The 288358-nt window shown below is 36.6% G+C and overlaps 1 protein-coding gene across 1 annotated transcript; it reads right to left on the bottom strand.

The window, feature by feature from the left end:
• Positions 1-5987: 5987 nt before the first annotated feature.
• Positions 5988-204363, bottom strand: CYLC2 (cylicin 2). Its single transcript, XM_069579363.1, has 4 exons — positions 204209-204363; positions 16809-16849; positions 8842-8963; positions 5988-7187 (listed from the first exon to the last, which is right to left on the bottom strand). The coding sequence occupies exons 1-4, from the start codon at positions 204361-204363 to the stop codon at positions 5988-5990; spliced, it is 1518 nt and encodes a 505-aa protein (XP_069435464.1).
• Positions 204364-288358: the final 83995 nt, after the last annotated feature.

Consider the following 288358-nt stretch of genomic DNA (forward strand, 5'->3'; position numbering starts at 1 on the left):
TTAAAGATAAATTAGATTGGAAAAAAATAAAATTGATAGATATAGACAAACAACAGATGGTTATATATGTTACACAGAAGAATATAGCATGTTAGAGGAGAGAAGTAGCTGGTTGAAAGGGATGTGAAGGACAAAAAGATGTACAGAGAAACATGTCTGGATCAAATGGACCACAGACCTCAATAGAAAATGTAAAACTCGAAAAAGTCTTAGAATATAAGAAAAACTAAATAATCTTGGGTTTGGTAATAACTTTTTAGATACAAAACCAAAGAAATTCATGAAAGAAAGAATTGATAAGCTAGACTTCATTAAAACAAATTTAAAAACTGTGCTTTATGTAAACATTGACTAGAGAATAGAAAGATAAGTCACTGAGTGGGAGAAAATATTTGAAAAAGATATATCTGATAAGTAATGTCTATCAAAAATATTCACAGAATTCTTGAAAATCAACAATAAGTAAACAGACAATCTGTTTAAAAAATGAGTCAAAACCTTGACCTCATCAAAGAAGATAGATTGCAAATAGCATATGAAAGGGTTCTCACCTGTGTGTCTTGGAAGATATGCAAATCAAAACTATGAGGTACTACACCAATTAGAATGGCCAAAATCTAAAACACTGATGCTGCCAAATGCTAAGAAGTGTGTAGAGCAAGAGTAACTCATTCATTGCTGGTGGGAATGCAGAACTGTGAAGCTCACTATAAAAAGTAGTTTTCAAATTTCTTTTGTGTATGTGTGTATATGAGCATGTGTAATAAGTAAAGTACACATACATGCATGTGTGTCTGGCTCAGTCACTCAATTGTGTCCAACTCTTCGCAACCTCATGGACTATAGCTCGCCAGGCCCCTCTGTCTGTGGGATTTTACAAGCAATACTGGAGTGGGTTGTCATTTCCTTCTCTGGGAGAGCTTCCCAATCCAGGGATTGAACCTGTACCTGTATACATCTGTATGTATATACATATATACATACATACATACCTTTTTGACTTACAAAGAGCTATAGATATTTAATGTAGACACCTTGATGACTTTATGAGTTTGGAGATAAATATATATCTTAGAAACCATCACACCAGTCTTCACTATAAACATATTCATAACCTCCAAAAGTTTCCTTTCACTTTCTTTATATATTGTTACCACTTTTAATATGATAAAACAAACCTATCCTTTTAGCAAATTTCTAAGTATATAATATAGTATTGTTACAAAACTAAACATTCTTACCATACAATCCATTAATTTGCTCATGGTTTTTACCCAAAGGGGTTGAAAATGTATGCCTATGAAAATATCTACATATGCATGTTTATAGTAGCTTTGTACATAATTGCTAATGTTTAGAATCAACTAATATATTTTTCAGTAGGTGGTGGTGGTGGTAGTTTAGTCGCTAAGCTATGTCCAACTCTTGTGACCCCATGGACTGTAGCCTGCCAGGCTCCTCTGTCCATGGGATCCTCCAGGCAAGAATCCTGGAGTGGGTTGTCATTTCTTTCTCCATTTCAGTAGGTAATTAGATAAATTGTGGTATTTCTAGGTAATAGAATATTATTTAGCATTACAAATAAATGAGCTATTAAGCCATTCAAAGACATGGAGGAATCTTAAATGCATATTGCTAGATGAAAGAAGCGAGTCTAATAAAGGCTATTAATATTCCAACAATATGATATACTTGAAGAGGAAAAACTCTGAAGACAGTAAAAAGATCATTGGTTGCTAGGGGTAGGGGGCAACAGTGAGATGAATCAACAGAGCACAGAAGAGTTTTAGGACAGTGAAACTATTATGTGTCATTATGCATTTTTTAAAACCCACAAAATGTACACCACCAATGGTAAACTATTGGTTTTATGTAGTAATGATATGTAAATGTAGGTTCATCAGTAGTAACATGTATTACCCTGGTGAGGGGTGTTGACAATGGGGAAACCTATGCATGTGTAGGTACAGGGCATGTATGGGAAATCTCTGTACTCAGAGTTTAATTTTTTTGTAAACCTAAAACTGTTCTAAAAGTAAAATCTATTTTAAAACACTCAGGTAAAATTTAAGCTGAAGACGATTAATTTGAAGATGCCAACAGTGTGAAGCATGTGGAGATTTGTGTTATAAGCAGAGGGAACAAGTGTGAAGCCTAAAAACCTTGCTGGTCTGCATAGTTAAATATAGAAAGAAATCCAGTGTGACAGGACCATTGTAGGCAATTTTGATGCAAGAGGGCAGAGAAGTAGTGAGCAGTCAGATTATTAAAGACTTTATAAGCTAGAGCAGAAGGAAAGTTTATGCTTAATGTGATGGAAATAGACTGGGAAGTTTGAGTAATGGAGGAACATCATGACTTTTTGTTAAGAATGATTTACAGCATAGTGGTGAGACATGATAGAGGGGGCTTCCCCTAAATTTGGTGGAATTTGGGAGGTATCCAACAGAGATATAATAGCTAATTGAACTTCTAGTGTGAAAGTAATAGAAATGCAGTGAAAAAGACCAATTCAATTATCTTGGAGGTAATCACAAATAATTTGTTAATTAATAAGTAGGATAAAAGGAAAAAAAATTATGAATGACCCATCAATTCTGGATTGAGTCAGCAGGTTAGATACCACTGTCATTTACTGATTTGGTGAAACTTTGGAGAACCACAGGAGGGGTATCATGAGTTCTATTTGGGAAATGTTAATTTGAGAAAATGAAGAGCTCCTTGGAAGAATAGCTATGACAAAGCACCTAGACAATGTATTAAAAAAGCAGAAATATCAATTTTTTGACAAGTATCCATATAGTCAAAGCCATAGTTTTTCCATTAGTCATGTATGAATGTGGAAGTTGGGCCATAAAGAAGGCTGAGCACTGAAGAACTGACATTTTCAAATGTGGTGCTGGATAAGACACTTGAGAGCTCCTTGGACAGCAAGGAGATCAAACCAGTCAATCCTAAAGGAAATCAACCCTGAATAGTCATTGGGAGGACTGATACTAAAGCTGAAACTCCAGTATTTTGACCACCTGATGTGAAGAAGAGTCCCATTAGGGGCGATGCTGGGGAAGATTGAGGGCAAGAGGAGAAGGGGACGAGGATTTCATCTCAACCATTGAGGATGAGATGGTTGGGTGACATCACTGACTCAATGGCCGTGAGTTTGAGCGAACTTAGGGAGATAATGAAAGACAGAGAAACCTGGCATGCTGCAGTTCACGGTGTCACAAAGAGTCAGACACAACTTAGTGACTGAACAACAAAAAAAATGAGATGGGCTTCCTTTACCATCAGCGGGAAAGAATCTGCTTGTCAGTGGAGAATGTGCACATTCAGTCCCTGGGTCGGGAAGATCCCCTGGGGAAGGAAATGGCACCCACTCTAGTATTCTTGCCTGGGAAATCCCATGGACAGAAGAGCCTGGTGGGCTACAATCAATTTGCTGCAAGAGTCTGACATGACTAGAAACTAAACAAAACAATTTTGAGTTGCCTGGAAGAGAGTGATGTAGATGCTTTAATTTAATATTTGGATATATGAATTTGGAGTTGAGTGGAGAAATCAACATTATGTTTAAAATGTAGGATTCAACAGCGTAAGAATGATCTATAAATCCCTTTGAATGGATGGGATAACTCACGGAAATATACAGATAGAAAAGAGACAAGCTGTCAGGATGAAAATATACTGCTGTTTGATTTGGCTATATGGAGGTTTCCTGATGACCTTGGTGCAGTTCAGTAGAATGGTAAAAGCAAATGTTCAGATGTTCTTTTACTAGATATTAAATCTGAATCTAAAATTTGACTTTTGAATATTATGTTAGAAAATTTTAAGGTTATTTTTAGAGGTAAATGGGGGACTTTAAATGATTTCCAAACTAACACAACATTGTAAATTAACTACACTTCAATAAATTTTATTTTTAAAATGTTTTCCTAAATTTTCAGACTGATGCTAATATTTTCAGAAAAGGTTGGATATCTGAACACAGAATTTTACTATAAGCAGAAGGAGAATGAGGAGTTTCCTGGAAGGGGGAGAGGAAACCAATGGGGCAAGATTCAACTGTTTGTCATCACAATTATTTCAGATCAGCAAGGTAAGACCACCTGGAAGACCATGAGCTACAATAGCCATTAACCCCTGAGTAGTTGATATATGGAGACAGGGGCCAATATTTTAAGAACAGGCAAAGAAACTACACTTCACTCTTAATAGAAAGTTAGCTTTTGAGTGCATATGGAATAGGAGACCCTTCCTTTAATGTTAAAGCAGAAGCTTTATCTTAGATCTAGAGTTTATATTGGGAATAAGAAAAGGCAGAGAAAATCACTTAGCAAGTTCTGCAACATTGTTGAGTTTATCTGAGAGAGTATGTTTTAAATCAAAAAAAGATTTAATTGACACTAATTGGCAAGTTCAAGGTTTTGACTTTTGTTTTACATAGCTTTTTAATTTTTTCACATTAATAAGACTCATGGGATAGAAGAGAGTTAATATAGTTATAAAATTAACTATTTTCACATGATAATAATATCATGGCAGTATTTTCACTCTGCTAGTGAGTGAGTGAAGGTCACTCATTTGTGTCTGACTCTTTGCGACCCCATGGAATATACAGTCTGTGGAATTCTCCAGGCCAGAATACTGGAGTGGGTAGACTTTCCCTTCTCCAGGGGATCTTCCTGACCCAGGGATTGAACCCATGTCTCCCGCATTGCAAGAAGATTCTTTACTAGCTGAGCCACAATGGAAGTCCAAGAATACTGGGGTGGTTAGCCTATCACTTCACCAGCAAGTCTTCCCGACCCAAGAATCGAATCAGGGTCTCCTGCATTACAGGCAGATTCTTTACCAACTGAGCTATGAGGGAAGCCCCTGCTAAACTCTGTTTAATTCTGGCTCATTTGCTTTTATATATGTATTTATCAGATTATCAAGAATCAATGTGTCTCGTTTAAATTTACTCACATTTGTAATTTGGACAATTTTGATTTACATCATTCCTTAAACGGAGAGAAGCTGGCCACCATTTTCTGTTAAGACAATCAAATACATAAAATTTTTGGTAAGTAATTATGCTATGTATCATAAACCAGTCTCTTCTCCCTCACCTTAAATAATTCTGCTTCCTTAACCTTTCTACTGGCACTTTAAAAACCTTCATTCATGTGGTGTCCCCACCACATTCTTAAATATTTCTAATGAAAATGTTCAAATCTGATGAAAATCTAGGAAAAATCCAATCAGATTACAGAGATTTTATAAGAATGATAAATTTCAATTCAAACCTTTAAGCTAGTTCAATTGATTTTTAATCTTATTTTATTTAAAAGGAAGCAAAACTAACTTACCAAGTATGTTTATCTTGTCTTGGAAGCAGAGTATTCAATATCCATCAACTTGTTTTTGGCTGGTTATTCTTCAGAGATGGTATAGGCTCACAAAAAAGCAGTATTTTTTTTTTCTTTTTCCTTTTTTTTTTTTTTTAGGAATGCTACTTTTAATTTGTATTTGTGCTTATTTGAAAGTAGATTTTATGAAATTTGTTTGACTTCCCCTCATAACTTCTACAATTATTTATTTAAATCTGTGGGTATTAACTTCAAGTTGTTTAAATCTATGGATTCAACATCTGTATCCATGAATTTTTTGACTCCTTTGTTGATTTTGTTTCTTCTTTGTATCTATAGATTCAACATCATTAACTTCTACTTTCTTATTTGACTATTCTTTTTGAATCTTTCTGGGGGTCTTTCGTTGAATCCTCATCTCTCCAAATTTTGTGTAATTAACCGCCAAGTCCTTCTAATGTTTTACCTTATTTTTATTAAATGAAGCTTTTCTGAGTCCATCTTTTGAATTCGTCTTTCCCCCACTTTACAAATTATATCATTAGTTCTTTGGATACCACTTCCACTCATAGATGGGGTTTCAGACTACTAAAATTGTTTCATCAAATGTGCTTTTGAATTTTCATCCAAGGCCTACTTTCCCTTTTTGGCATCTTTCTTGGCGTCCTTCTTGGCGTCCTTCTTGTCATCCTTCTTGGCGTCCTTCTTTGCATCCTTCTTGGCATCCTTCTTGGCTGCATCCTTTGGTTCACTTTCTGCCTCGCCAGGCTTCTTCTCATCCTTCTTTTCTTTTTTACTATCCTTCTTCTTCAAATCTTTTTTGTCCTTTGATTCATCACCTTTCTCACCGGCTTTCTTTGGATCTTTTTTCCCTTCCTTATCCTTCTTTGCATCTTTCTTTTCACCTTCTGATTCTGTAGCAGACTCCTTGCCCTTCTTTGAACCTTTCTTAACTTTACCTTTTTTGTCATCTCCTTTTTCACCTTCTGATTCTGTAGCAGACTCCTTGCCCTTCTTTGAATCTTTCTTATCTTTTTTGTCATCTTTCTTTGCATCTTCTTTTTCGCCTTCTGCCTTTGAATCAGACTCCTTGCCCTTCTTTGAACCTTTCTTACCTTTACCTTTTTTGTCATCTCCTTTTTCACCTTCTGATTCTGTAGCAGACTCCTTGCCCTTCTTTGAACCTTTCTTACCTTTACCTTTTTTGTCATCTCCTTTTTCACCTTCTGATTCTGTAGCAGACTCCTTGCCCTTCTTTGAATCTTTCTTATCTTTTTTGGAATCTTTCTTTGCTTCTCCTTTTTCACCTTCTGATTCTGTAGCAGACTCCTTGCCCTTCTTTGAATCTTTCTTATCTTTTTTGGAATCCTTCTTTGCATCTCCTTTTTCACCTCCTGAATCTGAAGGAGACTCCTTGACCTTCTTTGAGCCCTTCCTATCTTTTTTAGCACCTTTCTCTCCACCTGCTTTTTCATCTTCAGATTCTGTCGCTGATTCCTTGCCCTTCTTTGAACCTTTTCTCTCTTTTTTTAAGTCTTTCTTTTCATCTGGTTTCTCTTCTTGAGCTTTTGAAAGTTTCCTGGATTTTTCCTTCGAATCTGTGGCCTCTGCTTCTGAATCTGATTTGTCCTTGTCTTCTTTACTTTTCTTAGGCATCAAAGATGAAGGTTTAGCTGCCTTTTTAGCATCCTCCTTGGAGGGAGAAGTTGCTTTCTGGGGATGCTGACTCCTGGCAGCTAAATAAACAGATGGTCTCTCAGAAATTCTCATTAAAGAACGGTGCATCCATAAAGGTCGTTTACGATCTCCCCTTAACTTCTCTGCATCATAATTCTGAAATATTGGTTAGAATAATGATGAACAATTTGTGTGTGAATTACACAGCCATTTTTACCAGATATTGAATGCATTCAACTTTGACCATGAAAATATTTTAGATTTTGATTAATAGAGGATAAATGGTAGCTTACATAGTTTATTGTGCTTTTAAAAAAAATTTGTTCCTTGTTGTACTAAAGGACAGTCATACCTCATTTTGGGGCTAATTTTAATTTAGAGGACCTTCATAATTCCCTCAAGATTTATGTTAAAATGCTCAGAAACCTCCACTTTCTAATGACATATCATAAGCTCTTTTCACAATCATGAGAGACTTTTATTTTTTTTTTTAAACTCTATGTTCTTGAAGCTTGTTGGAATATCTTACCCACTTGCCATTTCTATGCTAACTCAGGAACTAATTATTCTCTAATATCTAAAAGTTTTATGTTCAAGCATATCCTGGTCTCTATTGTCACGTTCAAGATTTCTGGAAGTTTGAATGCTACCTGTGGTTAAAATTAAAAGCCTGGTACTCTTCTCCTTGACAAGATATAATTTGAACATCAGCTAAGAACCTGTAATAATGAAAGCAATAATCTTTCATTGACAACTAGTTTCTGCAGAATGGTGTATTCTGTTTTCAACTCCTAGTCAAATATTTTTAAAAAGTTAATTGCAAAAATAACAAATTTTGGAAAGAATGTTAATGAATCGTGAAACAAACAAGAAAGAAAAAAGAAAGAAGAACATTAAAAAAAAAAAACAGAAGAAATTGGGTTACATCAACAAGAGTTGAAGATACATCATTTGGTGAAAACTTTTCTTGAAATTTTTCATATTCCATGATGATCCCAGAAACATTGGGAAATATTAATCTTCTAATGCTCAGAATTCTGAATTATGTATTTCTGGAAATGAGAAAGCATTGAAACTTTCTCAGTGTATGATGTAACTCCATGATTCTAATGAGGGGATATCTCCAGCTCTGGAATATTTTCTGAATGTTCATACTAACTGTAATATTAGGATATCAAGATTTCTATGTTTCTTGGATACATATTTTCTGTAATGTGATATTGCTGAACTAATATTTGATAGAAAATATGGGAATATTTTTTTATATAGTGAAATGCAAAGAAAATAGATCTACTTTCTCCAAGTAGTAGAATTGAATTACCTTTAACTGTACTATTCATGGACTGCCCAGGTGGCACTAGTGGTAAATAAGCTGCCTCTTAATTTAAGAGGCATAAGAGATGGGGATTAGATCCCTGTGTTGGGAATATCCCCTGGAGAAGGGTATGGAAGTACACTCCAGTATTCTTGCCTGGAGAATCTCATGGAGAGAGGAGTCCAGTGGGCTACAGTCGATAAGGTTGCAAAGAGTTAGAAACTACTGAAGCGACTTAACACACATGTATGGTCCAGTATGCTAGTTAAAAGCCTCATGTGAACTGAATCCAATTACATTATAAGATCCAATTTCTCAGTTGCACTAGTCTCATTTCAAATGTTCAGTAGCAATATTGGAATTAGAATGTAAAGATATAAAATACTTCCATCATCACAGAAATCCCATTGGTCAGCCCTGATCTATAACATATATAAAATATTCATGATTTTAAGATTATTATGAGTAACATTATATAACTTTTTCAATACTCACAGGACTTATATTTTCTCGTAGTTGGGAAGGTTTTGATCTCCTTCTTTTTCCTGGCCTTGGTGGTTTGGGAAATACCAGGGCAAAGTGTTGCTGATTCCATGATTTTTTGCTTAATTCACTGACTGAAATAAAAAACAAAAAATAAGTATACATCTCAGAGTAAATAGAATTTTATCAGGTCTAAAATGGCAGTAAGGTAATTGTATGTAAATGAATAAATAAATGATATAAATTATGGTTTCATGCATTTGGTAATATTTGAAAATTATTATTATTAATATGAGGAAATTAAATTTGATCATTTTAAAATTTTCACCAGCTTTATGGTTAGCTATATAGTCACTGTGAAACTAATATAGTCTATAATGTAAATAGAAAGAAGCAGTTTTACTGTTTCCTCTTCATCCTTCTATCTCTCCATTCTAGATTTTTATTTTTAATACTCTTTTGGTTGGAATACAATTCTGCTGAGAACAGAAAATGTGGTAACTACTTCTGTAGCTTCCAACTCACTTAGCACATTTCTTGTTTAAAATAATCAGTAAATATACAATTGGGTCTAAGATATTCTTTTTTTTTTGTACTTTATTTCTGCTTTTTATTTATTTTATTTTATTTTTTTTATCATGTACATATGCTTTTATTTCTTCATAGATTCCCAGAGTATGACCACAGAATTAAACATTACTGTGCAAAATTAAATTGTTAAAGATACTTCCAGTTTACATTTTCAAAATATTTAGTCATTGTCCCATCATTAATATATTTTTGTGTTCCCTCACACTCTTTTTTTAAAAATTTTTTTAAATTTTTTTAATTTTAAAATCTTTAATTCTTACATGTGTTCCCAAACATGACCCCCCCTCTCACCTCCCTCCCCATAACATCTCTCTGGGTCATCCCCATGCACCAGCCCCAAGCATGCTGTATCCTGCGTCAGACATAGACTGGCGATTTGATTCTTACATGATAGTATACATGTTAGAATGCCATTCTCCCAAATTATCCCACCCTCTCCCTCTCCCTCTGAGTCCAAAAGTCCATTATACACATCTGTGTCTTTTTTGCTGTCTTGCATACAGGGTCGTCATTGCCATCTTCCTAAATTTCATATATATGTGTTAGTATACTGTATTGGTGTTTTTCTTTCTGGCTTACTTCACTCTGTATAATCGGCTCATTTCATCTATCTCATCAGAACTGATTCAAATGAATTCTTTTTAACGGCTGAGTAATACTCCATTGTGTATATGTACCACTGCTTTCTTATCCATTCATCTGCTGATGGACAGCTAGGTTGTTTCCATGTCCTGGCTATTATAAACAGTGCTGCGATGAACATTGGGGTACATGTGTCTCTTTCAATTCTGGTTTCCTCGGTGTGTATGCCCAGCAGTGGGATTGCTGGGTCATAAGGTAGTTCTATTTGCAATTTTTTAAGGAATCTCCACACTGTTCTCCATAGTGGCTGTACTAGTTTGCATTGCCACCAACAGTGTTAGGAGGGTTCCCTTTTCTCCACACCCTCTCCAGCATTTATTGCTTGCAGATTTTTGGATCGCAGCCATTCTGACTGGTGTGAAGTGGTACCTCATTGTGGTTTTGATTTGCATTTCTCTAATAATGAGTGATGTTGAGCATCTTTTCATGTGTTTGTTAGCCATCCGTATGTCTTCTTTGGAGAAATGTCTATTTAGTTCTTTGGCCCATTTTTTGATTGGGTCGTTTATTTTTCTGGAGTTGAGCTGCAGGAGTTGCTTGTATATTTTTGAGATTAGTTGTTTGTCAGTTGCTTCATTTGCTATTATTTTCTCCCATTCAGAAGGCTGTCTTTTCACCTTGCTTATAGTTTCCTTTGTTGTGCAGAAGCTTTTAATTTTCATTAGATCCCATTTGTTTATTTTTGCTTTTATTTCCAGAATTCTGGGAGGTGGATCATAGAGGATCCTGCTGTGATTTATGTCGGAGAGTGTTTTGCCTATGTTCTCCTCTAGGAGTTTTATAGTTTCTGGTCTTACATTTAGATCTTTAATCCATTTTGAGTTTATTTTTGTGTACGGTGTTAGAAAGTGATCTAGTTTCATTCTTTTACAAGTGGTTGACCAGTTTTCCCAGCACCACTTGTTAAAGAGATTGTCTTTACTCCATTGCATATTCTTGCCTCCTTTGTCAAAGATAAGGTGTCCATATGTGTGTGCATTTGTCTCTGGGCTTTCTATTTTGTTCCATTGATCTATATGTCTGTCTTTGTGCCAGTACCATACTGTCTTGATGGCTTTGTAGTAGAGCCTGAAGTCAGGCAAGTTGATTCCTCCAGTTCCATTCTTCTTTCTCAAGATTGCTTTGGCAATTCGAGGTTTTTTGTATTTCCATACAAATCTTGAAATTATCTGTTCTAGTTCTGTGAAAAATGTGGCTGGTAGCTTGATAGGGATTGCATTGAATTTGTAAATTGCTTTGGGTAGTATACTCATTTTCACTATATTGATTCTTCCAATCCATGAACATGGTATATTCCTCAATTTATTAGTGTCCTCTTTGATTTCTTTCATCAGTGTTTTATAGTTTTCTATATATAGGTCTTTAGTTTCTTTAGGTAGATATATTCCTAAGAATTTTATTCTTTTCGTTGCAATGGTGAATGGAATTGATTCCTTAATTTCTTTTTCTACTTTCTCATTATTAGTGTATAGGAATGCAAGGGATTTCTGCATGTTGATTATATATCCTGCAACTTTACTATATTCATTGATGAGCTCTAGTAATTTTCTGGTGGAGTCTTTAGGGTTTTCCATGTAGAGGATCATGTCATCTGCAAACAGTGAGAGTTTTACTTCTTCTTTTCCAATTTGGATTCCTTTCATTTCTTTTTCTGCTCTGATTGCTGTGGCCAAAACTTCCAGAACTATGTTGAATAGTAGCGGTGAAAGTGGACACCCTTGTCTTGTTCCTGACTTTAGGGGAAATGCTTTCAATTTTTCACCATTGAGGATAATGTTTGCTGTGGGTTTGTCATAGATAGCTTTTATTATGTTGAGGTATGTTCCTTCTATTCCTGCTTTCTGGAGAGTTTTTATCATAAATGGATGTTGAATTTTGTCAAAGGCCTTCTCTGCATCTATTGAGATAATCATAAGGTTTTTATTTTTCAATTTGTTAATGTGGTGAATTACATTGATTGATTTGCGGATATTGAAGAATCCTTGCATCCCTGGGATAAAGCCCACTTGGTCATGGTGTATGATCTTTTTAATGTGTTGTTGGATTCTGATTGCTAGAATTTTGTTGAGGATTTTTGCATCTATGTTCATCAGTGATATTGGCCTGTAGTTTTCTTTTTTGTGTGTGACATCTTTGTCAGGTTTTGGTATTAGGGTGATGGTGGCCTCATAGAATGAGTTTGGAAGTTTACCTTCCTCTGCAATTTTCTGGAAGAGTTTGAGGAGGATAGGTGTTAGCTCTTCTCGAAATTTTTGGTAGAATTCAGCTGTGAAGCCGTCTGGACCTGGGCTTTTGTTTGCTGGAAGATTTCTGATTATAGTATCAATTTCCGTGCTTGTGATGGGTCTGTTAAGATTTTCTATTTCTTCCTGGTTCAGTTTTGGAAAGTTGTACTTTTCTAAGAATTTGTCCATTTCTTCCACGTTGTCCATTTTATTGGCATACAACTGCTGATAGTAGTCTCTTATGATCCTTTGTATTTTGGTGTTGTCTGTTGTGATCTCTCCATTTTCATTTCTAATTTTATTGATTTGATTTTTCTCTCTTTGCTTCCTGATGAGTCTGGCTAATGGTGTGTCAATTTTATTTATCCTTTCAAAGAACCAGCTTTTGGCTTTGTTGATTTTTGCTATGGTCTCTTTTGTTTCTTTTGCATTTATTTCTGCCCTAATTTTTAAGATTTCTTTAACTCTGGGGTTCTCCAATTCTTCCTTTTCTAGTTGCTTTAGGTGTAGAGTTAGGTTATTTATTTGACTTTTTTCTTGTTTCTTGAGGTATGCCTGTATTGCTATGAACTTTCCTCTTAGCACTGCTTTTATAGTGTCCCACAGGTTTTGGGTTGTTGTGTTTTCATTTTCATTAGTTTCTATGCATATTTTGATCTTTTTTGATTTCTTCTGTGATTTGTTGGTTATTCAGAAGTGTGTTGTTCAACCTCCATATTTTGGAATTTTTAATAGTTTTTCTCCTGTAATTGAGATCTAATCTTAATGCATTATGGTCGGAAAAGATGCTTGGAATGATTTCGATTTTTTTGAATTTATCAAGTTTAGATGTATGGCCCAGGATGTGATCTATCCTGGAGAAGGTTCCGTGAGCACTTGAAAAAAAGGTGAAATTCATTGTTTTGGGGTGAAATGTCCTCTAGATATCAATTAGGTCTAACTGATCTAATGTATCATTTAAAGTTAGCATTTCTTTGTTAATTTTCTGTTTAGTTGATCTGTCCATAGGTGTGAGTGGTGTATTAAAGTCTCCCACTATCATTGTGTTATTGTTGACTTCCCCTTTCATATTTGTTAGCATTTGTCTTACATATTGCGGTGCTCCTATATTGGGTGCATATATATTTATAATTGTTATATCTTCTTCTTGGATTGATCCTTTGATCATTATGTAGTGACCTTCTTTGTCTCTTTTCACAGCCTTTGTTTTACAGTCTATTTTATCGGATATGAGTATTGCCACTCCTGCTTTCTTTTGGTCTCTATTTGCGTGGTATATCTTTTTCCAGCCCTTCACTTTCAGTCTGTATGTGGCCCTTGTTTTGAGGTGGGTCTCTTGTAAGCAGCATATAGAGGGGTCTTGTTTTTGTATCCATTCGGCCAGTCTTTGCCTTTTGGTTGGGGCGTTCAACCCATTTACGTTAAGGTAATTATTGATAAGTATGATCCCGTTACCATTTACTTTATTGTTTTGGGTTCGGGTTTATACACCCTTTTCGTGTTTCCTGTCTAGAGAATATCCTTTAGAATTTGTTGGAGAGCTGGTTTGGTGGTGCTGAATTCTCTCAGCTTTTGCTTGTCTGTAAAGCTTTTGATTTCTCCTTCGTATTTGAATGAGATCCTTGCTGGGTACAGTAATCTGGGCTGTAGGTTATTGTCTTTCATCACTTTAATTATGTCTTGCCATTCCCTCCCGGCCTGAAGAGTTTCTATTGAAAGATCAGCTGTTATCCTTATGGGAATCCCCTTGTGTGTTATTTGTTGTTTTACCCTTGCTGCTTTTAACATTTGTTCTTTGTGTTTGATCTTTGTTAATTTGATTAATCTGTGTCTTGGCGTGTTTTGCCTTGGGTTTATCCTATTTGGAACTCTCTGTGTTTCTTGGACTTGGGTGATTATTTCCTTCCCCATTTTAGGGAAGTTTTCAACTAGTATCTCCTCAAGGATTTTCTCATGATCTTTCTTTCTGTCTTCTTCTTCTGGGACTCCTATAATTCGAATGTTGGAGCGTTTCATATTGTCCTGGAGGTCTCTGAGATTGTCCTCATTTCTTTTAATTAGTTTTTCTTGTTTCCTCTCTGATTCATTTATTTCTACCATTCTATCTTCTATTTCACTAATCCTATCTTCTGCCTCCATTATTCTACTATTTGTTGCCTGCAGAGTGTTTCTGATCTCATTTATTGCGTTATTCATTATATTTTGACTCTTTTTTTATTTCTTCTAGGTCCTTGTTAAACCTTTCTTGCATCTTCTCAATCCTTGTCTCTAGGCTATTTATCTGTGATTCCATTTTGATTTCAAGATTTTGGATCATTTTCACTATCAATATTCGGAATTCCTTCTCAGGTAGATTCCCTACTTCTTCTTCTTTTGTTTGGTTTGGTGGACAACTCTCCTGTTCCTTTACCTGCTGAGTATTCCTCTGTCTCCTCATCTTGGTTATATTGCTGTGTTTGGGGTGGCCTTTTTATATTCTGGTAATTTGTGGAGTTCTCTTTATTATGGAGCTTCCTCACTGTGGGTGGGGTTTTATCAGTGGCTTGTCAAGGTTTCCTGGTTAGGGAGGCTTGTGTTGGAGTTCTGGTGGGTGGAGCTGGATTTCTTCTCTCTGAAGTGCAGTGGAGTGACCAGTAATGGGTTATGAGACATCAAAGGTTTTGGGATAATTTTGAGCTGCCTGTATATTGAAGCTCAGGGGAGTGTTCCTGTGTTGCTGGAGAATTTGCGTGGTATGTCTTGTTTTGGAACTTGTTGGCCCTTGGGTGGAGCTTGGTTTTGGTGTAGGTATGAAGGCATTTGATGAGCTTCTATTGCTTAATGTTCCCTGAATTCAAGAGTTCTCTAATGTTTTCAGGCTTTGGATTTAAGCCTCCTGCTTCTGGTTTTCAGTTTTATTTTTACAGTCGTCTCTAGACTTCTCCATCTATACAGCACCGATGATAAAACCTCTAGGTTAAAGATGAAAAGTTTCTCCACATTGAGGGACACTCAGAGAGGTTCACTGAGTTACAAGGAGAAAAGAAAATGGAGGGGGTAGTTAGAGGTAACTGGGATGAGATGAGGTGAGATCAAAAGAGGAGAGAGCAAGCTAGCCAGAAGTCACTTCCTTATGTGTGCTGTATAGTCTGGACCGCTCAGATGTATTTACAGAGTTATACGGGGAAGAGGAGAGGGAGGAAGTAGACAGAGGTGTCCAGGAGGATAGGAGAGAGGAATGAGAAGGAGAGAGACAAATCCTGCCAGTAACCAGTTCCTTAGGTGTTCTCCACTGTCTGGAACACACAGAGATTCACAGAGTTGGATAGAGACGAGATGGGGGAGAAAAGAGACAGAGGCCACCTGGTGGAGAAAAAGGAGAGTCCAAAGGAGGAGAGAGTGGTCAAGCCAGTAATCTCGCTCTCAGGTAAACCTGGGTAGTGAAGTTTGGGTTTTTAAATGTACAAAATTAACAAAAACCTAAGAGCAGAGATTAAAAATCTGTTTTTGAAGACAATGGTCTGCTTTTCTGGTTGCCTGATGTCCTCTGCCAGCCTACAGCAGTTGTTTTGTGGAGTTTGCTCAGCGTTGAAATGTTCTTTTGAGGAATTTGTGAGGGAGAAAGTGGTCTTCCCATCCTATTCCTCCGCCATCTTTTCCTCTCTCGCTAAGATATTCTTAATTATTAATCATTTTCTAAGCTACAAGAGTAAATGTTATATGCCCAAGAACTGCACTGTTATAAGTGATATACTAATGAACAAAATTGATAAGGAGTACCTACAGAATTATGATTATGATGATTGAGTTATATAGAAACTATAATATAAACAGTTAAAAACATTAAGGTTACCAATGAGATCAGTGAAAGAGATATGTTTACTCAATTTAAATATGTACAAAACATGCTATATATGAGACTTGTCATTCTAAAGACAGAATCAGGATCAGTGAGAAAATATGCAAAATGAAAAATGAGTTTAAGTTCAATATATGGGTTAAAATTGATTACTTGATATCAGAGAAGGAGAAGGAAATGGCAACCCACTCCAGTATCCTTGCTTGGAAAATCTCATGGACAGAGGAGCCTGGTGGGCTGCAGTCCATGGGGTCACAAAGAGTCGGGCATGACTAAGCAACTAACACTTAGTTACACTTCAACATCAGGTTGACTGGCCTTGTCAAGTAATGAATTCTTTGTCAGTTATAAGTCTGGTACAGAGTATCAGGAATGTAGCATAAGACATTTCTGACACAGATGAGAAGTTGTTTATCCATTTTTTACACTGCTTTTCATGTAAGATTTTCTGATTTTTTTGAGTTCTAACATGTAAATTTGTTCTTATTTATGTTGCTAAACATATTTACTTAATTTTCTTTGAATTAAAGACAAAATATCTTTAGAAGGTATTTACTGAACCCGTCATAAAAGTGCTTGAAAAATTAAAAGTTGATTTTTAATAATGCTCCATAACAGCTGTTGTTATATTACTTATCCCTAAAATTACTTACACATTTTTTTAAAAATGAACTCTTTCTTACCTGGAACGTAATTATCATATGCTCCAAAGTTTATTTTTTGGCTATTAAAATAAGAGGGAAAAGTTTTAATCAATTTATATAAAATCACTCTATTTAATTATCATTATTACACACAAACACTAGCCACTGCAAGCTAGAGAAATAGTTTGCATTCTTTCTGTTTATTATGTAAGATCACAGAAAAATGGAGAGCAGTAAATACATGTTTTTAGCACAAACTTCAACATAATTAAAATGAGGTGGGTAAAGATTTTTTCAGAAAAAACTCAATTGACATATCTTAAATATTGACATTTATGATTTATTTTTAATGTGAAACCATGAGTGAAATTTTCCCCACTCTGTGTTCCAAAGACTCTTAAAATTGAACTGTAAGACACTACAAGAATTATAAGATATAGTCTTAAAAAGACTATGCTTAGGTAAGGCCAGATCCTCAAAATAATCTCAGAATTTAACCGAATCCAAATTAATAAATGGTTTTCCCATGAGATGCGAATGTGTGTATGTGCGTGTTGGTCAGTGGTTACCACAATTATTGATATGGATTTTGATGTTTTCAAGATAAATAAAACTGGTGTTATAAAGTAGTTTCTATTTGTCTTAGCAGTATAAATGCATGTTTATGCTGACAAAGAAACATTTTACATCTAATTCTTATTTATTTTAACTAAGGCACATAATATGATCTGTTAAAGGAATATATTTATACATTAGCCCATTATATTATAAAAATAAAGTCACTGATGATCATGAGTTTCAGTTTTACACACACACACACATGCATCCACCTAAAAACACACATGACCACAAAGCATTTTACTTTTTTTTGACATTGCATAAATAATACTAATAAAATATAGTAAAAAAAAAAAAAGTATCTTGGTAGCTTCATTACAATTTTAGTTCCCAGCAAAAAACCTGGCACACGTTTGCCACTCTACAAAAAATTTGAATTAATTAATTGAATAAAATTGAAGATGTATTGACTATTAAGTTATCTGACCTAGTATTTCTTGACTGGAGATGTGTATTAAAATTACTTGTCCTACTATATCTAAATCTCTAAGCTTAGATCTAGCCAATGTACATTTATACACTGGTGAAATTTTTTTTTTTCAACCATGGTTATAAACTTTTTTTTTTCTAAGTGTTCTGAAACAGGAAACACGTTATTATATATGAAATTTTAAAGTGGTACATAAGCATGGTCCATGAAATTGTATGTAATCTCTGAGGAATATTCTTTGATCATAAAGAAATTGAATTAAAAATCAGTAACAAAATTACAGTTGACCCTTGAACAACAAGGATTTGAACTCATCAGTTCAGTTGCTCAGTCATGTCCAACTCTTTTGTCTCCAACACACCAGGCTTCTCTGTCCATCACCAACTCCCAGCTTGCTCAAACTCATGTCCATTTAGTCAGTGATGCCATCCAACCATCTCATCCTCTGTCTTCCACTTATCCTCCTGCCTTCAGTCTTTCCCAGCATCAAGGTCTTTTCTAATGAGTCACATCTTCTCGCAGGTGGCCAAAGTATTGGAACTTCAGTTTCATCATCAGTCCTTCCACTGAATATTCAGGACTGATTTCCTTTAGGATGGACTGGGTTGATCTCCTTGCACTCCAAGGGACTCTAAAGTGTTTTCCAGCATCACAATTCAAAAGAATCAATTCTTCAGCCTTCTTTATGGTCCAACTCTCATATCCATACATGACTACTGGCTAGAGAGACCTTGCTGGAAATATCTTTGCTTGTTAATATGCTGTCTAGGTTGGAAATAGGTTTTCTTTCAAGGAGCAAGTGTCTTTTAATTTCATGGCTGCAGTCACCATCTGCAGATTTTTCGAGCCCAAGGAAAAAAGAAAGTCTGTCACTGTTTCAATTGTTTCCCCATCTATTTGCCATGAAGTGATGGGACTGGATGCCATGACCTTTGTTTTCTGAATGTTGAATTTTAAGCCTGCTTTTTCACTCTCCTCTTTTACTTTCATCAAGAGGCTCTTTAGTTCCTCTTTGTTTTCTGCCATAAGGGTGATGTCATCTGTGTATTTGAGGTTACTGATATTTCTCCCAGCAATCTTGATTACAGCTTGGGCTTCCTCCAGCCTGGAATTTCACATGATGTACTCTGCATATAAGTTAAATAAGCAGGGTAACAATATACAGCTTTGACGTACTCCTTTCCCAATGTGGAACCAGTCCTGTTGTTCAGTGTCCAGTTCTAACTGTTGCTTCTTGACCTGCATACAACTTTCACATGAGGCAGGTAAGGTGGTCTCGTATTCCCATCTCTTGAAGAATTTCCCACAGTTTTCTGTGACCCACACAGTAAAAAGCTTTAGTGTAGTCAATGAAGCAGAAATAGATGTTTTTCTGCAATTATCTTGCTTTTTCTATAATCCAACAGATGTTGGAAATTTAATATGTGCTTTCTCTGTCTTTTCTAATCCAGCTTGAACATCTGAAAGTTCACGGTTCATGTATTGCTGAAGCCTGGCTTGGAGAATTTTGAGCATTACTTTGCTAGCATGTGAGATGGATGCAATTGTGCAGTAGTTTGAATAGTCTTTGGAATTGCCTTTCTTTGGAACTGGAATGAAAACTGACATTTTCCAGTCCTGTGGCCACTGCTGAGGTTTCCAAATTTGCTGGCATATTGAGTGCAGCACTTTCACCACATCAGGATTTGAAATAACTCAGCTGGAATTGCATTACTTCCACTAACTTTGTTCATAGTGATGCTTCTTAAATCCCACTTGACTTTGCACTCCAGGATGTCTGACTCTAGGTGAGTGATCACACCATCATTGTTATCTGGGTCATTAAGATCTTTCTTGGTATAGTTCTTTGTATTCTTGCCACCTCTTAATATTTTCTGCTTCTGTTAGGTCCATACTGTTTCTGTCCTTTATTGAGCCCATCTTTGCATGAAATGTTCCCTCGGTGTGTCTAATTTTTGAAGAGATCTCTAGTCTTTCCCATTTTATTGTTTTCCTCTATTTCTTTGTACTGATCACTGAGGAAGGCTTTCTTATTTCTCCTTGCTATTCTTTGGAACTCTGCATTCAGATAGTATATTTTTGCTTTTCTCCTTTGTCTTTTGCTTCTCTTCTTTTCTTAGCTATTTGTAAGGCCTCCTCAGACAACCATTTTAATATTTTGCATTTCTTTTCTTGGGGATGGACTTGATCACTTTTAGAATTTGAAGAAAGTGTTCCCATAATTATTTGATACTTACAGAGGAACTTAATTGATATTGGTAGAACATTCCATCACAAGCAGAAGAATGTGTTGTTGTTGTTGTTTTTTAAAGGTACATGGAACATTCCTCAGGATTGATCATATTCTGGGTGTCAAAATGAGCCTTGGTTAATTTAAGAAAGTTGAAATCATATCAAGCATATTTTCTGAACACAAGACTATGACATTAGTAATCAATTTTTTAAAAAGCCTAAAAAACATAAACATGTAGAGAATTAAAATTAAAAAAAAAACTTCTACTAAACAATCAATTGGCCATTGAAGAAATCAAAGAGGAAATTAAAAAATACCTAGAGACAAATGACAATGAGAGTATCACAATTCAAAACCTATGAGACAGAGAAAAAGCAGTTCTCAGAGGAAAGTTTATAGCAATACAATCTTACATGAGGCAACAAGAAAAATCTCTAATAAACAATCTAACCTACCCTAAAGTAACTAAAGAAGTAACTAAACCCAAAATTAGTAGGACAAAATTCAGAAAGATAACAGCATAAATAAGGTGAATTAGAGATGAAAATACAATAGAAAACATTAATGAAGCTAAAAGCTGGTTCTTTGAAAAGATAAACAAAATTTGATAAACTGTTAATGAGACTCATCAAGAGAAAAAGGAAGAGGACTCAAGTCAATAAAATAGCAAATGAAAAAGAAGTTAGAGCTGACACTAAAGAAATATACAGTATCATAATAGATTACTCATGGCATTATATATCAATAATATGGACAATCTAGAAGAAATGGACAAATTCTTAGACAATTACAATCTCCCAAGACTGAACTAGGAAGAAATAGAAAATACGAACAAACCAATCACAAGTACTGAATTTGAAACGGTGCTTTATAAATTCCCAACAAACAAAAGTCCAGGACCAGAGGGTTTCACAGGCAAAGTCTCTTAAATATTTAGAGAAGAGTTGGTGGGTTTTCATTTCCTTCTTCAGGGGGTCTTTCTGACCCAGGAATTGAACCCATGTCACCTGCATTGGCAGGTGGATTCTTTGCCACTGAGTCACCAAGGAAGCCATTCTCCTGAAACTATTCCAAAACAAAATACAGAGAAAGGAACATTCCAAAGTTCATTCAATGAGGCCACCATCACCATGATGCCAAAACCAAAGACACTACAAAAAAATAGAAAATTACAGGCCAATAAACTGATGACTATAGATGCAAAAATTCTTAACAAAATACTAGCAAATGAAATCCCTTCAGTACATTAAAGGATCATCAGTTCAGTTCAGTTCAGTCTCTCAGTCGTGTCCGAGTCTTTGCAACCCCATGAATTGCAGCACGCCAGGCCTCCATGTCCATCACCAACTCCCGGAGTTCACTCAAACTCATGTCCATAGGGTCGGTGATGTCATCCAGCCATCTCATCCTCTGTCGTCCTCTTCTCTTCCTACCCCCAATCCCTCCCAGCATCAGAGTCTTTTCCGATGAGTCAACTCTTCACATGAGGTGGCCAAAGTATTGGAGTTTCAACTTTAGCATCATTCCTTCCAAAGAACACCCAGGGCTGATCTCCATTAGAATGGACTGGTTGGATCTCCTTGCAGTCCAAGGGACTCTCAAGAGTCTTCTCCAACACCACAGTTCAAAAGCATTAATTCTTCGGCGCTCAGGTTTCTTCACAGTCCAGCTTTCACATTCGTACATGACCACTGGATAAACCGTAGCCTTGACTAGACGGGCCTTTGTTGGCAAAGTAATGTCTCTGCTTAAAGGATCATACACCATTATCAAGTGGGATTTATCCCGAGAATACAAGCAGTTTTCTATATCCACAAATTAATTAGTGTGTTACACCACAATAACACATTGAAGACTAAAAACCATATGATAATCTCAATAGATGATAAAAAGCTTTTGACCAAATTCAACCAGCATTTATGATAAAAACTCTCCAGAAAGTGGGCAATGAGGGCACATGCCTCAACATAATAAAGGCTACATATTTCAAAACTACAATTAACATCATACTCAATGTTGAAAAGCTTGAAAGCATTTCCTCTAATCTGTGATGAAAAATCAAGAATATACAATGGAGAAGACACAGTCTTTTCAATAAATGATTCTGGAGAACTGGACTGCAACATGTAAAAAAATGAAATTAAAACATCGGATCACACCATAAACAAGAACAACTCAGAGTGGATTAAAGACCTAAATCTGAGACCGGATACTATAAAACTCTTAGAAAAAAACATAAGTGCACAGTATATTACAATGCTTTTTGACATAAATTGCAGCGATATATTTTTGATCCATCTCCTAGAATAATGGGAATAAAAATAAACAAATGTCACCTAATTATGCTCAATTATTTTTCACAGCAAAAGAAACCATAAACAAAAAGAAAAGAAAATCCACAGAATGGAAGAAAATATTTGCAAACAATACATCCAAGAAGGGATTAACCTCCAAAATTTACAAACAGCACACTCAGCTTAATGCCAAAATAATGAATAACTCAGTTAAAAAGTGGTAACAAGACCTAAATAGACATTTCTCTAAAGAAGACATAGAGATGTCCAAAAGACACATGGAAAGATGCTCAGCTTCACTAATTATTAGAGAAATGCAAGTGATAACTACAATGAGATCACCTCATAGCAGTCAGAATGTCCATCATCAAAAAGTCTACAAAACATGCTGGAGAGAATGTGGCAAAAAGGGAACCCACCTACACTGTTGGTGGGAATGTAAATTGGTATAGCCAGTATGGAGAACAGTATGAAGGTTCTTGAAAAAAAAAAACTAAAAATAAAGCTATCATATGATTCAACAATCCCACTCCTGGGCATATATTTGAAGGAAAACATGGTTTCGAAGTGTACATGCACCCCATTGTTTATTACAGCATTGTTTACAATAAGTAAGACATGGAAGCAGCCTAAATGTCAATTGATGAAGGAATGGATAAAAAAGATATGGTACACATATACAATGGAATATTAGTCATTAAAAAGAATGAAATAATGCCATTTGTTAACAACATGGAGGGACCTGGAATTTATCATATTCAATGTGTTAGATAATGATAAACATCATAATCACTTCTATGTGGAATCTTAATAAAAAGATACAACTGAACTTTTTTACAAAGCAGAAAGGAACTCACAGACTTAAAAACAAACTTTATGGTTACCAAAGTGGAAAAGTAGGGGGATGAATAAATTGGGCTCCTGTGTTGCCATATACATACTACTGTATTTAAAAGTAGATAACCAACAGAGATCTACAGTATAGCACAAGAAACCTTGATCAATATTCTGAAATAACCTCAATGGGAAAAGTATTTAATAAAGAGTTTGTCCATGTATATGTATAACTGAGTTACTTTGTTATACACCTGAAACCTGCAAATCAGCTATTTTCCAATACAAAATGATAATTGTAAAAAACTAGAGCAAATATAAAAATCCAATGTCTCCTTTTTGAAAAGATTATTAAAATGTATTGACTTTTAAAAAGACTGATTAGAAAAAGAGAGAGAATACACAGATTACCAGTATCAGGACAGACGAAGGTTTTATAATTATATATATTTTAAAGGATAATGAGCTATATCAGTAATAATTTAATTACAGTAAATTTAACAACTTAAGTGAAATAGATGAGCTCCTTGTAAAATTTTTTTATTTACTAATAAGTGTGTTAGTCTCTCAGCCGTGTCCAACACTTTGTGACCCCATGGACTGTAGCCCACCAGGCTCTTCTATACATAAAATTTTCCAGGCAAGGATACAGGAGTGGGTTCCCTTCTCCAGGATTGTTTACCAGTACTGACACTCAATGAAACAACAAAATGGTGAAGAGTCTGATAACTCAAATAAACTTCATCTATTATCTTAAAGCTTCCCAGAAAGCAAAGCACAGGTTCATAGCATTTTATTGATAAATCAAATTTAAAACTTAAGGAAAAAATATTAACTCTACAAAATTTTTTCAGAAACAAGAAGGAGCAGAGGTTTATACCCATTCTTGAGACTGATATAAAGAACACTGTCATCAAAATGTCTCAAGAACATTACTAGAAATGTATATTAATAACTAATACTATGCGTACTATAGACTATATGATAATAATACTATAGACTATGCATTATTACAGACACAAAGTTCCTTAACGATTTCTTAATTATTCTTGCTGAACAATATGTAATATACATAAAGTCTAATACGTCATGATCACTGAGGTTTACTCTCTGGGATGTAAATGTGTTAGTTTAAGGTATATGAATTAATCAGTGTAATTACTTAAAAAAATATAAGAAAATCCTCTTGATCATCTCAAAATATTTAGAAGTTTTGAAAATAAGTAACATTCATTCATGATTAAAGAGTCTGAGAAAGCAAAGAATAGAACACATCTTCCTCAAATTGATAAAATGAGTCTAGACAATACTTAATATTAAAATTAAATTAATAGTGGAATATTGACTGTCTTTTCTCTAAAATCTGTAAACAAGTTATGGATATTCACTTCATTCCTTCGTTGTAACTTAGACCCTGTTTTGTTCTATAAGGCACTAAAAGCATTAAGACTGGACAGGAAGCAAAATGGCCTTTATTCACAGAACGCATGATTGAGTAAATACTATATTGCATGACAGCTAAAAAATAATTACTTAGAGATATTTAGTGAATGTAATAAGATCATATAAGCTCTAATTATATAAATCAATTATATTTTTATAATTAGAAAATAATTTACATTTAAAGAAACAATAGAATATAACTTGTAATAAATTATTTTAAAACAATTTTATTGAAATATATGAGACCTATGTAAAGAAACCAAAAAAAAAATCCTCTGGGAAATGAAAGATGAAAAGGAAAAAATTATACATGTAAAAATATATATTTCTCTGATTAGAAATAAAAGAACCTTTTTTCTCTGATTAGAAATAAAAGAACGCTTTAAACCCACTAGAATACCTAAAGTTTTAAGGATTAATGACACCAGTCATTAGCTACAATACAGAGCATCTGACATGTTCTTCATCAATGATGTATACACAAATAGTACTATCAATTTTGAATGTAATTTGATATTTTAAAATAAAGTTAAGCATACACATGTTTTATGGTTCAGTATTTTCACTAGTAGCTTACCCAAAAGAATTCTACCAAAAACTTGGGGAAAATATTTATAGCAGCTTAATTCATAACAACCCAAAACTGAAGTACCCCATAATAATAAAAAACTAAAGCAATCAATTGTGGAATGGGTAAACTAACTATGGTATATCCATGTAATGGAATACTACTCAGCAATGTAGAGGAATGAATTACTAGCGTATGCAACATGGCAACATGGGTGATTAAAAAAATGCTATACTGAAAGAAAAAAAAAAATTCCAGAAGCCAAAAATTAAAGCATATAAATGTTATGATTTAATTTGTATGATTTTCAGGAATAGGAAAGATTTTCAGTGGTAACTTAGCAGCCATTTATGAAGAGGGGAGGAATGGACTGAGTATAAACTCGCAAAATGTAACAATGATATGGTTGAAATTCCTGTTTCTTAAGGTTGCCTAGGTTAGGGTTAAAAACAAGTCAATGAATTTAATTTTGTTTTAACTGAAGAGAATTTATAGGACCCTAAAATAGCAATGATCCAAATATAGTTCTCACTCACTATGTAAATTTACACACATCATAAGCAGTTAAATCAATTTACTATTTTAGGACTCGATAGTTCCGCTAAGTCTGGTTCTGCTAGTAATTGAATGTCTCTCGTTGCCTCTCTGTAACAGTCAAGAAAGTTTTTTAGACCAGGATGTATTCAGATTTAATTTTTGAAGTTTCTTATGAAAAAAAAAAAAAAACTGCCAGTATATGTTTTAATCGGTTTTATTTAAAAACCATTTTTATGTGAATATAAATTTATTTCTATCCTGCATTAAAGAAGTCCCTCAAAAGTTTGGAAATGGTCTAATTTAATTACTTAAAAAAAAAGAAACATGACATGTAAGTCGAAAGGCTGTTATTTTGTGATACGATTAGTGTTTGAATTAAGGTCTTTGAATACATTATATTAAGGTCTTTGGGCTTCCCCGTGGCTCGGATGGTAAACAATTCACCTGCAATGCGGGAGGTGTGAGTTCTATCTCAGGGTAGGGAAGATCTTCTGGAGGAGAGTATAGCAACCTACTCCAGTATTCTTGCCTGTAGAATCCCCATGGACAGAGAAGCCTGGTAGAGTCCTCCATAGGGTCACAAAGAGTTGGATACAACTGAAGCAACTTAGTGCACTCACACGCGCACGCACTCACTCACACACACACACACACACACACACACACACACGATGTATTATACATACATACAGAATAACTAACACTTCATCTTAACTAAGATTAAACGGAATACAGAAGCCACAATTCTGTCTTTACTTCCGATCCACATATCTAATTGTTAGAAAAAAGTTTGAGTATCTGTGAGTTTTTTTATATGAAGAATATACACACTGTCAGCATTAGGGAAAATAATATGTTCAGGACTTAACAAAGGGAAGCTAGCTTTAGATTTTCCTGAATAAAAGGTTGAGATCCCAAACTAAGAGACATGAGGAGATATTTTAAGAGAAAAATCTGTTTCTATATTACCACTGGAAATTGTACTTTATTAAAGGGTTACACATTGAACCAAGTTTGTAGGATTTAGTTCTGGCCTGGAAACTTAATATAAGAACAAAATACACCTGCTTTTACTTTTTCCTTTAATAGTATCTCTGTTTGGAAATAATTATAAAAATGAATAATAAATTCATAGGGTAAGGACACTCAATAATATAATATTGCCTCCAATTTCATTTTGTTGAAGTCTTTATGTTATAGTAGAAGTACAATTTTAAAGGTTATGTTCCATTTCCATTTATACTAATTATAAAATATTAGCTATATTCACTATGTTTTACAATATATCATTGTAGCTTATTTATACTAGTTTGTGCAACTCTCATTGCTTCCCTCTTTATTGCCCCTCCTCACTTCCCTCTCCACACTGGTAGCCACAAGTTTGTCTTCTGTATTTCAGAGTCTGTTTCTTGTTTGTTATATTCACTAGTTTGTTTTATGTTTTTAGGTTCTATGTGTGATATCATGCAGTATTTTTCTTTCTTTAACTTATTTTACTTAACAAAACATTCTTCAAGTCCATCTATTTTGTTAGAGTAGCACAATTTCATTCTTTCTTTGTGGCTGAGCCATATTCTATTTCACATATATATATATATATATGAAATACATATATGTGTGTATATACATAAATATATAAATGAGTACAAGTCAAACATGTGCTGAGTTGTGTCTGACTCTTTGCAGCCCATGCACTATAGTCCACCAGGCTCCCATGTCTGTGGGTTTCTCCAGGCAGGAACACTGGAGTTGGTCACCATTTCCTTCTCCCTATGTATAATATTAACTATATATATATTATATTAACTATATATATATATATAGTTGCTTACCAGGTACCACCACAGTGGTAAATAATCTTCCCGCCAATTGAGGAGACACAAGGGACCAAGGGACACAGGTTTGATCTCTGGATCAGGAAGATCCCTTGGAGTATGAAATAGAAACCCACTCCAGTATTCTTGCCTAGAAAATTTCATGGACAGAGGAGCCTGGCAGGCTATAGTCCATGGGGTCACAAAGAATTATATGTGACAGAGATGTGGCATATATATCATCTTTATCCATTCTTCTGTCGATGGGTATTTACATTGCTTCCATATCTTGGTGCCTGCAGTTTCATTTGAAATGCCCGTAGACAACCTTTATGTGTGAATATCCCAATATATCCAGTCAACAGGTTTTGGATTTGGGGGTTCTGTGTCAATTGCATAGTAAATAAGGGCACAGAAGAATTAGCAAAAAGTTTTCCAGGGACTGACAGGGGACTGAATCAATCTTGTATTTGCAGAGGGGTCTCTAAATAAAGGCAAATGTCAAGAGCCACATGGGATTTTCTGGTGAGGAATGGCTCTAAGTGCACGCGCACACACGTACACACACACACACACTTGCTGATACTGACATCTAGTAGGTAAGAATACTGCAACACATCTTAAAATACACAGGACTCCCATTCCTCCGTGCACCCCCACTACTCTGTCTTCAACTCCAAAAAAGAGTTATCCCTCCTAAAATGTCACCTGTACCAAGGCTGGTAAACCCTATTCTATATACCAAGGTGGATCTCTAGGCCACGAGAGTATGAAAGAACTTATTAATGCAATGTAAGGAGAGATAAGAGCCTTTTTCAGTGATCAATGCAAAGAAATAGAGGAAAACAACAGAATGGGAAAGACTAGAGATCTCTTCAAGAAAATTAGAGATACCAAGGGAACATTTCATGCAAAGATGGGTTCTATAAAGGACAGAAATGGTATGGACCTAACAGAAGCAGAAGATATTAGGAAGAGAAGGCAAACATACACAGAAGAACTGTACAAAAAAGATCTTCACGACCCAGATAATCACGATGGTGTGATCACTCATCTAGAGCCAGACATCCTGGAATGTGAAGTCAAGTGGGCCTTAGAAAGCATCACTATGAACAAAGCTAGTGGAGGTGATGGCATTCCAGTTGAGCCATTTCAAATCCTGAAAGATAATGCTGTGAAAGTGCTGCACTCAATATGCCAGCAAGTTTGGAAAACTCAGCAGTGGCCACAGGACTGGAAAAGGTCAGTTTTTATTCCAATCCCAAAGAAAGGCAACACCAAAGAATGCTCAAAGTACCACACAATTGCACTCATCTCACACGCTAGTAAAGTAATGCTCAAAATTCTCCAAGCCAGGCTTCAACAATATGTGAACCATGAACTTCCAGATGTTAAAGCTGGTTTTAGAAAAGGCAGAGGAACCAGAGATAAAATTGCCAACATCTGCTGGATCATGGCAAAAGCAAGAGAGTGCCTAGTTCTGCTTTATTGACTACGCAAAGCCTTTGACAGTGTGGATCACAATAAACTGAAAGAGATGGGAATACCAGACCCCTGACCTGCCTCTTGAGAAATCTATATGGGGGTCAGGAAGCAACAGTTAGAACTGGACATGGAACAACAGACTGGTTCCAAATAGGAAAAGGAGTACGTCAAGGCTTTATATTGTCACCCTGCTTATTTAACTTCTATGCAGAGTACATCATGAGAAACGCTGGACTGGAAGAAGCACAAGCTGGAATCAAGATTACCAGGAGAAATATCAATAAGCACAGATATTCAGATGACACCACCCTTATGGCAGAAAGTGAAGAGAAGCTAAAAAGCCTCTTGATGAAAGTGAAACAGGAGAGTGAAAAAGTTGGCTTAAAGCTCAACATTCAGAAAAATGAAGATCATGGCATCCGGTCCCATCACCTCATGGGAAATAGATGGGGAAACAGTGGAAACAGTGTCAGACTTTATTTTTGGGGGTTCCAAAATCACTGCAGATGGTGACTGCAGCCATGAAATTAAAACATGCTTACTCCTTGGAGGGAAAGTTATGACCAACCTAGATAGCATATTCAAAAGCAGAGACATTACTTTGCTGACTAAAGTCTGTCTAGTCAAGGCTATGGTTTTTCCTGTGGTCATATATGGATGTGAGAGTTGGACTGTGAAGAAAGCTGAGCGCTGAAGAATTGATGCTTTTGAACTGTGTTGTTGGGGAAGACTCTTGAGAGTCCCTTGGACTGCAAGGAGATCCAACCCGTCCATTCTGAAGGAGATCAGCCCTGGGATTTCTTTGGAAAGAATGATGCTAAAGCTGAAACTCCAGTACTTTGGCCACCTCATGTGAAGAGTTGACTCATTGGAAAAAACTCTGATGCTGGAAGAGAAGGGGATGACAGAGGATGAGATGGCTGGATGGCATCACCGACTCAATGGACATGAGTCTGAGTGAACTCCGGGAGTTTGTGATGGACAAGGAGGCCTGGTGTGCTGTGATTCATGGGGTCGCAAAGAGTAGGAGAGGACTGAGCGACTGAACTGAACTGAACTGAACTGAAGGAAGAGAAAGATAAAATGCACAATGGATATGAGGTTTGGAAACTAACACTGGAAGTTTTTGAGTTTCTGATTTTTAGAAACCATATGTAATGCTAAATTTTGGGGAAAACCTCTCCACTTTCTTCAGATGTCCTAGACAAACTTAAAATTACTAATGGAAGGGTAGAGTTGACTGACACAACCTGAATTAGAGGTGAAAGCAAAACGAGGTAAAATTCTTCAGGTTCGGATGAATAAAGATACAAAAGAAGAATAAATGGGAGGAAGGTACAGTGAGCTCAATGAGGAGAATTTTATTTATCAGGAACAAAATTGATAGCCATGGAACAGAAATGTAAGCCTAATATTAAGTTCCTATCATTGCCAGACAAATTCAGAGGAAAGAAAAAGTAGAAATTTATTTTCTGCATTGCAAAATGAGAATGAGAACTTGCCACTTGAGACAGAAGGTATATGATATTTTATTAAGAATTTTTGTTTGTCATTGGCCAAAAATGAAGCTATTTGATTATGAATTCAACCACACTTTTATTCTATAACAGCACAAGTGTTTGGGGATTACAGTAGAAACCAACATTACAAAAATAGTCCTAAAACTAAAAATAAAGTTCTTAACCATTATGGTGAAATTCTCTGAAAGCTACACAATGCTCATGATAATAATAACATCAGTATTTTATTGCACTGAAACATTTTAAAGAAATTACAATATAATGTTATTCTGTCATGGTGTATGACTGAGCAGAGATTACTGTGAAATAGTTAGCAAGTCACCCAACATCTAAAAAGCAATCATGACAATTATAAACATTTTGCCAAAGATTGTTCTTTAAAGTAGTGATTACATTATAAAGAGGTAGGCACAGGGAAGCCTGTTTTATTTTCAAGATTTGTGTTTTATCTTTCCTTTAACAGTAGTGTCCAAAGAAAACCCAGTTACATTTTCCTTTATATTTCAAAGTTACATACTTTTGCCTTTGTTCCATGTCTTCACGGTAAAAATAAATAAATAAATAAATAAAAGTTTTAAATAATTGAAAAGTTTTATTTTTCTAGCTCATTTTAACATAAGATAATTTAAGAATAAGTATACTATTATCATCCTAGGTCTGGATGCTGCTACTAAGTCACTTCAGTCGTGTCCGACTCTGTGTGACCCCATAGATGGCAGCTCACCAGGTTCCCTCGTTCCTGGGATTCTCCAGGCAAGAACACTGGAGTGGGTTGCCATTTCCTTTTCCAATGCATGAAAGTGAAAAGTGAAAGGGAAGTCACTCAGTCGTGTCCGACTCTTCGCGACCCCATGGACCGCAGCCTACCAGGCTCTTCTGTTCATGGGATTTTCCAGGCAAGAGTACAGGAGTGGCGTGCCATCTCCTTCTCCAAGGTCTGGATAATCTGCTTCAAATTGCAAAGTACTTTTGCACACTCAGTATTTCTCAAGGAGATACATTTAGTGTTTAACTGTTCTCTATTTTGGGCTGTGCCACTTACTACCAAAGTTTTTGCACCCTTGACCTATGTCCCCTAAATTTCAGTAACATTCCTTAGTCACTGTGACAAAGAATATGTTCCCATAAATTTCCAAATGGCCTCTAAGGAGATGATAGGTCTCTGAATATCGATCATGTATTCTTTCATTTTATATGATCCAAAATACAATATAATAAAAAATGAAGAATTGCATTGAAAAAGAATTATCCATTGTCATATATATATTTTACTTAAGTGAATGAACTAGTTAAGGCTTGGATCAAAACAACCTATGATGCTGCTTGAGAACATAAGTGTCTACTAAACACATGCTCTCAGTGGAATAAAATAATATAGCAAACATCTCTTTACACTGAAGAGAATAAATGTAAAGTTAACTAGAGCATTTCAGTTATTTTAAAAGATAAAATTTGACAAGAGGACTTACAATCTTGGTACAGACATTTCCCCCAACTATGATTTTCCAGGACTTAAGCATTGTGAGTTCAAATTAGTGATGCTGAGTAGTGACATCATAATTACCCAAGAACCCTGAGAGTTAAAAGAAAAAATAAAAAAAAACAAAACAAGAAGAGCCACTTTTACTTGTGTTTTATGTTTTCTACTACTCAGTCTAATATTGGTATTTACTTTCATAAACATGTACCGACTAAATAGTTTTAAAATAACCAATTGATTTACATCTTAATAAAAATTGTTGCAGTTTTTCATATAGGCTTAGTTTATTGGATGATATGACAAAAATATGAATCTAAACATCTATCTGTTAAGCTTGGTTGTAATCCTAACTTCCCTGACATTCATGTGTCTTTTGCTAAATCCTTTGCATAATCTTACATTGCCTTTTACTTTTGTAACCTTATTGGTTGCACATGGATACAAGTTTTTAAAGAAGACTTGCACTCATGCTTAGTCGTTCAGTTATGTTAGACTCTTTGCAACCCTATGGACTACAGTCCATAAGGCTCCTCTGTCCATGCAGATTCTCCAGGCAAGAATGCTGGAGTGGGTTGCCATGCCCTCCTCTAAGGGGTCTTCCCAACCCAGGGATCAAACCCAGGTCTTCCACTTTGCAGGCAGCTTCTTTACTGTCTGAGCCACCAGGGAAGCCTTAAAGAAATCTAGGTGCTTATTAACATTATCAACTTATTGATAGAGCTGAGTTAGAAAATTTTAATTCTACCTACCAGTCCATCCAACTAATATATATGAATAAAAATACTATATAGAATAGCATTTGCACATGTTGCCATTATTTAGCTCCTCAGGGAATTTCAGCTGACTCTTTTTCCCCTTAAATTATATAAATTATATATATATATATATATAAAATTCTTGAATCAATAATAAAATTGTTGTTTGATTTCTGCTCTACAAGAAAGTAATTCACATTCTTTTGCATTATGGATTATCACAGGATATTGGATACAGTTTCCTAGTGCTATACAGTTAGGACCTTATTGTTTTTATCCTCCATATACATAAAAATTTGCATCTGCTAATCCCAAACTCCCAGTGCTTTCCTACCCAACTCCTCACTCCCTTGGTGATGACAAGTCTGTTCTCCATCTCTGTGATTCTGTTTATGTTTCATAGATACATTCATTTCTGGTATATTTTAGATTCCATATATAAGTGATATCATATAGTATTTGTCTTTCTCTTTCTGACTCACTTGGCTAAGTATGATAAACTCTAGATTCATCCATGTTACTTCAGATGGCATTATTTTATTCTTTTATGGCTGAGTTATATTCCATTGTGTGTGTGTGTGTGTGTGTGTGACTTCTTTATCCATTTTCTGTTGATGGACATTTAGGTTGCTTCTATGCCCTGGCTATGGTAAATAGTGTTGCTATGAACATAAACATGCATGTATGTTTTTGAATTATAGTTTTTTTCTGGATGTAAGCTCAAAATGGAATTGCTAGATCATACGGTAACTCCATTTTTAATTTTTTGAAGAACCTCCATATTGTTTTCCATACTGACTGTATCAATTTACATACCCCCACCAGAATAGGAGGGTCCCCCTAAATTCCTCATTACCTTCAGCATCAGACCCTCACCCCATACACAAAAATAAACTCAAAATGTCTTAAAGTCTTAAACATAAGACACGAAAACTGCTATAAAAGAACATAGGCAAAACATTCTCTGACGTAAATTGTACCAATGTTTTCTTAGATCAGTCTTCCAAGGTAATAGAAATAAAAGCAAAAATAAACAAATTAAGCCTAATTAAATTTAGAAGATTTTTCATAATAAAGCAAACCATAAACAAAACAAAATGACAGCCTATGAACTGGGAGAGTATATTTGTAAATGATGTGACTGCTAAGTCCTTAATTTTCAAAACATAACACAGCTCATACAATACAATAACAACAACAAAATTAAATGACTCTGTTGAAAAAATGGAAAGAAGACCTAAATAGACATTTATCCGAAGAAAACATGCAGCTAGCTAATAACCACATAAAAAAAAAACAATTCATCATTGCTAATAATTACAGAAATGCAAATCAAAACTACAGTGAGATGCCACCACACACCAGCTTGAATGTTGTTGTTGAGTCACTAAGTCATGTCTGACTCTGATATACTGCTTTACTATCCACTAATTCAACACTATTAATGCTAATGTTTTCTGGCAAAGTGCTGATTTAGTAAGAAAAGTATGAGTTTCTAAGCCCACAGTAAGTATTTTGTAGGCTATAAAGTAATTTTTATATTAATTATTTATTTCTTAAATAACAAAGTAAAAAGGTAAGGATAACTGGTTCTTGATATTAACAGTTATTTCCTAAGATTTTGCAAAATGTTGCTAATTGAAAATATGGCAAATGATTTTCCCCATAAAATATGTATATATAGATAGATAGATATTAATACATAAAAGTGGTTCTTAGATAAAAGAGGTTTCTCAAGCTTGTGATGGTTTCAGTGATTCACCTATTTATGTGTATATACCTGTAAAGATGTATATATGTATGATCTGTATATCTATCTATCCATAGATGGATTATCAATTTGGACATTTCCCTCTGTGTTGCAAAATGATTTCAGACACTAAACAATGGCACACAAAAGTCAAAATAAAATTACTAAGTGAATTCAAAGTGATTTTGTATAATAGCCTGTATTTTTATTATAAAAAGTGACCCTGTAGTTGTGCAAGTATCGGAAGTTTTCATTCAGTTCAGTTCAGTTCAGTCGCTCAATCGTGTCCGACTCTTTGAGACCCCATGAATCACAGCAGGCCAGGCTTCCCTGTCCATCACCAACTCCCGAAGTTCACTCAGACTCATGTCCATAGAGTCGGTGATACCATCCAGCCATCTCATCCTCTGTCGTCCCCTTCTCCTCCTGCCCCCAATTCCTCCCAGCATCAGAGTCTTTTCCAATGAGTCAACTCTTCACATGAAGTGGCCAAAGTACTGGAGTTTCAGCTTTAGCATCATTCCTTCCAAAGAAATCCCAGGGCTGATCTCCTTCAGAATGGACTGGATGGATCTCCTTGCAGGCCAAGGGACTCTCAAGAGTCTTCTCCAACACCACACTTCAAAAGCATCAATTCTTCAGCCTTCAGCTTTCTTCACAGTCCAACTCTCACATCCATACATGACTACTGGAAAAACCATAGCCTTGACTAGACAGACCTTTGTTGGCAAAGTAATGTCTCTGCTTTTGAATATGCTATCTAGGTTGGTCATAACTTTCCCTCCAAGGAGTAAGCATGTTTTAATTTCATGGCTGCAGTCACCATCTGCAGTGTTTTTGGAGCCCCCCAAAATAAAGTCTGACACTGTTTCCACTGTTTCCCCATCTATTTCCCATGAAATGATGGGACCGGATACCATGATCTTCGTTTTCTGAATGTTGAGCTTTAAGTCAAATTTCTCACTCTCTTCTTTCACTTTCATCAAGAGGCTTTTTAGTTCCTCTTCACTTTCTGCCACAAGGGTGGTGTCATCTGCATCTGAGGTTATTGATATTTCTCCTGGCAATCTTGATTCCAGCTTGTGCTTCTTCCAGCTCAACATTTCTCATGAAGTGCTTTGCATATAAGTTAAATGAGCAGGGTGACAATATAGAGCCTTGAAGTACTCCTTTTCCAATTTGGAACCAGTCTCTTTTTCCATGTCCAGTTCTAACTGTTGGCTCCTGACCTGCATACAGATTTCTCAAGAGGCAGGTCAGGTGGTCTGGTATTCCCATATCTTTCATAATTTTCCACAGTTTATTGTGATCCACACAGTCAAAGGCTTTGGCATAATCAATAAAGCAGAAATAGATGTTTTTCTGGAACGCTGTTGCTTTTTCCATGATACAACGGATGTTGGCAATTTGATATCTGGTTCCTCTTCCTTTTCTAAAACCAGCTTGAACAACTAGAAGTTCACAGTTCATGTATTGCTGAAGCCTGAGTTGGAGAATTTTGAGCATTTCTTTACTAGCATGTGAGATGAGTGCAATTGTGCAAATAATTGATGATAAAGTTTCCCGACTGACTGCAGTCAAGGCATCCTCACCAGTTGCCAGTGCCCAGGAGTTGAGTGGTTTGGACTGGGACCCGTTTAAAAAAAAAAAAAAAAAGGAAAGAAACGCTCTTCATTACCCAGATAACCACAATGGTGTGGTCACTCACCTAGAACCAGACATCCTGGAATGTGAAGTCAAGTGGGGCTTAGGAAGCATCACTGTGAGTAAGGCTAGTGGAGATGATGGAATTCCAGTTGAGCTATTTTAAATCCTAGAAGATGATGCTGTGAAAGTGCCACACTCAATATGCCAGCAAATTTGGAAGACTCAGCAGTGGCCATAGGACTGGAAAAAGGCAATTTTCATTTGCATCCCAAGAAAAGCATTGCCAAAGAATTTTCAAATCACTGTACAATTGCACTCATCCCATATGCTAGCAAAGTAATACTCAAAATTCTCCAAGCCAGGCTTCAACAGTACGTGAACCATGAAATTTCAGATGTTCAAGCTGTATTTAGAAAAGGCAGAGTATCCAGCGATCAAAGTGCCAACATCCACTGGGTCATCGAAAAAGTGAGAGAGTTCAAAAAAAAAATCTGCTTTATTGATTATGCCAAAGCATTTGATTGTGTGGATCACAACAAACTGTGGAAAATTCTTAAAGTGATGGGAATACTGGATGACTTGCCTCCTGAGAAATCTGTACGCAGGTCAAGAAGCAACAGTTAGAACTGGGCATGGAACAACAGACTGGATCCAAACTGGGAAGAGTATGTCAAGGCTGTATATTGTCACCCTGCTTATTTAACTTATATGCAGAGTACATCATATGAAATGCCAGGCTGGATGAAGAACAAGCTGGAATCAGGATTGCCAAGAGAAATATCAATAACCTCAGATATACAGATGGCATCACCCTTACAGCAGAAAGTGAAGAAGAACTAAAGAGCCTCTTGATGAAATTGAAAGAGGAGACTGAAAAAGTTGGCTTAAAACTCAACATTCAGAAAACTAAGATCATGGCATCCGGTCCCACCACTTCATGGCAAATAGATGGGAAAACAGTGGAAACAGTGACAGACTTTATTTCCTTGGATTCCAGAATCACTGCAGATGGTGACTGCAGCCATGACATTAAGACACTTGCTCCTTGGAAAAGAAGCTATGAACAACCAAGACAGCATATAAAAAGCAGAGACATTACTTTGCCAACAAAGGGTCATCTAGTCAAAGCTATGGTTTTTTCAGTAGTCATGTATGGATGTGAGAGTTGGACTATAAAGAAAGCTAAGCTCTGAATAATTGATACTCTTTTGAGATGGTTGGATAGCATCATTGACTTGATGGACATGAGTGAACAAGCTCCAGAAGTTGATGATGGACAGGGAAACCTGGCATGCTGCAATCCATGGAGTCACAAAGAGTTGGACACGACTGAATGACTGAACTGAACTGATATATTTGCAATTTTTTCATAATTTCTCTACATATAATCATTTGTATAATACAGGGTTTCCAGATGTCACTAGTGGTAAAGTATCCACCTGTGAATGTAAGAGACCCAGGAGACTTGGGTTCAACCCCTGGACTGGGAAAACCCCTGGAAGAGGACACAGCAACCTACTCCAGTACTCTGTCAGAACAATCCCATGGACTTAGAAGCCTGCTGTGCTACAGCCCATTGGGTTGCAAAGAGCTGGACATGACTGAAGTGATTGAGTACACACACACACACACACACACACACACACACACACACACTCACACACACACCAACTCTACATTTAAGAAGCAAGGATATCCAACACCCTTTGAGAAAATACTGTCTCATCGACTGTATGGATCACAGAAATTCAAGAAGTGGGCCTCACTGTAGCTCTCAAGAATTTCCTTTTTAAAGCTGAAGTTTTCTCTTTATGAAGCATCAGGAGCGATCTGGCCCTTACCTAGTGCCTGGGTTAAATTAAATATTCAGTAAACACTTGTTGAGTAAATTAATAAACTTGAAATTGGCTACACAATTGAATTAGAAATCAAATCAGTAAGAGTCAGAGTTTTTACCCACTGTCTTTCTGGAAACAACATGGAATTTGAAAGAGGCAGTCAGTTTGGGCTTTACCACCCCCTTGTCTAAAGGTTTACAAAGTTAAGTGTTAAACTAGTCTCATAAAGCTGATGTTTTAATAACAACATTAGATTGTTTTCAGGCATTGAAAAATTTGACATATTGAAGAAATAAAAATGTTGCTGCATAACAAGCTATTTCCAAAGTGTTGATTAACTTAAATCAGTAAATAATAGATCTAACCATTCTTGCCTTTGAATTTTTATGTGTAGCTGTAGACAAAATTAGTTATCTCTAAGAACTTTAGATGTTTAAAACAGTGATTTAGTGGGCCTCATTTACTCCGGTTTTTCCATATGTCACATATATCTACCAGAGAAGGCAATGACACCCCACTCCAGTACTCTTGCCTGGAAAATCCCATGGACAGGGGAGCCTGGTAGGCTACAGTCCATGGGGTCGCTAAGAGTTGGACACAACTGAGCGACTTCATTTTTCACTTTCATGCATTGGAGAAGGAAATGGCAACCTGCTCCAGTGTTCTTGCCTGGAAAATCCCAGGGACGGTGGAGCCTGATAGGCTGCCCTCTACGGGGTTGCACAGAGTCGAACACGACTGAAGCGACTTAGTAGCAGCAGCAGCAGCATATATCTACTCCCCTTCCATTCAATTCTAATATCAATATGCATATTTTTATTAGTGAATGTGTCTTTTGTGTGTGTCAAAATCATCTGGAGGACCCATTAAATATTGACTGTTGGAACCCAGTGCTAAGAGTCTCTGATTTAATATTACTCTGGTAGGGCTTGTGAATTTGCATATCTAACAAGGCCCCAGGTGAATTAATAAGTTCTCTGGTCAAGGGACCACACATTGAAAATTATTGCTTTAGGCCTGTTATTATAATTTTATAAGTTTTTAAATAATTATTTAATCTTACAAGAGATAGATGGAGGAAACAGAGTCCTTTCAGTCCTCCCAACTATGAGATAGATGGAGGAAAGGAAAAAAAAATACATATTTTTTAATTTATGTAAAGATATATCAGTAATGACAAATAACATTGTCTTTTTAAAATTTTAAAAAAAGTTATACGGTTTTTCAAGGAGGAATTCCATCCACAGTTACCACAAAATATTGGCTACTTTCCCATGCTGTATGATGTATCCGGGAGTTGGTGATGGACAGGGAGGCTTGGCGTGCTGCAATTCATGGGGTCACAAAGAGTCGGATGACTGAGCAACTGAACTGAACTGAACTGAACTGAACTGAACTGAACTGAACTGATGTATCCCTTAACCTTATACATTCCAGAGTTTGAACCTCCCACTCCTCCAACCCTGTGGATCCCATCTTATACTCCCCACTGGTAACCACTAGTTTTTCTCTATATTTGTTTTAGGATTATTCTCCAAGTATAAATACATATCACATCCAAGTATCTTTTGTACTAATAAATGTCAAAACATTGTACTCTGAATATGGTATTCTAAAAAACCTCAGCTGCTTGGTTTCCCAGATGCGTCTCAAGTGCACTGTCTCAGTTGTGCCCTGTGTCTCCTCTGGAGAGCTGATCTCAGTCTGTGACCCTCCTGGCAGATGTCAACCATCCAGGATCACAGGAAAATGTGGTTATCAATTGGGAGCCTGCTAACAGTTTGGTGGAAGATGCAATCTCTGGGGCCAAGATCTCAGCCAGCCTCTTGTCTTCCAGCTTTGGCTGTTGCAAGCCTATCTCTCTACCTCCAGTGGGGGAGAGGGGCCTGTACACAGCCAACTAGCTCTCCTTTGGTAATTGTCCAATCCTTTGTTCTGTGCACAGGCCAGGCTGTGCATTCTCTCTTTCATGGGAGCATTCTCTCTCTCTCTCTCTCTCTTTTTTTTCCTCTGGTGATCCCACAGTTTGGGTTATCTTATGTTAGCTCCCTCAGATTGTCCTCATGGCATTCAGGCCCAGTCCTTTCCCTAAGCAATGATTATGCAGCCTGTGCCTCCCTGTTCAGCCCCTTCTCACTGGTGGCAGACATGAGCATCTGAGCTACTTCTCTGCTGGCAGTTGCAGTTAGGTGCGCTTAATCTGTGTGTGTGTGTGTGTGTGTGTGTGTGTGTGTTTTCTCCCCATTATGTTGTCCTCTGAGATTCCAAAACTCCCCACAGACCGGCCTGTGAGAGGGTTTCCTACTGTTTGGAAATTTCTCTTTCACAACTGCCTCCCCAAGATGGGTTTCCCTCCCTAACTCTTTTGTTCTCTTTTGTCTTTTATATTTTGTCCTACCTCCTTTTGGAGAGAATGGGCGCCTTTCTGGGTGCCTGGTGTCCTCCGCCATCATTCAGAAGTTGTTTCATGGAAGTTGCTCAGCATTCAAATGATTTTTTGATGAATTGTGGGGAAGAAACTGATCTCTTCTTCCTATTCCTCTGCCATCTTGGGACTGCCTTCCAAGGATTAGGTTTTAAAAGCTACAAGGAGGTTAGGAAATAGGCCATACTAAGTGGCAGAAAATAAATATCTGCATGAAGACAGAAAACTCAAATGGATGAATCATAAGTGTAAGAATTTTATGGGTGGAGGGAAGAAACCTGCTCTAATAGGAAAAAATAGAGCAAACCTAATTAAAGATATTAAAATTTAAAAAAATGAAAAAAAATAAATTAAAAAAATTATTTGTTCTAACTTGTATGGAAGTTATCTGAAGTGCTTACACACAGCACTTGTCTTTGACCCCCACACAGTCGAAAAATGCAGACTTTACTGTCAGCTTCTATAGCTGCATTTCTGGCATTCACAGATCCAATCAATAACAGATCATGTAGCACTACAGTATTTATTGAAAAAAAAAAAAATCCATGTATAAGTTGACCTGTGCATCTCAAACTCTTGTTGTTCAAGGATCAACCGGACATCCTATTGGTTCTGTTTCTCTGAAGAACCCTAATACACCTGTGCTGTGGGGTACTTCATTGTTCAGTTGTGTCTTACTCTTTGTGACCCCATGGACTGTAGCTTGCCAGGTTCCTCTGTCCACGGATCCTCCAGGCAAGAATACTGGAGTGGGTTGCCTGTGTCCTCCCCAACTAATAAACCTACGGCCTATTAAACAAAGCAGTAGCCTGATAAGCCAGACATAGAAGACTCTAGCTAGCCCCACTTCCTCCTAGTTGAGCTTAACCCTTCAACTGAGCAGTAGTTGAGCCATGTTTCAGGATGTGAGGTTTGGTGCCAGAATGTCTGGGTTCACAGCCTGGCTCTACTAATAACTAATCATAAAACCTTGGGTAAGTTATGAAACCACTCTGCTTTGGTTTTTTCATCTGTAAAATAGGAATAATGTTATATTAGTACCTGTATCACAGGGTTGATATGAGGCAAATTATTTAATTCATACAGAACATTTAGAGTAGTGTTAAACTTACTAAAAACTCTCAATAGTTATTAGATATTATTATCTCCTGGTTACAGATTGAATTTCACAGGGATATTTTAATGGAAATTTGAAACTCTGAAGATAGCCTTATCTGAAAAATAGGGTCTTTGTAGATGTCATTAAAGTAAAACTTAACATGTGATCATATTGGACTATAATGAGTCCTAAATCGAATGATATAGTGCCCTTATAAGTGACAAAATAGAGCATACAGAAACACAAGGGAGAAGATGATGTGAAAATGGTGCCAGAGACTGGCACCAAGAAGAGGTATGTTGGGAAGCAGGAAAGCTACAAGGAAGGTATGAAACTAACTCTCTGAGCCTCCAGAAGGAACACACTCTTTTGACACCTTGATTTCAAGCATCTGACTGTCAGAACTAAGATAGGATGCAGTTCTGTTGTTATGAACCACCAAATCTGTACTACTTTTTTTTTTTTAATGGCAACCATTGGAAACTAATATAGAATTCTTTCCATAAACATTTATAGAATTGTTACCTTCCAAACACTGATGTGTTATCTGAGTATGTTATATTCAATAAAACCCAGGCCTAGACATCAATTTGTTAAGTTTAATTAAAATAAATTTGAGGAATAACAGCAGTATAAATAGATACAAATTGCTAAGTGATGGAGTTCAAGAAATAGAGTAATAAACAAGTTGCATTTTTTTTCTCTTTACATTTTACTACTTATTGCTTTGTTACGTTTACATTTTTTTGCATTTCAGTGACACTTCAGACCATTAAAATAGTGTCAGCTGCTTCTACAAATAACTGAAACCCCACTGTTCCCTCTATTGAAGGGTGAATGTAATATCTTGTGAGAATAGATGTGTAGCTTTAAATAAAACAAAATTATATTCTCTCTTTCATTAGAGAATATAATGGTATGTGAGCAGTTATGAATAGAATAGAATAATGTAATCTGGTTGTGAAGGAAAATATATGTATTTCCCTGTTAATTCAGTGTCAGACAAGTAGAAAAAAATACATATAAAAAATACAAACAAATTGCTGGACCTCAAAGATTTAACAGTGCTTCACAGCTTTGTAAGCTCAAGTAACATATGAAACATAAAACAAGTTTTTTAATTTCTGGGAATATCAGACATAAAATTGATCATCTCACATTTTATATATATCTATATCTACCTATATATATATACACACACACATATGTACATATATATGTACATATCTCAACTTTTTAAAAAATATAACATTTTTGAAAATTGTATTAAGCATCAGTAGCATATGATTTCTTTTGTGTTTACACTTTCAGAAAAAATGCAAATTTTTTAACACAGTCTATTTGAGTTTTCCAGGTTGGAATTCAAGTTTAGTTATCTGTTAATCCCTTGTGCTCTAAGCATGACATCAATTAAGTCAATATATTACCCCTATAGTGTCCTCTCACTATTTTTTTTCAGTATCTATAAATTTATATTTAAAAAATATAACATAAACTTTGGAACTACTCTAATCTGATGTAAGAAGAATAAAAATGTTCCTTATTATTGGAATAAAAAAGGTGAGATTGAAAAGAAATGTGCTTAAAAGCTAAAGGGAGGCCTTGCAATAACATCCATTTGGATTGTAGATACCCTGGAGAAGGGCATGGCAACCCACTCCAGTATTCTTGCCTGGAAAATCCCATGGACAAAGGAGTCTGACAGGTTGCAATCCATAGGGTCACAAAGAGTGAAACACAACTGAAGCGACTTAGAACAGCACAGCACAGCTTTCTCCAAAGAGAGATATTGGTCATTTTTAAATGAACAATTTGAATATTCACAATTAGGACAAAAATCTAGGAGAAGGGCACTGTGGTATGGATTGATAGTGAGGATGGACTGGATATAATCCTTTGAAAAAGAGACAAGGAAAACCTAGCTGGACTCAAAGTCACCAATGAATGGCAAATGGGGAAAGCCTCATTTGTTCTTTCCTTATCATTGAATTGTTATGGAGCAGCATTTGTTTTGATGAAAGTGACCTCAGGAGAGTCATAGAAGTAACATCAATGAGGTTTGCTAAATATTTGGGCAATGAGAAAAGCAATTCAGTCATCACTGAATTATTCAGGAGATGATTGTCTAAGTAATGGACTTTTTCAGAATTTGTTCCCCTGTTTTCCATCTGTTGCTTACAATGGGTCATTTCACTGCTCATTAGTCTCCTTATCAGAGGAAAGGGAATTATTGTGAAATTCAAGTGTCTCTTACTGCTACACCTTGTTTGCATCATGATGAAGATTGTCTTTGCTTTTGTGTCGCTGGTTCCAGTAATCCATTTCCTGGCATCAAGGACCACTTTAGAGCAAGAATAGCTCTTGAAGATAATTTATTCCAATACTACCAGAGATGTTACATGAGTTGTCCTAAGTCACATAGCTGGAGGGGAAGTAAAGCAATGGGTCAAACCCTATTCATTCCACTGAGGTCACTATCTGCCTTTGCCACATTATGATAATACTGAAAGTTAGCTTTAAAAAAATAGGGGCATTAGGGATTCTGTAGATATATCTACTGATATTTACTGCTTGGATCAATGTTGCCCTCTCACAAAAGCTGCTTCACATCTGTTTATGTTATAATGCTGGCTTTGGGTGTCTCCTACAAGATTTTATGTACCTTTTAAGCTTGGCTTTGGATTTCCAAGCAAATTTTCACATTTCTTTCTCTTCTTTAGTTCCATCAAAATAAACATACAAGTCCTTTACTTTGAAGATTATTTTAAATTGTTTGTGAATCATTACTACAGGAAAATAAGAAATTAGGGAAAATAATGTATTTAGAGATAAGATCTTTCTTGAGATGGTGGCTGGAGGTTTCTAAACTGGAGATTTCACTGAACTTTTATGCTCTCCATTTAGTTCTACATTTGAGACTCTCATTTGGTTCTCTTCTTTCTAACCACGTCATTTTCATTACTCCAGGATTCACTTGGGAAGAATGGCAGGTGTCCTTTGCTTCTAGCACAACTGTCACATTGGGTGGCATATACTTATTTGGGAAAGTAAAGACTTAAATTTTAGAGAGTGGCAGAAAAGGGCAAGAAGATAACAGTAGCATTGCCATAAGTATTATATTTTCTTTGAAGGACATTGCTGCACGATGTGTGTATGTCTGTGGTTGTGGGTCTGTGTGTTTATAACCCAGTTTCTGTTTTGCAATTGAAATTAAATTAGTCATGCCAGGAAAGTAGAGTCACTTATGTAGCATTTTACTAGACTGACATTCAGTAATTTGCCTACCTCATTGCACTAACATAAACATTTTGCAAAGACTAGAACCTGTTGCCATCTCACTAGTAATAACTGACGCAATGAACTAAGGTAGAAATATATATATATCAAAATTCATTCATCAAACATTTATTGAAGTGTAACTATATTCCGTTAATTTTTCCAATCACAATAATGTGATATTTCATTACGCTTTCCTTTCAATTAACCCGTATCTTTTCACAAAACTTTTTTTTTCTTTTTAAGCCACTCAGTTATGTCTGACTGTTTGTGACCCCATAGACTGTACAGTCCATGGAATTCTCTAGGGTAGAATTCTGGAGTGGTTAGCCTTTCCCTTCTCCAGGGGATCTTCCCAACTCAGGGATCAAACCCAGGTTTCCCGAATTACAGGTGGATTCTTTACCAGCTGAGCCACAAGGGAAGTCCTTCACAAAACTAGGCAGTCTTATATCCTACTTCACTATTTCACAAACATTTCCAGATCGAAAAGCCTGCCCTGTATTCTCAAAAGCCTTACGTTCACACTTTTTTGGCTTCCAGGAATGAACTGTTCCTGCCTATAAAAGCTGTATATATTTTAAAATTTGATTTTTATTAACATCCTCTTCCTTGGAAACACTCTTTCTTCCATGCCCCTAGATACATTCAAAGTAGAAAAGTGAACCCATATTAATCAAAGGCCAACCAAATGCCGAACTTCTAACATGTGCCATCATTATTAATCTTAACTGAAATGGGTAAGTATAAATAATAACTTAACTTTTCTTCCTTAATCACAATTAATTTTTCCATACTCTTTTTTAAAGTAATTTTTATTGGAGTATGCTTCATTTACAAAGCTGTGTTAGTCTCTGCTGTATACCAAAGTGAGACAGTTATACATATATATATATATATATATATATATATATATCACTCTTTTTTAGATTCTATTCCTATATTGATCATTGCAGAGTACTGAATAGAGTTCCCATGCTATACAGTAAGTTCCCATTAGTCATCCATTTTTTATATAGTAGTGTGCACATTCAATCCCAATCTCCTAATTTGTCCTTCCCCCTTCCTCCTTGATAACCATAAATTTGTGCTCAAAATCTGTGACTCAATTTCTGTTTGTCAATAGGTTACGTTAGACAGTTATTTTTAGATTTAGCATATAAGAAATACCACATGTTTGGGAATGCATGTAAGAATTAAAGATTTTAAAATTTAAAAAATAAAAATAAAAAAAAAGAAAAAAAAAAGAAAATAAAATCAGCACTGAAAAAGAAAAAAAAAAGGAAAAAAAAAAAAGAAATACCATATGATATTTGTCTTTGTCTGACAATTTCAGTCAGTATAACAAACTCTAGGTCTACCCATGTTGCTGCAAAAGGCATCATTTTATCCTTTTTAGGGCTAATATTCCATTGCGTATATGCACCACGTCCTCTTTATCAATTCCTCCCTCAATGGACATTTAGGTTGCATCCATGTTCTGGCTTGGAGAAGGCAATGGCAACCCACTCCAGTACTCTTGCCTGGAACATTCCATCATCCTATGGATGGAGGAGCCTGGTAGGCTGCAATGCATGGGGTCACACAGAGTTGGACATGACTGAAGCGACCTAGCAGCAGCAGCAGCGTGGCTATCGTAAATAGTGCTACAGTGAACACTGGAGTGCATATGTGCTTTCAAATAATGCTATCCACCAACTTTCCCGACCCCGACCCCGACCTCGCCGCCAGATATATGTCCAGTATGGGATTGCTTGATTATGTGATAGCTGTAGTTTTTTGTTTTTGTTTTTTTTTTTTTAGGACTCTCCATATTGTTTTCCATAGTAGCTATACTATTTTACATTCCCACCAGTGTAGGAGGGTTCCCTTTTCTCCACACCATCTCCAGAGTGTTTTGTTTGTAGATTTTTTGATGACAACTAGTCTAAGTGGCAGAGAGAGCAATGGCACCCCACTCCAGTATTCTTGCCTGGAGAATCCCAGGGATGGGGAAGCCTGGTGGGCTGCCATCTATGGGGTCGCACAGAGTTGGACACAACTGAAGCGACTTAGCAGCAGCAGCAGTCTAAGTGGTGTGATGTGATACCTCTTATAGCTCTGATTTGCATTTCTCTAATAATTAGTGATGCTGAGCATCTTTTTATGTGCTTTTTGGCCATCTATAGTTTTCTTTGGAGAAATGTCTGTTTGGATCCTTCACTTTTTTTTTTTTTTTTATTGGCTTGTTCATTTATTTGCTATTGAGTTACATGAGCTGTTTGTATATTTTCGAGATTAATCCCTCGTGGATCTCTTCATTTGCAAATATGCTCTCCCATTCTGAGTTTTCTTTATATTTTGTTTATGGTTTCCTTTCCTTGGTGGCTCAAATGGTAAAGTGTCTGCCTGCAATGTGGGAGACCCAGGTTTAATCCCTGGGTTGGGAAGATCCCCTGGAGAAGGAAATGGCAACCCATTCCAGTACCCTTGCCTGGAAAATCCCATGGATGGAGTAGATTGGTAGACAGGAGACTGGGTTGCAAAGAGTCAGACACGACTGAGAAACTTCACTTTCCTTTCCTTGCTGTACAATATCTTTTAAGTTTAACTAAGTCTCATTTGTTTATTTTTGTTTTTATTTTCACTACTTACAGAGTTATTTCAAAAAAGGTCTTCCTGTGATTTATGTCAGAAAGTGTTCTGCCTATATATTTTTCTCAGCATTTTACAGTATCCAATCTTATGTTTAGGTCTTTAATCCCTTTTGAGTTTAATAAGTAAGTGTGTTAGTCACTCAGTCATTTCTTACTCTTTGTGATCTCATAGACTATAGCCCACCAGGCTTCTCTGTCATGAAATTCTTTAGGCAAGAACACTGGAGTGGGTTTCCATTTCCTTCCCAGGAATGAATGGGAAATGAAATATTTCCCATTTTTATTAATTATATAACACCAAAACACACACATGGTGGATTCATGTCAATGTATGGCAAAACCAATACAGTATTGTAAAGTAAAATAAAGTAAAAATAAAAACTAAAAAAAAAAAAAAGAAACAGACAAATTCCTACAAGAACAGCACAGATTCCAACACTGATGCATACAAATGAACAGATTCCCTGATAGGTATTTATGCTATAAAAAAATGAACTAGTTCCAACTACGTTAACCACCCCCACAAGAACTAGCTCCCAAATGAACTGGTTCCAACTGGACCAGTTGCTAAACCAGGTAAATTCATTTGCCCTACAAATGAGCTAATTCCCACTAGGATGGGCTTGCCCCACGAGGGCTAGTTCCCAATGAACTGGTTCAGGGTAGAGACCAACAATACCTCCCCTCTGCAAAAGGGTACACAACCAAATCAGCTTGTCTGAAAAAGAAAAAGCCCAGATTGAGAGGAGAAAATATTCCCCATGTGCACATTGGAGTGACTTATCTACCAAAATTGAGCCCTTCAGCTAGTTTATTTTTGTTTATAGTGTTAGAGAATGTTATAGTTTCATTCTTTTGCATGTAGCTGTCATGCTTTTTCAGCACCACTTACTGAAGTAATGGTAACAGATGCCATGATCTTAGTTATTTGTTTGTTTGTTTTAATGTTAAATTTTAAGCCAGCTTTTCCACTCTCTTCTTTCACTCTCAACAAGAGGTCCTATCACTTCATGGCAAATATATGGGGAAAAAGTGGAAGCAGTGACAAATTTTATTTTCTTGGGCTCCAAAATCACTGCAGACAGCGACTGCAGCTGTGATATTAACAGATGCTTGCTTCTTGAAAGGAAAGCTAAGAAAAAACCTAAAGAGCAGAGACATCACTTTGCCAACAAAGGTGCATCTAGTCAAAGCTATGATTTTTACAGTAGTTATATACAGATGTTAGAGCTGGACAATTAAAAGAGTTGAGCACTGAAGAATTGATGTTTTCAAGTTGTCATGCTGGAGAAGACTCTTGAGAGTCCCTTGGACTACAAGGAGATCAAACTAGTCAATCCTAAAGGGAACAACCCTGAATATTCATTGGAAGGACTGTTGCTGAGGCTGAAGCTTCAGTATTTTGGCCAGCTGATATGAAAAGCCAACTTACTGTAAAGACCCTGTTGCTGGGAAAGATTGAAGGCAAAAGGAGAAGAGGGCAGCAGAGGATGTGATGGTTAGATAGCATCACCAACTCAATGGACATGAATTTGAGCAAAATCCAAATGATGGTGAAGGACAGGGAAGCCTGATGTGCTGAAGTTCATGGAGTTGCAAAGAGCTGGACATAACATAGTGACTGAACAACAACACATGTACAAGGGTGTTTTAAGTTGCTTGTCTCTTTCCTGCCTCAGGAGCTTCCTTTAGCATTTATTATAAAACTGATTTGGTGATACTGAATTCTTTTAGGTATTACTTGTCTGTAAAGCTTTTGATCTTTCGGTCAAATTTGAATGAGAGCCTTTCTAGGTAGAGTATTCTTGGTTGTAGGTTTTCCCCTTTCATTACTTAAAATATATTGTGCTTTTCCCTTCAGGTACATTGAGAAATCAGCTGATAACTGTTGCGAGCTAAATGACACAAAGACAAGACACACACACAAGAAACAGACAAAGACACAACTCCGGCCGGAGGAAAAGAACTGCGCAAACAAGCTGCGGTTTATTTTTATAAAAAGCCCCCTTGGCAGAATTCCAGACTGTATGACTAAGCCTTCTCAGTACAGCGCATGTGCATAAATGTTATCATACAGCAAAAGGGAGTGAAATTCCTATTTACTGAAGAGTCTGTCCAGAGCCCTTTCTTCCTCCTTATCACAGGAAGGGAATGTTCCCTCGTTTGCAAGGGACCATTAAACTCAAGGCTGTGTCCAGACTCCTTGGAAGAACATCTTGTTTGCAAGCACGTTCTGCCCAAGCAGAGAGTCTCGTTTGCAGGCACATCTCCGCTTCCCTATTGTGGCTGTATTAACTTCCTTCAGATAACCATGTAGGGATTCCTTTATATGCTATTTGTTGCTCTAAATATTATTTTCTTTAATTTTTGTCAGTTTGATTAACATATATCTTGGCATGTTCCTCCCTGGGTATATCATGTATTGGATTCTCTACATTTTTGGGGCATGAGTTAGTGTTTCTTATGTTATGGAAGTTTTCAAGTGTAGTATCTTCCAATATTTTCTCAGTTCCTTTCTTTCTTTTTCTCTCTCTCTCTTTTTCTTTTTTTTTTTTTTTTTGTATTTGTGAGATGCATATAATGTGAATGTTTGTGCATGTAATATTTACCCGTGGTCTCAGAGACCATATTCATTTATTTACATTCTTTCTCTCTCTCTTTTTTCTTTATTCTGTTCAGTGGAAGCGGTTTCCACCACTCTGTCTTACTTACTCATTCTTCTGCCTCATTTACTCTAATACTGATTCCTTCTAATGTATGAAAAGTAGGAAATCCAGAGATACCTGGAATAATAGGAAATTTGGGCTTGGAATTCAAAACGAAGCAGGGCAAAGGCTAACAGTTTTACCAAGAGAATACATTGGTCATAGCAAACACCCTCTTCCAACAACACATGTGTAGAGAAGACTCTACACATGGGCCTCACCATATGGTCAATGTCAACATGAGATTGATCATATTGTTGCAACCAAGGATGGGGAAGCTCTATACAGTCAGCAAAAACAAGAAGAGGAGCTGCTTGTGGCTCAGACTTGGATTGAAGAAAGTAGGGAAAGCTACTAGATCATTAAGATACGGCCTAAATCAAATCAAAGGGGATGACAGAGGATGGCATTGGTGGATGGCATAAGCATTGGGAGTTGGTGATGGCCAGGGAAGCTTGGCATGTTGCAGTCCATGGGGTCACAAAGAGTTGGACATGACTAAGCGACTGAACTAAACTGAACTATGATTATACAGTGGAAGTGACAAATAGATCCGAAGGACTAGACCTGATAGACTGAGAACCTGAAGAATTATGGATGGAGGTTTGTGACATCTTACAGGAGACAGTGATTAAGACCATTCCCAAGAAAAAGAAATGGAAAAAGGCAAAATTGTTGTTTGAGGAAGCCTTACAAATAGCTGAAAAAAGAAGACAAGTGAAAGGAAAAGGAAAAAAGAAAAGATATACCCATATAAATGTAGAGTTCCAAAGAATAATAGGAGAGATAAGAAAGCCTTCCTCAGTGATCAACAAAAAGAAATGGAGGAAAACAATAGAATGGAAACGACTAGAGATCTCTTCAAGAAAATTAGTGATACCAAGGGAATATTTCAGGCAAAGATGGGTACAATAAAGGACAGAAATGGTATGGACCTAACAGAGACAGAAGATATTAAGATGTGGCAAGAATACACAGAAGAACTATACAGAAAAGATCTTCATGACCCAGATAATCACAATGGTGTGATCACTGGACTATAGCCAGATACCTGGAATGTGAAGTAAAGTGGGCCTTAGGAAGCATCGAACAAACTAGGGGAGGTGATGGAATTCCAGTTGAGCTATTTCAAATCCTAAAAGATGATGCTGTGAAGTACTGCCCTCAATATACGAGCAAATTTGGAAAACTCAACAGAGGGCACAGGGCTGGAAGGGCAGTTTACATTCCAATCCCAAAGAAAGCAATGCCAAAGAATGCTCTACTACCATACAATTGAATTCATCTCACATGCTAGCAAAGTAATGCTCAAAATTCTCCAAGACAGGCTTCAACAGTTCATGAACTGAGACGTTTAAGATGTTCAAGCTTGATTTAGAAGTGGCAGAGGAACCAGAGAGCAAATTGTCAACATGTGTTGGTCATCAAAAAAGCAAGTGAGTTCCAGAAAAACACCTATTTCTGCTTTAGTGGCTACACCAAAGATTTTGACTGTGTGAATCATAACAAATTGTGGAAAGTAAAGAGATGGAGCCAGAGCACCTTGCCTGCCAGAGCACCTTGCCTGCCTCCTGAGAAATCTGCATGCAGGTCAAGAAGCAACAGTTTGAACTGGACATGGAACAATGGAATGGCTCCAAATTGGGAAAGTAGTACATCAAGACTGCATATTGTCACCCTGCTTATTTAACTCATATGCAGTATGCATCCTGCAAAATGCTGGGCTGGAAGAAGGACAAGCCTGAATTAAGATTGGTGGGAGAAATATCAATAACCTCAGTTTAGTAGATGACACCTCCCTTATGGCAGAAAGCAAAGAGGACTAAAGAGCCTCTTGATGAAATTGAAAGAGGAAAGGGAAAATGTTGGCTTACATCTCAACAGTCAAAAACCTAAGATCATAGCATTTGATCCCATCACTTCAAGGCAAATAAATTGGGAAACCATGGAAACAGTGACAGACTTTCTTTCTTTGTGCCCCAAAATCACTGCAGATGGTGACTACAGATATGAAATTAAAAGACAGTTGCTCCTTGGAAGAAAAGGTATTTCCAACCTAGACAGCATATTAAAAAGCAGCCACACTACTTTGCTGACAAAGGCCCGTCATGTTCAAGCTATGGTTTTTCAAGGAGTCATGCATATATGTGAGTTGGACAATATGGAAACCTCAGTGCCGAAGAACTGTGATGCTGAACACTCTTGAGAGTCCCTTGGACTGCAAGGAGATCTAACCAGTCAGACCTAAAGGGAATAAGTCCTGAATATTCATTAGAAGGACTTATGCTGAAGGTAATGCTCCAATACTTTGGCCACCTGATGCGAAGAAGTGATTTATTGTAAGAGACCCTGATGTTAGAAAAGATTGAAGGAAGGAGAAGAAGGGGATGACAGAGAAGGAGATTGTTAGATGGTATCACCAACTCAATGGACATGACTTTGAACAAGCTCTTGGAGTTGGTTATGGACAGGGAAGCCTGCCATGCTGTAGTCTAAGGGGTTAAAAAATTTGGACACCACTGAGCAACTTAACTGAATTTTAATGTTTACTTATGGTTGTTCTTCAAATTTTCTGTGTGCTCTGCTTAGTCACTCAGTCATGTCTAACTCTCTGCCATCCCATGGGCTGTATCCTGCCAGGCTCCTCTGTCTATGAGGATCCTCCATGCTGGAATACTGGAATGGGTTGCCCTTCCCTCTTTTAACTATATATATGTATGTATGTATGTATGTATATATATATATATATATATATATATATATATATACACACAGAGAGAGAGAGAGAGAGAGAGGAGACTGGTAGGCTACAGTCTATGGGGTCGCAAAGAGTCAGACACGACTGAGCAACTTCACTTTCACTTTTCACTTTCACTTTATATATATATATATATATATATATATATATATATATATATATATCAGAGAAGGCAATAACATTGCTTTTTTATCTATATGAGAGGAGAAACCTTGAGTAATTTAAACCTATATCTGAAAGTGACAGAATATTTTGACATATGTTGAACAAAATAAATGCCTATTGAATCAAGTTAAATTGAACTTGGATTTGATCCTTCAGTCAGGAAGATCCCCTGGAGAAGGGAAGGGTAACCTACTCCAATATTCCTGCCTGGAGAATTCCATAGGCAGAGGAGCCTGTCTTTCCTGGTGGCTCAGATGGTAAAGCGTCTGTCTACAATGCGGGAGACCCGGGTTTGAGCCCTGGGTTGGGAAGATCCCCAGGAGAAGGAAATGGCAATCCACTCCAGTACTATTGCCTGGAAAATCCTATGGATAGAGGAGCCTGGTAGGCTATAGTCTATGGGGTCACAAAGAGTCAGACACACTGAGAAACTTCATTTTCACTTTTCAGAATTTCATTAAAGAACTAAGCCTCAACTTAAGTGCTTAGATAGTTTAATGAGAAATGCCGTAATGTCTGGAAATATTTCTTGGGGTACAAAGTCTGATTTTAGTTTAAAAGCACTATTGTAATGACTGATAGACTCATTTTAATCAACCTGGAAAGTTTTGCAATCAAAATCAGAGCATGGCAATAGGAACATATATAGCAATAATTACTTTAAATGTCAATAGATTAAGTGCTCCAAGCAAAAGACAAAGACTGGCTGAATGGATAAAAAAATAAGACCCACATATATCCTGTCTATAAGAAACCCACTTCAGACCTCAAGACGCATATGGAATGAAAGTGAGAGAATGGAAAAATATATTCCATGCAAAGGGGAAGCAAAAGAAAGCTGAAGTAGCAATCTTCATACCAGAAAAATAAACTTTAAAATAAAGATTACAAGAGATAAGAAAGGACGCTACATAATGATCAAGGGATAAATCCAAGAGGAAGACATAACAATTGTGAATATCTGTGCACCCAACATAGGAGCACCTCAATACATAAGACAAACACAGACACAGAAGGAGAAATTGACAGTAACACAATAGTAGAAGGAGATTTTAACACTCCACTCACACCAATGGACAGATCATCAAAACAAAATTAATAAGGAAACAGAAGTCTTGAATGATACATTACATGAGATAGATCTCATTGATATCTTCAGGACACTCCATCCAAATGCAGAGGAATACACTTTTTTCTCAAGTGATCATGGAAATTCTCCAGGATAGACCACACCTTTCACAAATCAAACTTCAGTAAATTTAAGAAAATTGAAATTGTATCAAGCATCTTCTCTGACTACAATGCTGTGAGACTAGATATCAATTACAAGGAGGGGAAAAAAAAAAAAAACCTGTAAGAAACACAAACACATGGAGATTAAACAACACGGTTCCAAATGACAAATAGGCTGCTGAAGAAATAAAAGTGAAATAAAAAAAAATCTGGAAACAAATGACAATGAAAACACAACAACTCAGAACTTATGGTATGCAGTGAAAGCAGTTGTAAGAGGGAAATTTATAGCAATACAGTTCTACCTCAAGAAACAAGAAAAAACATTCAATAAACAGCATAACTTTATATCTAAAGCAACTGGAAAAAAAGAAGAAGAAGAAAAAAAAATAGTAGAGGGAAAAAAATCTTAAAGATCCAAGCAGAAATAATTGAAAAAAGAAAGAAAGAAACAATAGTAAAGACTAATAAAACTAAAAGCTGTATCTTTGATAAGATAAACAAAATTGACAAACCCTTAGCCAGGCTCATCAAGAAAAAAAAACAGAAGAATCAAATCAACAAAGTTAGAAATGAAAAAGGAGAGGTTACAATGGACAATGCAGAAATACAAAGGATTATAACAGACTATTATGAAGAACTCTATAGCAATAAAATGGATAACCTGGAAGAAATGGATAGATTCTTGGAAAAGTTCAATCTTCCAAGACTGAACCAGGAAAAAATAAAAATTATGAAGAACTCAATTACAAGCACTGAAATTGAAGCTGTGATCAAAAATCTCCCCAAAAGCAAAAGCCCAGGAGCAGATGGATTCACAGGAGAATTCCATCAAACATTTAGAGAAGAGCTAATGCCTAGCCTTCTAAAACTCTTTCAAAAAGTTGCAGAGGAAGGAACACTTCCAAACTCATTCTACAAGGCCACCATCACCGAGATACCAAAACCAGACAAAGACAACACAAAAACAGAAAACTACAGGCCAATATCACTGTTGAATGTAGATGCAAAAATCCACAACAAAGTTTTAGCAAGCAAAATTCGACAACACATCAAATAGCTCATACACTGTGATCAAGTTGGGTTTATTCCAGGGATGCAAGGAGTCTTCAATGTACACAAATAAATTTATGTGATACACCAAATCAACAAATTGAAAGATAAAAACCATATGATCATCTTAATATATGCAGAAAGACTTTGACAAAATTCATCATTCAAAAGTCTTTAAAAAGTCTTCAAAAAATGGACATAGAAGTAACCTACTTCAACATAGTAAAGGCTATATATGATAAGCCTACAGCAAACATTATTTTCAATGGTGAAAAACTGAAAACATTCCCCCTGAGATCAGGAAAAAGACAAGGTTGTCCACTTTCACCGCTGTTGTTCAACATAGTTCTGAAAGTCCTAGCTACAGCCATCAGAGAAGAAAAAGAAAAGGAAACCAGATTGGAAAAGAAGTAAAGCTCTCATTGTTTGCAGATGACATGATACTCTACATAGAAAACCCCAAGAATAGTATCAGAAAATTACTAAAGCTAATCAGTGAATTTAGCAAAGTTGAAGGATACAAAACCAATATGCAGAAATCACTTACATTTCTATATACTAACAATAAAAAAATCAGGAAAAGCAATTAAGGAATCAATCCCATTCACCATTGCAACAGAAAGAATTAAATATCTAGAAATAAACTTACCTAAGGAGAGGAAAGCACTGTACACAGAAAAGTATAAGGTACTAATGAAATAAATCAAAGATGATATAAACAGATGGAGAGGTATTCCATGCTTCTGGGTAGGAAGAATTAACATTGTGAAAATGACTATACTATCAAATGCAATCTACAGATTTAATGCAACCCTTATCCAATTACCAATGGCATTTTTCACAGAACTAGAGCAAAATTTTTCACAATTCGTATGTAAACACAAAAGACCCTGAATAGCCAAAGCAGTCTTGAGAAAGAAGAATGGAGCTGGAGGAATCAAGCCTCCTGATTTCAGGTTATACTACAAAGCTACAGATATCAAGACAGTAAGGTACTGGCACACAAACAGAAATATAGACCAATGGAACAAGACAGAAAGTCCAGAAATAAACCCATGCACCTATGGGTACCTTATTTTTGACAAAGGAGGCAAGAATATACAATGGGGCAAAGACAGCCTCTTCAATAAATGGTGCTGAGGAAATTGGATAGCTGCATGTAAAAGAATGAAATTAGAACACTTCCTGACACCATTCAGAAAGATAAACTCGAAATGGATTAAAGACCTAAATGTAAGACCAGAAAATATAAAACTCTTAGAAGAAAACATAGGCAGAACATTTGATGACATAAATCAAACTAAGATCCTTTATGACCCACCTCCTAGAATAACGCAAATAGAAACAAATGTAAATACGTGGGACCTGATTAAACTTATAAGCTTTTACACATCAAAGAAACCTACAAGCAAGGTGAAAAGACAACCCTCAGAATGGGAGAAAATAATAACAAATGAAAGAAAGGATTAATTTCCAAGATATACAAGCAGCTCATACAACTCAATACCAGAAAAAGAAACAACCTAATCAAAAAGTGGGGAAAAGACCTAAACAGGCATTTCTCTAAAGAAGACATACAGATAGCTAACAAACAGATGAAAAGATGTTCAACATTGCTCATTATTAGAGAAATGCAAATCAAAACTACAATGAGACACCACCTCATACTGGTCAGAATGGCCATCATCAAAACCCCTACAAACAATAAATGCTGGAAAGGATGTGGAGAAAAGGGAACACTCTTGCACTGTTGGTGGGAATGTAAATTGATGTGGTCACTAAGGAAAATGGTATGGAGATTCCTTTAAAAACTAGGAATAAAACCACGATATGACCCAGTAATCCCACTCCTAGGCATATACTCTGAAGAAACCAAAACTGAAAAAGACACATGTATACCATTGTTCACTGCAGCACTAATTACAATAGCTAGAACATGGAAACATCCTAGATGTCCATTGATATGGATGGATAAAGAAGTGGTGTCATACATACACAATGAAATATTACTCAGCCATAAAAGGAGCACATTTGAGTCAGTTCTAATGAGGTGGGTGAACCTAGAACCTATACAGAGTGAAGTAAGTCAGAAAGAGAAAAATAAATACCACAATCTAGAATGTGTTTGGAAAAGGCAATGGCACCTCACTCCAGTACTCTTGCCTGGAAAAATCCCACGGATGGAGGAGCCTGGTAGGCTGCAGTCCATGCTAAGGGTCAGACACGACTGACCAACTTCACTTTCATTTTTCACTTGCATGCATTGGAGAAGGAAATGGCAACCCACTCCAGTGTTCTTGCTTGGAGAATCCCAGGGACATGGGAGCCTGGTGGGCTGCCATCTATGGGGTCGCACAGAGTCGGACACTACTGAAGTGACTTAGCAGCATTAGTAGCAGCAGAACATGTTTACAAAATCTAGAAAAATGGTACTGAAGAACTTATTTACAGAGCAACAATGGAGAAACAGACATAGAGGATAGACTTATGGATCTGGGGAGAGGGGAAGAGAGGGTGAGATGTATGGAAAGAGTTACATGGAGACTCCAGGGAAGAATACTGGAGTGGGTTGCCATTTCCTTCTCCAGGGGGATCTTCCCGACCCAGGGATCGAACCCAGGTCTCCTGCATTAATCTCTGAGTCACCAGGGAAGCCCTTACAGCAAATGGGACTCCTTCAAACCCATTGATGCATTAGCTGTTTAAGAAGGAGCTGGATTTTTTAACATTTCCACAAGTTATTCTTGTAGGATACTTCTTTCATTTGAATCATTGATTTTTAGTGCCTGAAGTATATCAGTTCAATTGAGTTTAAAGCAATTGATTACTCCTGTCAGCCTTCTAATATGTGTTAGTGCATTGCATGCCATAAGGAGAAGAATCTTATATTGGTTGGGAAAGGACTTATATGCAAGCTGGCTTTCTAATCCCTGATAGTAATTGATGAATCAAGGGTTTCATATGGTATTGACCAATCTGTTATTCTCTGTTCTGATGCTATAGACTAAAAGTAGCATTCAGTAGATAGATGTCATAGGCCTCAAAGATCAATAAGTGCTGTTGAATTAGTAAACTCATATCTATCATTCAAAAGCCACAGCTAAGCATATGCATAATTGAGTGTTGATTGGTGATGTATTCATTTTCCAGGCAAGATGATATCTTACTATAAAGATTTCATAGAGAAAAATGTATAATCAAATGATCAGTTTCTGTGTCCTCAATTAGGGGTATATAAGCTTTTTCTGTAAAGGGACAAATAATAAATACTTTAGGCTCTGTGTGCCATAAAGTATTTGCTGCAACTATGTAACTCTGCCATTCTAGCATGAAAGTAATAAAACCCATACATAAACAAATGATGTGGTTGTGTTTGAACAAAACTTTACTCACAGAAACAGAGTGCAGGACATGACATACAGGCCATGTATGGACTTTGGGCCTTAATTTACTGACTCCTGTCCTAGACTCTGCATGTGATTTATCTCATTTAATTCTTACATTTATATGGGGTATACCTTATTATTCTTATTACTATTATCACTATTATTATTTTTGTTTTAAAAAGTGTAAGTGGAGGCACATAATGCTTAAATATATTGTCATTCAGGGGAATCAGGGAAAGATGGCAGAGGAATAGGACGGGAAGACCACTTTCTCCCTCACAAATTCCTCAAAAGAACATTTCAACGCCGAGCAAACTCCACAAAACAACTTCTGTAGGCTGGCAGAGGACATCAGGCAACCAGAAAAGCAGACCATTGTCTTCAAAAACAGGTAGAAAAAAATATAAAAGATGAAAAAGGAGACAAAGGAGGTGGGGAGGGAGCTCCCTCCCGGGAAGGGAAGCCCTTCCCAGGAAGGGAATTTTAAGAGAGGTTTCCAAACACCAGGAAACACTCTCCCTGCCAAGTCTGTGGAGAGCCTTGGAAACACAGAGGGCAACATAACAGGAAGGAAAAATAAATAAATAATTAAAACCAAGAGATTACAAGCCCAACAGTAACTCCTCCAGCGGAAAAGCAGCACAGACGCCTGCATCTGCCATTGGGAAGTGGGGACAGGACAGGGACGCACGGGAGGCACGGGCTGCAGTGCTTTGTAAGAATCGGGCAGGAACGCCCCATGCGCAACCAGAACGATCTAACTTGGGCTAGCAAACCAGACTGTGGGATAGCTACTGCACAAAAAGCTCGAACATAAGACACCGCCAGGACCGAACACAGAACAAAGGACGGAACGGAAAAAGCCGGCTACAGACCATCCCCCGCCGGGGACAGGCAGCCAGAGCCTTAAGGACTGGAAAGGGGCAATTGCAGACTGGGAGAGACTTTACTTACCTAACTGCAAGCAGGCTTCTTTGCTAAGACTTCTGGGGGTGCTGGACAGTCACCATCTGCCTCACGGGGGGCGCCAGTGGTCCACCCAGAAAGCTGAGCAGCAGCAGCAGAAAAGGTGACAAGCCGCAGCGATCGCGCTCACCAAACTCCTGAGCTACTCGGACCTGGGAAGGGCACAAAGCACAGTCCCAGCCGAATCTGTGCCTGGAGGGCTGCCTGAGCGCCGAACCTGAGCGGCTTGGACCAGGGAAGTGCACGCAGCCTAGGGCCGGCCCCAGATTGTTCCCAGCTGAGCATCATAGAGCCGGAGCGGTTTGTGCGCCGTGAGAATGGACAGGTCAAGCGGGGCTGAGACACTGTGTGCACACGACAGTGCTATTTGTTTGCAGCATCCCCCCTCCCCACAGCGCGACTGAACTAGTGAGCCTAAAAAACCAACAAACAGAAGAAGTTAAACAGAGGGAACCACCTTGGAAGTGATCCCACATGGCCCACAACATCAGAGAAGGGCCAGAAATATTTTTACTATTTTTAAAATCATTCCTTTTTTTTTCTTTTTTTCTTTTTTCTTTTTTCTTTTTTTTCTAACTTTTTAAAAAATTGTTAAGTCTTCTATTTCTCCTCTAATTTTTATTTCTATTTTATTTCTACTATTGCTTTTTTAAAAAAAAGACTTTTTTTTTTTTTTAAGGCAAACACCATATATACTCTTTGGATGTTTGTTGGTGTTTTTCTTTTTTGTTAGTTTGTTTTTTGTTTGTTTTTTAATAATTCTTGTTTTTTTTTTCTTCTTTATTCCTTTTTCTTTCTGCTTTTCTTTAATACTGTATCTTTGAAAATCCAACTCTACTCTAGATTTTTAATCTTTGCTTTTAGGTTTTTGTTGTCAATTTTGTACATTTAAAAACCCAAACTTCACTACCCAAGTTTACCTGAGAGAGAAATTACTGGTTTGACCACTCTCTCCTCCTTTGGACTCTCCTTTTTCTCCACCAGGTGACCTCTGTCTCTTTTCTCCCCCATCTCTTCTCTATCCAACTCTGTGAATCTCTGTGTGTTCCAGACAGTGGAGAACACCTAAGGAACTGGTTACTGGCAGGATTTGTCTCTCTCCTTCTCATTCCTCTCTCCTATCCTCCTGGACACCTCTGTCTACTTCCTCCCTCTCCTCTTCCCCGTATAACTCTGTAAATACCTCTGAGCGGTCCAGACTATAGAGTGCACATAAGGAAGTGACTACTGGCTAGCTTGCTCTCTCCTCTTTTGATCTCACCGCATCTCATTCCAGTTACCTCTAACTACCCCCTCCATCTTCTCTTCTCCTTGTAACTCAGTGAACCTCTCTGAGTGTCCCTCAATGTGGAGAAACTTTTCATCTTTAACCTAGAGGTTTTATCATCGGTGCTGTATAGATGGAGAAGCCTAGAGGCGACTGTAAAAATAAAACTGAAAACCAGAAGCAGGAGGCTTAAATCCAAAGCCTGAAAACATTAGAGAACTCTTGAATTCAGGGAACATTAAGCAATAGAAACTCATCAAATGCCTTCATACCTACATCGAAACCAAGCTCCACCCAAGGGCCAACAAGTTCCAAAACAAGACATACCATGCAAATTCTACAGCAACACAGGAACACTCCCCTGAGCTTCAATATACAGGCAGCTCAAAATTATCCCAAAACCTTTGATGTCTCATAACCCATTACTGGTTACTCCACTGCACTCCAGAGAGAAGAAACCCAGCTCCACCCACCAAAACTCCAACACAAGCCTCCCTAACCAGGAAAACTCGACAAGCCACTGATAGAACCCAACCCACAGTGAGGAAGCTCCATAATAAAGAGAACTCCACAAATTACCAGAATATAAAAAGGCCACCCCAAACACAGCAATATAACCAAGATGAAGAGACAGAGGAATACTCAGCAGGTAAAGGAACAGGAGAGTTGTCCACCAAACCAAACAAAAGAGGAAGAAGTAGGGAATCTACCTGAGAAGGAGTTCCGAATATTGATAGTGAAAATGATCCAAAATCTTGAAATCAAAATGGAAACACAGATAAATAGCCTAGAGACAAGGACTGAGAAGATGCAAGAAAGGTTTAACAAGGACCTAGAAGAAATAAAAAAGAGTCAAAATATAATGAATAATGCAATAAATGAGATCAGAAACACTCTGGAGGCAACAAATAGTAGAATAACAGAGGCAGAAGATAGGATTAGTGAAATAGAAGATAGAATGGTAAAAATAAGTGAATCACAGAGGAAACAAGAAAAACGAATTAAAAGAAACGAGGACAATCTCAGAGACCTCCAGGACAATATGAAACGCTTCAACATTCGAATTATAGGAGTCCCAGAAGAAGAAGACAGAAAGAAAGATCATGAGAAAATCCTTGAGGAGATACTAGTTGAAAACTTCCCTAAAATGGGGAAGGAAATAATCACCCAAGTCCAAGAAACACAGAGAGTTCCAAATAGGATAAACCCAAGGCGAAACACCCCAAGACACAGATTAATCAAATTAACAAAGATCAAACACAAAGAACAAATATTAAAAGCAGCAAGGGAAAAACAAATAACACACAAGGGGATTCCCATAAGGATAACAGCTGATCTTTCAATAGAAACTCTTCAGGCCAGGAGGGAATGGCAAGACATACTTAAAGTGATGAAAGACAACAACCTACAGCCCAGATTACTGTACCCAGCAAAGATCTCATTCAAATATGAAGGAGAAATCAAAAGCTTTACAGACAAGCAAAAGCTGAGAGAATTCAGCACCACCAAACCAGCTCTCCAACAAATTCTAAAGGATATTCTCTAGACAGGAAACACGAAAAGGGTGTATAAACTCGAACCCAAAACAATAAAGTAAATGGTAACGGGATCATACTTATCAATAATTACCTTAAACGTATATGGGTTGAATGCCCCAACCAAAAGGCAAAGACTGGCCGAATGGATACAAAAACAAGACCCCTCTATATGCTGCTTACAAGAGACCCACCTCAAAACAAGGGCCACATACAGACTGAAAGTGAAGGGCTGGAAAAAGATATACCACGCAAATAGAGACCAAAAGAAAGCAGGAGTGGCAATACTCATATCCGATAAAATAGACTGTAAAACAAAGGCTGTGAAAAGAGACAAAATACATAATGATCAAAGGATCAATCCAAGAAGAAGATATAACAATTATAAATATATATGCACCCAATATAGGAGCACCGCAATATGTAAGACAAATGCTAACAAATATGAAAGGGGAAGTCAACAATAACACAATGATAGTGGGAGACTTTAATATGCCACTCACACCTATGGACAGATCAACTAAACAGAAAATTAACAAAAAATGCTAACTTTAAATGATACATTAGATCAGTTAGACCTAATTGATATCTAGAGGACATTTCACCCCAAAACAATGAATTTCACCTTTTTTTCAAGTGCTCACGGAACCTTCTCCAGGATAGATCACATCCTGGGCCATACATCTAAACTTGATAAATTCAAAAAAATCGAAATCATTCCAAGCATCTTTTCCGACCATAATGCATTAAGATTAGATCTCAATTACAGGAGAAAAACTATTAAAAATTCCAAAATATGGAGGTTGAACAACACACTTCTGAATAACCAACAAATCACAGAAGAAATCAAAAAAGATCAAAATATGCATAGAAACTAATGAAAATGAAAACACAACAACCCAAAACCTGTGGGACACTATAAAAGCAGTGCTAAGAGGAAAGTTTATAGCAATACAGGCATACCTCAAGAAACAAGAAAAAAGTCAAATAAATAACCTAACTCTACACCTAAAGCAACTAGAAAAAGAAGAATTGGAGAACCCCAGAGTTAGTAGAAGGAAAGAAATCTTAAAAATTAGGGCAGAAATAAATGCAAAAGAAACAAAAGAGACCATAGCAAAAATCAACAAAGCCAAAAGCTGGTTCTTTGAAAGGATAAATAAAATTGACAAACCATTAGCCAGACTCATCAAGATGCAAAGAGAGAAAAATCAAATCAATAAAATTAGAAATGAAAATGGAGAGATCACAACAGACAACACCGAAATACAAAGCATCATAAGAGACTACTATCAGCAGTTGTATGCCAATAAAATGGACAACGTGGAAGAAATGGACAAATTCTTAGAAAAGTACAGTTTTCCAAAACTGAACCAGGAAGAAATAGAAAATCTTAACAGACCCATCACAAGCACGGAAATTGAAACGGTAATCAGAAATCTTCCAGCAAACAAAAGCCCAGGTCCAGACGGCTTCCCAGCTGAATTCTACCTAAAATTTCGAGAAGAGCTAACACCTATCCTCCTCAAACTCTTCCAGAAAATTGCAGAGGAAGGTAAACTTCCAAACTCATTCTATGAGGCCACCATCACCCTAATACCAAAACCTGACAAAGATGTCACAAAAAAAGAAAACTACAGGCCAATATCACTGATGAACATAGACGCAAAAATCCTCAACAAAATTCTAGCAATCAGAATCCAACAACACATTAAAAAGATCATACACCATGACCAAATGGGCTTTATCCCAGGGATGCAAGGATTCTTCAATATCCGCAAATCAATCAATGTAATTCACCACATTAACAAATTGAAAAATAAAAACCATATGATTATCTCAATAGATGCAGAGAAGGCATTTGACAAAATTCAACATCCATTTATGATAAAGACTCTCCAGAAAGCAGGAATAGAAGGAACATACCTCAACATAATAAAAGCTATATATGACAAACCCACAGCAAACATTATCCTCAATGGTGAAAAATTGAAAGCATTTCCCCTAAAGTCAGGAACAAGACAAGGGTGTCCACTTTCACCGCTACTATTCAACATAGTTCTGGAAGTTTTGGCCATAGCAATCAGAGCAGAAAAAGAGATAAAGGCATCCAAATTGGAAAAGAAGAAGTAAAACTCTCACTGTTTGCAGATGACATGATCCTCTACATGGAAAACCCTAAAGACTCCACCAGAAAATTACTAGAGCTCATCAATGAATATAGTAAAGTTGCAGGATATAAAATCAACACACAGAAATCCCTTTCATTCCTATACATGAATAATGAGAAAGTAGATAAAGAAATTAAGGAATCAATTCCATTCACCATTGCAATGAAAAGAATAAAATTCTTAGGAATATATCTACCTAAAGAAACTAAAGACCTATATATAGAAAACTATAAAACACTGATGAAAGAAATCAAAGAAGACACTAATAGATGGAGAAATATACCATGTTCATGGATTGGAAGAATCAATATAGTGAAAATGAGTATACTACCCAAAGCAATTAACAAATTCAATGCAATCCCTATCAAGCTACCAGCCATATTTTTCACAGAACTAGAACAAATCATTTCAAGATTTGTATGGAAATACAAAAAACCTCGAATAGCCAAAGCAATCTTGAGAAAGAAGAATGGAACTGGAGGAATCAACTTGCCTGACTTCAGGCTCTACTACAAAGCCATCAAGACAGTATGGTACTGGCACAAAGACAGACATATAGATCAATGGAACAAAATAGAAAGCCCAGAGATAAATCCACACACATATGGACACCTTATCTTTGACCAAGGAGGCAAGAATATACAATGGAGTAAAGACAATCTCTTTATCAAGTGGTGCTGGGAAAACTGGTCAACCACTTGTAAAAGAATGAAACTAGATCACTTTGTAACACCACACACAAAAATAAACTCAAAATGGATTAAAGATCTAAATGTAAGACCAGAAACTATAAAACTCCTAGAGGAGAACATAGGCAAAACACTCTCCGACATAAATCACAGCAGGATCCTCTATGATCCACCTCCCAGAATTCTGGAAATAAAAGCAAAAATAAACAAATGGGATCTAATGAAAATTAAAAGCTTCTGCACAACAAAGGAAAATATAAGCAAGGTGAAAAGACAGCCTTCTGAATGGGAGAAAATAATAGCAAATGAAGCAACTGACAAACAACTAATCTCAAAAATATACAAGCAACTTATGCAGCTCAATTCCAGAAAAATAAACGACTCAATCAAAAAATGGGCCAAAGAACTGAATAGACATTTCTCCAAAGAAGACATACGGATGGCTAACAAACACATGAAAAGATGCTCAACATCACTCATTATGAGAGAAATGCAAATCAAAACCACAATGAGGTACCACTTCACACCAGTCAGAATGGCTGCGATCCAAAAATCTGCAAGCAATAAATGCTGGAGAGGGTGTGGAGAAAAGGGAACCCTCCTACACTGTTGGTGGGAATGCAAACTAGTACAGCCACTATGGAGAACAGTGTGGAGATTCCTTAAAAAATTGCAAATAGAACTACCTTATGACCCAGCAATCCCACTGCTGGGCATACACACCGAGGAAACCAGAATTGAAAGAGACACATGTACCCCAATGTTCATCGCCGCACTGTTTATAATAGCCAGGACATGGAAACAACCTAGATGTCCATCAGCAGATGAATGGATAAGAAAGCAGTGGTACATATACACAATGGAGTATTACTCAGCCGTAAAAAAGAATTCATTTGAATCAGTTCTGATGAGATGGATGAAACTGGAGCTGATTATACAGAGCGAAGTAAGCCAGAAAGAAAAATACCAATACAGTATACTAACACATATATATGGAATTTAGAAAGATGGCAATGACGACCCTGTATGCAAGACAGCAAAAAAGACACAGATGTGTATAACAGACTTGTGGACTCGGAGAGGGAGAGGGTGGGGTGATTTGGGAGAATAGCATTCTAACATGTATACTATCATGTAAGAATCGAATCTCCAGTCTATGTCCGACGAAGGATACAGCATGCTTGGGGCTGGTGCAAGGGGATGACCCAGGGAGATGTTATGGGGAGGGAGGTGGGAGGGGGGTTCACGTTTGGGAACGCATGTAAGAATTAAAGATTTTTAAATTAAAAAAAATAATTAAAAAATGAATAAAATATACTAAATATTTGGGAAACTTAAAAGATATATATATATACTGTCATTCAAATTAAAAGTTGTGCTATGATTTGAAACTATATTTTCTTGACCCATATACTCTCTTACTTGTTCTTTTCTGTGTTATTATTTTAGTTAAATGTTTGTAATAGTTAAGACTAATATCAGCTCTGAATAATAAAAAAAATAAAATATTAATAACAGTGAGGTGAATTCACTCAGTCGTGTCTGACTCTTTGCGACCCCATGGACTGTAGCCTACCAGGTTCCTCCATCCATGAGATTTTCCAAGCAAGAACTCTGGAGTGGACTGCCATATCCTTCTCTAGGAGATCTTCCTGACTCAGGGATTGAACCTGGGTTTCCCACATTGTCAGCTGATGCTCTACCGTGTGAGCCACCAGGGAATTCATTAACAGCTCTATCAGGATAAAGTTGATATGTAATTTCAAATCAGATGACTGGCCCAGGGTTGATATGAAAGCCACTTAGGTCTAGAAATCCAGTTCTTTGAATCTTTTTTTTTGTTGTTGTTGTTATTTTCATTATGAACTTTACAACTTATGATTCAACATGCCTGCTGTAGGCTCACTTAACATTTCCACACTCCAAATAGCAAGTAAGAAAAAAAAAAGTGATAAGCAATGTCATTTGTCTTAAGGAAACTGCTGTCCTTGTATATACAGTGCTTCTGCTTTTTCCACATGATCACATTCAAAAAAGCTTCGAAACAGTCTTTAGTCTAGGCAACTACATATTCTCATAGAATCACAGATTCTACTATTCTGGAAGAAGGAAGAATTGGAATAGGGCAATTGACAGGCTCCTATAAGAGTTATACTTGTCTCTGCTTAATGGAAAGCAAGTAGAAATGTGGGGTGTCAGCTGAAATTTACAAGGTTAATATAAGGAAACATAGCATATAAGTTTTAAATAGTCACTACCATCTAGTCTTCATTATAGTCCAATGAAGAATTCTTGGCATTAAATAACTCTCCCAGATCCTCAGAAATAGTGAATAGCAGTTTCAATAAGTGAATTCAACTAAGTATAATCTCCAAGGCCATACTTTTTCAATAAAATAGTTTTTGAAGACTTTAGGGAATTTCCAATCAACTTAAGAATATGTCAAAAGCTAAAGTCAATAGAAAAAAAAATACTTGTACTACTAAAATATCTCTTAAATCTTTTAAAGGCAAAGAGCTAGTGAAACTAAAAATAGAATATCACCAGCAATTATTCTCAATGAAGGCTTGAAACAAAGGATCACTTGATGGTATTTGAGTTTAGATGAAAGAGAGAGAATTTTTTAATACTCATTTCTATTAGAGAGAGATATGATTGTAAAAAACCCAATAAAATAAAGGTGAGAAAAGTTGTCCCAAAAGAGTATACAAAAAAAATCACCTTAGGAATCTTCATGAAACTGTACATTTTAATGAAGGCCTACTCTGGCTCAGTAGGCCTAGAATGGAACCTGTTACTCTAGATTTCTATCTTTTCCTATGCTTTCATGTGATAGAAGGGAACTCAGGAGCTCTTGTGTGGTCTCTTTTATAAGAATATTAATCCTACCCAAGAAGGTTATGATTTAAATATGACATTCACATTTAATTTGAGTTAAATGACTTAACTTATGACTTAAATACCTCACAAAGGCCTCACCTGTTAATACCATCACATTGAGCATTAAGTTTCAATGTATGAATTTGAGAGTACACAAATCTGAGTCCACAGCAGCCCCAAGAAAAGTCAAAACAACCTAGCAAATGAAGAGCATATTGGAGGTCTCACAAATCCTGACTTCAAAGCTTAGTACAAAGTTATAGTATGTGATAGCAGCCTAAAGACAGATGTACAAACCAGTGGAGTAGAATAGAAAACTGAATATCCACATGCATTTATTTGAAAGCTGGTCTGGTGGTGTTGAATTCTCTTAGCTGTTGCTTGCCTGTAAAGTTTCTTATTTCTCCATCAAATCTAAATGTGTGTGTGTGTATAATTACTTTAATTATACTGTATTTGACATTTATTTATCATATATAATATATACAGACATGTCTCAGAGATATTGCAAGTTCAGCTCTAGGCCACAGCAATGAAGAATATATTGCAATGAAATAAGTCAAACAAATATTTTGGTTTCTCAGTGCCTATCAATGTTACTTTTGCACTATAAAGTATAGTCTATTATCTATGCAATAATACTGCCTAAAAAATAATGTTCCTACCTTAATTTAAAAAAAAAACTTCATTGCTAAAAATTGCTAACCATCATCTGAGTCTTCAGTGAGTTGCAATCTTTTTGTGATAGTAACCTCAAAGATCACAGATCACCATAACAAATTTGATAATAATGAAAACATTTGAAATATTGAGAGAATTACCAAACAGTGGCACAAATACATGAAATAAACAAATCCTGTTTGAAAAATGGTGCCACTAGTCTTACTCCATGCAGGGTTGCCACAAACCTTCGATTTGTAAAAAAAAAAAAAAAAAAAAAAAAAATCAGTGTCAAGGAAGTACAATAAAGCAAAGTGCTATAAAATGAGATATGCTTGTATAATGGAGTATTATTCAGCCTTAAAAGTGAAAGACATATGTGAAACATGGATGAACTTTGAGGACATAATGCTTTGTGAAATAAGCCTGTCAGAAAAGAGCCAATATTGTGTTTCCACTTAGTACTGAAATTCGTCAAGATAGGAAAAGGAATGCTGGCTGCCAGAGAATAGGAGAGAGGAGAATGAGGAGTTATTGCTTAATGGATACATAGTTTGAGTTTTGCAAAATGAAAGCAGTTCTGGTATTAGACAGTGGTGATGATTGTACTAGGGTAAGACAGGTGGAGCTTAGGAAGCATCACTACATACAAAGCTAGTGGAGGTGATGGAATTACAGTTGAGCTATTTCAAATCCTGAAAGATGATGCTGTGAAAGTGCTGCACTCAATATGCCAACAAATTTGGAAAACTCAGCAGTGGCCACAGGACTGGAAAAGGTCAGTTTTCATTCCAATCCCAAAGAAAGGCAATACCAAAGAATGCTCAAATCACTGCACAATTGCACTCATCTCACATGCTAGTAAAGTAATGCTCAAAATTCTCCAAGCCAGGCTTCAGCAATATGTGAACCATGAACTTCCAGATGTTCAAGCTGGTTTTAGAAAAGGCAGAGGAACCAGAGATCAAATTGCCAACATCCGCTGGATCATGGGAAAAGCAAGAGAGTTCCAGAAAAACATCTATTTCTGCTTTATTGACCATGCCAATGCCTTTGACTAAGTGGATCATAATAAACTGGAAAATTCTGAGAGATGGGAATACCAGACCACCTTGCCTCTTTAGAAACCTGTATACAGGTCAGGAAGCAACAATTACAGCTAGAAATGGAACAATAGACTGGTTCTAAATAAGACTAGGATTACATCAAGGCTGTGTATTGTCACCCTGATAATTTAACTTAAATGTATTAAAGTACATCATGAGAAACACTGGGCTAGAGGAAGGACAACCTGGAATCAATATTGTTGGGAGAAATATCAATAACCTCAGATATACAGATGACACAACCCTTATGGCAGAAAGTGAAGAGAACTAAAGAGCCTCTTGATGAAAGTGAAAGAGGAGAGTGAAAAAGTTGGCTTAAAGCTCAATAATCATAAAACTAAGATCATGGCATCCATTCCCATCACTTCATGGCAAACGGGGAAACAGTGGAAACAGCAGCTGACTTTATTTTTCTGCACTCCAAAATCACTGTGGATGGTAATTGCAGCCATGAAATTAACAGACACTTGCTCCTTGAAAGAAAACTTATGACCAAGCTAGAGAGTATATTAAAAAACAGAGACATTACTTTGCCAACAAAAGTCCATCTAGTCAAGGCTATGGTTTTTCCAGTGGTCTTGTATGGATGTGAGAGTTGGACTGTAAAGAAAGCTGAGCGCCAAAAAATTGATGTTTTTGAACTGTGATGTTGGAGAAGTCTCTTGAGAGTCCCTTGGACTGCAAGGAGATCCAACCAGTCATCTTAAAGGAGATCAGTCCTGGGTGTTCACTGGAGGGTCTGATGTTGCAGCTGAAACTCCAATATTTTGGCCATCTCATGTGAAGAGCTGACTCATTTGAAAAGATGGTGATGCTTGGAAAGATTGAGGGCAAGAGGAGAAGGTGACGACAGAGGATGAGATGGTTGGATGGCACCACTGACACAATGGACGTGGGTTTGGGTGAACTCCAGGAGTTGGTGATGGACAGGAAGGCTTGGCATGCTGGGATTCATGGGGTTACCAAGAGTCAGACAGGACTGAGCAATTGAACTAAACTGAACTGATGGGTGTGCAACATCATAATGTACCTAAAATTCTGAATACTTAAAGCTATTTAATTGAATAGTTAGAATGGTTAAAATGGTAAAATTCATGTTAGATGTATTTTCCTACATTTTTAAAAAAGTTTCCAGACCTCTGATCTATCGTGGCAAGGCCTTAGGTATATATGGATTGCCTACTGATCTGAACTGAACTGTGCTCCTGAAAGTTCTCACAAATGTACATAATTTAAGAATATTATCTCAGAATTTGTTACATCTTACTGCCTTGATGTTTTCTAGCAACTTCTACAAATGTCCAAAAATTACATTTTAGAGATGTATATGTATCTGTGTGGCTGTTTGGGGTGGGAGAGAATACCCTTCTTTCTACACTTCATATCCTTCTGATTATTCTTTAAAAAAATTTTAGGCAATTGAAGATGGCATGATTGGGAAGAAACACTTTCTCTCAAATCTCAGAAGCTTCTGAATCAATTCTAACTCTGTTTTTTCTCAGTAATGTCCTTGAATGAAAAGCAGGTTAAATCCAAAATTGTTACACTTTCCCTAAGTAACAAGTTATTTAAATGGCATTCAGGGAAATGTGTATGTAATCAATATTAGTCTATCTTTAAAAATATACAGGCTAATAAGTTATTTATCTAGAAAATCTGAGTGTAATTATCTTGGTAATGTTCTACTATATACACTTTAAAACTGGGTCACAACTTTTCATTGATACATGAAAACACTAGACCACTTCCTTTTCCTTCTTCTAAGATACAAATTAGTTAAGTCATTATTTTTTGACAGTGGATAGAGAAAATTATGGAGATTTAAAGGTGAAAGCTCCCCCTGCACACCAGGGTTCCTCTTTTTCAGAAAAAAAGTTAGAGTAGAATTATACAATATTCGAATTTCAAGGAGTCTTGAAAACTACTCAGTTTAACCATTCTCCTGAAGCATGAATTGGATATTTAATTATAGATTTACAATTGTGATTATTGTTATTCTAGACAAAAATAGTTACAGTTTTAGGATATGTCCTCTGTATCATAAATACTGAAGAAACTTATCAGAGAAGACTTTAAACTGTCAAGGCCAAGACAAGATCATAGCATTCCTTTTGTCTTTCAAACAATAAGGAAATATTACTCCACAAATATAGTTGATGCTAAAATGAGGAAGCCAAAACTTCTTGGAACGCAGCTGCCACCCGAGTAAGAAGAAATTATTTTGAAAATCTCTAAGTAAATGTGTATTTTATTTTATTTTATTTTATTTTTTGTCTTTTAAAGTTACGGTTATCAGTACTTGCCTTTTTATTTTTTATTTTTTATTTTTTTTTTAGTTTTTTATTTTTTAAATTTTAAAATCTTTAATTCTTACATGCATTCCCAAACATGAACCCCCCTCCCACCTCCCTCCCCATAACATCTTTCTGGGTCATCCCCATGCACCAGCCCCAAGCATGCTGCATCCTGTGTCAGACATAGACTGGCGATTCAATTCACATGATAGTATACATGTTAGAATACCATTCTCCCAAATCATCCCACCCTCTCCCTCTCCCTCTGAGTCCAAAAGTCCGTTATACACATCTGTGTCTCTTTCCCTGTCTTGCATACAGGGTCGTCATTGCCATCTTCCTAAATTCCATATATATGTGTTAGTATACTGTATTGGTGTTTTTCTTTCTGGCTTACTTCACTCTGTATAATCGGCTCCAGTTTCATCCATCTCATCAGAACTGATTCAAATGAATTCTTTTTAACAGCTGAGTAATACTCCATTGTGTATATGTACCACAGCTTTCTTATCCATTCATCTGCTGATGGACATCTAGGTTGTTTCCATGTCCTGGCTATTATAAACAGTGCTGCGATGAACATTGGGGTACATGTGTCTCTTTCAATTCTGGTTTCCTCGGTGTGTATGCCCAGCAGTGGGATTGCTGGGTCATAAGGGAGTTCTATTTGCAATTTTTTAAGGAATCTCCACACTGTTCTCCATAGCGGCTGTAACTAGTTTGCATTCCCACCAACAGTGTAAATGTGTATTTTAAATAGCTTGGCTCTCAGTGACATTTGTTCATGATTTATTTATTTTTGGAGTGGTGGTGAGGATAGTAGAGGACAGGCTACAAAGAAGTGGAAAACCAGTACGCTTAAAAAATGGAGGCCAAAAAAGGATAAATAGGCTCTTTGCTCCTGATATGTCATATGTAAGCAACTTTTCCCTTCTTCTTAGGAAATTAAATCTTGTAATAACTCGAAATATTGTCTATGGCCATGGGATATCTGAAAGAGAAATACATGTATTTGGAAAGTGTTGAAAATATATCTGTTAAAATCCTGGTGGAGGAGGCAGGGAAGGGGGAGGTTTGAGTTGTGCTCTGACTCCCTGTCCTCACATATCTGCTTCCTGCCTAGAGTACAGCTGCATATCTTAAAAGAAATATAGGTCACATTCACCCTGAAGAATTTTTGGACAGTTCTTGTCATCTCTAGGATAGAATTCATATTTATTTTCTGTTACTTTACATGGTTGAAATATCTAGTATAAAACTTATTGTTATGTATGGTAGCTATTTATATATGAGTTGGACCCCCTTAATGGATTGGTGAGGCAGGGATCATTGCATGTTTTAAAGTATTTTAAAATGAATACCTCCTTCACAGTTCAAGATGTTAAAAATGTAGCAAAACAACAGAGCTGGTGTAAGCACTGAAAACTTCTTTTTAAAATGCCTGAAATTTGATTTTCAGATCTTTACCAAAACATCTAAAGCTGTTGTAGATAAGGGAATTAGCGAGATTTATTTACACTAATATTCTGGTATCAAACTTTTACCTTAGCCATGCCTGCCATCAGAAGTTCCATTTTACCTGTCAAGGAATTTCACTGGATACCTGGAGACTTATTCTGATGAAGCAGGTAATGGATTTGAGTTCAAGGGTAGAACTCACTTTATTTTCATGGAAAATTGAAAACTAATGTTGAATTAAGCCTAGGTAAGTGATCTTCCCTGATGGTAAAGCATCTGGCTGTTTCAAATCCTGAAAGATGATGCTGTGACAGTGCTGCACTCAATATGCCAGCAAATTTGGAAAACTCAGCAGTGGCCACAGGACTGGAAAAGGTCAGCTTTCATTCCAATTCCAAAGAAAGGCAATGCCAAAAAATGCTCAAACTACCACACAATTGCACTCATCTCACATGCTAGTAAAGTAATGCTCAAAATTCTCCAAGCCAGGCTTCAGCAATACGTGAACCGTGAACTCCCTGAAGTTCAAGCTGGTTTTAGAAAAGGCAGAGGAACCAGAGATCAAATTGCCAACATCTGCTGGATCATGGAAAAAGCAAGATGGTTCCAGAGAAACATCCATTTCTGCTTTATTGACTATGCCAAAGCCTTTGACTGTGTGGATCCCAATAAACTCTGGAAAATTCTGAAAAAGATGGGAATGCCAGACCACCTGATATGCCCCTTGAGAAACCTATATGGAGGTCAGGAAGCAACAGTTAGAACTGGACATGGGACAACAAACTGGTTCCAATAGGAAAAGGAGTATGTCAAGGCTGTATATTGTCACCCTGCTTATTTAACTTATATGCAGTGTACATCATGAGAAATGCTGGGCTGGAAGAAGCACAAGCTGGAATCGAGATTGACAGGAGAAATATCAGAAACCTCAGATATGCAGATGACACCACCCTTATGGTAGAAAATGAAGAGGAACTAAGAAGCCTCTTGATGAAAGTGAAAGTGGAGAGTGAAAAAGTTGGCTTAAAGCTCAACATTCAGAAAACCAAGATCATGGCATCTGGTCCCATCACTTCATAGGAAATAGATGGGGAAACAGTAGAAACAGTGTCAGACCTTATTTTTTGGGGCTCCAAAATCACTGCAGATGATGACTGCAGCCGTGAAATTAAAAGACGCTTACTCCCTGGTAGAAAAGTTATGACCAACCTAGACAGCATATTCAAAAGCAGAGAAATTACCTTGCCGACCAAGGTCCGTCTATTCAAGGCTATGGTTTTTCCTGTGGTCATGTATGGATGTGAGGGTTGGACTTTGAAGAAGGCTGAGCGCTGAAGCATTGATACTTTTGAACTGTGGTGTTGGAGAAGACTCTTGAGAGTCCTTTGGACTGCAAGGAGATCCAACCAGTCCATTCTGAAGGAGATCAACCCTGGGATTTCTTTGGAAGGAATGATGCCAAAGCTGAAATTCCAATACTTTGGCCACCTCATGTGAAGAGTTGACTCATTGGAAAAGACTCTGATGCTGGGAGGGATTGGGGGCAGGAGAAGAAGCGGACGACCGAGGATGAGATGGCTAGATCGCATCACCGACTCCATCACGTGAGTTTGAGTGAACTCCGGGAGATGGTAATGGACAGGGAGGCGTAACGTGCTGCGATTCATGGGGTGGCAAAAAGTCGGACACGACTGAGCAATTGAACTGACTGACTGAAGGGATATGCTTCATAAGTTGCTATTTCGAAAAACTTAAAGTGAGGACCGAAACAAAACAGCGAAGTAAGAAACCTCATTTAAAGAACAGTAACAACAAATTACCTAATAATTTTACAAGGTGGTAGAGGGTAATGCTTCAAATCAGATTATATCCAGAGAATGCTATACAGGGTATTCAACTTTAAGCAATTTAACCATGATATTAAAACACAACTATCCATTTTGGAAGGGAATTGAGTTTTCTGAGTCTGTTTAGGTATGATCCAATTCATACTTAGCTTGAATTATAAAAATTGCAGAACTAGTGAAAAAGGATCTTAAGCCAAGGTTTAGGTTTTGTGTAAAGAAAAACAAAGGGAAATAAGGCAGGATTGACAAGTGTCTGACTCCTGACTGCGTCTTACACACTCTTGAAATGATTGTGCAATTCATACCATTTCTGCTTAATAAATATCTTACGATTTCTCCACTTTGTAAAAAATATATTGTTATCAGGAATAGTAAATGAATGGTGATGCCTATTTAGAAAGAAGGGTTGCAAAGATTCGGACACGACTAAACAACTGAACTGAACTGAACTGAACTGAGCTGAACTGAAAGATACATCACTTCGTGGTAAATAGATGGGGAAACAGTGGAAACAGTGTCAGACTCTTTTTTTGGTGTGGGGGGGGGTCCAAAATCACTGCAGATGGTAATTGCAGCCATGAAATTAAAAGAAGCTTACTCCTTGGAAGGAAAGTTATGACCAACCTAGATAGCATGTTCAAAAGCAGAGACATTACTTTGCCAACAAAGGTCCATCTAGTCAAGGCTATGATTTTTCTAGCAGTCATGTATGGATGTGAGAGTTGGACTGTGAAGAAAGCTGAGTGCTAAAGAATTGATGCTTTTGAACTGTGGTGTTGGAGAATATTCTTGAGCGTTCCTTGGACTGCAAGAAGATCCAACCAGTCTATTTTAAAGGAGATCAGTCCTGGGTGTTCTTCGGAAGGAGTGATGCTAAAGCTGAAACTCCAGTACTTTGGCCACCTCATGTGAAGAGCTGACTCATTGGAAAAGACTCTGATGCTGGGAGGGATTGGGAGCGGGAGGAGAAGAGGATGACAGAGGATGAGATGGCTGGATGGCATCACTGACTTTTTGGACATGAGTTTGAGTGAACCTTGGGAGTTGGTGATGGACAGGGAGGTGTGGAGTACTGAGATTCATGGGGTCACAAAGAGTTGGGTACGACTGAGTGACTGAACTGAACTGAACTGAAAGATACATCATTTTAGTGCAGAAATTATGTAATCATGCAATTTAGCTGCATTTAGAAAAGTGGCATTTATGTATTAAAAGAAATGCATACCCTGAGTGGGTATTGTGGGCTCTGGAAATTTCCCAGCTGTCAGATGCCAATGCAGAAGCCAGAGGAAAGAGTTTGTGATAGCAAGAACGGCCCAAGATTCAGGCTGCAAGCAAGAGCCCAAAGAAGTCAGCAGGCCATATGGCTGAAAGAGTATACTATGCTGTGCTGTGTTCAGTTTCTTCAGTCAAGTACAACTTTTTGTGTCCCTATGGACTGTAGCCCACTAAGCTCCTCTGTCCATGGGGTTCTCCAGGAAAGAATACCTGAGTGGGTTGCCATACCCTCCTCCAGGGGACCTTCCCAATTCAGAGACTGAACCTGCATCTCTTGTGTCTCCTGCATTGCAGGCAAATTCTTTACCCATTGAACCACTTGGGAAGTTCATTGAGAGAGGATACTATGTGCCCCAGTTGAGAGAATGGGTCAGTTGGCAGAAAAAAAAAATTGTAGTATAACCAAATCAGAGGAAAAGCCACCCTCTGAGACCAGTTATCTAAGGCCCACCAGAAAAGACTCTGCTGTGAGACATGCAGTTTCCTTCTAAAAGGAAGGGGGTGGGGGAGAGCATGGAGTTGTTTTTGATGACTTCAGTCCCAGCAATAAAGGAAAAGAGCAAGAATCGCCCTGTTAGTAACAGATCCTGTCATAATTCCAATTCCAGATGAAAGTAGAACTAGCATAATGAGTTCCAGAAGCTCAAGGGCTCATGTAACTTTGGGACCTGATTCTAGAAATACTTCTTCAATCTTAAGAATGGATAAAGTTCAGGACCTTCATATTTTATAAAATTTGAAAGTGAATTTTGGAAATGATTAGATTTTGCATTCATAGAAAGGGAGAAAACCAATTCCAGGTTTAAAAAAATCATTGCCACTGGCCCCCCAAATTTCTTTCTTATCCTGCTATAGCCTGTAGACTCCTTAGCTGTTTCTCACCTCTCAGTATAGCATTAATAAAATTCTATCATAGTCCTGTAGGTTCCCCTTCCTCTATTATCATATGTTTTAGCACACTAGGAAATAAAATATGTCCAGCTCTGCTGTGTAGAGTCTGGGAGCATGTAGAGAAGCTACTGAGGATCCTCTCCACAGAGATACATAGGTTAATAGAAATATATCAAAGATGTAATAGTGTTGTAAACCAGTGTGACAATTTGAAGTCCATCTATAGAATGTGATACAGACAGTATCAGCATAATTGATTCCATGAATACTGTGTTCCTTCTTTTAATATTCTAAGTTTTTGTTTCTGCTAGAATCAACATTAAGCAAGGGGGAAAGAATGACCTGCCTTCATATCAGATTCTATAGAAGGGCTAAGACCTCTTATAAATGTGAAACAGAACAGCTGGAGGGTACTAGGGTGTATGAGCCTACTTATGGAATACTTTCTGCCATTGTTCTCCTCAGCACAAACCCGGCAACTATATTGTATCATAAGGCAAGGACTAGTAAACTACTACTAAAAGAAGGTAATGTGAAAGGTTTAAGTCCCTGTAGTAGAAGAAAATAAGTCTTCCAGGAAATCTAGCCAGAGATGTGTCTGAGAAATATAATCAATATTTCCCTTAAGTGATCATTAGATTATATGAATAATTATATCCTAAAAGAAAACATTATAACTTAAGAACTGACAGGTCGCATTTTATATTTACATATATGATCTCTCTATCCCCAAAAGTTATTCAACCAAGTATTCTGACTATCTGGTTTGAACCAGGGAGAAGGTAAGGCATCTAAATAATTCTAAGTGAAACAGAATCATTTTCCATCATGGATTCAAAATAATGGAATAGAAATCTAGGAAAACTCCTATTTACCAAAGAACAAATCACTTATTATTATTAAAGAAACCAAATGTATAGAGTGCATATTAAAAAATGTTCTATCAGATGTGTTAATTTACTAGATAGGGGAATCCTTTCAAAATGTATACATATAACATCATTATGTGCACTTTAAATATCTTACAATGTGTCAATGATACTTTAATAAAGATGAAGTTTAAAAAAGAAAGTTGTATCAGAAAATAATACATTTTTACTGAATCCTTACAACTACTGAGTTATTAATAATTCCATTTAATATTTGAAGTAACTGAAATTTGATTCTAAAATCCTTTGCACTAATTGTTATTCTCTACCATTAATGAGCTGAGCCTAAAATCTCAGAAGTAGCAATAGAGAAAGGCAGTATCTGGGAAATGAAGGTTTTGGTGAGATTTGGGTTTTTCTTAAGGGAAACAGTAAGCTATTAAAAAGTTCTAACCATAAAACTTTCAAAATCCAAATGGCATTTTGAAAGGATCCCCTGGAAACTTAGAAGAGAATGGATTCTAAATTGGTAAGAATGATTCAAGAACACAAGTTAGGGAACTTATCTTTTGAAAAAGTCACTGTAATCTGAAAATTGAATTCATGGGCCAGGTAGTAAGAAAGATGCAATAAAATGACACCAGATCTCTGAATGAGCAAATGGATGGATATTAGTAAGCGTTAATGAATTATAAAAGCCTGGCAAAAAAAGCACGTGTTGTTTGTGTGTGGAATATATATATATATATATATATATATATATATATATTTACTTTATATATATATATTTACTTTATATATATATATATATTTACTTTTTGGAAGGAGTGGATTTCCTCTTCTATTCATATGATTAAGGAATTAGTGACGGTTCACTATGTTTATAATTTGCTTTCATAATATATGGATTACAAAGGATTCTATGGTTCCAAATAGTTGTCTTCTCAACCCAGAAGTTTATTTTCTTTCAAGCAAATTTTGTTCAATATAGGCATTTAGGAAATATTGCTTTCTGCATGTTCTTCAACAGGAATAGGAGTAATGTGATATTTGTTGGGATACATCGATGACTCTGATTTTAGAATTATGCTCTTGCAATTTCTTTTTTCTTCAATAATATAATCTTCTGATCCACAAAACAAGATAATTTGAGCAAAGAAATTCAAGTTATGATGACTAAGATTATTGCCATGGACTCATCTCTTTTCAACTAAGCCTTTACCTCTCTTTTTATGTGTTTAAGATGTATATAATTAACTGAGCAACACTGACATAAAAGGAAGGATATCCTGAATGATTTTACTGTATCCTGATTTTTTTAATATAGTATATTTGCTATGAAAAGATTTTTTTTTCTAAGCTCGTGTTTTAGGTAGAAATCATAGAAAATCATTCTTTTTCCTTTGATCAGCTTTCTTAAGTGAACAGAAATGATAAACAAATTTAAGAATTCTATTATTATTCCCATGGAAAACACATAAGTTATGAACAAGGTTAGGATCACTCACTGCTTATATTATCCACAAATAATATAAGAAAGTGCATTTTTATCTCTAGTTTTATCTGTCTGTCATGTTTATTCTGTTTATGACAGACCGATTTTAGTAAAATCTACTAAACTTAACATTCTCCGCCTGGACTTGCCATGCTTTTCACAATATAGCACTTAAAACATGTTGCTTGTTCTGCTAAAAACATCATCTTAGATTTGTTTGGAATTTGGAAATCATCACTCTGTAGAGCGTTATCTTTCTATCCATGTTGTTGTTCAGTCGCTAAGTTGTGTCCAGCTCTTTGTGACCCCATGGACTGCAGCATGCCAGGCCTCCCTGTCCCTCACTATCTCCCAAATTTGCCCAAGTTGATGCCCATTGCATCACTGATTCCATCCAGCCCTCTCATCCTCTGACACCCTCTTCTCCTGCTGCCCTCAATCTTTCCCAGCATCAGGAACTTTTCCAAGGAGTCAGCTGTTAACATCAGATGGCCAAAATACTGGAATTTCAGCTTCAGCATCGGTTCTCCCAAGCAGTATCCAGGGTTGATTTCTCTCTTAAAAAAAAATTATTTTTACTTTATTTTACTTTACAATACTGTATTGGTTTTGCCATACATTGACATGAATCCACCATGGGTGTACATGAGTTCCCAATCCTGAATCCCCCTCCCACCTCCCACCCCATATCATCTCTCTGGATCATCCCCATGCACCAGCCCCAAGCATCCTGTATCCTGTATCAAACATAGACTGGCGATTCATTTCTTACATGATAGTATACATGTTTCAATGCCATTCTCCCAAATCATCCCACCCTCTCCCTCTCCCTCAGAGTCCCAAAGTCCGTTCTATACATCTGTGTCTCTTTTGCTGTCTCGCATACAGGGTCATCATTACCATCTTTCTAAATTCCATATATATGTGTTAGTATACTGTATTGATGTGTTTTTCTTTCTGGCTTACTTCACTCTGTATAATCGGTTCCAGTTTCATCCATCTCATTAGAACTGATTCAAATACATTCTTTTTAATGGCTGAGTAATACTCCATTGTGTATATGTACCACTGCTTTCTTATCCATTTATCTGCTGATGGACATCTAGGTTGCTTCCATGTCCTGGCTATTATAAACAGTGCTGCAAGGAACATTGGGGTACATGTGTCTCTTTCAATTCTGGTTTCCTCGGTGTGTATGCCTAGCAGTGGGATTGCTGGGTCATAAGGTAGTTCTATTTGCAGTTTTTTAAGGAACCTCCACACTGTTCTCCATAGTGGCTGTACTAGTTTGCATTCCCACCAACAGTGTAGGAGGGTTCCCTTTTCTCCACACCCTCTCCAGCATTTATTGCTTGCAGACTTTTGGATCGCAGCCATTCTGACTGGTGTGAAGTGGTACCTCATTGTGGTCTTGATTTGGATTTCTCTGATAATGAGTGATGTTGAGCATCTTTTCATGTGTTTGTTAGCCATCCCTATGTCTTCTTTGGAGATGATTTTTCTTAAGATTGATCATTTTTATCTCCTTGCTGTCCAAGAGACTCTAGGAGTCTTCTCCAGCACCATAGTTCAAAGGTATCAATTTTTCAGCATTCTGCCTTCTTTACAGTTCAGTTTTCACAACCATAAATGATCACTGGGAAGACCATCAGTTCAGTTCAATTCAGTTGCTCAGTCATGTACAACTCTTTGAAACCCCATGGACTGCAGTATGCCAGCCTTCCCTGTAGATGACCAACTCTCGGAGCTTACTCAAACTTATGTTCATCGAGTCAGGGATGCCATCCAACCATCTCATCCTCTGTCATCCTCTTCTCCTCCTGCCTTCAATCTTTCCCAGAATCAGGGTCTTTTCAATTGGGTCAGTTCTTCTCATCAGGTGGCCCATCAAGATTGGAGTTTCAGCTTCAGCATCAGTCCTTCCAATGAATATTCAGGACTGATTTCCTTTACGGTGGACTGGCTGGATCTCCTTGCAGTTCAAGGGACTCTCAAGAGTCTTCTCCAACACCACAGTTCAACAGTGTCAATTTTTCAGTGCTCAGTTTTCTTAACAGTCCAACTCTCACATCCATATATGGCTACTGGAAACACCATAGCTTTGAATAGAGGGACTTTTGTTGGCAAAGTAATGTCTCTGCACTTTAATATGTTGTCTAGGTTAGTCATAGCTTTTCTTCCAAGGAGCAACCATCCTTTAATTCCATGGTTGCAGTCACCATCTGCCATTTTGAAGCCCCCAAAAATAAAGTCTTTCACCATTTCCATTATTTCCCATCTATTTGCCATGAAGTGATGGGACCAAATACCATAATCTTAGTTTGCTGTATATTGAGCTTTATGCCAACTTTTTCACTCTCCACTTTCACTTTCATCAAGAGGCTCGTTAGTTCTTCCCTTTCTGCCATAAGTGTGGTGTCATCTGCATATCTGAGGTGATTGATATTTCTCCCGGCAATCTTGATTCCAGCTTGTGCTTCTTCCAGCCCAGCGTTTTTCATGATGTACTCTGCATATGAGTTAAATTATCAGGATGACTATATGCAACCTTGCTGTACTCTTTTCCTAATTTGGAACCAGTCTGTTGTTCCATGTCCAGTTCTAACTGTTCCTTCTTGACTTGCATGTAGATTTCTCGGGAGTCAGGTCAGGTAGTCTGATATTCCCATCTCTTTCAGAATTTTCCACAGTTTGTGGCTATTCACACAGTCAAAGTCTTTGGCATAGACAATAAAGCAGAAATAGATGTTTTTCTGGAACTCTCCTGCTTTTTTGATGATACAACAGATGTTGGTAATTTGATCTCTGGTTCCTCTGTCTCTTCTAAATCCAGCTTAAACATCTGGAAGTTCACGGTTCATATACTGTTGAAGCCTGGCTTGGAGAATTTTGAGCATTACTTTGTTAGCATGTGAGATGAATGCAAGGTTATAGAAAGACCATAGCAATGAATATATGGACCTTTGTTGGCAGAGTAATGTGTCTGATTTTCAACACTCTGTCAAGGTTTTTCTCAGCTTTCCTGCCAAGAAGCAATCACCTTCTGATTTCATGGTTGCAGTACCGTCTGCAGTGATTTTAGAGCCCAAGAAGAGGAAATCGGTTTCTACTTTCACATTTTTGCCTTCTATTTGCCATGAAGCAGGGGCCAGATGCTATGGTGTTAGTTGTTTGTTTGTTTGCTTGATATTTAGTTTTAACTTGACTCTTTCACTCTCCTCCTTCACCTTCATTGAGTCTCTTTAGTTCCTTTGGCTTTCTGCCATTAAAGTGGTATCATCTACATTTCCTGCCTATCTTGATTCCAACTTGTAACTCTAACCATTTGTACACACCTATATTGCCTTTCTGTAAATTGTAGAGGACCATAACACCTGGATAGTTAAAAATAAAATCATGGGCAGTCAGCTATAGACAGAAATTTAGCTTGCATTGCTATGGCAATAAACAAAGAAACAAAAAAGTTTACAAGAATGATATATTTCCAGTCCTATTCCTTCATATCCCTTTAAATACAGTCTCCTCCAATTAACTTCTTCTTGCATTATGTGTATTTTATCTCTCCCAGTTCTTTGGTAACTTTTCAAGGGTCTGTGCTGCTACTGCTGCTAAGTCACTTCAGTCGTGTCCAACTCTGTGCAACCCCATAGACAGCAGCCCACCAGGCTCCCCCGGCCCTGGGATTCTCCAGGCAAGAACACTGGAGTGGGTTGCCATTTTCTTCTCCAAATCATATCCTTAATGTGTTAATTTTTCATGAAACTTAAATGTCCTCAAGTAAGTGGCTTTATTTTATTCTCCTCTATACTTCCATAGATGGGCTTCCCAGGTGGCGCTAGTGGTTAAAAAAAGAAAAAAAAAAAAGCCCACCTGCCAATGCAAGAGCTAAAAGGCAAGGGTTTGACCCCTAGGTTGGGAAGATCCCATGGATGAGGGCAGGGAAACCCACTTCAGTATTCTTGCCTAGACAATCCCCATGGACAGAGGAGCCTGGCAGGCTAAAGCTCATGAGGTCACAAAAAGTTGGATACAACTGAAGAGTCTAAGCACTTACTGCAGTTGAGGCTTCCCTGGTGGTTCACTGGTAAAGAATCCACCTGCCAATGCAGGAGACATGGGTTCAATCCCTGGTTTGGGAAGATCCCTCAGAGAAGGAAATGGCAACCCACTCCAGTATTCTTGCCTGGGAAATCACATGGACAGAGGAGCCTGACAGGCTAAAGTCCATGGGGTTGCAAATGAGTCAGACACAACTTAGTGACTAAACAACAACAAATACTACCATATTGTTTAAAAGTGCTATATGCTAAATCATCATTGAGTTCAAGGAATGCTATAATTTGAGTTCCTTTCCCACTGTCTGATAAAATGACTATTGTATATATATATATGTATATATATGTATATATATATGTACATATATATATATATCTTGATCCAAATACATATTTTACATCCACAGCTTATTGAACTTTTCTGTAGTGTTCAACCTTTTTATAGATTGCTTATTTTATTTCTATTTTAATTTGCTTCATTTGGCAGTTGTTTATATTATCTCCAGTGGAAATTACAGTGATACTCCTACTTTTACTAGAAGGTGAGCTAAATGCTTAGATCCGAAAGAAAAATAGAACTCTAAACAAATAATTTACTGAATAGATAGTTTTAAATATCTGGCAGAAAACTAAAGAATCTACATCCCCCAAAATATAGTGAAAAATAATCTTCAAGAAATGATATCAAAACCTTAATTATAGTTTTAGCCTTCCTAGCAAATTCTGGAGACCTTGAGTTTCTGTTTTTACACTTTTGAGAAATATACAAGACATGATATAAACACTCAAATTCACCAAAAGTGTTAATTTAACAGTGTACCTCTGCATACGCCCTCAAATTCTTGACTCTGATTTTAAGAAAGAATGCAAAAATAAACTCAGTAGGCTCATAGGAATAGGAAAGCATTCTGTCATGAATTTTTACTGTCTCTTCAATGGAAATAGAGTCACAAATAACATTTGATAACCACAAGTCAAATCTTGTGTAGATTTTCAATCTTTCACCAAAATTCTAACTATATGCATACTCTAAAAAAAAAAAAAACTCAAAATTGAATTGAGTGTGCTTTTTGTGCTTGGTGTGCCAAAAACCAGAAGTAAATGAGCAAAAAAATTAGAAGAAACATGAAGAAGATGAGTTTATACTCCACAGTGAAGTAAGAGGAGACACACTGTGAGCAGTATCCAGCAGATACAAGCATAAAGAAACTTCAGGCAATAAGTTTGTTAAGGGCTCATTAAACATCTGATAACAGAATGATTTTTGGAATGTGAGTTTTGGATATAGTCTGTCTCATACTTGCATAGGGAAATCAAGTCTACATAATAGTTCGAACAGGCATTTTTCACAGTGGTATAACAAAATCTATAAGGTTACAACATTTAAATTACTGTATCTGATTAAACTATGCAATTCGTTTGACTATAGGCAAGTTCCTTTTCCCAACCAGACTCAGTTCATCTATCTGTAAAAAAAGAACTTTGGATTAGAAGATTAATGCCTTTTCAGGTGTAACTTTCTGTTCTTCTGTTCTTTCAGTTCAGTTCAGTTCAGTCGCTCAGTCGTGTCCGACTCATTGCGACCTCATGAATCGCAGCACGCCAGGCCTCCCTGTCCATCACCAACTCCCGGAGTTCACTGACTCACAAGTCCATCGAGTCAGTGATGCCATCCAGCCGTCTCATCCTCTGTCGTTCCCTTCTCCTACTGCCCCCAATCCCTCCCAGCATCAGAGTCTTTTCTAATGGGTCAACTCTTCGCATGAGGTGGCCAAAGTATTGGAATTTCAGCTTTAGCATCATTCCTTCCTAAGAAATCCCAGGGCTGATTTTCAGAATGGATTGTTTGGATCTCCTTGCAGTCCTAAGGACTCTCAAGAGTCTTCTCCAACACCACAATTCAAAAGCATCAATGCTTTGGCACTCAGCCTTCTTCACAGTCCAACCCTCACATCCATACATGACCACGGGAAAAACCATAGCCTTGACTAGACGGACCTTAGTCAGCAAAGTAATTTCTCTGATTTTGAATACGCTGTCTAGGTTGGTCATAACTTTTCTTCCAAGGAGTAAGCGTCTTTTAATTTCATGGCTGCAGTCACCATCTGCAGTGATTTTGGAGCCCCAAAAAATAAGGTCTGACACTGTTTCTACTGTTTCCCCATCTATTTCCCATGAAGTGATGGGACCAGATGCCATGATCTTGGTTTTCTGAATGTTGAGCTTTAAGCCAACTTTTTCACTCTCCACTTTCACTTTCATCAAGAGGCTTCTTAGTTCCTCTCCACTTTCTGCCATAAGGGTGGTGTCATCTGCATATCTGAGGTTTCTGATATTTCTCCTGTCAATCTTGATTCCAGCTTGTGCTTCTTCCAGTCCAGCGTTTCTCATGATGTACTCTGCATAGAAGTTAAATAAGCAGGGTGACAATATACAGCCTTGACATACTCCTTTTCCTTTTTGGAACCAGTCTGTTGTCCCATGTCCAGTTCTAACTGTTGCTTCCTGACCTGCATATAGGTTTTTCAAGAGACAGGTCAGATGGTCTGGTATTCCCATCTCTTTCACAATTTTCCACAGTTTATTGTGAACCACACAGTCAAAGGCTTTCGCATCTGTTCTTTATGACTCCGAAAATCAGTAATTTGCTTATTCACTTCAGCCTGTTCACACATGCAAATGCTTGGTTCTGGCTAAGAAGAGATAAGCAACAGGAAAATATGCTTATGGAAAAATCAAATCAATAACCCCAAACTGGATGCTTCAGAGATTGTGTCCTTTGTGTCTCCTCTAGGGGACAAAGGCTTGCACTCTCTTATTTTTTCTCTTTCTTCCACATACATGGTCAACCTAAATTATATTCTATGCACAGAATGTACCCAGCCTTTTTTAAAATTTTTAGTTCATTCTTATTATATTCCCTCTATGTAGAATACCCTCTCTCTTTAGTTCCTCATGTTTGTTTCTAACTCATCAAATGCCTTCTCGTGTAAATAGCTTCCTTGACACAACACTCTTAAAGCCTCGAATTCCCATCTCCAAATATCCATGATACATACTTTTATACTGACAAACCTGAAGCATTGCTCTTACTGTCTGTTTACTATTTTATAGCACTAAAACATAGATTCCTTTGGGGCATGAGATTTTTCTTTTCAAATCTTTATTCTCAGTGACTCATATATGCCAGGCACAGAGTAGGTACTTGATAACTGAATGAAAACAGAGTATCATAGGCACAAACAGCCTCCATTCATCTTAAATTATCTTTTTTTATCAGTGTATTTTCTTTGGTCTCGCAATATTATGCAAATTAGTTTCTGAGTGTGCAGTTATAAACACAATAGCTATCCCTGAAAGAGTTCCTTTTTATTGAAACATTAAAGATGACTGCTTTACAGAATAGAATTTTAGGTAATTTGGCAGTCTATAGAGATTGCCACTTGTGGATGATTCTCTTTCTTGCTGATATAGGCACTCCTTTGATAACCCTGCTTTCTAAAGTTATTACTAGGCACATAGGATTTCATAGATAGCACCTAAACTGATATAAAAGTACCATGAAAATCTGCCATGTGTAGGTTCCCAAGCTGATTGTCATTTGTATTATCTTACAGAAGAGGGAAATAAACCGCACAAATAAAGCATTGTTCATGTATAGCATTCTTTTATAACAATGCAGTATTGCAAGATGTCCAATTAGGTTTGCATTATCTGTGGGAAAGAAAAGAAAAGAAAAGAAAAGAAAAGAAAAAAACTACATGGTGCAATGAAGGTGGGACAATACCCTGTCAAATAATCTTAGCAATTCATATTCAATATCCTATGCTGAAACAGATATAAATACATGGAAGACGCTATAACTGCTAAAGCAATGGGTCACTGGGGTACATGTGTGCTAAGAAAAGAACTTCTCTATCATGTTTTGCTTACAGGGTCAAACTAGCTATGGAGTAATGCTAATATCTTTCCATACAAGCTGATTTTTTTTTTTTTTTCAAAATGAAGAACAAACTAATCAGAAAGGTTTCCAGACTTACTCTGATACTAATATTCTTACACTGTTTCACAGATGCTTCTTGTTCTGCAAGGGCAAATGCATTGACATTGCCAGTTCAACAACAACGGTCTATCTAATATAGTCTACGTAACTTGAATTTTATGCATTTTTTGTCATATAGGAATTTAAGAGTCTTGAAAATATTTATATTTTTGATTTTCTGTTTTTGCTTATCGGTAGCTGACTTAGAATAGACACACTATTCTTTGAAGGATGGGTAGACATATGATAAAATATTCAATACACCTTTTCACATATTTTTTGAAACTTGCTGTCAAGATAATGCCAATTCATAGCACTATTTTTGTATATTCTTTGTATAGAGAACTGCATGTTTGAGAGTGAGAAATTACAAAGACTGTTTAGGAAGGAACCTGGCTCTCTCAGCCTTGTAGCATTTATAGACCACATGTCTTACTTCTGTTGCTGGAACATGGCATCTTTTCATACTTCTGCTTATCCTCACTCTGAATCTAGTCAGTTGTTTAATTCTTTTTACGGCACATACCACTCCAAATTGCATGATGGCTGTGCATATAGGAAAGTATACTTGTCTGTAGGACACATGCCCCTACAGGCCCAGGGGGTCAATCCTGGGACATTTTTCCATTTGGCTTATCTAGTATTTGACCCTGATGACTGCATCCTTCCATTCTTCTCTTCTCAATATGTTTTGTGTTATCTCTCAAACTTTCTCTCTGTTGAGAGTGATACCATATTATTTCTGTTTTATCTCATTCCTTGCTAACAGCCTCTTCTCACACTGTTTAGCTAGTGCTTTCTTCATACTTGCCCTTGTTATAATATTCTAGAGTCCACTAGAACATGAATTCCATAAAAGTGAATAGTTTGACAGCATTTTTCACTGCTTTATCACTGATAAATAAAGAAATGATTCTATGTAGCAACGATGGTTGTGGTGGTGCTTTAGTCGCTAAGTCATGTTCAACTCTTTGCGGCCCCATGAACTGCAATGAAGCCTGCCTGACTCCTCTGTCCATGGGATTTCCTGGGTAAGAATTCTTTAGTGGACTACCGATTCGTTTTCCAGGGGCTCTTCACAACCCAGGGATCAAACCTGTGTCTCCTGCATGGCAGGTGAATTCTTTACTGACAGCCACCAGGGAATCCTATGTGCAATAGATGTTGCATAAATGATTATTGAATAATAATTAATGTCCAAGGTGGATCCTAGGGTTTTTCATCTGTGGAGCACTTCTCCCTGCCTATCACATTCAGTGATTGAGATACCATCTATAGGCTAGTGATTGTTTTTTCCACTTTGGGCCTTTATTTTCTTATACATCTTCAGTTCAGTTCAGTTCACTCAGCCATGTCCAACTCTTTGCAACCCCCTGAATCGCAGCACGCCAGGCCTCCCTGTCCATCACCAACTCCTGGAGTTCATTCAAACTCATTTCCATCGAGTCGGTGATGCCATCAGCCATCTCATCCTCTGTCATCCCCTTTTCCTCCTGCCCCCAATCCCTCCCAACATCAGAGTCTTTAGCTGTTGCAATATATCTTATAAACACTAAAAAGCAATCTAAACCTTGAATCATGGATATTCTTAACATAGCCTGTATATTCCAAAATTGTTTGCCCCTAACCTTTTGTGATAAAGATTTCATGTCATGCACCTCAAAAAGTTTGCTGTGAACTATTTCCCCCTCCCTGTTTTTTTTTGTCTTCTGTGTTTTCTTTTGTTTTTTAGCAAAAATTCAGACTCAACTTCAAACTCTGAGGTCCTAGGCATCTCTTACTGAATTTGTTCTTACTTACCCCTTGGGTTCAATATAATGTATTGACTTGGATTAGAATATCAAATTAGATAGATCTTATGGAACATTATCTGTTCATTAACAATCCAGCTGCTTATTTTCCTTGCTGCAAAGACTCTTCCACCCCCAGACTTAAAATAAAAATTAAAATAAAAGAAAAAACTATTTGATTTATTTTTTTCAGTTAAAGTATCTCTCTTTACTGATATGTACAAGAGGCTTAGGGCTTCCCTGGTGACTCAGTTGTCAAGAATCTGCCTGCCAATGCAGGAGACATGGGTTCAATCCCTGGGTCTGAAAGGTCCCCTGGAGAAGGAAATGGCAGCCCACTCTAGTATTCTTGCCTGAAATATTCCATGATCAGAGGAGCCTGGCTGCCTATAGTCCATAGGGTTGCAAAAGAGTTGGACACAACTTAGCTACTAAACAACGATACTGTCATAAAATCTGATTGTGCATTGTACAATTCTGCACCACTACAGGTGAAACATTTAATTAAGTGGATGACAGAAAAAGCAGATTGAAGGAAAAATAAGATCTGCTACAGATAAATTAATTTTTTTTCCTGTGAATGTCTTGGGCTGCACCCTGTAGACCTACAAATCCTATAACTGCCCATCCTTAACACTGAAGGACCTGAAGACAGTAACAGAGACATCAGTGATTTATTTTGATAATTGACCTTAAATGTCTGAGCCAAGTGGGTTCTGGAGAGACACCCAAATGTGGATGACAGACAGCAGGCAGGACAGGGCTTGCAGCAATCTTCACTAAGGTGGCAGAATGGGGTTGGGAGTGTTGTCAGTTACAGGGGGAATTGACTCCTTCTTTGACTTATTGGTTATCAGGGAAACTATCACAAAGTACCTAAATCTTAGTTAGTATTAGTTGCTCAGTTTGTCTGACTCTTTGCCACACCAACCCAGTGGACTCTATCTGGGGCTGGGGAGCAAGCCCCTAGGCAGGTACTGATTAGGCTTTAAGATTGAGTGCTATGCTTAGTCTCTCAGTCATGTCTGACTCTTTGCAACCTCATAGACTATAGCCCGCCAGGCTCCACTGTCCTTGGGGATTCTCCAAACAATAATTGTGGAGTGGATTGCCATGCCCTCCTCCAGGGGATCTCCCCAACCCAGGGATCGAACCCAGGTTTCCCACAATGCAGGCAGATTTTTTACAATCCGAGCCACCAGGGAAGCTCAAGAGTTTTGAAGTGGTTAGCGTATCCCTTATCCAGTGTATCTTTCCGAACCAAGAATCAAACCAGGGTCTGCTGCATTGCAGGCAGATTCTTTACCAGCTGAGCTACCAGGGAAGCCATTTAAGATTAAGAAGGCAGGTCAATCATTGAGTAGGTTGTAGATTGAGACTAGTAGGGCAGGGGCTGTACCAGAACAAGAGAGCACCCTATCTTGAGTGGCCTGACCATACAATCACGTAAAAGTATAGAACATGGAATGCCTTAAAAAACAATAATGATGAAAACAAAATACAATTTTCATTTATGAAGGACTATAAAATCATTCAACCAATAAATACCCATACACACACAATATGTATATGGTATAATTTTTTTTTTCTAAATTGAAACATTGTTTTGAGATACATTTTTTTCATTTAACAAGACATCTATCTTCTGTCTAATCTGTTTGTATATTTTCCATAGGATTTCATATTACGAGTGTAGCATAATTTAGCTCTTTATTAATCATGTTTAAGAGTTTCTGTCAGAGTTTGAAATATTATGTTTAGCAACAAAAGGATCTTGTTTTAGTCCCAATATTAATTTTTTTCTCGTATATTATTCTCACATGGGGTTTCCTTTGTCTGGAAATTTCTTCTCTTCTACACATACCCCACTCTCTTTTCACATCTCAGATGAAGTGTCACTTTCTTAGGGGATATTTCTATGACCTCACAGACTAGGATTCATCCTTTTTTTTTTTTTTCCACCCTCAGTTCTAACCCCTACCATACTGCTAGCTATCCTTGAAATGTTAGCCTAAATGTAACTAATTCAGTAGTAGTCACCATAGTATACCTTAGAATAAAAATTCTGCTATCAAGCTCTCAGAGCATCCTGTATTTATTTCCATTCTACTTTCACAGTTTATATCTAACCATCTGTGTGAATGTTAATTATTTTTCTCTTGCTCACTAATCTCTAATCTGCAGGAAGGCATGTGTTAGATCTATTTTGCTTATTGCTTCATTCAAGTGCATAGTATAGTTCCTGACATATTGTAGGTGAAACTAATATTCAATGAATGAATGAGCAATGCTAAGAATATTATTGAAAATCTACATCTGCTACCATTTGAAGGATTGCTACAAAATATATTCTGTTTCTATTTGGGGGATTACTGCAGAATGTAGTCCTAGACAAAGAATTGTTAACTTAAAGAGTGTGTACATTTAAATCTTGAGAGAAAATGCCAAATTTCCTAAAGAATTATGTGTTATACACAGTAATTGCAGACCAGGAATTTAACCTGGGCCCACTGTGTTGGGATCCTGGAGTCTTTAGCCACTGGACCATGAAGGAAATCCCTATTGTTCTGTTTTCTAGTATGTCATTTCCTCGCATTTTTTTTTCCACTTGTCAAACTTCTAGTTACTATTTCTCTACACTCAGTTTAAATATCACCCTACTTTGATATAGATTCTCCTTCTCTGTAGTCCCTAATAGTATGTGATTATATTCCTAATCACAGTTTCTAAATCATATAAAAGATTGCTATTTATATCATTATCTCCCTCAAATGTCGTTATAAAGAGCCTGATAGCTAGTGTGAACGTTGACAAGCACCTTTTTATGAAACTGAAATAGCATGAATTACAAAGGAAATGTACATGTGAACATAAGTTAAAAATCAGTGAAGAACTCTCCCTCTTCATTTTTTGTACTGATCGTTTGAAAATTAAACTGAAAATGTAATGAAAATATTAATCTCTCAGTTTGTCTGACTCTCTTTGTGACTCTGTGGACTGTAGTCCACCAGGCTCCTCTGACCATGGAATTCTCCAGTCAAGAATACTGGAGTGGAATATCATACTTCCTCCAGGGGATCTTCCTGACCCTGGGATTGAACCCAGTCTCCCGCATTGCAGACAGATTCTTTAACATCTGAGCCACCAAATCATACAAAAGATTGCTATTTATATCATTGTTTCCCTCAAATGTTCTTGTAGTTAGCCTGATATCTAGCATGAATATTGACATATGCACTTTTGTGGAACTGAACTAGCATGAATTACAAAGGAAATGTACAGGTGGACATGACTTGAAATCAATAAAAATCTCTTATTTGTTCATTGTTTGTATTTAGAAATTAAGGCAACGTAATAGCTATAACTCATTCTAGATAGGAAAATTTTATTTTCTCACAGTTCTGGAGACTTGAAGTCCAAGATCAAATTGCAGACAGAGTTGGTTTCTGGTGAGCCTTCTCTCCTTGACTTACAGGTGACTTGTTTCTCTCTCTGTCCTTATACTGCCTTTTCTCTGTGAACAGATACTTCTCATTTCCCATACTTTTCTTGTAAGAACACTAGCCCTGTTGAATTAGGGCCCCACCCACACTACCTCATTTCAACTTAATTATCTCTTTAAAGACAATACCCCATTATAGCCACATTTTGAGATGTCTCATGTTAGAACTTTAACATACAAATTATAAAGCAGGACAAAATTCAGCCCATAAGAGTCAGGGAACTGGTTTATAGCTGAAGTTGTTAATGTGGGTCTACAATACTTGTTAGAAAGGTGGCGAATGACAGTGACAAGGAAAGGGAGATGAGGCAGGCTTTCTGAAGACAGTTACTTACTTTAACTTGATGGCAGAAAACACTCTCCTTGGATTCCCTGGAATATTTATGAGTTATAAAAAGAGAAGTTAATAAGTTACATAAAGCCTAAAACTAAACTAAGTAAGATTTTTGGAAATGTATATGTGCATATATATATATATATATATATGCATCCTTATAAATGTTAAATTGAAAATAAATATCCACACTATGGAAAAAGTTAATAAGAAAAGTAAATTGACTAAGTGAACTCAGTATCTCATAAAAGCAATGTAATAAAATAAGACATAAAGTTATTTTTTTCCAAGGTTAATACTTAGAGAACAATCTGAGCTGTAATCTTGGGAAAAATGTTTCCAACTTTAATTCCAAAAGCATGTGTAGCTTGACAGGGATTGCATTGAATTTGTAAATTGCTTTGGGTAGTATACTCATTTTCACTATATTGATTCTTCCAATCCATGAACATGGTATATTTCTCCATCTATTAGTGTCCTCTTTGATTTCTTTCATCAGTGTTTTATAGTTTTCTATATATAGGTCTTTAGTTTCTTTAGGTAAATATATTCCTAAGTATTTTATTCTTTTCGTTGCAATGGTGAATGGAATTGTTTCCTTAATTTCTTTTTCTACTTTCTCATTATTCGTGTATAGGAATGCAAGGGATTTCTGTGTGTTGATTTTATATCCTGCAACTTTACTATATTCATTGATGAGCTCTAGTAATTTTCTGGTGGAGTCTTTAGGGTTTTCCATGTAGAGGATCATGTCATCTGCAAACAGTGAGAGTTTTACTTCTTCTTTTCCAATTTGGATTCCTTTTATTTCTTTTTCTGTTCTGATTGCTGTGGCCAAAACTTCCAGAACTATGTTGAATAGTAGCGGTGAAAGTGGACACCCTTGTCTTGTTCCTGACTTTAGGGGAAATACTTTCAATTTTTCACCATTGAGGATAATGTTTGCTGTGGGTTTGTCATAGATAGCTTTTATTATGTTGAGGTATGTTCCTTCTATTCCTGCTTTCTGGAGAGTCTTTATCATAAATGGATGTTGAATTTTGTCAAAGGCCTTCTCTGCGTCTATTGAGATAATCATATGGTTTTTATTTTTCAATTTGTTAATGTGGTGAATTACATTGATTGATTTGCGGATATTGAAGAATCCTTGCATCCCTGGGATAAAGCCCACTTGGTCATGGTGTATGATCTTTTTAATGTGTTGTTGGATTCTGATTGCTAGAATTTTGTTGAGGATTTTTGCATCTATGTTCATCAGTGATATGCAATCCCTGTCAAGCTACCAGCCACATTTTTCACAGAACTAGAACAAATAATTTCAAGATTTGTATGGAAATACAAAAAACCTCGAATAGCCAAAGCAATCTTGAGAAAGAAGAATGGAACTGGAGGAATCAACTTGCCTGACTTCAGGCTCTACTACAAAGCCACAGTCATCAAGACAGTATGGTACTGACACAAAGACAGACACATAGATCAATGGAACAAAATAGAAAGCCCAGAGATAAATCCACACACATATGGACACCTTATCTTTGACAAAGGAGGCAAGAATATACAATGGAGTAAAGACAATCTCTTTAACAAGTGGTGCTGGGAAAACTGGTCAACCACTTGTAAAAGAATGAAACTAGATCACTTTCTAACACTGTACACAAAAATAAACTCAAAATGGATTAAAGATCTAAATGTAAGATCAGAAACTATAAAACTTCGAGAGGAGAATACAGGCAAAACACTCTCAGACATAAATCACAGCAGGATCCTCTATGATCCACCTCCCAGAATTCTGGAAATAAAAGCAAAAATAAACAAATGGGATCTAATGAAAATTAAAAGCTTCTGCACAACAAAGGAAAATATAAGCAAGGTGAAAAGACAGCCTTCTGAATGGGAGAAAATAATAGCAAATGAAGCAACTGACAAACAACTAATCTCAAAAATATACAAGCAACTTATGCAGCTCAACTCCAGAAAAATAAACGACCCAATCAAAAAATGGGCCAAAGAACTAAATAGACATTTCTCCAAAGAAGACATACGGATGGCTCACAAACACATGAAAAGATGCTCAACATCACTCATTATGAGAGAAATGCAAATCAAAACCACAATGAGGTACCACTTCACACCAGTCAGAATGGCTGCGATCCAAAAGTCTGCAAGCAATAAATGCTGGAGAGGGTGTGGAGAAAAGGGAACCCTCCTACACTGTTGGTGGGAATGCAAACTAGTACAGCCACTATGGAGAACAGTGTGGAGATTCCTTAAAAAATTGCAAATAGAACTACCTTATGACCCAGCAATCCCACTTCTGGGCATACACACCGAGGAAACCAGAATTGAAAGAGACAGGTGTACCCCAATGTTCATCGCAGCACTGTTTATAATAGCCAGGACATGGAAACAACCTAGATGTCCATCAGCAGATGAATGGATAAGAAAGCAGTGGTACATATGCACAATGGAGTATTACTCAGCCATTAAAAAGAATTCATTTGAATCAGTTCTGATGAGATGGATGAAACTGGAGCCAATTATACAGAGTGAAGTAAGCCAGAAAGAAAAACACCAATACAGTATACTAACACATTTATATGGAATTTAGGAAGATGGCAATGACGACCCTGTATGCAAGACAGGAAAAAAGACACAGATGTGTATAACGGACTTTTGGACTCAGAGGGAGAGGGAGAGGGTGGGATGATTTGGGAGAATGGGAATTCTAACATGTATACCAGCATGTAAGAATTGAATCGCCAGTCTATGTCTGACGCAGGATACAGCATTCTTGGGGCTGGTGCATGGGGATGACCCAGAGAGATGTTGTGGGGAGGGAGGTGGGAGGGGGGGGGGTCATGTTTTGGAACGCATGTAAGAATTAAAGATTTTAAAATTAAAAAAAAATAAAAAATAAATAAAAATTTTAAAAAAAAGCATGTGTAAATGTGAAAGTGTGAAAAATTCACTTATATAAAAATACAAAGTCCTCATATTTTTCTCTTATTTACACAAATTAATGGACTAAAGAAGTTTGTGTACTTTTAAAATAAAGATTCTAGGCAATGGGTGATGGATTTTTAACAGTCTTCTCCAAGTAGTGACAGAGTTTGACATATGAAGCCTATTTGTCTTCATTATCTGAAAGCTGGAAGAATAGAAATTGAATTTAGACAAATACGTTGAACTTGCCAACAGACATATGTTGAGAGGCACTGTGTGCCTTCATGAATTTAAAATGGGAATAAGTGGTTTATTAATAAAGTAAGCCTTTCCTGAGGAACTCAAAGTCAATATAACCTATTCTCTCACCATACTCCCACTTCTGAACTGAAGTTTGTTAACCCCTTCCTTTACTTCATATTTGAGAAAATATATTTATTCTCCTTTATGATAGTCTTAGCTGATACTAATAGGTATATCATTTTATGTAAACATATCTATAATACTTATTAATGGACTTTTCTAACAGACTGTTATTATCTTTCAATATTTTCATTGTCCAAATGTCATAGGTATATAAAAGTGAAAATTATGTAGCAGAAACAAGAACAAAGGCAAGCTAATAGAAAATAAATGTGGACATTTTGTATTCAAAATTATAAAAATTTTACTTTGTGGATCCAAGTTAGTGTTGGAATTATAATGCAAGAGAAATATAGGGGAAAAATGTCTGTAGTTTAGTATGAATCTGTGCATAATACAAAAAGCCCCCAATAGAATTATGGACAATGGAAACTGGAATGAGGTAGGTCAAGATGTCTTTATGTTTTCTCTTCCATGACTATTCCAAAGAAGTGGAAGATTAAAAATGAAAAGTGATGGAACAGGGTGTGTGAAACAGAAATGGGACAGCAAGCAAGTAGAGAGGAGGAAAAAAGGAAAGACCAAAGAGGAAGAAATATATGGTGGCTTCATAGCAGAAGAGATGATATAGAGTGAAAAAAGGAAAAAAGAAGGAAGAAAGAAGAAAGAAAAAGGAAGAGAAGTGGCAATAAAAAGAAGATAAAGATTTTAATGGAAAGAAAAAGTATGATAGGAAGAGAAATAATGAAAGGATACGAAAAGAAAGAAAATAGTAGAAAAAGGAAAAGCAGAAGAAATAAAGAGGAAAAATTATGAAAAGGAAGCAGAAAGAAAACTGTAAAAAAGGTGTAAAACAGTGATGATATTTTATGAGCTATTTCTTATTTTTAGTCTGTGTTCAAAATATGTCTCTAGTTTAAATGAACCCATGCAAAACAGTTATAAAATAAGATTATGTAATCTTACTGTTGTGATGACATAAAAAAAGTTAAGAAAGATATTAGTATGTGGCATAGCCACTATTCAGATATATTGAAACACAGTCCTTGATTTATTTAGGATGGCAGTTTTGTTTTGCTTTTGGTATACCAAAATCTCAATACTGAAAATAACTTCTGCATAGTTTGTTCTGAGTACAAACTTGTAACAAATACTTCCTATTTTGTAAAAACTCTAATAAGTGCTAAAGGAGAAATTTAAAATGTACTATTAAAATTCTTCTAAGGAATCAATAGGTTTTTTCAATAGAAATAATAATTTAAGGTGAACAAAAAAAGCAATGTTTTTTTAAAAATTAGTATATGAAAATTATGGAGCTCCTTTGATATAAGGAACTGTTAATGAACATTAGAGAATTTGAGATTGTTGAAAACTTCCTGAGAGACAGACAATAGAAAAAAATATATGCTTTATGTTGTTGGTAAATAAGAAATACAAATTTTTCAATTGTGGAAAGCATCTATGTTTCCCATAATTTTGAACTCTGAGAACAAATGGAGAAGAATGTGTTGTTTTTTTGTTGTTGTTGTTCTTCTTACCGACTGCTGATTGTTTTCTTCTTGATAACTACTTCTAAAATGATCTAATGGTCCTCTAGTAAGATATTTCTTCAGGATGAATCTACACAACCCACGCGGAAGCCAAAACTTGTCTCAACATGAATAATACTTTTCAGTGTTACTGTCATAGTACAAGAAAAAATTAAGATTAAATAAAAACAAGACTAAAAAATATGCTTTCCAATCAAACAAAAGAATTAGATGATACCAAGTGTCGGATAGAAGGAAGAAGAGCATTTTGGCTATTCCATGGTCAGAGAATTCAACATCCACATATTTGGATCATATTGTATTGATCAATAATCAGTACGGAAAGTGTAGGTTTGTTTTTTGAAAGTTTCCATGTTTTTATGAAGCGGATGAACTGTCAGGAGGATGAGATACTTTTTGGTTGTTTGTTTATGATAAATAATTTACTGTAATGTTTTAAAAACATGAACAATTTAAATTTGAAGTAGACTCACTGATTTAAAGTTCCCCAACATCCCAATTAATCGTATACCAGCATCACTGTACCTGACTTATCTGTGATAATCTGCTACAGGCTAAGTTGTTTCAGTCATGTCCAACTCTTTCTAACCCTATTGACTGTAGCCCAGAAAAGTGAAAATATACTTTAACTTTCAAGTTATCCAGGTCAGCTTTGTCTTTAATTATCATCATCAAAAATTTTTCTTTAATTTTCTTTAAAGAGAATATATTTTCTTCTTTGATACAAATACAGATTTTGAAAAATATGTAATTATCATGGAAACATACAAAATGTTTATTGATATGATGTTACCAATAGCTAAATTGTAAAAAAAATAAAAATTTATAAGAAATAAGTAAAAGCACTATTTAAGTGCAAAAAAATTAGAGAATATATATCATTTTTCAGTATTCTCCAGTTCAATTCAGTTCAGTTCAGTCACTCAGTTGTGTCTGACTTTCTTGCAACCCCATGAATAGCAGCATGCCAGGCCTCCCTGTCCATCACCAACTCCTGGAGTTCACCCAAACTCATGTGCATCGAGTCAGTGATGCCATCCAGCCATCTCATCCTCTGGCATCCCCTTCTCCTCCTTCCCCCAATCCCTCCCAGCATCAGTAGTTTTCAGTAGTCTAGGCATTAATTAATAATGACTCACTGACATAGCAAATGTCTTACTGCCTCTCAAACTTTTAAAATTATGTATATAACAAGATGCCCTGAGTTTAAACTAATTTCCATAAATATTTTTACCATGGCAGATTTGATGCTGCTAACTTGACATCCTTAAAAACTGAGTTGGAAAGAGTTGTGCATATTTGGCTCCAGTGAGCTAGTACGAGCTGGCTTCACTGCATCACTACTTACATCTCAGTAATCTTTAGAAGGCACACCAAAAATTGCAAATAGTAAAAGTTAAATAAATGCTCATTAAGTCAAGCAAAATACTGTGGTTTCAAAATTATGCTACTTAATTACAATTACAGGTTTCAAAATTGATCAATTAAGTAAATAACATTCTAATCTAATACTTCCTCCAATATAATTATTTTATGTTTTGGTTAGTAAAACTCAATGCTTGACAGTCTCCTTGAAGGAGTCTCTATTTTACCTAAATGAACTATTTTCAGTTTTACTGTTTATTTTCTTTCTCAGCTTTACATCAATCTATCTAAATAATCTGAATAGGTACACTTTTATTGTGGTTTTTGTTAATTGTCAATGTTTACTGATATTCCTAGTGTATATTAAACCTGTTTGTAATATATACTTAATATACACCTATAGGAATTCTATATTAATATCTGCATAGCTATATATAGAGATGTACACTGTACTGTGCTCAGTCATATCCAACTTTTTATGACCCCATGGATTGTAGCCTTACAGACTCCTCTGTCCATGGAATTTTCCAGGCAAGAATACTGAAGTGGGTTGCCATTTCCTACTCCAATACAGATGTTTATATCTGTGTTTATTTATTCCCATATCAGTATCCATAAAATCTGTCACTTCTTCCACTTTTTCCCCATCTATTTGCCATGAGATTATGAGACAAGAAGCCTTGATCTTAGATGTTTTTGATGTTGAGCTCAAGCCATTTTTCACTCTCCCCTTTCACCCTCATCAAGAGGCTCTTTAGATCCTCTTCACTTCCTGCCATTAGAGTGATATCATCTGCTTATCTCAGGTTCTTGATATTTCTCCCAATACCCTTGATTCCAGTTTGTGATTCTTCTAGCTTGACATCCATTTGTATGATGTATTCTGCATATAAGTTAAATAAGCAGGGTGACAATATACAGCCTTGTTGTACTCTTTTCCCAAATTTGAACCAGTCAGTTATTCTATGTCCAGTTCTAATTGTCGGTTCTTGTCCTACATACAGGTTTCTCAGGAGATAGGCAAGGGGGTCCAGTACTCCTATCTCATTAGGAATTTTCCACACTTTGTTGTGATCTACAGAGTCAAAGGCTTCAACATAGTCAATGAAGTAGAAGTAGATGTTTTTGGAGGGGATTATCTTGCTGTTTCTATGATCCAACGAATGTTGGCAATTTGATCTCTGGTTCCTCTGCCTCTTGAAAACCCACTTTGTACATCTGGAAGTTCTCAGTTCATGTACTCATGAATCCTCATTTGAAAGATTTTGAGAATAACCTTGCTAGCACATTAAATGAGCACAATTGTATGGTACTTTGAACATTATTTGGTGAAGCCACTTCATGGATCACAGCCTTGTCATGGTGAAGGGGTTTGCCTAATTCAGTGATGCTATGAACCATGACATGAAGGGCCACCCAAGATGGATGGGTAATAGTAAAGTATTCTGACAAAATGTGGTTCACTGGAAAAGGAAATGATAATGTGCTCCAGTATTCCTACCTTGAGAGCTTCATGAGCACTATGAAAATGCAAAACAATATTACACCAGAAGATGAACCCCTTAGATTATAAGGTGTCTAATATACTACTGGGGGAGAGGGGAGGACAATTACTAGGTACAATTAATAGCTCCAGAATGTATGAATGGCTGGGCCAAAGCAGAAACAATACTCAGTTGTGAGTGTTTCTCTTGCTGAAAGTGAAGTTCAATGCCATAAAGAACAATATTGTATAGGAACCTGGAATGTTAGGTCCAACAGTAAAAGTAAATAGGATGTGGTCAAGCAGGAAATGGCAAGACTGAGCACTGACATCTTTACAAATTAGTGAACTAAAATGGACAGGAGTGGGCAAATTTAATTCAGATTACCATTATACCTGATACTGTGGGCTAGAATCCCTTAGAAAAGATGGAGTAGCCCTCATAGTCAACAGAAGAGTCTGAAATGCAGTACTTGGATGTAGCCTCAAAAATGACAGGATGGTCTTGGTTCTCTTCCAGGGCAAAAATTCAGCATCACAGTAATCCAAGACTAGGTCCCAACTATTAATGGCAAAGAAGCCGAAGTTGACCAGTTCTATGAAGACCTACAGCACCTTCTAGAACTAACATCAAAAAAAGATGTCCTTTCATCATAGAAGTTTGTAATGAAAAAGTAAGTAATCAAGAGATACTTGGAATAACAGACAAGTTTGGCCCTGTAGTACAAAGTGAAGCATGACAAAAGCTAACGCTGGTCATAGCAAATACCCCTTCCATCAACCCAAGAGACAACATTACACATGGACATTAACAGATGGTGAATACCAAAATCAGTTCTTTGCAACAGAAGGTGGAGCTCTATATAGTCAGTGAAAACAAGACCTAGAGCTGAATGTGGCTTAGATCATGAGCTCCTTATTTAAAATTAAGGCTTAAATAAAGAAAGTAGGGAAAATCACTAGTTTATTCCGGTATATGACCTAAGTCAAATCCTTTATGTTTATATAGTAGACATGAAAAATAGACTCAAGGGATTAGATCTGATAGAGTTCCTGAAGAACTATGGACAGAGATTCATAACATTGTACATCAGGAGGCTGTGGCCAAAACCATCCCAAAGAAAAAGAAATGCATGAGGGCAAATTACTTGGCTGAGGAAGCTTTACAAACAGCTGAGGAAAGAAAAGAAGTGAATGGAAAAGGAGAAAGGGAAAGAAAGAACTGAATTCAGTTTCTTATCAAGGGGAGATAAGAAGGCCTTCTTAAATGAACAATTAAAAAAAAAAGAGTAAAACAATAGAATGGGAAAGACTAGAAATCTCTTTTAGAAAATTGGAGATATTAAGGGAATATTTCATGAAAGAATGGGCATGCTAAAGGACAGCAACAGTAAGGACCCAACAGAAGCAGAAGAGATTAAGAAGAGGTGGCAAGAATATACATACAGAACAGTACAAAAAAAAAATATCTTATTAACCTGGATAACCACGATGTGGTCACTGTATGGTCACTCACCTAGAGCCAGACATCCTGGAGTATAAAGTCAAGTGGGCCTTAGGAAGCATTACTATGCACAAACCTAGTGGAGGTGATGAAATTCCAACTGAGCTCTTTAAAATCCTAAAAGATTATCTGTTAAAGCACTGCTTTAAATATGTCAGCGAATGTGGGAAACTCAGCAGTGGCCCAAGGATGGCAAAGGTAAGTTTTCATTCCTTTCCCAAACAAGGGAAATGCCAAATAATGTTAAAGCTACCTTGCAAATAGTTTGTACCGATTAATAAACTCTAGAAGGATTTGGAGAAATACGTGAGGTTGAGAGAGAATTGACTCCACAAAGCATGATGAAATACTGTCATCAATTTTAATCTTCAGGAATCTAACTTTATTTCTTCATGCTTCTTTGGCTCTCTTCTTCCCACATAATTTAACTTTTTCTTCCTCTCCTACACCACTGAAATATTACCTGAGCATTCTGTTCTTCTGTTTTTCAGTTGGATCAGTTTTCCTAGTTCAATATTGACCGCTGAGGGATCTGAACATGGTGGAAAGAGCAGAACCTAGAGATCATTCTACACACCATGTCCAATTAAAAAAGATAGTACATAGGAAGAATTTTAGTGGAAGAAAATCTCAGTTCATTCAGAAATTTATTGAAAAAATGCTGTAATGCTCAGTAATAGGGAAGGGAGGGAGAATACCCATTTTGTGGGCTGAGAAGTGGGTACCCAAAACTCTATGCACCTGCTGAAAACCATTAACCAGAACACAGTATCAGAGCTTGGCAGTGGACACCAGTGGATTCAACATTAAACAATTGTATAGTATTAGAATATGGGAACACTGAACCCAGGAACAGGTGGTACTGTGCAATGCAAGTTAGCAGAAAGTCAGTGTCTCTAAGGAATTCTATAAGTATATATCAGCCCTCTAGCCAACTCAGTGAGTTCAAAGAAAGAACTTTGATTACTTACAAGAACAGTCAGATAATTGGCAAGGCTGTTGTTTTAAAGTCAACAGAATGCCTGAAAAGTTCTCTAGATATGATGAGATCCATTAACTAATTAGGAAATGAGTTAATTCATTCATTCAGTTCAGTTCAGTCTCTCAGTAGTGTCCGACTCTGCAACCCCATGAACCACAGCACGCCAGGCCTCCCTGTCCATCACCAACCCCTGGAGTTTACTCAAACTCATGTCCATTATGTCAGTTATGCCATCCAACCATCTCATCCTTTGCATTTCTCTTCTCCTCCTGCCCTCAATCTTTCCCAGCATCAAGGTCTTTTCAAATGAGTCAGCTCTTTGCATGAGGTGGCCAAAGTATTGGAGTTTCAGCTTCAGCATCAGTCCCTCCAATGAACACTCAGGACTGATCTCCTTTAGGATGAACTGCTTGGGTGCCCTGGTAGTCCAAGGGAATCTCAAGAGTCTTCTCCAACACCACAATTCAAAATCATCCATTCTTCGGCACTCAGCTTTCTTTATAATCCAACTCTCACATCCATACATGACTACTGGAAAAAACAAAGCCTTGACTAGATGGACCTTTGTTGGCAAAGTAATGTCTCTGCTTTTGAATATGCTGTCTAGGTTGGTCATAACTTTCCTTCCAAGGAGCAAGTGTCTTTAAATTTCATGGCTGCAATCACCATGTGCAGTGATTTTGGAGCCCAGAAAAATAAATCAGCCACTGTTTCCACTGTTTCCCCATCTGTTTGTCATGAAGTGATGGGACTGAATGCCATGATCTTAGTTTTCTGAACGTTGAGTTTTAAGCCAACTTTTTCACTCTCCTCTTTCACTTTCATCAAGAGGCTTTTTAATTATTCTTCACTTTCTGCCGTAAGAGTGGTGTCATCTGCATATCTGAGATTATTGATATTTCTCCTGGCAATCTTGATTCCACCTTGTGCTTCTTCCAGGCCACCATTTCTCATGATGTACTCTGCATATAAGTTAAATAATCAGGGTGACAATATATAGCTTGATGTACTCCTTTTTCTATTTGGAACCAGTCTGTTGTTCCATGTCCAGTTCTAACTGTTGTTTCCTGACCTGCATACAAGTTTCTCAAGAGACAGGTCAGGTGGTCTGGTATTCCAATATCTTTCAGAATTTTCCATAGTTTATTGTGATTAAAAAAATTTAAAAACCAACTTCAGAGGTAAGGAGTCAGTTTGAGTCAGCAGTAAGAGCTTTCTAGTGCATATCTTTGAAGTATAGAATAAAAGCTATTAAGTAAAAAAACAAAAAGCTATTAAGTAGAAGTCAAAAATAAAATACAACACACTCATGTAAATATGTTGTTTTTCAGTTGCTAAGTCGTGTCCAACATTTATTCAAATATGAATTTGTGATAAATAATTAATAGTTGCAACATTGAGACACATTTATGCTTTAAAATTTATTGTTTATCTGACTCAAATTTAACTATCTTGTGGTTTTTTTTCCAACATGTAATAATCCAAATTTGATCACAACTGCATGTGAAAAACTAGGCTTGTGTAACATGCCACAATGAACCTGCAAGAGAGGATAACTTTAGAACCAATTTGAGGGAGAAAAATGTAGAGTTTGGGAATCAAGCAGTGCCAAGCATCTCTTTGACATAAGTCATGGAGGTGAAGCTAGTTTCCTTAAACTATTGATTTTTTCCATCACTACTGAACAAACTAACTCCTTGATTTACACACACCATTGCCATGTTTAGAGCCTGCAATGGATTGCAACTGCTAGGCTGTTTCACTAAGTGAAGGGTAATAACTTTTCAAATTTTTGAATCACAAAGCAGGTAGATATTTTTAAAATAAATTTAGTTTGAACTTAAGTCCTACCTACAGCAATACATAATCACTTTGTGATGTCTATACTTTATTGTGAGATTTTAATTCCTTGATTTACTTCAGAAGTACATTATGTTTACCCTATGATCCAGAAATTAAGTTCCTAGATATATATTGAACTGATTTGAAAACTTACCTCCACTCAAAGAATCTGTATATGATTGTTTATAGCAATACCCTTTAAAATTTATGAAAACTGCAAAGTATCAATGTGTTCTTCAGTTTGTAAATAGAAAAAACAAATTGTTATACATCTGTAAAATAGAATACTCTTCATCAGTAAATATAAAAGAAACATGAAAATATATAAATGAATCATAAATGCAAATTGATAAACCAAAGAAACTAATCTGGAAGAGTTACATACTGTATAATTCCATTAATACGACATTTCAAAAAAGCAAAACTATGAAGATAGTTAAAAGCACAGTAGTTGCCATGTGCTGGAGGGGTAGTTAAATAGGTGAAGAATAGGGATTTTCTTAGATCGTTGAAAGTATTCAGTACAATACTGTAATGGTGGATATATAACACTATGCATTGGTCAAAACCAGTGGAACTTAATGACACAAAGAATACCTGTTTATATTAAAATAAAGAAAGCCATTTAAGAACCTGTTGGATCACAAATTGGAATGAAGACTGTGACAAAAAAACTGACTGCATTAAAAAATGTGAAAAATAACCTCAATGAAGGTGGTAGTGGAACAGTATACTTATGTAAGTGCTTTGGAAATGAATTGTTGTCGTTCAGTTGCTAAGTTGTGTCCAGCTCTTTGTGACACCACGAACTGCACTATAGCAGGCTTCCCTGTCCTTCACTATATCCCTGTTGTTCAAACTCATATCCATTGAGTCAATGAAGCCATCCAAGCATCTCATTCTCTGTTGCCCCCTTCTTCTCTTGCCTTCAATCTTTCCCAGCATCAAGGTCTTTACCAATGAGTCAGCTCTTCACCTCAGGTTCAGCATCAGTCCTTCCAATGAATATTCAGGGTTGATTTCCTTTAGGATTGACTTGTTTGATCTCCTTGCAATCCAAAGGACTCTCAACAGTCTTCTCCAGCACCACAGTTCGAAAGCATCAGTTCTTCAGTGCTCAACCTTCTTTATGATCCAAGTCTCAGTCCGTTTATGACTACTGGATAAATCACAGGTTTGACTATATGGACCTTGTTGGCAAGGTGACGTCTCCGCTTTTTAACACCGTCTAGGTTTTCCATAGCTTTTCTTCCAAAGAGCAAGTGTGTTTTAATTTCATGGTTGCAGTCACTGCCCTCAGTGATTTTGGAAACCAATAAAATAATATGTCACTGTTTTTACTTTTCCCCCATCTATTTGCCATGATGGGCCAGATGCTATGATCTTAGTTTTTTTAATGTGGAGTTTTAGGCCAGCTTGTTCACTCTCCTCTTTCACCTTCATCAAGAGAGTCTTTGGTTCCTCTTTGCTTTCTTGTCATTAAAGTGGTATCATCTGCTTATCTGACGTATTGATATTTCTCCCAACAATCCTATTTCCAGGTTGTGATTCACAGAGCCCAGCATTTCTTATGATGTACTCTGCATATAGGTTAAATGATCAGGGTGGCAAGACAGCTTTGACATATTCCTTTCCCAATTTGGAACCAGCCCATTTTTCCGTGTCTAGTTCTAACTGTTGCTTCTTGTGCATATGGAAGTTCTCAGTTCACATACTGTTGAAGCCTAATGAAGGATTTTGAGTATTACCTTGCAACTGTGTGAAATGTGTGCAATTGTGAGGTAGACTGAACATTCTTTGATATTGCCCTTCTTTGGGATTGGAAAGAAAACTGACCTTTTCCTGTCCTGTGGCCAGTGCCTGTTAACTCCAGGTATTTCTTGACTTTCTACTTTTGCATTCCAGTCCCCTATGATGAAAAGGTCATCTTTTTTTGTTGTTGTTTGTTTGTTTTTCTGTTGGTGCTAGAAGGTCTTGTAGCTCTTCATGGAACTGTTCAGCTTCTTCAACATTAGCAGTTGGGACATAGATTTGGATTACTCTAATGTTGAATGGTTTGCCTTGGAAATGAACTGAAATCATTCTGTCATTTTTGAGATTGCACCCAAGATCTGCAGTTTGGACTCTTTTATCGATTATGAGGGCTACTCCATTTCTTCCAATTGACTCTTGCCCACCATAGTAGATATAATGATCTCGTGAATTAAATCTGTTTGTTCCTATCCATTTTAGTTTACTGATTCCGAGAGATGGTAATACAAGACCACCTGATCTGCTTCTTGAGAAGTCTGTATGCAGGTCAGGAAGCAACAGTTAGAACTGGACATGGAACAACAGACTGGCTCCAAATAGGAAAAGGAGTGCATCAAGGCTGTATATTGTCACCCTGCTTATTTAAATTATATGCAGAGTACATCATGAGACACACTGGACTGGAAGAAACACAAGCTGTAATCAAGATTGCTGGGAGAAATATCAATAACCTCAGATATGAAGATGACACCACCATTATGGCAGAAAGTGAAGAGGACCTAAAAAGCCTCTTGATGAAAGTGAAAGAGGAGAGTGGAAAAAAAAAGTTGGCTTAAAGCTCAACATTCAGAAAATTAAGATCATGGAATCCAGTCCCATCACTTCTTGGGAAATAGATGGGGAAACAGTGGAAACGGTGTCAGACTATCTTTTTGGGCTCCAAAATCACTGCAGATGGTGACTGCAGCCATGAAATTAAAAGACACTTGCTCCTTGGAAGGAAAGTTATGGCCAACTTAGATAGTATATTCAAAAGCAGAGACATTACTTTGCCGACTAAGGTCCGTCTAGTCAAGGCTATGGTTTTTCCAGTAGTCATGCATGGATGTGAGAGTGGGACTGTGAAAAAGTCTGAGCACCAAAGAAGTGATGCTTTTGAACTCTGGTGCTGGAGAAGACTCTTGAGGGTCCCTTGGACTGCAAGGAGATCCAACCAGTCCATTCTGAAGGAGATCAGCCCTGGGATTTCTTTGGAACGAATGATGCTAAAGCTGAAACTCCAGTACTTTGGCCACCTCTTGCGAAGAGTTGACTCATTGGAAAAGACTCTGATGCTGGGAGGAATTGGGGGCAGGAGGAGAAGGGGACGACAGAGGATGAGATGGCTGGATGGCATCACTGACTCGATGGACATGAGTCTGAGTGAACTCCAGGAGTTGATGATGGACAGGGAGGCCTGGTGTGCTGTGATTTATGGTGCCGAAAGAGTCAGACACGACTGAGTGATTGAACAGAACTGAACTGAAGACGTCAGTGTTTCCTCTTGCCATCTCCTGCTTGACCACTTCCAGTTTAACTTGATTCATAGACCTAAAATTCCAGGTTCCTATGTGATATTGTTCTTTCAGCACTGGACTTTACTTTCAGCACTAGACACATCCACAACTGAGCAACGTTTCTGCTTTATCTCAGCCTCTTCATTATTTATAAACTTGTTCCTCTGCTCTTCCCTACCAGCCTATTGGACTCCTACTGACCTGAGCGGGGGGGGGGGGGGGGGGGCGGGGAGGGATCTCATCTTCTGGTGTCAAATCTTTTTGCCTTTTCAATGTGTTCACCGGGTTCTCAAGGCAAGAATACTGATGTGGTTTGCCATTCCCTTCTCTAGCAAACCAAATTTTGTCAGGCCCTGACTAACAAAGACATGCCCTTCAGCCTCTCCACATAGCTGACAACATGTGCAATGCCCTGGTTTTCCCAGTGCATATCCTCATTGAGAGTGTAAACCTTCACCACATTCTGGGTGTTGGTCAATGTGCTGCCTTTGGGCAAGGGCAAAGACGTTGCTGAAGTCCCAGAAAGGCATTCTGGGGGAGACTAAAGCTGAGGTTAAAGGACACTCAGAAGCAGAGGGCTCCCCACCTCTCTGCTGCTGCTGGCTGCCCTGGGACCAATCTGCCACCTCAAATATATCAAATAACTCAATGAAGGTGTAGTGGGATAGTGTTCTTATGTAGGTGATTTTGGAAATGAGTGGACACATAAAAGTAAATCTGAAAGGAACCATGCATATCACAGTCCTCTTTTGGGTAGAGTGTTTCTCATGTAGAACTGATTAACAGTTCTGAAACCACTCACTTCAGGTATATGGTATGATGAACAATTATGTAAAAGAGAAGTAGATGGTGGGATCCATACTTCTCACTGTTGAAGTGATACAGTAGATAGAAATAAGAAGGGAAGGCTAGAAGTATCCATTTATTAACAGATTAGAGCTGGAGACATCAGTATAAACTCATGAACATCTAAATACAAAAGAAGATGCCTCAGTGGTAAAGAATACACTTGCCAATTCAGGAGCTAATGGAGAGGCAGGTTCGATCCCTGGGTGGGGAAATTCCTCTAGAGGAAACGGCAAACCATTCTGATATTCTTGTTAACGTAATCCCGTGGACAGAGGAGTTTGGCAGGCTATGGTCCATAAGGTCACAAAGAATCAGACATGACTGAGCATGTATACCTGTCAACATATAAAAATAGGTAGTCAAATATAGAAATATGACTATAGGCATGTTAGTATATGCACATATATTACCCTGTGCTGTCACCTGAAATGGATCAGAAGCAAGAAGATCTTAGTAGTACAAACACACTTAGCTTCCAGAGTTTCAATATTATCTTCAATTAAAGGAACTATGGTCTTTGAAGGAATGGTTATTTCTAGGACAAGAGCATAAATAACAAAACAAGCCTGGAGCATCTTATAATACCAGAAATTAAGAAAATGATTTTAAAACAAGAATAAATAATGGAGTATATCAAAGGGACACAGGAACCAACTGAAAAAGTTCCCAATGTTAAAGTCAAATTATGTTATATTCAAACATATCCAAGACATAACATTTTATATGAAAAGTTGAGATAAAATAAATTTATTGTGGAGAAGTAAGACAATACTGGCGCAACCAATACATATAATGAAATTCTATATACTTGAAAAAAAAGAACATTAGGTTAAAGCAAAGGCAATCTTAATAAAGCATGTATTTAGTTCATAATTATGTATCATATGGTCTCATTATTTGTGAAGAAAGTACAATACTAATGTAAGATTTAAATAGTAAATGCAACAAAGTGTGGGATATCTGTAAACTCCGTGCTACCTTCACAATTTGCATTTAAAGCTAAAAGCTTCCTAAAATAGATCATTTGTTTAAAAGCATCTATATGTGAGTAGTACAGACACATACAGAACCAGTATAGGATATGGATGTGAATATTAGATCTTCATTAACTTATGATGAGGTTACATCTCCTAAACCCATCATAAGTTTAAAATATCATAAGTCTAGACAGATATAATCTTGAAAGATTTCCCCAAAACATATCTAAGCAACCCAGGTTTCTGGCTGTAGCATTTGTACTTTTGAACTCTGCGTTTTTGGTATATTCACAGTGATGACACACTGTGCAACGTCTTTTCTGTGAAGAATGAAGCATGCTATAAATTCAAGAGTCATGTTTTAAGGTTTGACACAAACAACACACACACTTCTGTCCATTGTGATACTCACATTCTATGTTTCATATATTATTTGACTTTCAACAAGGTTATATCCTGATAAACCCATCTCAAGTTGAAAATATTGTAAGCCAAAAGTGCCTTTAATATACCTAACCTGCCGAACATCATAGCTTAGCCTAGCCTACCTGAACTGTGCTCATAACACTTACATTGGCCTACAGTTGGGCAAAGTCCTCTAACACAAAGCCAACTTTTTAATAATCTCAAACATCTTTATGTAATTTTTGAAAACTGCATTGAATGTGAAGACCAGAATGGTTTCTTGTTTCAGTACAGAATGGTTGTAAGTATGTCAGTTGTTTACCCTCATGATCCTGTGGCTGACTGGAGCTGTGGCAAACTGCTGCTTATCATTGAAATTTGTTCAGTCTTGTTCAGCTCTTTGCGATCCCATGGACTCTACAGTCTGTGGAATTCTCTAGGCCAGAATATTGGAGAGGGTAGCCTTCCCCTTCTCCAGGGAATCTTCCCAACCCAGGGATTGACCCAGGTTTCCCACATTGCAGGTGGATTCTTTACCAGCTGAGTCACAAGGGAAGTTCAAGAATACTGGAGTGGGTAGCCTATCCCTTCTCCAGGGGATCTTCCTGACCCAGGAATTGAACCAGGGTCTCCTGCATTGCAGACGGATTTTTTTTTTTACCATCTGAACTATCAGGGAACCTGCTGCTTATCATTAGCCTTGGAAGAGATCAAAATCCAAAATGTGAAGCATAGCTTCTTCTGAATGAGTATCACACCATCATAAACTTGGAAATTTCACATAAGTTGAACCATCATAATCTGGGACTCACTGTGCTTTCAAACATTAAATAAAGACATTATTTAGCACATATTCTGATTCTTTTTTTTTCAAGTCTTTTTGTTTGTTTGTTTGTTTGTTTAATTTATTTATTTTTACTTTACAATATTGTATTGGTTTTGCCATACATTGACATCATTCCACCATGGATATACATGTGTTCCCCATCCTAAACCCCAATCCCACCTCCCTCACCATCCCATCCCATCCCTCTGGGTCATCCCAGTGTACCAGCCCTGAGCACCCTGTATCATGCATTGAACCTGGACTGGCGATTTGTTTCACATGTGATAATTTACATGTTTCAATGCCATTCTCCCATATCATCCCACCCTCGCCCTCTCCCAGAGTCCAAAAGACTGTTCTATACACCTGTTTCTTTTGGTGTCTCCCATACAGGGTTATCGTTACCATCTTTCTTGAAAATTTTGACAAAAAAGAATCGTTTGACTCCACATGGATATATGTGGCTCTATTTCATTCATGTTAAATGAATGTAATTATAATTTATTTCTACCTATCAATGTATTTTTCCAAAATGGCACCCCACTCCAGTATTCTTGCCTGGAAAAGTCCGTGGGCAGAGGAGCCTGGCAGGCTACAGTCAGTGGAGTTGCAGAGTCACACACAACTGAGTGACTGAGCGTTCAGTGATGCTTTTAAATTTTTGCTATGCCTAATTGTGAAGCTATGAACAGTTAGGTATACCTCCTTTTTGACAGGAGAAAGATTATTTCTAACATGCATAGCTACACATGACATTCCTGTGTAATAGAGACTATCCCTAACTAGATATTACTAAATTGCACTTCAGTGTATGCTTTCACTAGAAGTATATGATTGCTGCTGCTGCTGCTGCTAAGTCGCTTCAGGCGTGTCCGACTCTGTGAGACCCCATAGACGGCAGCCCACCAGGCTCCCCCATCCCTGGGATTCTCCAGGCAAGAACAATGGAGTGGGTTGCCATTTCCTTCTCCAATGCATGAAAGTGAAAAGTGAAAGGGAAGTCGCTCAGTCGTGTCCGACTCGTAGCGACCCCATGGACTGGAGCCTACCAGGCTCGTCCGTCCATGGGATTATCCAGGCAAGAGTACTGGAGTGGGTTGCCATTGCCTTCTCCATATGACTGCTGTTATTTCTTAAAATCAGAATAATTAGAATTAGAATAAGCTGAAGTTTAAAATGTCAGATTTTTAAAAATAGTCATTTTAATGCATGTAACATGGTATGTCGCTTTCTTATTAATGAGATGGATTGCTTATTCATATATGCTATATTTTTGTCATATTTGTATATTTAACATTTATGTATTCTGGATTCTAATATTCATCAGTTACATATGCTGTGAATATATCTGTTGATTTTATTTTCATATTATTTATGCTGTCTCTGTGTTACTTTTGGGTTTGTAAGAAAAATCTCCTTAGAACATTATCATTAAGTTTGAAGAATTCAATCTACCTAGGATTTTGGCTGGTATGATTAGTAATCAATCCCTCTTTTAATTAATATAGACCATTGTTTGCATACCTTTATTCTTATGGACTAGTATTTCTTCACTGGTTTATAGCTTGTCATAAATTAATCTCTCATACATATATGGATTTCTTTTTGAGTCTTCTTCAATGTTTCATTGGTATCTTTGCCTATTTTGAGGTAAAATACCTACATTAGAGGTAGGTGATACCAAACTTGGAATTGTGGCTCTATAAACTGAATGTTTTATATGAGCCTTGGAACCTTCATTATCTGCTAAATAGTGAAGGTAGTAGTGTATTTATATTTTAAAAGCAATTAAAGTGAATATATATTAATAGAAAAATCTAATTTAGGTTTTTCTACGTCACTAGCTATTCAATGTGATGTTTCCTCTTAACCCATTGGTCTTAGTACTCATGGTTTGACTCTTCTTATTTCCTTCTCTTTTATATACATATTGTGATTTGTAAATAATAATTTGCAAGGGAACTCCCAAAACTTAAAATACACAAAGATGAGCAAACTTCTGTGATTAGTGATTTAGATTCAGGACTATTTTCTCATGTTTCTCAGATAATTCTAATATGTCGAAAGAGTTAATACAATTACTAAGGAAATAAACAGCTTGGAAAAAGTAAAGAGAAACACTATCAGCTGAAAACTGACACAGAGATTTAAAGGTTAAATGAACAAATATGCACAGTCTTGCTCAAAAAGGCAGCATGGCAGTGGGAGACATATTCAGGAAAAATAATCAACAATTTGAGGTTTTCATTTTTTCCCTTGTGATATACATTTTTCCCTTGTGATATACATTTTTTCTTGTATATAATATGCAGTCATGTGATTAATAGGAAATTTAAGAAATTTTATCTTCTTCATAAGTTGAACATTTTATCATTATGTATGACCTTCTTCAACTCTACATTTAACACTAAACTGCTGTGTCTATTTTTTTTTAATCTATATTGTCTGATGTTTGTATAGTAACACCAGTTTAGACAACTTTGATAATGTTGCCGGTACAGGCAAGAACAATTATCCCTACCCTTTTCCTGACTATCCCACACATATCATGCATCATTAGCAGTTTTTCAGTGTATTAAAAATGTTCGTGAATTATTTCCCCTCTACTCTGCATTTCTAGAGAATTATTGCTTATTTTTATTATTAATAATAATTTCAGAAGCCTAGATGCCTCTAACAGCCAGGAAACATGATTTTGCCAGTTAAGCTACCCATTTACAGACAGCTATTAATTTCCCATGGTACCTTGCACTCTAGTATGGCAATACTGTTGTTTTATGTCTGAAATTTTGTTACATAATAATGTTGAAATGGCTGAAGGGAATCTTTTGTAGTAGTTTAATTCCCTCATATGGGAGGAAACAACAAAATAAATCAACAAAGCAAATGTGTACTAAAGCAAGTGCAAACAGCACTTATGAATGATAAAAAAAGACATTAGATTTAAAGCTACTTATCTTTATAATGACTTTTCTTATAGGAATTCTAACACCTCCCCGTTGAGCCTGAATGGTAACAAAGACATCCTTGAACAAAATTTCTTTTATTGGCATTTATGCCAATGATTTAGTAAAGTTCTTAGTTTTTGTGTGTATTTTTATATGTAAAATTTTTCTGAAAAACTTCCCTGTTTTATGTTAAAAACATGAAATTATTTTATATTTCTAAAGGAATCACTATCACATATATCATAAAAAATTTATTGAAGCTATATTTTTCATTCCCAATATTGTTTGCACTATTACAACTGTGACTTATTTCAGCAAAAGCTAGAGTACATCCATGTTTATTTTTATACTTATCAGTTATAATTGTTGGAGTGCACATGTTACTTTATTTTTTAATTTTTATTCGAGTGGAATTGATTTATGATTTTGTGTAAGTCTCATGTGTATAGCAAATTGAATCAGTTATGCATATATACAGATCCATTCTTTTCCAGACTCTTCTCCCATATAAGTTATTGTAGAATATTGAATAGAGTTCTCTGTACTTTACAGTGTCTTCCCTGGTGGCTTAGTCAGTAAACAGTCTACCTGCAGTGCAGGAGATGGGGGTTCAATTCCTGGGTTGGAAAGATACCCTGGAGAAGGAAATGACAACCCACTCCAGTATTCTTCCCTGGAGAATTGATCCTTATTATTATCTATTTTATATATAATATATATATATATGTGTGTTTGTGTGTGTGTGTGTGTGTGTGTGTGTGTAAAGTTGCTTCAGATGTGTCTGACTCTTTGTAAGCCTGTGGACTGTAGCCCACCGGGCTCCTTTGTCCATGGGATTCTGCAGGCAAGAATCCTCGAATGGATTGCCATGCCTTCCTCCAGGGGATCTTCCTGACCCAGGGATTGAACCCACATCTCTTATGTCTCCAGCCCTGGCAAGTGGGTTCTTTACCACTAGCGCCACCTGGGAAGCTGTATATAGTAATGTGTATGTGTTAATCTCAATTTCCTAATTTATAACGCCCCCTCATGTTTCCCCTTTGATAACCATAAGTTTGACTTCCACAAAGATCATATTATGTACATGCTTATTTTTACACTCATCAGTCATAATTTTTTGAAATGCACATGCTACTTTAAATAGATATGTTTCATCTCCCAGAGGTGACTAAAAATTTTGCATGTAAGTCAGAACACCGTGTGCTAATTGAGTCCTTGGGTCCACATTTGAAAACTCGAAGCAAGTTTTCCATGTAGATGTTTTTCAAAATATGTGTGCATATATTATGTTCCTCAGATATACACATGGCTTTCTTCCTCACTCATATATCATCTTAAGACTGATTCACTCACTGTCAAATAATTCACAACTTAGTTTCATGTTGCTGCTGCTACTGCTGTTAAGTCACTTCAGTTGTGTCTGACCCTGTGCAACCCATAGACGACAGCCCACCAGGCTTCCCTGTCCCTGGGATTCTCCAGGCAAGAACACTGGAGTGGGTTGCCATTTCCTTCTCCAATGCATGAAAGTGAAAAGTGAAAGTGAAGTTGCTCAGTCGTGTCCAACTCTTAGCAACCCCATGGACTGAAGCCTACCAGGCTCCTCCATCCATGGGATTTTCCAGGCAAGAGTACTGGAGCGGGGTGCCATTGCCTTTCATGGACATCCCTAAACTTACTTCAATTAATTTACCACTTGATCAACATTTCTTAGATTTTTAGCAAAGGCCTTATTTCATTATGCTTTGACTATATATTCTATAACATGTGAGAGGGGATGGGTTGTGGGAAGTTAAGATGATATTTTCAATTCTCAATCCTATTCTGTAAAAATTGTATTCCTTAATATATGTTATAGACGTTATATTATTTCCCATATTTGAACTAATTTCTACACTTCCTCATTTAAATATTCTTGATCTTCAGGTCAGTAGTCTGAGATAGTGGATATGGCAAACAGTGAAATCCATACTACATTCTAAATAAATGTAATTATAATATATTTTCTAGGTATCTACCATAACTAGCTTGGATGTTAGTTAAAACCACAATTTACCCATATATGTCACAGAAATAGTTATTTTGGAAATTTCTGATACTGAAAAAATAAGGTCTTTACATAGGATGTTATACATTTCTCACAGATACTGAAACCAGTTATGATATGCTTGTTATTTCCTCTCTTTATGCATCCATTGAATAAAATATATGTCCCTAGAAGTCAGATTTCTCTTTATAATAGTCTTTTGCCAACAAAGTAATGTTGTACTTCATTTTTTGTCAATCTATGACATCCATTTAGACATTCAGCAATTCTTTTAATAAACACATATGAAGTGTAAACTGTGTGCATAAAATTTTCACATATATATTACAGAGAAAATTAGTATTTCTACCTAATATTTACTAACACATGCCAAGTGGAATGAACAAGTAGACAACTAATTGTAATATAGAGGTAAAATTTTTCAAATGCCTTCACCTTTGTGTAAGAGCATTGATGATTTGGAGATAAAGGTTGTACTAAGTAATGGGATTCATAAAACATAATTCAAATATATAGAATTAACACACAATTGCAAAAAGGATTTCCCATGTTTCACAGTAGTAAAGAATCTACCAGACAATGCAGGAGACTCAAGAGACAAAGATTCAGTCCCTGCATCAGTTAAGAGCCCCTGGAAAAGAAAATGGCCACCTGCTCCAGTATTCTTGCCTGGACAATTACATGGACAGAAGAGCCTGGTAGGCTGCTGTACACAGAGTAACAAAGAGATGGACATGACTGAGTGACTGAGCATGCACATATAAATGCACCTTTCTAACAATTGAAAATAAGTGTAAATATTAAATTAGAAGTATTCATACATATTTGAGAGTCTGCATTGCAGGAAGATTCTTTATCACTAAGCCACCAGGGAAGCCCAAGAATACTGGAGTGGGTAGACTACCTCTTCTCCAACAGATCTTCCTGACCCAGGAATCGACCAGGGTCTCCTGCATTTCAGGCAGCTTCTTTACCAGCTGAGCTACGAGGGAAGCCCAAGAACTAGTTATTATGCCCTAAGTAATCAATCATATCTGTGTTGCAAACAGTCTCTTGATTTAGACCATTATCAAAGAAACTGTGGTCCAAGACTTAGCTTTCAAGTAGAGCAAAATCCAAAACTCTTCAGAGTTCTTGATAGATCATTTGACTTTATATATATGACCAGACAGATGGAAACTCAGACTTAAGGTTTACCAACTTCGACTGTAAGTGCCGCTTATTATAAATTTCCCATTTTGATATGTCTTTTTCAGTGTATGATGATTATTAGGATAACAGTTTATGCTTTTTAATGCTTAATATTCCCTGTAAGTGTATCCCATTTAGCAACACATTTATATGTCAAGATAAGTCTATGGATTAGGAATTATATCTCTTTTACAAATGAAAAACTAAACTATTAAATGAGTTTTTCAAGGTCACATAGTCAAATTAGAGCAAGGTTTTGAATCCAGGGGATTGACTAATATTTCTTCAATACATACAATCACCAACATTCTTCTTAGAGTGGTTCTGGTTCAATAGATTGATCTTTTCAGCATTTGTCTTTGTCTCTAGGACATCATCATAAACTGAATTGGGGAATATGAATAACTAGAGCAATAATCAACTAGGAGTTAATGTTGGGGAATTCATTTCTGACTGTTTAAAGTCTGGAGGACAGAGACAGAGTTTTATTTTTTAAATTAGTAATTGCAACATAACAACAACAACCTGACATGCATTTGTTTTTCAATATATGTCTACATTTAAAGGAAAACTAAAAATGAAAGAATAAAAGGAAGGGAGGAAAGACAGAAAGAAGGGCAGAAAAGAAGAAAGGAATGAAGAGAGGCTGGGAAAGAGGAAGGTGGAGACAAGGAAGGAGGAAAATCAATGTTATTTATTAGTAAAAATTGTACAGAATAAAATCTAAGTGTAAAATACAATTGTTTTCATTTTGAAAGTATTCATAGCTTTCCAAAGAAAGTGTGACTATTTATCTATTTGGGTGCATAAGTTTATGCATTGATACTTAAGAATGTAAGAATAAGTAATAGAAATCTAACTACTGAATAATGATTTTTTGTGAAACTTAACCACTTTCATTTTTAAAAATGATATTTAAGAAACTAATACACAATCACTAAATATATCAAACACTGTACAATGATGAATAAAAGAAGTAATGCAGTGAAAGACTCCACATAATTCTTCTAGAGTAGTCAAGCTTCCACTGATGTACCTGGTGAACTTAGTCATTCAATAATATATTTGGGAAAAGGCATTTTAAAAATAGATAGAATACATGTATATGCGTACCATAATTTAATAGAACTGTTATGTGGATTTTTTTTCCTCTGAGTGGTGGTGTATAATGTTAAGACATTATCTTAAAGATCAAGAAATTTGGGGAGTTTATCACTAATTTACCATTTAGAGACAATGAATTTCCAGACTAGAATGAACACAAAGGAAGGTGGTGATAGCAAATTTTTAGGTTATCTAAAACAAAGCCCCAGGATATAAAGACTAAATCAGTTGCTCATGAATGTACTCACCTCACCTGCCCATGCCTTTTAGCTTTTCCTTCACCCTACATCAAGCAGATGTTGAAAGTACTGTGGAAATTTTCTCCTTTTATTAAGCAATGATTTTTTTGTTAATATTTCACTGGGAAATTTTTTCATGATAATATAGAAATAGATGCAAGTTTATTTGGTATTAATATGTAATAATTTACATATGCATTCTGTAGGATGAAGACATGCAGACTCTTAGGATACTGAAATTTTAGAACACAATTGATCAATATGAATTCAAAGAGGGCTCAGACATGTGATTCACTATATCAGAACGAGTTATGGCAACTCAAATCGGAAGCTGATCTGAATTGAAAAGAGTACTTCAGACCAAGAGATAGAAATGCAGGTTGAAAAAATGATATTGAGCAATTACTGACCCCTGATCCCATCAAATCTTCTGAGTTGACGGGAAAAGTTTCTGACAAGAAGTAAGGATCTGGGTCTGTGTTTTGCTTACATAACTGAACTGGTATTTTCTTCTAAAAAAATATTAGCAGCCAACTTAAAATAGAGCATATTATGAATATTGGACTTCATTTAAGAATTTTCTCTACTAGATATTTAACTTAATTTTGTATATTTGAGAATGCTTGATGTTATTTTTTCATAATTTTTAGTGAATGAAATTTGTTTTTTATGACAAATTTTTCTATGATCAAGCAAATACTACAAAATATAAGCTACACAAACATCACTCATTTTTCAAAAAATAAAATATTGTGTAAAATTAGACAGAATTCCCTAAAAAAAAAAAAAAGCTGTAGAGGCAGTGTCATTTACCAGGGCATGCATATACAAACAGTAGGGACAAGTTTGGAAATGTAGAGTGAATTACATAAAGGTGCAATGTATAAAATTGGATTCTAGTGAGCCTAGGTAATAAAGATTGAAATTATTTTTGTAAAATGCTTACTTTTACTTTAAGTAATGAGAAATGCAAAGTTTCTTAAAGTATTTTAATGCATGTTGTATATGTATGTATACATGTATGTGCATATATATGTAATACCTGTATATAATTAATTTTAAACATATACAATTCCAATCCCTCCTAGAATGTAGAAAGATGAAAACAACATTTCAATAACTCTAGAAATAAGGGGGAGATAGGACAGATAATTTTTTTTAAATTTATTTATTTTTTTTAATTTTAAAATCTTTAATTCTTACATGTGTTCCCAAACATGACCCCCCCTCCCACCTCCCTCCCCACAACATCTCTCTGGGTCATCCCCATGCACCAGCCCCAAGCATGCTGCATCCTGCGTCAGACATAGACTGGCGATTCAATTCACATGATAGTATACATGTTAGAATGTCATTCTCCCAAATCATCCCACCCTCTCCCTCTCCCTCTGAGTCCAAAAGTCCGTTGTACACATCTGTGTCTCTTTCCCTGTCTTGCATACAGGGTCGTTCATTGCCATCTTCCTAAATTCCATATATATGTGTTAGTATACTGTATTGGTGTTTTTCTTTCTGGCTTACTTCACTCTGTATAATCGGCTCCAGTTTCATCCATCTCATCAGAACTGATTCAAATGAATTCTTTTTAACGGCTGAGTAATATTCCATTGTGTATATGTACCACAGCTTTCTTATCCATTCATCTGCTGATGGACATCTAGGTTGTTTCCATGTCCTGGCTATTATAAACAGTGCTGCGATGAACATTGGGGTACATGTGTCTCTTTCAATTCTGGTTTCCTCGGTGTGTATGCCCAGCAGTGGGATTGCTGGGTCATAAGGTAGTTCTATTTGCAATTTTTTAAGGAATCTCCACACTGTTCTCCATAGTGGCTGTACTAGTTTGCATTCCCACCAACAGTGTAGGAGGGTTCCCTTTTCTCCACACCCTCTCCAGCATTTATTGCTTGCAGATTTTTGGATCGCAGCCATTCTGACTGGTGTGAAGTGGTACCTCATTGTGGTTTTGATTTGCATTTCTCTAATAATGAGTGATGTTGAGCATCTTTTCATGTGTTTGTGAGCCATCCGTATGTCTTCTTTGGAGAAATGTCTATTTAGTTCTTTGGCCCATTTTTTGATTGGGTCGTTTATTTTTCTGGAATTGAGCTGCATAAGTTGCTTGTATATTTTTGAGATTAGTTGTTTGTCAGTTGCTTCATTTGCTATTATTTTCTCCCATTCAGAAGGCTGTCTTTTCACCTTGCTTATATTTTCCTTTGTTGTGCAGAAGCTTTTAATTTTCATTAGATCCCATTTGTTTATTTTTGCTTTTATTTCCAGAATTCTGGGAGGTGGATCATAGAGGATCCTGCTGTGATTTATGTCTGAGAGTGTTTTGCCTATGTTCTCCTCTCGAAGTTTTATAGTTTCTGATCTTACATTTAGATCTTTAATCCATTTTGAGTTTATTTTTGTGTGCGGTGTTAGAAAGTGATCTAGTTTCATTCTTTTACAAGTGGTTGACCAGTTTTCCCAGCACCACTTGTTAAAGAGATTGTCTTTACTCCATTGTATATTCTTGCCTCCTTTGTCAAAGATAAGGTGTCCATATGTGTGTGGATTTATCTCTGGGCTTTCTATTTTGTTCCATTGATCTATATGTCTGTCTTTGTGCCAGTACCATACTGTCTTGATGACTGTGGCTTTGTAGTAGAGCCTGAAGTCAGGCAAGTTGATTCCTCCAGTTCCATTCTTCTTTCTCAGGATTGCTTTGGCTATTCGAGGTTTTTTGTATTTCCATACAAATCTTGAAATTATTTGTTCTAGTTCTGTGAAAAATGTGGCTGGTAGCTTGATAGGGATTGCATTGAATTTGTAAATTGCTTTGGGTAGTATACTCATTTTCACTATATTGATTCTTCCAATCCATGAACATGGTATATTTCTCCATCTATTAGTGTCCTCTTTGATTTCTTTCATCAGTGTTTTATAGTTTTCTATATATAGGTCTTTAGTTTCTTTAGCAAGATATATTCCTAAGTATTTTATTCTTTTAAAAACTGAACCAGGAAGAAATAGAAAATCTTAACAGACCCATCACAAGCACGGAAATTGATACTGTAATCAGAAATCTTCCAGCAAACAAAAGCCCAGGTCCAGACGGCTTCACAGCTGAATTCTACCAAAAATTTCGAGAAGAGCTAACACCTATCCTACTCAACTCTTCCAGAAAATTGCAGAGGAAGGTAAACTTCCAAACTCATTCTATGAGGCCACCATCACCCTAATACCAAAACCTGACAAAGATGTCACAAAAAAAGAAAACTACAGGCCAATATCTCTGATGAACATAGATGCAAAAATCCTCAACAAAATTCTAACAATCAGAATCCAACAACACATTAAAAAGATCATACACCATGACCAAGTGGGCTTTATCCCAGGGATGCAAGGATTCTTCAATATCCGCAAATCAATCAATGTAATTCACCACATTAACAAATTGAAAAATAAAAACCATATGATTATCTCAATAGATGCAGAGAAGGCCTTTGACAAAATTCAACATCCATTTATGATAAAAACTCTCCAGAAAGCAGGAATAGAAGGAACATATCTCAACATAATAAAAGCTATCTATGACAAACCCACAGCAAACATTATCCTCAATGGTGAAAAATTGAAAGCATTTCCCCTAAAGTCAGGAACAAGACAAGGGTGTCCACTTTCACCGCTACTATTCAACATAGTTCTGGAAGTTTTGGCCACAGCAATCAGAGCAGAAAAAGAAATAAAAGGAATCCAAATTGGAAAAGAAGAAGTAAAACTCTCACTGTTTGCAGATGACATGATCCTCTACATGGAAAACCCTAAAGACTCCACCAGAAAATTACTAGAGCTCATCAATGAATATAGTAAAGTTGCAGGATATAAAATCAACACACAGAAATCCCTTGCATTCCTATACACTAATAATGAGAAAGTAGAAAAAGAAATTAAGGAAACAATTCCATGCAACACTGTTTATAATAGCTAGGACAGGGAAACAACCTAGATGTCTACTGGCAGAAGACTGGATAAGAAAGTTGTGTTACATATGCACAATGGAATATTGCTCAGCTATAAAAAAGAACACATTTGAGTCAATTCTAATGAGGTGGATGAAACTGGAGCCTACTATACAAAGTGAAGTCAGAAAGAAAAACATCAATACAGTATATTAATGCATTTATATGGAATTTAGAAAGATGATAACAATGACCCTATATGCAAGACAGCAAAAGAAACACAGATGTAAAAATAGATTTTTGGATTTTGTGGGGGAAGGCGAGGGTGGGATGATTTGAGAGAATAGCATGAAACATGAATATTACTATATGTGAAATAGATGACCAGTCCAAGTTCAGTGCATGAAACAGGGCAGTCAAAGCTAGGGCACGGAAACAACCCAGAGGGATGGGATGGGGAGGGAAAGGGGAGGGGGATTTGGGATGGGGGGAGACGTGTATACCCATGGCTAATTCATGTCAATGTATGGCAAGAACCATTACAATATTGTAAATTAAAATAAATAAACAAAAAAGAAGACAATGGAATTATCTTAAAGTATTGGGAGGTTTGGTTCTCAAAAGTTATACTTTTATATTGAATATAATTATCCTTACAGCCACAAGCAATATAGAGGCTTTCAGACAAACAATAATTGAGAAAATAAATTGTTGGCAACATGAACTGTAACAAATGGTAAAGAAAATTTATACAGAAATTGCTAACAGAGAAAAACTTGTATTTACACAAATAAATGAGTAGTTCCAGAAATAGTAAAAAGAAAAGTGAATAAAAAATTATTTATTATCCTAAATAAGATATAATATAGATCATTTATTTATTATTATTTACAGTTATCTACTTATAAAGATAATTGACTGCCTAAAGCTGAAATGACCATGATTAATTATAGGTTTCTGCCATGTAAGTGAAAAATATAGCAAAGGACACAAAGGAGGGGAAATAAATAGAACTCCACTGTTGTAATATTCATATAATATGTGCAAAAATATATATTTGTGGATCCTCTGTGATAAGTTAAAGATACATATTGTAAATCTGAGAGCAGTTAATAAAATAGACAATGAAGTATAACTAAGAAATTTATAAAGAAGATAAAATTAAGTAATAAAAATGCACATTTAATTTAAAATTAGGCAGAAAAAGTTGAAAGACAGATAAAATGAAAAGAAACTAGCACAATTATATATTTATACATAAACAAATCAATAATTGTATTAAGTGCAAATGATCTAAGCATCCTCATAAAAAGACTGATTCTAAGGTTGATAATGAAAACAAGACACTCCTATACACTTTCTACAAGAATTTCATTTTAAATGTAACAGTAGATAAGCTAAAAGTAAAAGAGGAGGAAAACTGCAGTAAAAACATTAATCAAAAAAAAAAAAAAAGGAAGCTGGAGAGACTGTATTAATGTAGCTTCAGATCAAGGACTGTTACCAAAAAGAGGAGGGATATTGCATAACTATTAAGGACTATATTCAGAAAAGAGACATAACATGCTGAATTGTTTAATGCACTTAAGAATAGAACTTCAAATTGCATGAAGAACAACCTGAGAAATTTCTAGTAAATATCTTCCTATTTTGTGTTAGGTAACAATGAAAGAAGGAAAAAACCAGCATCAAAACCATGCCCTTTTAGACAGGATCAGCAAAATGGATAGATGCATAGGCATAAAACTTCCTTGTTTGTAGGTACTAGAGTTTTACTTAAAATATACTAGGATGAACCTGATATAGAGTTGTGATTTAATATTCCATATTTTTATGGAATATAGAATAGTATATTTTATTTTTTAAGTTGATTATTAAATCTATCATTAGATACTCTATGTGGAAGTTCTGAGCACCTTTCTTTTTAATAATTATTTTGCAAATTTCTGTTGATATTCTTCTAGTTGAGCTGTTGTTAAACATTTCTTTCTATATATTCAAGATCTCATATTTATGATTATGTCTATATTGGTAAAGTATCAGTTATGATTATGTTTATACTGGACAAAAATAATAATTTTCATTTGCAATTTATGGAGTGGTAATCATCACTTGGACTTCCCTGATGACTCAGTGGTAAAGAACAGTCTGTCTACCACTCAAGAGATACAGGTTTAATCCCTGGGTTAAGAAGATCCCCTGAAGGAGGAAATGGCAATCCACCATGATATTCTTGCCTGAAAAATTCCATGGACAGAGAAGCCTGGCAGGTTACAGTCTAAACAGTTGCAAAGAGCCCAACATGACTAAGCAACTGAACATGCATGCATGCAGTTATTACTTAAAATAATAGATTATCATGAAAGTGAAAGTGGAAGTCCCTCAGTCATGTCTAACTCTTTGTAATCCCATGGACTATAGCCTACAAGCCTCCTCTGTCCATGGGACTCTCCATGCAAGAATACTGAAATGGTTTGTTATTTCCTATTACTTCATTATAATTGTTTCTCCATATAGACTGGTTGTAGTTTTCAAAAACTGTTATAGCAATGTCTGATTAGATTATATGCAGGGTATTCTAAAATAATCACTATTTCTTTGCTTTAATAATTTCAGAAATACAAAGGTTAAGAATGTACAAAGATATCATTTTAAAAAATATTAAATTTATTTTATACTTATTTAATTTTTAATTCTGAATAATAATTTAAATCAATAAGCATTATTATTTGGAACAATCTTAAGTTTATAGAGCAATGGATAAGAAAGTACAGAGAATTTCCATAAATGCCCTTATGTCCTTGCCTAGCTTCCACTATTTTAGCATCTTTTATTAATGTGGTACATTTATTGCTGCTACTGCTGCTGCTGCTGCTAAGTTGCTTCAGTCGTGTCCGACTCTGTGTGACCCCACAGAGGGCAGCCCACCAGGCTCCCCCATCCCTGGGATTCTCCAGGCAAGAACACTGAAGTGGGTAGCCATTTCCATCTCCAATGCATGAAGTGAAAAGTGAAAGTGAAGTCGCTCAGTCATGCCCTACTCTTGGTGACCCCATGGACCGCAGCCAATCAGGCTCCTCCGCCCATGGGATTTTCCAGGCAAGAGTACTGTGATGGGGTGCCATTGCCTTCTCCTAACACTTCATGAGAAAATATATTTGCACTATTACTAACTAAAATCTATAGTTTACACTAGGATTTAATCTTTGTGTTGTACACTCTATGGATTTTTACAAATAAATAATGACATGTATCCAATTTTATCATAACACATAGAAAATTTTCACTGCTCTGAGAATGCCTGTTTAACCTATTCATTTCTCATTTTCTCCCCACAAACACCTAATGGTCAATGATCTTTTCACTGTCTCCATCATTTTGTCTTTTCCTAAATGTCATACAGTTGAGCTCATATATTATGTAACCATTTGAGATGAGCTTCTCTCACTTACTAATTTGTGTCTAAGGTTCCCTCATGTCTTTTCTGGACTTGATAGCTCATTTCTTTGTATGACTGAATAATATTCCATTGTAAGGATGTACCATAGTTTGCTAATTCATTCACTCGATCATTTACATCTTGATTGCTTTCAATTTTTGCAGTTATATGTAAGGCTGCCTCAGACATTTGTTTGCAGGATTTTTGTGTGGAAATGAGCACTCATTGGGTAAACACTGAAGAACATGACTCCTGGTGTATAGGTGTATATGGTAAGAGCATGTTTAGTTTTAAAAGAAGTGTCAAACTTCCTCCCAGAGTGGCTATACCAATCTCCTTTCTGAGAGAAATGAATAAGAGTTTTTGTTGCTCTACATTCTCCACAGCATTACATTTTGGATTTTAGCCTTTCTAATTGGTGTCATTAATATCTCATTTTTAAAATTTAGATCCCCTAATGATGTATGGTATTGAATATTCTTTCATAACTGAAATCTGTACATCTTTTTTGCTGAAGTATCTTTTTAAGACCTTTTGCCCATTTGTTAATTGTATTCTTTTTGTTGATGAACTTTAAAGACTGTGTGGATTTTGGATAACAGTTCTTTATCACACAGGTTTTGAAAAGTCCCTCAGTATGTGAATTGTATTTTCATTCTCTTTAAAGTAGTTTCATCAGGACAGATTTTTAAATTTCAATGAAGTCCAACTTATCAATATTTTTGCTTCATATGACTTACTTTTGGTACTTTAACAGGCAATATTATCTCTTAGTAGCTTTTTGTCCTCAGTTATTATGTTCATATTTCCTTAGGAAGAAAAGCATGTTTTAGTTTAAAAATGGCATTGAAACATGTATAATATCATATACGAAATGAATCACCAGTCCAGGTTCGATGCATGATACTGGATGCTTGGGGCTGGTGCACTGAGACAACCCAAAGGGATGGTACGGGGAGGGAGGAGGCAGGGGGGTTCAGGATGGGGAACACGTGTATACCTGTGGTATATTCATGTTGATGTATGGCAAAACCAATGCAATATTGTAAAGTAATTAGCTTCCAATTAAAATAAATAAATTCATATTTTAAAAAATGCAAATACAAAAAAATAAGAATATATCTCTGTTTTTAGAAAATCAAGATTTGGAAAGAGGAAAAAAAAATGCCTGGCAAATTTCAAGATCCAGAGTAGTCTCAAACTTGCATTTTGACAAGATGAATCTTCTCCATACTTGCATTACTAACCTCAAGTTTCAAAATCCTTAGAGTGAAAGCATCTGTCTGGTCAAGCTTAGATTATAGTTCTCTCTCTCTACTAGTAAAGAAGATTATATTTGGATAGATAATTTCAGAATGACAGTGAAAAAAGAGGAAGAATCAGTTCCCTAACAACTAGTCACAAAAAGTATGGAAAACTGGAGAGTGTTCAATACACAAAAAAGATCACAACCCTGTAAAAATAGTAATATTTTAGCTTAAATACCATAACTGAGAATTCTTCAGAGACATTTTTTATTCTAGATTCCCATTCACTCTCTTGGATGATCTAAAATATACATTCTATTTTTTCTTCACATATCCCATTTGGAAAAATTGGACAAACAATTCTAAAATTTATGGTCAGTGATTTTTATAAAACACAGTCAAGGACTCTTTAAGAAGTGCTATTACATTTAGATTTTTTAATTCTTAGGATAAATAAGAACAGGAAAAGAAAATATTAAAGGCAGATGCCATTTGTCTAAAGTATTTTTTATTTTACTCCAAGGCAAGTCTCTAATGACTAGCTATTAAAAATGGACTTTCTAGCTATTAGGTAGGTAATTAATACACAGACATTTGATTCATTGATTTGATTCTGTATTTATGCAAAATGGGGTTCATAAATTACTATCTTTTATCCATTGAGAATTCTAAATCTAAATACTGTTTTCATCTCAGTCATGAGTGAATATGGTACTGGCCTGTTTAATTGATGGGAAAACACTAATGCACCAAGATGAATAGAAACAGAACTTGGATTCTAAATCCTATTTCTCAATAATAATGCAGTTTCTACTGTTCTGATAAAATTGCTAGGTAAAAATTCAGAAACCATGAAAATATTAATGAAAAATATTTACTAGCCTTAGAAAAAAGTATAGATCATCCTTTAAAAATAACCAACACATAATAAAAATTCATTTTAACACTGGATGTTATATCTCAATTATTGTATATACTTTATTTTTTGTAAGTGAAAGTTCATATGAAACACTATATTCTGCTGTCAAATATTATATGTCTTTGGGCATTTTTTTCACACTTGTCATTTGATAATGAACAAATCGATAACATTCATTCCTTTAATACATTTTTATATTATGCTTACAGTGCACCTAGTTTTTTTAGGTGTGAAAGTTACAAAAATAAACATAGTTCCACCTATCAAAAAGCCTACTTTCAGAAAAGAGAGGGAATCTAAGATTATGGAAACATGAAATTTCTACATAAAATTCTAAAGATATGACCAAATCAAACAAAAATGGTGTGAAACTTCATCCTTACTCAAAGTGGGGAGTGGCCTCAAATGAACAAGCATACTAAGGTAATTTATATATATAAACCAGATGATTAAATAAAAGCCTGAAATAGATCATGGAGGGATGATTCACAAGAAGAGATATCTCCTTCCTTGCTTTTTTCTAGTTTCTAGTGATTTGCCAGGGGATCTTTGGCATTCTTATCTTTCAGCTGTAGCATCTAATCTTGGTCCCCACTGTCACGTGTGATTTCCCCTGTGTGTCTGTATTCAAATAGTGTTTTCCTTTTCTTATAAGAATCCAGTCATATTGAATTAAGACTCATCCTAATGAATTCATCTTAATTTGATTGCATTTGCAAATGTTTTTCCAAATAAGGTCTCATTCATAACTACAGATATTAGGACAGCAAAATATCTTTCTGGGGTCACAATTTAACTATAAATAGAGAGTCTCCTTCTTTATTGTAGACCTGTTATGTCATATGAAAATATATTTCATTAAAAAGTAATCTCAACCTAATAATAGATAAGAGTGAATCTGCCACATGAAGTTGACGTTAGTGTGTATAATAATACATGGACAGGGAAGCCTGGCATGCTGCAGTCCATGGGGTCTCAAAAAGTCAGACACAACGGAGCAATTGAACTGAACTGAACTCACTGATCAGTAAGAATTTTAATACTTACTTTAAGAGAGCATGCAGCATTTTTTAAATAAAAAAGTAGAAATTAATAATGATAAAAGCAGACATGCTGCTGCTGCTGCTGCTACGTCGCGTCAGTCGTGTCCGACTCTGTGCGGCCCCATAGACGGCAGCCCATGAGGCTCCCCCGTCCCTGGGATTCTCCAGGCAAGAACATTGGAGTGGGTTGCCATTTCCTTCTCCAATGCATGAAAGTGAAAAGTGAAAGTGAAGTCGCTCAGTCATGTCCGACTCCTAGCAACCCCATGGACTGCAGCCCACCAGGCTCCTCCGTCCATGGGATTTTCCAGGCAAGAGTGCTGGAGTGGGGTGCCATTGCCTTCTCCAAAAAGCAGACATAGAAATATAATAATATAGAAAACCAAGAAAATACTGGAAAGGATAAATTAATGAAGAGCTGGTTCATGTGCTTGATGAAAAAATAGAGACAGAGTAAAGCACCAAGGATTAGAAATGAAAACAGAGATTTATCCACAAATGCAGCAGAGTCAATATATTTTTAAGAGAGTATTACCTGTAAACTCTAGGGCAAGAAATTTCAAAATCTGAAGGAAGTAGACAATTTCTTAATGATAAACTTCCACTATTTATAAAATAAGGACAAAGATTTAATAAACCATTTATCATAGAATACATTGTGAAGATAGTCGAAAATCTATTCTTTAAAAATATTTTTAGTTGAATGATAATTGCTTTATAATATTTCTGCCATACATCAATATGAATCAGCCATAGAAATACATATGTCCTCTCCCTCTTAAACCTCTCTGCCACCTCCCACCCTTTCCCACCCCTCTAGGTTGTTACAGAGCCCCAGTTTAAGTTCCCTGAGTAATATAACAAATTGAAAATATACTCTTAAAAGTCACCATGACTAGATAATTTACAGATGGGCTTTACATATAATTTTAAAATAGTAATTAAATCCAATATAATTGAAAACATTAAACTATAAAAAACATGAAATCTCCCTAGCTGGCTTCATTAACCAGAATATTGATAAGTATTATTCATTTATTATGAATAATTTATTGATAAGTATTATTCTAAGTAGCTATTCATTTCCCACTGAGGCATGGTTAGAATCAAGATATGTTTTTCACTATCATGGCTAGTACAGAGTTAGACTGATAGGAGCATTATGGATTAGTAAAATTTCCTTAATGCCCGGTATAAATCAACTAATGTAAAAACATCCTCTGGTTCACGTCTAGAACTTAATAAGAGATTTGGTCAGTAGTGATAATGGAATTTTCATAGGGGTGTGTGTGTGTGTGTGTGTGTGTGTGTGTGTGTGTATCCTGTGCCTTTAAAATGCTATCTGATGTAAATGAAGAACTAGTGATGAAGACCTCACCTACCAATGTAAGAGACATGAGACGAATATTCAATCCCCGGGTCAGGAGGATCCCCTGGAGGAGGGCATGATGACCCACTGCAGTATTCTTGCCTGGAGAATCCCATGGACAGAGGAGCATGGCGGGCTACAGTCCATGAGATCACACAGACCTGGACACAATTGAAGCAACTTAGCATGGCAGGGCATATATAAATGAAATGGAAAACACACATTCACTCCTGTGATAAACACTCATACCTGATTTTCAAATAAAAGCTCATTTCCATCAAAAGATAAGCTTTACCTCCCATGAGGACTCCTCTCATTCTTCAGGAAATTAATCCACCTGACTAATGGTTTAGTAGAAATATTTTTATTGTATTTATATTTTAAAATGATTATTATTTAGTAGAACTAATAATCATTTAGTAGAACTAATTATTCAATATTCCAGTAGAACTATTCAAAACACTAAAGAATGATACCATCAACGCATTGCATTCAATATGTAATCAAATCTGGAAGATCCAGCGGTGGCCACAGGACTGGAAAAGGTCAATCCTCATCCCTATTCCCATTAAGGGTAGTACCAAAGAATGTGCTAACCATCGAACAATTGCACTCATATCTCATACTAGTAAAGTCATGCTTAAAATCTTGCTTAAAATCTTTCTTAAAATCTTGCACACTAGGCTTCAGCATTATGCAAACCAAAAACTTCCAGATATCCAAACTGGGTGTCTAGAAAAAGAAGAGGAACCCAAGATCAAATTGCCAACATTCGCTGGATCATAGAGAAAGCTAAGGAATTCCAGAAAAACATCTACTTCTGTTTCATCGCCTATGCTGTGTGGATCATAATAAGCTATAGGAAGCTCTTAAAGAGATGGGAATACCATCTTACCTGTCTCCTGCAGGTCAAGAAGTAGCAGTTAGAACCCTGTACGGAACAACTAATTGTTTCAGGATTGAGAAAGGAGTATGACAGGGCTGTCTGCTATCACCTGGTTTGTTTAATTTATATGCTGAGCACATCATGAAAAATGCTGCTCTGGATGAGTTACAAACTGAAATCAACATAGGCAGGAGAAATGTCAACAACCTCAGATATGCAGATGATACCACTCTAATGGTAGAAAGCCAAAAGGAACTAAAGAGCCTTTTGATGAGGGTGAAGGAGAAAGTGAGAGTCGACTTAAAACGAAATATTAAAAACAACAACAACAACAAAAAAACCTAAGATCATGGCATCTGGTCCCATTACTTCATGGCAAATAGAGGAGGCGAAAGGTGGAAGTAGTGACAGATTTCCTCTTCTTGAACTCTAAAAATCGCTGCAGATGGTGACTACAGTCATGAAATCAGAAGACATTTGCTTCCTGGCAGGAAAATTATGACAAAACTAGACAGTATGTTGAAAAGCATAAACATTACTCTGCCAACAAAGGTCCATATAGTCAAGGCTATGGTCTTCCCAGTAGTCACGTATGGTTGTGATAGCTGGGCTGTAAAGTAGGCAGAGTGCAGAAGAATTGATATCTTTGAACTGTGGTGCTAAAGAAGACTCCTAAGAGTCCCCTGGACTGCAAGGAGATCAAACCAGTCAACCTTAAGGGAAATCAACTCTGAACACTCATTGGAAGGACTGATGGAACTCCAGTATTTTGGTCATGTGATTCAAACAGCTCTTATTGGAAAAGTCCTTGATGCTGGGAAAATTTGAGGGAAAAAGTAGATGAGTGTGTCAGAGGACAAAAAGACTGAATGGCATCACCAATGCAACAGACATGAATTTGGGCAAATTTTGGGAGAGGGTGAGGGACAGGGAGGCCTGGTGTACTGCAGCACCTGGGGTAGCAAATAGTTGGACACGACTAGTAACTGAACCATGATGACAACTATTTAATTGTGAATCCATAAGTTCATTTTTACATGTGATACTCTAAACGGTAATACTTTGTTTATACATTTATCTTTCTTATCAGACAGTGAGCTCATTAAGATAAAATTAATGCATTGTGGAAGTTCAATACCTTATTATCGATAAAACTATTAACTGAGGAAATTAAATTGAGGAATTCACCTTCCTAGCACTGAATCAAACAGGCATTAACTGGTGTTATACAGAGACATTTCAAATGACAGATGGATTTCTTTTATGAGAAATAAAGCAAAATATACCATAAGATTTGTAAATAAAATGTGAAAATTCTCTTACGTAGCAGAACAATGGATAAGGGCAGGAATTTTTACTCTGTAACTTTTAGGAACCAAAATGCTTAAAAACTTGTCATAGACAAAATGAATCCTTAATCTACCTTCAGTTTTCTGACAGAAAGAGTGCTGGCCATCATGTCATCTAGGAATTTCCCAATGTACTTTAGTCTATCAGCTGAAAATATTCAATTGATTACGACAGATGGGCATGAAGTCTGTTCTGATGGACTGAGGAGGGAAAAGATTGATAAATGCTGAGAGACAGATTATATCTTGATGATTATTTTTGCAAAGTCAATCATCTGTGTACTGGGTGCTTATTATAGTCTATCCTAGGAAAATTATCATTGCCTACTAATTGGCATACATTTTACTTCATTTTTTTAATTTAAAATGCCAAGGATAATTTTCTTCTGGAAATGATTATATATAGCAATGGAGAAACACACCTAACAAAATCAGCAACTTTATAATCTTCATTTAAAAAAATGATGAATATTCCAAATTTTCTCTGTATCTTATTAAATCAATATTACATGTATCTTAAATGTGGAAATAGTAAAACTATATGACCACATTATAACTATATCCAGTCAACATTCTCTTAATATTTTATGTTAATCTAATAGCATATCTAACAATTATTTCCACAAAGCAACCATTTGAAAAACTTGGAAATTGCACCTATTTACTCTTATGTAATTCATAAATTGACTTTTTGAGCTAGAATGGTTAGATTGTACATGGACAAGTCAAATAAGAGGGCATGCAATTTTTATTTTATATCTTTTCCAGTGCATGTAACACACCAGGCTGTCTTTCTTCAAACAAGTGAAATAGGAAGGAGTTTTATGTGGGAGCAATTCTGTCTTATATACTTCAGTTTTTGTCATGATTACATCCTAGAAAATTCATCCCTTTTTACAGAATCCCTATTTTTCAAAATATGATTTCTTTAGGTTTCTGGATATGTCAAAGATTTTGTTTGTTTGTTTGTTTGTTTGTTTGTTTGTTTTAATAGGGAATGCCCTTTTAAAAATTTTTGTCTTAAATTTATATGCTATGATGATCTAGAGCCAATTGCTCTCAGATCCCTTCCTCATCCCTCTTGCTCTTTTTTGGTATGGTAGAGGACCTGATATTTGCCTGTTATGTTTCCTTGGCTCAGTTTCACTTGGCTTCCAGCTTGTTTGGGGTTAATGAGAGGTACTAGTGGGAGATGGTAGAGTGGTAGTTCTTCAAAAATTAAGAAACAGAACTCCCATATGATCCACTCAGTTTCACTCTGAGTATTTATCCAGAGGAAACAAAACACTAACTTGAAAAAATGTCCTCAGCCCCATGTTTCTTATAGGATTATTTATAATAACTAAGATAGGGTTTTTCCCATGGGCATGTATGGATGTGAAAGTTGGACTGTGAATAAAGCTGAGCACTGAAGAAGTGATGCTTTTGAACTGTGGTGTTGGAGAAGACTCTTGAGAGCCCCTTGGACTGCAAGGAGATCCAACCAGTCCACTCTGAAGGAGATCAGCCCTGGGATTTCTTTGGAAGGAATGATGCTAAAGCTGAAACTCCGGTACTTTGGCCACCTCATAAGAGTTGACTCATTGGAAAAGACTCTGATGTTGCGAGGGATTGGGGGCAGGAGGAGAAGGGGACGACTGAGGATGAGATGGCTGGATGGCATCACTGACTTGATGGACGTGAGTCTGAGTGAACTCCGGGAGTTGGTGATGGATGGAGAGGCCTGGTGTGCTGCGATTCATGGGGTCACAAAGAGTTGGACACGACTGAGCGACTGAACTGAGCTGAACTGAAGATAGCGAAAAAAAACTAAGAATCCCTTGATGTTTGAATGGATAAAGAAAAATTGAGACATGTATACATATCCACATACACAAAGGATATATATATATTCAACCTTCATTTCCCTCATAAAATTTTCCACACTGGCTATAACTTCTAAGTAACAGGGCATAGAACTCCTGCAGAGGGTTGTAGTGTTTTTCTGCCATTGTTAATCTCTAAGTATCCTCAGTTTTCCCTTTTATCTTCTTAGATTTTGGTCACCTTTGTAATTAGCTCTTTATTAAATTGCCCATATTTTAACTACTTTGAGTACTTACAACCCTTACTCCACTCAGTACAGATTTTGAATGACCTACACTCCAACTAAAAAATTAGTAGTAGCATCCTTGAGTCTTGTGTTGCAATGTATTTTAAGCTTACACTGTGGCTCTGATGCAGTGCTGGAATCAATTACAAATGCATGGCATGGAGAAGAAATTATATTTAACTTCTTACATGCCATATAACTGCTCTACTAACTACTTCTGAATTATACTTCAGTATTATACTTGGTGACTACAAGATTACTTTATTGTGTATATTCATAGAATACTCTCTTCTCCAAAGCTCATGTATTTTCTTTAACAAATCTTATTAGAAAAGTTTTTGAGACTTACATACCTTGGCGCATTAAAACTATTCTAAAACTCATATATTCTGTTTTCCACATACTGGCAGGTGTGGAAATGCGATGAACCTATGTCAGTGTCTTCTTGCTGCTGTAACATATTATCACAAACTTAATAGGTAAAAACAGCTCAAGTTTATCATGCTATAGTTCTGTCCATCTCAACATCCTTCATCTTAATCATACTTCCAAAGTTCTTTTACCATATAAAGCAAGATATTCACAGGTTGCAGGATTAAGATAATAGACTTTATTTATTTATTTATTTTGGCAGTATGATGCAGCATGTGGGATCTTAGTTCCCCAATCAGAGACTGAATTCATGCTCCCTGGAGTAGAAGTGTGGAGTATTTATCACTGGACTGCCAGGGGAAGTCCCAGGATACAGGAATTTTTAGGCAGTGGTTGTTCTGCTTACCCAGAGAAGGCAATGGCACCCCACTCCAGTACTCTTGCCTGGAAACTCCCATGGATGGAGGAGCCTTGTAGGCTGCAGTTCATGGGGTCACTAAGAGTCAGACTCGACTGAGCGACTTCACTTTCACTGTTCACTTTCATGCATTGGAGAAGAAAATGTCAACCCACTCAAGTGTTCTTGCCTGGAGAATCCCAGGGACAGCGGAGCCTAATGGGCTGCCGTCTGTGGGATCACACAGAGTTGGACACGACTGAAGCGACTTAGCAGCAGCAGCAGCATTCTGCTTGCCACAACTTTCATAAAGCAATGGTCAGAGCAGAGACTAGACTAGAAGTTTCACAATTCTCAGTCACATGTTGGTCTTATCACATTACAAATTATTTGAATCATCTAAAGAAGAGATCACTTTTTAAAATATGATTACATGTTAAAACTAGACATTATTTTAAAGGAGAAAAAGTATTGTCCTTCTTACTAGCAAATGGTCACACAGTACCCTGTATTTATTTTAGTTAAAAAACTTTTAACATTATAGATCTGCAGCTGAGATTGCTAGGGAAGGACTGAAAAATGAGAACACACTTGGAAGATCTATACAGGAAATGTGTAATAAGAGTGGAGTTCCGGAAATAGGAACCATAAACGTAAGGATGCATCATATGGACAGTTGTCAACAGGACTCTCAGACTTTTTTAAGCAATATGATACCTGATAAATAATATTCAAAAGTTCAGCAACCTAATTACTCTTTCATCACTGATAGGAATTCATTAAAGTTGTGCATAAAAACATTTTTAAATTATTATTTGCTTGATCTAGTTGAAGGATGGAGAAATTTCAAGAAAAAGGGCATGCTTGAAACTGTTACCAAAGTAAAAGAGCATAAACAGAGAAAGATAATTTAATAAAGGAAAGTAATGGGGCCACAGGTGGCTGCTTGATTGTTTGTATAAGAAGACACTATTCCTTACACAAGACATAAAATGAATATTCAAGCTAATCGTGTGTGTGTGTGTGTGTGTGTGTGTGTGCATGTTAGTCACTCATTCGTGTTTCACTCTTTGCACCCTCATGGACTGTAGCCTGCCAGGCTCCTCTGTCCATGGGATTCTCCAAGTAGAAATACAAAATTATAGTGGGTTGCCATTTCCATCTCCAGGGGATCTACCAGACCCAAGGATTGAACCAGGGTCTCTTAGCATTTCAGGCAGGTTCATTACCATTTAAGTCACAAGGGAAGTCCCTCAAGTTGCTTTTGTCAGGATGTTAAGGGAAAGGATGATCCTAGCTGATAAGCTGAGTTACAAATTTTGTCCTTTTTACACTTTTTTGCTAATACTAAATTTACATTCAAAAATCTTAGTTGATATATGAAAGAAAATATATTTCTCATCAACCTAATAACATCCACCTAAAGAATTACTCCTCTCAAATTTAAAATTTACCTTAAAAATAATGTGATTATTTATTATAATTACAAATTAGTATAAATTGATCAAAGCCTTGCCAGTTCTGCTCTTTACCAGTGTTTGTATGCTTTGGCAATCTATATGATGATGAATGATATCTTGTGAATATTTTAATTTGTATTTCATTTTTATTGTGAGTAATTTTACAATTATTGAATTAGATACTCTTAATCAGATTATGTATATACTTTTCCTTTCAATAATCCACCTTCTTTCACTCTGCTTTGTTCTAGGTATATAATGATGAACTAAAAAGATATGTTCACCAGTGTTACAGAGCTTATGGTCTAATGAGGAAGACACAAAATAATCAAGTAAGAAAACCATAGCGTAAGTCTATAAAGGAAAACGGAGTGTAGTTTGACAAAGGGATGTGAGGAGAGATTAGTAGAAGAAATACTTAAGAAACGTAAGAAAGTTTGCAAGGTCAGGTTTTAAAATGCCCTTCACATATTTGAAGCTGCAATATGACCCCTGGATATATATGTTCCCTGGTGGCTCAGCAGTAAAAATCTGCGGGCAAAGCAGGAGAGTAGGTTCAATCCTTTGACCAGAAGGGAGATGTAAATTAGATCCCTGGGCCAGGGAAGATCCCCTGGAAAAGGAAATGGCAAGTCACACCTGTATTCTTGCCTGGTAAATCCGATGGACAGAGGAGCTTGGTTGGCTACAGTTTATGGGGCTGCAAAGAGTTGAACATGACTTGGTGACTATAACAAAAAAAAAAGGAGATATTTCTTGAAAGAAAAAAGGCAGAATTAGTTTTATTTCATTACCAGAATACTCTATGGCTGGTTCTATTTCTTATTTTGTTCTAACGGCACTGTCTACTCAGTACCATAATATGATAGTTATATAGACAACATGGATAAGAGTATCCTCATTTAATACTAAAGATAAATGAAGCAAAGAATGTTTAACTGTTTTGTTAAGGTCAAATCCCAGCTTTGTTTTAAACTTTAGCCTTTATTAATTACAGGACCTTTGAGAGCACGTGGTAATCTTTTTTTACTTGGTGGTTTATGATTGTCACTTGGCAAACTATGAATACCAAGCACCTAAAAACTTAACTAATTTGATACAAAATATGAAAATACATTGTAACATAAAATGTATTATATTAAAATATAGAGCTCAGTTTACTATTGCTTATCTGCATATTTAAAGTTTGCACAATACACTCTCAAAAGTAAGAAAGAACATATCCCTTGAGACTTTTGCCTCAATTTGAAGGAATAAAGGAGTGGGTTTTCCTATATCAAATCACCACGTTTGATTATTTCAAGGAGAAAAGCAGAAAAGTGAAAAGAAGAATTGAAGAGAGAAGATGTGGAAAGGATGAGAAGAGAAACAGAACTATGAGAATAGAGATGGCAGGATAGAAGATAATGAATTGTACTGTCTTAGATGGGGAGCAGGGAGAAAATATTTTTAGAAAGATAAAAATGAGCTAGAAAATAAGAATGATATTTCTTTATCTATAAACTACTCAATACTCAACTGTAGTAAGATGTGGTAGAGTAAGGTGGGATCATAATATTTAATATATCTGTCTGGACCCCTTTTCCCTTATACTGCATGTCACTTCCCAAAGATTTAATTTATTTCATCAGATTGGTTGTCACATACTCCATTTCCCTTATTCTCTAAACTGCTAATTTTTGTTCCTGAATATTCAGTAATAGATGTAGTCACTAAGCATATAATCACATTCTGTAATTCCCTCATTTTAAGTTTTTATTGACATTATAATTTAGAGTTTTCTGAAAATAAAATAAGATTTAAAGATAATGCTTTTCTTGGAAGAGCATAGTCAAATAAAGTTATACCTAAAGGAACTAAGATTACATTTTCTAAATTCATGCTTTTATTTTCCTGTTTTATTGGAATATATAAGTATCTCATAGAAACTGTACTCTTTTAGATTCCAAAGCAAAAAGGTTCACATGATTTTGTAATATAATTTAGTACATTACTTATTTTTTGATTGGTTCTAAGACCGTATATAGTATCAAGTATAAAAGGACTAATATACTAATTTATGTTTTATTTATTTTGCCACAAAGAAAAACTAACTTGATTTTAATGTGGTATTTATTATTTTTGTTACATATCATCAAGACTACATATCCATATTAATAACAAATTTAAAAGTGTACCTTTTAACTTTGAAATAAGTATAGTGTTAGGAACTCTTTATATAGGAATTCATGTTGAAAAAAAGCATTTTAAAAGGGTTATATCTGCATGGTGTTCAGAAAATGTGCCCTCTAGAGAAACTTTTCATTGTTATTTTAATAACTGTGTCAAGACATTCTGTATGGCAAAAGTAGTTCTCATTACATCTTCGAGGCTGACAACTGACTTCAGCTGATGGCAGATGAAAACAAAGCACATACAAGCAAAATTGAACACTATTACACCTTCTGTTTACTGATGCAGCTGTAAAAAAGACAATCCCTAAGAATAAACTGTTCAAAAGATATCTTAGTGGAAGTGACTATCTAATGATAGATGAAATTGCATGGTCTCCCCACGGCTCATAAAATTGGATTTTATTTTATTGTAATTGGTTTTTTATTTAAAACTCCTCAGTTCAATTCAGTTCAGTCATTCAGTCATGTCTGACTCTTTGCGACCCCGTGAACTTCAGCACAATAGGCCTCGCTGTCCATCACCAAATCTTGGAGCCTACTCAAACTCATGTCCATTCAGTTGGAGATGCCATCCAACCACCTCATCCTCTGTTGTCCCATTCTCCTATGACTTTCAATCATTCCCAGAATCAGGGTCTTTTCAAATGAGTCAGTCCTTCTCATCAGATGGCCAAAGTATTGGAGTTTCAGCTTCAGCATCAGTCCTTCCAATGAATATTCAGGACTGATTCCCTTTAGGATGGACTGGTTGGATCTCCTTGCTGTCCAAGGGACTCTCAAGAGTCTTATCCAACATCACAATTCAAAAGCATCAATTCTTCGGCACTCACCCTTTTTATAGTTCAAATCTCACATCCATACATGACCACTGGGAAAACCAAAGCTTTGAATATATGGACATTTGTTGGCAAAGTAATGTATCTGATTTTTAATACGTTGTCTCTTTTGCTCATATCTTTTCATCCAAGGAGCATGTGTCTTTTAATTTCATGGCTTCAGTCACCATCTGCAGTGATTTTGGAGCCCCTAAAAATAAAGTTTGACACTGTTTCCACTGTTTCCCCATCTATTTGCCATGAAGTGATGGGACCAGATGCCATGATCTTCATTTTCTGAATGTTGAACTTGAAGCCAACTTTTTCACTCTCCTCTTTCACTTTCATCAAAAGGCTCTTCCCTCTTCACTTTCTGCCATAAGGGTGGTGTCATCTGTGTATCTGAGGTTATTGATACTTCTCCCAGCTATCTTGATTCCAGCTTGTGTTTCGTCCAGTCCAACATTTCTCCTGATGTACTCGACATATAAGTTAAAAAGGCAGTGTGACAATATACAGCCTTGACATACTTCTTTCTGATTTGGAACCAGTCTTTTGTTCCATGTCCAGTTCTAAATGTTGCTTCTACACCTGCACACAGATTTCTCAGGAGGCAGGTCAGGCGGTTTGGTATTCACATCTCTTGAAGGATTTTCCATGGTTTGTTGTGATCCACAGTTAAAGGCTTTGGCATAGTCAATAAGGCAGAAGTAGATGTTTTTCTGGAACTCTCTTGCTTTTTCAATGATCAAATGGATGTTGGCACTTTTATCAGTTTCCTCTGCCTTTTCTAAATCAAGCTTGAACATCTGAAAGTTCATGGTTCACATACTGCTGAAGCCTGGCTTTGAAAATTTTGAGCAGTACTTTGCTAGCTTGTGAGATAAGTGCAATTGGGTGCTAGTTTGAGCATTCTTTGTCATTGCCTTTCTTTGAAATTGGAAATAAAACTGACTTTTTCCAGTCCTACCACCACTGCTGAGCTTTCCAAATTTTCTGGCATATTGAGTGCAGCACTTTCACAGCATCATCTTTTAGGTTTTGAAATAGCTCAACTTGAATTCCATCACCTCCACTGGCCTTTCTATAGTGATGATTACTAAGGCCCACTTGACTTCGCATTGCAGGATGTCTGGCTGTAAGTGAGCGATCACACCATCAAGATTATCTGTGTCATGAATATTTTTTATTTAGTTCTTTTGTATATTCTTGCCTCCTCTCCTTAATATCTTCTGCTTCTGTTAGGTCTATATCATTTCTGTCCTTTATTATGCCCATCCTTGCATGAAATGTTCCCTTTTTTTTGAAGAGATCTCTACTCTTTCCCAGTCTATTGATTCCCTCTATTTCTTTGTATTGATCACAGAGGAAGGGTTTCTTATTCCTCCTTGCTTTTCTTTGGAACTCTATATTCAAATGGATATATTTTTCCTTTTCTCCTTTCCCTTTCTCTTCTCTTTTCACATCTGTTTGTAAGGCTTCCTCAGAGAGCCATTTTGCCTTCTACATTTCTGTTTTTTGGGGGGATGGTTTTGATCACTGCCTCATGTACAATGTCACAAACTCCTGTCCACAGTTCTTCAGGCACTCTGTATAACAGATATGGTCCCTTGACTCTATTTGCCACTCTCACTGTTAATCATAAGGTATTTGATTTATGTCATACCTGAATGGTCTAGTGATTTTCCCTACTTTCTTCAATTTAAGTCTGAATTTGGCAATCAGGAGTTCATCATATGAGCCACAGTCAGATGCCAGTCTTGTTTTCACTGACTGTATAAGCTTCTCCGGAGAAGGCAATGGCAACCCACCCCTGTACTCCTGCCAGGAAAATTCCATGGATGGAGGAGCCTGGTAGCCTGCAGTCCATGGGGTTGCTAAGAGTCTGGCAGGACTGAGCGACTTCACTTTCACTTTTCACTTTCATGAATTGGAGAAGGAAATGGCAACCCACTCCAGTATTCTTGCCAGGAGAATCCCAGGGACGGGGGAGCCTGGTGGGCTGCTGTCTATGGGGTCACACAGAGTCGGACACGATTGAAACAACTTAGCGATAGAGCTTCTCCATCTTTGGCTGCAAAGAATATAATCAATTTGATTTTGGTGTTGACCATCTGGTGATGTTCATGTGTAGAGTCTTCTCTTGTGTTGTTGGAACAGGGTGTTTGCTATGACCAGTACGTTCTCTCGGCAAAACTCTCTTAGCCTTTGACCTGCTTCATTCTGTACTGCAAGGCCAAATTTGGCTGTTGCTCCAGGTGTTTCTTGACCTCCTACTTTTGCATACCAGTCCCCTATAATGAAAACGACATATTTTACATGTGTTAGTTCTAGAAGGTCTTGTAGCTCTTCATAGAACAGTTCAGTTCAGTTCAGTCGCTCAGTTGTGTCCGACTCTTTGTGACCCCATGAATTGCAGCACGCCAGGCCTCCCTGTCCATCACCAACACCCGGAGTTCACTCAGACTCACATCCATTGAGTCCGTGATGCCATCCAGCCATCTCATCCTCAGTCGTCCCCTTCTCCTCCTGCCCCCAATCCCTCCCAGCATCAGAGTCTTTTCCAGTGAGTCAACTCTTCTCATGAGGTGGCCAAAGTACTGGAGTTTCAGCTTTAGCATCATTCCTTCCAAAAAAATCCCAGGGCTGATCTCCTTCAGAGTGGACTGGTTGGATCTCCTTGCAGTCCAAGGGACTCTCAAGAGTCTTCTCCAACAGCACAGTTCAAAAGCATCAATTCTTTGGCTCTCAGCCTCCTTCACAGTCCAACTCTCACATCCATACATGACCACAGGAAAACCCATAGTCTTGACTAGACAGACCTTAGTCAGCAAAGTAATGTCTCTGCTTTTGAATATACTATCTAGGTTGGTCATAACTTTCCATCCAAGGAGTAAGCGTCTTTTAATTTCATGGCTGCAGTCACCATCTGCAGTGATTTTGGAGCCCCAAAAAATAAAGTCTGACACTGTTTCCACTATTTCCCAACTATTTCCATTGAAGTGATGGGACCGGATGCCATGATCTTTGTTTTCTGAATGTTGAACTTTAAGCCAACTTTTTCACTCTCCTCTTTCACCTTCATCAAGAGGCTCTTTAGTTCCTCTTCACTTTCTGCCATAAGGGTGGTGTCATCTGCATATCTGAGGTTATTGCTATTTCTCCCAGCAATCTTGATTCCAGCTTGTGTTTCTTCCAATCCAGAGTTTCTCATTATGTACTCGGCATAGAAGCAAATAAGCAGGGTGACAATATACAGCCTTGACGTAGTCCTTTTCCTATTTAGAACCAGTCTTTTGTTCCATGTCCAGTTCTAACTGCTGCTTCCTGACCTGCACACAGATTTCTCAAGAGTAAGGTTAGGTGCTCTGGTATTCCCATCTTCTTTCACAATTTTCCACAGTTTATTGTGATCCACACAGTCACAGGCTTTGGAATAGTCAATAAAGCAGAAGTAGATGTTTTTCTGGAACTCTCTTGCTTTTTCCATGATCCAGCAGATGTTGGCAATTTGATCTCTGGTTCCTCTGCCTTTTCTAAAACTAGCTTGAACATCAGGGAGTTCTCAGTTCATGTATTGCAGAGGCCTGGCTTCGAGAATTTTGAGCATTACTTTACTAGCATGTGAGATGAGTGCAATTGTGGGGTAGTTTGAGCATTCTTTGGCATTGCCTTTCTTTGCAATTGGAATAAAAACTGCCCTTTTCCAGTCCTGTGGCCACTGCTGAGTTTTCCAAATTTGCTGGCATATTGAGTGCAGCACTTTCACAGCATCATCTTTCAGGATTTGAAATAGCTCCACTGGAATTCCATCACCTCCACTAGCTTTGTTCATAGTGATGCTTTCCAAGGCCCGCTTGACTTCACATTCCAAGATGTCTGGCTCTAGATTAGTGATCACATCATCATGATTATCTGGGTAGTGAAGATCTTTTTTGTACAGTTCTTCTGTGTATTCTTGCCACCTCTTAATATCTTCTGCTTCTGTTAGGTCCATGCCATTTCTGTCCTTTATCGAGCCCTTCTTTGCATGAAATGTTCCCTTGGTATCTCTAATTTTCTTGAAGAGATCTCTAGTCTTTCCCATTCTGTTGTTTTCCTCTATTTCTTTGCATTGATTGCTGAAGAAGGCTTTCTTATCTCTTCTTGCTATTCTTTGGAACTCTGCATTCAGATGCTTATATCTTTCATTTCCTCCTTTGCTTTTCACCTCTCTTCTTTTCACAGCTATTTGTAAGGCCTCCCCAGACAGCCATTTTGCTTTTTTGCATTTCTTTTCCATGGGGATGGTCTTGATCCCTGTCTCCTGTAGAATGTCACAAACCTCATTCCATAGTTCATCAGGCACTCTCTCTATCAGATCTAGGCCCTTAAATCTATTTCTCACTTCTACTGTATAATCATAAGAGATTTTATTTAGGTCATACCTGAATGGTCTAGCGGTTTTCCCTACTTTCTTCAATTTGAGTCTGAATTTTGTAATAAGGAGTTCATGATCTGGGCCACAGTCAGCTCCTGGTCTTGTTTTTGTTGACTGTATAGAGCTTCTCCATCTTTGGCTGCATATTTATAATCAATCTTATTTCGGTGTTGACCATCTGGCGATGTCCATGTATAGAGTCTTCTCTTGTGTTGTTGGAAGAGGGTGTTTGCTATGACCAGTGCATTTTCTTGGCAAAACTCTATTAGTCTTTGCCCTGCTTCATCGGCATACCAAGGCCAAATTTGCCTGTTACTCCAGGTGTTTCTTGACTTCCTACTTTAGCATTCCAGTCCCCTATAAAGAAAAGGACATCTTTTTTGGGTGTTAGTTCTAAAAGGTCTTGTAGGTCTTCATAAAACTGTTCAACTTCAGCTTCTTCAGCGTTACTGGTTAGGGCATAGACTTGGATAACTGTGATATTGAATGGTTTGCCTTGGAGATGAACAGAGATCATTCTGTCTTTTTAAACTTCAGCTTTTTCAATATTACTGGTCGGGGCATAAATTTGGATTACTATGATATTGAATGGTTTGCCGTGGAAATGAACAGAGATAATTATGTCTTTTTTGAGATTGCATCCAAGTACTGCATTTCAGATTCTTGTTGACCATGATGGCTACTCCGTTTCTTCTAAGGGATTCTTGCCCACATTCGTATGTATGTAGCTGTCATCTCAGTTAAATTTACCTGTTCCAGTTCATTTTCATTCACTGATTACTAAAATATCAGTGTTCACTCTTGCCATCACGTTTGACCACTTCCAATTTGCCTTGATTTATGAGTTGAACTCTACAGGTTCCTATGCAATATTGCTTTTTACAGCATCAGACTTCACTTCCATCACCAGTCACATCCACAACTAGGTGTTGTTTTTGCTTTGGCTCCATCTCTTCATTCTTTCTGGAGTTATTGTTCCACTCTTCTCCAGTAGCATGCTGGGCACCTGCCAACCTGGTGAGTTCATATTTCAGTGTCCTATCTTTTTGCCTTTTCATACTGTTCATGGGGTTCTCAAGGCAAGAATACTGAAGTGGTTTGCCTTTCTTTTCCCCAGTGGGCCACATTTTGTCAGAACTCTCTACCATGACTCATCCGTCTTGGGTGTTCCTAAACAGCATGGCTCATAGTTTCATTTAAACAAGGCCGTGGTCTATATGATCAGATTGGTTAGTTTTCTGTTGTGGTTCTCATTCTGCCTACCCGCTGATGGAGAAGCATAAGAGGCATATGGAAGCTTTCTGATGAGAGAGAAGCTTCCTGATGAGAGAGACTAACTGAGGGGGAATTGGGTCTTGTTCTGAATTGTGGGGCCATGATTAGTAAATCTTTAATCTAATTTTCGGTTGATGGGTGGGGCTGTGTTCCTTCCCTGTTATTTGATCTGAGCCCAAACTATGGTGGAGGTAATGAAGATATTGTTGACCTCCTTCAAAAGACCCCTTGCATGCGCTGCTGCACTTAGTGCCCCCAATCTTGCATCAGGTCACCACCAACCCATGCTTACACTGGAGACTCCTGGACACTCATGGGCAAGTCTGAGTCAGTTTCTTGTGGTGTCACTGCTCCTTTCTCCTGGGTCCTAGTGAAAACACAAGGTTTTGTTTGTGCTCTCCAAGAGTCTGTTTCCCCTGTCTTGTGTAAGTTCTGGCAGCTCTATGGTGGGGTTAATGGTGATCTCCTCCAAGAGGGCTTATTCCATACCCAGGTCTACTGCACCCAGAGCCCCTGTTCCTGGAGCAGTCCACTGCTGACCCTTACCTCTGCAGGAGACACTCAGACACAATTCTGTCTCAGTCTCTGTAGGTCTTTGAGTCCTGGTGTGCACAAGGTTTGTTTGAGCCCTCTGAATGTCTCTGGCATGTATGCGGTTTGATTCTAAACATGATTTTGCCCCTCATACCATCTTGCTGGTACTTTTCCTTTGCCCCTGGACTCAAATAAAAATCTTAAAAGGAGAAGAAGCTTAAAAGAAAATTTGAGTATCATATTTTTTTAATGAATTTTGACCTTAGTAGTTGTCTTTTGAACTATTTAACCATGTTATCATTATTGGAGAATATTATACTGAATCTCTGAAATGAGCATATTGTAGGAAAATCATACAAATTACTTGCTCACCTAAGTCAACTTCAAGATAATATCTACATAAACTGACAGTCATTATGGCTGATAGTAACTGTCAGAGAGCAAAAAATTGTTGACTATTCATCTATGTCTTCTAAAATTTTCACTTTCTGATATTAAACTGTAAATGAAACAGTAATACTTATAGATATACAATCTTACAATTAACTTTTTAAAAAAAGACACTATGCACTTTGCTAGATTCTGTGCATTATTAGTCACTTCAGTCGTGTCTGACTCTGTGCAACACTGCGGACTGTAGCCTGCCAGGCTACTTAGTCCATGAAATTCTCCAGGCAAGATACTGGAGTGGGTTGCCATGCCCTCTTCCAGGGTATCTTCCCGACCCCGGGATCAAACCTGCATCTCTTATGTCTCCTGCATTGGCAGCCAGGTCCTTTACCACTAGCACCACCTGGGAGATTTCTGTAGATACTACAAAATGACAAGATCCTCAAAGAATGTATAACTATGTCTGACAAGTGGCATGATTTGCCAGTCAAGGGAACTAAGGGTATGACATTTCTTCAGATGTTTTGTTCAATGTCAGGTATATAACAATGGAATTAATTCAGATAAAAATGAAGAAATAAAGAAGAATCTAAGGGAGTCTAAATTGACATGTGATGGAAGGCAGCGTGGCATTTTAAAATAGCAAAGAGTGAGCTCACAAGGGAATTAGGTATATCTCTTCAGTATTTGAAAGCCTGTCATGAGCAAGGGGATTAATGTCTGTTTTAGATAAGTATTTCAAAAATAGATTTGTGTTTAAGTGAAGGCAGAGTTTTGTGCCAGAGAGATTCAACTATGTCTGCTACCTGAGATAATGAGCACCTATTTCCTATACATGTAAAAGCATTGATTCGACGTACATTAAAGATGAATGGCTTGGAAGAAATTTAAGAGTCATGTAGTCGCAAAGAATTGGACACGACTGAGTGACTGAACTGAACTGAACTGAACTGAGGGAATATCTATTCAGTGCTTCGAATTTATTTGAGTTTTCTACTCAATTTGAGCAACTTGATGGTTCAAACATATAACATTGTCATATCTTGGTTGTGTGTATATTTATAATCCAGCCACTGCATTGACTGTATTGATCAGATCAATGAGTTACAATGGAACTGGAAGATTCAGTCTTAACAGATACAGCATATAAGTTGAAATTTCCAAAGGAAATAGGCTGAACAGAGTATGAATCCTGTTAAAATCCAAATATTTTTGACAGAAATATTTGATGTCCTTAACACTCAAAAGTAAATAAATATCAGGAATGTTAAACATAGTAGAAAAATGTATTTTTTTTTAAATTCAGCCATATCCAGGGTGTAGCTTCAGCTCTGACATTTGCCAGCTGTTGTCTATACCACTTAGATGGATTCTGAAGAGGATTTAAGTATGAAAATAGTTATGTGCAAAGGTTCTATTCAATATGAAAGTGAAGTGAAAGTGAAGTTGCTCAGTCATGTCCAACTCTTTGCAAGCCCATGGACCACAGCCTATCCAGGCTCCTCTGTCCATGGGATTTTCCAGGCGAGAGTACTGGAGTGGGGTGCCCTCGCCTTCTCCGTCTTACAGGTTAAACTATCTGAAACATTGGCTTGAGTTCTGCCCACTTCCCATAGACACAGTATCTGATGTGCTGTTTCTATTGATCATTTAAATAATAATCAGTAGCCATTTCCTCAGGGTGGGAAGGAAATGGTTTCCAGAATAATTTGAAATATATCTAGATGTGATCCTTGGGCCTTAAGAGATTCAAAGAACAGTTCCACCTCCTGCAACTCATCCTTGGAAGAAAAATGAGATGTGGTACCAGAGACAATCATTCTTATGGGGAATGAGCCCAAATCAAACTTTTTAAGGAGATGTGAAACTATTAAAGGCCCATAAATGTTAATTTCGCTTTCTTTACTTTAAAGTGAAATTACTTTAAGTCCTAGAATTGAAAAAAATAAATTTATTAATAAGCTCCAACATATAAGGATACAATTTAAGTATGATTCATAAAATAATACCCACTAAACTTCCATTTATCTACCCTAGACTCCAAACCCACCTCACTTTCATCCATCCTATGGAGACAAGGCTAAACTTGTGGAAATAAAATTTGTTTATAACTTTTTACTACCTACTGTACAAAGTGATTCAGTTATACATGTACATATATCCCTGGTGGCTCAAATGGTAAAGAGTCTGCTTTGGGAGACTCAGGTTCAATCCCTGGGTTGGGAAGATCTCTTGGAGAAGGAAATGGTAACCCACTCCAGTATTCTTGCCTGGAAAATCCCATGAGTGAAAGATCCTGGAGGGCTACAGTCCATGAGGTAACAAAGAATTGGACATGGCTGAGTGACTAACACACACACACACACACACACACACACACACACACACACATCTATTCTTTTTGAAATTATTTTTCCACTTGGATTTTTACATAATATTAAGCCGAGTTCCCTGTGCTAAACCACAATACTGTAGGTCTTTGTTGATTATCCATTTTAAATATAGCAATGTGTACCTGCCAATCCCAAATTTCCTAACTATACCTTTCCCTCTACCTTTTCTGCTGGTAACCATAAGTTTGTTCACTAAGTCTGTAAGTCTGTTTATGTTTTTTAAACAAGTTCATTTGTATCATTTATTTTAAGGTTGCATATATAAGTGATATCATATGATATTTCTGATGATATTTAAGGTGTACTATATAAATTATATATTTATATACTATATAAAGTGTATGTTTATATAATATTATATATATTTAATTTGTATAGTATATTTCTTGTGACTTACTTCACTCTGTAAGACTGTCTCTAGGTCCGTCTATGTCATTGACAAGGCATTATTTCATTCTTTTTAATGGCTAAGCAATAGTCCATTGTATATATGTACCACATTTTCTTTACCCATTGCTCTGTTGATGGACATGCTTACTATCACCAAAACAACAAGTTAAAAAATGGGTAGAAAAACTAATAATAATTCTTCAAGGTATACATACAGATGGCCAAGAGACCTGTGAAAAAATGTTCAATGTTTCTAATTATTAGAGAAATGCAAACCAAAGCTACAATGAGATAGCACCTCAGTTCACTTCAATCGCTCAGTCATGTCCAACTCTTTGTGACCCCATGGACTGCAGCACACCAGGCTTCCCTGTCCATCACCAAATTCAGGAGTCTATTCAAACTCATGTCCATTGAGTCGGTGATGCCATCCAACCATCTCATCCTCTGTCATCCCCTTCTCTTCTGGCCCTCAAACTTTTCAAATGAGTCAGCTCTTCTCATCATGTGGCCAAAGTATTGGAGTCTCAGCTTCAACATCAGTCCTCCCAGTGAACACTCAGGACAGACCCCATTTAGGATGGACTGGTTGGATCTCCTTGCTGTCCGAAGGACTCTCAAGAGTCTTCTCCAACACCACAGTTCAAAAGCATCAAGTTTTCTGCTCTCAGCTTTCTTTACAGTGCAACTGTCACATCCATACTTGACCACTGGAAAAACCATAATCTTGACTAGATGGACCTTTGTTGGCAAAATAATGCCTCTGATTTTAATATGCTATCTAGGTTGGCTATAGCTTTCCTTCCAAGGTGTAAGCATCTCATGGCTGTTTCCAGTCTTTCCCCATCTATTTGCCATGAAGTGATGGGATGAGATGCCATGATCTAAGTTTTTGGAATGTTGAGCTTCAAGGCAACTTCTTCACTCTCTTCATCACTTTCATCAAAAGGCTCTTTAGTTCTTCTTCACTTTCTGCCATAAGTGTGGTGTCATCTCCGTATCTGAGGTTATTGATATTTCTCCCAGCAATCTTCATTCAGCTTGTGCTTTTTCAAGCCCAGTGTTTCTCATGATGTATTCTGCATATAAGTTAAATAAGCAGGGTGACAATATACAGCCTTGATGTCCTCCTTCTTTCTTTTTGGAACCAGTCTGTTGTTCCATGTCCAGTTCTCACTGTTGCTTCCTGACCTGCATATATGTTTCTCAAGAGGCAGGTCACGTGGTCTGGTATTCCCATCTCTTTCACAATTTTCCACAGTTTGTTGTGATCCACACAGTCAAAGGCTTTGTAATAGTCTATAAATCAGATATAGATAGTTTCCTAGAACTCTCTTGCTTTTTCGATGATCCAGTGGATGTTGGCATTTTGATCTCTGGTTCCTTTGCCTTACTAAAACCAGCTTGAACATCTGGAATTTCATGGTTCACGTATTGCTGAAGCCTGGCTTGGAGAATTTTGAGCATTACTTTGCTAGTGTGTGAGATAAGTGCAATTGTGCGGTAGTTTGAGCATTCTTTGGCATTGCCTTTCTTTGGGAGTGGAATGAAAACTGCCCTTTTCCAGTCCTGTGGCCACTGTTGAGTTTTCCAAATTTGCTGGCATACTGAGTGCAGCATTTTCACAGAATCATCCTGCAATCCCACTCCTAGGCATATATCTGAAGAAAAACATTTTCTGAAAGGATGTATGCACCCCAGAGTTCACTGCAGCACTGTTTACAATAGCTGAGATGTGAAAAGTCCATTTCTTTTTAAACTTGGAAAATAAAGGGCAAAAACTGACACTCAGTTTTACCAATAGCAATGTAAAGGAGAGCAGAAAATGAAAAGAAAAACGTAATTGGCATAGATAAACCCGAGTGCATGACCCTATTAATTAAGCTGTAGGGAGCATCTAACACATGAAGAAATTTTCTAACCATTTTCAAGCATTCTCTTTTTCAAACAGTTTCTCTGCTCTGGCACTTTCTTCTAGGAAGTTCTCTATCTGTCATAGCACAGATGACATTATCCTCCTGGGGTGAATAATTCAAACTGGCTAATGGGGCCATTCAGAGCATAACTCTGAACTCAAATCAGTTAATAGAATAGATCTTTGATTTGCCAATGTGGCAAGAGAGTCAAGTTTTAGTTTGAGAAAATAGATGCTGATGGATCATTTTAAATTTTAAAATATGAACTACTGTTTAAAAAGCATTGTCAAGCAACATCTTCAATAACCCCTCAGTACTGTAATCTAGAGCTTCCCTGGTGGTTCGGATGGTAAAGCATCTGCCTGCAATGCCAGAGACCCAGGTTCAATCCCTGGGTTGGGAACATCCTCTGGAGAAGGAAATGGCAACCCACTCCAGTACTCTTGCCTGAAAAATTCCATGGACAGAGGAGCCTGATGGGCTACAGTCTATGGGGTCGCAAAGAGTTGGACACAACTGAGCAACTTCACTTTCACTGTAATCTATAAAATGGTAAGGTCCATCTCTACTAGAAAATTGTTAGGATTTTTTTCATTGTTTCTTTTGTTTATCTTTTTAAAGTTTTACAGAATTTCAGTTGGAGTACAATAAAATGCATGTAGTATACACTCCAGTTGGTTTTGACATATGTATATACCTATAAAACCATCACCACAATCAAGATAATAATAATACCCAAATGCTTGGGAAGTCTTCTTGTGAAATGCAGTTCTTTTTGCTCATCCCTCATGTCCTCAGGAACTTCTGGTCAAGTTTCTGTTACTAGAGATCAGTTTGCATTTGTCTGGAATTTTATATTAATAGTATCATTTAGTGTTTATTCTTTTTTAACTTAGCATGATTATTTTGAGATTCATCCACATCATAGCATGTATCAACTGTTTCTTCCTGTCTATTGCAGACTTGTACCCTACTGTATAGATTATAACATTGTGTGTTTATTATTTCACCTTTTGGTGGATATTTTGATTGTTTCTAGTTTTATGGCTACTATAGGCATGTTAGGGGTTTTGACGTGTGAACTATTATGTTGCCTTTTATTTCCTATGATCTACACCACAAATTGATATGGTTGTCACTCTAATGTTTAGTGATCTCATATATTAACTGCATAGCCATTCATAACTTTTTAACAGAATGTGACCAAACTAAGTCAATGTTGTGGGTCAATCTTGATTTCATATTTTGAAACCTTTCAAAATTATCAAATTCTTTTTAAAGGCAAAGGTAATATATTATTGGACATTTCCTCTTTTTTTTTTTCAATTTTACCTTTGCATCTGTTTACATATTAAAGGAAATATTGTGCACCATAGTATCCAACTGTTTGTGGCTGCGTGTGGGCACCATAGTATCCAACTCTTTGCACTCCCATGGACTGTAGCCCTCCAATATCCTCCATCTGTGAAATTTGCCAGGCAAGAATACTGGAGTGGGTTGCCATTTCCTACTCCAGAGGATCTTCCCAACCCAGGAAATGAACCCATGTCTGTTACATCTCCTACATTGACAGGCAGATTCTTTACCACTGCACCATGTGAGAAACCATATACATAAGTGGAAAACCAAAGATAATATTTGCATACTATGGCAGTTGTTCTGTTTTGTGAGTTACCAACCTAGGTAGAATGAAGGTTTCTTTTTTTTCCTGATATTTGTATGGCATGCAAATGTAGAGTTGATGATGATCACAGTAGATGCAATAGATGACTTCATTATTATTTGTTATTGAGACTACTGTAATAATTATATAAATATATTTTATATAAGTATATAATTTGTAATTTAATTTAGAAATATGAAGTTCAGAGTAACCTTGACAAAAACTTTTTACTTATATGTGTGTATTTACTCAGTTCAGTAAAGTTCAGTCATTCATTCATATCAGACTCTTTGTGACTCCATGGACTGCAGAATGCCAGGCTTCCCTATCCATCACCAACTCTTAGAGCCTACTCAAACTCATGTCCATCACCTCAATCAGTCAGTCAGCCAGTTCAGTCGCTCAATCATGTCCGACTCTTTGCGGCCCCATGAACTGCAGTACACCAGGCCTGCCTGTATATCACCAACTCCCAGAGTTTACCCAAACTCGTGTCCATTGAGTTGGTGATGTCATCCAACCATCTCTTCCTCTGTTGTCCCCTTCTCCTCCTGCCTTCAATATTTCCAAGCATCAAGGTCTTTTCAAATGAGTCAGCTTTTCGCATCAGGTAGCCAAAATATTGGAGTTTCAGCTTCAACATCAGTCCTTCCAATGAACACCCAGGACTGATCTCTTTTAGAATGGACTGGTTGGATGTCCTTGCAGTCCAAGGGACTCTCAAGAGTCTTATCCAACACCACAGTTCAAAAGCATCAATTTTTCAGTGCTCAGCTTTCTTTATAGTCCAATTCTCCCATACACTACTACTGGAAAAACCATAGCTTTGACTAGACAGACCTTTGTTGGCAAAGTAAAACCTCTGCTTTTTAACATACTATCTAGGTTGGTCATAGCTTTTCTTCCAAAGAGCAAGTGTTTTTTAATTTCATGGCTTCAGTCACCATCTGCAGCGATTTTGGAGCCCCCCAAAATAAAAGTTTGTCACTGTTTCCATTGTTTCCCAATCTATTTGCCATGAAGTGATGGGACCGGATGCCATGATCTTAGTTTTCTGAATGGTGAACTTTCATCAAGAGGCTCTTTAATTCTTCTTCACTTTCTGCTATAAGGTTTGTGTCATCTGCATATCTGAGGTTACTGATATTTCTCCCAGCAATCTTGATTTCAGTTTGAGCGTCATCCAACCCAGAATTTCTCATGATGTACTTTGCATATAAGTTAAATAAGCATGGTGACAATATACAGCCTTGACGTACTCCTTTTCTGATTTGGAACCAGTCTGTTTTTCCATGTATTTATTAATTTATTTATTTGACTGCACTAGGTCTTAGTTACAGCACATGGGATCTTCAATCATAGTTGTGGCATGTGGGATCTTTAGTTGCAGCACGTGGAATCTATTTCCCAAGCTAGGGATTGAACCAAGGTCCTCGGCACTGGGCACACGGAGTCTCAGCCACTGAACCACCAGGGAAGTCCTGGCAAAAGAAGCATTTTTGGTGTACAGATTAAAAAAGGACTAAAACCTTAACTGGAGTGAAAGAGAGATTCCATATAAGCTGCTGTATAGTTTAAGGTTGTAAGCAATTTATGGACATATTGAATATGTGTATGGATGTGTGTGTGTGTGTGTGTGTGTATGTAAATATGCCATGCTTTGTTGTTCAGTGTATCTGACTCTTTGTGACCCTGTGAGCTGTAGCTCTCCAGGCTCCTCTATCCATGGGGATTCTCCAGGCAAGAATACTGGAGAGGGTTGCCATGCTCTCCTCCAGGGGATCCTCCCAATCCAGGGCTTGAACTCAGGTCTTCACATTACAGGCAGATTCTTTACTGTCTGAGCACCAAGGAAGCCCAAGAATACTGCGGTGGGTAGCTTATCCCTTATCCAGGGGAACTTCCTGACCCAAGAATAGAACTAGGGTCTCCTGCATTGTAGGCAGATTCTCTACCACCTGAGCTACATGGAACCCATATTTGGCTTTCTAAATCCATTTCTCCATTCTTTCTATGACTCAAGTCACATTGGATCATCCACCATTTCCCAAAGTATTACCATTCACTTCTCACTGCTTCAGCATTTGCGTTCCTCCTGAATACCTAGGCCTGAGTCATTTTATTTATAATTATGGGAAAACAATTTATTGTCACTTATAGTAATCTGTTACTTTAATAGCTGTGATTTTTTTTTAACAGCGCAATGTACATTCTTTTTAATTTTTTTTTTAGTTTTTTATTTTTTAAATTTTAAAATCTTTAATTCTTACATGCATTCCCAAACATGAACCCCCCTCCCACCTCCCTCCCCATAACATCTTTCTGGGTCATCCCCATGCACCAGCCCCAAGCATGCTGCATCCTGCGTCAGACATAGACTGGCGATTCAATTCACATGATAGTATACATGTTAGAATGTCATTCTCCCAAATCATCCCACCCTCTCCCTCTCCCTCTGAGTCCAAAAGTCCGTTGTACACATCTGTGTCTCTTTCCCTGTCTTGCATACAGGGTCGTTCATTGCCATCTTCCTAAATTCCATATATATGTGTTAGTATACTGTATTGGTGTTTTTCTTTCTGGCTTACTTCACTCTGTATAATCGGCTCCAGTTTCATCCATCTCATCAGAACTGATTCAAATGAATTCTTTTTAACGGCTGAGTAATATTCCATTGTGTATATGTACCACAGCTTTCTTATCCATTCATCTGCTGATGGACATCTAGGTTGTTTCCATGTCCTGGCTATTATAAACAGTGCTGCGATGAACATTGGGGTACATGTGTCTCTTTCAATTCTGGTTTCCTCGGTGTGTATGCCCAGCAGTGGGATTGCTGGGTCATAAGGTAGTTCTATTTGCAATTTTTTAAGGAATCTCCACACTGTTCTCCATAGTAGCTGTACTAGTTTGCATTCCCACCAACAGTGTGTGAGGGTTCCCTTTTCTCCACACCCTCTCCAGCATTTATTGCTTGCAGATTTTTGGATCGCAGCCATTCTGACTGGTGTGAAGTCGTACCTCATTGTGGTTTTGATTTGCATTTCTCTAATAATGAGTGATGTTGAGCATCTTTTCATGTGTTTGTGAGCCATCCGTATGTCTTCTTTGGAGAAATGTCTATTTAGTTCTTTGGCCCATTTTTTGATTGGGTCGTTTATTTTTCTGGAGTTGAGCTGCATAAGTTGCTTGTATATTTTTGAGATTAGTTGTTTGTCAGTTGCTTCATTTGCTATTATTTTCTCCCATTCAGAAGGCTGTCTTTTCACCTTGCTTATATTTTCCTTTGTTGTGCAGAAGCTTTTAATTTTCATTAGATCCCATTTGTTTATTTTTGCTTTTATTTCCAGAATTCTGGGAGGTGGATCATAGAGGATCCTGCTGTGATTTATGTCTGAGAGTGTTTTGCCTATGTTCTCCTCTAGGAGTTTTATAGTTTCTGATCTTACATTTAGATCTTTAATCCATTTTGAGTTTATTTTTGTGTGCGGTGTTAGAAAGTGATCTAGTTTCATTCTTTTACAAGTGGTTGACCAGTTTTCCCAGCACCACTTGTTAAAGAGATTGTCTTTACTCCATTGTATATTCTTGCCTCCTTTTGCTAAGAGGAAAGTTCATAGCAATACAGGCATACCTCAAGAAACAAGAAAAAAGTCAAATAAATAACCTAACTGTACAACTAAAGCAACTAGAAAAGGAAGAGTTGGAGAACCCCAGAGTTAGTAGAAGGAAAGAAATCTTAAAAAATTAGGGCAGAAATAAATGCAAAAGAAACAAAAGAGACCATAGCAAAAATCAACAAAGCCAAAAGCTGGTTCTTTGAAAGGATAAATAAAATTGACAAACCATTAGCCAGACTCATCAAGAAGCAAAGAGAGAAAAATCAAATCAATAAAATTAGAAATGAAAATGGAGAGATCACAACAGACAACACCGAAATACAAAGGATCATAAGAGACTACTATCAGCAGTTGTATGCCAATAAAATGGACAACGTGGAAGAAATGGACAAATTCTTAGAAAAGTACAATTTTCCAAAACTGAACCAGGAAGAAATAGAAAATCTTAACAGACCCATCACAAGCACGGAAATTGATACTGTAATCAGAAATCTTCCAGCAAACAAAAGCCCAGGTCCAGATGGCTTCACAGCTGAATTCTACCAAAAATTTCGAGAAGAGCTAACACCTATCCTACTCAAACTCTTCCAGAAAATTGCAGAGGAAGGTAAACTTCCAAACTCATTCTATGAGGCCACCATCACCCTAATACCAAAACCTGACAAAGATGTCACAAAAAAAGAAAACTACAGGCCAATATCTCTGATGAACATAGATGCAAAAATCCTCAACAAAATTCTAGCAATCAGAATCCAACAACACATTAAAAAGATCATACACCATGACCAAGTGGGCTTTATCCCAGGGATGCAAGGATTCTTCAATATCCGCAAATCAATCAATGTAATTCACCACATTAACAAATTGAAAAATAAAAACCATATGATTATCTCAATAGATGCAGAGAAGGCCTTTGACAAAATTCAACATCCATTTATGATAAAAACTCTCCAGAAAGCAGGAATAGAAGGAACATATCTCAACATAATAAAAGCTATCTATGACAAACCCACAGCAAACATTATCCTCAATGGTGAAAAATTGAAAGCATTTCCCCTAAAGTCAGGAACAAGACAAGGGTGTCCACTTTCACCGCTACTATTCAACATAGTTCTGGAAGTTTTGGCCACAGCAATCAGAGCAGAAAAAGAAATAAAAGGAATCCAAATTGGAAAAGAAGAAGTAAAACTCTCACTGTTTGCAGATGACATGATCCTCTACATGGAAAACCCTAAAGACTCCACCAGAAAATTACTAGAGCTCATCAATGAATATAGTAAAGTTGCAGGATATAAAATCAACACACAGAAATCCCTTGCATTCCTATACACGAATAATGAGAAAGTAGAAAAAGAAATTAAGGAAACAATTCCATTCACCATTGCAACGAAAAGAATAAAATACTTAGGAATATATCTACCTAAAGAAACTAAAGACCTATATATAGAAAACTATAAAACACTGATGAAAGAAATCAAAGAGGACACTAATAGATGGAGAAATATACCATGTTCATGGATTGGAAGAATCAATATAGTGAAAATGAGTATACTACCCAAAGCAATTTACAAATTCAATGCAATCCCTATCAAGCTACCAGCCACATTTTTCACAGAACTAGAACAAATAATTTCAAGATTTGTATGGAAATACAAAAAACCTCGAATAGCCAAAGCAATCTTGAGAAAGAAGAATGGAACTGGAGGAATCAACTTGCCTGACTTCAGGCTCTACTACAAAGCCACAGTCATCAAGACAGTATGGTACTGGCACAAAGACAGACATATAGATCAATGGAACAAAATAGAAAGCCCAGAGATAAATCCACACACATATGGACACCTTATCTTTGACAATAGCTGTGATTTTGAAATCCTATGTAGTAGGTGCAGAATTTCTACCACCTTGAATATGATTAATAAATGCTATTTTCATATTCATTTACTTATTTTTAGACAGTGTTTATGGTTTTCAGTCTGCATAGCTGTTCACTAGAATAACTTTCTGTTATTAATATTTCTGTGCTCATAGCTAAACCACATATCCCTTTCTCTTTTATTGCTAGGTATGGCATGTGGCTGTATTCTAGCAAACAAAATATATTTAATCATATTATAGACCTGGTACATAAATAAACTTCATTGGCTTTTTCACCATTTTGATTCCATTTTCCCCCTTGTACTGGTGACATATGATATCCCAAGTGACCTTGGAAACCATCTATTGACAATAGAAGGGCCTCAGTCAGCCTGCATCATTGAGTGACCACAGAATTTCCTCTCCCTCCACATCAATAATCAGCATCATCCTTCTGAAACTTTAATTTTAAGGATCTGGGATATGTGTGAAATCTATACTATATCATCGGATAAGGCAATGGCACCCCACTCCAGTACTCTTGCCTGGAAAATCCCATGGATGGAGGAGCCTGGTAGGCTGCAGTCCATGGGGTCGCTAAGAGTCAGACATGACTGAGTGACTTCACTTTCACTTTTCACTTTCACACATTGGAGAAGGAAATGGCAACCCACTCCAGTGTTCTTGCCTGGAGAATCCCACGGACAGGGGAGCCTGGTGGGCTGCCATATATGGGGTCGCAGAGAATCGGACATGACTGAAGTGACTTAGCAGTAGCAGTAGCATACTATATCACGTATCAACAAAACCTATTTATTCATTCAGCAGCTGTTTACCGATTGTCACGTTTCTGCCAGATATTGTGTTCTGCAGTGACATATAATGCTTACTGTATAGCAGAGATTAATATAGCACTCATGCATAAATTCTTTTAATCATGCTTCAGCCCTGGAAAATGACTGCCATCATCCTTATTTTACAAAAGAAGAGTGTAGGACCACAGAGAATTTATATCACCTGCCATAGTTTACACAGCTGATAGATGGCAAGACCAAGCTAGCCCTCTAGAGCCCATGCTTATAATCTTAGTGCTATGTTGCCTCATGTGTTCTAATTAATGGGATTAGCAGTAAATAACAACACAAAATGGCCTGTCCATAGACTCTCAAACACTTGAGACATAAAAATTAAACAGATGATCCAGAATTAGACCCTGAAAAGGCAAAGAAAAATATAATGGACAATATTATGACAATTTCAAAAATTTAAATATGGATGATTGATTAAATAAAAATCAATGCTAAATTTCCTTATTTTGCATTTTTTAAATAATTTTGGTGGGAAGTATAACTACTATACTGACTTCCGGAGATCGATATAGGTATATGGAGAGAAAAATAAAGAAAAAGCAAACAGACAAAATGTAAACAACTGTGGAATCATAATAAAGGATATATAAGAATTCTTGAATTCCTTCAACTTCTCTTTGGTTTATGTAAAATTATAATAAAAATTTAAAAAGTACCACAAAAATTTTTTTTTAAATCAATATGTACTTTGAAAAAAAAAAAGTAAAGAGAATGTTGGGAAATCTATTTCAGGAAGAACAGAGCTATGTGAAGCTGCGTGAAGGAACATGTCATGGGAAGATGTGCAGTGAGAAACAGAAGCATTAAGGTGCTAAGTAATGCCTTTGAGGAATTGCAAAAAATTTTTTACTACTAAAGCAGAGAGAGAGGAGTGACATATTAGGCAGGCGTCAGGGTCTTATAAATAATGTTAAGCTACTAGAATTACTTTATAAGAGTAAAATGGAATAAAACTGTTTGGGACAAGTGAGTGATATGATCTGATTTACATTTAAAAATATAATCTGTGTATAGGGAAGGCTGTAAGGGAGATAAAATAAGAAGTAAGGAGAACTCATAAAAAACACTACAATAACTCAGGTGTAGATGGTAGCTTGGCCTGGTCTGTTTGTGCTGAAGGTGATGATAAACAGTAACAAATGGCATATGCTTTAAAGGACAGTGTATAGGCATTTCCCATGTATTGCATGACATATGAATGAGTGCATAGCGGAATGGAATGCCATCAAGAGTCAGCAACTGTACTGTAGCCCAATGATCTGAGTGAGCCATATGTGGGCATCTTTTCCATTAATATCTAAATTGCCTTCTTAGACTACATTTTTCTCTTAAGACTACAACAGTCCGGCACCTCTTCACTACTACTGAAGAATCATGAAAAAAGTCTATTTTTTAACCGGTTGCTGCTTTTTGAATGTCATTTAAATTGCCATGCAATGCTTTTCATTCTGGAGAAGGAAATGGCAAACCAATCAAGTTACTCTTGCCTGGAAAATCCCTTCAAACTTCACATCAGGTGGCCAAAGTATTGGAGTCTCAGCATCAACATCAGTCCTTCCAATGAACACCCAGGACTGATCTCCTTTAGGACGGACTGGTTCAATCTCCTTGCAGCCCAAGGGACTCTCAAGAGTCTTCTCCAACACCACAGTTCAAAAGCATCAATTCTTTGGTGCTCAGCTTTCTTAATAGTCCAACTCTCAGATCCATACATGACTACTGCAAAAACCATAGCCTTGACTAGACAGATCTTTGTTGGCAAAGTAATGTCTCTGCTTTGTAATATGCTGTCTATGTTGGTCATAACTTTTCTTCCGAGGAGCAAGCATCTTTTAATTTCATGGCTGCTGTCACCATCTGTAGTGATTTTGGAGCCCCCAAAAGTAAAGTCTGCCACTGTTTCCACTGTTTCCCCATCTATTTGCCATGAAATGATGGGACCAGATGCCATAAGCTTTAAGCTAACTTTTTCACACTCCTCTTTCACTTTCATCAAGACGCTTTTTAGTTCTTCTTCACTGTCTGCCATAGGGTTTTGTCATCTGCAGGTTATTGATATTTCTGAGCTTATTGGTATTTCTCCCAGCAATCTTGATTCCAGCTTGTGCTTCATCCTGCCCAGCATTTCTCATGATGGACTCTGCACAGAAGTTAAATAAGCAGGGTGACAATATACAGCCTTGACATACTCGTTTTCCTATTTGGAATCAGTCTGTTTTTCCATGTCCAGTTCTAACTGTTGCTTCCTGACCTGCATACAGGTTTCTCAAGAGGCAGGTCAGGTGGTCTGGATCCCCATTTCTTTCAGAATTTTCCACAGCTTATTGTAATCTACACAGTCAAAGGCTGTGGCATAGTCAATAAAGTAGAAATAGATATTTTTCTGGAACTCTTGCTTTTTCAGTGACCTAGCGGATGTTGGCAATTTGATGTCTGGTTCCTAAGAACCTCTCAATGGAAGCCCAAATCCACTGTCCTCATAATAACTTTTGCATCCAGAAATGGAACTTTTATACCACTGAATGCAGGTTTGCTGCCCAATGTCTACAAATCCACCACTCCAGAATAGAATTTTGCTTTGTTTTGTATACTGAAAAAGCAGGCAGTGCCACAGTCCCACTTCCCCTTTCTCACACACACACACATTCATGCACGCTCCTTCACAGTCATGTAGTCCTAAGTTCCAATGTTAATGTCAAAGATTTACCTTTGGTAGCACAAAGAATTTTTAGCCTTTGTGATTGTTTTGTCTTCTGAATGCTTCAAAGATAGCAGATAAAAATTTTACATATGGCTTAAAATCCCTTCTAAAAGTCTACAGTGAAAAGTATTATCACCTGCACTATTTTAAATTCGAGAACAAAACCTAGTGATAGTTTTTAACATATTAGATAAAGAAAATGTTGAATAAATGTGTGGAATAGTTGTAACTTGATAGAGTGAATACCTCATTTCTATTTAGACATGAAAATCATTGAAAGTGTGTAGAAGACAAGAAGATAAAAGAACAGCAGGCCCAGCAAGGATCACAAAAGAAAATTATAATTATTGATAAACTGGTTGCTATAAGGCATGAGACACTTGGAATAAGTCCAGAGGGAACAGTTCATAGTCTTGAAAACAAGATATGATCCTAAGGTCAGAAAACTGACCCTAGACTGTTTCTCAACTGGTGTCTCATAGTCACATGTTTTACGTATCTGGTCGAAAATCTACAGATAAGAATATTAGTCTGAGTTACTGATTTTTTGTTGATTACTGTTTCTTAGTTACTCAGTGACTAATGATCACTTTGTTCTTTGGCCCTGAAGGCCACATGAATTATAGCTTAACTCCCTGCATATTCTTTCCTTCATGGCTGAAAGTACAATAAAGCTGACTTGGATTCAGTTTCAGCACCTTCACCTTGAAGCAGTGTTGGTCCCCTGATCCTCGCTTTTCACTGAATTCTTCTGTCTTGTTTCTCATTCTCTTACAGTATCATGCTTTCAGAAACCCTGCTTGTCGAGCCGATCCTGACAAAACTGATAGGAATTTGAACTGTTACTCCACAGCAGCAGATAATATACACTTGACATTTTTGCAACTATGTGATCCTGTGTTGTCATCCCAAATATTCATAGGCTTTTGTTCCTTCGGTAAGAGTGAACATGATAGAAAGGTATATATATATATATATATATATATATATATATATATATATATATATGTGTTTTTTTTTACCAGTTTCAATTACAGAGTTTAAAAGACTGATGATGATAGCATTCATATTACTCTATAAACTGTGACTGTAATAGGCCCCTGATCAGAGTCCCATTGAATTAGCTGTCTGTAGCTCTTCAACTCTGGACTCATGGATGCTACAGTGCTACATGTTGGTCATATCCTGGTGCATTGGGTATGATATTCCTCATTGGAAAGGACAAGAGAAAATTAGGGAACAAAATCAATGCTACTTCTATATATATTGGTCTTGTCAGAATAGGGTATAATCAGTGAGCCAGCACTTTGCTGATTTTTCACTGCCATCTTCATTCAATTGTAGCAGCACTGTCATTTCCTAAAAAGAAATCTGAGGATCAATATAACCACTAATAATTTGAACTCACCTACAGCTAATCTGCACTGTGAGTCAGATCTGCTTTATTATAGTCACTGACAGATTAGAAAACTTGGAATTGAATCTGCACTATGCCAGAGCAACTAGAAAATGTGAGGAAAAAAATCTAGAAAAATACCTTGCCATGATCCATAGCAAAGAGCCTGAATGTTCACAACAAATAAGTTGTTGTTTGAATCATACAGTATGTTATTTCTGGTAAAAACATTTGTATTCAAAAATAATGGTCTTCACTACTGTATAGCACAGGTAACTTTGCTCAGTTGTATGGCAGCCTAAATGGAAGGGCAGTTTGAAAGGGACTGGCAACATGTATATGTTGGCTGAGTCACTTTGCTGTATACTGAGACTATCACAATATTGTTAATCAACTATACTCCAATATAAAATAAAAATTTATATTACAGTTCTTTAAAAATAAAAAAAAAAAGCTCTTCAACAATAATAATGGATAAATGGAATCTTTGGGAGAAAACATTCATTTATTGTCTTGGTGGTAATGTTTTCATGAATGTATCCTTATCCCCAAAGTCTTTGAGTTGTGTATATTAAATACGCATAGCTTTTCACAAGTCAGTCTTCAATAAAATGATTTTTAAAAATCTATGTTTTAGCAGAAATTTCAAAGATCCTTATTTCCTCCCTTATTTTTAACCAACTAGGTGTCTTACAACATGTATAAACTATTTTCTATCTAACCAGGTGTCCTAAGTTTCCCAAGAGTATATTATTTATATGAAAGTGGCTAAAACACTTCATTTAAGTAGAGCTGTTCATTTAATAAAGTTAACTTTATCAAAAGCATTATTTATGAAAGAATGGCCTATTTACATGACGTAAATTAACTTATATGAAATTTATTTCTGTTCAAGCACAAAAACTCCAGCAATTTCCTGTGTAGTATCTAATTATATTTTTTATTTAAATATTTGAATTCTGTAGCATCTTTCTACAGTAGAGTTATGCATGCTTATGATGATAAATAAAAATTGTTGCTTTAAAAAAGAATGGACTTAAAGAGGTATAACTCAGTTAATTTTTATGGAATATCATCAGTATGGCACTAAATATGTATATTTTTGTTTAACTATTTAAAGTGAATATTTGCCATTTCTCATGAAGATAGTTTAATTTTATCCAATGTCTCTATTACTCATCCTTTCCTTCAGGGCCCCTACAAGGGTCCTCCTGTCCTGAGTTGTTCAGAACTTGAGGAGACTGAGCTCAGTTCAGAAGAAAAGGAAAGTTTTATTCTTTTAATATTTTAGTTTTATTAAACTATATGTGACTTAAAATGTTGTGTTAGTTTCAAGTGTACAGCAAAGTGATTCAGTTATGCATATACATATATTCATTCTTTTTAAGATTTTCTCATATAGATTATCACAGAATAAATGGGAAGATATGTCTAACATATAGAGTATGCGCTTTCCCCAGCTGCTAGGCAGATTTATAGGGATCTTATAATTGGGAAAAGGGCAGAGTTCTCCTAGATAGGGTACAGCTGTGGTGCTCATGCACTCACACCCCAGATAACAGTGCAGGCGCATCATCTCAGGGCACAACCTCCTGCATCCTGCAGCCATTTGGGATTGAGTGCTGTGGGCAGCCTCTGCATGCGGCTCCAGAGCTGAGGTGTAGGCAGCCGTTTCACTCTATCAACTGTGTCTGAAGTCCTGGGTGAGAGGCTTGTGGAAGTAGCACCCTATGAACAAGTGCAACTGGACTAATGGCAAAGGAGAAAAGCTTCTATCTATAGTATGAAAACTTTTGGCATATTTTGGGAGGGAGACAAAATTTACTTTCAAAACTTCACCTGCAGTATTTGAAAGGTTAGAATTGTTTTCTTCTTTTAAAATCATTCCTGGTGTTTCCCAGTCTTTACCAGCCTATTAAATCCCATTTTCATGAATACTACAAAATATATTTAGCTAGGGACCCATCTACTTTTAATAAAAAGTTTAACATTTATCAGGATCTCATATGCAGTCATTTTTTAGAATCTTTGGAGAATTATTTTCTTTACATATCCATGCTAGCTATTACGTATTATAGTTGCTACATGTCTATTGCCAGATTCCTCTTATTAGCTTTATATATCATCACACCTCCATAATAGTAATGTCCTGAAGAAATGCCTTTCCTAGACTTGCTACTACTTTCACATAGCGGTTTCATTTCAACTACAGTCTTACCTTTATTATTGGAAGTAATTGTTGAGATTAGATTATCACATGAAATAGGATGTTATTTAGTTTCTGAGATAATATAAGGGAAGTACAGTGTCTACCTGTGGCCAGTCTACCTGCAGCTAGAAAGCCCTGATTCATCATCGCAGAACCCTGACGGGTGTGGCACTGCCTAATCAGAGAGGCTCCATGGAGCCAAGCCTGTTTCCCAAAACATGTGGTACCAATAAGCCTATCCCTATCAATGAATTCAGTCTTCTCTGCATGAGGCCTACAGACAACAAATGTTTTCCCTCAACTTTGAATCAGATACCTTTCTCCTTAGTCCTCATTTTCCTGTCCAAATTCTGAACTCCCATTGAATATCTGATGCTATTTGTGGCCCGCATCTTCAAAGGGACCCTTTCTCTGTCTCCATAGGAAAGGATAGCAGCAGACAAGAGGTAAACTATGATGTGAGCAGAAAGCACACACATGAAATTCATTTATGTTCTTGAAAAGCCTTGAAGACAAAACGGTGGAGACTGGTTGTCCAGGTACTCATAACTTTTAATCTAAATCTATTCTCCCACTAAATTAGTGCACAGATCATTGAAAAATACTAATCCTTAACATTTTCCTGACATATCGGTTCATTATAATTGATTTTTTAGAAGTTCCCTAATGAGCAGACACACTGCTATAGACTGAAGAAAATAATTATATTCAACACAATAATATATTTTGAAATTATTTTTCTTGCCTGGAACACCTTTAATCCGTCAGTATTGTTTTCTATGAGATAGAATTCACTGTGAATATTAAGTACATCACATGCATTAATTTATGATAGTATAGATTTGCTTAACCAAATTAAGCATCATGGATTTATTGAGGAGAAATTAATAAGGATTATCCAGGATATATGAGAGGAACTCATTGACTATGTAATTAATTTAAACACATATAAACAGATTGTTATGTGAGCTATTTAGGCATATAATTATAAATCATTGAATTGCAGATGAATTAATTTAGGTAACTATAAATGGTAATGATGTCTAATGTTTACATTTGCTTAAAAATTATTCAAAATGTTAATTTTAACTATTCTGTTTGTTTTCATATTGCATCATAGCAATAGTATTTCCATTTGTCTTCATTTAAATATTACCTTTTTATTTAAAAATGTAAAATAGTCACAAGCCTGTAGAAAAGTTAGAATTACAATATAAAGAACAATTTTTCTTCAACTATTTAGGAGTAAATTATTGATCTGATGCCTCATCATCTCTGCGTACTATAGTATATTTTTCTAATAAACATGTACATTCTCCTGTACAGAAAAAGAGGGAAACAGGAAGACTAGATAATTCAACAATTAAAAATTAGCACTGATAATTATTAATATCTAATTTCTCAGATCAATCAAATTTTACAATCTCCCAATAATATCCTATAAAGCAAGATGATCCATTTCAGAACCATTTATTGCATTTATTTGTTTCTGCTTTACTAGAGTTTGACAAATATGAGTTGTATTTATCAGTTAAACTCCAAGGGCTTCCCTGGAGGCTCAGTGGTGAGGACCTTACCTACCAGTGCAGGAGATGCAGTTCAATCCCTGGGTCTGGAAAATTCCGTGGAGGAGGAATGGCAACACACTCCAGTATTCTTGCCTGGGAAATCCCATGGACAGAGGAGTCTGGCAGGCTACAGTCTATGGGGCCGCAAAGAGTCAGACATGACTCAGGGACTCAACAACATCAAAGACATTGAAAGTACAAATAGTGGTGATTTGATATAATTTTGCAATATACTATGAAAGGAATTCCACAGTCTAGTTAATTAATAAATCCATCACCTCATATCTCACATACATATCTTATTTTTCTACTCCTCTCACAAATTTCAATTATATACTATGGTGTTATAAACTGTAGTCACCATGCTTTACATTAGAACCTCAGACTTTAGCTTATAGCTGAAAATTTGTACTCTGTTACCAACCTCATTTTTTCTTACCTCTTCTCTGAGCCACTGCACTCATTTCTCTACTGTGTTATTAAGAGTATAACTTCTTTTTTAGATCCCACATATAAATTAAATGCAGTATTTGTTTTTTTCTCTCTTATTTATTATACTTAGCATAATGCCTTCAAGATCTATCCATGGTGTTGCAAGTGGAAGGATTTCCTGTTCTAATGACTGAATAATATACACACCTATATTTGTATTGTATATGTATATATACACTGTTGTTGTTGTTGTTTAGTCACTAAGTCATGTCCGAATCTTTTGCAACCCCAGGGACTGTAGCCTGCCAGGCTCCTCTGTCCATGGGATTTCCCAGGCAAGAATACTAGAGTGGATTACCATTTCCTCTTCGAGGGGATCTTCTCAGCCCAAGGACTGAACCAGCCTCTCCTGTATTGGCAATGGGTTCTTTATCACTGAGCCACTAGGGAAACCCTTCTATTAAATAGCTATTGTTAATAATCAGTAAATACATTTAGATGCCATGCCATTTTAGTCTTCTCTCTAGAGTTATTCTTATTCTAGAGTTATTTTTCTTTGGCGTTGAAGATTGAAGGTCAGTTGCTCAGGGATGTCCCTTAATTTATATTTTTCTAGTGTCTTCTTGTGATTATACTCATGTCATGTATTTTCAGTAAGAATATCACTGAAGTGATGTGTTCTTCCATTTTATCTTTTCAGGTGGCATATAGCTCTAGTATACCCCTTTACTGGTTTTTATGTTGATCACTTGATAGTTGGAATGTTTCAAGTTTCTCTATTGTAAAGATTTTATTTTCCTTCATTTTTAAGATTTGGGGAAAGATGTAATTTGAAGAATTTGAAGCTCTAAAAATCCCACTGTTCATAAAATTGCACATACCCACATGCTCATGAAATTTTGTTTTCTTTGTATTCATTGGATCATAATCATCTTTTGAGTATTCAAAATATCCCCAGTTTGGCCATTCAATCTGGCTTTGTGTTCTTTGTCATTTTGCTGTTATTCCTTCGGCATTTTTTTGCACAATAAGGAGTGCCAGGCTTTCTTGTACTTTTCCTACTCAAACCTAGAATTAACTTTTTGCCCAAGCAGTTCTAATTTATTTTAGTAGAAAATTTAGAAACTGAAACATAATTGTTAGAGGTCCACTTATTGATATCAAATTCTTTCTATTCCCTGGCTACATAGACACACACACACACAACTCTATACATTTTTACTTTAAGTTTATCAATCATCTTATTATATCTATTTAAATTGAAAACTGTGAACTCAAACCAGTACTTAAAATTCCTATTAATATCATAGTTTTGTACTGTAATTCCTTTGCTTAACATTGAGAAAACTGTATTTCTCTGTATTTAATAAAATTTGTTTCTTGATCATTTGTCCAATTTAATAGCAGTTTCCCATCTCAACACTCCCTCCTCTGTGTGAATGCTGTCCTTGTCCTGCTTGGGCTCTACCACCACATTCCAGCAGCTCCTTAGTTAGGATGACCTGTCCCCACACTCAGACTCTCAATCTCCACAATAAGCCAAGAGTAGATTTCCTCTTTGCCCTACTTGACTCTCATCCACTAAACAAGGAAGGATGCCAGAATTTCCACGTGAACATCCTTCTCACCCTGCTTGGAATCCTCAACCACTCTGAATTCCTGTTGTAGGAGTCAGGATTGAGGGATAACCTGTACTACTTTTGCTCAGCTTCTGTCACTAGCTTTAGAGTTGAATTATTTCGAGATTTCAAGGCGAGGAAAAGGGAAAGATGAAAAAAGGAAGAGGATGTAAAATAGGAAAAGGGACATTTTAAATGTTTAATATAAAAAAGTAATACAAAGTGTCACATTCGAAAAACTAAAAAACTTGAAAAATTGACTTCTTTATTTTGAATATATCTATTATATGTAATAACCATTTTCTGTCACATTTCCTACAAATATGTCTTCTAGACTGTGTTTTGCTTTTTTATTTGAATTTGCTATTTATTAACATGTTATATTTGAAATAATTTAAATATATATTTTGGGATTCCCTGATAGCTCAGTTGATAAAGAATTCACCTGCAATGCAGGATTCCCCAGTTCAATTCCTGGGTCAGGAAGATCCCCTGGAGAAGGGTAAGTCTACCCACTCCAGCATTCTGGCCTGGAGAATTCCATGGACTATACAGTCCATGGAGTTGCAAGAGCCGAACACAGCTGAGTGACTTTCACTTTTCACTAAACCTATATTTTATTACTAAAATATCTAAAACAACAAAAAAGACAAAATATTAGGCTTATTAATTATTGATTGTAGAAATATAGGTTCTTTTTGGCCTTTTCTCTTTTTTGTGCACTGTAAAACATTTAACTTAGAGAATGAACTTATATGGGGGAGCAAATGAGTCATTAAAAGTATAAAAATAGTCTGTAAATCCATTTTGAGTTCCTGCTAATTCTATAGACTATATCTACTAGGCAGTTGGCAAGTGAGACTCAAAGCTTTGAGCTAAAGATAAGCTTATAGTTTACACAAAGCACTGAGCCCTGCTAGCTGACGCTGCTCTCCCACCTGTGCTGGGACTCCAGGGGCAAGGGGTGGATGACCCTTGAGTGCAGACATGGGTCTGGTAACAGGGTGGGGGTGCGGCAGAAAAAGCCTTGTAGTGTGAGGTCTGTCTTAACGGGGACGTCCTGGGGGGCCAGGAGCTCTTGGTCCAAAGCTGTGGGGGGTGGGTCGGAGACTCTGCCCTCTGCCTCACTCAGGGTGGAAACAGACTCCCGAGGGGACCCTCCTTGGCACCAGCAGACGCTACTCAACCATGAACGGCCCTGAGCATCCTTCAGGTCCTCTTTCCACAGTCACAGGACCATTGAGCTGGACAAACGTGACCCTCTGCCAGAGGGCAGGCAAGTAGGGACCCAGGCCAGGCTCTGGTTGTGCCCACATTCTACCTGGAGAGAGGCATGGGGAATGCACTTATAGATAAACTTACAGTGTAACCGTACTTGCCATGGTTTTGCGTGGCAAAGATAATTCAAAATGAAAAAAAAATTGAAAACAGCCCAAATATACATCAACAAGTGAATTAGTAAACCAATTGGGATGTAGTCATACAATAGAATTTAGTAGTGAAATGAAAAAAATGATTGGTACAGCAACATGGAGAAATCTCGAAATAACTATGCTGAGTGAAAGGATCCAGATGGATTTTGTATAATTCCATTTATATAAAAGTCTAGAAAATAGAAAATAATCAGTGACAGAAAGCAATTTTAAAAAGGAAAGGAAGGATTAATTATAAAGGAGTATAAAAAAGCTTTTTGAGCTAATGGATACCTTCATTATCATGACTGTGGTGAGGATTTCGTATGTAAGTCAAAACTGAGCAAATTTTAGACTTCAAATATTTGTAATTTATGCATATCAGTTCTGTTATACTCTAACAGAATTGTTAATATTTTTTCTAGTCAGTTGAGCTATATTTCCTTTATTGGCTCCTGGATTATTTTTATCCTTACTGTTTTTATTATATTATTATTATTTTTTTTTACTTTACAATATTGTATTGGTTTTGCCATATATCAACATGAATCCACCACGGGTGTACACGTGTTCCCAATCCTGAAGCCCCCTCCCACCTCCCTCCCCATACCATCCCTCTGGGTCATCCCAGTGCACCAGCCCCAAGCATTCTGTATCCTGCATCAAATCTAGACTGGTGATTCATTTCTTATATGATATTATACATGTTTCAGTGCCATTCTTCCAAATCATCCCACCCTCTCCCTCTCCCACAGAGTCCAAAAAAGACTGTTCTATACATCTGTGTCTGTTCTAATGAAGTGGATGAAACTGGAGCCAATTATACAGAGTGAAGTAAGCCAGAAAGAAAAACACCAATACAGTATACTAACATATATATGGAATTTAGGAAGATGGTAATGATAACCCTGTTTTTTTTTGTCATATTCTATACAAAGTGTCCTTATATATATGCATATATATAAACATAAATATAAAACAATAAATTATATTCATTTTCTTGCAAATTAATATAGGTAAAATACAATTAACAATAATTCAATTCTCTTTTAATTTAAATACAATGACCTTTGTAATAGAATAATTTCCTCAACATATTTAGCAGAATTCCTATATTTTATATTGTAATAGTTAATTTATCCTGTGCCAATATTATACTAGTTTGAGTGAAGAAGACTTTTCGTAAATTTTATGATCTCATGGTTGGTGGTTTAGTTGCCAAATCGTGTCTGATTGTTGCGACCCCATGGAGTGTAGCCCTCCAAGCTCCTCTGTCCATGGGATTCTACAGGCAAGAATAGTAGAGTTGGTTGCCCCTTCCTTCTCTAGGTTATCTTCCTGATCCAGGAATCTAGCCTGGGTCTTCTACATTGCAGACAGATGATTTATGATCTCATAGCCCTTCCTAAAATTTTGCTTTTTCAAAATGCATTTGGCTTTAACTGTTTTTCTTATTTTGGAATTTAAAATTATTCTTTTTTTTTTTTCTTAAACTCTGGGCCCTGATTAGAGTTCCATTAATTACATCACATTAATATACTTTTACTATAGTAAATCTGATATTCTAAAAGCATTTACTCTTGATATATCATTTGATGTCTTTCAATAACACCTCCTAGTTTGAACTATGTAAGTTCTATCCTTTCCTATGAAATATTTTTATGTACCATATATAAATACTTTTTTTGTAATTTAACAAACTATTTTCTGTTTTTAACATATAATTCATATTATATAAATTTACTTTTCTATGTAAGCAGTTGTTTACTTTGCAAGTCAGATTTAAAATTTTTCCGATTATATGTTCTTTTCTTATTATACTAGCTATAACCTAAAATATGGGCTTCCCAGGTAAAGCTAGTGGTAAAGAACCTGGCTGCCAATGCAGGAAACGTAAGAGATGTGTGTTTGACCCCTCAAGTAGAAAGATCCCCTGAAGAAGACCATGGCAACCCACTCCAGTATTCTTGCCTGGAGAATCTGCATAGGGATGACTTGATGGGCAATGGCCCATAGGGTCTCAAAGAGTCGGACATGATTGAAACAATGTAGCATCACAGAACCTAAAATATATAATTAATAATAATGTAGAATGATGTGCTGGAGAAGGCGATGGCACCCCACTCCAGTACTCTCGCCTGGAAAATCCCATGGAAAGAGGAGCCTGGTGGGCTGCAGTCTATGGGGTCGCACAGAGTCGGACGCGACTGAAGCGACTTAGCAGCAGCAGCAGCAGAATGATGTGCAGGTATTTAATTTTAAAACAAGTAGATTAAATATGTATCATAAAAATGTTAATATGTTATAGCTTATTAGGGAAGAAGTTGCAGAATTAGACACTGCCAGACATCATTTACTAGCTCTTTGACATTTAAAACTTATTTAACCTCTCTAAACTTCAAGGTCTTTACCTGCTAAATTGATAATGATCATACCTACTTCCTGATGTATTTAAAGAATGCAGTAACTTAACAATTAGCAACCATTAAATAGAATTAAACATTTTTATTGTTTGCAAGAATTAAATAATTTTATATACAGATTGCTTTTGAAGTTGGTAATGAATATTTATATAACATAAGGCATGGTATGCATATAAACAAATCTTGTTTAATAAACATAATGAAATTTAACTATTTTAGGCTAACTTTCTGGCATGTAAATTAGCGATCATAAATGATTTTACTAATTAAGTTACTGAATCCAAAAAAGGTGAATGAATTTCATGTCCCTTCATAAAATTCTAATTGAGGAACCAGTTGGAACTTAAGGCATTTTGTGGACGTTAGTTAATAGATATAATGATTTCCAATCTGAAAACATGGAAATGGTAAACTGAAAATAGAAAGAAAAATACTTGTTAGTTTTCTCTTTCTGTTGCAAACAGAACAACAACAAAACTTTGTTTAACTTTTGTAGCCCCAAAGTGTATTTGCTAAAGATCTTTGAGTATAACATTCTCCAGTATATTTTAAGGATCACTCTTATTAACCTACCAATAATCAATTAAAAAAAATACGATTCCATGTAAGAAATCTGTTTTTCTTTGTAGTTCTTCCATAGAATTACTGTCATGCTGCTGCTACTAAGTTGCTTCAGTCGTGTCCGACTCTGTGTGACCCCATAGACGGCAGCCCACCAGGCTCCTCTGTCCCTAGGATTCTCCAGGCAAGAACACTGGAGTGGGCTGCCATTTCCTTTTCCAATGCATGAAAGTGAAAAGTGAAAGTGAAGTCACTCAGTTGTGTCCGACTCTTTGCGACCCCATGGACTGCAGCCTACTAGGCTCCTCCGTCCATGGGATCTTCAAGGCAAGAGTACTGGAGTGGGGTGCCATTGCCTTCTCCATTACTGTCATAAGAGTATTCATTTCAAATATCCAAGTATTGTGCAAGCATTAAGAGTTTGGAGTCACCAAAAATCACTTATTGGGTATTTATCTAATAATTATTGATAGCTTCCTATATTACTAATATTTTCTTTTGCCCTTTCACCTTTTTAGTCTCATTTAATTTGGCCAAATTATTAGAAAGAAAGAAAGTTACCTCAGAGGAAACTTATACATCTCACAGAAGATCACAACTAGATAAGCCAGGAATAAAATTTGGAATTAAAATCAAATTTCCATGATTCTAATACCAAGACCAGATTTCTTTTCTCCAGTAATGACAGCTCTAAAGACAATTTGTTCACCACCAGAAATACTGTTTGCTTTATTCACTGAAACTTCAGCTAGTTTTTTATAATATACATATAGCAAAATCAATTAAGGGGCTAGTCTAAATTCTGCAGAAAAATCAAATCAAATGAAAATACTAAGAATTGAGAACAAGAAACAGACAGAACTCTCAAAATATTCTCTACATTAGTCTGTTTTCTTGTGTAAAGTAAACCTTGGAAGAAAAGCTATGGCAATCTCTGGAATGATTGCAGTGGAGAATGAATGGAGCACCTAGAAAGCCTTATGTGGCCTTTTAGACAATCATTTATTTCTTCATTCTATCCAATGAATCTTTAAGTAATTTTAGACTTTGTGATAGACTTCTTTCATTTATCCAAGCAAGAGCAGATTCAGATTTTTTTTAATATTATCCTGATTAATCAACAGAATTATTTCTGCCAACTGTGTCTGGGATATGAGGAGGCAGTAAATCTGTTTAAATAGTAAAACTGAAAAATATTGAAAATACAATGTAGGAAACAAAAGGAACTTCAACTTTTTCTGCAATATCTTTTTAACTAAAATTTCTAAAACTAAATGCCAAAATCTTATGCTTGTTAATTATTGGTTGTGGGAACACAGGTGTTTTTTATTATTGTCTCTCTTTTTTTTCATTTTAAAACACCTTAAGCCATAAAATGATCTATGTACTACAGTATAAACGTATGTATGAAGAAAAATGCTCCCCTGTGAAACTGTAAACAAACTAAGAGTCCATAAATCCACTTTGAGGTTGTGATGACTCTTAGATTACTCCAACATGGAATAATGTTTGCAAGTAAGACCCAAAGCTCAGTGCTAAAAAGACCATTTATGTATCATATATTAAGCTCTTAGTTGAAAACACTCATGAAAACCTGTCTCTGCTATTCAAGATAGTGCTTTGGGGAATGTTTAATTTTAACTCATTTCTGAAATATCAAGTCTTTTAAATTTTGTGGGTTTTTTCCTCTTAAAAAAAAAACAAAACAACAAAAAACAGCTGCTTATGCTGACTTTTTCACATTAGATATGTTTAGCCTAAAGAGCACTAAGTAGAAGCCAGTATGCCTGAGTCTATAACTCACACTATTACTCAGTATTCATGTGACATTGTCCAATCCTTACTTTGCTTATTTGAAAAGAGTGAGGACTATTGAGCTATACAAAATGAGAATAGTTGTTTTCAAATGTTTCCTTGTTCTTTAATTTTCTCTTAATATGTGAAAGGTTTTGTTCATAGGAACTCTCATTTCAGAGAGTAAGGAGATAAAAAAGTTCACCCCTTTTATGGTAAAATATCCTAATTTACTGACACTTTGAAAGCAATAACTTATCCAAAATTTTTACGTTACAAGGAATAGAATTTGTATATTGCAAATAATTTGTCAAAACTGTAGACTCCAATGTGCCTTGATGTACTGGGTATATTTTTTAGGTTATGGTTTTGAAAATTGAGTTTGCTCTCTCAAACTATACTGTCCATATTATAGAACCTTTAACTATTTACATTTAAATTATAGATTTTAAAACTGGGTCACACTAGTCATATTTCTTGTCTTTAATAGCCACATGTGGTTAATAGTCACCACTGGAAAATTCCGTCATTGCAGAAAGTTCTGTTGATGGCACTGCTCTGAAAAGTTAGATCCCAGTGTTAAGCTTGAGCTGTATATATAGAGATGATTATCTGCATGTTAGCAATACAGAAAGGAATCATGGTCATGTGGTAAAAAGAAAATCATACAAATTTGTTCCTAGCAAGATTAGGAAACTGAGGACAACGTAAGTAGGATGACTGAAACTAGAAAGAGTTCAGTTAATCATAAATGTTGAACTGTTGAAAACTATAAATGGTCTCTCATCTGTATTAAGTTTATAGTTGTCTATAGAGTATGGATACAAATTTCTGTTATACTGAAAATAATCTCTGACTTTATAAATAGTGAGTATAGGAAATTGGTGATAATTATGAGGGTTACTGTAGAGAGGCTTAAGAGTGTGGCTTCTTTGACACAGAAAATATTGTCAAAGACGATGCATTTACCAGAGCAGGCTGTGCAGGTTCTCCTATCTGTCTTACAAATGGACCTATGGATGCTCTACTGAATGTAATGGAGTGTCAGAATATAATGAGGTAACTGGTCTTGGCTGATATACAAACTAAAAAAAAAAAGAAAAAGCATTTGGGAGGCTTTGGTGCAAAAGAGGAGAATATAGAAAGAAGGAGGGGATTGTTGCTTTATAGTCCATCAGTTGTATCATTGAAGTATTGAATGACCTTGCTCTGAAAAGGCAGTTGTCCTCAAATAGGAATAAAAATTCAAGTTTCCTTTTTTCTTTTTAAATTTGTTTTTGTGGTTTTTTCCTCTGTTAGTCTGTTTTTCTCCTTATCTTTACTGAGGGATAATAGACAAATAAGAATTGGATATAAAGAAGTACAACTTGATGTTTTGATATATGTATACATTGTGAAATAATCACCACAATCAAGTGCATTAATACATCCATCATGGAACAAAATTATCTTTGTATTTTTCTTCTTTTATTTTATTACTTTATTTTTATGATAAAAATATTTGATTTACTCTTTTAGCAAAATTTAGGTATCTAATGCAGTATTGTTAACTATAGTCATATATGCTGTATATTAGACCTCTAGAACTTATTCTTCTTGCTTAAAAGAAACTTTATTCCCTTTGACCAATATGTCCCCATTTCTCCCTCCCCTGGCTCTTAGCAATAACCTTTTTGTTCTCTGCTTCTGTGAGTTTGATGCCATTTTGACTATCTTGTTACTGAGAAAATCTACTGACTCTATCTGATAACCAAGAAGATGTCCTTCTGTGGTATTTGACTTGATGATCATGGCTTGAGACTCAACCTAAAATTACTAACAAAGTGATTGTATATATATGGAATTTAGAAAGATCGCAATGATGACCCTGTATGCAAGACAGCAAAAAAGACAACAGATGTGTATAGTGGACTTTTGGACTCAGAGGGAGAGGGAGAGGGTGGGATGAATTGGGAGAATGGCATTGAAACATGTATACTATCATGTAAGAATCGAATTGCCAGTCTATGTCCGATGCAGGATACAGCATGCTTGGGGCTGGTGCACGGGGATGACCCAGAGAGATATTATGGGGAGGGAGGTTGGAGAGGGGTTCGTGTTTGGGAACGTAAGTACACCCGTGGTGGATTCATGTCAATGTATGGCAAAACCAATACAGTATTGTAAAGTAAAATAAAGTAAAAATAAATATTAAAAATAAATAAATAAAGTGAGTGTCCATATATATGTGTTAGTATACTGTATTGGTGTTTTTCTTTCTGGCTTACTTCACTCTGTATAATCGGCTCCAGTTTCATCCATCTCATCAGAACTGATTCAAATGAATTCTTTTTAACGGCTGAGTAATACTCCATTGTGTATATGTACCACAGCTTTCTTATCCATTCATCTGCTGATGGACATCTAGGTTGTTTCCATGTCCTGGCTATTATAAACAGTGCTGCGATGAACATTGGGGTACATGTGTCTCTTTCAATTCTGGTTTCCTCGGTGTGTATGCCCAGCAGTGGGATTGCTGGGTCATAAGGTAGTTCTATTTGCAATTTTTTAAGGAATCTCCACACTGTTCTCCATAGTGGCTGTACTAGTTTGCATTCCCACCAACAGTGTAGGAGGGTTCCCTTTTCTCCACACCCTCTCCAGCATTTATTGCTTGCAGATTTTTGGATCGCAGCCATTCTGACTGGTGTGAAGTGGTACCATGGGAATTTAGGAAGATGGCAATGACGACCCTGTATGCAAGACAGCAAAAAAGACACAGATGTGTATAATGGACTTTTGGACTCAGAGGGAGAGGGAGAGGGTGGGATGATTTGGGAGAATGACATTCTAACATGTATACTATCATGTGAATTGAATCGCCAGTCTATGTCTGACGCAAGATGCAGCATGCTTGGGGCTGGTGCATGGGGATGACCCAGAAAGATGTTATGGGGAGGGAGGTGGGAGGGGGGTTCATGTTTGGGAATGCATGTAAGAATTAAAGATTTTAAAATGTAAAAAATAAAAAAACTAAAAATAAAAAAAAATAAAATAAATGCAACTGCTCTAACAAAAAAAATAAAAAATAAAAAAAAATAAAGTGAGTGTCCAGCACAGTCAGAAAAAAAAAGTTAATTTTGAATTTTTTGAAAGTAGATGGCCATTTCTACTGAAGATATTCGTAGTTACTTGAATGTTAAATTTGACTGCAGGAAGAAACAGTTTGACGTGTAAAATACCTGAATTCTTTATCTTCTTCACACAGATAAACTCATATATTCATAAATTTTCATTCCTTATATATTCTAAGTACAAATTCTTGCATTAGAAGTAGAAGTATATTTACTGTGTTCTGGGCTACATATATTCCCATCTGTGATGAGAAAACCTATAAATACATACACCACAGTGATAAAACTTGGTTAAAAAAATGCCACATCAAATGACATGGATCATCAAACAGTTCATTTTGATATTGTAATAGTTCTTGGGAAAAAGGTGTCATAGCAACAGCCTATAAGTAAAGATGTTAAAGAAAATGAAGTCACTCAGTTGTGTCTGACTCTTTGCAACCCCAAGAACTGTAGCCTGTCAGGCTTCTCCATCCATGGGATTTTTCCAGGCAAGAATACTGAAGTGGGTTGCCATTTCCTTCTCCAAGGAATCTTCCAACACAGGGATTGAACCCAGGTCTCCCATGTTGCAGGCAGACTCTTTACCATCTGAGCCACTAGGGAAGTCCTAAAGATGTTAAGAGTATATAAAATATTACTAGTTCATGCAAATATAATTCTGACCAGTTTATCAAATCATGTTTGTCATATCTCAAGGAAACAAAAATGAACTACAGAAATGTCCTCCCACTATTTAATACTGGCCTTCTACCCCCTTCCCTCACCAGGCTTTAATAATAGCAGGCAATGGATATCCCCTAAAATAATTAATATTGCCTAGAAAAAGGAAATAAATCATTTCACATATAATTTCCTTTCCTAAGAAAGATATTTCCTTATTCTACTTCCCTGATGTAGTGGGAAATATCATTTCAGGAGACTTTTAAGTGACTTCAGTAGATGGAAAAAGTAATGATTCATTTAAAACTGTAATTCACTTAAAAGTAATAATTCACATTGATTCATTTAAAACTGTAATTCACTTGAAAGTAATAATTCACTTAAACCTGTAATTTAAGTGATAAAAGGAACTTCAAATGAATGTTGACTTTTATATAGACCTTTAAAGTGTTCATTACCCTTTGTTTATGTCATAAAGGAAATAAGACAAGAATAGTAATGGAATATGCATCAGATGCCCCTAATCTGTTACCTCAGATCTCTCAGCTTCACTTGGTTTCTTTCTTCTGCTTAGTCACTTCTGTAGAGACTGAGAGTTGTTAATGTTTGTAGTTTATCAGCATCAAGGTGGACATGGCTGGCTCCTCCTCTCACTTTCAGAGATGTGTGAAGCATCTGGTCACAGGTCATGGGATATGACTACCCCAGGAAGAACATAAGTAACCAGATGATATAACTTAGAATTTGAGAGGGGTGAAGTTTAACCAGTGAAGGAGAGAAGATGGGAGTGTGGTCCAGGTAAATCACTTCCACCCCTTTTGCTATGGTGTGTATAAGGCACAGGGGTATCTCACATGGATAAGTGAATGGTTATGTCTTTGCTGAAGCAATAATCAATTTGATTATATTCTGTCATCTGTGCTTTTCACTCTCACTCTACTGCGATTGACCTACTAAGAATGAGCACTTAAAATCTCCTTGAGTAAAGAGCATCTATGGTTGAACCTTGTCTTCCTTTGCCAGGGGGTCCAATTCACAAATCTTCAGTTACAGGGATTGTAACTTAAAAGAGTTATTAGAATTATAGGCTTAAAACATAGAAAGTATGCCACAGCTTGTCTGCCAGCTTCCAGCATTGCCAGTTGGTTTGACTCCCACTCAAAATCTCTGATTACTGGGTTATCCAATACAAATGACCAAGTAGAAAGTTCATATAAGTCACATACTATCTTTAATACACAGAGACTAGTATGAACTGGATGTTCTTTTTAGTGGTGGGAAAAAACACATGGCATTTTTTTCTTTGAATACTGAAGAGATTGAACATTAAGTATATGTACACATAATCCCAAGATATTTTACTTACCTGTCTTCTGAATTTTACTTGGGTGTATCAACCATCCTTGTTGGTACAGGTATGATGACATTACAGCCAGCTCCAATGAGACTGAGGTTTCTGACTTTCAAAAAAAAAAAAGCATTGATTCACACAGTGAACACGTTGCTTGTCAGAGAGTAAAATATATTCTTAAGCTAAATCCTGGCAGACTCTCTGATGGCAAATCACATGGAGTTTAGTTACTCCTATTCCACTAGCACTTTCCTTTATGCACTCTTTCCAATTAGTCAAATTCTGGAATTTATACGACAAGGAGGCATAAGTATAAAACATGTCAATCCCTACTACCTGTGTGGATGTGAAAATGACAACAGTACATTGAATTAACTGAAAGGGCCGCTCCGTAAGATCATTTCAACTTCTGTGAATGTTCAGTTCAGTTCAGTCACTCAGTCATATACGACTCTTTGTGACCCCATGAACCGCAGCACGTCAGGCTTCCCCATCCATTACCAACTCCCCAAGTCCACCCAAAGTACATTCAGTCGGTGATGCCATACAACCATTTAATCCTCTGTAGTCTCCTTCTCTTCCTGACCTCAAACTTTCCAGGCATCAGGGGCTTTTCAAATGAGTCAGCTCTTCGCATGAGGTGGCCAAAACATTGGAGTTTCAGCTTTGGCATCAGTCCTTCCGATGGATATTCAGGACTGATCTCCTTTAGGATGGACTGGTTGGATCTCCTTGCAGTCCAAGGGACTCTCAGGAGTCTTCTCCAACACCACAGTTCAAAAGTGCCAATTCTCCAATGCTCAGCTTTCTTTATAGTCCAACACTCACATTTATACAAGACCACTGGAAAAACCATAGCCTTGACTAGACGGACTTTTGTTGGCAAAGCAATGTCTCTGCTTTTCAATATGCTATCTACATTGGTCATAACTTTCCTTTCAAGGAGTAAGGGTCTTTTAATTTCACGGCTGCAATCAACATCCGCAGTGATTTTGGAGCCCCCAAAATAAAGTCAGCTACTGTTTCTACTGTTTCCCCATCTATTTGCCATGAAGTGATGGGACCAGATGCTATGATCTTCGTTTTCTGAATGTTGAGCTTTAAGCCAACTTTTTCACTCTCCACTTTCACTTTCATCAAGAGGCTTTTTAGTTCCTCTTCACCTTCTGCCATAAGGGTGGTGTCATCTGCATATCTGAGGTTTATTGATATTTCTCCTGGCAATCTTGATCCCAGCTTGTGCTTCTTCCAACCCAGCATTTCTCATGATGGACTCTGCACAGAAGTTAAATAAGCAGGGTGACAATATACAGCCTTGACATACTCTTTTTCCTATTTGGAACCAGTCTGTTGTTCCATGTCCAGTTCTAACTGTTGCTTCCTGACCTGTGTAGAGGTTTCTCAAGAGGCATATCATTCCCATCTCTGGTATTCCTACCTCTTTTGGAATTTCCCACAGTTTATTGTGATCCACACAGTCAAAGGCTTTGGCATAGTCAATAAAGCAGAAATAGATGGTTTTTTGGAACTCTCTTGCTTTTTCAATGATCCAGCTGATGTTGGCAATTTGATCTCTGGTTCCTCTGCCTTTTCTAAAACCAGTTTGAACATCAGGAAGTTCACGGTTCACATTTTGCTGAAGCCTGGCTTGGAGAATTTTAAGCATCACTTTACTAGCATGTGAGATGAGTGCAATTGTGTGGTAGTCTGAGCATTCTTTGGCATTGCCTTTCTTTGGGATTGGAATGAAAACTGACCTTTTCCAGGCCTGTGGCCACTGCTGAGTTTTCCAAATTTGCTGGTATATTGCATGCAGCACTTTCACAGCATCATCTTTCAGGATTTGAAAAAGCTCAACTGGAATTGCTTCACCTCTACTAGCTTTGTTTGTAGTGATGCCTCCTAAGGCCCATTTGACTTCACATTCCAGGATGTCTGGCTCTAGGTGAGTGATCACACCATCAAGATTATCTTGATTGGGAAGTTCTTTTTTGTACAGTTCTTTCTCTGTATTCTTGCCACCTCTTCTCAATATCTTCTGCTTCTCTGAATGTTGGCCAAACTCTAATAGCTCGATGCAAGTATCCTATTTCCCCTGGAACTTAGTAGGAGGGTGACTTGCAGGTTTGTAGCCAAAGAATTATCACCAAGTCAAATACTACAAAAATGACTATTTCTTAGTCATCAGACATAGAATCTGCCGATTTCCTCTGTAACAACACACAGATAGGTACAGAAATGAGTTCTGGTAAAGGTGTTCAATATTATTAGTCATTAGGGAAATGCATTCTAAGCCCACAATGAAATAGTACTACACACAAATTAGAGTTGCTGAATAAAGATATTACCATCTTACCATTATAAAACTAACAATTCTAAATTCTAGAAAGCAGAGCAGCTAGAAAGCTCATAAATTGGTAGAGAATACAAAATGACACAGGCAATTTAGCCAACCAATCATTGGTTTTTAAATTTAATATATACTCTTCATATGTCCCAGCAACACAAAGCCTAAGCTTTGCCCTCAAAATGAAAATATATCTTAATGCAAATAGCTATTTACAAATATTTATGGTGGCTTTTTACGTGAATGCCCAAATCTGCAAATAACCACAAAATGCTTCAACTAGTAAACAGATAAATTGTAGAACATATTCATAGAATACTACTAATTAATAAAATATAAAACAAAATTTAAAAAAAAACACTACTGATTCACACAATGCAGATGAATTTTTTTTTTCACAACACAAATGAATTTTAAATGGAGTGTGCTAAGTTAAAGAAGTCAGACTCAAAGAGCTATACACTGTATGATTCAATTTCTGTAAGGGAAAGGAGGTAAACAAGTAACTAATGTATGCTTGGTAAAAACAGAGAATAAATGATAGGAAAGTTTAAAAAAAGCAAAGAATAATGATAAGGAATGTTGGATGATAGCTATAGCAATTGATAATACATTGAAATTTAAAATGCATTAGCAATAAATGTTTATTAAAATGTTGCTTTGAGTAAAGAGCTGTAGCAGGTAAGAGGATAAGGGACAAGTTATAAGTAAATCATCAAAAAATGACAATGCCACGTACAAAGGGTCAATCTAGGATTATATTCAATGTTTTCTGGTAGCACTGAACAGGTCACTTTGTCTCTGACTTGAGTATTTAAACATGTATACATTATTAATTCTCTTTAAGAAGCATTATAACTATATAACATAGTTTCCATGTTAATAAGAGAGGGTTCTATGATATACATAGACCTACTGCATAACAGGAAATTATTCTCAACATCTTATATATATATAAACTTTATATATATATAAACTGAGTCACTTTGCTACACTTAAAACTAACACAACATTGTAAATTAACTTCACTAAAAATTTAAAAAAATTAAATGAAGGGACTCAGATATTTCAACATTTATGAGGACACAAATATATATGTGGCACCGCGTTTATTTTCATTTGGGGGAGGAGGATGAAGGCATAACATGTAAATGAAGAAGATAGTAAGACCAAAGTAATGGAAGTCACCTTTCTAAAATTCAGTATTATTCTGTAGAAAGACACAACGTTTACAAGAAATAAGGCATGATTATATTTATAATACTTTTATTGAACCTTTATTAACACTGTCATCTGAGGTCCTCTAACAGTGAAGTCCTCTGACAAGCAGGAAATCACAATAATTAAATGGAGTAAACAGACAGTAAAAGCATTAAGAAGCTCTAGAAGCACATGACAAATTGGTGTCAACTAAAGATGATTTTTGATGGTACAATATGAAACCTTGTTATTACCTATGTTCTCACCTTCAAGATTTTGTGAAAGTGAGAATATACTTTTCAATATGTGGTATAATGAAAGTTTTATTCCACTTTTACTTTTTCCCTAGTTTTGCGCAAAACCATTGTACAGAAACATTTTAATATGCGTTTTAATTTTATTTGATACAGGTTTATTGTAAAAAAATAACAAATGCACATGAAAGAAAAATGAAACCAGTATGTCACTATTATTAGTACTTTGTTTTAGTTTCAGGTTGTTTTTCTTATTTGTGTGGCTTTTCTGTGAATACAAGTAAAGCCATCTTTACTGGACAGTTTAGTATCTTGCCTTGTATTCACTGAATTTTTTATCAGTGATATTCTACTTTACCATTCAAAACTGAGACTTGTGGTTTCAGCTTTCACATGTAAAGAATTTGGAAGTAATCGCATCCATTTTCATAAAAAGAAAACATGCTCAGGAGAACTGAGTTGAATTAGCCACAATATAGAACTTGGACATAAAAATAGCTTGAGATTAAACCAAAACATTGAGTTGCATAATATTATGGAAATAAGTGACAGATTAAAAAAATGACTTTTTAAGGTAAGTTTCAGAATTCACCTACTGTTTTTGAAGATGAATTTGACATGACATATGTGCCTTTTCAGAAAAAAAAAAAGTACATATTTCTGGGAACTAGGAATTCATTGTACGTCTTCATTGTATATTAGATACTTAAATTTTTTTAATGCTATAGAAGAATGAAAGTCAGAGGTGCTAAGATTATCTTATGTTGCTATGCCTCTTATCCTTTTTTCAGATTATTTTATGAGGATTTTGATGATACTTGATAGGTAGTAAATGTCTTTAAACTGGAGATGAAATACTTTTATCTCATTTATTCAAAGGTGAACATTTATTCTCACATTATCCCACCTGGAGATTTGCCCTATAATCAATACCAACTTAAACTTGCAGTTTTTCAAGCAGCAAAATGATGTACTTTTCATTTTCTGTGCATGTGGTCAAGAGTTGTTATCATTTAAACCATGAATATGTTGAGATATATATGTCTAACATATAAGTCATATCTCTTTTCTCCATCTCTTTATATGTGTGTATATATATGTATGTATATATATATATATATATATATATATGTGTGTGTGTATAATACATATGGGAGAGAAAGAGAGAGATTTATTGCTTAAAATACCTTCAAAAACATTATAAGCATTCAGCATTCAAACAAAGTAATTTGCATGTATAAAATATAAAACTAGAGCAGCACAGTATATGATAAAAATCAATGTGTAAAATAATACACAGACTGTTTTTACAACAGAAATAAAATAGAAAGTTGAAGTAATATGGGTACTTTCTTTGACAGGTTAATTAACAATGCTTTTACTTTTGACATATAAAGTATAGGTAAATATTATAATTTATGGCATATTAAATTCAATGGGATAGAGAAATTAGATATAAATCTATGTGTAGAGTATAATAATTTCCTCATGCGGTTATAACCTCTCTGACCTTCAGTTTTTCATCTGCTAAAAAAGAAAAAAAAAATAGCATTTCATTAACAGTATTTTTGTAAGAGTATGTGGAATGGTGTACAGGAATATGTATTGTAAATGTCAAGTTACTGGATGGGAGTAATGAATTATTTCCTGTAATTAAAGCATAAGATAAGATTATCAGAATTAGAAATAAAAATTTAATGAATATGGGAACATGACATTTTACCAGCTAGAAAACTCTTGAAAGTGTCATTCAAGGAATTAATGAAAGCAGTGTAAAGCTGATGCTGCATAATAGGCAATTCAGTGGAATACAGAATACTCCCCAGAAGGAGAACATAAAATATGTAATATATGATCAAAGAGGCATCATTAAAAAATGATGGAAGAAATATCTGGAAGTACTGAGATAAACTGTTTATCCATTTTTAAAGAATAAATTTAAATGAATTTAAAACTATTTATTTAAATAAACTTAAATAAAGAATAAATTTAAATATACTAAACCTCCAAATAAAATGTCCAAATCATTTACAATATATTTATTAAATTTAAAACGTAGGAACGTTAGAAGAAATTACTGACTATAAAATTTGGGGAAGTAGGAATAACATGTTTTACAAAATTAAATGTTTTCCTGTATTTTCTAACATTTTATTCACTTGTTGAAAAGTTAGATGCAAAAGTAGAAAAATGTAGAATTGTATGAGAATGCCACGACCACCAATAGACATTGCTGTTTTATTACTGGTAAATATGTTTTTCTGGAGTTCTTGGAATACATATGTACTTATTTAAACATAAATAACATCAAACCTAGTTGTATTTAATCCTGATTTTTGCATGCATCATGATTTCATGTCAAAAAATATTCTTGACAGCTGTGGCTTTTCTGATGTCTCAGCTGGTAAAGAATCCGCCTCCAGTGCAGGTGGCTTGGGTTCGATCCCTGGGTTAGGAAGATCTCGTGGAGAAGGGAAAGGCTATCCACTCCAGTATTCTGGCCTGGGGAATTCCATGGACTGTATAGTTTATGGGTTCACAAAGAATGGGATATGACTGAGCCACTTTCACTTTCACTTTACAGTATTCAATTATATGAATGGAGCATAAATTATATAAACATTATGAAGTTCATAAACATTTAATTCACTTCTAACTTTAGCACATTATGAAGTGATTCAATATATATTCTGTTGCATAATATTTGGATAATAGGATTAAAATACTACAAATGAAGTCTTGATGTATTGCCCCTAATTGTTGTCATCATTTACATGTCTAACTACTTTATGTGAGGATGACTCTGTCCCACGATAAACCAAAATTTAAAAAAAAATCATATTTAATTTGAAAACATTATGAGTAAATTGAAGATAGATTATTCTTATTTTAATTTGCATTTTCATCATTAATAGGCCTGGGTGTTTTGTTTTATTGAACACTTCTATATTTTATTCTGTGAATGTACACTTGCCATCTAAAAACTATTGTGCTATACCTAGAAAATTCAAAATTTGAACTATATTTCTAAGATGGTATGGAATTAGAGATACCAAGGGAACATTTCATGCAAAGGTGGGCTCCATAAAGGACAGAAATGGTATGGACCTAACAGAAACAGAAGATATTAAGAAGAGGTGGCATAAATACACAGAAGAACTATACAAAAAAGATCTTCATGACCCAGATAATCATGATGGTGTGATCACTCACCTAGAGCCAGACATTCTGGAATGTGAAGTCAAGTGGGCCTTAGAAAGCATCACTACAGACAAAGCTAGTGGAGTGATGGTGTTTCAGTTGAGCTATTTCAAATCCTGAAAGATGATGCTGTGAAAGTGCTGCACTCAATATGCCAGCAAATTTGGAAAACTCACCAGTGGCCACAGGACTAGAAAAGGTCAGTTTTCATTCCACTCTCAAAGAAAGGCAATGCTAAAGAATGCTCAAACTACCATACAATTGCACTCATCTCACACACTAGCAAAGTAATGCTTAAAATTTTCCAAGCCAGGCTTCAGCAATACGTGAACCATGAACTTCCAGATATTCAAGTTGGTTTTAATAAAGGCAGAAGAACCAGAGATCAAATTGCCAACATCCTCTGGATCATCAAAAAAGCAAGTGAGTTCCAAAAAAATAGCTATTTCTGCTTTATTGACTGCCAAAGCCTTTGACTGTGTGGATCACAATAAACTGTGGAAAATTCTTCAAGAGATGGGTATACCAGACCACCTGACCTCCCTCTTGAGAAACCTATATGCAGGTCAGGACACAACGGTTAGAACTGGACATGGAACAACAGACTGGTTCTAAATAGGAAAAGGAGTACGTCAAGGCTGTATATTATCACCCTGCTTATTTAACTTCTATGCAGAGTACATCATGAGAAACGCTGGGCTGGAAGAAGCACAAGCTGGAATCAAGATTGCCAGGAAAGATATCAATAACCTCAGATATGCAGACAACAGTACCCTTATGGCAGAAAGTGAAGAGGAACTAAAAAGCCTCTTGATGAAAGTGAAAGAGGAGAATGAAAAAGTTGGCTTAAAGCTCAACATTCAGAAAACGAAGATCATGGCTACCATTCCCATCACTTCATGGGAAATAGATGGGAAACAATGGAAACGGTGTCAGAGTTTATTTTTTTAGGCTCCAAAATCACTGCAGATGGTGACTGCAGCCATGAAATTAAAAGAAGCTTACTCCTTGGAAGGAAAATTATAACCAAGCTAGATAGCATATTCAAAGCAGAGACATTACTTTTCCAACAAGGGTCTGTCTAGTCAAAGCTATGGTTTTTCCTGTGGTCATGTATAGATGTAAGAGTTGGACTGTGAAGATGGCTGAGCGCTGAAGAATTGATGCTTTTGAACTGTGGTCTTGGAGAAGACTCTTGAGAGTTGCTTGGACTGCAAGGAGATCCAAACAGTCCATCCTAAAGGAAAACAGTCCTGGGTGTTCACTGGAAGGGCTGATGCTGAAGGGAAACTCCAATACTTTGGCCACCTCATGCAGAGTTGACTCATTGGAAAAGACTCTGATGCTGGGAGGGATTGGGGGAGGGAGGAGAAGGGGACTACAGAGGATAAGATGGCTGGATGGCATCACTGACTCGATGGACATGAGTTTGAGTCGGTGATGGACAGAGAGGCTTGACATTCTGCGATTCACGGATCGCAAAGAGTTGGACACAATTGAGTGACTGGACTGAACTGAACTGAACTGAACTGAATAGTGTATGACTCATAAGAAAATTGAGGCAAATGAATGAGTTTTGTATAGAAAGTAGATGACATAGTCTGTCATATAAAATGTACATCAAACATAAACTATGATTATTTTTGTAGCTATTTTATTGTGTATTATTGCTAATATTGACAGAATGATATTAATATAGAATAGCTGTTGTGTTATAATAATTTAAAAATAAAAAGTATAGCACAATATATATGATTCATATATTAATTTACTTACAACAGTGTGTATATAATACATAGTTTCATGCCTTTTTTGTTATAAATATTTTATTTTCCTGCAGCAACTATTAATTATCTAATATAAAGAAAATATTATTTTAAATAGACTAGTCCCAATAGAAGAAGTCTCAGTTTCCATGTAAATCTTGTCAGATATACCCAAGTATATTTAAGTAGCTGATACAGAGATCCCTGTAATGGTTCATTTCTGTATGGGCTCACCAGTTTATCCTTGGAGAGGACTAAAAAAGATGCCTTGACACTGGTAAGCATGGTTTCATAGCAAAGCCTCAGTCCTCTATAGAGAGGTAATTCTGACAAAGCAGTGTACCTAATAAGATTTGGCACCTGAGAAACTCATGTACCCTGGGGGAATAAAAAGGATTGCAAGAAGAGAGTGAAGGAGACATGTGAAACGAGTGAGTCTGCACCTGTGCTTGTGTGTGTTATTGAGTACTAGAGGTAGCACTCATTCAGGAGGAAAGTTAATCTATCACACTAATCTATCACCCTAATAACTTAGATGTCAGTTTGGGAAAGATAGTTCAGTCCTCAAGTGTGACTATCTGGAGATACCTGCATAGGCATTCAACAGAGAGAGTGGCAAAGTACCCCTCACAGACACTGTGAGATATTTAGAAAATAATTCAAAGAAAAGGCAAAATAGAAAAGGAAATTTCTATAGTGAACATACCTGCAATATCTTTTGAGGACTCCAAGGAACAATTACAGCATTAACTGAAATACATTTGAAGGAACCAAGGATAATTTCCTTGAGACAGGGGTCAACTAGATGAGTTTATTTTTGTAGTCAGTAGATTTCATTGCAAGCAAGCAAATTCTGGAAGATCTTTGAAAAACAAATTGAGTCTGGTCATACGAATCAAACTTAAATGTTAATGTGTGGATAAAGTGAGAATATAAACACTGTCCTCCCCACTTTGAATAAAGCAATAAATCTATTATCAGACTCAACAATCAGTCAAGGCCAGAAATAGAGCCACAGGATAATGCCTAAGAAGTAAAAATGATAGACGCAGGATATCACTCATCACCTGACAATCAATGAAGAATAAATTGCCATCTGTGTCAAAAGACTGCTTTTATTGATCAGCCAACTCTTGTCAGCAAGTTGAATTATGGATAATGTCAGTCACTGCTGTTCTGTTGCCAGACCGCCTGCCCACGTGATTCAAGGATGTCGGAGAAAACAACTTACTTCCCTTGACACAATGATGGACAGGGTACAGAAACTGCAAAGCCGAACTGCAGTGGGTGACACCACTGGGACTGAGAATAGCATGCTATGTAATCCCATCCAGCCATGCATCAGTTCAGTTCAGCTCAGTCAGTTGCTCTGTCGTGTCCAACTCTTTGTGACCCCATGAATAGCAGCATGCCTCCCTGTCCATCACCAACTCTCAGAGTTCACTCAAACTCACTTCCATTGAGCTGGTGATGCCGTTCAGCCATCTCATCCTCTGTCGTCCCCTTCTCCTCCTGCCCTCAATCCCTCCCAGCATCAGAGTCTTTTCCAATGAGTCAACGTTTTACTGGAGGTGGCATCTGCTTAAGCAACACCTTATTTTGCTTGAGCAAAATACCTACTGCAATTTTAAAAGTAATGGATGTGTTCATGTTCCTGATCTTATAGAGGAAAACCTAAGGATGAATAATTCTTTACTTATTTTTCTTCAACAAATCCAATCTTTATATTATTATGTATTTGTTGTCTTCATTATGTAAGTGCAAAAGTACCACATAATCTAAACACTGTATTTCTTTTTTATGTATTTTTTCAAATTTTATCATGGTTAGACACAATCTGAAATCATTTTCCAGAGTTAACAAATCAAACACAATTTGCCCTTGTTTTCATAATTGCATATTTACTATATAGCATAATGTTCTAGAAAGCCTACACATATACATAAGCAAATTAAAAACACACTCCTTAATATACACATATGCATAATTTTCTATTTCATTGTTTCATTTCTATCTCTGACCTGTATAGTCCAGGTTTCACATTTAAAACTTTTAGAAATTTGTGCTGTATTTAACTGCTTATCATATGAACCTTATCCCTCAATACCTTTTAAAAAATGTTTTGACATTTTTTTGTGTATCTACCTTCTTAATATCAAGTTCCAATTTTTAAACATTTCTTTTGGAATTACATTTTTGTATATGTTTATGTATAATTTTAGCTGATATTTTATTATATTTACCCTTCTTAATCAAGAATAGGCTTCTTTGTTTATTTAAGGTTTTTGCTCTCTTTACTGCTTCAGTCACTTATCAACATCTATAATATATATATAAATACTTTATAATTGTCATTATGAATGAAATCTTATTTTGCTGTATCAATCTCTAAGGGGACACTGCAAATATATAAGAAGTTGATAAATTTTTCTTTATTTATTGAGTGATTAAATGATCCCTCATGCCTCTCTTATGCCCTAAATAACTTTTATTCCCAGATGATTTTCTTATATTTCCTAGGTAATGTAATTTAAGGAGTACATAAGCTATAACTACCAATGTCTATAATTATTTATTTAAAAACAATAGTATGTGGAGGGGTAAAAATTAATTTTCCTAAGTTTAATGTAAATTTATGTGCTGCTATGTAGTCTTCTTTTTACTAAGTACAAGAATTTTTATGCAGTCATTATGAATACACATGAAATTAAGAATAGATGGCTAAAATTATTTATTAACTATAAGCATTTGCTTCACTTAACTTGGTATGTATTTTATTAATGTTTTATAATAGGTATTCCTTTTAATAGCTCTTATCTGTTTTAATGAATGGTGACGAATTCCTCTTCACTATAGAGTCCCTTGGACTGCAAGGAGATCCAACCAGTCCATTCTAAAGGAGATCAGCCCTGAGTGTTCTTTGGAAGGAATGATGCTAAAGCTGAAACTCCAGTACTTTGGCCACCTCATGCGAAGAGTTGACTCATTGGAAAAGACTCTGATGGTGGGAGGGATTGAGGGCAGGAGGAGAAGGGGAAGACAGAGAATGAGATGGCTGGATGGCATCACCGATTCGATGGATGTGAGTTTGGGTGAACTCCGGGAGATGGTGATGGACAGGGAGGCCTGGCGTGCTGCGATTCATGGGGTTGCAAAGAGTCGGACACGACTGAGGGACTGAACTCAACTGAACTGATAATATCATATTTTCAGAAAATTCTGTTTCATCCTGCTCTGAAACTCATAGCTTAGGTTTAAGAGATTAGTTGTCTGAGCCCATAAGGCGAGAGAGAGAACAGCACGAGAGAAAATACTTAAGGGTAACTCTTGCGAAGAACCACAGCTCTGCTCTTGCATTTTAAATAAATAGCTTATATGTGTATATCTCCCAGAAGGGGTATATTTTTACTTCAGATTGCTGAATGTACCTGCGTGTCACATTCAGCCAGTCAGTTCAGTCGCTCAGCCGTGTCCAAATCTTTGTGACCCCATAGAGTGTCATATTGTGCAACCCTAATTATTTATGTAAGCAGGGGCTTAGGCTTCTTCTTAAATACTAACTGACCCTAGTTTGCATCACTCATTATACCTATTTCTTCCTAGCAGTCACGTATTTCTTACTAATTCTGAACAGGGGAAAAAATGAAGATATTCTGAAACTGCAGTCTCTAAGCTTTTATTTGTCTTAAGCATTGCTTAGCTTAGTGATTTTTTTTTCACTTATGTCAATTACATGTATATGTATAATAGGAATTGCAAGCTTTACAGTACTATGACCATAGATGTGAGCAGTTATATTTACATCTTTATGAATTTTATTTCAGAAGGAGCTGAGAAATGTTATAAGGTGATATAAATCAAATAATCACCTGGACAGAGCATTTTGTCTTGTCAGTACAATGTTTCCTTACATTAAAAAAAATTTGCATACCATTTAAAGGCCTTCATCTATCTGTTCTGCCTTCATCTATCTATTCTGCCTTCATCACGGTCCTTAAGTTTCTGTTTCCTTAAACAAGATAATTTCACACATCTACTTTACCTGTTTAGTCACAGAGTACATAAGACTTTATCACATTTGTTCTAAATATATATACGACTGAGTGACTGAACTGAACTGAACTGATACTTTAGATATTTTATTGAAGTGTCCTTATTTCCTTTGTGTATTACTTTTTCTTGAATTGTACTGTTACCTATTCCTATTTGAAATATTACATTGAATTTAATTAAATCTATCAACCCCTTCATAGTAAAACCTTCTGAGTTGTTAAGGCTTGTTTTTTACAGAATTATTCTATAGGTTTTTACTTATGACTTAATATCTTAATTATTTAATATGGAAATTGGTTACCATTCTTACTTTTTATTCCTGGTTTATCTGTCTTGTTTTCTTAGCTCTTGATACCTGTTTCACAGAGTTTATTTATTTATTTGAGAATATAAAACTAAGCATTTGAATTGTATGATAATTTTTTTTAACCATCAAACTATGCTTTTTGCATAATGGATGTTTGTTACAGCATTGTTTGCAATAACAAATTACTTTAAGCAGTGAATAAGGCCTTGAATAGGGCTGGTGCAAATAAATTATAAGGACTCAATTTAGAGGACTATTATGCATATGATGGAAGAATGAGCTATGTGCTAATGTAAAAAAGTACTTAAGATATTGTTAAAGAGGAAATGTGATGCTCACAAGAATGCATAGATTATTCTGATATATGTAATAAATTGATATGTGTTTCACTTAAAAATGGGAGGATGTACCTAATAAATAATAATGATTGTTTAACAGAAAGGAACCTGGGATTCAAATGATACATACATTTCATTTACTTGGTTAGTGATGGCTTATGGTGAACAATGTTGGATTCATGATCTCTGAAGAATAAGATTTAACTTCAGGAACTGGGACCAGGATTGATCACTCAAGAGCTTCTGTATAGCAGAGTTTTATTAAAGTATGAAAAAAGGACAGAGAAAGCTTCTGACAAATACATCAGAAGGGGGGCAGAGAATGCCCTCCCTGCTAGTCTAAGCAAGGGAGTTCTATACTTTTTAAATTAGTATTATAATAAATCAAAAAAAATGTCTCAAAGTTGTAAAAATTTTACCAGACCCACGCCCACAATTTGCATTTTAGGGTAACAGGATCAAAACTTAACAATGGAAAGGTCTTACCAGACCCACTCCCATAATATACATTCTAAGATACCAGGATTAGTCAGAAGGTTTTCAAGAAAGAGAAACTGTCTTCAAGCAGGATACATTGTTTTTATATAATCCTTAGTACAGAGTTTAAACTACATTGTTTGTTGTGTAATCATCCATTACTAAGGAATGTAGAGAGAGGAAAAAAAGAAAAAATGTTTGTCCTTTCCTCCACCTTGAGAATTCCAGACCCCTGTCTCCTCCTTGCAAACCACAGATCCCTCTCTCCTCCTCAGAGACCCTGGACTTCTTATCAACCTGCCTATGAATTAACTCTCATTAAGGAGACACTATTATGAGCATATATATTGAAAAATAAATGCTTATATTTTAATAATAGGATCATAAATTATAAATTACATATATATAATATCATGTATTGTAAAATTATATGATGACATTTCTTGTTTACTTTAATCTGTGCATAAACAATTTTTGTTTTCAAATTATAACTTTAAATATTATACAATAAATGATGAAATTTAATGTATTCAGTCTTTAAAGTCCACTGAACTCTGTAAATCCATGCTACTGTCAGGGGAGCGTAATCTCCTTGCTTCTGCCTTGTCTCAACAAAAATTTGAAGTGACGGACATTAAAGCCCTTGACATGTCACAGCTCTCAGACAGACTGTGTTATAGCTCTCAGGTCTTGGACAGACCATGTTATAGCTCTTAGGTCTCAAATAGACCGTGTTATAACTCTTAGACAGATCAGTGTTACAGCTCCATGTTACAGCTCAATTTTATTTAGAAAATAGCAGGACAACACGTCCTCGAGGCGTGAGGGCATGCCGACCCAAAGACGCAAAGAGAAGAGCGCTCTGGCACTTTGGCTCCTCTTTTTATATGGCCCCCCAGCCCCGCCGCTGGGCCTGCCCTATGTAAACTGGGCTAGCCAGAAGTGCTGTTTGTTCTAACCGAGGCCCTCACTCTGGCCCTTGGACGTTCCTTTGTTCTATTTTTGGAGGCTTTCTCCCTTCCTTGTCTTTTAGCCACCGCCATTCTGGACTCCCTTTTCCTATTCTAACTATATAACACTACTAAAAACTCTCCCTCTAGTAATGACTGTTAACTTTTAGAATTTTACACTGTCAGTTCATCTGCCCAGAAACTCAACTAGTATTCAGCTGGGAGCACTGTAACAATGCCCAATACCAGAGCTATAATCTCTTTAGATTGTTTTATGTATATATTTTTAGGCATTCAGTGTTCACCTTGGTTTATTTCCAAGCTTCTCACATTAATATAATGCCATTATTAAACTTTGAAACTATGAAATTAAGGATTTGCTGCTGAGATACAATCTTGTCCATGATTTAATATCTAGTTCAGCCCAGTTCAATTCAATCACGTTTGACTCTTTGAGACCCTATGGACTGCAGCACACCAGGCCTCCCTGTCCATCACCAACTCCTAGAGCCTACTCAAACTCATGTCCATTGAGTCAGTGATGCCATCCAACTATCTCATCCTCTGTTCCCTTCTCTTCCCACTTTCAATCTTTCCCAGCATCAGAGTCTTTTCCAATGAGTCAGTTTTTTTCAAATCAAGTGGCCAACGTATTGCAGTTTCAGTTTCAACATCAGTCCTTCCAATGAATATTCAGGACTGATTTCCTTTAGGATTGACTGGATGGATCTCCTTGCAGTCCAAGGGACTCTCAAGAGTCTTCTCCAACACCACAGTTCAAAAGCATCCATTCTTCGGCACTTAGCCTTCTTTATAGTCCAACTCTCACATCCATGCATGACTACTGGAAAAACCATAGCTTTGACTAGATGGACCTTTGCTGGCAAAGTTATGTCTCTGCTTTTTAATATGCTGTCGAGGTTGGTCATAGCTTTTCTTCCAAGGAACGAGAGTCTTTTAATTTCTTTGCTGCAATCATTATCTGCAGTGATTTTGGTGCCCCCCAAAATAAAGTCTGTTACTGTTTCCCCATTTATTTGCCATGAAGTGATGGGATCAAATACCATGATCTTATTTTTCTGAATGTTTAATTTTAAGCCAACTTTTTCACTCTCCTCTTTCACATTCATCAAGAAGCTCTTTAGTTCTTCTTCATTTTCTGCCATAAGGGTGGTGTCATCTGCATATCTGAGGCTATTGATGTTTCTCCTGGTAATCTTGATTCCAGCTTGTGCTTCATCCAGCCCGACATTTTGCATGATGTATTCTGCATATAAGTTAAATAAGCAGGTGACAGTATACAGCCTTGACATAATCCTTTCCCAATTTGGAACCAGTCTGTTGTTCCATGTCCATTTCTAACTATTACTTCTTGACCTGCATACAGATTTCTTAGGAGGCAGGTCATGTGGTCTGACATTTCCATCTTTTCAAGAATTTTTCACAGTTTGTTGTAATCCACACAGTCTAAGGCTCTGGCATAGTCAATAAAGCAGAAGTAAATGTTTTTTTTTCTGGAACTCTCTCATGCTTTTTTGATGATCCAACAGGTGCTGACAATTTGATCTCTGGTTCCTCTGCCTTTTCTAAATATATCTTGAACATCTAGAAGCTCAAGGTTCATGTACTGCTTAAGCTTGTCAGACTAGAAGTTGGTAAATAAAAAATAACAGAATAAATACAATGATTTCTAGTAAACTAGAGAATGCAGTATCAAGAATATTCACTTCATACAGAGTCTGCAACACTTTTGGTACTGACTGTGCTGGAATAGTGAAAGGAAGAAAGAAGACATAACTAGAAATAAATATTTCCCTGGAAGGAAAATGGAAACCTCTATTAGGAGGCAAAGGAAGCCTATGAGACTTGTAGAGGGCTAAGAAGCTCCAATTTTTCTATGGCATCAAAATGACCAGTGGAAACCACTATATTAGAGAGTTCTGAGGCAACACAACCTAAAGCCATCAGAATGTGAGAAATAAAAATAACCTTTAAGAGAGATTTTTCTCCCAGAATATGAAGATGGATCTAAATGCAGAGATTAGAATTCAAATTAAGCAGGGCTGCCCAGGATAAAGTAAAGGTTGAAACAGAGCTTAAGGAGCAGGATCTTGTAATGTTTTGGTGGCAAATTTAGGGTTTTCTATCTATAATATCACGTCATCTGCAAACAGTGAGAGTTTTGCTTCTTTTCCAATCTTAATTCCTTTTATTTCTTTTCATTTTATTGCCATGTCTGTTATTGTTTAGTCTCTCTTACAGGTCCAAGTGTTTCTGATTCCATGAACTATAGTCTGCCAGACACCTCTGTTCATGGGATTTTTCATGCAGGAATACTGGAGTGGGTTGCCATTTCCTTCTCCAGAGGGTCTTCCCAACCCAGGGATCAAACCTGTGATTCCTGCAAGTTTTCTGCATTGCACATAGGATTCTTTACCACTGAACCACTAGGGAAGTCTGATTGCTGTGGCTAGGACTTTCAAACCTGCATTAAATAACAATGATGCGAGTGAGCACACATGTCTTGTTCCTGATTGTAGAAGAAATGCTTTCAGTTTTTCACCAGTGAGAATAATGCTTGCTATGGGTTTGTTGTATATGGCCTTTATTATGGTTGAGTTATTTTCCTTTTATGCTCATTTTCTGGAAAGTTTTTTTATCATAAATGAGTACTGAATTCTATTGAAAGCTGTTTCTGCATCTATTGATATTATCATATGTTTTTTATCTTTTGATTTGTTAATATAGTGTACCACATTGATTTGCATATATTGAAGAATCCTTGCATCCCTGGGATAAACCACACTTAATCATGGTGTATGATTCTTTTAATGTGTTGTTGGATTGCATTTGCTAGTATATTATGATGATTTTTGCATCTTTATTCATCAGTGATATTGGCCTGTAATTTTCTGATCTTTTGTATGATCTTTGTCTGGTTTTGGTATCAGGGTTATGGTGGCCTCATAGAGTAAGTTTGGGAGTGTTCCTGCCTCTGCATTTTTTGGAAGAGTTTGAATAGGATACATGTTCAGTGTTCAGTTCAGTTAAGTCACTCAATCATGTCTAACTCTTTGCTATGCCCGATTCTAGTCAAAACGATGGTTTTTCCAGTAGTCATGTATGGATGTGAGAGTTAGACTATAAAGAACCCTGAGCACCAAAGAATTGATGCTTTTGAACTGTGGTGTTGGAGGAGACTCTTGAGAGTCCCGTGGACTGCAAGGAGATCAAATAAGTCAATCTTCAAGGAAATCAGTCCTGAATATTCATTGGAAGGACTGATACTGAAGCTGAAGTTCCAATACTAGATTTATTTTTGAGCATAATATTTTTATTTATTTTTAATATAGATTTATTTATTTTAACTGGAAGCTAATTACTTTACAATATTGAAGTGGTTTTGCCATACATTGACATGAATCTGCCACAGGTGTGCATGTGTTCCCCATCCTCAACCCCTCTCCCACCTCCCTCCCCTCCCATCCCTTTGGGTCATTCCAGTGCACCAGCCCTGAGCACCTTGTCTCATGCATTGAACCTGGACTGGCAATCCATTTCACATATGATAATATACATGTTTCAATGCCATTCTTCCAGATCATCCCACCCTCACCCTCTCACACAAAGTCCAAAGACTGTTCTATATATCTGTGTCTCTTTTGCTGTCTCACATATAGGGTTATCATTATCATCTTTCTAAATTCCATATAAATGCATTAGTATACTGTATTGGTGTTTTTCTTTCTGGCTTACTTCACTCTGTATAATAAGCTCCAGTTTCATCCACCTCATTAGAACTAATTCAAATGTATTCTTTTTAATGGCTGCATAATACTCCATTGTGTATATGTTCCACAGCTTTCTTATCCATTCATCTGCTGTTGTACATCTAGGTTGCTTCCATGTCCTGGCTATTATAAACAGTGCTGCGATGAACATTAGGGTACACATGTTTCTTTCAATTCTGGTTTCCTCGGTGTGTATGCCCAGCAGTGGGATTACTGGGTCATATGGCAGTTCTATTTCCAGTCCTTTAAGGAATCTCCACACTGTTCTCCATAGTGGCTGTACTAGTTTGCATTCCCACCAACAGTGTAAGAGGGTTCCCTTTTCTCTGCACCCTCTCCAGCATTTATTGCTTGTAGACTTTTGGATAGCAGCCATTCTGACTGGCGTGAAATGGTACCTCATTGTGGTTTTATTTTGCATTTCTCTGATAATGAGTGATGTTGAGCATCTTTTCCTGTTTGTTAGCCATCTCTATGTCTTCTTTGGAGAAATGTTTGTTTAGTTCTTTGGCCCATTTTTTGTATGGATGTTTATTTTTCTGGAATTGAGTGGCAGGTGTTGCTTGTATATTTTTGAGATTAATTATTTTCATTTGCTTTGTTTGCTATTATTTTCTCCCATTCTGAAGGCTGTCTTTTCACCTTGATTATAGTTTCCTTTGTTGTACAAAAGCTTTTAAGTTTAATTAAGTACCATTTGTTTAGTTTTGCTTTTATTTCCAATACTTTGGGAGGTGGGTCATAGAGGATCCTGCTGTGATTTATGTTGGAGAGTGTTTTGCCTATGTTTTATAGTTTCCTATGTTTTATAGTTTCTGGTCTTATGTTTAGATCTTTAATCCATTTTGAATTTATTTTTGTGTATGGTTTTAGAAACTGTTCTAGTTTCATACTTTTACAAGTGAATGACCAGTTTTCCCAGCACCACTTGGTAAAGAGATTTTCTTTTCTCCATTGTATATTCTTGCCTTCTTTTTCAAAGATAAGGTGTCCATAGGTGCATGGATTTATCACTGGGCTTTCTATTTTGTTCCATTGATCTACATTTCTGCCTTTGTTCCAGCACCACACTTTCTTGATGATCGTAGCTTTGTAGTAGATCCTTAAGTCAGGAAGGAAGTTTGTGTTTCCTCTTTATTGTGGAGGTTCCTCACTGTGGGTGGGGTTCGATGGGTGCTTTGTCAAGCTTTCCTGGTTAAGGAAGATTGTGTCAGTGTTCTGGTGGTTGGAGCTAGATTTCGTCTCTATGGAGTGCAATGAATTTGTCCAGAAGCAAGTTTTCAGGTGTCAGTGGGTTTGGTGTGACTTTTGGCAGCCTGTATATTGAAGCTGGAAAAGCAGATTGGTTCCAAATAGGAAAAGGAGTACATCAAGGCTGTATATTGTCACCCTGCTTGTTTAACTTATATGCAGAGTACATTATGAGAAACGCTGGGCTGAAAGAAGCACAAGCTGGAATCAAGATTGCCAGGAGAAATATCAGTAACCTCAGATATGAAATGATACCACCCTTATGGCAGAAAGTGAAGAGGAGCTAAAAAGCCTCTTGATGAAAGTGAAAGAGGAGAGTGAAAAAGATGGCTTAAATCTCAACATTCAGAAAACGAAGATCATGTCATCTGGTCCCATCACTTCATGGGAAATACATGGGGAAACAGTAGAAACAGTGTCAGACTTTATTTTTTTTTTGGGGGGGGGGGCTCCAAAATCACTGCAGATGGTGATTGAAGTCATGAAATGGAAAGACGCTTACTTCTTGGAACGAAAGTTATGACCGACATAGACAGCATATTCAAAAGCAGAGACATTACTTTGACAACAAAGGTCCATCTAGTCAAGGCTATGGTTTTTCCAGTGGTCATGTATGGATGTGAGAGTTGGACTATAAAGAAAGCTGAGCACTGGAGAATTGGCGCTTTTGAACTGTGGTGTTGGAGAAGACTCTTGAGAGTCCCTTGGACTGCAAGGAGATCCAATCAGTCCATCCTAAAGGAGATCAGTCCTGGGTGTTCCTTGGAAGGACTGACGTTGAAGCTGAAAGTCCAATACTTTGGCCACCTCATGCAAAGAGTTGACTCATTGGAAAAGACCCTGATGCTGGGAGGGATTGGGGGCAGGAGGAGAAGGGGACGACAGGAGATGATATGGCTGGATGGCATCACCAACTCAATGGACATGAGTTTGGGTAAACTCTGGGAGTTGGTGATGAACAGGGAGGCCTGACATGCTGCGATTCATGGGGTCACAAAGAGTGGGACACAGCTGAGTGACTGAACTAAACTGAATTGATATTGAAGCTCAAGGTTATGTTCTTCTGTTGCTGGAGAATTTGTGTGGTATGTCTTGCTCTGCAACTTGTTGATTCTTGGGTGGTGCTTGGTTTCATTGTAGGTAGGGAGGCTTTTGATGAGCTCTTATCAATAAATGTTCCCTGGAGTCAGGAGTTCTCTGGTGTTCTTCAGTTTTGGACTTAAGTCTCCTGCCTCTCTTTTTAGTCTTATTCTTACAGTAGCCTCAAGGCTTCCCCATCTATACAGCAGTGATGGGAAAACATCTAGGTTAATGATGAAAAGTTTCTCCACTGTGATGAGAGTTTCACAGAGTTCCATGGAGAGGAGAAGAGGGAGGAGGGAGATAGATGTGATCAGGAGGAGAAGAGGGGGAATCAAAATGGGAGAGAGCAAGCTAGCCAGTAATCACTTCCCTATGTGCTCTCCAGAGTCTGGATCCCTCAGAGATGTTCACGGAGTTATACAGAGAATAAAAGAGGGAGGAAGGAGACAGTGGTGGCCAGAAGAAAAGGGGGAATCAAAAGATCCAGCCAGTAAACAGTTCCCTAAGTGTTCTCCACAGCCCGGAACATATGAATAGATACACAGAGTTGGGTAGAGAAGAGAAGGGGGGGAGGGAGGAGATAGAGGCAACCTGGTGGAGAAAAAGGAGAGTCAAAAAGGGGAGAGAGCAATCAAGCTAGTAATCTCACTCCCAAGTAAAAATGGGTACTGAAAATTGGGTTATTAACAGTACAAAATTGATAACAAATACCAAAAACCAAAGATTAAAAATCTAGAGTAGAGGTTAGATTCTCAAATATACAATATTAAAAAGATAAAACAAAGTCAAAAAATTATAAAATATATATATGAAGTTTGCTTTAAAAATAGGGTCTTTTTTTCAAGGTAATAGTAGTTTATAAAAATGAAAATTAAAGGAGTAATAGAGGACTTAAAATTAAAAAAATAATAAATTAAAAAAATGATAATAGTAAAAATATATCTAGGAATTTCCTTGGAGCTGTTGCGGACAGTGTGGAGTCAGATCATTTTCAAATAGTTACTTGATCTGGCTTATACTTCTCAAGATCTATAGGCCCCTTCCTATGTAGTCAGTGCTAACTACAAGGTTTTAATCAGTTGCACTTCCCAAGCGGTTTCCTCTGTTTATTTTAGCTTCTTCTCTGCTGGTCTCTTCAGTGTCTAATTTCTGCCCTGACACGAAGGGGCGATGGTGGTCACTTTTTTAGACTCACTTGTTCAGTAGTGCTGTGGGGAGGGAGGAACACTGCAAACAAATATCACTGGCATGTGTGAGGAGTGCTCGCAGTGTTTCAGCTGCACTGGGTTTGCGCCCCACTCACTGTGTGCTTTCATGGCCTACACTTCTCAGCTCTAGGTTGCTTTGCTGGGAGCTGTCTGAGGAGGGTCCTGAGTTGCGTGTACTTCTCAGGTCTAAGTAGCTCAGGTTCAGGTTCTTGGGTACTCCACAAAGGTGCAGACTCAGTTGGGTATGCATTTTGTGCCCTTCATACTTCCGAGCAGCTCAGGTGACCAGGTGCTTGGCAAGCACAGTCAACCCCAGGTGTGGGGTGCATCTTATCGCCTCCCCCTCCGAGCTGCTTGGTTTTCTGGGTGTACAATGGGTGTGCCTTCTCAGGTGTGCCGTGTGTCTCTTCTGGGGAGCTGATCTCTGGCTGTGACCCTGCCAGCAGATGTCAACCATCCAGAATCGCAAGAAGTCTTGGTTAGCAACGAAGCCTGCTTTCAGTTTCGTAGATGATGCCTCTCTGAGGTCTTGATTGCCCCCTTTTGGCTCTGGCTGCCCCTGCCTGCCTGTCTCCAGTGGGGAATGGGCCAGTCCACAGCCAGCTAACTAACTCTCCTCAGTCCTTTGTTCTGTGAGCGTGCCTGGCAGTGTCTTAGGTTAGGGCTTTTCGCGGAATAGTACTCTCTCTCTCTCTCTCTTTTATTTTCCTTCTCTTTCTCTGGATATCCCACAGTCTGGGTTGCTACCTCACCTTAGTTCCCTCAAATTGCCCTTGGGGCATTCAGGCCTGGTCCTTTACACTAAACAATGCAGCCTGCACCTCCCTATCCAGCACCTGCTTGCTAGTGGCGGATGTGAGCTTCTGGGCTGCTTATCCACTGGGAGTTGCCGTTAGGCATGTAATCTATGGGTTTTATTTATTTATTTATTTATTTTTCCTCCAGTGATGTTGCCCTCTGAGATTCCAAGATTGACCACAGACCCGCTGCTGAGATTGTTTCCTGGTGTTTGGAAACTTCTCTTTTTTTTAAGACTCCCTTCCTAGGACAGATATCCACCCCTACCTGTTTTGCATCTCTTTTTAACTTTTATATTTTGTCCTACCTCCTTTTGAAGACAATGGGCTGCCTTTCTGGATGCCTGATGTCCTCTGCCAGCACTCAGAAGTTGTTCTGTGGAATTTCCTCAGTGTTCAAATGTTCTTTTGATGAATTTGTGGGGAAGAAATTTATCTCCCCATCCTATTCCTCCGTCATCTTAGCTAGTGTCCCCAATACTAAAATTTTTTATGGTAACTTAGTATGCATGTTGATTCTACCATTATGTGTATAGCTATAATGTCATTTCCATTTTGTCATGTTTTTATTCCCACCTTGCAACTTATGATACAGAGGCCAAGATTTAAGGGCAGCAATTCTTTATATCAATATCAGTTCCATTCAGTTTAGTCACTCAGTCATGTCTGACTCTTTGTGACCACATGGACTGCAGCATGCCAGGCTTCACTGTCCATCACCAACTCCCACAGCTTGCTCAAACTCATGTCCATTGAGTCAGTGATGCCATCTAACCTTCTCATCCTCTGTCGTTCCCTTCTCCCCCTGCCTTTAATCTTTCCCAGAATCAGGGTCTTTTCCAAAGATTCAGTTATTCGCATCAAGTGGCCAAAGTGTTGGAGTTTCAGCATCAGTCCTTCCAATGAATATTCAGGATTTATTTCCTTTAGGATGGACTGGTTTGATCTCCTTGCAGTCCAAGGGACTCTCAAGAGTCTTCTCCAACACCATAGTCCAAAAGCATCAGTCCATTGGTGCTCAGCTTTCTTTATAGTCTAACACTCACATACATACATGGCTACTGGAAAAACCATAGCTATGACTAGATGAGCCTTTGTTGTCAAAGTAATATCTCCGCTTTTTTAATATGCTAAATTGGAATTAGCTTTTCTTTCAAGGAACAAATGTTTTTTGTTTTTGTTTTTTTAAATTTTGTGGCTGTAGTCACCATCTGCAGTGATTTTAGAGCCCAAGAAAAGAAAGTCTGTCACTGTTTTCATTGTTTCCCCATTTATTTGCCATGAAGTGATGGGACTGGATGCCATGATCTTAGTTTTTTGAATGTTGAGTTTTAAGCCAACTTTTTCAGGTGTTAACTCTTCTCTAAATGTTTGATAGAGTTTTCCTATGAAGCTGTCTGGCTCTGGGCTTTTGTTTGTTGGAAGATTTTTTTTTTTTTATCACAGTTTCAATTTTGACCAACCATATATTAAAGCATATGTATGGAATCCATAAAACCGGTATTGATGAACCTGTTTGCAGGGAAGGAATAGAGATGCAGATGTAAAGTTCAGATTTGTGGACACAGCAGGGGAAGGAGAGAGTGGGATGAATTGAGAGAACTGTATTGACATATATACACTACCATTTGTAAAATATCAATAGATAGCTACTAGGAAGCTGCTATATAACACAAGGAACCCAGTCCAGTACTCTATGATGATCTAGAGGGATGGGATGGATGGTAGGGGTTAGAGGGATGTTCAAGATTGGGGAGATATATGTATACTTTTGGCTGATTCACATTGTCATACAGCAGAAACCAATGCAACATTGTAAAGCAATTATCTTTCTTTTTTTTTTTCCTAAGGGGCAGAGTCAGAAAGCAGATGAGAGAACTCTTATTTGAAATGTATTTTTGTGTGTTCATACATTTATCCAAATATTATATATACAAATCAATTAATTTCACGAGACGAAAATACCTGTTTTTGAGGGCCAAAGTATGTCCCTCACAAATTCATATGATGAAGTCCTAATGCCAGTACCTCAGAATGTGACTATATTTGCAGATATTATCTTTAAAATAGTAACTGTTAAAATGTAATTAAGGTGGAAAAGTGAAAGTGAAGTCACTCAGTTTTGTCTGATCCTTTGTGGCCCCATGGACTGTAGTCTTCCAGACTCCTCTGTCCATGGGATTTTTCAGGCAAGAATACTGGAGTGGGTTGCTATTTCCTTTCCCAGGGGATCTTCCTGACCCAGGGATCGAACCTGGCTCTCCAGCTTGCAGGCAGACTCTTTAGTATCTGAGTCACTGAGGAATCAAATGAAAGTGAAAGTTGCTCAGTCCTATCTGACTCTTGGCAACTCCATGGACTATACAGTCCAGGGAGTTTTCCAGGCCAGAATACTGGAGTGGGTAGCTTTTCCCCTTCTCCAGAAGATCTTCCTAACCCACCAATCAAATCAGGGTCTCCTGCATTGCAGGCAGATTCTTGACCAACTGAGCTATCAGGGAAGCCCCTAATCATATAATACCGTGTTTCTCATAAGAGCAGGTCACAACTATATACAAAATGAAAGCCATATAAAGACATAGGGAAGGGACGATGGTCATCTGCAAGCCAAAGAAAGAGGTCTCAGACAAAACCAACACTGCTGAAACCTTGATCTTCAAGCTGCTTCATTTTGTCAAAGTTGCTATTTGTATTTTTATGTATGTGGTAGGTTAGTTATGTCTCTCAGCCTTGGAGAAATGACCCTCTACAGGAGACTTCCTATGCATCCCAACATTGTACCACCCTCTTGTCAATCAAGCTGTATGCTCTAGTGGTTGCCCTTAAGAGGGCTATGTAGATCCTTCTTTTGTGGCAAGCTGATTATGTGGGTGGTATAGTAGACTTGTTTGACTCCTATTCTGGTTGTTTGCCAGGCCTTGCTTTGTGTATGCTACTTGCTGCTTTTTAGTATGGGCCTGGTTTAGGAGATGGATGGTTACTGAACCCTAGGTGGTCCTGGGGTGAGTGCTGGATCACTGGTGGGCAGAATCAAGATATAGAGACCCCAGGGCTATTGCCACCCAATGGCAGGTGAACCCAGGTCCTGGGGTTAATGCCTGACTATTCACAGGCAGAATTGATTCCTGGAATCTGGCTTCCATGTCCAGAGATCACAGAGCTCATTTCAGATTGTTGATGCAGGAGCCTGTTTCCTGACACAATCGGTTATTTTGTCTAGGGTGTTCTGACAGTTGTGTTGCCCAGCCAGTGGGCAAAACAAGGGCCCACCTCATCCCAGCATAGGGTCTGGCCTGTTGGTGGACTTGTTCCATAGGCTATGGGATCATGGTTATCTTACTTCTTATGTCTGCCCCTGGTGAGTGAGATTTGTCTTGAGGCTTACTTGCAAGAAGAGCCAATACTTGCCTACTGGTCAGTTTCAGTTTCAGTTCAGTCGCTCAGTTGTGTCTGACTCTTTGCGACCCCATGAATTGCAGCACGCCAGGCCTCCCTGTCCATCACCATCTCCCGGAGTTCACTCAGACTCAAGTGCATCGAGTCCATGATGCCATCCAGCCATCTCACCCTCAGTTGTCCCCTTCTCCTCCTGCCACCAATCCTTCCCAGCATCAGAGTCTTTTCTAATGAGTCAACTCTTCTCATGAGGTGGCCAAAGTACTGGAGTTTCAGCTTTAGCATCATTCCTTCCAAAGAAATCCCAGGGTTGATCTCCTTCAAAATGGACTGGTTGGATCTCCTTGCAGTCCAAGGGACTCTCAAGAGTCTTCTCCAACACCGCAGTTCAAACGCATCAATTCTTCGGCGCTCAGCCTTCTTCACAGTCCAACTCTCACATCCATACATGACCACAGGAAAAACCATAGCCCTGACTAGAGGGACCTTAGTTGGCAAAATAATGTCTCTACTTTTGAATATGCTATCTAAGTTGGTCATAACTTTTCTTCCAAGGAGCAAGCGTCTTTTAATTTCGTGGCTGCAGTCACCATCTGCAGTGATTTTGGAGCCCAAAAACATAAAGTCTGACACTGTTTCCACTGTTTGCCCATCTATTTCCCATTAAGTGATGGGACCGGATGCCATGATGTTCGTTTTCAGAATGCTGAGCTTTAAGCCAACTTTTTCACTCTCCACTTTCACTTTCATCAAGAGGCTTTTTAGTTCCTCTTCACTTTCTGCCATAAGGGTGGCGTTACCTGCATATCTGAGGTTATTGATATTTCTCCTGACAATCTTGATTCCAGCTTGTATTTCTTCTAGTCCAGCGTTTCTCATGATGTACTCTGCATATAAGTTAAATATGCAGGGTGACAATATACAGCCTTGATGGATTCCTTTTCCTATTTGGAACCAGTCTGTTGTTCCATGTCCAGTTCTAACTATGGCTTCCTGACGTGCAAAGAGATTTCTCAAGAGGCAGGTCAGGTGGTCTGGTATTCCCATCACTTTCAGAATTTTCCACAGATTATTGTGATCCACACAGTCAATGGTTTTGGCATAGTCAATAAAGCAGAAATAGATGTTTTTCTGGAACTCTCTTGCTTTTTCGATGATCCAGCAGATGTTGGCAATTTGATCTCTTGTTCCTCTGCCTTTTCTAAAATCAGCTTGAACATCAGGGAGTTCACGGTTCACGTATTGCTGAAGCCTGGCTTGGAGAATTTTGAGCATTACTTTACTAGCATGTGAGATGAGTGCAATTGTGCGGTAGTTTGAGCATTTTTTGCATTGCCTTTCTTTGCAATTGGAATGAAAACTGCCCTTTTCCAGTCCTGTGGCCACCGCTGAGTTTTCCAAATTTGCTGGCATATTGAGTGCAGCACTTTCACAACATCATCTTTAAGAATTTGAAACAGCTCCGCTGGAATTCCATTACCTCCACTAGCTTTGTTGGTAGTGATGTTTTCTAAGGCCCACTTGAATTCACTTTCCAAGATGTCTGGCTCTAGATTAGTGATCACATCATCATGATTATGTGGGTCGTGAAGATCTTTTTTGTACAGTTATTCCATGTATTCTTGCCCCCTCTGTTTAATATCTTCTGCTTCTGTTAGGTCCCTACAATTTCTCTCCTTTATTGAGCCCATCTTTGCATGAAATGTTCCCTTGGTATCTCTAATTTTCTTGAAGAGATCTCTAGTCTTTCCCATTTTGTTCTTTTCCTCTATTTCTTTGCATTGATTACTGAAGAAGCCTTTCTTATCTCTTCTTGCTATTCTTTGGAACTCTGATGTCATGATGTACTCTGCATAAAAGCTAAATAAGCAGGGTGACAATATACAGCCTTGACATACTCCTTTTCCTGTTTGGAACCAGTCTGTTGTTCCATGTCCATTTCTAACTGTTGTTTCCTGACCTGCATACAGGTTTCTCAAGAGGCAGGTTAGGTGGTCTGGTATTCCCATCTCCCAGAATTTTCCACAGTTTATTGTGATCCACACAGTCAAAGGCTTTGGCATAGTCAAGAAAGCAGAAATAGATGTTTTTCTGGAACTCTCTTGCTTTTTCGATGATCCAGCAGATGTTGGCAATTTGATCTCTGGTTCCTCTGCCTTTTCTAAAACCAGCTTGAACATCAGGGAGTTCACGGTTCACGTATTGCTGAAGCCTGGCTTGGAGAATTTTAAGCATTACTTTACTAGTGTGTGAGATGAGTGCAATTGTGCAGTAGTTTGAGCATTCTTTGGCATTGCCATTCTTTGGAATTGGAATGAAAACTGACCCTTTCCAGTCTTGTGGCCACTGTTGAGTTTTCCAAATTTACTGGCATATTAAGTGCGGACCTAATTCTTGGTCCTCTAGTGAGCAAGATGAATGATGGCCTGCTAGTCAAAGTTGAATCTAGTGATGGCTATGGATCCAAGAAGACTTTAGGCAACCTGTCTGCTGATGATTGGGGCTGTGTGTCCTTCCCAGTGAGTTGTTTGGCCAGAGGCATCCCAGCATGAGTGCCTACAGGCTGTTAGGTAGGACTAGGTCTTGGTGTTAGTGAGCCAAGATGTCAGCTGCCAGCAGCAGCAATGTTCATGCAGTTGACTGTTCCCAAATATGTCTGAAAGCAGTATCCATGTCACCAGGGTTAGCTGCAGCCACTCCCTACCTCTCCAGGAGCCTCTACAAGACCAGCAGTTATGTCTGGCCCAGGCTTTTATCAAATTCCTGCTTTTGTCCTAGATCCTGGTACATGTGAGGTTTTGTGCTTGCCCTTTAAGAGTAGAGTATTTCCACCAGTCCTGTGGGACTCCTGCAATTAAGCCCCACTGGCCTTCAAAGCCAAATATTCTGAAGCTCTTCTTACCTATGCTGGATCCCTCAGCTATGGAATCTGTTTTAGGGCTCTGAACTCACTTTTGTGGGAGAACCTCTGTTATATAATTTTTCTCTAGTTTGTGGGTTGCCTACCCCAAGGGTAATGAGATTTGATTATATTTTTAATCTGCCCTTTCAACACATCTCATTGTGAACCCCCATGTATTTAGTTGTAGAAGGTCTTTTCTGATAGATTTCAGTTTTTTCACATTCTGAAGATAGTTGTGATTTAGTTGCTCATGAGAAGGGGTGAACTCAACATCTTTCTACTCTACCATATTTGCTGCTCAGGCAATTGATTTTTGACTTGCCAACATAACTCGCTTTTGGCCACAGAATGTGAGGGAAAATAATGTTGTGCCAACTCTGGGCAAAAAGGCTACACTCACTGTAAGATTCCTTCTTGTTCATTTTGTGGTCCTTTTAACTGTTATGAAATAAGCATATCTTGGTCCAAGGAGAATGAAGACATATGAAGCAAACTTGAGTCAGACCTTCAGCCTGAAGCGGAGCCTTACAGCTGTTTCACAAACTTGTTAGCAAGAAAAGTAAAAGTTAATTATTATAAACCACTAAGAGTATGCAGAAATACCTATATAACACAAGTTGATGATGCTGGAGGGTATTGGGAACTCTTTTTCTATGCTGGTGGGAAGTTAAGTTCTAGCAAGTTTAGAAATTATTTGGTGATGATTGATAGGTAGATGATGATTGCAAGGAGATCCAACCAGTCCATCCTAAGGGAAATCAGTCCTGGGTGTTCATTGGAAGGACTGATGTTGAAGCTGAAACTCCAATATTTTGGCCACCTGCGAAGAGCTGACTCATTTGAAAAGACCCTGATGTTGGAAAGATTGAAGGCAGGAGGAGAAGGGGATGACAGAAGATGAGATGGTTGGATGGCATCACTGACTCAATGGACATGAGTTTGGATGAAATCCTGAAGTTGGTGATGGACAGGGAGTCCTGGCATGCTGACTAAGCGACTGAACTGAACTGAACTGATAGGTTGGTAGCTTGCTAGCTAGCCAGCTAAATAGATAGACAGGTTGTAGGTTGGTAGACAGATAAGTATAGATTAATAAATTTAGATATCCTGTAAGTAAAAAACAAAACAAAACAAAACAAACAAACAAAAAAAACCCATCCACTTCTAGTAAGAGGCCTAGCGAAAATGTGTGTGTTTGTGAACCCAAAGACAGACTTATAAAGGTTTTTAACAATACATTTCTGATCAACAAAAATGGATAACAAAAAAGATTTTTATTAATAATGGATGGATAAAGAAATCTTGGAATATTCACTGAATGAGGCAATCTTTAGAAATAAAAATAATATTTCATAAAACAGCATGAATCTTAAACATAAAACTGAGTAAAAGAAGCCTGACACAATACAGGCAATACTATATTATTTACATGAATTATAAAACCATCCAAGCTTATTCTTCAATGTTAAGTAAAGATAGTGGTTGCTTTTAGGAGTAGGGGTAATGAGTGGATGGGGACATGAAAGGGGCTTATATGGAACTTGTAATATTCTGTTCTTTCACTTGGATGGGGTTTACATGAATGTGTTTACTGTGTAAGAGTTTGAGCTGAAAGTTTATAATTTGTGCTTTTTTTTTTTTGTATTTGATATACTAAAGGATCAGAGAAGGCAATGGCACCCCACTTCAGTACTCTTGCCTGGAAAATCCCATAGACGGAGGAGCCTGGTAGGCTGAAGTCCATGGGGTCACTAAAAGTTGGACACGACTGAGCGACTTCACTTTCACTTTTCACTTTCATGCACTGGAGAAGGAAATGGCAACTCACCCCAGTGTTCTTGCCTGGAGAATCCCAGGGCCGGTGGAGCCTGGTGGGCTGCCGTCTATGGGGTCGCACAAAGTCAGACACGACTGAAGGGACTTAGCAGCAGCAGCAGCATACTAAAAGGATAGAGAGATTTTGTCTTTGGAGTTAGTTAGACTGAGTAGATTTTAAAAACACATCATACACACCTCATTTGCCTTCATTTGTATTATTTTATTGCTAATGACTGGGCAATAAAACCTGGATATTGAGATGAGGTGTCTTAAAATGACTGAATGGTCACTTTTCAGATAATTCTTTTAAATCAAAAGAGGTGTTTGGTGAATGTACATGTGCCTCCATGCTGTTTCTGTTACCAGCCAGAACTAAACACAAGATATGGGACTGGATTAAAGAAAAGCCAGATTCAGATTGCAAAACTTCTGCACAAAATTCTCAAACTTACATGTGGTTCCAGTTGACAAAGACTTAATTCACTTCATTCCCTGCTATCTCTCAATTTCCATATCAAAAGTAGATTCCAGAGGTGATGGATGTGTTACTGACTCAGTGCAGGGAATCCTTTCACAGTGTATATATGTATCAAACTATCATGTTCTACACCTTAAATATCTTACAATTTTATTTGTCAATTGTACTTCAATAAAGCTGATAAACAAGGAGGAGAACATATCTGAGATTTAAGAAGGAAGCCAATTGGGAAAAAAACAAAACAAAACAGTAAATCCCAGAGATAGCAGTCACGACCTCTTCAAAATAAGCATGCCTCTTTTCTGTCATGTGTGCTATTACACATCAACCTAGACTTTCTGTTCTATTGTTAGAAAGTCTATCACAGCCTTGTGAGTCGTAGCCATTCAGGACTGTAAGTGCTTGTCTCTACCTGAAATTAATTCTCCAGACTAGGATTCATGGATTTGTTTGGAGAATGGGGAACAAATCAACCTAAACTTTGTTTCACTTTATCTTTTGCTCCTTGGGATCATCATTAGGCAATTTTTATCCTTAATGAACCAAAAGACTATAATATAACAACAACAGTAATAGTTATGTAATTTTCCAACTACTTCTCCTGCTCAGGATTTTAAACTCTTCTTCAACCAACCAACAGTAATCCTTAGCACACTTCTTCTCAATTTCCAGGTTTTATTGCCCTGTCATTAGAGATAATAGAGTAGAAATATATCATACATATTTTATTTACAGTTTTACTGTGCATGTTTTAAAGTAGAATGTGTGTTTTCACCACAAATTTCTCATAATTTAAGACTTAGCAACAAGGAACAATTGCTTCTTTTATGGAAATTTGATGTACCATTTTCTTTTTCTTTACCTGACCCATAAAAGTTGTATCTGATTATCCATAATTATTTATTTACTGACATAAGAGAACCTGAAACAACAACCAAACAATTAATAAGCATCCACAATCACTGGACAATCTCCCATACATTTTTACAATAAAATTATTTTAATTTTTATAGTAACCTCAGGTTCTTTACCATCTGAGCCACCAGGGAAGCCTTCCCAGTAATTTCCTACAGTAGCAATTAGTTTATCCATCTTACACACATGGAAACTGAGGTTCTCAAAGCGATATGGTATATATCAAATGATATTTATTTTGGAGAGAATTAATTGAATTCAATGTTCAGTTTCTCCATATATAATATTAGTAAGTTAGAAAAGATAACATAATGATTCTTATGCTCAGTTAAATATACATTTAATGTTTGATAAGTAAAATGGTATAAAAACTATAGTGTAACCACCTCAATAAATACTAGATATATTTCCCTTAACTTCAGAGAGATTAAAAATGTCCAGAAAATTAAAAAAAAAAATCTTGTTAGTGGCAAAATCATGTTTCAAACTCAAATCTGAAAGGCTCTAAAGCTTATATTTTTATCCCTCGTCTAAAGAATAGACAGATTTTATGGAAATATGGTAATACTGGAAAACAGGCCAGGTTTTCTACCAAGTGCTCTAGACATGGTGACAATATTATTTCCCCATTGTTTTAAGGCTGAGAGTGTAAAAAAAGAGTTGCCATAATTATCCAGTCAACTGTAAAGCTTGTATTTCTTTAAAATAAAACTGTATGTAATAAATTTTCTATTAAGATGACTAAAATTTAGCTGCTCAATATATAAAACAGTAGTAAAAGCTAAAACAAACAGTAGAAGCACTGCCAAATGCCACTCAAAATGTAAATGCAGTAATATATTACTAAATATAAAAATGTTCTTTAATTTAATGCAATTTGATGACAAAAAGAAATAATATTCAGGAAGAAAGAGCCCCTAGTCTTGATTATTAGAGCCCATCAAGCTAACTAAATATGCTAGTTTTGTTGTACTAACAGATAATCCTGACAAAATAGATTCTTGCCTATTGCCTCTTCTCATTTAAAATAATTGATAAGAATCACAAAGAGGGTGAAAAGAATGACAATAGCAACAATTCAAAATGTTGTTAGGTTTTACTATGGAAAGAATCTCAGGATATCAGTTGAGTGAATATTTTCCTGTATGTTATCTAAAGACACCTGTGAAGTACTAGATTCATCTGGGTAAAACAAACAAACAAAAATATATCCCAGGCATAGTATTTTTAAAGTGTATGTATATGTTGTTATGATATACACCCAAACATTTGGTAAATGTGTAGGAGTCAACCAACCATTAACTTAATGCACTTTCTCAAATTATGCATGACCAAAAAAAAAAGTATCACCATGTAAAATAGTAAACATATTTTAGTATTAAGTAATCTAAGATTCCACTTCTATAATGGCTGAGAAGATCCTATCAAATCTGTCCTCCCACAGGTAATAACCATAAATCCTAAAGAGCGAAATACTAAACCTATTAGAAGGCATTAGAAAATTAACAAAAGCAGGGAGAAACTAAAGGAGAGTTTAAAATTGAAAGAAAAAGAAAAAAAAAAATACTGGGTAGGTTTCAGGATTTTAGCCTAAGTGCCATGTGAAGCAGCTAAAATTCAAAAGAAAACCTGCAGTTTTAGTGGTTTGAAGACCCAGAAAATAGAATACAAAGAAACTAACACTGTTGAGAGTTGAGGCAGGAAATCCTGGAAAAGAGAGAGGAAATACAAATTCCTGTAAATAAATCTGTTCAGTTCAGTTCAGTTCAGTCGCTCAGTCATGTCCGATTCTTTGTGACTCCATGAATCACAGCACGCCAGGCCTCCCTGTTCATCACCATCTCCCAGAGTTCACTCAGACTCATGTTCATCAAGTCCGTGATGCCATCCAGCCATCTCATCCTCTGTCATCCCCTTCTCCTCCTGCCCCCAATCCCTCCCAGCATCAGAGTTTTTTCCAATGAGTCAACTCTTCGCATGAAGTGGCCAAAGAACTGGAGTTTCAGCTTTAGCATCATTCCTTCCAAAGAAATCCCAGGGCTGATCTCCTTCAGAATGAACTGGTTGGATCTCCTTGCAGTCCAAGGTACTCTCAAGAGTCTTCTCCAACACCACAGTTGAAAAGTATCAGTTCTTCAGTGCTCAGCCTTCTTCACAGTCCAACTCTCACATCCATACATGACCACTGGAAAAACCATAGCCTTGACTAGACGGACCTTAGTCGGCAAAGTGATGTCTCTGCTTTTGAATATACTATCTAGGTTGGTCATAACTTTTCTTCCAAGGAGTAAGCGTCTTTTAATTTCATGGCTTCAGTCACCATCTGCAGTGATTTTGGAGCCCCCCCCCCAAAATAAAGTCTGACACTTTCCACCGTTTCCTCATCTATTTCCCATGAAGTGATGGGACCGGATGCCATGATCTTTGTTTTCTGAATGTTGAGCTTTAAGCCAACGTTTTCCGCTCTCCTCTTTCACTTTCATCAAGAGGCTTTTGAGTTCCTCTTCACTTTCTGCCAGAAGGGTGGTGTCATCTGCATCTGAGGTTATTGATATTTCTCCCGGCAATCTTGATTTCAGCTTGTGTTTCTTCCAGTCCAGCGTTTCTCATGATGTACTCTGCATAGAAGTTAAATAAGCAGGGTGACAATATACAGCCTTGATGTACTCCTTTTCCTATTTGGAACCAGTCTGTTGTTCCATGTCCATTTCTAACTGTTTCTTCCTGACCTGCACATAGGTTTCTCAAGAGGCAGGTCAGGTGGTCTGGTATTTTAATCTCTTTCAGAATTTTCCACAGTTTATTGGGATCCACAGAGTCAAAGCCTTTGGCATAGTCAATAAAGCAGAAATAGATGTTTTTTGGAACTCTCTTGCTTTTTTTGATGATCCAGCAGATGTTGGCAATTTGATCTCTGGTTCCTCTGCCTTTTTTAAAACCAACTTGAACATCAGGGAGTTCACAGTTCACGTATTGCTGAAGCCTGGCTTGGAGAATTTTGAGCATTACTTTACTAGCATGTGAGATGAGTGCAATTGTGCAGTAGTTTGAGCATTCTTTGGCATTGCCTTTCTTTGGAATTGGAATGAAAACTGACCTTTTCCAGTCCTGTGGCCACTGCTGAGTTTTCCCAATTTGCTGGTGTATTGAGTGCAGCACTTTCACAGCATCTTCTTTCAGGATTTGCTAAAACCTGAACCATTAATGCATGGGGAAAAATCCAAATAACCAAAAAGTGACCAACAATTTAAGCTTCCACTCTCCACAGAGGAGATAGAGACTATCTCTTCAGATTACTGTTACAAAATCTATATTTTTTATATTACATGCATTGATATGTATCTCTATATTTAGTACTTACACTCATCAAATCTCAGTAGTAAGAACTTGTTCTCTGCTAACAATGTGACCTCCAGTACAAATCCAATCTCTCCCAATACTTACATAGGTTTACCAGAGAAATTTGCCCAGAATTTCCCCATCCTGTAAACAGTTTTAGAACTATTTAGAGTTATCTTACTGCATGCAAGGAGGACATGGAAAGGAAGTGGAAGAGTGCTCTATATTGAATGTGTGTTTCCCTTACCCTCCCCAGTTTCATATGTTGAAAACCAATCCCCAGTTTGGTGGTATTCATTGGTGGGATCTTTGGGAGATGATTTGGTCTTGAGGGCCAGAATTTAGTGTCCTTATGAAAGAGACCCCAGAAACCTTCCACACAGCAAAGAAACCATCAAGAAAATGCAACATACTGAATGGGAGAAAATATTTGTTAATCATATATCTGATAAGGGGATAATAATTAAAATATATAGAGAATTCATACAACTCAATAACGCTAAAACAATCAATTAAAACTGAAAAGAAATACCTGAAAAAACATTTTTCCAAAAAAGGTAATACAGATGGCCAACAAATTCTTGAAAAGTTAATCTACATTGTTAATCATCAGGAGAATGAAAATAGAAACCTCAATGATATAACACTGTACATTTTAAAATGACTATTATTAAGAAGACTAGGAATAGCAAGTGTTGATAAGGATGTGGAGAAAAGGGAATCCTGATGCACTGATTTTGGGACTGTAAGTTAGCATGGCCACTATAGAAAACAGTATGAAAGTTCTTCAAAAAACTAAAAATAGAATTTCCATATGCTTCAATAATTCCAATTCTGGGCATCTACCTTAAAATATATATGCATCCCTATGTTCACTGTAACATTATTTACAAAAGCCAAGATATGGAAAAATACCTAACTGTGGGTAAATGGGTGAATCGATAAAGGAATTGTGCTATAAATATACATTAAGGTATATTTAAGGTATAACTTCATATACTTGTTCTATGTAACCCTATCTATTGAATATTATTAATATATACATTTTCTGTGACTTAGGTGTCCTATTTGTTAAATGAGGACTATTAGAATATTTAATAGAAAGCTGAGCTTTTTAAAAATGAATTCTAGTTTTTGTGTAGAGGAAAAAAGAATGTGAGGATTGGAAAAGCAATAGACTTCTTTATATTTTACATACTGAAAGTTACTAAGTCATTATTCATAGTATCACCTCAATTCTAATCAGTTTAAACCTAAAGGCGATACTTGAGTTATGAATGTCACCTTGTAGAATACATTTATTTTTTCAAAAATGATTCACTGAATAGGACCATTAAAAATCCATCAAAATTTTCAATTCCTCATTTGCCCAGAGTAAAATAACTACACATTGTCAAGATTTTACTAGTATATTTGGAAAATTGAGTAAGAAAAGAAAATATTTAAAAAGAAAGTATAATTTGTTCTTCTGTGCTAGACCTTTTACATAGTTTATTTCATTTAACCATTTTAATCTCTGAAGGTTAGCTATTGTAAGTCTCTTAGGTGAGAAAGTTTATCTCACCAAAATAACTTACCAGTTAAAATAGATTACCACTTTCTAGAAAATTATTTTTATTTATACACCTTAATTTTGACTCCAGAAAGCTTTATTCACATGTTTTGCTCAGGTTATATCTATAATCAGTATATAAGATCCTTTGTTTTGTTGTAACAAATCACCTTTTGACTTTTATGATAGAAGACCAACATTTTCCAGGTCCTGAATTTAATAACTCCTATTCTTGCTGAAATCTTAACCAAAGTCTGACTATTCTTCCCCTTTAACTGTGTTGTAGTTGTTTCTTTACTTAGTTGAGGATAGACAGCTTCTCATTTTTCTCTTCTATAACATGCCATAGTCATAATGTACATATTTCTCAAAGAAACTTTAATTTCTTTCATATGGATACCCTAATGCAGCATAAAGAAACCTCATTGTCATTCTTCTTTGGAGGTAAAGGAAACACAACAGAACCAGCAGAGAAGCAACCACATACAGCAGATTGGTACTTCTTCCATTGAATCTTTGAATTGACCATGCTGAGGTTAGGATGAACTAAGAAAACAAATATTTGTTTTGTTTCATAGAAGTAAGTGCCATTACTTTAAGGAAATGTTGAGGAAAAATAAAGCCAAGTAAACAAAAAGCACCACTGCTGCTGCTGCTAAGTCGCTTCAGTCGTGTTTGACTCTGTGCGACCCCAGAGACAGCAGCCCACCAGGCTCCACCGTCCCTGGGATTCTCCAGGCAAGAACACTGGAGTGGGTTGCCATTTCCCTCTCCAATGCATGTAGGCAAAACGAGAAAGTGAAGTCTCTCAGTTGTGTCCAACTCTTCGCGACCCCGTGGACTGTAGCCTACCAGGCTCCTCTGTCCACGGGATTTTCCAGGCAAGAGTACTGGAGTGGGATGCCACTGCCTTCTCTGCCACATACAGACTACAAGTTCTTACCCAGTTACCATTTAAACCTTCATCTTGGCTGTTGGCTTCTTGGCATTTTGATCGAAATCATTTTGTATTTGCATAAAGTATTTCTATTCTTAAGTCTTTCTAAACAAAGGTGGTATATCTTTTAACTATGCTAAAGAGAAAGAATTATTAAAGAGAAAAGAAAGAAAAATGATGAGAATGATTATAAATGAATGGGTAGTTACTTGTGAATATAATTATAAATTAGTACGGTTTTTCTGGAAGAAAATTTGCAAGATCTGTCAAAGTGTTAAATCTTTCTAGACCTTCAAACTCTACTTTTAGAATATATTGTAGAGTAATGATAAATCCCAAGGGCAAATATATGTATTTATATGCCATATATTTATATGTAGCAATGTTTTACACATATGTATTCTTATACAACAAAAAGTTATAATTCATAAAATACTATCTACTAAACACAAACCACTGTTGGGCTTTGCTTATCCTACTCATTAAATCATGAGAACATTGTTATTAGAAGAACAGCATTCACTACTACTGACGTTTCATGTAATGTGACTGCAGGACCCAGCCATTAAAGAAACCATGTATTGCAGTAGAAACTGAAAAGAACAGAGTTTAAAAGATAGAAATTTAACTTTAATAAATAGAATTATTAGACAAGTATACAATATAATAGAAGTCACCATTTAAATGATATCAAGGAGACATTCATAGGCCTACAAAATTCTCAAAATTCTCCAAGCCAGACTTGAACAGTACATGAACCCTGAACTTCCAGATGTTCAAGTTGGATTTAGGAAAGGCAGAGGAAGCAGAGATCAAATTGCCAACATCCATTGGATCATTGAAAAAACAAGAGAGTTACAAAAAAACATCTACTTTTGCTCTATTTACTATGCCAAAGCCTTTGACTGTGTGGATCACAACAAACTCTGGAAAATTCTGAAAGAGTTGGGAATACCAGACCACTGGACCTGCCTCTTGAGAAACCTGTATGGAGGTCAGGAAGAAACAGTTAGAACTGGACATGGAACAACAGACTGGTTCCACATCAGAAAAGGAGTAGTCAAGGTTCTATATTGTCACCTTGCTTATTTAACTTTTATGCAGAGTACATCATGAGAAACATTGGGCTGGATGAAACACAACCTGGAATGAAGATTGCCAGGAGAAAACATCAATAACCTAAGATATGCAGATGACACCACCCTTATGGCAGAAAGTGAAGAAAAAAATAGTTTCCTGATGAAAGTGAAAGAAGAGAGTGAAAAATTTGGCATAAAACTCAACATTCAGAAGACAAAGATCATGACATCTGCTTCCATCACTTCATGGCAAACGATGGGAAAATGATGGAAACAGCGATACACTTTATTTTCTTGGGCTTAAACATCATTGCAGATGGTGACTATAGCCACGAAATTAAAATACACTTGCTCCTTGGAAGAGAAGTTATGACCAGCCTAGACAGCATATTAAAAAGGAGAGACATTACTATGCCAAGAAGGGTACATCTACTCAAAGCTATGTTTTTTCCAGTAGTCATGTATAGATGTGAGAGTTGGACTATTAAGAAGGCTGAGCACCGGAGAATTGATCCTTTTGAACTGTAGTGTTGGATAAGAAAAAATTCACCAAAGTTATACTTAAACATACATCATTTAAAGCTGGCCTGTAGATAAGATATTGATTTTTAAAAATACTTTTTCTTTTTTTTTTTTTTTCCTACCTAAACTTCTTACTAACTTTCATAAACTTCTCATTTGCTTCTGTTGGGCTTTTAAAAAATAAATTTATCTATAAAAATGACTATTTTTCTTCTCAATATTTTGATATTTTTAAAATATATTTTTCTGCAAACAATGAGTTTTACTTCTTTTCCAATTTAGATTCCTTTTATTTCTTTTTCTGCTCTGATTGCTGTGGCCAAAACTTCCAAAACTGTGTGGAATAGTAGTGGTGAAAGTGGGCACCCTTGTCTTATTCCTGACTTTAGGGGAAATGTTTTTGATTTTTCACCATGGAGGATAATGTTTGCTGTGGGTTTGTCATATATAGCTTTTATTATTTTGAGGTATGTTCCTTCTAATCCTGCATTCTGGAGAGTTTTATCATAAATGGATGTTGAATTTTGTCAATTGCTTTCTCTGCATTCATTGAGATAACCATAGATGACATGATCCTCTACATAGAAAACCCTAAAGACTCCACCAGAAAATTACTAGAGCTAATCAATGAATATAGTAAAGTTGCAAGATATAAAATCAACACACAGAAATCCCTTGCATTCCTATACACTAATATGAGAAAATAGATAAATTAAGGAAACAATTCCATTCACCATTGCAAAGAAAAGAATAAAATACTTAGGAATATATCTACCTAAAGAAACTATAGACCTATATATAGAAAACTATAAAACACTGGTGAAAGAAATCAAAGAGGACACTAATAGATGGAGAAATATACCATGTTCATGGACCAGAAGAATCAACATAGTGAAAAAGAGTGATACTACCCAAAGCAATCTATAGATTCAATCCAATCCCTGTTAAGCTACCAACAGTATTTTTCACAGAGCTAGAACAAATAATTTCACAATTTGTATGGAAATACAAAAAAAAAAAAAAACAAAAATAGCCAAAGCAATCTTGAGAAATAAGAATGGAACTGCAGGAATCAACCTGCCTGTCTTCAGGCTCTACAACAAAGCCACAGTCATCAAGACAGTATGGTACTGGCAGAAAGACAGAAATATAGATCAATGGAACAAAATAGAAAGCCCAGAGATAAACCCACACACCTAGGGACACCTTATCTTTGACAAAGGAAGCAAAAATATACAATGGAGAAAAGATGATCTCTTTAACAAGTGGTGCTGGCAAAACTGGTCAACCACTTGTAAAAGAATGAAACTAGAACAGTTTCTAAAACCACACATGAAAATAAACTCAAAATGGATTAAAGATCTAAACATAAGACCAGAAACTATAAAACTGCTAGAGGAGAACATAGGCAAAACACTCTCAGACATAAATCACAGCAGGATCCTCTATGATCCACCTCCCAGAATAGTTGGAAATAAAAGCAAAAATAAACAAATGGGACCTAACTAAAATTAAAAGTTTCTGCACAACAAAGGAAACTATAAGCAAGGTGAAAAGACAGCCTTCAGAATGGGAGAATATAATAGCAAATAAGGCAACTGAAAAACAACTAATCTCAAAAATATACAAGCAACCCCTGCAGCTCAATTCCAGAAAAATAAAAGATCCAATCAAAAAATGGGCCAAAGAACTAAACAGGCATTTCTCCAAAGAAGAAATAGAGATGGCTAACAAACACAGGAAAAGATGCTCAACATCACTCATTATCAGAGAAATGCAAAATAAAACCACAATGAGGTACCATTTCACGCCAGTCAGAATGGCTGTGATCCAAAAGTCTACAAGCAATAAATGCTGGAGAGGGTGTGGAGAAAAGGGACCCTTCTTACACTGTTGGTGGGAATGCAAACTAGTACAGCCACTATGCAGAACAGTGTGAAGATTCCTTCAAAAACTGAAAATAGAACTGCCTTATGACCCAGCAATCCCACTGCTGGGCATACACACTGAGGAAACCAGAATAGAAAGAGACACGTGTACCCTAATGTTCATTGCAGCACTGTTTAAAATAGCCAGGACATGGAAACAACCTAGATGTCCATCAGCAGATGAATGGATAAGAAAGCAGTGGTACATATACACAATGGAGTATTACTCAGCCATTATAAAGAATACATTTGAATCAGTTCTAATGAGGTGGATGAAACTGGAGCTGATTATACAGAGTGAAGTAAGCCAGAAAGAAAAACACCAATACAGTATGCTAATGCATATATATGGAATTTAGAAAGAAGGTAATGATAACCCTGTATGCAAGACAGCAAAAGAGATACAGATGTATATAACAGTCTTTTGGGATCTGTAGGAGAGGGAGAGGGTGGGATGATTTGGGAGAATGGCATTGAAACATGTATAATATCAATAAGAAACAAATCGCTAGTCCAGGTTCAATGCAGGATACAGGATGCTTGGGACTGGTGCACTGGGATGACCCAGAGGGATGGTACGGGGAGGGAGGTGGGAGGAGGGTTCAGGATGGGGAACACGTGTACACCCATGACAGATTCATATTGATGTATGGCAAAACCAACACAATATTATAAAGTAATTAGCCTCCAATTAAAATAAGTAAATTTAAATTATATATATATACATATATATATGTATATATATATATACATATCTTGTTCTATTTCACTGGCTAAGGACAAAGAAGAAATGTAAAGTTAACGTCAATCCATAGTACTTCATTTTAATAGGATTGCTTTTAAAGTTTCTTCAGTGTTGTCAATGTAACATATAATACAGAGGCCTGGTGGAGGATCTTATATTTTTCAGTTATGTGAAAAATAGATGCATTTGTTTGCATAAATATATTTTAGATAGATTATCTGTCAATTGCAACAGCAGGAATCAAACTAAATAGATATTCATTTCTTTCCATTAAATCTATCATAATTATAAAATTTACTGTTCCTTTGTTTTCTGAGAAAACACATCAAGTGTGTTCATGTTCTCTTCACAATTTCTGAACATAAATTTAAATTTAAAATGTGATTATTTCAGTTGTTTGCAATTATTTACTATCACATATTCTGTTATATATTACTTTGCATACTGCCTTTTCATCTTTAAATTATTATCCTTTATCATTACTTCATATCATTAAAGAGACTTCACTCCTTGGCTATAAAACTTGCTAATATATGCTATTGGAACATAATTTTAAAGTCTCTTGTCTTCTATTATCATAGCTATTATTTTTTTTTAATTTTGTGGAATTCATACTTGTATACATCTAATTAAAGATGTCAGTAAATGCTCCAAAAACATTCTCCCTTATCAAATAATTTAAAAATAGATCAAATTTTTAACATCTAATATAAATAAATACCTAGATAGAAGGATCAATAAATACATGGAGAGACACATAGATAGATGGATATCGGCATAGATACAATGTGCATAAGCATATCTCTTGTATGCAAAATGCATGCATATATCTACATATATGCCTGCACATGTATGTGCACGGTTGCATGCATATATATTTACTACATATATTATGTATGCATGCTTTATGTATGCATGACATAGCTATGTGGTAAAATAATTAAAGCAAAATCTTATTGTCATACTAATAATTTTTAGATATCTGTGAATATATCTCAGAGATCAACCCTTTCAGACAAAATATTTATTTGGAATTTTTATTATATATACAAAGGATGTAATAATATGCAGTTTTATCACATATACACTTATATTTAAGCATTCTTTTTCTTGGGTTTGAATATCCATGTGTATTTAAACCTGACCCAATTTCTTGAAAATAAATACAAGCAACCTCTGCCCATTCCTGTATGAGCATATAGTGCTCTGTTTCCTTTTTAAGAAATTTTTATGGTAATAAAAAAGCCTACATTATAATAGGTCATTGTAAGAATTAAGTTAGTTAATATGCGCAAATATGTGTAATGTTTGATTTGAGTATTATTTAAGCTCATGATTAACCATTTTCATCACTTATTGTATTGACACTTATTTTCCATTTTGAAAATAATCTATAATTTTTCATTTGGGGATATAGTTTGAGATCATTTCACTTCAGTTCAGTTCAATTCAATTCAGTTGCTCAGTCGTGTCCAACTCTTTGGGACCCCATGAACTGCAGCACACCAGGCCTCCTTGTCCATCACCAACTCCCAGAGTCCATCCAAACCCATGTCCATTGAGTTGGTGATACCACCCAACCATCTCATTCTCTGCCGTCCCTTTCTCCTTCTGCCCTCAATCTTTCCCAGCATCAGGGTCTATTCAAATGAGTCAGCTCTTCGCATCAGGTGGCCAAAGTATTGGAGTTTCAGCTTCAACATCAGTCCTTCCAATGAACACCCAGGACTGATCTCCTTTCACTTAGGATATTTATATTTCAGTTAATATGTGAAATGCACCTGCAAGTTATCTTTCTCCTAGATTGTAGGTATTTTAGACACACATGCCTGTACACTTATGGAATCTTATGGTACATTTATGTTTTGCTAGCCTCAAATCAATGCTTTTGGAGCATTTATTCTTTTCTGTAGTTGAAAAAGTAAATATGTTTGGTGCTATCTATTTTGTGAAAGTTTGGAGCTTGTAAAACAGAGTGTACCATTTCTTTTGATAGAAGATTTGTGTCTAAAATTTAATTTATAATATTATACTTTCTATTTCTTGAGACAGTTTTGTCAAGTTGTATTTTCTAGAAGTGTCTTCATTTTACCTAAATTTATATATGCCTTGATAAAATTTTTAAAGTTTCTTGTTTTATAAATTTAATTCCTAATGTAATTTGTTTGTGCATGCCTGCTTAGAGTTCAATCATGTCCCACTCTTTGTGACCGTTCATACTATAGCCCACCAGGCTCCTCTGTCCATGGGATTTTTCAGGCAAGAATACTGGACTGTGTTGCTGCTTCCTTCTCCAGGGGATTTTCCCAACCAGGGATCATACATCATCTCCTGTGTCTCCTGCATTGCAGAGAGATTCTTTATCCACTGAGTCATCAGGGAAACACAATTAGTTTGTAGATTTCTTTTTTATTCCTAATAGAGAATTATTTATTAGTCTTCTTTACAGGATTTAAATTTTTCTCCAGGGATTAACCTTAAATTTGTTTATTAGTGTATAGTCTAGTCTTTGCTAATACTTTCCTTCTATCAATATATTGCTTGGATAGGTATGACTTTAACAACTTTAAGACAAAGGTTTAGTTTTATGTTTTTCAACATTCCCTGTCTTTTAATGTAAGAATTTAATGGTATACTTTAAGTATTACTTTAGATGTTTTCTATGAGTTTAAAGTTTAGTACTTTTATTATCATTCAGTTTGAAATATTTATGACATACTTTGAGGTGTTTTTTTTCTAGGTTGAATTGTTTTTAAATTGTCCAACATATTATTTCACTTTTTATATTGGAGTACTATTGATTTACAATATTGGGTTAGTTTTGGGTGTACAAGAAAGTGATTCAGTTACAGGTATACATGTACTCATTCTTTCTTAGATTCTTTTAAGATAAACTCATATAGTTTATTACAGAATATTGAGTAAAGTTCTTTATGTTATACAGCAGTTCCCTATTGGTTAGCTATCTTATATATAGTAGTGTATGTGTGTTCATTCCAAGCTTCTGATTTATCCCTCCCACCACATTTCCCCTTTGTTAACCATAAGTTTGTTTTTGAATATCTGTAAGTCTATTTCTGTTTTATGAATAAGTAAGTTTGTTTCAGTTCAGTTCAGTTTGGTCGCTCAGTCGTGTCCGACTCTTTGTGACCCCATTTACCGCAACACACCAGGCCTCCCTGTCCATCACCAACTCCTGAAGTCCACCCAAACCAACGTCCATCAAGTCGGTGATGCCTTCCAACCATCTCATCCTCTGTCAACCCCTTCTCCTTCGGCCCTCAATCTTTACTAGCATCAGGGTCTTTTCAAATGAGTCAGCTCCCCGCACCAGGTGGCCAAAGTATTGGAGTTTCAACTTCAACATCAGTCCTTCCAATGAACACCCAGGACTGATCTTTAGGATGGATTGGTTGGATCTCCTTGCAGTCCAAGTGACTCTCAAGAGTCTTCTTCAACATCACGATTCAAAAGCATCAATTCTTAGGCGCTCAGCTTTCTTTGTATTCCAACTCTCACATCCATACATGACCACTGGAAAAACCATATATTTTCTTAAAAAAAAAAAAAACAAAAACAAAAAACTAGATTCCACATATAAGTGATATCGTGATATGGTTTTCTCTGTATGATTTACTTCACTTAGTATAGTAATCTATATGTCAACCATTGTTATCACAAATGGCTATTTTGTTCTTTTTTGTGGCTGAATAATATTCCATTGTATATATGTATCACATCTTCTTTATCCATTCCCCTATGATGGACATTTAGGTTGCTTCTTGGTCTGGGCTATTGTAAATAGTCCTTCAGTGAATATTAGGGTGCATGTATCCTTTCAGATTATGGTTTTCTCTGGATATATGCCCAGGAGTTAGATTACTGGATCATATGGTAACTTTAGTTTTAGTTTTTTTAAGGAACCTCCATACTGTTCTCCATTGATGTTGTGTCAAAATACACTCCTACCAACAGTGTAGGAGGGTTCTCTTTTCTCCACATTCTCTTCTGCATTTATAGTTTGTAGACTTTGTGATGATGGTTATTCTGACTGGTCTGAGATGATACATCATTATAATTTTGATTTGCATTTCTCTAATAATTAGTGATGTTGAGCATTTTTTATGTGATTTTTGGCCATCTGTATGTCTTTTTTGGAGAAATGTCTTCTTAGGTCTTCTGCCCATTTTCTGATTGGGATTTTTTTTCTTTTTTTCTTTTTTGCATAGATCTGCCTGTGCTGTTTGTATATTTTGGAGATTAATCCCTTGTCAAATTGCATCATTTGCAAAAATTTTCAGTGGATTATCTTTTCCTTTTGTTTATTATTTCCTTTGCTGTGAAAAAATTTAATTAGCTTCCATTTATTTATGTTTTGCTTTTATTTCCATTACTCTAGAAAGTGGAAACAAATATATTTCTGCAGTTTATGTCAAAAGGTATTCTGTCTATGTTTCCTGATAAGAATTTTATAGTGTTTGGCATTACATTTAGGTCTTTGATCCATTTCAAGTTTATTTTTGTCTATGCTGTTAGATCCATTTTATCTTTTTTAATTCCATGTTTGTTTGTTTTCTCATTTGTTTCTTTATATTTGTCTGAGATATAATAAATATTCTAATCCAGTTTATTTTTTCCCCAATAGTTGCTCTTAAAATTGTTTTCTAATTCTAAATGAAGTCTAAAATAAATAGGAGCTTATTTTGTCTCTGGAAAAATGCAAGAGCTTTAAACCACATTGTCTCCTATTCTCTCTTCACATAATGTGTCATTTTTCTTCTGTAGTTTAGTTATTTTAATCACACAAATTAGTTCTTATTATGTAATTTTAAGATTTCACACGGACCATGTTTTGACTCTTGTCAACTTCACCAAGTTTCATTGCGTGCACATCTACTTTGTGGTTCAGATATTTAGTCTGAGATTGTTTTATTTCTTCTAAAGAAAACTCTTTAAAAGTCCACTCTTTTAATAATATTAGTTTAAAAATTTAAACCTCCATTTGCCCTATTCCTTTATACACAGATTCTTATAAAATATATGTAATATATTGCCATCCCATTCTCCATGTATTTATATTCCTATTCATAATTAGGAATATAATGTGAGTCTGAGTGAACCCCGGGAGTGGGTGATGGACAGGGAGGCCTGGCATGCTGCGATTCATGGGATCGCAAAGAGACGACTGAGCGACGGAACTGAACTGAATCATTTTATATTTTTTTCTCAATTGTATATAATATCTTTATTTCTGTCTCTCATGTTATTTACTTTCTTTTCAACCTTATCCATGTTTCTAGTTACACATCCATAGAGTATAATATGTATGCCTATATATGTGTATGTATATACATATTAGCTCAGTTGAGTCCGACTCTTTGTGACTCCATGGACTGTAGCGCACCAGGCTCCTCTGTCCATAGATTTCTCCATGCAAGAGTACTGGAGTGGGTTGCCATTTCTTCTTCCAGGGGGTGTTCTCGACCCAAGTGTTGAACCCGGGTCTCCCGCATTGCAGTCAGACACTTTACCTTCTGAGCCACTAAGGAAGCTATATATATATATATATATATATATATATATATATATATATATATATATACATTAATGTGTTTTTCAAGTTCACTGGAGGACTTATGGTTAATGTATTCAGTATTTGATTTACATATGTATTTCAAATCATAGTTTTTAAGATTTGTATCTGGTAACTGGTGGATATTTCATGTATACATTGTTGATGTGGTTGCCAAACAGATTTGCATGAGATACAGCTTTTATTCAGCACCAAGGTTCACTAACAAATAAAAAATGATACTTGCCAGGAATTTCAGTGTACAATTTCAGTGAATTGCATCATCAGTATTGGTTTGAGTCTTTGGTTGTATACAACAGAAAGTGATGCTGAAAACATTGATTTAAAAAAATATATATTTATCTGAAAAAAAAGGTTAAATACTTAGTTTAGCATAAAATATTAATCAGCAAATTAGTGAAGTGAAAAATAAAAAGAAAGTTTAACTATGTTTTACCAGTAAGGGTCTACCTAGGATGCTTCAGAAACTGCAGAACCTTGTTAACATCTCTGAACATCACTGCTAAGTAAATTTTAGAGAGATTTTTAGAGACAAATCATGTCACAAGGATATCTAGAAAGATTTCTTTGAAATCTGGAAACAGACATTTATTTCATGCTTAATCAACACCAGACCCTCTGCATATTACTATACCTGTATTAGCATATATTGCAGAAAGACTTTGAGATACTTTGAGATTGTGTTATTCTTTTTGTTACATAAGGGAATTGAGGCTCATCGGATTTTAAAAAGTGAAAGGTCATATACATCTAGTAAAAGTAAAATCCAGACTATGTGCTTGTATTTGTCTGATTTTTCAACTATGCCTGCTAAATACTTCTTTACTTCACTGTCCTATTTTTAAAAACTACTGCCCTGTTAAGGCCTTCTCAAAGCATTTGATGGGACTTTTGCATAATGGACATATAAAGACTTAGAGACCAGATAGCATTGCCTGACAGTCTGAAACTCCTAGATACTTTTTTGTTTGTTTGTTTGCATCTTGAAACCTCTGCTAACTTAATCTCTGTCTCATCCAGTGACTTTGGACTTTTGTGCTATGTTAACTTTCTGATACTGGCCAGATTTTCTATTCTCACCAAGATACTGAGGTTATTCAAGACTCATTCTTGTTCCATCTAATGGGACAAGCCCAAACAATAGTTCTTGGAGTTCAGGAATGAAAAATTGATTGGATTTTTTAAACTTAAAAAGGGAAGAGAAAACAGTCATGATTTTAAAAGGAGAAAAGTAAAAGAAGCATTTCTAGAAACAAATAGAAATGTGTTTTACTGGAGATTCAGATTGTTTGAGAGAAACTGTAACTAAAACTTTCAGTATTCTAGGAGCAAAGGGAAAAAAGAAACCAACTAATGTGTAAAAAGAAAGAAAAAAACAGTACTTTTTTACAATGAAGCTCAAGACATTGTTGAAAACAGCAAAATTTAAAAACCATCTAACTTTCCCTTAATTGATGATTGGCTAAATCTCTGATTTCATCCAGTGATAATTTTGTCTCTCAAAAAACATTTGGCAGAGAACTTACCAGGGGGTCCAGTGCTTAAGATTCTGCACTTCCACTCAGGGGAAACAAGTTCAATTCCTGGTCAGGGGACTAAGATCCCAAGTGCTGTGGGGCACCCCACCCCTCAAAAAAACTGGAAATTTTTGAAAAAAATTTTATTTTGATTGTCATATCTACTTTGGGAACAGCTATAGGTGATTAATAGGGAGAGATCAGTGATGCTGCTAATGCATAGTACAACTCCCACAACAAGGAATTATTCAGCCCAGTATGTCAATGGTGCCAGAAATGAGAAACCCTGATTTAAATCCATCAGAACACTTAAATAACATGAAATGTAAGGAAACTTTAAAAGAATGGAATAAGCAAATGTACATACTGTCATGGAAAGATCCTCAAGGCAATTATATTTTTTTAAAACAAAGGTAAATATTTAATATCATTACTTCATTTAGACATTAAAAACAAACAAAAAGGCATATATACTTACTTAGTTGTATAATGATAATGGTAATGATACTGAACATTTACTAATTGCCTATCATTGTCCTAAATGTTTTGAATGTGTTCAGTTACTTAATCCTCACAGCAATCCTAACATGTAGGTACTATTAATATCAATGTTTTACTGATGAAGAATGAGACACAGAGAACTGAGGAAATTCACCCAATATCACACAACCATCCAGTAGAAAGTCTGGTACACAAGTCCATACAATCCAACTCCAGGGAGTATATATCTTCTATATGTTCCAATAATATTAATTTTATTTTTTTATTTTTATAATTTTTTTTTTTTACTTTACAATACTGTTTTGGTTTTGCCATACATTGACATGAATACACCACAGATGTACATGAGTTCCCAACCCTGAATCCCCTTTCCACTTCCCTCCCCATATCATCTCTCTGGGTCATCCCAGTGCACCAGCCGCAAGAATCCTGTATCCTGTATCGAACCTAGACTAGCGATTCGTTTCTAAAAAAAGAAACAAAAATAACTAAATCATTGAATTCTGGGGAAACAAGTCAGGATTTGAAATTCATGGAAATACATGCTTTAATTTTGCTCTCTATACTTAAGTGCAATGATTAAATCTTTTCAAAAATTTTTCTTCATTGATTTTATACGTTTTCAAAGAATAAGCAGGGATACCCAACATATGAAAAAGAAATCATTCTAACTTAAGAAAAGGAAAACTTCCAGTAATGTGTTGAAATGTTTCATAAAGATTGATTAGGTAGCCATTGAATTTAAAAGGCCAGAAAGTATCTTTACAGCCCTATGAAGGGGGAAAAAAAAAAGGCACACAAAAAGTAATTTGGCTAAAATAATGCTGATAACTTATTGTATGTAGAATATTTGTTAAATAGCCCAAAATGATGTAATGATTCAACAGTATTTTCCCTTTAGCTGAAAATTTCATATTTGAAATTTGAATCTCATTAGAAGTAGATTTTATGAGTCCTCAGATATCACTTTTTTTCCCTTGTGATCTACTATCATAGCATCTTATTTTTAGCACAGAGAAAAATTGAGTTTTCTAAGTTTATTCATGATAGCTTCAGGTTAGAATAATTTATATTTGTTTTATCTATCATTTCCATGTTTTTGCATGTTGGCCATCAAACTGGAAGTTAATTGCTTTTTACAGAATTTCTAAATAAATACATAAATGAATATTTAAGCAAAACAATCTCAAATGCATAGGAAGATACTTTATGATTTGAAAGTATGGAATGTGAATAATACGCTGATATATTAACTGAACAATTTGAAATCCATAAATGGATAAACATATTGGATATAGTATCCAATATGTATCCAGTATGAAAGTGAAGTCGCTCAGTTCTGTCTGACTCTTTGTGACTCTATGGACATAGCCCACCAGGCTCCTTCATCCTTGAAATTGTGTTTCCATGTCTAATTAGATATGAATTGGGAAATTAAGTTGATTTTTGTCACGTAGTTATAATTCAACAATTTTTCAAGAAGGTCGGAGATCATCCTGCACATATGAGAGTCTCTTCATTCCAGTTGATAGTATGCAATCTGATATGAAACAACTTGTCAGTTTTATTATGACATTTAGGTAATTTAAAAATGGTACTGTTTCTTCTACATATACATTCATATTGATACGTTTTCTCTAAATTTGAGAGCATATTGAGTAGCGAGTTTTGGACAATGAAGCATCTTATGACCCATAAGAAATTAAGTCATCTTACTGTGTATCTGTTATAGTACTCACATTGCTCAATGCATTTGTTATTGTCTTTGTTGATATTGTTGCTGTTTATATGAAATTCTTTATTTCATAATGCTAGTCATATTATAGATAATTTATGAAGTCAAGAGTGAAATTCTGCGTTCTTTTGCTAGTCTTTGTTGGCCACCTCATGCGAAGAGTTGACTCATTGGAAAAGACTTTGATGCTGGGAAGGATTGAGGGTAGGGGGAGAAGGGGACGACAGAGGATGAGATGGCTGGATGGCATCACTGACTCGATGGATGTGAATCTGAGTGAACTCTGGGAGTTGGTGATGGACAGGGAAGCCTGGCGTGCTGTGATTCATGGGGTTGCAAAGAGTTGGACACAGCTGAGCGACTGAACTGAACTGATCTGATTCTTTATATTTCTAGTTGTGAGAATGTATTTCTTTAATGATGAAAATATAAAATAACATTTTATAATGCTACAATTGCATAATGATAGTGAAAGAGTACACAATGTGGACTTAAACTAAATTGGTTCCAACAGTTAGAGTAATGTGATATTTTTAGTAAAGTTATTTAATTTCTCTGAGATTTAATTTCCTGATCCTCAAGGTAGGGCTAACTATAACTTTTGTTGAAAAATTAAAGGTACTATTTTTTATTTATCTAGTCAGTAAATGACATACAATAATTTCAGTCATCATTATGAGAAATATATTTCACATTATTTGACTCAATTGTCAGCTCAGATAACATAGCTAGCAGTCCTCAGTCTGAATATCCCCATTCCCCTATGATATATATACAAAATGACCTCAGACCCCTTTGGAAAAGAACCAGGAAAATATGTTATATTTATATATTGTAATCCTCAGAAAGCTCTATTGCTACAAGCTACTATGACAGACACCCCTTTGTAGAGAGAGTCGAGTGCTCATATCTGATTTTATTTTCTGTCCCCAAAGACTAAAACTCTCAGTTTACACTTTCATATATATTTCCCAGATTTAGAAATTCCTTTGGCACATAGTCTGGCTATAAAGAGACATTTCCTTGATAATCAACAGAGAGTCCATGAAGGCAATGATAGCAGATCTTAAGGACAATCAGTCTTCTATGATGAGGTGTTTTCCTCTGGTGAGTTCTTCACATGGTCATCCTGGAATTATCACAGGGCAGTCTGGAGGCACAAGATGCTCAGGTTCATCTATCCAACTGTCCCTATCCTGTTTCACAGGACCCTATAATTTTCTAACATTGCTCCTATTTGCAGATATGGCACCATTAAAATTAGAAACTAGTCATAATTCTGCATCTAGGCTTCCCTGTGTCTAACAGCGTTACTGCATTGCAATGGTTGTTTTCTTCCCTGGCCATATCATTATAATTTTCAATGTTATCAATGGATTTAAAAGAAATAACACTTCTTCAATCAATTATAATTTGTCAAGTACCAAATTATAATAATTGTATAATAATTAGTATAATTTGCCAAGTATTTAATGTCATAATCATCATATGCCTATTTCTTATGTGTCATCTTCATCTCATTCTAAATAAAAGAAAAAGAACAACTTTCATAATTTGATGTTACTGTTGTTGTCACAACTGCTGTTCATTGTTACCTCAAGCTTTCTCCCAACAGTGGGATCCTTAGGGCCATCAGACCAGTTCATAGTCCTAGAATCCTATCTTAACTTTAGTGCAACCCTCTTACTATAGTCTCAGAAAACAGTGTTTAACAGAAGATTTGCATGTTATTACTTTATTAGGCAGTATAACTCAATGAGTTGGTGTTAAGGACAAAAAAAAAGAAAAGTGAAAAAGACAGAAAAGCCCATGAAAAGTTGCATTACAATTGATTACTGAGATGTCCAACTGACTATTTAAATCCATTGTATGTCTTTCAAGAAGCCATATAAACTGCATCATTGGATGCAGAATGATGCAGGATCATCATCATCCTACAGTCCGTGAATGTGGGAGGGGAAAAAAATTATCCACTGACTCAAGTCTCTCACTGATCAAGTATTTACCCATGAAGTTTTACCTCCTCCCCATTTTTGGTTGTCCCAGGCAAATAGGGGTGTATGTGTCTTGTATCAAAGAAGAAACACTGGGGCAGGAGTTGAGGGAATCAGAATAGCCAGCTAAGAAGCCAGGATCACTAAAGGTTATACCTGCAGGTAATATGAGAGAACAGGATTGCTTCTCATAAATAGTTCAATCTGTAACTGTATCAGTTGCAGAGGCGTACATGGTTTCATGACTACAGAAAGAGGGTAAATCATAAAAGAAATAAAATGTTCAGATTCAGGAACAAAGTGCATTATTGAAATGTAATACAGTAATATATGCCAAAATATCCACCAGCTAAATTCCCTCTAGGTCAGGTCATGATTTTTAAATCATCTGTATTCCCAAGTGGTAACTAGAGTTACATGGCCCCTGATAACAAAATATCAAGAGACTTTTTTTTGCCACCCTATATCTATTACCATCCCATGGAAATGAAAATACTTAATCATTTAAACTATAGTATTTCACATTATGACTAAGTGAAAGTGAAGTCGCTCAGTCGTGCCCGACCCTTTGCGACCCCATGGATAGTAGCCTGCACCAAGCTCCTCCGTCTATGGGATTTTAGGCAAGAGTACTGGAGTGGGTTGCCATTTCCTTCTCCAGGCGATCTTCCCAACCCAGGGATCGAACCCAGGTCTCTCACATTGTAGACATACACTTTACCATCTGAGCCAAAGTAATTTTCAATGTTGCTGGTTGTCCACTCAAGCTCTGAGTGATTGATTTCTTTGTCTCTTGTGTATTTTAAATAGAGGTTGCATAAACTGAACACAAGCTAAATTCACTTAGTATTTTTAATTTTGCAAATATTTTGATTTCTCATTCTACACTATTGAAAAGACTTTTGCAGATCTTACATATTCTAACATGGGTCACCTTTGAGACAACTCTCTGTTTACATACAAAATATTAGGATGAAACAATCTATTATCTATAGAACTTTGAACCCTAATAAATGCGACTGAAATTATATTTATCCAACATTATTAGAGAATTCTCATACCTCAGATGCACCCAGAGGACCTGCTTTATGTTGTTTTGCTATTTTTTTTTTCTTCTTAGGACACACTTGGACCTGACTAGTTCTGAAGACAGTGTAGGGAAGCATAAGTGGAACTGTATTGCTTTTACAAAAAAAAAAAAAATTACTGAGGCAAAAAAAAAATAGCAAAATTGTAAAGAAGGAATGGGAGTCTCAATGCAGAAAAGAGACTTCAGTGGACAAGCAAGCAAGGTGCAGTATTGGATAGGGAATTAGGGAACTCTGGTTTTTCCTGTATTATCAGACACCCTCATTTCAGTTATCTTTATGTAACTTCAACTGACTTTTCTTGTAGCAACAGGTAAGCTTTTCCATTATTCTGAAGTTATAATTTGGCGATGCCTATGATCAAATTTGCACCCCACTCCAGTACTCTTGCCTGGAAACTCCCATGGATGGAGGAGCCTGGTAGGCTGCAGTCCATGGGGTCGCTAAGAGTCGGACACGACTGAGCGACTTCATTTTCACTTTTCACTTTCATGCATTGGAGAAGGAAATGGCAACCCACTCCAGTGTTCTTGCCTGGAGAATCCCAGGGATGGCAGAGCTCAATGCGCTGCCATCTGTGGGGTCGCACAGAGTCAGACATGACTGAAGCGACTTAGCAGCAGCAGCAGCATGATCAAATTTAAAGGTTCTTTATCTTAGTCCTGTAGTGAAAAGACCAGGGAATCTAAGTACTGTTGTTGTTGAGTTGATAAGTCATGTCTGACTCTTGTGATCCCATAGACTGCAGCCTGCCAGTCTCCTCTGTTTATGGGATTTGACAGACAAGAATAGTGGAATGGGTTGCCATTTCCTTCTCCAGGGGATCTTCCTGACCCAGGAATTGAACCTGCATCTCCTGCATTGCAGGAATATTCTTTACCACTGAGCATCATAAGAAAGTCCAAGTATATTTATAGAAAGCCCATTAATTTCACCCTAGGTACTTGATCTGGTCAGTAATTTTCTCTTTAACTCAGAGACACCCACACTTCCCCATGATCCTTGAATTATTGATATTTATATTTACAACATAAATATATTTTCCTTAAGCTTTGACTTCTATAGACATTTTGTACTAGGTTATCATAGATAATCATTTAATTAGTCATTTCAGCATTATTTTACATAAATTGCAAAATTTCCATCTGAGAATGTTAGTGCAACATTTATATCCTTATTCCTCAATTCAGTTGACAACTATTAGCCAGATTTTCTGCATCATTGGCATTGATCTAAATCCTTGGTATGCAATAGAAACTAATGATGAAATCATTTAGAAAAAAGAAAAAGAATATGAAATACTTAGATGTAGAATATTGGTCTTAGTCAATGAGTAAACTGAAAATAAAAAGAAGGGTGTAGCAATTATGTTTTATCAGTGAGTCTAGTTATGATGCTACAGAAGGTTTCATTTTTATAGTAATTTATAAATTTTTTAAATGGAGATGAAGTGATTAATATCCTTTAAATGCAAAATGATAATAATAACTATTTTATATGGTTACTGTTAATATCAAACCAGATAATATATTTTAAAATCCTTGTGTGAATATGACACATTGTATACATTATCACAAATTCAGAATTTTTTTTCATTCCTAGATTCAGAAATTTTTTCATTCCTAGATTTATTTTATTGACAGATTTTAGATGACAAGTGTCAGGCATTCTGGGTGGAACATTTTTGATTGAGTTTTCAACCCAATGGCAAACACATATAAGAAAGAAAATAAAGAACACTATTTGAGATTGTGTAATTGAAGAGTTTTAATGATAGATTTTAAACTAGTTTTACAGTATTAGTGTCCAAGTTCCTAAGTGGACATTATTAAATCTTTATGATTTACTTCGGTGTGTCTGACTCTTTGTGATCCCATGTACTGCAGCATGCCAGGCTTATTCAGTTCAGTTCAGTGGCTCAGCCGTGTCTGACTCTTTGTGACCCCATGAATCACAGCAAGCTTATATCTAGTGTTAAAACATTACTCAGATACAGTTGTCACTCGACAGGTATGAACCATCAGCAAATGATAAAATAGCTTTTTCCAGACTTCTTATCTACAGATGTTACAGTTCTGCTAATATTTGTGGAGTATAGGTTTGTATATGTGTGTGTGTGGGGGGGGGGTGGTAATCTGTCTTGTGGAAGGCACTTACTATTTCTTATGATTTATTTTGAGAATTCTTACGATAGAACAGAATATACTGCCAAATTTTGCAATAAAGTCTCTAGTTATGCCAATAGCTACCTTATGAAACAATGAGCCACTGTCATGTGTTTTGAGAAAACAGTGAAATATTTAAAATGAAATAGCTTTCTTTAGAAATTCTCAGAGAATTTTATTGTATTAATGTGTGTGATAAATATAAAAAATACTTCGAAGGAAAACAGCTCTGGTTTCCACAAGATTCTATCTCATTTCATTATGTTATAAAGTAGATTCAGGGTGCTGGGTGGTCTGGCTGGTCTAATTTGATCATGGCCATCTTTTTTGTTTTAGGGTCATAGAACTAAGTTAAGGAGTGTATAGCATTGCCTTCAGACAGAATTACATTTGCCAACAGGCCTGTGATTCAGAAATATAACTGTAAGTTTTCTGATATGTTTTATGATTTTGTTTTCATTCTGATCTCTAGGAAGAAGCACTATTTTGTCTTTGGTTTTGGACATTGTTGTTCAGATATGTGATACATTCCTTTGAGTACTAACCTGAGAATGAAGCTGAGAGTTAGAGGAGGTTAACAGATGGTGATTGCAGCCATGAAATTAAAAGACACTTACTCCTTGGAAGGAAAGTTATGACCAACCTAGATAGCATATTCAAAAGCAAAGACATTACTTTGCCAACGAAGGTCCGTCTAGTCAAGGCTATGGTTTTTCCAGTGGTCATGTATGGATGTGAGAGTTGGGCTGTAAAGAAAACTGAGCACCAAAGAAATGATGCTTTTGAACTGTGGTGCTGGAGAAGACTCTTGAGAGTCTCTTGGACTGCAAGGAGATCCAACCAGTCCATTCTAAAGGAGATCAGTCCTGGGTGTTCATTGGAAGGACTGATGCTGAAGCTGAAACTCCAATAATTTGGCCGCCTCATGTGAAGAGTTGACTCATTGGAAAAGACTCTGATGCTGGGAGGGATTTGGGGCAAGAGAAGAAGGGGATGACCGAGGATGAGATGGCTGGATGGCATCACTGACTCGATGGGCATGAGTTTGAGTGAACTCCAGGAGTTGGTGATGGACAGGGAGGCCTGGTGTGCTGTGATTCATGGGGTTGCAAAGAGTCGGACATGACTGAGTGACTGAACTGAACTGAACTGAGGGAAGGATAAGTGAACCAAAATGAATCCTTTAAATTAATTCAATCCTGAAAATTATCTTCATTTTGGACTTCTAGTTATACACGATAATAAATTTTATATTTAATTATATTTGATTTACATTGACTGCTGAGATAATCTAACATTGTGATGTAAAAGAGTTTTTGACAATTAAATAGTTTTGTTCAAAATACCAATTTATAGAACAAGTTTTAGAATAATCTAGCATGGGAGGAAATGAGGATTTTTAAATCAGCTGATCTGGCTTTAACTGCTTTCTGGTTAGTTTGAAATTAATTTTCAGTAATATAATCTATATATAATTCATGCTCCTATGTTATAAAATTGTAATAAAACCTCATATTAATATAAAATTGTTTAAGGATAAGTAAGATAATATGTGTATTGAACTTACCATAGTACTTGACAGATGGTGCATACTCAGTCAGTTTTTGCCTATTATAATTTTATCATGGGTACATAATACTTAATATAAGAGGAATATTAAGTTGATCAGGGCATTAATCAAAACTATCAAGACTGTTTTTGTGTCCTTACACAATTCTAGAAGAGTAACGTACAACAATTAAAAACATGAAGAAAATCCCTGAGTAATATTTTAAGGTTTTATACAATTTAGTGTTAACATGTGTTAAAAAAATTTGAAGAGCCTAATTTAAGATAATAAATGATTTTGTAATTGATGTCTACCTAATCTTCAGATATCGGACATAGAACCATAGCATCATAAAGTTTTAAAATTGAAAAAGACTTTATAGATATCCAAGATTCACTATAGAAATGGAGTATCTTAGAGTATCTTACAAGTTCTTATCAAGTGTTTTCAGCAGAGACAGGTTGAAAATGTATTAATTTGCTATTCAATCAGGTCATTAATCTATTTAAATTTCAATCTATAAAACACAAATTTGAACAGGAAAAATAAAGGATACTCTAAAGGGGAGAAATTATTTTTCAAAATAAAACCCTATTTCAACTATTTAAAAATATTCATCTTTCCAAATAATATCTCTATTTAATTCTGTTTTGAGTGTATCACATATAATGCTGTTAGCATGATTTTAAATAGCATTTTTGTTCCATTGTTTTGCTGAATGCTTAATGTGTTGTACCTCACTTAATTATTACAGCAACCTGTCTTACCAATAGGGAAGTGAGAGGGTTTAAAGGTTTTAGCATTTACAGGGTCAGAGATCATTGTTTTTTTCTGTTGTTGTGCTTTTTGATTATGTTAAATTTTAAAATGTAAGACAGAAACATTTTGAAGGTTTTTTATATACTGGATAACTAAGAAAGACAATAGGCAAATGCAATTAGTGACTCTAGACTACCTCCTAGATTAGAGAAACCAAATAACTTTAAAGAACAATATTCAGACAATTGAAGAAATATGTATAGACTTTGTTAAATGAACAGTTAGATGATGGCATTGATTCAGTGTTAAATATATTGATTTTGATAATTGTGGTTGTACAATAGAGCTCTCATTCTTAGGAAATATGTACTGAAGTACTGAGGAATAAAAGGACATTATGTATCTGACTAAAATTGTATAGGAAAAATGTATATATGTATATTATTCACAATGACATGTTTGGAGAAAGAGAAAGAAAAGAAGAGAGAAAAACAGAGACATAAAGATAGAGGGAAAGAATGATGATATTAAGACAACTTGGGAACGTTTTATTTGATGAGTCTGAATACAGGATATATGAATCTGTGTACTATTTTTCCAACTTTTCTATAAGTCTAAAATTATATCAAAAAATAATCATATACACACACATATATGCACATACACATAATGATTTATTCTTGATACCTGATTCTTATGCGTAAAATGAAAACATCACTGTCTTCATTTCTTGAGTTCTGTGCAAACTGAATATAATAATTCCTCTAAGCACATGTATAGAAATAAGAAATGTTCTGTATTGTTATTTTACAGTAAAAGAAACAAGAATTGACTATTAAGTAACTTGTTGAAAAGGAGATTTTATTGACAGAAATTAGTGAGCTGTGTGTCAGAACACATATTTTCTGATCCCAAACTAGTAACATTATATTAAAATTTAATTTGAAATCAATATAACTGTTAAGAAAAATAGTAATATGATTACCCGAGAAGTTTAATTTTATCGTTTTGTAACTTTCTGCATGTCTTATTTCATTTCTACCTGTTTGTGTAATTCCAAATAGAATTAGTAAGGGATAGCTTAGATTTCTAAACATTTCAAATGTAGATATCTGTTCATAGGAATTCATTTCTATTCAATTTATAAAAGATGCTGCATTATTTTACACTTTACTCCAAATAATAGCTTTTGTAAAAAAAAAAGAAAACAAAAATAGGAATCAGATAAAATTGAACACCACAGTCTAAACTGTATGAAATATTACATCATGATTGCAAAAGAAAAATGTAATGAAGATAAATGTTGCAAATAGTATAAATTCACAGATGTAATTCATTAACATTCCATCAACGTTTGAAGAAATATAGACATATATTTGAATCAGAGCAAAGTGAGGAATTTTAAATTAGTCAGTTTGAGACCAGAAACGGAAATTCAGTTCAGTTTAGTTCAGTTCAGTCGCTCAGTCGTGTCTGATTCTTTGCAACCCCATGAATCGCAGCACGCCAGGCCTCCCTGTCTATCACCATCTCCCAGAGTTCACTCAGACTCATGTCCATAGAGTCAGTGATGCCATCCAGCCATCTCATCCTCGGTCGTCCCCTTCTCCTCCTGCCCTCAATCCCTCCCAGCATCAGAGTTTTTTCCAATGAGTCAACTCTTCTCATGAGGTGGCCAAAGTACTGGAGTTTCAGCTTTAGCATCATTCCTTCCAAAGAAATCCCAGGGTTGATCTCCTTCAGAATGGGCTGGTTGGGAATGCTAAATTTATGACCTCACATGCAAAGTCAACAAAGTTGTAATTTACAAGTTTGATGTAATTGAGACTTGAATATTCCTTAGTTTGTAATTATTTATTTATAAAAATTAATTGTATGTCTCACAATCAACATAGAATATAAATGAAATAGGTTACAACTCAGGAAATAAATTTGCCCATGTCAGCATGAATGGAAAACCCACTACGTTCATAATTGGTCTTTCATATAAGATGATGAAAACAATTTTGGTAAAAACAAGATTTTTGATTTATAAAATATTGAAAAAATGGTCTATTTAAAAATATTAGAAAGCTACTTAAATGAGAAATAGAGAGGCTAAGATTCTGGAGAAATTAGAACATTGAAAAAAAAAAAGCTGAGGTGAAATTATACAGCTGCTTTGCTTGTGGAAGCATTTTATAATTTTGGACAGAGGGAAAAAGGATGATGTCTGGAATCAAGATTTAAGCTCTGTTGGACAAATATTTACAGTTCAAGACAGTAAGGAAGATTCATAGTAAACAGTCCTTAAAGATTGCCAAGGGCTATGTCTCTGAAACAGAGGTGACCCAGAGGTAAATAGAACCTTTCAAAACTTGAAACCCAGGCTTAAGCTAACTTTGATCTAATTAAGGTAATTCAGAGCTGCTTTATTTGTCTAGAACAGGAAATAATGCATCATCTCTGGGAGAAGAATGTAACATCCAGATATTCCATAATGTGTTTATACATATACATATGTGTGTGTGTGTGTGTGTGTGTATAGGCACATAATTCAAATAAAAATTACTAGGTATTACAAAGAGGCAAGACCATATGAATGAAAAGCAAGAGAGATGTTATGGGGAGGGAGGTGGGAGGGGGGTTCATGTTTGGGAACGCATGTAAGAATTAAAGATATTAAAATTTTAAAAATAAAAAACTAAAAAAAATAAAAGAAACATAGTTAATATATATGTTGGAGTTAGTAGGCAAGATTTTTAAACAATCATGATGAATATATTCAAAATATGGAGTAACAAAGACATAAGTAGTAATATGGAAAATTTTAACAAAACTTGATTCTATCAAAAAGGATAAAGGAGAAGCACTTCTAGAACAGCAAAGTAAGGATCTCTTAAATTTTTCTCATCCATAAAGGCAATGAGAATACTAATAAAAAGGATAAAATGAGGATTTACATTTTCAGAACTTTTGAGATTAAGGTTTACACAATAGTAGCAATTTTTTTTAAAATACTGAATCTAGGTAAGAATGGTCAGTTTTGTGGGGTTTAAACTTGTCCTACCCCCATCCCAGTCCTGCTGAGCCTTAAAAATAACTTCAGAACCATGGAAAAATAGAAGTCTACCCACTGGAGAAGCAGGCATTATATGTTCACAGCACTACAAAAAGCATCATGTCCCCCATTATTGTTACTATTTGATCTGTGGGGAACATCTCTAGAAATGCTCCATTCACAGGGATTGTCTTTACTTGACCTGACTCATCTCTAAACAAGCAACCTGTTTTTCTGCAGGAAAAAATCAACACTTTTTTTGTGTAACATTGAATCTGCCTGAATTGGTAATAACAGTAGAAGCTTCTAAAATGCTTCTAAGGAAAATCTGTGGAATAAGATGTCCATAGCTAGCTTTGTAAAGTCACCATATATGCCTGGAAATGTAGAAGGCAGCACACATTTGCTGAACTATGTGCATGCTCATGAAAGATGTGATTTTTAACTCAACTAAAAATGGACAAAAGATATGAATAAACACAAACATTAAAACATGCATAGTATCTGCATGTCATTATAGAATTTCAAATTAAAAAAAAAAAACAAGGAAATAACCATACCTATTAGAGTGGCTGAAACTCAAAACACTGATAGCATTAAATGCTGGGGAAGAGCAAAACAAAATAATTTTAATCCATTGCTGCTGCTGCTGCTGCTGCTGCTGCTGCTGCTGCTGCTGCTGCTGCTGCTGCGTCACTTCAGTCACGTCTGACTCTGTGCGACCCCCTAGACGGCAGCCCACCAGGCTCCCCTGTCCCTGGGATTCTCCAGGCAAGAACACTGAGTGGGTTGCCATTTCCTTCTCCAATGCATGAAAGTGAAAAGTGAAAGTGAAGTTGCTCAGTCATGTCCGATTCTTAGCGACCCCATGGACTGCAACCCACCAGGCTCCTCCATCCATGGAATTCTCCAGGCAAGAGTACTGGAGTGGGGTGCCATTGCCTTCTCCTAATTCATTGCTAGTTGCTGGGAGCTGGCATGAGGAGTCCCGCCCATGCCAAAGGTGATGAGGTTAAGGGGCCCAACAGGCAAAGGCAAGTCGGGCCTTAAGGAAGCCTCGCTAAATCTGCTCGTGCATCTGCCCCCAAAACCAGGGTTTTCCTGCCTTGCTGCATTATGCCTTTCACCTACACTTGTGGGTAGGCTATCCCCCACCACCTCTCTCCGTAAAGGAGTTAACTTAGGACTCCAGTTAATAAATCTCCTCGGAGTGGTCCAAAAACTCCTCTGATGGCTCTCTAGCCTGCCTGACAGGATTATCCGGCCACATGTGATTTTTTACAGCCTCCCAACGGTGAGAGGCATGAGATGCTTTAAACTTTCTAAAAACAGATTCTTTTGAGAAGTTAGAAAATTATTAGTATAGTATTACCGAGTTAGTTAGAAATTATGTTGGTGAGGAGTTTCATTGCTGAGTTGATTGCTGCCAGGCCTCCATATCCTTAGGCACCTGGGAGTATGTTAATCAGTGTAATTGGAATGCAGAAAAAGAAATATAGTAGTTTTGATGTTAGCAATACTAGACTTTTTGAGTTAATGAATTTTCTCTTTTGTTATAGATCACTGTACTCCTCTTTCTTTGTTATAAATCATTGTGTCCTTGCTATGTAAAAATGTAACTTTATCACTATCTTAAGACTATATAGATTTTAAGGGGAAACAAGTTTTCTGATTGATTAACCTTTATCAATAGAAAGAAAGGTGGGGCCATAAAATGTTAATCGGTCTCCAGACCAGAAGATATTGTAAAACAAATGTAAGACCCTTGTAAGAACAAAGATATGCTGAGAACACATTTATCTCTATGTACAACTAAAAGTATAAAAGTGGACCTGGAAAATAAAAAAACGGACCAGTTCCTTGAAAGACTGGTTTCCCCCGTGTGGTCTTTTCTCGTTCTCCTCTTTTCTGGCTGAATTCCTATCTGGAGCATGGAGGCTCACCACATCTACTTACTTGCCCTGGCTTCTAAGTCCCACGCTAGAGGGAGCCCATGACAGGGCACCCTCCGCTATTCAAGCGGGCACCGGTGGCCTACGTAGGTGGTGCAAACTCCTTGTCTCGGAGTTTTATTGGTTCTCCATGTAAACCAAGTTATTCAGCCTCTTTTTCTCCATTTATTTTCCTACTACACTATTACTTTCTAATCTCCCTCCATATCATTAATTAAGCAATTAATTCCTCAGACGCTGATGCTATACCCTCTTTGAATTCCCTGGATCCACCGGGGCTGGACCCCGGCAGGTAGTGAGAGAGAAAAATGGTACAATCATTCTGGAAGGCAGCTTAGCAGTTTCTTACAAAACTAAACTTACTCTTACTATATACCATTGTGCTCACTGTTTACCCAAATGAATTGAAAATATATACACAGACACTTGCATATTAAGATTTATAGCAGTTTAACTGCCAAAAATTAGAAGCAAACATGATGTCCTTCAGTAGGTGAATGGACAAGCAAATTGTGGTACATCCATACAATGGAACATTACTGAAAGATAAATAAGATATAAAGACATGAAAATAATGGAAGAAACCTAAGTGCATATTGCTGTGTGAAAGAAGCTGAGTCTGAAAAAGCTACACATTGCTATACTACATTCTATAAAAGATAAATTATAGAAATCATTAAGATCAGTGGTTGTTATGCGTTATCTGAGAGAATGAATAGGTGGAGCACAAGGGATGTAAGGATAGTAAAGCTCTTCTATATTGTAATGGTACATACATATGTATTAACCTGGTTTTCTAATATCTCTATCTTATATTTTGACATTAGGTGACTACCTTGACCAGAGAAGAACTGTTCCTCCCAGGGTTAGTGGAGTCCTAGGGATAGCAAGGTCCCTTTTGGGAACCTCCTTTGTTTATGCAAAATGATTAATTCAGAGTCCATACCCTCACCTGGCTTCTTGCTTATTTGGACTCTTAGACTTGTGACACTAATTCCTTCTAATATTCCCAGGGTCAGACATCTAAAAATATAGACAATAGTAAGTTTGGAAAGGATTCGTAGATTTTTTTTTAATTGTCCATAACTAATCAGATTATAAAATGGTGCAACCACTATAGAAATGCATTTGGCAATTCTCCAATATATTAAAAATAGAATTACCATACTACCTAGTAATCACACTCCTAGCTACACAGCCAGGAATATTGAAAATATATGCCCATTTAAAAACTTGTACTTAAATATTTATAACAGCATTGTTTATAATAGCCAAAAATAGAATTATCCCAAATGTCCATCAGCTGATAAATGAATAAAATGATAAATGATAAATAAGCTGAAAAATGAATAAAAATATTTTGTGGTATATCAAAATATTATATTATTCATCTATAGAAATGAATTGCTGGTATATGTTACAACATTATTAACCTTTGAAGATTATGTCCAAGAAATCAAATATTTTAAAAGAATACTTTTATGGCATTATATTACTTATGGGCCTTCACATTGACTCAGTGGTAAAGAATCCACCTGCAGTGTAGGAGATTCAAGAGATGCAGTTTAATCTTAGGGTGGAGAAGATATCCTGGAGGAGGTCATGGCAACCCACTCCAGTATTCTTGCCCAGAGAATTCTATGGACAGAAGAGCCTGGTGAGATACAGTCCACAGGGTCACAAAAAGTTGGACACAACTGAAGCAACTGAGCACACATAATATGTTATTTATAGCTCAAAAAAAAGCTGTATTCAAAAAGGATGAAGTAAAATTTCTAGAACTGAAAAGTTGAATGATTAAAATTCAATTATAAAAAGATTGTATTTAATAGAAGTTTATTATTTTTCTCTAGAGATCATGGGTAAGATGATATCTCCAATTTCCTCCAAACTTTCTTTTTGAAAATTATAATAGAGTTATTTACATTAGGCAAAATAAAAAATATAAGGATTATAAAAAAGTCACTACTGTTACAAAACATAATTGTGTAGAAATCTAAAATAGCCTACAGTTGCAGTTAAACAATTAAAATAATGAAAATTTTATAAGACAAAGTAAGGAAGGAGTACAAGAGTAACTAATGAGAGAGAAAATGGAGAGGAAAATAAGAAAGGGGAAATAAATTCAATAGCTTTTGTATAAAATCAAGTAATAAATATAACATTTTAAGCCAACAGATTAACAAGTAAATGCTTCAGTTCAGTTCAGTTGCTCAGTCGTGTCCGACTCTTTGGGACCCCATGAATTGCAGCACGCCAGGCCTCCCTGTCCATCACCGACTGCCGGAGTTCACCCAAACTCACGTGCATCATCAGTGATGCCATCCAGCCATCTCATCCTCTGTTGTCCCCTTCTCCTCCTGCCCCCAACCCCTCCCAGCATCAGGGTCTTTTCCAATGAGTCAAATCTTCTCACGAGGTGGCCAAAGTATTGGAGTTTCAGCCTCAGCATCAGTCCTTTCAATGAACGCCCAGGACTGGTCTCCTTTAGAATGGACTGGTTGGATCTCCTTGTAGTCCAAGGGACTCACAAGAGTCTTCTTCAACACCACCGTTCAAAAGCATCAATTTTTTGGCACTCAGCTTTCTTCACAGTCCAACTCTCACATCCATACATGACTACTGGAAAAACCATAGCCTTGACTAGACAGATCTTTTTTGGCAAATTAATGTCTCTGCTGTTGAATATGCTATCTAAGTTGGTCATAACTTTCCTTCCAAGGAATAAGTGTCTTTTAATTTCTTGGCTGTAATCACTAGTAAACGCTTAAGTAAACTTAAAAGCATAGCAAAAACAAACTATAATGTTCTAAATTGAATGATGCACAAAGCAAGCAAGAATGGAGAGAGAAACATGTAAAAAGGCAACTTTATTACTAATCATAATAGGGAGCCTAGGGATACTGCTTAAAATTAGTATGTGGAGATGAAAAGTGAAAAAACAAAAATGTTAGTCACTCAGGTGCATCCAACTCTTTGTGACCCCATGGACTGTCGCCTGTCAGGCTTTTCTAGCCATGGGATTATCCAGGCATGAATACTGGAATGAGTAGCCATTCCCTTCTCAGGGGATCTTTTGGGCCCAGGTTCTGAAGCAAGGCCTCCTGCATTACTGGCAGATTCTTTAACATCTGAGCCATGAGGGAAATCCTATGTGGAGCTATATACATATATTTAATATATTTGTATAAGTAACCATGTTCAGTTCAATCACTCAGTCATGTTGGATTCTTTGTGACCCCTTGGACTGCAGCAAGCCAGGCTTCCCTGTCCATCATCAACCCCCACAGCTTACTCATGTCCATTGAGTCGCTGATCATCCAACCATCACATCCTCTGAGGTCCCCTTCTGGCTCTTGCTTTCAGTCTTTCCCAGCATCAGAATCTTTTCAAATGAGCCCATTGTTCACATCAAGTGGCCAAAGTATTGGAGTTTCAGCTTCAGCATCCATCCTACCAATGAATAGTCAAGAGTGATTTACTTTAGGATTGACTGGCTGGATCTCCTGGCAGTCCAAGGGACTCTCAAGAGTCTTCTCCAAAACAGCAGCTCAAAAGCATCAATTCTTTGGTGCTCAGCTTTTTTTTATAGTCCAACTCCCGCATCAATACATGACTACTGGAAAAACCATAGCTTTGAATAGAGACCTTTGTTGGCATAGGTAACCATGAGAACAGAAATATAAGTAATCCTAAATTTATAAGTACAAGGAGTAAAGGGCCCACAAAGTTCAACTGTGTTTAATTTATTTGTATATATTAAGTTTGCTTTCTGTATGCACATACAGTATTTATAAAATAATATGACAGAACTTAGAGAAGACTCTTAAGTCAATAATGTAAGTTGCCTGAGCATATCAAATGGAACAAAATAGTTTTCCCATTAACTTACAAAATAAAATTTAACTATATGCTGAATATGGAACACATATTAAACAAAATAATGTGCATAAAAGTATGGACAAAGATATATCTGGTAAGTGTGAATTAAAAGTAAAGAGAGGCCTCATCAGTTGTCTGTAATGCATAAAAATGACTATTAAGTGATGCTGAAGTACTGAGATAAAGACAAAACTGAAAAGAAATAATAGAAATCATTCTACCTTAAATTCCACTATTACTTCTATAGAATATATTAAAATACAAAGTAAAATCAATATTTATATCAGAATTTTAAAATAAATTTTCTAAAGTTAAAGGAAAGAGAGGGCATTTATATTGACATTATTTAAGGTAGAATTGGACACATGGTAAATATTTTTTAAAGTTCAAAAAGAACATTTTATATTGATTAGGCCTCTAATTAATCATGAAGATATACATTTTAAAAAGTATAAAGCAAATACCAGCAGTTAGTTGACAAGGCAGAAACTGCAGGACATGGAAACTACAAAAGATATACTCTAAAACCACTCGTCACTGAAAGGAACTCAGGTTCCTTGAGACACTAGTTGATTCTAGGTCTGGGAATATGTATGGTTGAGACAGGCCTGGGATATCTTCAAAGATGAAAAAACACATTTTCAAAAATTCACAGTTGTGTCAGATGGATACAGCAGCCACTTAATGAAACCCTCTCTCTCACTGAAGGACATTGGGAAAAATTAGAGATTAAAAATAAAAATAACACTAATGGATCAACATACACAGAATATTGAGTTAAGATAAGTGACGATATGATACTGTAAAGAAAAAATAAAGAAGAAAAATGTTTTGTCACTATTTAAGGTGTTTATTAAAAGAACTCCTTAATTGGAAAAAAAAAGTAATTAAAAATATTAAGCATTTATCAAGCTTTTCCAGTAGAAAATCTTGTGACTAGATTTTTATGTCAGATCAGTTCAGTTCAGTCACTCAGTTGTGTCTGACTCTTTGCAACCCCATGCATTGCAGCATGCCAGGCTTCCCTGTCCATCACCAATTCCCGGAGTTCACTTAAACTCACATCCATCGAGTTGGGGATGCCAACCAGCCATCTTATCTTCAGTCGTCCCCTTCTCCTCCTGCCCCCAATCCCTCCCAGCATCAGAGTCTTTTCCAATGAGTCAACTCTTCGCATGAGGTAGCCAAAGTACTGGAGTTTCAGCTTTAGCATCATTTCTTCCAAAGATCACTCAGGACTGATCTCCTTTAGAATGGACTGGTTGGATCTCCTTGCAGTCCAAGGGACTTCTCCAACACCACAGTTCTAAAGCATCAATTCTCTGGCACTCAGCTTTCTTCACAGTCCAACACTCACATCCATACATGACTACTGGAAAAACCATAGCCTTGACTAGATGGACCTTTGTTGGCAAAGCAATGTCTCTGCTTTTGAATATGCTATCTAGGTTGGTCATAACTTTCCTTCCAAGGAGTAAGCATCTTTTAATTTTATGGCTGCAATCATGATCTGCAGTGATTTTGGAGCCCCCCAAAATAAAGTCTGACACTGTTTCCACTGTTTCCCCATTTATTTGCCATGAAGTGATGGGACCAGATGCCATGATCTTAGTTTTCTGAATGTTGAGCATCAAAACAAACTTCTTGTTGTGCTTTTATGGGTCATAATGTGCATAATGATTCCACACCCTCAGAGTATTGGATCAAAGATCAAAAAGTAATAAATTCTAGTTTAAATAATAAACTTGGCAAAACTTATTTAGCAATTCATTCCCACACTCAGAGATTTCCCAGTTTTATCACTTTTCCTTTGTTCTGAAATTTTGTGTTAGCTATTATCCTTTTTTTCTCTGAGGGGGAAAAAATTACAAAATCCTGGAGTGTCTAAGGAGAGATACCTTAGACAATTAACTGGCTTATTATTCTACCTTATTGCTAAAAATAAAATGTTAGCAGGAAAGTTCAGCATGAACATTTTAAAATATAAACAATTTTAGGATGCCAATGACAATAGAAACTGCACTGATACTTCTCATCTAAAATTATTTTATATTCACTAATATGAAAAAAGCAGTCAAGATTATAATATAGTAATTAATAATTACTTTAAAGTATTATGATTTCTCTTTTCACTCAAGTCTATCATTAATATTTTCCCAAATCACTGAACTTTTAGATAAATATTTCCTTTTTAGATTTTTATTAAAGTATAGTTGGTTTACAATGTTGTGTTAGTTTCAGGTTAAAGCAAAGTGCTTTAATTATACTGTAGAAGATATTTGGCAACCCACTCCAGTATTTTTGCTGAGACAATCCCAAGTACAGAGGAGCCTGGAAGGTAAAAGTTCATGGGGCCACAAAGAATCAGACATGACTGAGCACATATGTATGAAATAATTATATATATATGTATATATGATATATAAAATAATATATATATTTATATATGAGAGTATTATATATGAGAGTATATAATGTATTTTGTACATTATTTTCCATTATAGTTTATTGCAAGATATTGAGTATAGTTTTCTGGGATTAAATAATTCACACTACTATATTTACAGTATATAATCTACAAGGACCTACTAAGTAGCTGTATTATTAAAAGCAGTACACAATGGCTTGAAATCCTTCCTATGTAAAGTCTGATTGAAATGGATTTAAAGTAAAGAAAATGTTTTAGAATAATGTTTCCCACATGCTTCACTGTAACCATCAACTAGAAGAATCAGTTTAATGAGAACACTTAACCATATTAAAAATAGTGAATATCAATCTAGTGAAAATAAGAAAGGCAAATCAATAGTGACAAAAGTTAGGTCAATCACTATATTTCCATAGCTGATTTAGGACCAAAACAAAGTGCAGAGGAGATTAATGATCCTTAAATCAGCACAGAATAGAGTTAAGACTTGGAAAAACAATGTTGCAATTAACACACAAACTGGGAAATCAACTGAGATTCCTAAATACAATATGAAAAGGTCATCAAGAGAAGACTGCACAAGAATGGGGATAAATCACAACCTTCAAAATACTACTGGCCCACCATCAGTTGACAAGTGGCCTACTCAGGCAAAACCTCTTGTCTTTTCAAACAAAGTTATTGTAAAATATAAATCTCCTTTAAAAAAAAGAAAGAAAAAAAAAACTCATTTTAGTCAGAATTAAGTTTTCTCCCATTAGGTCTCATAATATGACCAATTGTCAGTTGCCAAATTGAACCTGCAAAGGAAAATGAAAGTTGATCGTGTCAGATATCAAACCACTATTTCTATAATATTCATATGAGTCTTAGTAACAAATATCCCCCTTAAAAAAACTGATGTAAGCAGGATTTATGCTTCATCTGATGACACAAATTCCAACTATCTTCTTTAGATTTCCCTAACCCAACAACTGCTTCTCTCATCCTGAATATTTCACATATATTTATATATACCATATTGTCTGATTAGTCAGGGTTTTCTTTATTATAAGAGATAAAAGCAAGCTTGAACTAGCTTAAGCCACAAAGGAAATAAGACCATATTGAAGGATGGTCTAGGTTGAAGTAAGGAGTCTGGGATAATTGGATATAAGTGTGTTAATCCCATCAGGACTGGTCTGTTTCCTGTAGTCTTGACTTCTTTTTATAAACCTACTTCCTTCTTGTATCCTTTTTTTTTTTTTTTTTTTTTTTCAACTGTGAGGTTAGAAATGTCTGGGCTCCCACATGCTCAACCTCATCACCAGTATGAAAGAGCTGTAAGGAAGAAAAACTTTTTCTCTCTTTCCATCTAGATTTTTTTTGGCTGATCTAATTATTAAATTGACACAATGAGATTAACAACAGAAAATTTAAAAATTCATTGTGTACATATGAGAGTGTCAAAGATGTGTGCTCTCTGGCATTTAGGAAATTGATGCTTGTATGTCATCTTGAGCTAAGGAGAAGAGAGCAGGGATGTGGGACTTCAAAGGGGAGGAAAACAATTCTAGGAAGATGGGAAGAGCAAATGGTTGGTAAACAAATATTTGCTATTCCCTGCAGTTAGGTCTTTATGATGTTAAAAAAAATGTCATCTTTTATAATAACTCTCCTCCTGATACATGCTCCCTATCTAAAATATTTTAGGTAGTTAGGAGATAAAAAATTTTTCTTAAGTCTGTTGGGCTTTGATTGTCTTCAGTTCCATGTAAACCACATGACAAAGTGACACATTTTGGGATACCCTGTCCTGAATCTCAATAGAACCTCTCTTCTCATCACTCTTTCCAGGGAGTGTCTAATTTCTTCAGTTCTGTCTCACTGCAGCAAAAATTTGAAGTAACAGATGGACCAGTGTTACAGCTCCGTATTACAGCTTAGTTTTATTTGGCAAGCAAAGGAGAATACAACCTTGAGGCGTGAGGGCAGCTGACACAAAACTTGTGAAGAGACAAATCCCTGGGCTCAATTTTGGCTCCCCTTTCTATATGCTTTTTCTCCTCTCTCTGATCCTGCCCTATTCAAATTGGTCTAGCCAGGAAGGCTGTTTGTTTTACCTGAGGTTCTCACTCTGGTCCACGTATCCTTGGACCTTCCTTTTTCATTTTCTCAGGCTTCTCCCTTCTATGTCTTTTAGCCACCAACATTCTGGACTCCTTTTTCTTATTCTAACTACCTAACAACTCCAACGAGATATCCCAGAGAAAAATTTTGATTTGAATTACCTCTGTGTGTGAAGGAATGACTTTGAGACAATTTAGAAAAGAGAACTTGGTTTACCAGAGATGTCAATGTGTAAGACTTAAAAAGACTGAATAATGAAATAGAAAACACAAGATATTTGACAAGAAAATGCAATATTACCAATTAGTATATTCAGATCTGAGAAAGTTTTTATGTTTGTCATAGTTATAATGGCATCATCTTTGAAAGAGTCAAGGATAAAGTTGCTTTCCTTAAAGAATCAATAACTTATAGGAAAATCTCAGGAATTGACTTAGTTTGGGCACTAAGACAAAAACCTCACTACTTTTGGTTCAGCTCAGTGTGCAAAATGCTCACCAACTCACTTCCCATCAAAGAACATGCTATTCACACATTGTAATATTGGCAGGAAAATGTGTTGATTTTGTTCCCATAGTTCTTAATTATCAAGAGGTTGTCCCTAAAATATGTTTATCTCATGTTTGTTTTGTGATTTTATAAAGCAATTATCATTAATGTTATGCTTTATTTGACCAATTTCATTTGCGTAGATATAACAAGGGGTGTTGATTAATTCACAGAAATTTCCTTACTTTAACATAACTAGAGCCATATATTAAATAACAAAAACTCAACTGAGTAAATTTTAGTGATAAAATTTCATTTATTAAACAGTCACGAATCAGGCAACATCCCACGTAGCAACAAAAGGGAGTTCAGCTCTGCTACACAGCTACAGAAAATGTAAGTTTTCCAAGGTAAAAATGGACAGAAAATGGTGAAAATTATTAACAGGGAATGCATTGTTTTAGGCAAGGAGCCCCAGGGGGAATGAAAAGGCTCTATTAGAAGATTTCCCCCCAATGCTGACCAGAAAATTCGAGGTTGGCTGGTTAAAGGTCACATTCCTGGGAGTACGATTTGAAACTGCAGTTAGGTTAACTATTAAGTCTTGGTTTGCTGACTTGGGGTTTAGCACAAGTGATTCCATTTTTGACCTGCTGTCTTTCTTTTTCTAATACATAAATTGTTATCACTTAGAGTCATTGCCTGTACAAAAGCCTCATAGTTTTCCTAAGCTTATAACTCCATTGTAACTTCAAAAATATATTCCTTATGCTGTTATTAGTTCATTTACCAAGGACGGGAACCAAGAATCATTCTACTTAAACCTCAGCTGGGCTATACTATGGTACTTGTAATCTTAACAGACTAAGGAACTCTAGAAGTTTATAGATAGATTTCTTTCCAACTCATCATAAGCTGTTCTTTTGTAGTGCAAGACTTTTCATTGTAGATTAATATGGAGAAGAACTTAATGCTTTGCAATAGTTTGTCAGCATTCGGGCTCATGCTTCTTGACTTATTTTTTGTTTTCCAGAACATTCTTACTTTCCTTTGAGTAAGGACATGTAAAATGCATGCACATATAAACCTTCATATTTCTCAGAAGGCTGTGAAACTCTGGACAAATAGAAGTTTTGTTTTTTCTTTTTCCACTTCCACATAGATTGAGATCCATTTTATAGTTATTGTATAAATCAATGAAAATTTATTGAATATTTTCACTCCTCTCCACACCATATTTAAAAAAAAGTTTATCTTTATGAAGTACACCTAGAGTGTGCACAAATGTTTTTAATTAGCCAATCTTCAAAGATTCTAGAGAGAGAGAGAGTCAGAGACAAGACAGAAACTAGAGCGTGAATCTGAGTAAGAAAGCTGGCCACATAAATAATTGAATGTTTAAGTTTGCTTTCTTATTTAAATGAAGCTTGCCTCTATTTCTCTGCCTGTTCTTATTTTCTCTCCTAACTTTTCCACTGTTCTTCCTCTTTTATAGAAGTTCTTGACTTTCAGATTTTTGGAGTCAGTCTGTGTTCGAATCACATATGCATTCTGTGTCTTGGGCATATTATTGTCTCTGAAATTAAGATGTTGCCTTTTTACCAATGTGAAAAACAGTCATTTACCTTGATAATAATATGTACCAAAAAAAGTTGGAAAAAAATAATACCAGAGGGGGAAACATCTTCCAAATTTTGATATTTTAATTTTCCCTAAAATAATATACTATTAAAAATGTGACTGTGAATAAACAGTGGTTGTGTAAACAGTTTTTATAATTGCATAAGGTTGTTTCTCTGCCTACATTTGCAAGCTTCTATTCACAATGGAGGAAAAGGCAATGGCAACCCACTTCAGTGTTCTTGCCTGGAGAATCCCAGGGATGGGGGAGCTTGGTAGGCTGCCATCTATGGGGTTGCACAGAGTTGGACACAACTGAAGCAACTTAGCAGCAGCAGCAGCAGCATATATATCACATATTCTTTTTCATGTTCTTTTCCAATATAGCTTATTGCAGCATGTTGAATATAGTTCCCTGTGCTATTCAGTAGGACAAAGTTGTTTATCCATTTGGTATATACCAGTTTGTATCTGCTAGTTCCAAAGTCCCAAACCAGGCTTTTCCCAGCTTCCTTCCCCTTGGCAACCATCAATCTATTTTCTACATCCCTAATTCTATTTCTGTTAAACAGATAGGTTCATTTGCATCATGTTTTATATTTCACATATAAATTATATCATATAGTGTTTCTGTTTGTCTGAGTTACTTCACTTTAGTATGATAATCTCTAGCTGCATCCATGTTGTTGCAAATGGTATCATTTCAATCTTTTTTATGGTTGAGTAGTTTTCCATTGTATGTATATGCCACTCTTCTTTGTCCATTCATCTGCTGATAGACATTTTCATTGTTTCCATGTGTTGGGTATTGTGAATAGCTTTGCTGTGAACATAGGGATGCACATGTCATTTGAATTATTATTATTTTTTCTGAATATATCCCCAGGAGTTGGATTGCTGGATCATATGGTAATCGTACTTTCAGTTTTCTGAAGAACCTCCATACTATCTTCCGCAGTGGCTGCACCAACTTACATTCCCACCAACAGTGTAGAAGGGTTCCCTTTTCGCCACACCCTCTGAAGCATTTGTTATCTGTAGACTTTTTAAGAATGGCCATTCTGTAAATCCATTGTTTTCATATTCATTAATGATTTTATTATAAATTATTCTCATATTTCCTGTGAGTCTGTTTTATTTTCAAGCATCTTGAGTAGTACTTTCTTTTTATTTACTCTCATAATAAATTAAAGGAAGTATATCTTCCACTGGTGAAATGTTTGCTGATTTCTATAAACTTTAATGTGATGTATTCTTATTGGTATTTATTTATGAATACTTTAGAGTTAAAATTCTACTATTTTTCCTTCCTTGATAATGATTGAGATTATTTCACAATTTTCTAGAATGTTAATCTGACCAGGGAAGGCTCTATCCCATTTGTTCTTAAGTTCTCAATTTAACACATTTTATCAGAAAACAATTAACCTCTTTTTAAATACTTGTAGAGACTGTAAGTTGAAACTTAACTTGCACTCTTTTGTATGCATTGTATATAAAAATATTTTACATGTGTAATCTAAAATAGTTGAAGTCATAGATACAGAGAGTAGAATGCAGGTTACCAAAGCTCAGGTCAGGGGGAAATGGGGGCATGTTGATTAAAGGATACAGAGTTTTAGTTATACAAGATTAATAAGTTCTGGAGATCTAATGTAGTATGTTGTTAAGAAGGAAAAATAATTTTTGGTCTGCTCTTCTAGGTGCTTGGCTAACATATCTCTATAATAAAACAAGAGAACAACAAGAGAAAAACATAATTTAATTTTGTACCTATGGAAACCACAAAGATGCCAAGCTCTCTCTGACAGTCAGATTATTAAGATTTATATGCCATGCTGAGTAACAGAGAAGGGGTAGGGGTCTGGAACTTCAAAGGGGACTAAAACAATTCACAGGAAGATGGGAAGAACAAATGAACATAATTAAACTACTTAAAATTTTTGCAGATATAATCACATTTTTTGTCCAAATTATTCTTACATATTAAAGTATTTTCTTTCAGTATTTTGAAGTAATATTTGCATGCTTTTGTAGTCATGTTAAGAATTATTATTGAGAAAATTTTGTTATTTTTACCATCTCTACTTTTTTTTAAATTATGTTTATTTGTTTAATTATTTTTTGGCTGCATTGGGTCTCCTTTACTCTGCGTGGAGTTTCTCTAGTTGTGGTGAGTGGCATCTACTCTCTAGTTGCAGTGCACCGGCTTCTCACTGCAGTGACTTCTCTTGTTGTGGAGCACTGTCTCTAAAGCGCATGGACTCCAACAGCTATGGCACCTGAACTCAGTCACTGTGGCTCATGGGCTCTAGAGCACACATTGAGTAGTTGCGATACACCAATTTGTTGCCTCACAGCATGTGTAATCTTCCTGGACTAGGGAATCAAACCCATGTCCCTGCATTGGGAGGTAGATGCTTAACCAATAGACCACCAGGGAAGTCCATTTCTACTTGTTTTATAATTCTTCTATTTAGATTATTTCCTGTATTTGAAGCAGTGCCTTGGAGTCATTTTTTGTTTGATCAAAATCTCTTCCCTTTACAATTTGTGGTTGTTAATGCATCGCTTATTTCATTGTATATGTCCCTTCCCCAGTGGTGATAATTTTAGGATTTATTTGATACAGTATGCTTAAATATCAAACATTTCATCAGTATGTATCTTTGTTGTGATAATATTATGTGATAATATGTGTGATAATTAGAAAAATTTCTAATTACTAAGTTAATCATAGGAAGTTGAAATTTACTTCAGATCAAGAGAATTGTGTCCTATCATTTCAGTTTGGTAGATACTAAAACATTCTCAGTAATAGTTCAGTGTGCTCTATTCATAGAGTAGGCCCACACTATGTCTCACAGTGATCCAGGCCCAGGTTGAGGCCCACTCCATTCTTGTGCGTCATGGTTTTCTGGTTCACTTCTTATACCAGAGTTTCTGGTAGGAGACTTGTCCCTCTGTACTTTCCAAAGGATGCCTGGGGCTGCTATGTGGAGCAACAGGATGCATCTCCCTACTTTGATTAAATGTCTTCCTGAATGTTCTGATTGTTACCCTGGAGAAATTGTGTTCTGACAAATGTGATGGAACACTAAGTCTTCTGGAACATTGTAGTTTCCCTCAGGGAGTAACCAATTAATTCCTTGGTATTATGCCTTGACCAGGATACCTATGGATATTCCATTTGACATGTTCGATGCTGCCAAATTTGTTATGAGATGGCTTTGAAAGCACGAAAACATGGCATTGAACTTCCAGCTCTATTCTAGCCCCTCAGCTCTCACCTCAGCAAAACTTCACAACTTAAATAAAATCTCTTTGTGGAACTTCTAGCAGTAAGGAAAACAAAAGAATACTGAGAATTCAGATGATGTTGATTCCTTGTTTGCTTTGAAAGCACTTAAAGATGAATTTATATCTGTCTGAAAACAGTTTATTGAAAATTGATAATTGGCACTCTTCATTATACTCTTGGAGAACAACATAGCTGAAGTCGGAGAACAACATAGCTCAAGTCAGAGAACTCTTCCAAGCTAATGATGAAAGATGAGGTGAAATATATCAGCAGTTTCCTTCACAGCAAAGAAGTGGAAATCAGTTGTTTTGCTTCAGGACTCATAGACCATCTGACATATAATTAAGAGCTTTGAATATCCCATGATCTTCATAGAAGTGCTCTTCTCTAGAATGTGTGTAGAAACATCCAGAAATGGCCAAGTTTCGAGTGTGATATGAAAACATTTGTGACCTACAGATGCTTCAAGGCATTTTCACACTTCTTGGCACTGATGCTGAAAACTCAGCCCCTGTACACCATGCCAAATTGAGTCTTGGAGACAATATTTGTGGTGAAAAAAGAATCACTGCAGATGGTGACTGCAGCCATGAAATCAGATAATTGCTTCTTGGCAGGAAAGCTGTGGAAAACTTAAACAGTGTGTTAAAAAGCAGAGACATTACTCTGCTGACAAAGGTCCATATAGTCAAGGCTATGGTCTTCCCAGTGGTCATGTATGGTTGTGAGTGCTGGGCAAAATATAGAAGGCAGAATGCCAGAGAATTGATCCCTTCAAACTGTGGTGATAGGGAAGATTCTGGAAAGCCCCTTGGGCAGCAAGGAGATCAAACCAGTCAATCTTAAGGGAAATCTACCCTGAATACTTGTTGAAAGAACTGATGCTGAAGCTGAAGCTCCAGTATTTTGGCTACCTAATGTGAAGAGCTGACTCACAGAAAAAGTCCCTGATGTCAGGAAAGATTGAGGGGAGAAGGAGAAGAGGGCATCAGAGAATGAGATGGCTAGATAGTATCACCAATGCAATGGAAATGAACTTGGGCAAACTCCAGGAGATGGTGAGGGTCAGGGAGGCCTGGAGTGCTGCAATCCATGGGATCACAAAGAGTCGGACCTAACTGGGTGACTGAACAACACAAAGAATGGCTTTATTGCTTTGTTGGGCAAAGGAAGACGCAGTTGGCTCATGTCCTCAAAACTGTGTGTCCCAACCCAGGAGAATAAGGTGAGGAATTTTATAACAATGATTCAAGGGCCAGCTTGCTGATAAGCACCAGAGGGAAATGCGGGGCTTGTATCCCTTTAGTCTGATCTCTTGATGAGTTTCTGTGGTTCTCCAGGTTTTAAAACTGTGACTATCTCTCTGGAATGAAGAATGCTTCATTAAGTAGTCAACATCCTTCCTTTCTTGGGAGTTTTAGCTCTGTAGAAGAACTCAAAGATATTGTTATGTGTATTTTTTGAGGTAGAACCAGGATCCTATCCCAAGGCTGCACTATTTCTTGACTGTTCCTCTCTTGTCTCCCTCTGCCTCCTCTCTCTTCCCTGACTAGCAACTGTTTGAGCCTGCCTTTTGGAACTCAGGGACGATCATGGTCATGAAGACTAAAGCCTAGTTCTAAGAGATGGGGGTGGGGCACATAAGGGATTCTGTACCCAGGAAACCCACAGAGTCTTGCTTGGTTTCAGTACTACTCTGGTCACCATGGGCTATGTGTCATGTCTTCAGTAAAAACCTCAGAAAATATTGAATCTACTGCATGGACTGCTCACCAGGCTCCTCTGTCCATTGGGAATCTCCAGGCAAGAATACTGGAGTAGGTTACCACTTCTTCCTCCAGGGGATCTTCCTACCCCAGTGATTGAACCTGGGTCTCCTGCATTGCAGGCAGATTCTTTACCACTTGAGCCACCAGGGAAGCCCCAGATGTTGGGATACATTAGAATAAATATCCCTGCTCTTGGGGAGATTACCTTCTAGTTTACTTTCAAATTAATATGTAGCTGTAAAAATCAGAGATTTGTTTTTTACAAAGACGAGTAAAAGACTATAGAAAAAATTCCAAAGGCCTGGGTTAAAGGTAGGAAGTAGCACACAGATAATTTCCAAATTCCAAAGGATAGAGCTTAAGGTAATCACAAAAACAAAATGTTTGGACTTCATTCAGATAGACTAATGGACATGGGGAGAGGGTGAAATGTATGGAAACAGTACCATGGAAACTTACATTACCGTATGGAAAATAAATAGCCAACGGGAATTTAGCCTATGGCTCAGGAAACTCAAACAGAGGCTCTGTACTAACCTAGAGGGGTGGGACGGAAAGGGAGATAGGAGTGAGTTTCAAAAGTGAGGGGATATGTGTATACCTATGCCTGATTCCTGTTGAGGTTTGACAGAAAATGGTGAAATTCTGTAAAGCAATTATCCTTCAATAAAAAAAAATAAATTTCAAAAATGTAAAAATATTAGGGAATAAGTTGAACATAGGGCAACCAACCAAAAGAAAGGGGTTCAAAATTTGAGAATAACAGAACTTGAAACAATTTCCTGAATCTTTGCCAAGTAGCCATAGGTAAATTTTATTGGAGAACTTAAATTTTGTGTGGAAAGGGAGCTGTTAAAGAAGCAATCCTAACTTTGTCAACCTATTAAGATTATGCTTCTGTTAATTGTACAGCAATATATTTCCCAGGATGCTTGGCAGGAGACCCTAAGATAACACCTTGTAATCATAGTTTTTAGAAAATGTATCTTCTCACTGAGTTAAACACTTGTCCATATACTTTTTTCTGTACTGATTAACTAAAACGGTTCACTAGGAATGAAATTTGCTGGCCCTCATATAAGAGTATCAGTATTGTGAAAACTGTAGCAAACATGGGAATACTCCCCAGGGTAGAGGGATTTCCAGTGTTATTTCATGATTTTGTTACTGAACCAAACAGGTCCACTTGCCCACTGGCAATAAAGCCAGTCTACTGACAATGGTTGTGATGAAGGAAAGAGCAGTGTTTATTGTAAGGAACCAGATAAGCAGTCTGGAGCAGTTAATGCTCAAAAACTCAATTCCCCGAATGGGTTTCAGGAAAGTGTTTTAAAGCAAGGTGAGGGATAGTAGCCACAGGATGTGTGATCAGCTGGTACACTGTTCTCTAATTGGTTGATGGTGAAGTAACAGGGAGGTGTCACAGAGGTTAACCAACTTAGCAGCCCTTAGGCTCTAGTAGGTCTGGGGGCTATGTATGTATTCATGGTCATCAGGTCATTAACTTCCAGGTGGCAGAAATTTTGGCACCTGTAAAGCAATTTAGGAAATGTGTATTAGATACTGTTATTTACCTACTGCAGAGAAGAACCAAAGATTCTGTGACAGCTATCTGGCTGATATGTTGTTTAAATTGTTGCCAGTTTTCTCCCTACGTCTGATTTTGTAACTACATGTTCCTATCCTTTCAACCATTGATTACTGAGTCAGGCTTTTGTGGCTCAGGGGAGGCCTGAGAGACTACAGTTTTTCCACTAACAAGAGGCCAGCAGAAAATGTCAGGGGAAGAATGGCTCCATAAGCTCCTTCTTAGTTACACTTTGTTGATTGTTCTTTTCTGTTTTGGAGGGGGAGGGAAAAACTTTAAAACTCCTAGATTTCATTTAAGCATCAAAAAATGGCAAGCAGGAATTGGAAAGGCTTCTGGAATTTTGGTACAATTGAATTCTAAATTCATGTTTACTGTTGGTTAAAGAGAAATCATGCAGAACAGGAATCTGGAGGGTAGTGCAAAACGATGCACGCATTTACATTACTGGGAATGTCCTTCAACCTATAGAATCTGTAATCGAAAAAGGCACAGGTAATATACAGGACTCAGGCATTGAGAGTTAAGTATTGCAGTGGCTGCGTGTGCGGTGCTCAGACATTAAGTTGTGGCTGACTCTTTGAGACTCCATGGACTGTAGCCCACCAGACCCCTCTGTCCATAGGATTTTCCAGGCAGAATACTGGAGTGGGTTGCCATTTCTCCTCCAGAGGATCTTCCTGACGCAGGGACTAAACTTTAGTCTCTTTCATTGGCAGCTAATTCTTTACCACTGAGACACCTGGAAATACCTGAGTATTATAGTACTAGTCTGAAATGCCATAAAAACGTAGGGGCACAGTGAGTCGCTAGAGATTGGGGATTGCTTTGAGTGTATAGTGGAACTATTCCCAGAGTTGCTGAACAACAATGGATGTTACTTCTCTCAATCTCAAAGGCTAGATAGAAATTTTAGCATAGATTGTCATAAGATTGGGTTAGATAGCTGCAGTATCCAAACCAAGAGGGAAAACACAGAAATAGGAAAGGATAATAAAATAAGGAGCCAAAGATTGGGCCATGAGAGATTTCCATAGCTCTTGGGTTAAACAGATACATTGGCAAGAACAGTAAGACAGCTTAGGTAATATGGTCTTTAGATGATAAGAGCCATAAAAGTACTATTTCATTATTTTTTATGAATTCCTATCTCATTATATGTAGATAATTATTTTTTGGGCTTTTTGCAGTTATATAAGTGCAAATATTCTTTGAAATAATCTCCTAATACTAAATGTGTATAATTTATAAAGTTTAAAGTCAGAATTAAATCAGTTAACTACATTGGATGTATTAATTTGATATGTTTAGGGCAAAAATGAAATAAGTTGAGATTAAAATATGCCAAAGAATACTCAAACTACCACACAGTTGCACTCTTCTCACATGCTGGTAAGTAATGCTCAAAATTCTCCAAACCAGTCTTCAACAGTACATGAGCCATCAACTTCCAGATGCTCAAGCTGGTTTTAGAAAAGACAGAGGAACCAGAGGTCAAATTGCCAACATCTAAGGCGTCATTGAAAAAGCAAGAGAGTTCCAGAAAAACATCTGCTTTATTGACTATGCCAAAGCCTTTGACTGCGTGGATCACCACAAACTGGAAAATTCTTAAAGAGATGGGAATACCAGACCACCTGACCTGTCTCTTGAGTAATCTGTATGCAGGTCGAGAAGCAGCAATTAGAACTGGACATGGGATAACAGACTGGTTCCAAATAAGAAAAGGAGTATGTCAAGGCTGTTTACTGTCATCCTGCTTATTTAACTTATATGTAGAGTACATCATGAGAAATGCTGGGCTGATTGAAGCACAAGCTGGAATCAAAATTGCTGGGAGAAATATCAGTAACCTCAGATATGCAGATTACACCAAACTTATGGCAGAAAGCAAAGGTCTAAGGAGCCTCTTGATGAAAATGAAAGAGGAGAGTGAAAACGTTGGCTTAAAACTCAACATTCAGAAAACTAAGATCATGGCATCTGGTCCCATCACTTAATGGCAAATAAATGGGGAAACAGTGGCAGACTTCATTTTTGGAGGCTCCATAATCACTGCAGATGGTGATTGTAGCCATGAAATTAAAAGATGTTTGCTCCTTGGAAGAAAAGTTATGACCAATCCAGAAAGCATATTAAAAAGCAGAGACACTACTTTGCCAACAAAGGTCCATCTAGTCAAAACTATGGTTTTCCCAGTAGTTATGTATGGATGTGAAAGTTGGATGATAAAGAAAGCTGAGGGCCAAAGAATTGATGCTTTTGAACTGCAGTGTTGGAGAAGACTCTTGGGAGTCTTGTGGAGTACAAGGAGATCCAACAAGTCCATCCTAAAGGAGGTCAGTCCTAGGTGTTTATTGGAAGGACTGATGTTGAAGCTGAAACTCCAATACTTTGGCCACTTGATGCAAAGACCTGACTCATCTGAAAAGACCCCAATACTGGGAAAGATTGAAGGAGGGAAAAGAAAGGGACAACAGAGGATGAAATGGTTGGATGGCATCACCCACTCGATGGACATGAGTTTGAGTAAACTCTGGGAGTTGGTGATGGACAGTTAGGCCTGGCATTGTGCAGTCCATGGGCTCACAAATAGTTGGACAAGACCTAGTAACTGACCTGAGCTGAACTGAAAATAAAACACTTAGTCTATTTGATACTTGTTTTATGAATTAAAGAAAAAATAATTTATAGGAATTAGCATTGATGTTTTGAATTTCTGTAATATGATATCAGTAATTTGAATAAAGAAAAGTTTAAAGTGCTGGCTCATTGATTTAAAAGAACGCATGACAGAATTTGAAATAAGCAAGGAAGTAGCTATTCCTATAGCTTCTATGATCTTCTACTCAGTAAATACTCCGAAATATCCTCCCCTTGCATTCTCTCTTCTGTAATTCAGATTCTTTTAAAATTAAATATTTGACATCTGCTTGGGGGATTCTCATTGACATAGGTATCTGAAATCCAGCATCTCCTGAACTGCACTCAGTTCAGTTCAGTTCAGTTCAGTTGCTCAGTTGTTTCCGACTCTTTGTGACCCCATGAATTGCAGCAGGCTAGGCCTGCCTGTCCATCACCAACTCCCGGAGTTCATTCAGACTCATGTCCAGCGAGTCAGTGATGCCATCCAGCTGTCTCATCCTCTGTCGTCCCCATCTCCTCCTTCCCCCAATCCCTCCCAGCATTAAAGTCTTTTCCAATGAGTTAACTCTTCACATGAGGTACCAAAGTACTGGAGCTTCAGCTTTAGCATCATTCCTTCCAAAGAAATCCCAGGACTGATCTCCTTCAGATGGACTGGCACAATCTCCTTGCAGTCAAAGAGACTCATAAGAGTCTTCTCCAACACCACAGTTGAAAAGCATAAGTTCTTCAGCACTCAGCCTTCTTCACAGTGCAACTCTCACTTCCATACATGACCACTGGAAAAACCATAGCCTTGAATAGACGGACCTTAGTTGGCAAAGTAATGTCTCTGCTTTTGAATATGCTATCTAGGTTGGTAATAACTTTTCTTCCAAGGAGTAAGCATCTTTTAATTTCATGGCTGCAGTCACCATCTGCAATGATTTTGGAGCCCCCCAAAATAAAGTCTGACACAGTTTTCACCATTTTCCCATCTATTTGCCATGAACTGATGGGACCAGATGCCATGATCTTCGCTTTCTGAATGTTGAGATTTAAGCCAACTTTTTCACTCTCCTCTTTCACTTTTATCAAGAGGCTTTTTAGTTACTCTTCACTTTCTGCCATAAGGGTGGTGTCATCTGCATATCTGAGGTTATTGATATTTCTCCTGGAAATCTTGATTCCAGCTTATGTTTCTTTCAGTCCAGTGTTTCTCATGATGTTCTGTGCATAGAAGTTAAATAAGCAGGGTGACAATATACAGCCTTGACGTACTCCATTTCCTATTTGGATCCAGTCTGTTATCCCATGTCCAGTTCTGACTGTTGCTTCCTGACCTGCATACTGATTTCTCAAGAGGCAGGTCAGGTGGTCTGGTATTCCCATCACTTTCAGAATTTTCCACAGTTTATTGTGATCCACACCGTCAAAGGTTTTGGCATAGTCAATAAAGCAGAAATAAATGCTTTTCTGGAACTCTCTTGCTTTTTCAATGATGTAGTGGATGTTGGCAATTTGATCTCTGGTTCCTCTGCCTTTTCTAAAACCAGCTTGAACATCAGGGAGTTCACAGTTCACATGTTGCTGAAGCCTGGCTTGGAGAATTTTGAGCATTACTTTACTAGCATGTGAGATGAGTGCAATTGTGTGGTAGTTTGAGCATTCTTTGGCATTGCCTTTCTTTGGGATGGAATGAAAACTGACCTTTTCCAGTCCTGTGGCCGCTGCTGAGTTTTCCAAATTTGCTGGCATATTGAGTGCAGCACTTACTCAGCATCATCTTTCACGATTTGAAATAGCTCCACTGGAATTCCATCACCTCCACTAGCTTTGTTCGTAGTGATGCTTTCTAAGGCCCACTTGACTTCACATTCCAGGATGTCTGTCTCTAGATGAGTGATCACACCATTGTGATTTTCTGGGTCGTGAAGGTCTTTTTTGTACAGTTTTTCTGTGTATTCTTGCCACCTCTTCTTAATATCTTCTGCTTCTGTTAGGTCCATACCATTTCTGTCCTTTATCGAGCCCATCTTTGCATGAAATGTTCCCTTGGTTTCTCTAATTTTATTGAAGTGATCTCTAGTCCTTCCCATTCTGTTCTTTTCCTTTATTTCTTTGCTATGATCAATGAAGAAGGCTTTCTTGACTCTTGCTGTTCTTTGGAACTCTGCATTCAGATGCTTATATCTTTCCTTTCCTCCTTTGCTTTTCACCTCTCTTCTTTTCACAGCTATTTGTAAGGCCTCTCCAGACAGCCGTTTTGCTTTTTTGCATTTCTTTTCCATGGGGATGGTCTTGATCCCAGTCTCTTGTACAATGTCATGAACCTCATTCCATAGTTCATCAGGCACTCTATATATCAGATCTAGGCCCGTCAATCTATTTCTCACTTCCACTGTATAATCTTAAGGGATTTGATTTAGGTTATACCTGAATGGTCTAGCCGTTTTCCCTACTTTCTTCAATTTAAGTCTGAATTTGGCTATAAGGAGTTCATGATCTGAGCCACAGTCAGCTCCCAGTCTTGTTTTTGCTGACTGTATAGAGCTTCTCCATCTTTGGCTGCAAAGAATATAATCAATCTGATTTCAGTGTTGACTATCTGGTGATGTCCATGTGTAGAGTCTTCTCTTGTATTGTTGGAAGAGGGTGTTTGCTATGACCTGTGTATTCTCTTGGCAAAACTCTATTAGTCTTTGCCCTGCTTCATTCCGCATTCCATGGCCAAATTTGCCTGTTACTCCAGGTGTTTCTTGACTTCCTACTTTTGCATTCCAGCCCCCTATAATGAAAAGGACATCTTTTTGGGATGTTAGTTCTAATACATCTTGTAAGTCTTCATACAACCGTTCAACTTCAGCTTCTTTAGCATTACTGGTTGGGGCATAGCCTTGGATTACTGTGATATTGAATGGTTTGCCTTGGAAACAAACAGAGATCATTCTGTCGTTTTTGAGATTGCATCCAAAATACTGCAGTTCAGAATCTTTTGTTAACCATGATGGCTACTCTATTTCTTCTGAAGGGATTCCTGCCTGCTGTAGTAGATATAATGGTCATCTGAGTTAAATTCACCCATTCCTGTCCATTTTAGTTCGCTGATTTCTAGAATGTCGACGTTTATTCTTTTCTTTTCTTTTTTCTTTTTTTTTTTTCTTTACAATAGTGTATTTGTTTTGCCATACAGTAACATGAATCCACCACAGATGTACATGAGTTCCCAACCCTGAACCCTTCTCCCACCACCCTCCCCGTATCATTTCTCTGGGTCATCCCAGTGCACCAGCCCCAAGCATCCTGTATCCCACATCAAACCTAGACTAGCAATTAATTTTTTACATGATAGTATACATGTTTCAATGCCATTTCCCCAAATCATCCCACCCTCTCCCTCTCCCACAGAGTCCAAAAGTCTGTTCTTTATATCTGTGTCTCTTTTGCTGTCTTGCATACAGGGTTATCATTACCATCTTTCTAAATTCCATATATATGTGTTAGTATACTGTATTGTTGTTTTCCTTTCTGGCTTACTTCACTCTGTATAATTGGCTCCAGTTTCACTCACCTAATTAGAACTGATTCAAATGTATTCTTTCTAATTGCTGAGTAATACTCCATTGTGTATATGTACCACAGCTTTCTTATCCATTCATCTACTGATGGACATCTAGGTTGCTTCCATGTCCTGGCTATTATAAACAGTGCTGCGATGAACGTTGTGGTACACGTCTCTTTCAATTCTGGTTTCCTCGGTGTGTATGCCCAGCAGTGGGATTGCTGGGTCATAAGGCAGTTCTATTTCCAGTTTTTTAAGGAATCTCCACACTCTTCTCCATAGTGGCTGTACTTTGACCACTTCCAATTTACCTTGAGTCACGGGCCTGACATTCCAGCTTCCTATGCAATATTGGTCTTTACAGCATTGGACCTTGCTTCTATCACCAGTCACATCCACAGCTGGATATTGTTTTTGCTTTGGCTCCATCCCTTCATTCTTTCTGGAGTTATTTCTCCACAGATCTCCAGTAGCATGTTGGGCACCTACCGACCTGGGGAGTTCCTCTTTCAGTATCCTATCATTTTGCCTTTTCATACTGTTCATGGGGCTCTCAAGGCAAGAATACTAAAGTGGTTTTCCATTCCCTTCTCCAGTGGACCACATTCTGTCAGACCTCTCCACCATGACCTGCCCATCTTGGGTTGCCCCACAGGCATGACTTAGTTTCATTGAGTTAGACAAGGCTGTGGTCCTAGTGTGATTAGATTGACTAGTTTTCTGTGATATGGTTTGAGTGCGTCTGCCCTCTGATGCCCTCTTGCAACACCTACCATCTTACTTGGGTTTCTCTTAATTTGGGCTTGGGGTATCTCTTCACAGCTACTACAGCAAAGTGCACCTGCTGCTCCTTACCTTGGACGAAGGGTATTTGTTTGTGAGCATCAGGAATTGTGGTTTGTTTCTTTAAGGAATCAAAGTTGTGTGATATTTTCATGCTTGATCCTGTTGTAATATGTCTTGACTGTAATATTTGCTTATGAAAGGGTATATTGCAGACAGGTCTCTGAAATTTGACAGCCCAGGTTGGCTTCTGTTCTCTATAGCATTCTTCACATAGTGGAGCTCCTTGTTTCCCGATATATTTTCCAATTTTTCAAGTAGTATGTAAGTTCCAAAAGAACAAAAGGAGTCAAAATAAAATCATAGAAATGAAAACACTCGCTCATGCATATTAGGCATTCTACAAAATATTTTATTAAGCAAATGAACAAATGAAACTAAACTGTCTGTAACCTGGCAATGAGATATATTTAGTGGAATGTCTCAATTTTTCCTAAAAAGCTTTAAAAAAAGTATCAGATTTATTCTGTTTAATATTTTCAGCTGTAAACAATAAGTAACCTAGACAGACTAATATATTGTCCATGTGACGACCGTCAGAATTTTTAACTCTATAGAGGTCTTATGATGATAATCGGCCTGATCTAGATTAGAAAGATTGAAAGCTGATATTTCAATGGAATCAACATAGTCTGAAGCCATTCTAGAACAGAATGTGTGCTGTTCATTTTTCTAAATGAGTATCATCACAGTATGATTTCTTAAAAAATCCTTTCCTGTTTCTTCTTATTTGAAATCTAAATATCAGTTTCTGTAACTTTCCAGGCTTACAATCTTTTCTATTGTTTTGCCTACCAGAACTCTATGCCATAAGTATCACATTTTAATTAGTATATCTTTGTAATATTTTGGTATATTAGAGAACATGTTTCTTTTGAATTCACTTTTTTTATGGAATGATTCTATTCAAAGGTTTATTCTTCCAGCTGAATATAAAAATGTTTTCAAGTTTCATAAAATAGGTACTTTTTATTATATTAAAATTGTACTTATTTATACATTATATTGGGGCTTCCCAGGTGGCTTAGAGGTAGAGAATGTTCCTGCAATGCAGGAGACACAGGTTCAATCCCTAGGTTGAGAATAACCCCTAGAGAAGGAAATGGCAACCCTTTCCAGTATTTCTGCCAGGAAAATCCCATGGACAGAGGAACCTGGCAGACTACAGTTCATGCAGTTGCAAAGAATTGCACACAACTTAACAATAAGAAACTATCATTTATTTTCCTGTTATATAGTTTCTCTTTCAAGTTAGAAAGGACAGGTCTATTTGAATCACCTCCAGTGTTTACCATCATTACTTTATTATGCAACTTTTTGTATACATGCATAGTTTATATTTCTCATTTGAGTGTATTATTTACATAACATGTATTTATGCTTCATCTTCATATTATTTAGATGTATTTTGTATATAAATTAATAGATAAGCATGTATCATTGATAAATAAAATATATGCATTAATAGTAAACAATAAATACATATTTATTTTATATAACACATATAAAACAATTTATACTAAACTACACACAGACATAATGCATTATCTTAGACTCCACTACAATCTTACCTATGTTAGTCACATGTTATTTTTGAGATCACTTTTTCTAGTGATAATACAAACTTTATGATATGCATAAGTACTTTTAAATAATAGTAATGGCATATCAATTATATTTAAGGCAGATTGGAGTAATTAGCTATGATCAAGTATCTTTCCATTCATAGTCTAGTTTCTGACAGGGGAGATGGTGATGGTTTTATTTAGCTGCTGTTAATTTTGACCACACTGCCTGTCTTGCAGGATCATAGTTCCCTGACCAGGAGATCAGGGCTTGGGATTGTACCCTGGCCCTTGGCAGTGAAACTGCAAAGTCCTAACCACTGGATCACCAGGGAATTCCCCTCAAGTTTATTTCTAACAATATGAATTTTGGCACTGCCCTTTGTTTTACCCACCATGTACCAAGTCTTAACTTATTATTTATCTAGCAATAAATATATGCTGCTTTGAAGTGTGTGCCCTTGGATGTTTACAAATGGTCAGCTATCTTCTGTTGAGTATCCAATATGAATGGCATCTTGTGTTCACCTGAAGATAATAAATATTTTATTTTTTTATTAATGGAAACATGAAATGTAGTATTTGCTTATGTACTGGATATTCAATATTTTCATAGATTATATATATAACTGAAAGTAGAGTTTGGACCATTTTTCACACAGAAAAGCATTTTCTCAGCTACGCAGTGATTCAGTATGGGGAAGGTTTTTTATTTAAAAAACCTTGCGAGCACAAATTATTAGAACCTGTTTGGTCAGCAAAGATGTTGTTCAGTCTCACGAAAATAAACTCCACTGAAAAATGTGTACTTTCTTGTTTCAGAGTTACCTGTAAACATGATACAGCCAAAACTGCATTAACTTTGGATAGAATTCTGTTTGAAATGTGGTTTTAATTTGGCTAGAATTTTCTTTTACAGGTAAATAGAGTCTAAAATTATACCACTCATAAAGGTTTGATTTGAGAAATTGTTTTATTGAATTTTATGATGCCTTCAACAATTACACTTTTTTTCCTAATGAATATACTGCTTAGCAAAATGATTCACATATGTGCTTATTAATGTTTACTGCTGGATTAATTCCATCATAATTCTCTTTTCTTATTAAAAATTAGCTTAAAATGATATTTTTTTTAAAACATTTTGAGCCACTCTGGCATCTTTGGAGAAGGAAATAGCAACACACTCCAGTATTCTTGACTGGAGAGTCCCATGGACAGAGGAGCCTGGTGGGCTAGAGTCTATGGGGCCACACAAAGCTGGACACAACCGAGTGACTAGTGATTTCACTTTCACTGGTATCTTGGTTTGAATAAGTGATAAGGATATATGAATGGACTTGTTTAGTCAGTCTTAACTCTTACCTTCAAGCCATTCTCTGAGTTAAGAGAAACTCTTTCAGAGACATGAAAAGCCATATAAAAGGGATAGTCATGAGCATCTGGCTTAAAAAGTAAGGAAGAAACTTGTCTTAGATGAGTTGTCTTAACATCTGCAGAATATGCTGCAGTGTCAAGCAACTAAGTCAAAAGACATGAAATTGAGTACTTAAAGTAAAAAAAATAGTTAAAAGGTAGGAGATGTGGAATCTAATTCCTGCCCCAGCCTCATTGCTTATAAAAAATGATTTTACCTACGAAATGAGGTTTATGCTATGCTTTCTATCAGATAGTGAGATTATCATATGTGAGATAATATACATGAAAGTGCTTTGTAATCCTAGCTGAATAGTGTATACTGTCATTTATGAATTTTGCCTCAGGTTTAATATGTGTCAGGGACATATCCTTATAGCATAAGGATTTATATAAACATATCCTTATATGGATATAGCATACCCATATAAGCATATCCATATAGCATATGGATATATATAAGCATATCCTTATAGCATAAGGATATATATAAGAATATAACATATCCTTATAGAAACTCTATGGTGACTATATTTTTATTAGTATTTTGATACTGAAGCAAATGAAGCTTGCAAGTGGTTAAGTAACTGGCCCATACTCACATAGAGTTGGTAGACCTGGGGTTTGACATGCAAATATGTCTATTATGCCAGGCTGTTTCCACTATAAAACTATTAGAGATACTTTTAATTAATGATAAGTAAAGAGTTGGACACGACTGAGTGACTTCACTTTCACTTTTCTCTTTCATGCATTGGAGAAAGAAATGGCAACCCACTCCAGTTTTCTTGCCTGGAGAATCCCAGGGACGGAGAAGCTGATGGACTGCCGTCTATGGGGTTGCACAGAGTTGGACACGACTGAAGTGACTTAGCAGCAGCAGCAGCAAAGTAGACTTAATATATATTATAAGATTTATTATAGAGCCAATATTCTGTGTTTCTAAATAGTGTATTTATCTTAGTATAACTGTCAGAAGATTTTTGAACCTCATGTAAATTTATAACTTACAAATGCCTAGTAATATTCTGGGAACATTCCTGTCATAATCTAAAGTATAGACAAAACCATTAAAGAGTAACCAGAAAAAGAAGAGAGAAGAGAAATTGCTCTGAGAACTTGGAAAAAGTTGTGTCAGCTCAGACAACAGTGTCAAAAATCAACAATAATGTCTAAAGAGAAGCAAATATTTTCAAGTAGCATATAAGTTAATTAAAAGCAAAGCATTCCAAATGATTTTGATTCCCTAGTGAACAATCTCTGAAGACAAAGCATCAGAAATATACCCTACGTATTAATGCCATGATTAACACTATATTGAACTTAACAAAGTTTACTATGATAAGAATAGGAATACTGGTTTATAATTCCTAGGACTTTACAATTTTATTTATCATATATAAAAGTCTGATCTTATTAAATTTATTCCCAAGTTTTGCTAGGAGCCTAGTTATGATCACTGAAATCTGACTAAGGCTTAAGGGAAAGCATTTTATTTTTATTGAACAACCACTACATACTACATACCATCTTTTCCACTCACCTCATTTCATTTAGGATTCACGTCAGCCCAAGATGTAGATACTATCATCTTCATTCCGCTGTCACATTCCTCTCAGAGTGCTTTAAGATGATCAGTTCAGTTCAGTTCAGTCAGTCATGTCCGACTCTTTGCGACCCCAAGGACTGCAGCACACCAGGCCTCCCTGTCCATCACCAACTCCCAGAGTTCACGGTTCACATACTGTTGAGGCCTGGCTTGGAGAATTTTGAGCATTACTTTGCTAGTGTGTGAGATGAGTGCAATTGTGCAGTAATTTAAGCATTCTTTGGCATTGCTTTTCTTTGGGATTGTAACAAAAACTGACCTTTTCCAGTCCTGTGGCCATTGCTGAGTTTTCCAAATTTGCTGGCATATTCAGTGCAACACTTTCACAGCATCATCTTTTAGGATTTGAAATAGCTCAGGCTGTTGGTTAGGTCCAAATCTCACTTAGTTTTACCATTCCTTGAACTTTGATTTTATACCCCATCTTCCATCTTCCATAACTACTACATATCTACCATAGTCACATCTAAGTTTCATCTTTTTGTTAGAACTTGTTTTCAATTTATGTTACAATGCTGCACGCCAGTCCCATAACTCTGTTTAAAAAAGCACAAAAACAGTTTGTTGCTATCTATATGCAAAGGGATATTGTCCTACTCTAAATTGAAAATACTAGAGTTCCTGAAATTTCCTGTAAAATAGTTTATGCTAATTTCCCTCATTTGCTTTGTAATTCCCATTTTACTGCTTTATCATGAATTTATGAAACACAATTCTTATAAATTACTACTTTGAAGATTTTTGTTGTTTGCATTATTGTTTATTGTCCTGATGAATCCTTTGTAAGCTTAAGCTTAATGACAGTATTTTTGATAAGTCTTATCTTTCTTCATTGTTCCATATATGTTCTTATTTATTTGTAAGCTTTTTAAATCTTAAAATTATTTTTTACCCACTTTGTCCTTTTTTGAGAGCTTTTCAGATATTAAACTATCAGGATTTGGAGCTAGGTGAAACTTTGTTTAATTTTTACTACTACAGACTGTTAGCTTAATGACTCATTTAATCTCCCCAAATGACAATAATAGTACAGTCATTGGGACTGTCACATAGAATAAAGAATATAACAAGTTTAACCATGCCACCTCTTATCTTCATAGCACCCCCAGAATGGCATCTTGTAATTCTCTGCAGCAACAGTCCTCACCTCACTCACATCAGCACATTTTCTCAGCCACTCCTTTCCTGTCACGTTGCTTGTTGTTTCCTGCATTGGGTGGCCTATTTTATTTGGCTCTAGAGAAAATAGTGTTGCAAAATAGATGCAGTAGAGTCCTTTGAAATTCAAAGATAGATAGATTGATAGATACATAGACAAAATCAGTGCTTTTCAATTACTTGAAGTTTTGGAGAGTATGAGTCAGCAAGTAAAATGTGGTTCTTGAGAAAGTGATAAAGCCAAGTACCTCAATAGAGTTTACTGTGAATGTTAAATGAATAAACTTCCATAAAGAGAACAATTAGTGTTAGCTGTTATAATAACTCTAATGTATTTCTTCCTTGGCTTCTCTGTCTGGATTTAGGTACTTATATTGCTGAAAGGAGTACCTCTGAAATCAGAGGAGCAACCCCACATCCAAGGGGTGGTGGCTGCGCAATTGCAGGAGAGCTGAGAGGAGCTACTCCATGTTCAAGGTCAGGAGGGGCTGCGGTGAGGAGATAACCCTCATCCAAGGTAGCGGCTGCACTTTGCTGGAGCAGCTGTGAAGAGATACCCCATGTCCAAGGTAAGAGAAACCCAAGTAAGACAGTAGGTGTTGCAAGAGGGCATCAGAGGGCAGACACACTGAAACCATAATCACAGAAAACTAGTCAATCTAATCACACAAGGACAACAGGCTTGTCTATTATCTAACTCAATGAAACTAAGCCATGCCCTGTGGGGCCACCCAAGACGGGAAGGTCATGGTTCAGTGGTCGGACAAAATGTGGTCCACTGGAGAAGGGAATGGCAAACCACTTCAGTATTCTTGCCTTGAGAACCCCATGAATAGTATGAAAAGGCAAAATGATAGGATATTGAAAGAAGAATTCCCCAGGTTGGTAGGTTCCCAAATTGCTACTGGAGATCAGTGGAGAAATAACTTGAGAAAGAATGAAGGAATGGAGCCTAATCAAAAACAATACCCAGTTGTGGATGTGACTGGTGATGGAAGCAAAGTCTGATACTGTAAAGAGCAATATTGCATATGAACCTGGAATGTCCATGAATCAAGGCAAATTGGAAGTGGTCAAACAGCAGATAGCAAGAGTGAACATTGGATTCTAGGAATCAGTAAACTAAAATGGACTGGATTGGGTGAATTTAACTCAGATGACCATTATATCTACTACTGTGGGCAGGAATCCCTTAGAAGAAATTGAGTAACCATCATGGTCAACAAAAGAGTCCGAAATGCAGTACTTGGATGCAATCTCAAAAATGACAGAATGATCTCTGTTCGTCTCCAAGGCAAACCATTCAATATCACAGTAATCCAAGACTATATCCCAACCAGTAACAATGGAGAAAGTGAAGTTGAATGGTTCTATGAAGATCTATAAGACCTTTTAGAACTTAACACCCAAAAAAGATGTCCTTTCAATTATAGGAGAATGGAATGCACAAGTAGGAAGTCAAGAAACACCTGGAGTAACAGGCAAATTTAGCCTTGAAATACGGAATGAAGCAGGGCAAAGACTAATAGAGTTTTGCCAAGAAAATGCACTGGTCATAGCAAATACCCTTTTCCAACAACACAAGAGAAAACGCTACACATGGACATCATCAGATGGTCAACATCAAAATTAGATTGATTATATTCTTTACAACCAAAGATGGAGAAGCTCTATACAGTCAACAAAAACAAGACTGGAAGCTGACTGTGGCTCAGATCATGAACACGTTATTGCCAAATTCAGACTGAAATTGAAGAAAGTAGGGATAACCACTAGACCATTCAGGTATGACCTCAATCAAATCCCTTATGATTATACAGTGGAAGTGAGAAATAGATTTAAGAGCCTAGATCTGATAGATAGAGTGCCTGATAAACTATGGAATGAGGTTCGTGACATTGTACAGGAGACTGGGATCAAGACCATCCCCATGGAAAAGAAATGCAAGAAAACAAAATGGCTGTTTGAGGAGGCCTTACAAATAGCTGTGAAAAAAGAGAAGCAAAAAACAAAGGAGAAAAGGAAAGATATTATCATCTGAATGCAGAGTTCCAAAGAATAGCAAGAAGAGATAAGAAAGCTTTCCTCAGCGATCAGTGCAAAGAAATAAAGGATAACAACAGAATCGGAAAGACTAGAGATCTCTTCAAGAAAATTAGAGAATCAAGGGAACATTTCATGCAAAGATGGGCTCGAGAAAGGACAGAAATTGTATGGACTTAATAGAAGCAGAAGTTATTAAGAAGAGGTGGCAAAAATGCACAGAAGAACTGTACAAAAGAGATCTTCACGACCAACGTGATCATGATGGGTGATCACTCACCTAGAGCCAGACATCTTGGAATGTGAAGTCAAGTGGGCATTAGAAAGCATCACTACGAACAAAGCTAGTAGATGTGATGAAATTCCACAAGCTATTTTAAATTTTGAAAGATGATGCTGTGAAAGTCCTGCACTCAATATGCCAACAAATTTGAAATCTCAGCAGTGGCCACAGGACTGGAAAAGGTGAGTTTTCATTCCAATCCCAAAGATAGGAAATGCCAAAGAATGCTCCAACTACCACAGAATTGCACTCATCTCACATGCCAGTAAAGTACTGCTCAAAATTCTCCAAGCCAGGCTTCAGCAAAACGTGAACCGTGAACTTCCAGATGTTCAAGCTGGTTTTAGAAAAGGCAGAGGAACCAGAGATCAAATTGCCAACATCTGCTGGATCATCGAAAAAGCAAGAGAGTTCCAGAAAACCATCTATTTCTGCTTTATTGACTATGCCAAAGCCTTTGACTGTGTGGATCACAATAAACTGTGGAAAATTCTGAAAGAGATGTTAACAGACCACCTGACCTGCCTCTTGAGAAACCTATATGCAGGTCAGGAAGCAACAGTTAGAACTGGACATGGAACAACAGATTGGTTCCAAATAGGAAAAGGAGTATGTCAAGGCTGTATATTGTCACCCTGCTTATTTAGCTTTTATGCAGATTATATCATGAGAAATGCTGGGCTGGAAGAATGTCAAGCTGGAATCAAATTGCTGGGAGAAATATCAATAACCTCAGATATGCAGATGACACCACCCTTACGGCAGAAAGTGAAGAGGAACTAGAAAGCCTCTTGATGAAAGTGAAAGAGGAGAGTGAAAAAGTTGGCTTAAAGCTCAACATTCAGAAAACGAAGATCATGGCCTCTGGTTCCTTCATTTAATGGGAAATAGATGGGGAAACAGTGGAAACAGTGTCAGACTTTATTTTGGGGGGCTCCATTATCGCTGCAGATGGTGATTTCACCCATGGAATTAAAAGACACTTATTCCTAGGAAGGAAAGTTATGACCAACCTAGAAATCATTCTAGAAAGCAGAGACATTATTTTCCCACCAAAGGTCCATATAATCAAGGCTATGGTTTTTCCAGCGGTCATATATGGATGTGTGAGTTGGACTGTAAAGAAAGCTGAATGCTGGAGAATTGATGCTTTTGAATTGTGGTTTTGGAGAAGACTCTTGAGAGTCCCATGGACTGCAAGGAGATCCAACCAGTCCATTCCAAAGGAGATCAGTCCTGGGTGTTCTTTGGAAAGAATGATGCTAAAGCTAAAACACCAGTACTTTGGCCACCTCATGAGAAGAGTTGACTCATTGGAAAAGACTCTGATGCTGGGAGGGATTGGGGGCAGGATGAAAAGGGGACAACAGAGGATTAGATGGCTGAATGTCATCACGGATTCAATGGGCGTGAGTTTGAGTGAACTCCGGGAGTTGGTGATGGACAGGGAGGCCTGGAGTGCTTCAATTCATGGGGTTGCAAAGAGTCAGACACAACTGAGCCACTGATCTGAACTGAACTGAACTGTTGCTGAAATCAGTTTCTGGATGGCATTGTTATTTCTGAGATTTGAGTGGATTACAAGAGATTTAGGTATCAGTATATTGCAGAGATAAATATAGGGAAACCAAGAGTCAGCCTACCTTGATTTGTACTACTATTTACTGAGTGATATTGGATAATTTGCCTCTCTGACCATTGTTTTCTTCATGGGTAAAAAGGGCATACTGAGAATTCCTTTCTCATGGGTTATTGATCAAATAAAGCACTTGCATAGTGCCTAACAAACAGTAAATGTAAGTCATTGATACTAATCATATTTTTGATGTCATAATAGTTAAAACACACACACTTTCTTGTGAGATAGTGTTTATTATAATTAGACATTTTTTGTAAAGTCCTATAACAACAAAAAATGTTTTAAAAACTCCAGAATGTTATTTCTCTTGTTCTCTTACAAAAATTCCAAGTAAAAATTCCTTTCAATAATAAGCACTTCTTTTCAAATAAAATATGATTCTGAATTGAGGAATTTTTGACCTTCCATAGTTACTTGAATGAATTCTATTGGCCTTCTTTCTTTGATTCTAGCTGAAATCAATTTCACTGTAAAATTGAACTATTAAAGGAGAAGAATAACTGGATTATGGATTAATCTGGTGTCATTTATCAATCAATCTCCTTTTGGCTTATGGTGTAATAAAATCAATGAGAACTTGGACCTTTACAAGGAGAAGCACAGGTATAGAATCTAGTATTTTTTTCCTAAAATTAGTCCTGTGTGTAGGAAACAAAAATCTTATCTTTATCCTTTTAGCTTTATTACATGTTTCCAATAATCAAGATCCAAAGCAGAGAAGTGATGCAAAAAGAAGGAAGGAATAATTAAAGTAGCAATATTTTGAAGAAAGAAAAAGAAGATAGAATTCAAAGCACAAAAATGTGGTAAACAATTTATAGAAAGAAGTGTGTTTCTTGTTTTTAATCTAGAATCAAGACAAGGAAAATACAGGAAAATGGAAATCAGTTTGTGATGGTGAGATGAGAATATTTACCTGTGCTAAAATTTCCCAGTGAACATGCAGAAAGTGCTGGATGTTATCTGGGAGGTTTTAGGAGCAGAGAAAAGGTATGAACTTGAAATTAAGAGTGATGGTCAAACTTTTTTCTGTTAAAGTCCAGATGGTAAATAGTGTCATTATGTGGGCCATGCAATCTCTGTTACAACTTCTCAACTCTTTCATTTTACTGCAAAAGTGACCGTAGATAATAAAATGAATAAGTGTGTATATATGTGTGCCAAAAAAAGAAATTTGTTTACAGAAACTGGCAATGGTATAGTTTGGCTTTCTTGCTTTAGTTTGTTGAACCCAGTTATTAAATATTTGGAAAATAAGTGTATTAGAAAAGGAGATCAAACCAGTCAATACTAAAGGAAGTCAACCCTGAATATTCATTGTAAGGACTGAAGCTCCAATACTTTGACCACCTAATGCGAAGAGCCGACCCATTGCAAAAGACCCTGATACTGGGAAAGATTGAAGGAAGGAAGAGAAGGAGATGAAAGGGGATGAGATAGTTGGATGGTATCACTGACTCAATGGACATGAGCTTGAGGGAAGACTGGAAAGCTGCAGTCCATGTGGTTGCAAAAAGTCAGACATAACTGAGTGACTGAAAAACAACAGCAATGAAATATGTCTATTCAAGAAATATAATAGTTGAATATCTATAGAGTCTGTGTCAGTGAAGTCAGTTGTGCAGTTTTTTCCTACAGCAATTTTCATATTCTCCACTAGAAAAGTAAAATAGATAGAAGATAGCCTACACATTGGTAGTTCATCAAGAGGACAAAATAGAAAGTGAATGAGACAATGAGTTGATGGCATCTGAAGAGAAGTAATAGATAAGAAGAAGTATCTATCTTATTCTTAAGAAGTCATAAGAAGAAGTCGTAGAAGCCCAACTAGAAAGGAAAGAGCCCACTGGGGCTAGTAACTAGTAATAAGGGTGAGGATGGTCAAGGAAGGTAGCTCTTGATGGGGTCAAAGCCTTTCAGCATTGAGATGCTTGGGGAGATTATCTACAAAAATATAATGTGGCAGTTTGAAGTGGGAATATTTGAAATCAAGACTTGAGAGGAAGTGATGGCTAATTCAGATTATGACTGTGGTGACAATTGGTCGAGGTGAAGTTGCTAATATTTCAGATAAAGAGATGAATGAAATATGTGGATTAGCTTATTGTATACATGTGACTATTTAAATTTCTAGACTGGAGTTGGTGTAGGAAATAAGTTAATAAGGCAGAAACTGAGATCTTCAGAGAGAAAATAGCTGATGTATAGGATGCGTTGGTAGGTAACAGTAGTCAGACTGAGAGAAAGGATTCACCATCATATTAGATGACATGCGCTTCAAATTAAGCAAAGACTACTTAGAACGGAGACACTTTTATGATTTATTGGTGCCCATGGGGAAAAAGAAGCAACTTGTGCAATAGCAACAACCAATGAAAGTAAAGAGGAATTTGCACAGGTATGACAAGCCTTAAAGCTCATGCTTTTACGAACTATTGCATTAAATGTGTTTGTCTCCACAGTGCATGTCCTCATTAGGAAGTAACTGTTCTTCTTAGAAGGTACACAAAACAATCAGGTCCCTTAGGGAGCCTCGAAAAAATGTGAACTAAAGATTTTAATAATAAGCAATGTAGATTTAAACTATTACAGAAACAGTTCATTCACTAAGGAAAATGTAGCATAGTTAAACTTCTAATTTCAAAAGCCAGAATCTTCTTATAATGAAACAATTTTATTTAATCATAGAATGTAATTTTTTAATTTAATGTGACTTTTTAAATTTATCATGGACCTTCAGAAAATTTTCATATTCACAAGCTCGTTTTCTTCACTAAAATCACTGTTATTATTTTGATACAAAAATATAAACAAATTAATATTTATAAGATCACAGTAAAAAAACAAGTTCTGTTAAGTGTTGTAAATAGTGAAACATGGAGCACAAGACATTCACTTCATGAAATAACTAAAAAGAAAATTCAAGAAGTATATGGTAATTTAGAATATATTTTGCAAACTGCTAAATTTCCAGTAAATCTTGATGGAAAGTTATAAATACTCCATCCTGGTAACAGTATCCTGTCAAAATCACCAGTACCAAGTAAAATTATATGAAGTCTGTCAAGTTACATTAGTTTCTATGTATAGAAATTTGTATACATGTATCTCAGTGTTTAAAATTTTGCAAACTTTTCACTTTAAAAATTTGTCTGTATCAGTCCAAAAGCAAACACATATTTCAGTTCAGTTCAATTGCTCAGTTGTGTCCGACTCTTTGCAACCCCATGAATCGCAGCACACCAGGCCTCCCTGTCGATCACCAACACCCGGAGTTCACCCAAATTCATGTCCATTGAGTCAGTGAGGCCATCCAGCCATCTCATCCTTTGTCATCCCCTTCTCCTCCTGCCCCCAATCCCTCCCAGCATCAGAGTCTTTTCCAATGGATCAACTCATCACATGAGGTGGCCAAAGTATTGGAGTTTCAGCTTTAGCATAATTGCTTCCAAAGAACACCTAGGACTGATCTCTTTAGAATGGACTGGTTGGATCTCCTTGCAGAGCCCCCCAAAAAATGAAGTCTGACACTGTTTCCACTGTCTCCCCATCTATTTCCCATGAAATAATGGGACCAGATGCCAGAATCTTAATTTTCTGAAAGTTGAACTTTAAGCTAACTTTTTCACTCTCCTCTTTCACTTTCATCAAGAGGTATTTTAGTTCTTCTTCACTTTCTGCCATAAGGGTGGTGTCATCTGCATATCTGAGGTTATTGATTTTTCTCTTGGAAATCTTGATTCCAGCCTGTACTTCTTCCAGCCGAACGTTTCTCATGATGCACTCTGCATAGAAGTTAAATAAGCAGGTGACAATATTGTCACCTATTACATATAGGTTTGTCAGGAGGCAGGTCAGGTGGTCTGGTATTCTCATCCCTTTCTGAATTTTCCACAGTTTATTGTGATCCACAGTCAAAGGCTTTGGCATAGTCAATAAAGCAGAAATAGATGTTTTTCTGGAACTCTCTTGCTTTTTCCATGATCCAGCAGATTTTGGCAATTTCTGGTTCCTCTGCCTTTTCTAAAACCAGCTTGAACATCTGGAAGTTCACGGTTCACATATTGCTGAAGCCTGGCTTGGAGAATTTTGAGCATTACTTTACTGGCATCTGAGATGAGTGCAATTGTAGGATAGTTTGAGCATTCTTTGGCATTTCCTTTCTTTGGGATTGGAATGAAAACTTACTTTTCCAATCTTGTGTCCACTGCTGAGTTTTCCAAACTTGCTGGCATATTGAGTGTAGCACTTTCCCAACATCGTCTTTCAGGATTTGAAATATCTCCACTGGAACTCCATCACCTCTACTAACTTTATTCGTAGTGATGCTTTCTAAGGCCCACTTGACTTGTCTGGCTCGAGGTGAGTGATCACACCATATGGTCATGATCACTCATCTTGGTCATGAAGATCTTTTTTCTACAGTTTTTCTGTGTATTCTTTCCACCTCTTCTTAATATCTTCTGCTTCTCTTAGGTCCATACCATTTCTGTCCTTTATCTGCTCCTTGCTTGAGCAGCCATGAAGAGATACCCCATGCCCAAGGTAAGAGAAACCCAAGTAAGATGGTAGGGATTGCGAGAGGGCATCAGAGGGCAGACACATTGAAACCATGATTACAGAAAACTAGTCAATCTGATCACATGGACCACAGCCTTTTCTAACTTGATGAAACTAAGCCATGCCCTGTGGGGACACCCAAGACGAGTCATGGTGGAAAGGTCTGAAAGAATGTTGTCCACTGGAGAAGGGACTGGCAAACCACTTCAGTATTCTTGCCTTGAGAACCCTATGAATAGGATGAAAAGGCAAAATGATAGGATACTGAAGGAGGAACTCCCCAGGTCGGTAGGAGTCCAAATTGCTACTGGAGATCAGTGGAGAAATAACTCCAGAAAGAATGAAGGGATGGAGCCAAAGCAAAAACAACACCCAGTTGTGGATGTGACTGGTGATAGAAGCAAGGTCCGATGCTGTAAAGAGCAGTATCGCATAGAAACCTGGAATGTTAGGTCCGTGACTCAAGGCAAATTGGAAGTGGTCAAACAAAAGATGGCAAGAGGGAATGTCGACATTCTAAGAATCAGCGAACTAAAATGGACTGGAATGGGTGAATTTAACTCAGATGACCATTATATCTACTACTGTGGGCAGGAATCCCTCAGAAGAAATGGAGTAGCCATTATGGTCAACAAAAGAGTCCAAAATGCAGTACTTGGATGCAATCTCAAAAACGACAGAATGATCTCTGTTCTTTTCCAAGGCGTACCATTCAATATCACAGTAATCCAAGTCTATGCCCAACCAGTAGTGCTGAGGAAGCTGAAGTTGAAAGGTTCTATGAAGACCTACAAGACCCTTTAGAAGCAGGGTAAAGGCTAATAGAGTTTTACAAAGAGATTGCACTGGTCATAGCAAATACCCTCTTCCAACAACACAAGAGAAGACTCTACACATGGACATCACCAGATGGTCAACACCGAAATCAGATTGATTATATTCTTTGCAACCAAAGATGAAGAAGCTCTATACAGTCAACAAAAACAAGACTAGGAGCTGACTGTGGCTCAGATCATGAAGTCCTTATTGCCAAATTCAGACTTAAATTGAAGAAAGTAGGGAAAACCACTAGACCATTCATATATGACCTAAGTCAAATCCCTTATGATTATACAGTGGAAGTGAGAAATAGATTTAAGGGCCTAGATCTGATAGATAGAGTGCATGATGAATTGTGGACGAAGGTTTGTGACATTGTACAGGAGACAGGGAGCAAGACCATCCCCATGGAAAAGAAATGCAAAAAAGCAAAATGGCTGTCTGGGGAGAACTTATAATTAGCTGTGAAAAAAGAGAAGTGAAAAGCAAAGGAGAAAAGGAAAGATATTATCATCTGAATGCAGAGTTCCAAAGAATAGCAAGGAGAGATAAGAAGGCTTTCTTCAGCAATCAATGCAAAGAAATAGAGGAAAACAAGAGAATGGGAAAGCCTAGAGATCTCTTCAAGAAAGCACATATTTACATTAATCTTAATAAATTATTGCAGCTTAATCTTTAACTATGAACACTAAATACACAGAACTTCAATAAACTTAAATTGTCAGTTAAAATTACATTTAGATGTATATATGAATGTAAAAATATACAAGTGTATATATTTAAATGTAACAAATACTACAAATTACATTGTATCATATACTCAGTTATGTCCTTTCACATGTTTATATAACCACACACGTCATTTATTCTTTCTGTTTGGAACTATATTAACTACTTTGGACTATGGAATATGGAAAATATCTCAAGTAATATTTTACCCACTTATCTTTGTCTTTGATTTCTTAGTGTCCTGCTTTCTTCAGATTGTTATATGTTGTTATTGCATAGTGACCTCTGGGCAAGAGGCGTTTTTTCAATAGCCTATTCTCATTTACATAATAGAATGAAATACTCTTTATCACAAAAGACAAAAAAAAAAAGAAGGAAGAATGGAGGGAGAGAGGGAAGGAAATTGGATAGAAATAATATTTCTTATGTAATAGTAAACTATGTAATCTCTATTTCTTTCTACTCTGAAAGAGAACCAAGAGGAAGTCTGAGTCCTGAGATGTCTTGCTGGCATGATTCAATGCCAAAACCCTCAGCTCCAGACTGTGAACAGGTCTCACAAATTTTTATTTCCAGCTCATGTCCGTTACTTATTTCTCCAAAGTGTTTTTGTCGTCTTTTCCCCCTCCTTCTCATCCTCTTTCCTCCTTATTAGATGATCATATTTATTTGATAAAATTTCTCCAAAGATACAAAGAGATAAGTCCAGTTTGTCTGAAATTGCTTAATTTCTCTATTATATTTAGAGAAATTTAGTTTAATAAATCGAAAAGTTCATGCATCTGAATTTCATTGAAAATTATATAGTTTTCTTGATCAATAAAATATTGCTACCATATACTTGTTTATGAATGCTAAATAATAGCGTGATTTTTGCTTCTACTTTGAATCAGTTCAGTTCAGTCGCTCAGTCGTCTCTGACGGTTTGTGACTCCATGAACTGCAGCATGCTAAAGCCTCCCTGTCCATCATCAACTCCTGGAGTTCACCCAAATCCATGTCCATCGAGTTGGTGATACCATCCAACAATCTCATCCTCTATCATCCCCTTCTCCTCCTGCCCTCAGTCTTTCCCAGTATCAGGGTCTTCTCAAATGAGTCAGCTCTTAGCATCAGGTGGCCAAAGTACTGAAGTTTCAGCTTTAGTATCATTTCTTCCAAAGAAATGCCAGGGTTGATCACCTTTAGGTTGGACTGGTTGGAACTCCTTGCAGTCCAAGGGACTCTCAAGAGTCTTTTCCAACATCACAATTCAAAAGCATCAATTCTTCAGTGCTCAGCTTTCTTCATAGCCCAACTCTCACATCCATACATGACTACTGGAAAAACCATAGCCTTGACTAGACGGACCTCTGTTGACAAAGTAATGTTTCTGCTTTTGAATATGCTGTCTAGGTTGGTCATAACTTTCCTTCCAAGGAGTAAGCGTCTTGTAATTTCATGCTTGCAATCACCATGTGCAGTGATTTTGGAGCCCAGAAAAATAAAGTCAGCCACTATTTCCACTGTTTCCCATCTATTTGCCATGAAGTGATGGGACTGAATGCCATGACCTTAGTTTTCTGAATGTTGAGCTTCAAGCAAACTTTTTCACTCCCCTCTTCACATTCATCAAGAGGCTCTTTGGTTCTTCTTCACTTTCTGTCATAAAGGTGGTGTCATCTGCATATCTGAGGTTAGTGATGTTTCTCCCAGAAATCTTGATTCCAGCTTGTGTTTTATCCAGCCCAGCTTTTCTTATTATGTACTCTGTATATAAGTTAAATAAGCAGAGTAACAATATACAGTCTTGACGTACTCCTTTTCCTGTTTGGAACCAGTCTGTTGTTCCATGTCCACTTCTAACTGTTGCTTCCTGACCTGCATACAGGTTTCTCAAGAGGCAGGTCAGGTGGTCTAGTATACAC

Source organism: Ovis canadensis, chromosome 2, assembly GCF_042477335.2.
Source record: "Ovis canadensis isolate MfBH-ARS-UI-01 breed Bighorn chromosome 2, ARS-UI_OviCan_v2, whole genome shotgun sequence".
NCBI classification, from domain to species: domain Eukaryota; kingdom Metazoa; phylum Chordata; class Mammalia; order Artiodactyla; family Bovidae; genus Ovis; species Ovis canadensis.

Bases quoted from the DNA above. Each gene is read 5' to 3' on its own strand.
- CYLC2 (XM_069579363.1), bottom strand. From the start codon at position 204,363: ATGCATACCCAACTGAGTCTGCACCTTTGTGGAGTACCCAAGAACCTG. The intron at 8,964-16,808 runs GTAAGAAAGAGT...TTTTTATTTCAG, and splicing joins ATATGATAATTACGTTCCAG to TCAGTGAATTAAGCAAAAAA. The intron at 7,188-8,841 runs GTGAGTATTGAA...CCAATATTTCAG, and splicing joins TACGAGAAAATATAAGTCCT to AATTATGATGCAGAGAAGTT.